This window comes from Dendrobates tinctorius, unplaced genomic scaffold (genome assembly GCF_039654945.1).
Source record: "Dendrobates tinctorius isolate UK_male_01 unplaced genomic scaffold, ASM3965494v1 ptg000019l, whole genome shotgun sequence".
NCBI classification, from domain to species: Eukaryota; Metazoa; Chordata; class Amphibia; order Anura; family Dendrobatidae; genus Dendrobates; species Dendrobates tinctorius.
The window spans coordinates 72,468,115-72,756,472 of record NW_027361687.1 but is presented as its reverse complement, the minus strand read 5'-3'; the positions used below and the strand labels follow the sequence as shown (position 1 = coordinate 72,756,472).

The window sequence follows — 288,358 nt, the reverse complement described above, 5'->3', positions numbered from 1 at the left end:
CTCACGTGTCCTGAGATCCCGCCCCGCAGTCGTTTATGATTTATCCACACTGCGGGGCTGGGATTCTCGGGCAGACGATTACAAGGCTGACGAAGCAATGTAGGAAGAAGGAGGCGGAGTGCCGCAGGTCAACACTGCGCATGCCTGAGAATCCCAGCCCCGCAGTGTGGATAAGTCATAAACGACTGCGGGGCGGGATCTCAGGCCGCGCGAGATCAAAGGCCAAGATGTTATTTGACAGCCTGGTCACGTCAGGCAGCGCAAACTCCGCATGCCCCCTAACATACAGTACAGCGCAGGCGCCAGACTTTCAAAAGCAAACTAAAGAGGCGGTGCCAGATCTGAAAGGAAGGATGGATGAGAGGCATCTGGCAGAGGAGGAAAGTCCTGCCCACCTGACAAATTTCAGGTATTTTGGAACAACTTTATAATCGATTATTTCTGCGGTGGAACAGAGGCTAAGTAAAAGAGCCTCATTGACAGAATGCAGCATTAGTGCTGCACAAGGTGGCTCTTTTACTTAATAATGCCTGGAGGGGGTGACAGGTGCCCTTTAAAAGGAGTCTGTCTTATATGAAATAAAAGACCTTATTCTGGGTGGGTTTTTTTACAATTTGACTATGGGGTTAGTAGTAAATGCATCTTATAGACCCCTCTCCATTACTAACCTCTGGGCTTGATCTCACCTGACAAAACAAAGGTGACATCGACCCCAATACTATCACCCCACTTGCCACCGCACCAGGGCAAGTGGGAAGAGTGAAGCTAAGGCAGGGGTCAGACTTGCGAGAAACTCGCACGAGTCTCGCATCTTAATACTTGGCACTGCCGCCGGCACTCAGGATCGGAGCGCTTAGCTGCTTAGAAATACATGGAGCCACATACTCCAGTCCCGAGTGCCGGCGGCAGTGCCAGGTATTGAGATGCAAGACTCGTGCAAGTTTCTCGCAATTCTGACACGGCTTAAGTGCAAGATTTGGCGTATCCTATGGATCCATCATTTCTGGGTGTGACGGATCGCAGGGGAAAGGGTGTGTCAACTTCACCCACCTCTGGGGAAGGGAGAGAAGGACCCAGCAGGGATCGGCTCTCTGGCGCCATCACTTGCCCTAGGTCAGTCAGGGAACTGCACCGAGGGCAAATAGTCACCTTAAAGGCTTCCCTTATAAAGTACAAGTTATTGAGGCGCTCCCAGTGAGGGGGGATATATATCACCAGTGCAGGCTGGGGCTATATATCAGAAACCAACCCGGGTAGTATATAACCAATGGAGCGTGCAGACGTGGGGACTCGTGAATCGAGATAAAAGAGCAGCTCAAGATTAATTTTATGTTTTATCGCCGAAATGCGCACTAGAAATATACAGGTATATATTTACAAGAACAGATATGCAAGTATACAGTCAAGAGTGTAGTACAAGGGTAAGGTATAGATAGATTGCAATTACTGTGTTATGTAGCATGTGACCACAGGGAGGCGGCGATGGATGACAGGTCCAAATCTTTGTTACGCAATTCCCTGGCCACTTCCGGTAACGGGCTTCCTGCCAGTAGAAAAACTGAGTTCAAAATGAGGAGCTGCCCAATATACCCTGGGCTGCTCCCTCCCACATGCTGCACCCACCCCTGGGCTGGGCCGTCTCCCCCCTCCCATATCTGAGTATGATTTTCCAGCCAGAACCAAGGATGGCCCATAACTTTCGACCGAAGGTCCAAATAAGACGGTAGAGGCACCACTTGATTCCGCTGGATTTTATCTGTGCAGGGAGACCAAAACAGGATTTTGGTTGCTTACTGTAAAATCTGTTTCTCAGAGTCTTCATTGGAGGACACAGGAACTGTGGGTGTGTGCTGCTGTCACTACGAGGTTGACACTATGCATGAAAAATGTTAACTCTGCGTCCGCAGTATACAGCCCTCCGACCGGCTGTAGGACAATCAGTTAGTGAAAAAGCAGTAGAAGGAGACATCATGTAAGTCATCATATATTCATTACATGTAATAAAATCATGGGAGGGCGCTGTGTCCCCCAATGAAGACTCTGAGAAACAGATTTTACGGTAAGCAACCAAAATCCTGTGTTCTCTTTCATCTCATTGGGGGACACAGGAACCGTGGGACGTCCAAAAGCAGTCCCTGGGGTGGGAAAAGACAGAAACTTCCTTCAGGTCGGAGAACTCACCACTGCCGCCTGCAAGATTCTTCTGCCTAGGCTGGCGTCCGCTGAAGCATAGGTATGGACCTTATAGAACCTTGAAAAGGTATGCACGGATGACCATGTGGCAGCCTTGCACAACTGCATGGCTGATGCCCTGTTGTGTACTGCCCAGGAGGCGCCCACCGCCCAGGTTGAATGGGCCTTGACCCCAGCAGGGGACCCCCTGTCCTTTACCCGGTAGGCTTGCCATTCTGATCCAGCAGGCAATTGTTGCCTTAGAGGCCGGCAGGCCTCTTCTCACCCCATTGGGGATAACAAAGAGTGTGTCCACCTTCCTGAAAGGAGCGGTTCTGGCCAGATAGATCCTTATTGCCCTGACCAGGTCTAGCTTATTCAAAGAACGCTCCAGAGGATGGGTTGGAGTGGGACAAAATGACGGAAGGATTATATCCTCGTTCAGGTGGAAGGCCGATACCACCTTGGGAAGAAAGTTAGGAGGAGGCCGCAAAACAACCTTGTCCTGGTGCATAATTAGGAATGGAGGACAACAGGACAATGCAGCTAATTCTGAAACGCGCCTAATAGAGGTGATGGCTACGAGAAATACCACCTTCCAGGACAACAAAGACATGGGAGCTTCCTGTAGGGGTTCAAAGGGTGAACCTGTCAAGGCTTCCAAGACCAAGTTAAGATCCCATGGAGCCACAGGGGATCTGTAAGGAGGGGCCGCATGTGCCACTCCTTGCAGAAAGGTCTTAACCTTTAAGCGGGAGGCCAAATTCTTTTGAAAAAGAATAGAGAGATCAGATACCTGGTCTTTCAAGGAACTTAGGGCCAGACCGCCATCTAACCCTGCCTGGAGAAAAGCTAGGACAGCTGGCAGGGAACAGGGCATAGGTGTGACGTGATTAGACTCACACCAGCCAAAATAGGCCTTCCAGGCTCGATAATAGACCCTGGAAGAGCCTGGATCATTGTATTAATGACTCGGTCCGAAAAAGCCGCTGCTCTCAGTATTATGGTTTCAACGGCCATGCCGTCAAATTGAGCAACCGAGATGGGTGGTAAAATGGCCCCTGAGCCAGGAGGTCTGGTCTGTCGGGGAGTCTCTAGGGGGTGCCTGTGTGAAGATTGATAATTTCTGTGAACCAGTCCCTCCTGGGCCAGTACGGGGCGATCAATATGACCAGCACCCCTTCCGCCTTGATCTTCTTTAGCAGCCTGGGCAGGAGAGGAAGGGGAGGGAACAGGAAAGAGAGTCTGAACTGTGCCCAGGGAATGACCAGCGCGTCGACCCCTATTGCTAAAGGATCTTGGTATCTTGAGACAAACTGTTGGACCCTTCTGTTCTGTCGCGATGCCTGGAGGTCCACATCTGGAGTCCCCCATAGCTGGCATATCTGACGGAACACTTCCTGGTGTAAGGACCATTCCCCTGCCGTGAGCCCCTTCAGACTGAGGATGTCGGCAGCCGTGTTGTCTGTGCCAGGACTGCAAACTGCCAGAATTGTGGTTTCTGCCCAGTTGAAGATTCTGGATACCTCGGCCAGTTCCCGGGGACTTCTGGTACCCCCTTGGTGATTGATGTATGCCACCGCCGTGGCGTTGTCCATTTGATTCTAGACTGGCTGGTTGTTGAGGTATCTTTCTCAATGTAGAAGTGCTAGAAAGACCGCCCTCAGTTCTAGAATGTTGATTGATAGTGAGGATTCTTGCCTCGACCATCGTCCCTGGACAATCAGGTGGCGGAATACCACACCCCAGCCCAGGAGACTGGCATCTGTAGTTACTACCTGCCAGTGAACAGGGGGAAAAGGCCATCCCAGATGAGCAAAGGGGGAGGTCAGTCACCATTTGAGGGACTCCCTGGTCTGAATGGAAGGGAGGAAGGGGCGATCCAGCGAAGAGATGGACCTGTCCCCACTGAAGGAGGATGTTCATCTGCAGTATCCTGGAACAGAACAGGGCAAAGGGTATTGCCTCTGAAGCTGCCACCATTCTTCCCAGGACTCTCATGGCAGAGCAAAAGGATAGAAGCCGTAATTTCAACAGAGAGCGAATTCCCTGCTGGAGGGTAATCCACTTTCTTTCTGGGAGAAAGACCCTTGAGTGGCGGGTGTCGATTACCATTCCTAAGAATTCTGGGCGTTGTGTTGGCGTTAGGTGGGATTTCTCCCTGTTTATGATCCAACCAAACCGGGAGAGCGTGTTTAAAACTACCGCTAGATTTTCCTGGGCCTGAGCGAAGGAAGGCGTCCTGACGAGAATATCGTCGAGATATGGTACCAATATTATGCCTCTGACCTTTAATATAGCTACCATCGCTCCCATAATCTTTGTAAAAATTCTGGGGGCTGTTGCCAGGGCAAATGGCAGGGCCACAAACTGGAAATGATGGTTTTGGACAGCAAAACGCAGAAACCTCTGATGTTCCTAAAAAAATGGGGACGTGTAGGTAGGCGTCCCAGATATCTATGGAACATAGGAATTCCTGATCCTCCATAGACATAATTACCGACCGAATCGATTCCATCCTGAAATGGCGTAAGCAGACCCATCTGTTTAGCCTTTTCAGGTCTCGTATGGGACGAACTGAGCCATCCTTTTTTGGTATCACTAACAGGTTTGAGCAAAAGCCGGTAAAACGTTCCTGCTCGGGAACGGGGACGATTACTCCTGCGTTGAATAGAGAGTCGATTGCTGCAAAAAAACCTAGAACCATAGCAACGTCTTTTGGTGGCTACGATAGAAAGACATCAACGCGCTTCAGCGAGATCGCTTCTATCTTGTATCCTGTTGATACTGCCTCCTTTACCCAGATATCCTCTACTGAATTCTGCCAGACATCTCTGAAGAGGAGAAGGCAGCCTCCTAGTCTGGGAGAGGTACTGGGAAGGGAGTTGGACTCCCTGCTGGCGTCAGGCTGAATTGGCTCTGCCCGGCTCTGACCTAGTAGCTTTGCTGTTGGAACTGCGGGAATGCCATGACGGGGTGGCCCGAAATTATTATTATTATTTATATAGCGCCATTAATTCCATGGTGCTGTACATGAGAAGGGGGGGTTACATACAAAGTTATAGATATCGTTAACAGTAAACAAGTTTCCACAACAAATTTACAATGACAGACTGGTTCAGAGGGGAGAGGACCCTGTCCTTGCGGACTTACATTCTATGGGATAGCGGGGAAAAGACAGAAGGTCGGGGGTGCAGCAGCTCTGGTGGTGATGAGGCGGCAGCTCAGGCGGTGGTGAGGCAGCAGAATGATTATTGCAGTCTGTAAGCTTTCCTGAAAAGATCAGTTTTCAGGTACCGTTTGAAGGATCCGAGGGTGGTGGATAATCGGACGTGTTGAGGCATGGCATTCCAGAGGATAGGGGATATTTGGGACAAATCTTGGAGGCGGTTGTGTGAGGAACGAATAAGTGTGGAGGAGAGTAGGAGGTCTTGAGCGGATCGAAGAGCACGTGAGGGAAGATATTAGGAGATTAGTTCAGAGATATAGGGAGGGGAAAGGTTGTGGATGGCTTTGTAGGTCCGTGTTAGTAGTTTGAACTGGATTCGTTGGGGAATTGGGAGCCAATGGAGGGATTTGCAGAGGGGGGAGACAGGGGAGTAGCGAGGAGAGAGGTGGATTAGTCGGGCAGCAGAATTGAGGACAGACTGGAGTGGTGCAAGAGAGTTAGCAGGAAGGCCAAAGAGGAGAGTGTTGCAGTCAAGGCAGGAGATGATGAGGGCATGTACAAGAGTTTTTGTAGACTGAGGAAGGGACGGATTCTGGAAATATTTTTGAGTTGGAGGCGAAAGGAGGTGGCAAGAGATTGGACGTGCGGTTTGAAGGACAGGACAGAGTCGAGAGTTACTCCAAGGCAGCGGATTTCAGGTGCGGGAGAGAACATGATGCCATTTACCATAAGAGATAGATCGGGTAGGGAAGATACATGAGATGGAGGAAAGATAATGAGTTCAGTTTTGTCTACGTTGAGTTTTAGGAAGCGAGAGGTGAAAAAGGAGGATATGGCTGATAGACACTCCGGGATTCTGGACAGCAGAGGTGACATCTGGGCCAGAGAGGTAGATCTGAGTGTCGTCTGCATACAGGTGGTACTGGAAGCCATGGGACTTTGAGTTGTCCTAGGCCAAGAGTATAGATGGAAAAAAGTAGGGGCCCCAGGACAGAGCCTTGGGGGACTCCAACAGAGAGGGGGCGGGATGAGGAGGTAGTGTGGGAGTGGGAAACGCTGAATGTGCAGTCAGAAAGGTATGAGGAAATCCAGGACAGGGCGAGGTCTTTTATGCCAAGGGAAGAAACAAAACTGTAGCAGTAGGCAGTGGTCAACTGTGTCAAAGGCAGAGGACGGGTCAAGAAGGAGGAGGATGGAGAACTGTCTGTTAGCTTTGGCTGTAAGTCATTAGTAATTTTGGTCAGGGCAGTTTCAGTGGAGTGGTGGGGGCGGAAGCCAGATTGCAGGATGTCAAGGAGGGAGTTAGATTAGAGGTGGGAGGAAAGTTGAGCATGGACATGCTGTTCAAGGAGTTTGGAAGCAAACAGGAGCAGGGATATGGGGCGATAGGTGGGCATAGCAGTTGGGTCAAGGTTTGATTTTTTGAGGATGGGTGTTATGGTGGCATGTTTGAAGGCAGAGGGGAAGGTACCAGAAGTTAGGGATAGGTTGAAGAGATGGGTTAGGGCTGGAATGATCATGTTAGTGAGGTTGGGAAGCAGGTGGGAAGGGATGGGGTCAAGTGCACAGGTGGTGAATCGTGATTTGGAAAGGAGATGAGTAAGCTCTCCTTCAGTGATGTTGGAGAGGGAGGTTATTAGGGAAGGGCAGAGGTCTGGTATGTGGAGCAGTTGTAGTGGTGGAACTGTAAAGGCTTGCCTTGTTTGGTCGATCTTGTTTTTGAAATAGGTGGCAAAGTCCTCAGCAGAGATGAGGGGAGATGGAGGTGGCAGTGGTGGGGGGAGGAGAGAGTTGAATGTGCTGAACAGTTGTTTTGGGTTGTGGGATAGTGAAGATACGAGGTTTGTGAAAAAGGTCTGTTTAGCAGAGGTGAGGGCTGATTTAAAGGCAAGTGTAGCTTGCTTGAAAGCAGTGAAGTCGCTTGACAGGCGTGTTTTCTTCCAACGCCGCTCTGCGACCAGGGATGCTTGTCGAAGTTTTTTGGTGAGGCTGTTGTGCCAGGGTTGCCTATTGGTTTGTCTCACTTTTCTATGCATGAGAGGGGTGGCTGAGTCTATGGCTGATGTGAGGGTGGCGTTGTAGAAAGCAGTGGCACTGTCCGTGTTGTGGAATGAAGATATGGAGGACAGAGGTAGAAGAGAGTCTGTGAATGTCTAGGTGTGCGAGGTTTCTGCGAAGATGTGCTAGTGGCTGGACAAGGGGGGCAGGTGAGAAGGACAAGGATGAGAAGATGAGTAGATGGTGGTCAGATAGGGGGAATGGAGAGGTTGTGAGATTAGATAGGGAACAGAGGCGGGTGAAGATGAGGTCTATTGTATGTCCGTCTGTGTGGGTATCTGTGGAGGACCACTGAGTAAGTCCAAAGGATGAGGTAAGTGACAGGAGTTTGGAGGCTGCTGGCTGGTGGGTGTCAATGGGGATGTTGAAGTCCCCCATGATGATGGTGGGGATGTCCGCAGAGAGAAAGTGGAGGAGCCAGGTGGAAAATTGGTCAATGAAGGTAGTGGCTGAGCCCGGTGGTCGGTATATGACAGCCATTTGGAGATTAGAGGGAGAGTAGATACGGACAGAGGGAACCTCGAAAGAAGGGAGGATAAGGGAGGGTGGGGGTTGGATAGGGTTGATGGAGCAGTTTTTAGAAAGGAGGAAACCTTTGAAATGATACCTTCCTCCTATCTCTCGGTGCTTGCGACCTCTGCGGGCCCTGAGCATAAGTGCCTGTCGCTGGGGTATGGCGAAAGGGCTGAGCCCTACGTTTGAAAACATATCGACGAGGTTTGGCCTGAGGGAGAAGGGAGCTTGTACCCCCCTTGCATCCTTAATGATTTGATCTAACATTGACCCAAAGAGCCGGGTGCCCTGAAACGGCAGATTGGTCAGTGATTTCTTTGAGGACAAATCAGCCTGTCAAGCCTTTAGCCAGACTGTCCGCCGGATGGCTACTATGTTACTGGATGCTTTAGCTGCGCAAGACGCAGCATCCAGGGCTGCTAATACCAATATACCTCCCGGCATGAGAGATTTGATCTGCGAACTCCGCCAGTTCCGCTGGTGGTGTCCCGGCCAATATGCCCTGTCTAAGCTGTTTGGCCCATTCTCTAACAGACTTAGCTACCCAGGCTGAGGCGAAGGCTGGACACAATGTAGCGGCTGCTGCCTCAAAGGTGGATTTTGCCAGGGATTCTATCCTATCATTGGGATCTTTTAGGGCTGCCCCACTGGCGAGTGGGAGGACTGTATTGGTAGCGAGTCTGGACACTGGTGGGTCCACCGAAGGGGAGGCGGTCCAGTAGGTGGTGAGATCTGGAAGGAAGGGATATAGAATCCCAAAACGATTCCCTTTCTGAAACCACCTTGTTGGGTTATCCCTTTCCCTGGCCAACACTTCCTCAAAATCCTTGTGGGAGGTGAAGACCCTAGAGGGGGACTTATGACGCTTAAATGAAAAAACCTGATCATTAGGTTTTGATGTGGTGTCCCCAATGTTAAAAGTCTTATTGACTGTGGCAATGAGGCCCTGAACCATATCCTTGACCTGGGACTGTTCTGGCCCGTACTCAGAACCCTCCTCTGAGTGTGTATCTGATAATGCCTCGCCTGATTCCGGGGATGAGGATCGGGAGGAGGCAGCTGGCCAGAGGAATTCTAGCAATGAGATGGAGTGAGAAGGGGACCTGGGTTGGTGGTCCTGTCTAAAACTTTTACGGCCTCTAGAAGGCCCAAAAAGGAGGCTCCTTTGGTGCTCCTGTGTCCACTGGAGTCTGAAGTGGCAATCTGTTATGCACCGTTATCAAGGTCTGTGATACCTTGGTAAGGTCAGTCACGGACTTAGATAAGGAAGAGGCCCATCCTGGACACTTGTCTCCCGTGGCGATGGATGGCCCCTGGGCGGTAGGCAAGGTGGCTTCCTCCTGCTCCAGGGGTAATGTAGGAGCTCTGACAGGCAAAGTGGGGGGCTGCACCTGCTCTCTAGCGTAGGTGACACCGTAGGTCTGCTGAAATTTGAGCAGAGTGGCGAGGACTGACCTGAAGGAAGCCTGACATTGCATTTGGTACATACAAAATATTTGACCAAGGTCACTGAAGCGGACGAGGAGGAGCGGGACTGCTCTCCCTTGGGCATACTGACAGGTTTTACCTGGTGCCGACCATTGGGGGTAGAGAGCGGAGTGAGGGAACAATGTGTAGTGCAGTACTCACATACCCACGACCTGTGTTCCCGCCGCAGCTGCCGCCCGAAGGCTGATGAGAGCGAGGTGAACAGCCCTGCCGCTGCCTAGAAGCCTTATGAAGTCCCCGCCGGAAAGGCGGGGCCTTGCTCTGGCCTCCTGGAGCACCAAGATGGCACTGCTACAGGAAGAGGAAGCCGGGGGTGGAGCCTGCCGGGAGACAGAATCTGGCGTCGGCCATGCTGGGCTCCTACTGGAGCCCAGGGCCATAACGCTGCCACGGGAGGAGGCTGGAACCCCCTGCACCGCGTGCTTGAAAGTAAGTGTTGGCTCTTAAATTAAGTATAGAGCCATGGCTGCAAGTCTGAATGCTGATTACAGCGGTCACATTCAGCCAGAGCAGCTGGTGAGAAGATCATACAACACTGCAGCCTCTTACCTCCAGTTCACCCCGCAACAGGGGTCGGTTTACCTGCATGAAGATTGCTGTCCCAAACCTTTTCTGCAGGGCATCTCTCTCAATCATCAGGCTCTGGTGGGCGAGTGATGGGAGACGAAGGTCAGGACCAGGAGTTGCCACCTGAACACGAGTCCTGTGTTAGGGGATAAGGTCCTGCCCGCGGGATTCATGGGGATACGGGGTGGCAGTACACGCCGTACTCATAATCCCGGTGTGGGAATACAGATGTAGCATATCTACACTGTATCCCTCCATGGTTACCTGAAAAGGAGCGACGCACATTGAGGTAGGCATGGGTCTATGAGAGACCTCTGCTGACACTAAGCAAAACTGATTGTCCTACAGCCGGTCGGAGGGGTGTATACTGCGGAAGCGGAGTTAACTTTATTTCATGCATAGTGTCAACCTCCTAGTGACAGCAGCACACCCCCCCAGTTCCTGTGTCCCCCAATGAGACAAAAGAGAAATATGGCTACTGTATTTAATTCCTGGTAGCTATGCTTTATAACTCCATAACGCAAGGTTCTGGAGGTGGCTGCATGGTCTGGGCGTGTGGGGAAAGGAATGCCGATTCCAATTATCTGTTTTGCTAAGCGATATTGCATTCTGTTATTATAGGTCATTTTCCATATTCCGTATCTCAGAGCCTTGCACTAGTTAGTCTGGGATCTGTTGTGCCACGATGGCTGCCTGAGTCAAACAAAGGAAACCAGTTGGCTTGTAGCTGTATGAGAGTTCACACCCCTGTGATAATTGCTTGACACAGGGTCTATGTCCCCACTGGAGAGAGCTTCAAAAGCCTGGTTGCTTGGGCTGATTAAAAGGAAAACAATAAATGGTCTTGTGGAATACCAAGTGTGGGGGCTGAGTTTAGGAGCATGCATTCTGGGCCAAAATGTATCTGACAGGACCTTCCATCAGATTTCAAAATAACAATTAGATATCATTTTTCCATGTCTCACACTGGGGCAGCTGAAAACTGATTTTAGTCTGGGAGGGGGCTAAAATCAATGGCCCCTAGCTAAGCTATTAATATCAGCCCAAAGCTATCTGCCTAGACTTTGCTGCTATTAGTCATAGGGGGACACTATGCCTTTTTTGGGGGGGTTCCCCCATTTAATAAACAGAAAAGGCTAAGAATGCAGCTGTGGCTGATATTAATAGCTTGGGGAGCTCCATGGGTATTACAACCTTGCCATGCTATAAATATCTGCCCCCAGCTGTCTGCTTTTCCTCTGCTGGTTAATAAAATGTTGGGGGATCCCAAGCCATTTTTCATGTATTTATTAAATACATGTACAGTAAGCTACGTATGCACTGTACTAATAGGTCACTGACTTATCTATGTGTATATATCTATTCAAATTTGTCAGGTCATGCTGTGATTTTACTGTACGTGGCTGCTGAAATGTCAGGTTTTTAAAGACATGGGTGTGTAAAAATCAGACAGCACTGGCATTGTCAGAGTGCCATGCGATTTTATTTCTTTTTTAAATCACACCCATTGACTTGCATTAGCGACTCTCATCCGAGATACAGGGAAAATCGCAACATGCAATCTTTTTTTCCACAGTCCGATTTCAGCTGAGAAAAAAGTAAAAAATTGCAGATGAGTAGGGAATTATAGATTAGTATTGGTCCGAGTTGATACAGGAAAGATGTATCTTTGTACCGTGTTAGCCAGTAGATAGAAAATCTTTTCAGTTAGCCATTAAGGACTCTCAATTCTGAATATTGGTCAGAGTGCAATCCGATTTTTTTATTGAATTGTACTACACAGTTTTTGTTGTAGATGAGTATGTGCCCTTACTGGGAGTTCAATTTATAATGTGGATGGCCGGTTCACACACCGGCCAGTGTGAAAGCGATGCTTCCTTAGGTAAATGCCACTCAGACTGCAGGGTAACTTATGCTACAAGCTGTACACTACAGCATAAAAAAAAAATAACAAAGATTGCAAAGTTGCTTGTTTTTAGAAGCCATTCACAACTGTAATCATTATTAAGAAAACCCCTTTTAAGTATTTAATAGGCTCAGTTCTGTCAAACGTAAGCAGTGGTAAAATGTCTGCAGTTTTCATGAAAGGTAGACCTCAGAAGTGAGGAAAAGTGTGGTATCCTGCACTGTCCAACATCTGTAAGAATCATATCCACAGCAAAGAGATAGTCAAACAATTGTTACACGTCTGACGGTGACGTACAGCTCTGCCACATTGGACTTTTGGAAAGAATTTTACACACTAGGCAAATGTGAGATGGCAAAATGAGAACAGTATCAAAGCCGTGCAGCACGCAGGGCGTTATATTTTGGTGGGGAAGGGTGGGTTATTTTGGATGAGCTGACGATTACTTTGTCACATTTTTACTTTTAGATTATTTAGATTTACTTTTAGATTATTTTATTGTAGATAAAATTACGAGGTTAGAAACCGCAATTCTGCTTATATTTTCTTCGTAGAATTTACTACATGACAAATGACACTGCTTTGTTGGTTTATAAGTTTCTGACAATACTACATTTATAAAAAGTTGCGCGTCTTTCCACATCTTTACAATAAATTCACTTTTTACATTTTTTTTTGTCATAATGTTTGTTTTTTCCACCAATGAAGCTGAGTGGGGGCTTGCTTTTTGTTCCCCCCACTTTCGCAGGACGAGCTGTAGTTTCTAATTGTAGCATTCTGAGCATGTACATTTTTGTTTTTTAAAGGGAGGTGAGCAAAAACAGTTTATTCTGGCAATTTACTTTTTTTAATTTTTTTTTTTTGCAGAATTTACATTTAAGATAAATTTGATAATTATTGAGGTAGTAATTTTTTTTGCATTCTCTAGTAGCGAAATGAACAATAAAAAAAACACCCTTTTTTTAAAAAAAACCCCAAAGTTTAGCTCTATTTACTTGGTATCTTTGTTGCTGAGGACACTCAGTGGTGTGATCACTGATCTGACACACCGCAGTACTTCTGTATTGCAGTAATTGTACTAGTCAGTTTCACATTGGACAGCCAGCCTCTTGGACCCCAATTGATGGCCGAACCGGATGTTGTTTGGTCTCCGGCTGCTTTGGCAAGCAGCAGCACCATGCAATCGAGAGGGGTGCCAAAGTGATACAGAGAGGGCCTTCTCCCACCGTGGTCGGGTTAAAAGGTTACGATCAGTGCTAGCAAATACAAACATGTTGATTTTGGTATATAAGCTGCTAATGAAGTTGATAAAATATTGTGATGAAGATCATCTGGAATCCTGGTACAAAATTTCCTCCCAGGGGCGTGGCTTAGGCAGCTGATGGACTAGGTTGTGCTGTCTGTGGGCTCTGAGGACTCCTCTATTAATTTGACGATAAATCCCCGCTATTTAGCATATTTTTGGTGACAAAACATCACAGACTGTTTATGAGTATATTACGGTCAACTTTTGTGTCAGTTTTCTGTCATAAAATATTTATTTGGGCCAATTTGGACAAATTTTCATTTGAGGCCTGTCACAATCTGACTGGACTGAAGCCTTGAGGCATTTACGCCTCGCCTACACGGTGCTTCCCTGCAACACCTTTGGACCCACACAAACAGTCCTATTACCTCCTACAAACCTGGTATTACCACCAATTATCCACATTTTATTTTATTTCAGATTAAGACTCTATTTTGGCTAATTTCCGGATGTGACCCCGGACAATACCCAGTCTCAGTCTGACACCGGTCAAACGGAGCCCAAGCTACCTTCCTGGTGACCCTGGACAAAGAGAGGATACCCCTCTGATAAACTCCCAAAGCCTTGATTTCTACAAACCGGAGATCCCAGTAAGAGATGCTGCTAATAAAGACCAGGCACATGAGCACAACTTCCTTGCCTGGCAGACAACCCCGAGCCATTTCAGGCAACAGTGCTCCCGAACTCCTGTGTGGATACGCATATCTGCTTCCCAGCGATCCGGAGAGGCTCCCTTACCTCAGCTGGACCCATGCCGTAACCCCTGCAGCTGTCATCAGCCCCCCTGGCCAGCCATTTTATTCTATTACCGGGATTACAAGCGAATCTGCAGCTGCGGTTTCGCAAGATAGCTTTACATGCCCGGCCCGCAGGAGCACTTCTCAGCAGCGCCCAGCCACACAAGCCTGCGGTATTCCCGGTGTCAGTAAAATACATTTTCTGACCCCAATGGCGTGGTGAGGCTCAGTTTATTAGGCTCTATTTATTACACGGATCTGTGTTGCTCTTACAAAATTATACCGGTGGCTGCCGCGATTGAATTTGCTTCTACAGATCTGCCGATGGATTTACATTCTCAGTGCGCAAGTGCACTCCCTCACATCATGTTAAAGGCAGCTTCAGTTACTATGACAATAACGATGAACCAGTATAAACAAACAAAACACACACAAAAGAGCTCCTCCACAACTTCATCTATACCCATTAGGCTACTTTCACACTAGCGTCGTGCGACGGCCGTCGCCCTGCATCGGGGCGACGTATCGTCGCACGTTGTGAAAGCTGTGCAAAACGGGGGCAGCGGATGCAGTTTTACAACGCATCCTCTGCCCCACTGTAATGTCCGGGGAGGAGGGGGCGGAGTTTCGGCCGCGCATGCGCGGTCGATTATGGCGGAAACGACACACAAAAAGTTACATGTAATGTTTTTGTGAGCATTGCGGCTGCCAAAACACGACGCATCCGTCGCACGACGGATGCAACGTGTGGCAATGCGTCGCTAATGTAAGTCTATGGAGAAAAACACATCCTGCGGGCAACTTTGCAAGATGCGTTTTTTCTTCAAAACGACGCATTGTGACGTGCGTCGCACGACGCTAGTGAGAAAGTAGCCTTAGAGATCCTAAAGGAAAAGACTCAAGATGCTACCTGTATTCTGACTTGACCAATGTCACCAGTCCTATCAAATCCAGGTTCCCCCTTAGGGACCGTAATGACATGGACACCCCCATTTCCTCCAAATGGAAGAATCCTGAAAACTGGGAAGATCAACCCACTCTCCAATACGACTGTGGAAGGGATGTTCCCAATGACTCCTGGTCCCCCGACTCAAGTCCACAGAAATCGAGACCCAAAATGGATGACCCCGAAAGTCATGTCTACAAACAACCAGGTATGGATTCTATTGAAACTTATATGGCAACTCTCGCCGAAAAAATCAACCGCAACCTTAAAATCACTTTAGGGTCACAATTGAAGATTTTCAAGGATACTTTTGAATCCTTGAGGCTATGTGCCCACGTAGCGTTTTAAACCAGACACTCAAAACCGGACTCCTTCCCAGAAAACGCTTTTTTTTTCCACGCGATTTTACCGCGATTTTCGCGTGCGAAATTCAAGCACTTTTCAAGCGATTTGAAGCATCGCTTGGAAAGTGATTGACATGTTGGTCACACTCGTCAAACAGTGTTTGACAAGTGTAACCAGCTTTTTACTATTGAGGCTGCCTATGCGGCATCAATAGTAAAAGATAGAATGTTAAAAATGATAAAAAAAATAAAAAATCAGGGTATATTTACTTTCCGACGTCCCGAGCAGCCTCAGCGACGCTCCCGTTCCCAGCGATGCCTTGCGAGACCTGTGATGATGTTGGTCTCGCGTTGCTATAGTGATCTCACGAGACCGCTAGAGTAACGCGAGACTACATCATCACAGGTCCTTGCCGCAAGGCATTACTGTGAACGCTGAGGCCCGGGAAGGCTGTGCGTGACACCGAAAGGTAAATATACCCCGATTTTTTATTTTTTATTCTTTTTTTACAGGGGTATGGTACCCAGGGCCTGGAGGACAGTCTCCTCTCCTCCACACCGTGGGTACCATCCGCACGAGATGCTTAACTTTGCGCATGGTGGGCATAGCCACATGCGGGAAGTAAGCGGTTCTCACGCATTCCTATGGGTGCAGAATCGCGGCAATTCTTTGCGATTCCGCAAAAAGAATGAGCATGCTGCGCTTTTTACCGCGATGCGATTCTGCCGCGGTAAAAAGCGCAGCATTAGCACAGCATGTGCGGAATGCCATAGGAATGCATGGGGGGCGTTCTGTACGAGTTTTTTTTAAACGTTTTCGCGCCGAAAATCGCGGCAAAAACGCTTAAAAATCGCATCGTGGGCACACAGCCTTAATAAAAATAAATTGAACAACCACGAGTTAAGAATTGTTCTGATCGAAAAGAAATCTGATACCATCCTGAATAAAAATCTAACAATCAAATCGGAGTTGATTTCTCTGAAAACTAAATTAGCCGACCTGGAAGACTGAAATAGACGCAATAACATCAAAGTCAGAGGCATCCCCGAGTCTGTCTCACCTACCAAACTTGCAGATTATACTAAGACCGTCTTCAAAAAAATCATTCCATCTTTGTCCGATCAGGATTTATTGATTGATAGAATCCACAGGCTCCCGAAATCCCCTCATCTCCCCAAAGATCTCCCAAGAGATAAGTTTATAAGAATCCATTTCTTCCACATAAAAGAGCTTCTTCAATCCAAGGTTAGGGTTAATGGAGGTTTCCCAGACCCATTCTCTCATCTGAAATTTTATGCTGATTTATCAAAGGCGACTAGTGACAGGAGAAAGTCGTTCAGAGAAATAACCATCCACTTGAGAGACAATGGAATACAAATGGGGATTCCCCCTAAAGCTTCTTGTCTACTACAGAGGGAAGACTTGCTCTTTTTTAACCTGAGGAAGGCAGAGAATTCCTGAAGTCCATCAATGTTCAACCCAGAGCCAAACCAAAAACCTCCCCCGGAGCTGGCTCTCATACCTGATATATGACTTAAAAGGAAAAAACAATATGCAGAACCAGGCTTATTTTCTTTACAGGTCTACATACAGTACTTGATATCCGTTTTAATGCACCCGGTTTTGCATATTGTTTCTTTCTTTACGGGTCCGCTTACCTGATACACGCTTTATTGCATCCGGATTTACATATTGTTTCTCTTTACAGGTCTACATACCTGATGTACGCTTTAATGCACCTCGTATTGCATATTGTTTCTTCTTTTATGGGTTCACATACCTGGTCTTGCATACTGTTTCTTTCCTTTGCAGGTTTCTGTTTATTTCTTCACACCTATAGATGGTCTATTATAATATGTTATAATTACTTGGTCTCTATTTCTTCGTTCTCATTTTTCTGAGGATGTTCCCCGGAATACCCTCTCACGAACTTTCCCCCAAGGTCCCCACGTTCAAGTAGAGGCCGTTAGAACGGTCTCCTTCTAGTGGCCCTTGGAACAACAACAGAGTTAATATCGGTATTTTTCTGTTTTAAGTTTCCTTTTACATTTTTATTGTTTGTTTTTTGTAGTTCTACTTATAACTGCATTGTTTTTTTTTTCCTGTTTCATTTTCCTTCCTTGATCTAGTTCCTCTGGATTAGCTCTCTCTCACCATGAAACTCAAATTGGTCACGTGTAATGTCAGGGGTCTCAACAGTCCCAGAAAACGCTTCACTATTCGCAATGAGATCAATAAGATGCGCTCTGACATTGTATGTCTCCATATGAGACCAAGTTCAAATCCAACTCTCAGCCTAGTTTTGGACATAAAAACTTCCCCTATGTCTATGAATCTTCTGGACCAAAAAAGAAAGCTGGAGTATTGACACTTATCAGAAATTCACTCTCATTTGAATTTATTGATGAAATTAGAGACAAGTCGGGTCATTATCACATCCTAATCTGTAAATTAAATAACGCGGAATACACAATAGTTAATACATATGTCCCGGTGAAGAGACAAATCAAATTCCTAAACAAACTCATTAAAAAAAAAATTTAACTCAGTCAAAAAAGGTTCACTAATTCTTTCCGTTGACTTCAACATGGTCCCCAATAGCAGTATGGACTCCTCATCCCTAACCAGATCTCAATCAGAATCGCTCAACAACTGGCTATACTCCAATTAATTATTTGACATCTTCCAAAGTCTAAACTCCACCTCCATAGAGTATACCCATTTCTCCGATACCCATCACTCACTCAGCTTCCAGGATAGACTTGATCCTGACAGATATTTTTTCCCTCCCAAAATATACTTCAATATCCATTCTCCCCAAGACAATTTCCGACCACGCACCCGTAACCGCTGATTTTATAGACTGCCCAGCTTCCAATCGGCAGTTCTTATGGAAATGTAATTCTTTCCTCATCCACTCTCCAAATATTAAATCAGAAATCTCATCGGCCATCTCCAACTACTTCAAAGAAAACGGTGCAAACCTCTAGTCCCTACTCATGTTGGAATGCCCAAAAGGCAGTCGTGCGAGGTATATTTATCCAAATATCCTCAAAGATAAAAAAAATCCAACCGAGAAAAAATCTCAGCCCTACAAAATCTAATCAGGACTAAAGTATTGTCTCTCGCTAATATGTCTAATCCTTGCCGAATCTCTCTGAGCTCCAGCTGGAACTTAAGGTACTGTCACACTTAGCGATGCACCAGCAATCCCGACCAGCGATATGACGCGGTCAGGATCGCTGGTACATCGCTAAGTGGTCGCTAGTGAGCTGCCACACTGCAGATCTCACCAGCGACATCACAGGGGGTCGGGGGTAGCTACTTACCTGTCAGACGAGGCGATCCTGAAGTCCTCCCGCCCGCGTCCACGCGTCGCTCGTCGTCACAGCAGGAAGCTGACAAGAAACTATTATATCCCTTGATGCCGAAAAGGCATTTGATCGCCTAAATTGGGTCTATTTACTTGCAACTCTCCGTAAATTTGGTTTCCAATCAAAAATTCTATCTAGCATCTCAGCCCTTTACTCTAAGAACTGGAATTTTTCCTCAATAAGAAGCTCCCACTTTACCGCCTAATTCTAGACACCATCCTACTAAAAAAAAAAATACCCCCTCTCTCCCACCCCATATTCAGTGCTACTTTACATGCATGGAGATTTTCCAGACAAAAATGGGGTTTAAACAAACTTACCTTCCTTAAAAATCTCCCACTGCATTTAATTTGCTCCCTTTACAATCAGGATATTGACTCCCCTTGGGCAGGATACGGCATTACGATATTTAAAGATGATAATACTCTCATCCCTTTCACTCTAATTAAAGAGAGATTCAAGGTCTCATCTTCCTCATTCTGCAACTATATTATACTAAAAGACCTTATCGATAAATTTCTTTTAACTAAACCAACTTTGTCAGAACCGCTGCCAATCTCATTACAAACAAACCACAATATTTTTTGGAGCACATACTATATATATATATATATACACACACACACATGCATACACACATGTGGCTGAATAGGAGCCAAACATTTGTCAAAACCCACAATCTGCTGGGATGGGAAAAAGAACTACATATAGCCCCAGACTCAGCAGATTGGGAGCAGGCCTGCTCCATTTCCTTTGCTGCCTCTATCTCCATGTCTCTTCAGGAAGCCCATCACAAAATGCTGACTAGGTGGTACTACACACCAGCCAGACTTTCCAAGATCAATCCGGAAAATCCCTCGACCTGCTGGAGAGGATGCGGTCACTAAGCTTACTCCACATATTCTGGCACTGTCCTCTAATTAAATCTCTTTGGAAAGACATATCTTCCTTAATTAACTCTCTACTCCCCAAATCCATCACCCTGTCACCTCAACTAGCTCTTTAATCATTAAATTCTGATGGCATTGAGCAATCCACCATTCCTTTGGTGGTTCATATCTTACTAATTACAAAAAACGCCATCGCATTTCACTGGAAAAGATCTGACCCTCCCAAAATCCAAGATATTATCGAAAAAATTACCCTCCATAAAACCTTTGAACAACAAATAGCGATGGTGAATGTCACTCGATAAATTTGCAAAAAAATGGTCCAGATGGATATGTCTATTTCCATAAAGTTTTCTTAAGTCACTATACTTAATATGAGTTGCTTTGTAGTTATAGAATTTATTGAAATGTTTGTAAAATTTGACTTGTTGATTTCCTACCCTTCGGGTTTCAAGGACCACTTGGTCCCTTTTGTCTTTTCCCTCCCTTGTCCCATCCCCTTCCCCCCCCCCCCCCCTTATTGTTATAAAACCTTAATAAAAGTTTTGGAAAACAAAATTTCCTCCCAAATGAATTCTTTGTGACTTACAACAAACCAACAACAAATCCAAAAATGAATAAAAATTTTTACTGAAATCTAGCAAGATTCAGCCAGTGTAACATAGAAAATGAGGCATGTAAGGCCGTGTGAAGTGTTGGACAGGTTGAGTTATTCTGTCATTTTATGGGTAGATCCTAGGAGGCATAGCTTATACACTACACAATAAATCACTCATTCTCAGCTTTTTTTTTTTTATTGGGTTACAGAACAATTTTTCTGTGTTATGGAATGTGTGTATTCTTTATGTAATTATACAGGGTTACAAAAAACATGTCCCGTCATTCCTCTTGCCAGTCTCCTACAAGGTTACACATGCCCACATTTTCTATTTGCTCACAAAAAAAATCCTCAGTTTTCCTCCAAAAATAATTGCCTAAATGACAACCAAACCATAAAAATTAGAATATTCCAGAGAATGAAAAGAAACGTGTTGCTAACAGGACAGATATATAAATTCTTCTTCTTTGAAATAGAGTTTTCCCCTCAATATCGGGACGTGCATGGGAGCACTTCCTGCAGGACAATCGTTTGTACTGCCCCTTCTGCAAGTAGGAAATAAAAATAGTACATGGAACAAAATCTGGTTTTCCGTTCCATGGAAGGAGTGAATAAGATCTGCTGGATAGTACTTATTGGGATTTTCTGTACGCCGCCTGAAAAGTGCAAGGCATAGAGAAAACCCCTTTGGTGGCTTCTATTCAGAATTTTTACAGAAAATGATTTCCAGGATAGACCCTTGTTCTTTCTGCTGGTTACAGGATTTCATATTTGTCCACAAGAAACGAAGTCTCGATAGAAAACCTCACAGGGCTGTTGCCATCCACCTGAGTCACTTTAGCCACCTGCAGAAGAAAGAGAAAAAATGTCCTTCATGTTTATAAAGTATGGCACACCGAGTAAGAAATATCCCCTGAAAAGTAACAACGACAAGCCTGCTTACTATGCCCAAGGCCAAACGAATAAAACCAAAGAAAGAGTGAGAGCACCTTATGTAACTGCTTCTCTACCATAGAGTACAAATATCATGCAACCAATTCTCAATGACTGCAAGAATTCACTCATGTCAGTCATCAGACATCATATACTCTTAAGACCCTCCAGTTAGATGTCAACCCAATGAACAAGTAATTCTCCAATGTTTGGATCATTGAAGATTATCATGTCTATGGCCAGTGTAATGGGTTTTCCCACAAAAGACGGTCTGTCTGACTGATGGGGCCTCAATCATTCCAACTCATCTCCTGTTTCTCCTGACTTTGGGTGTAATTTAAAGAAGTGGCACACTGTACATGAAAGCTTCTCCTCCATCCAGCGCCTAGGGGCCATGGATGTAGCCAAGAACAGCGTTCAGGTACCTCAGTCTAATAGACATGAAAGAAACAGCAGCAATCTCAAAGCCATGCCACCACAACCATGTGCAATCATTCTAAGATGAAACAAGGGGGTCAGGACCCTCCCAGTGACCCATAGGAGTCCCAGTGCCTCAGCAGTCAGATTCATCACCAACCTCTCTACAGTTTCTCTGTACACAGTTCCCCTTTAATCCATAAAACACACATTTATTATGCTGTAAATAAAATCTGCATGTCTGAATGGAATACACAGGCAGGCAGTATTCCAACCTGTAGATTGTAGTAGTTCTTCTTGGATACAAAGGACACTGACGGGGAAGAAATCATTGGGATGTCCAGCAATGCTAAACTCCAGACTTCCACTCTTGTTTTTGGAGTCAATAACAGGCAGAGTCCACTCAAGTATATTCCTCCGACCGTCGTGGTGTAGTCTCCATCGATGTCTCCAATCACTGGAGCTCCAACTCCGGCCCTGTGTTATGGAGGTAGTAGAGTTACAAATGTGATGTCTAAGACTAATATACCGTAAGCTGATATTCAGCTCTTAAACTTGTCAAGGAGAAAATATAGAGACTAGGCATTAATTGGAACAAAAGTAAAACCCTAAAAAAAACAATGCCACCTAAACTAAATCATATCAATCTTTAATTGGGTATCATATGGGAATTCAGATATAGGATTGCTGAATACTAGGGTTCAGCGCCTTAATGGATCAGAACATATACACATTTTGGGGTTGTGGCACCATTGCTGTCTACAGGTAAACCATCATTACACTTTTTTTGCAGCACTACATGCCATGCTAGCTACCATCACGTTCTTTTTGTCCACTGCAGTAGCCTTATGCACTACGCACTTTTAAAGCAACTTGGGTTAAACAGGCCCACTGCTGGCCACTACCTTTTGGTGCATTTATGCAATCATACTTATGTACATCTTTCTGCTGCTATAGTACTATCGGTTCCTGGTCAGCTGTGGTGCCACATTAGATTTTTTTGCTCACCACTGAGCGTTTAGGCTCACTTGTGCTTTTACCATTGTTGCATTTTGATTCAATAAAGAAATTTTTGTTACTTTATAGTATTGTGTGCGCCCTCCCTGTCTATATGTTCTAGACTAGGCATTGATACGATTCATTGAGTGGTGCTTAATGGGCGACAGCAGCAGATCTAACACAGAGGACCTATGAACCCATTCTTTGGTAAAAGGGAACAACCATAAAATCCTTTTACACTTAATTGTAGTGAGTGTTCCTAGGGAAACAGGCTGCCGATCACCCAATGAACTGGCAAAATGCGCCTTTGTCACGTGAAGTGATCTTTTCTGCTATGCAAAAGGTAAACCTTTTAGTGCACATCGAAAGCCGGCCTGTGCCAACAGTATAACGAGACCGGGCAAGCATGAACCCTTATTCATGTTAATGAGCTGCAGTACATGTTAAAAAAGTACTCATCCGTAAGTAAGCCAATAGTTAAAAATTCCTCCCATGAAGATTTTTTGTGTGTTTATGTGCATGTAGTATAGTGTGTATGTGTTCATTTATTCACCTACTGCCATCTTCTTTGGTACTCAGTGCCACTCCGCTCTTCTGAGTAACGTCACCACTCTGCTGACTCCGGATCACACTGATTGGTGTGTGAGCCAGAAGTGGCTTTTACAGTGTAAGTCTATTACATTACAATGTAAGTCTACGGTGCCTCGTAAAGAGAATTCTGGCTCATACATAAGAGTGATCCGGAGGGTCAGAAGAGGAGCACGTCGTCACTGGATCCCGGATGACATAATAGTAGGCGAGCATACTAATACTGCATTACACTACATGCCTATACAGAGTCACATAGTAAAAAATCTTCATGGGAGGGCTGTTACTTTCATTTTAAGATCAGCACATTAACTAGACAAAGGTAATGTTTTGTAGTGAGATTACTAAATAGACAATTAATGAGGCTCGCTGCTATTTTTTTTATCGATTGCCTATCCTTTTTGATAGGTCATTGACATCAGATTAGTGGGATGCGACACCAGGTTCCCCGCCGATCAGCTCTTACTGGCAGAGTTTCCAGATTTTGTCTGAGCAAAATAGCTTTGTCAAACCTATAGTGCAGGTACAGATCCATGACTAATTCCCACTGGTAACACATGATCGGGGAGATGTAGGGGGCTGGGTGTCACTAGAAATGTGGGAGCTGCTGTGTTACAGCAGCATCTGAGAACTTTTGACCTCCGATGGCAACAGCTAGTCAGTGATCAGAGGTCAATGGCCAACCCTAAGGTTAGGCCATCAATAAAAAAAGTAATGGTTACATCTCTAAGTAATGTTCACTTGTTGAGTCTCCCAAGGTAATACCTACTAAGCTTTGGGGATTACTCGCGATTCTGCCTTTCATAGGCTGCGTTCACTCCCTATACTCACTAGTAAGGGTGAAAGGATGTGTCTGCTCTCATACATTTCTACTGCACAACCTGGGCATTATCCAGGAAAGATGGGATCTGCAGACCACTCACAAAATCTGCACTCTGCCATAAGTATTTAGCCTCAGTACCCACTAATACTTCAGGTAAAGTGTATAATCACCTTTGTCTTGACATATTAAAAGCATAAAGAAAATACAACAAAAAAGTCCAGTCTGTAGCACAGAAAGAAAAAAAAAAAACCACAAGACACAACGCATCCTCAAGACTATTACTTACGGCAATGGGATCGTAATAACCACATCGTTCAGCTCCAGCTTGTCTTCTTGTAGCTTGTACTCTATATTTACATAACAGCCATTGCCACTTTCTGACGGCCAACAATTAACTAGAAAGAGAAGAGAGCTATGGACGATCAATAGAATTGGACGCGTTCATCCTTGAGATTTGGATATTAGAATTGAGCATGTGATGTCTACCCTGCGCCCATGGAGCGGGAAGCAAGGAGATCTCCGATGGGTATCAGCCTTTACCAGACACCAGCAGAGCCACCACCCCCGGGTTAGCCCCCCCTTAGTGAGAATTTGGGTAAAAAATGATTACATTCTTTAGATCTTTGTTAGATCCGGTTTGATCATCCAAAACTAACGTTAGATCACCCCTACAAAATGAGATATTTACGATCTTTTCCAGGGGGGGCTAACCCGTAGCTAGCCCCCCCAACTTTGAAATTTGCCGTTTCTTGGATGGATTCTGATAGATATTCGTTAGATCCGGTTTGATCAGAAAAAATTAATGTTAGATCTCCTTTCGTTCCCGAGATATTGGGGGTGTCAGGTGGGGGTTAGGTATGGGTTAGCCCCCCTAATTTGAAATTTGCCGTTTTTTGGATGGAAGCAGGAAGCAGGGCGAAACGTGCGCGTCGGGGCTGGGTGACGAAGCTCCTGTTCACTGCTCCTCATGCTGCTGGGATCCAGGTAATGTGGCGTTTTCATCTCTGATTGATTGTTCAATGGCTATTTACTAATGAGGGTGCACAACACCGGGGCCTTATGTAATCAATTAGCCTTTTTTCAAATATGAGATGCTTTTTTGCTACGTCACATACCATGCAGCAATACTTACCAATATGATGGAGTTTTGTTGTCACCATTGTTTGTTCCTGTACTTTGGGAGTTAACTTTATTATGCAAATATTTTTAGGATTGACTAATAAACTTTGATACTTTTGATCCAAGAGTTGATGCTCTTTTTGTGGGGACTTTGCTTAGTCTCAATGTGGTGATACATTTCGTGATTTAAGAGCTTATATGTATATTTACTTGGCAATTTTGAGGTAGACTATTTCATAAGTGGGCAGGGAGGGGGATAAATATTTACTTCTATATAGATGCAGGATTAAAAACATATGTGACATGCACAAATGTGAACAAGTCGGACGAACAGTGTTCACACCACCCACTGACTGAAACACAACAAGAAAACACAAAATGACAAATTTGCAAAAATACTCTGCAGTAAAAAATGACAGTAATCAGCAAGTGCTGGATAACAAATACAGGGTATATAGTCGATGAGTTTTTTGCAAAAAGTGTATACCAAGCTGCTGCACCTCGTCACGTCACGGTAACCCTTCACGAAGCAGTCCCTATCTAATGTATTTAAAACCTGAACATGTGAACAGTGTCTAAATGAACAGGATACAGAGAGGCGCTTCCCAGTCAGTATATGGGCTCGTGGTGTAAGACAGCTCATTTATGTGCATGTCACACGAGAGGGGTGGGGTCTCCCAAACCATGCTAAGCAAGGAAAAAACGGATTAAAAAACACTTTACCCTGTATTTGTTATCCAGCACTTGCTGATTACTGTCATTTTTTACTGCAGAGTATTTTTGCAAATGTCATTTTGTGGTTTTTTTTTTTTTACATATATGCAGGGTCTACAGATTCTGAAAGTGCCCCCAAGTTACTCTTCCAACCATCCACTGGATTTTTATTTCTTCAGTTGACTGGCTTAATCAGCCTGACTGACATTAGGGAGAAAAGGGGAGAGCAATGTGACCGTGGTCCTAATTGGCTGGTTGCTGTTAGAGCTAGCAGCCAGCCAGACAGGAGTTTGGCCGCAGTGCTAGCAATGCCCATGATATCATGCAGATCATGGAAGAAAAGGAAATCTAGTGGACAGCTGTGGAAATTGTAAGGGGAAATTTGAAGGCACTTACAAGAGTCTTTAGACTCTGCATATAAATACAGTACAGGTTAGTATGCAAATCTCAGTGGCTTTCACTGCCACACTATACCAACCAAGAAGAAACAAAAAAAAAAAAAAAATTTGCATGGATTTCTACAGACAAAACATGTAATACAAGTAATAACCCTCACATACCCCCATAGTCAGTAATGTTGCCTTCACTTTTCTCTCCTGTGTGTCCTGAGTCCCACTCCTCACCACCTGCTGCACAGCAATATGGCTTACATGGCAGCAGGAGCGAGTGGCTGCATGGAGCTCATCATCCCGCTCACCTACAGGAGGGCTGCTGCTGTCCGAACTGATCCGACATCTGCAGTCTGGGTCAGGATGCTTAGGAGGCAGTGACACACAGCAGCGCTTGCCAAGCTCCTCACAGGCTGAGCACAGCTACAGCCTCTACTAGGAGCTAAGCCGGCCTCGGAGGAGCGCCCCGACCGCCACACACTTCTTTCTATCCAAAGATTGTTCCTCCATTCCCAAGTAGGGTTTTTGTATGAGTGGAGAAAAACTAAGGGAAACGGAGATAAATTTATTCAAATGTTTAATCTCATAGAATACCAATAATAATTTACAATAAATATTCAGGAAAGATGTAGGCTGTATCTAAAGAATAGAAGGACTGAAAATTCCCATGAGTGCCAAATAACTCAAACAAAGGAAAAAAGAAGAACAGTAACGCCCCGGTGTTGGGGTGAAGGAGAACAGGAACGCCCCGGTGTTGGGGTGAAGGAGATCAGGAACGCCCCGGTGTTGGTGTTCTTCTCTTTTGTTTGGGTTGCTTTGCACTCATGGGAATTTTCGGTCCTTCTGTTCTTTGGATGCAGCCTACAACATTCGTGGGTGTTTGTTGTAGATTGTTATTGGTATTCTAGGAGATTAAACATTTGAATAAATTTATATTGAGTCACATTAGTAATTTTCTTTGTTTTTTGTGTAAGTCAAACACCGATAACTCAGGAACTCCGTCTAGATGTTAAAATGTAGGTGTTCTGTTTATATTACAGGGATTTACAGTCTTAAACTTTCAGGTTTTCACTGTTAAATATCTATTTCTGTAAGGTATTACTTTTACTTGTGTTTTTCACTGTACTAATAAGTAAGATTTATTTTTTGATAATTAAATTGAATAAAAATGAGACCACATGAGGAGTTTTTGTTTAGTCTATGTACAGGCTTTTTTAACCCATTGACTTTTGCCGACGGGGCTAGCCGGGCCTTATTCCTCCACCATAGAGTCTTCATGTCGGGCGGGGAATGGCAGCCCCAGCTAGCCCCGTCGGCAATCATAGAATCGTAGAGTTGGAAGGGACCTCCTGGGCCATCTGGTCCAACCCCCTGCTCAAAGCAGGATTCGCTAAATCATCCCAGTCAGATGTCTGTCCAGCCTCTGTTTGAAGACTTCCATTGAAGGAGAACTCACCACTTCTCGTGGCAGCCTGTTCCACTCATTGATCACTCTGTCAAAAAGTTTTTTCTAATATCTAATCTGTGTCTCCTCCCATTCAGTTTCATCCCATTGCTTCTAGTCTTTCCTTGTGCAAATGAGAATAAAGTTGATCCTTCTACAATGTGACAGCCCTTTAGATATTTGTAGACAGCTATTAAGTCTCCTCTCAGTCTTCTCTTTTGCAAACTAAACATTCCCAAATCCTGCAACCTTTCCTCATAAGACAGGGTTTGCAGACCGGTCACCATTCTGGTCGCTCTTTTCTGAACTTGCTCCAGTTTGTTCGCGGGATCCCAGCTGTCCTACCGTCAGCTGGGATCCCAACCCCCAAAAATTAAATATTTTAATATTTATTCCACACGGTAAACGCCATAAAAAATAAAAAAAGCCATAATTTCTATTTTTTTCACTGTTTGAGTCCCCAAAAAGGGCATAAAATGCGATCAAAAAAATCGGATATACCCCAAAATAGACCGAATAAAAACTACAACTCTTCCCGCCAAAAATGAGGCATCCCACAGCTCCGTAGTCAGACAAATAAAAGCGCTACGGGGCTATGCATGCGGCGAGACCAAATCCTATCTCATTATTTAAAAAAAAAAACACTTTATTTTTTAAAAGTAGTAAAAAAAAAAAAAAATTACATAAATTTGGTTTTGGTGTGTCCGACCTGACACGGAGAATAAAGTTATTCTGTTATTTTTACCACACGGGAAATTAACTAAAAATAAAACTCAAAAAACATTAGCGTAATTAATTTTTTTAAAAATTTTCCCTCTCCTAAAAAATAAATAAAAGTTATACAAAACATTATATGCACTCCAAAGTGGTGCCAACGAAAAATACAACTTGCTATGCAAAAAACAGGCCCCCTGTACTTTGAAATTTGCCGGGTTTTATATGGATTCTGATATTCTTTAGATCCGCTTGAGCTGCGGCGACTTTGGCGGGGGCCAGTTGTGGGCAGCATCAGGGCTTCACTGGCGATGTGTCGCTGTGAGGAAGGGGGGGGCAGTGTGCTGCGATGATTGCGAAGAGGAAGGCCTGTAGGCATCACGGGGGACGAGAATGACTCACTGATCGAACTTTCAGATTGTCCCACTCACTCACCACCTCCTCACTTTACTCTCTCTGTTGGTCTCCCAAAATGCTCTGTCCTTGGAGCCCTCCTCTTCATCTACACCTCAGGACCGCTGCTGAAATGGATCTAACAAATATCTATCAGAATCCATCCAAGAAACGGCAAATTTCAAAGTTGGGGGGCTAGCTACGGGTTAGCCCCCCTGGAAAAGATCGTAAATATCTCATTTTGTTGGGGTGATCTAACGTTAGTTTTGGTTGATCAAACCGGATCTAACAAATGTAATCATTTTTTACCCAAAGTCTCACTAAGGGGGGGCTAACCCGGGGGTGGTCAGAATAGACGTATCGGCCACATTCGTATTATGATTGGTTTGCGATTCTAAGGTCCCCAGCTTTGTTTTAATAGCCTGCAGCTCCCCATGAAGTCCAGAAACAAATGGGCAAAGTTTCTTCATTTGTACCTCCATAGAATCTGACCCAGAGATCTCCATATTTGATGGCTTGAGTATTCTGTTATAACTTTATATACTCCGTGTAATGGAGGTCAGTGACGTGGATCAGAAAAGAGGCCTGAGCTCATAGGTTTTCAGTTCTGTAGTATTTATCAGAATCAAGCAGGTTTACAGATAAGACACAGCAGGGTAAAAGCAGATGAAGATAACGCAGTGAGCAAACGTATAGACCGTGGAGATGTATGAAGTCCAAGTTGTCAGGTCCGGAGACCAGGCCAGGCCTGCTAGCAGGAAACAGTCCTTGAAGTGGAGGTGGGTACAGAGCTGATCCGAAGAAACAAGTCTTTACAATGAGACCAAGATTCACAGGCAGGCGGGGAATCCCAAGGTAGCGAAGAGACGAGCTAGGTAGCAGTCCTTCCAGCTTGATAACAAGTCCAAGAACAAGTATACTCAAGCAATGAGTAATCATACAGAGCATCCTTATATACAGAGCAGACAGGAACAAGAGAGATCAACACAGGAAATAAGATGGCCCCCATTGAGACTCGTGACTCCATCTTGGATGAGGGCAAAAATGAACTAAACTAAGGGCAAAGCAGAAACTGAGTGACAGACATAAGGCAAGGATTTCAGAGAAACGGATATGCAGGCCAAGTCCTTACACATAACCACGCTTTGTATCTTGATTGACAGCACTTGTTTGATTGTCTAAACAGATCCTCCTGCATGCGCTCAGAGTTCAGGAGTCAGCGTGCGTGCACACTGACAGCTCTGATGTGGACACTCGTTACTCTTCTGAGTGTATCAGTTCAGGGGTCAGCAGCAGAAGGATTCTGTTCGGGCAGTGCTCACTCTAGCCAAAGTGCTGTCAATCAAGCAACTGAGAAGGACCGAGTGATACTAATTCAGGGGAATGATGCACCAAGCCCTGGACCATGTCAAACCTGTATGGGCACCCTAATTTGCATGCTCATTAAAAACACTATTCACCAATAGAACCAAGGACGATAACCGTGGGCAAATGCCCATTGTGTATCAGGGGCACACTTTATAGTCCAGTAAGTAAGACCTTCATCAGTGAATAATCAACATTTTTTCAGAATGGGAAACTATCTGGTCCAGAAACGTGGACCTTCTACTGTAATAATGCCTTTCTCACTCCTTGTGCCATATTGTACCTACTGAAAATGATGGACCACACTCAGGATCTCTTGAAAGTGGAACCATGGAAAAAACTATTTTCCCTCCGAACTTCTCTATTGTGCTATGTATTGCTGTCGTAGAGAGAGGTCTGGGTTATATGTCTACAATTCGGCAAACTGGCTGCACAAGGGACAGAGTTTGGTTAAAGATTGGGAAGAGTTTAGGTGAAGAGGTGAAAGAATTTAGATATAGATTAGGAAGTTTAGATTAAAAGGGACATAGTTTAGATCAGTGATTCCCAAACTCCAGTCCTCGCAGACCCCAACAGGTCATGTTTTCAGGATTTCCATATGTTACACATGTGAGAGAATTCCTGATGCCTTGCTGATACTTCCCTCACCTGTGAAATACTAAGGAAATCCTGAAAACATGACCAGTTGGGGTCCGCGAGGACTGGAGTTTGGGAACCACTGGTTTAGATAAACAGGGAGAAGAGTGAAGATGAAGAGGGACATAGCTTAGATAAAGCGGGGACAGACTTTAGATAAAGAGGGAGCAGAGTTTGGATTAAAAGGGGGCAGAGTTAAGATAAACAGTGACAATGTAGATAAAGAGGGGGATGAGTTTATAAAGAAGGACAGAGTTTTTAAAAAGAGCTGCAAATGTATATAGATTGGGCAGACTTTAGATAAACAGGGAAATAGTTTAGATAAACAGGGGGAAGAGTTCAGATTAACGGGGACATAGTTTAGATAAAGAGGGGGCAGAATTGAGATAAAGAGGGGTAACAGTTTAGATATAATTTGGGAAAAGTTTCAATATAGAGGGAGTAGAGTTTATATAAGAATGGGGCAAAACTTAAATAAGGATTGAGAAGAATTTAAATAGGTGAAGAGTTTATCTAAAGAGGAGGCAAATATTAACTAAAAAGGGATTGGAAGGTGTAAAGTTTATCGTTACACTGACCATTATGATTTTGGTTTTGTAATATATTCATTAGATACAATTGTGAATATGAATAGTATCTTCAGGCAATCATGTACGATAGGAGAAGCGGAATTCATTTCTTAGAACATTAGCATTTCATCTGGTTTCATATGGATAATTTCTTGATGTAATTGTGGCGCCCCTGAGGCTCAGTCGCCACAGAGGTACTGCACCTTCTCCTAAGGTGTGGTGCCCCACCATCCAGGTAAGGTGGGAACTCCTGACCACGCTCCAACACCCGCACCCCATACAACAGGGTAGTTCAGCAAAGCCACGTTGCGGCTCTTTGCTTAGAGTGTAGCAGAGCACCTTTGGTGGCTCCCTGCTTGGAACATGAAACGTGCTTAGAGGTGGGTGGAGTTGAGAATACATAAAAGAGTGGGAAGGTTTAGGATTTGAGGTCAGTCAGTCGGTCAGTCAGTCAGAGAGTCACTCAGAGAGGAGTGAGGAATGAAGATCCCTGAGAGAGGGATGGAGGAAGGAGTGCTGCAGCAGACCTGAGTGACCCGGGTCTGCTGGCACGGAAAAGGAAAGAAGAAGACATTGAACTAAAGCCTGAGCTTCCATAAGAAAGAAAGACAAGCACGGAACGTAGGAGAATAAGGGAACACGGAGGACGTGGGTTAGAGGAAGAACCCTGCCTAGAAGTTCTAAGCGCAAGGCCGGGGCCCAGTCCCCGAGGTTGCATGGACACTAATGGTTCTGCAGCAGACACCAGTGGAGTAGTGGGCTGTAAATGCACTACTCCCATCTAAGACTTGGGGGCACAACAGCAACATGGATAGAGAGCTGGTACTCAGGAGTAAGGAGTCCCCGAAGCAGGCTACAGCTGTCTGCCGTACAAATAGAGTTCTTGGGAACATCTGATAGGAGGAACTCCAGTGTAACTCAGTACTAGGAGATCTTCACACTAAAAGGCGCTATAAGAGGAGACGTTCAGAAAGGCACATGTTGGCGGAGCGTGGGAAGGAAGCATTCCGTTACGTGTTACAGAACCACTTAGCCCCCAGAATATGTTGTGCAGTTATATGTATGTATAATAGGTTCTATGTGAGATGCATGTCCCTAATGCATCAGCATTCCCCTTTTGTCCGCCCTCCCCCTAACTTTGTAATTTCCACAGTAAACATCGGCAGGCTCCGGCCACCTGCGGCTTTTGTATTGCATGTCTGGCCTGCCGCTTTTCTATTGGCCGGCCCTCTGTATCTGTGTGATATATTCTGTGTCTTGTGAGTAAAGTGTTGTCAGACTGGAAATATATGGAGAAGCAGTGATCTTTTATATGCGCCCATGTAACCCAGGGATTCCAGCCAGCGTCATTCATTCAGACTCCAGCCAACGCAGAGCGGACCTCCGAAAACACGGGGTGGTACTGAAAGAGGTACCCCAGCTTGGTAGACCCCGTTACACATTTCCATCTTGCCTGGAGGTTGGCTGAGTCCCTGACCCAGAGGACACAGTACGGAGGCAGGCACCTGTGTGTACTACAGACTGTGAGTAAAGCTTTGGAACTACAAGCTGTGATGGGGTATACGACAGAGCAAGAAGGGACAACAGGCCGAGGGACGATCCAACGAGATTTATTAAGGCAGGGAGCATACAACATCAAATATCCATAATGTCCTTGGAGTCCATGAGAAGTCCACAATAAGTCCACACAATGGAAACAAATCCGGGCACCTCACGATAGTCCTTGTGCCAGATACGATAACAATAATCCAGGATTCCACACAATCCCACGGACGTCACGAGCTGGCCTCAAACTCAGTTCGTGACTCCTTCCACGTCCGCACTCAAATCACAACTGATCTTAAAACAAGAATGTATTGTCAGGGCTCCTGGGATCAGCCCATCTGAAGGGGGGTAGGGGTCACACCTACTATTCAATGGTTTGGTCCATCACAAGATTCTAGAAATGTAAGGGCTCCACTTAGTCTACAGGATGTGTATTGTAGGTTATCTCCTGCTTAGGAAAACAATAGCCAAAGTTCCACTAGCTGTTGACACAAGCCTAAATTAGATTATGGTCCAGGTACATCACAAGACATTGCAAAGTATTGGGGGAAGGAGACATGGTTAATTTACAGCAAATACAACCAGAGAAAAGTTAAATGACATATTATACAAAATACAGGTCAGGGAAAAACTACAAATCATGACAATCCCTTCCCCTCCCAATTTGTGTACGTACTAGGGACCTCTACAGGTCGCTTGTTAAGTACACACAGGCATGGCTGACCAGATTCAGGGCTCCTCCTGCCTGGACAGTCCATCTGCATTTTGGTGTTGGCTGCCTCTTCTATACTGTATGGTAAAGTTATAGGGCTGCAGAGCCAGGCTCCATCGTAGTAAGCGTCCATTGTCCCCAGAGACTCTGTTCAGCCAGGTGAGGGGATTGTGATCAGTAATGACAGTGAATTCTCGTCCATACAGATACGGCCTTAGTTTCCTAAGGGCCCACACTACAGCCAGACATTCTTTTTCAACATTTGCATAGGCCACTTCTCAGTCCAGCAGTTTCCTGCTAAGGTAGGCGATGGGGTGTTCGTCCCCAGCTGCATTCACCTGGCTGAGGACAGCTCCCAGTCCATAAGCAGAGGCGTCCGTCTGCACAGTGAATCTCCTCTTGTAATCTGGAGCAGCCAGAACAGGGTCGCAGACCAGGGCGTCCTTCAGCCGGTTAAAAGCCTCATCACAGGCTGGAGTCCAGATCACCAGCCGGGGCATCGTTTTCTTGGTCAGGTCGGTAAGAGGCTTGGCCACAGTGCGGCTGTGACGGCAGTTCTGGTGTCCTCATTTCCATGGATGGGTTGTACACGTCCACATTTGCTGCTCTCTTGGCTTGACTTCTGGTTACCGCACCCACAAAGTGGCAATGAAGATTTCCCACATCATTTCCTAGAAGAACGTCTGCAGGGAGGCCACTCATCACACCGGCCACGCATTGTTTTGCCCCAAAGCTATAATCCAGGGTCACACTCGCTCTTGGAATATATCTCTGGGTACCTCCAGCCAATTTCAATGGCAATTCCTGGTCTCTTTTGAATTGCTTCTGGTTGAATTACTCAGGGATCGGCTATGGTGAGAAAAGCCCCAGTGTCACAGAAGCCAACAACTTTTTGGCCATCCAGCACGACCTCCTGTAGATGTTTGTGCTGAAGATCAGAAGAACAGGTGGCTGGGGCTTGCACCACATAGACTCCGGGTAGGGGAGCCAGGATATCAGAGTCACTTGGCAAGTCATCAGGGGCTGAATCCAGCTCTTCTCCTGGTGAGGGTGTCTGTAGATAATGAACAGGCAAAGGCGGTCTGTAGCTGTCCTGCCTCCGAACACCTGGACAGAGGAATTGCAGATGCCCAGGCTGCCCACATCTATAACATCTGCGCTCTGGGATTCTTCCTCCACGTCGTAGTCACGAAGGTGGAGCAGGAGTAATGCGAGGCACAATCACACGAAGGTCACCACGAGTTGATGGTCTAGTGGGATGGTGAATATTGGAGGCCGAAGGACCAGGGGCTGCCAGCGTTGGGGGGCTGGTAGTTTTTTTCTCACTGAGTAGTAGTTTTTTCCACTGAGGCTTGATGGTGAGAGCCTCATCAGCTAGAGCTGCAGCTTCCTCCACAGTGGCTGGTCTCCTTTCACGCACCCATTCCCAGATCTCAGCGAGGCGCTTGAAGTAAAACTGCTCTTTTAGGATGACTTGGAGGAAGGTCTCCCAAGTTAAGGCCTCCTCTCCCTCCAGCCAGCAATGACATATTTGTTTGAGTCTGTGGGCATACATCTTGAAGGACACTTCCTCATCACAGGCTAAAGTACGGAACTGGGTCCTGTAAGTGTCTGGGGTCACAGCATAATGTTCTAGAATAGTCTGTTTAATCTCCGCATACTCACAGTTCCACCGACGGTCAATAGCTCTATAGGCTGTGGCAGCTCCACCCTCTAAGAGCCCCACCAGATGTCGGACTCGCTCCCTTTCCGGGACTTCCATTAATCAACACTGATGCTCAAAGTACTGGATGAAGCCCTCAATGTCACCTGAAGCCTCATTAAACGGCTTGAAGTCTTTGCAGGACACTCTGGGGAGTTCCTTCATGGTGGGTGCTGGGGTTACAGTCTGTCTGGAGCTTCTAGCTGCTTCCACAGCGAGCTGCCTCTCCAGCAATGCCCTCTCTTGAGCTCTATGAATGGCCTCCCTCTTATCTTCTATGGTAGCATCTTATCCCAGCAATGCCATCTGCCTCTCCAGCAATGCCCTCTGCTTAGCTCCACGCATGACCTCCCTCTTATCTTCTATGGTAGCCTCTTCTCCCATCAATGCAAACTCCTCCTCGTACCACACAACCCACTGACTTTTTGGGGTATTTACCTCCGGCTGCAGTCTTTCTTCCGTTTGCTGTGGGGATCCATCCTCAGCGTCATCTTGCAGGCGAACTCCTTCCAAAGCCTCAATCAGCTGCTCCTTGGAGAGTCCCTTGCAGCTGACTCCCAGTTCACGGGCCTTTGTTTGTAGGTTCACCGCAGTCCAGTTCTTGTACTCTGCAGTGCTGGTTCCAGATGTTGATGGGACGTTGTCCTCCATTCCTTCTGCACTGATCCCAGTGCTGCCAACCAGTTTGTGATGGGGTATACGACAGAGCAAGAAGGGACAACAGGCCGAGGGACGATCCAACGAGATTTATTAAGGCAGGGAGCATACAACATCAAATATCCATAATGTCCTTGGAGTCCGTGAGAAGTCCACAATAAGTCGACACAATGGAAACAAATCCGGGCACCTCACGATAGTCCTTGTGCCAGATAAGATAACAATAATCCTTGCAATAGTCCACAGGATTCCACACAATCCCATGGACGTCACGAGCTGGCCTCAACTCAGTTCGTGACTCCTTCCACGTCCGCACTCAAATCACAACTGATCTTAAAACAAGAATGTATTGTCAGGGCTTCTGGGATCAGCCCATCTGAAGGGGGGTAGGGGGTCACACCTACTATTCAATTATTTGGTCCATCAGAAGATTCTAGAAATGTAAGGGCTCCACTTAGTCTACAGGATGTGTATTGTAGGTTATATCCTGCTTAGGAAAACAATAGCCAAAGTTCCACTAGCTGTTGACACAAGCCTAAATTAGATTATGGTCCAGGTACATCACAAGACATTGCAAAGTATTGGGGGAAGGAGACATGGTTAATTTACAGCAAATACAACCAGAAAAAAGTTAAATGACATATTATACAAAATACAGGACAGGGCAAAACTACAAATCATGACACAAGCCCTGGTGTCCTCCATTGATTCTTGTGCCAACACACCCAGCACTGCTACATCTGGGTACCAGCTTCTACACCGCCTGCGCCTCTCCTCTTCCCCTACATCCACACTGCCCTGGGGCTACAGCTCCACCTGTGGGGAGCTCCACCATCTTGGCTGCAATCCGTCACCAGCCCCAGAGGATCTGCAAGCAGCGTCGGCCTAACACCTCACTTGCCGAACACCACAGGTGGCGTCACGAACTATTCTAACTACATTCCACCATTCACAATTTCCCCCAGTACTTGGGCTCCCAGGGCCACAATCCGGGTCACTGCTGCTGATACCGGCCCGGTACCGAGTTCCCCACGGCCCTGGGAGGGCGACCCATAATGATGTTCCCATTTATATCACCGTAGAAATTGAAATACTGTGTTTTTTGCCAGCGACAGAACGAAATTCCACATATTGACCTCACGTATTTCAACTACAAAAGACTGGACTGCCTTATATTTACCACCATAAGTGTCCTGATCTTGCCCTAGGATGACACTCATTTGAGGACCAATGGGAGAGCTGGTTTTAGTGACTCTTTTAGGTTTACATTTTCCATTGATCCACAGTTGGAGCAGTCCTGTAACAGAGTCCCAATTGATACAAGAGTGCTTCCAGTCTAGAACCTTGGGATCCACCTTGAAACGAATTTCTTCTTGATTGACCTTAACAGAGCAAAACTTTGGGGGTATTGAATAAATAAGAAAAGTGTTGGAATTTATTGAACCAGGGGTGGCTATAGAGAGCAGGGCATAATGGCTGCTGAGCTCAGTGTAGGAGCGCAGACATACGGTAAGCTGTTTCAAGGGTCTCCACACTCTTGGCTTCAGAATCACGTATCCAGGGAAATAGTATTATATTTTTCCCACATCTGAAGAAAAAAAAGAGAGTAATAATATAATAATTACAACGAGGACACTCACTACCATCAACAACATAAACATTATCATGATCATGACAAGTATTGGCTTAAAACTAGTGACTCTTTACAAGTTATCCTATGCTTCTTCAGTCACTTGAGGCCTAGACCTCATAATGGAATCTTTGGTATAAGATACCATCTTAAAATGGTCATCTTTTCATTGGGAGATGGGCTCACACATGTTGCTCAAAATATCAGGATCAGTCACACTGGATTCCGTCTTACGGAAAAGAAGGCACAGTCATAATGGATTCAGTCTTCACAGAAAGACGGAGCAAAACGATCTTATTGGATTCAGTCTTTGGAAAAAGATGTAGCGAATAGTCATACTGGAATCATTCTGCGGGGGAAAGATGTAACATTTATACTGGATTCTGTCTTTTGGGAAATGTGAGAATCGTGTGGGAATAGTGGATGAGGGCAGGTATATCTCGCCCAGATTCCTTTCCTATGTGGCCTAGTCTGGTCAGTATCGCACCTGCTTGCTAATGAATAATGGGAGGTGGATATAAAAGGATGCCAGGTGGTTGTGTGAGTGTCTCAGCCTGGGAACACAGAGAGCCTGTCTGTGTGAGAGACACACGTGAGTGGAAGCAGTGCCCACTGCAACTGTGGTTTGGCTGGACGGGAGAAGCCCGCCAGTTGGTAGTTAGGTTGTCCATTATTTAGTTAGTGCCGGACAGGCAAGGATTTGTTTTATGTTTTATTTCCTTTTGCATTGCTTTCACCGTTAATAAACCTGACCCAGGGTCAGTTATACACGAATCCCAGCTCTGCGCCTGAGTTTCATGCTGAACGCACGTGACCTTTGACCCCAGCAAAGGCGATCCCGGAGTGTTTTATCACAGAAAGAAGGATCAGTCATATTGAATTCGGCTTTTGATCAAGAAGGATCAGTCATACAGGATTGTGTCTTTGAGGAAAGAAGGAGTGGTAATATTGAATTCAGCCTTCGAAGAAAGTTAGTATGAATGGTCGTACTGAATTCTGTCTTCTTGAAAAAATGGAACATTCAGACTGGATTCTGTCTTTGGGGAAATATGAAAAAAAGATCATATTGGATTCTGTTTTCAGGAAAAGATGTAATGGTCATTCTAGATTCTGTCTTTGGGGAAAAATGGAATAGTCATACTGAATACTGTCTCTGTAGAAAGATGAAACATTCAGACTAGATTCTGCCTTCCTGTAAAGATGAAACAGTCGTATTGTATTCAGTCTTTGGAAAAAGAAAAATCAGTTATATTGGATTCTGGTTTTGAAAAATGTGGGATCAGTCACACTGGATTGTGTCTTCGGGAAAAAGGAACACTCATATTGGATTGAGTCTTTTGCGGAAAGATGTAAAGAACGGTCATACTAGACTCTGTCTTCAGGGAAAGATGGAACGTTCAGACTGGATATTGTCTTTTGCGAAAGATGGAGCGGACATATTGGATTAGATTAAGTCTTTGGAAAAAAGAAGGATTAGTCGTATTGGATTAGTTGTTTGAAGAAAGAAAGATCAGTCATACTAGATTTTGTCTTCAAGCAAAGAAGGAGTGGTCATATAAGATTTGATCTTCAGTGAAGATACGGTCATATTGGATTCAATCTCCTGTCTGTCTACTTCCTATGTTGATCATTCAAATTGCTGAAAGACTGCAGCACTCATATAATGTCCCCGCCAAATGTTCAACCAAGCAGACCGAAGGGGGACACAGTAACGGCACAGTAACGGCAGGAATGTGTGTATCATTTTATTGTGGTGGATAATTCTAACTTTTATTGCACTGCAGATTTGAGCATTTTGAGTGGCAGGACTGACTATTGGGCCCCTGCAGAGTCAACGTCATGACGTTGCAGGGCCTAATAAGCAGAAGAGGTGCCCAGAATGACAGAATGTAGTTGGAAGTTTGAGGTGCTATGGTCTGTCTGCCTCAGGGCACAGATGTAGCCCCTCAACCAAGGTCCTGCAAATCATTTTGCTCTAATCTAATGCACTACAATGTTGAAAATCCACATAAAATCCACTTAATGTAAACATGTGCTTAATGGTCTATGGTAGTCTAATAAAAATAATCCCAGGAGCTCTCATGTTATTGGTATGAAATTTCTGATAGAACTTTACATACTTAACAATAATAATCAACAGCTTGGGGTGCTGCATGGAGGATACAAAAGCAACAAATAAAAAGACAATACCACCTCTTTGTCCAAACAATGATATAATAATTATAAATATATAAATATACAAATATTTGCGCTAAAAATATATATCCTATAGTCCAGAAAAATGTTGTTTTTTTTTAAATTTTTTTGATAAAACACTCTGAGAATTATCTTACACTACAAAAAAAAAAATAAACAATGTTGTGCCTGATAAAGCGGACTAATGATAATTCTAAAATATCAAATGACTAAATCCATGTCAGCAACAAAAAAGTACATTTTAGCAGCTAAAGCCGTGTTCAGACGATATTCTGTAGTCCCGATTCAGAGCTGAACTCACAGGGTGACTACTCCCACGGTGTTCACTAGATGCCAAGGTCCTTGTGCTGGAAATGTTTCCAGTCTCAATCCAAACCAAAGTGGAAGTGATGAAAATTAATAATAGAAAATTATTTGCCCACTTCTTTCTTCCTTCTCTTTTTGCATATTACCTTTAAGGCTATGTGCACACGGTGCGGATTCTGCTGCGGATCCGCAGTGGATTTGGCCCTGCGGATCCGCAGCAGAACTGCAGGTGATGTACAGTACCATTATAGCCTATGTAAAAAAAAACCGCTGTGCACATGCTGCGGATTTTTCTGTGCGGATTTCGTGAGGAATAAAAGAAGCAGCATGTGACTTCTATTGTGCGGTTTTGCTGCAGTTTTTCACCTGCTCCATTCTACAAATCCGCAGGTGGAAAACCGCACAAAAACGGCAGTAAAACCGCACAAAAAATGCACTAAATCCGCAGGAAAAATGCAGGTCATTTGACCTGTGGATTTAGTAAAATCTGCGCGGAAAAATCCGCGGGAGGATCCGCACCGTGTGCACATAGCCTAAAGGGGCTGTCTGGAATTTAATAAGATTACAGGGGTTTCCCTTGAGACAACACCAGTAACGTGACCACTGAGTGGCGGCTGTGTAGAGCAAAACTGATAGAAAGAACGCTATTGCTTTTGTCGGTAGTGGGGAGTGAATTTAAGGGTATAGCTTTTTCTATATTGATTTAGTACCATGACCCCACACTATCAAATTGAGAAATAAACTGGAGAACCTTGTAATCAATAACTTAGATGCACCAGATACTGTCACATCTAGGGCGCCTGCCGCACCTACGGTCACGTCTGACACGCCTAACGCACCTCCCCCCGCGCCTCGGCATACTCACTCCTCCCAGCGCGCTCCAGGAGTGAGCGCGCATCACCCGGCCTCCTCACTTCCCGTCTCGCGGCCGGCTTCTGGGTCCCGTCGGGTGCGCGTGCACACCTCGCTTCCCAGACTCAGCGGTGCACGCGCACTTTCTCCAGTCTGACTGCAGCCGCTCCGTCCCTCCACTCTATGACCCAGGAGGACCCTGACCCGGAAGTCCTGCAGCGCGCACCCTATATCAGGTAGCCTCTCCCCCTGCTCTGTGCCTGACTATCAATTGTGTCCCATGCTTGATTCAGGCCCCACGCTTCCCTGCGTTCTCCTGCCTGGCTGCCCAGTCTTGCGCCCTGCCCCATCCGACTTTCTGATCTCTCCTTGTGACCTTTCTGTGTTCTCTCCTAGTGCCGGTCCGTCCCAGCCTGTTCCTGTCTCCTCCTTTGTTGCCAGTCCCTCCTGAATCTTCCTCCTCCGTCGCACCCCTCCGGATCTGCAGCAATCTCCTCTGTGGTTGCCGATTCCCGCTAATGTCTCCCAGTCTGTTTCCCGCTTGTGTCTCCTACCGCCTGTCCCCGGGTATCAGTTTCCATGGTGATAGCCTCCCCTGGGCCTGACCCTGATGCTCCCTGTATAGGGGATGGTCCACCAGGCCAGCTCACCCAGGAGAGGATCGTTGTTGCGGTCCTGCGGGTTCACTCTAGGAGACAACACACAAGACACAACAAGGCATACTTTGTTTGTTCTGGAACTATAATAAAATATTGAAAGAAGTGGACACCAACCTTTTTCTTTTACTATAATTATTCCCCAGGAACGTTAAGTAATAAAACCATATATATTACACATCACTGATAACCATCTTAGATGGAGAAGGTAAAGGTCTAGTCAACAGACGTCAATAAAATAAAATTTTTATTATGAAGTGTGATAAAAAAATATTTGTTCTCTTCCCTCCTTCTATTTTTCCTCATAAAAGACCCTCAACCAAGATTTATCATGGTACAGTGTGGAGGGGACTTGTCATACTACGAGAATGAATCTAAAAGAGTCATATGGAGGTATCTCCCACTCTACTAAGCAGAATTTCAAAGAGTCATATGGTGGGGTCTCCCACTCTACTAAGCAGAATTTTAAAGAATCATATGGAGGGGTCACTCACTCTATGAGGCAGAATTTGAAATACTCTCATATTTAAAGGTCACCGTTCTACGAGGCAGAATCTGAAAAACTCTAAAAGACTCCTCTCAACACATACAGTATATTTCAAGGATCGCTATGGTTTTCATCCAATCCCTTTAATCAGAATTTATCTAAAAGAACACCAACGAATGTTAAGCCCCCGTTACACACTGCGATATCGCTAGCAATATCGCTGTAACGTCACCGATTTTGTGACGTTACAGCGATATTGCAAGCGATATCGCTGCATGTGATACTTACCTCCGACCGGCTCCCCCGCTGGCTATCGCTGATCGCGCGAGAAGCTGCTGGATCATTCCTCGTCGGTCACTTCCTGCGGCGCTTCCTGCTGTGACGACGAGCGACGCGTGGAGCCGGGCGGGAGGACGCAGGATCGCCGCGTCTGACAGGTAAGTAGCGATCCCCGTCCCCTGCGATGTCGCTGGTGAGATCTGCCTGTGTGGCAGCTCACTAGCGACCACATAGCGATGCACCAGCGATCCTGACTGCGTCATATCGCTAGTCGGGATCGCTGGTGCATCGCTAGGTGTAACGGTACCCTTATATAGTTATCTCTTCTTTTTCAGAGGCAAGAGTACAAAGGAGAAAAGAGCCAAGCTAACTGATCAAAAACATTGGTGTAATAAAAAAAACTTTATTCAAAATATGGTTGGTAGAGTAGTGGCATTGCAAGAGATAGTCGCACACACATCACAATAATATTTACAAGTAAAAAGCACTGTTTAAAAATGATTATAACCAGACACTTCCTTAGGTAAGTAACAATAAATCTCATATAGGTCAGAACAACGAAAAATGTTATATAAGAATACAGCACATATATATGCACTGTAGTTTAACACATAAGAGCACCTCACAATGGACTTAACATAGTATGTAAGAGGAGGAAACCAGGTTTGTGACACCGGCAACTGCGAGAATAGGTCATGCTTCATAGAGTCTCCACAATCGTGACATCCTCCACTTTGGCTTCGGGATGAGCTCTCAGGCAAGGGGCTTCCAGCGATTCTCGATCTCGCCACAGCTTTAGCAAGTACACATCTATATATATACACTCACTGGCCACTTTATTAGGTACACCTGTCCAACTGTGTGTTAAGACTTAATTTCTAATCAGCCAATCACATGGCGGCAACTCAGTGCATTTAGGCATGTAGACATGGTCAAGACAATCTCCTGCAGTTCAAACCGAGCATCAGTATGGGGAAGAAAGGTGATTTGAGTGCCTTTGAACGTGGCATGATTGTTGGTGCCAGAAGGGCTGGTCTGAGTATTTCAGAAACTGCTGATCTACTGGGATTTTCACGCACAACCATCTCTAGGGTTTACAGAGAATGGTCCGAAAAAGAAAAAAAATCCAGTGAGCGGCAGTTCTGTGGCCGGAAATGCCTTGTTGATGCCAGAGGTCAGAGGAGAATGGGCAGACTGGTTCGAGCTGATAGAAAGGCAACAGTGACTCAAATTGCCACCCGTTACAACCAAGGTAGGCAGAAGAGCATCTCTGAACACACAGTGCGTCGAACTTTGAGGCAGATGGGCTACAGCAGCAGAAGACCACACCGGGTACCACTCCTCTCAGCTAAGAACAGGAAACTGAGGCTACAATTTGCACAAGCTCATCGAAATTGGACAGTAGAAGATTGGAAAAACGTTGCCTGGTCTGATGAGTCTCGATTTCTGCTGCGACATTCGGATGGTAGGGTCAGAATTTGGCGTAAACAACATGAAAGCATGGATCCATCCTGCCTTGTATCAACGGTTCAGGCTGGTGGTGGTGGTGTCATGGTGTGGGGAATTTTTTCTTGGCACTCTTTGGGCCCCTTGGTACCAATTGAGCATCGTTGCAACGCCACAGCCTACCTGAGTATTGTTGCTGACCATGTCCATCCCTTTATGACCACAATGTACCCAACATCTGATGGCTACTTTCAGCAGGATAATGCGCCATGTCATAAAGCTCGAATCATCTCAGATTGGTTTCTTGAACATGACAATGAGTTCACTGTACTCAAATGGCCTCCTCAGTCACCAGATCTCAATCCAATAGAGCATCTTTGGGATGTGGTGGAACGGGAGATTCGCATCAGGGATGTGCAGCCGACAAATCTGCGCCAACTGTGTTATGCCATCATGTCAATATGGTCCAAAATCTCTGAGGAATGCTTCCAGCACCTTGTTGAATCTCTGCCACGAAGAATTGAGGCAGTTCTGAAGGCAAAAGGGGGTCCAACCCGTTACTAGCATGGTGTACCTAATAAAGTGGCCAGTGAGTGTAAATGCCTTATCGTGTCTGTCTGTAACCGAAATCGCGGGCCGCTGAAAGGTCGCGGCCGCCAGGCCCCGCCAGGCCGCAACCAATCAGCGACAGGTGCAGCTGTTTGTAAGGGCAGGTGCTGGCCTTAATCTGTAAAACAAAGAGAATTAAAATAAAAAAAGGTTATTCTCACCTTCCGACGGCCTCCTGTCTTCTTTCCACGCGCTCGGCCTCACGTTCACAGTAATGCTTTGCGGCTTAGACCGCTGATCATGTCACTCTCGCGAGAGCGAGAAAGAAGACCGACGTCACTCTCGCGAGAGCGAGAAAGAAGACCGACGTCATCAGCGGTCTAAGCCACAAAGCATTACTGGGAACGCGAGGCCGGGCGCGTGGAAAGAAGACAAGAGGCCGTCGGAAGGTGAGAATAACTTTTTTTTATTATTTAATATTATTTTTGTACAGGGCCGCGGCAGTGATTGGTCGCGGCTACATGGAAAGGGGGGTGAGGGGACCATGCATACCAGGAAAGGGGGGTGAGGGGACCATGCATACCAGGAAAGGGGGGTGAGGGAACCATGCATACCAGGATTGGGGGGTGAGGGGACCATGCATACCAGGATTGGGGGGTGAGGGGACCATGCCTACCAGGATTGGGGGGTGAGGGGACCATGCATACCAGGATAGGGGGTGAGGGGACCATGCATACCAGGATTGGGGAGTGAGGGGACCATGCATACCAAGAAAGGGGGGTGAGGGGACCATACATACCAGGATTGGGGGGTGAGAGGACCATGCATACCAGGACTGGGGGGGTGAGGGGACCATGCATTCCCAAAAGGGGGGTAAGAGGACCATGCATACCAGGATTGGGGGGTGAGGGGACCATGCATATCAGGAAAGGGGGGTGAGGGGACCATGCATACCAGGAAAGGGGGGTCAGGATACCATACATACCTGGATTGGGGGGGTGAGGGGACCATACATACCAGGAAAGGGGGTGACGGTGAGCATACATACCAGGATTGGGGTGTGAGAGGACCATGCATACCAAGAAAGGGGGGTGAGGGGACCATGCATACCAGGATAGGGGGGTGAGGGGACCATGCATACCAGGATTGGGGGGTGAGAGGACCATGCATACCAGGACTGGGGGGGTGAGGGGACCATGCATATCAGGAAAAGGGGGTGAGGGGACCATGCATACCAGGATAGGGGGGTGAGAGGACCATCCATACCAGGAAAGGGGGGTGAGGATACCATGCATACCAGGATTGGGGGGTGAGGGGACCATGCATACCCCGAAAGGGGGGTAAGAGGACCACGCATACCAGGAAAGAGTGAGAGGACCATGCATACCAGAATTGGGGGGTGAGAGGACAATGCATTCCAGGATTGGGGGGTGAGGGGATCATGCATACCAGGATAGGGGGTTGAGGGGTAGCATGCATATCAGGATTGGGGGGTGAGGGGACCATGCATACCAGGATTAGGGGGTGAGGGGACCATGCATACCAGGATAGGGGGTTGATGGGACCATGCATACCAGGATTGGGGGGTGAGGGGACCATGCATACCAAGAAAGGGGGGTGAGGGGACCATGCATACCAGGATAGGGGGGGTGAGGGACCATGCATACCACGAAAGGGGGGTGAGGGGACCATGCATACCCCAAAAGGGGGTAAGAGGACCATGCATACCAGGATTGGGGGTGAGGGGACCATGCATATCAGGAAAGGGGGGTGAGGGGACCATGCATACCAAGAAAGGGGGGTGAGGGGACCATGCATACCAGGATACGGGGGTGAGGGGACCATGCACACCAGGATTGGGGGGTGAGAGGACCATGCATACCAGGACTGGGGGGTGAGGGGACAATGCATACCCCAAAAGGAGGGTAAGAGGACCATGCATACCAGGATTGGGGGGTGAGGGGACCATGCATACCAGGAAAGGGGGGTGAGTGGACCATGCATTCCAGGATTGGGGGGTGAGGGGACAATGCATACCCCGAAAGGGGAGTAAGAAGACCATGCATACCAGGAAAGAGAGGTGAGAGGACCATGCATACCAGGATTGGGGGGTGAGAGGACCATGCATTCCAGGATTGGGGGGTCAGGGGACCATGTATACCAGGATAGGGGGTTGAGGGGTAGCATGCATATCAGGATTGGGGGTGAGAGAACCATACATATCAGGATTGGGGGTGAGAGAACCATACATATCAGGTTTGGGGGGGCATCATTGCATTATTATTAAATCTTCAAAAATAAACTGCATATATATTCTAGAATACCCGATGCGTTAGAATCGGGCCACCATCTAGTGGTATATATATATGGTAAGGCTTCCTTTGTCCTGGCTGGTGGACCTTGTAATTTACCTCACCCAGGTTTTCCATCACTTCATATGGGCCTTGCCACTTGGCCAAGAACTTGCTCTCGACCATAGGGATAAGCACCAATACGTGGTCCACAGGTTGAACCTGCCTCAGTTATACACCCTTGCCTGTACCACCTGTGCCTGGAAGAGAGGCGGCTTCAAGATAGGCAACACTTTCCCCATTCTTTCCTGCATCTGGGAAACATGCTCTACGATACTCCAGTGGGGTGTGACCATGGTTTCCCAGGTTTCTTTGGCAATATCCAAGATCCATCGTGGATGTTGACCATACAGGGACTTGAATGGAGAAAGAACAGTGGAGGCTTGAGGAATTTCCCTGGCAGAGGCCAGGAACAAAAGCAAATATTTCCAGTCTCGACCATACTTCTCAATGACTTTTTTGATGTTAAATATTATTAGTGATGGATTTATATTCTTATTATTTTCGGTTCTGTACCGAGCACATTGCTTTTAGCTGACAGGTTATTTCTGTAAGTTTAGCTCATGGTAAATGTCAACCCCATATATAGAGACCACGTGCTCTGAGGGACATGTATATATATAAGGTGGGGGGGCTTGCTATTTGATATGGACAATGTAACTATTTTACCATATATACTCGTGTATAAGCCGAGATTTTCAGCCCATTTTTTTGGGCTGAAAGTCGCCCTCTCAAGTCATATACCTGGGGGTCAGCTGGGGAGGGGGGGTGGGGGTGTCACAGATCATGCTCACCCATCCTGGCACTCTCTGCAGCCCCCTCGCTTCTCCACTGTCTCCCTTCCTGCCTTCAGTGGTCACGTGGTACCGCTCATTAAACTCATGAATATGCGCATATTCATGAGTGGTAATGAGCAGTATCACGTGACCGCTGAAGGAAGGAAGGGAGACAGTGGAGAAGTGAGGGGGCTGCAGAGAGTGCCAGGATGGGTGAGTATAGCGATATTCACCTGTCCTCGTTCCCACGCTGCTCACCGCCATCTGCTGCTTCCTGTGTCCGTGATGTTTAGCCAGTAGGGGGTGCGGTGACGTGGTTAGTGCGCGCCACGCCCTCTGCTGGCTGAACAGTCACTGACTGAGGACGCGGAGACAGTGGTGAGCAGCGATGGACCCCGGACAGGTGAATATCACAGGTCCTGAGCAGGAGAGGTGAGTATGGCATTTTTTTGCAGCAGCATATGGGGCATAATATATGGGGCAGCATATGGGGGCATAATCTATGGAGCAGCATATGGGGGCATATTCTATGGAGCAGCATATGGGGGCATATTATATGGGGCAGCATATGGGGGCATATTCTATGGAGCAGCATATGGGGCATATTCTATGGAGCAGCATATGGGGGCATATTCCATGGAGCAGCATATGGGGGCATATTCCATGGAGCAGCATATGGGGGCATATTCTATGGGGCAGCATATGGGGGCATATTCTATGGAGCAGCATATGGGGGTATATTCTATGGAGCAGCATATGGGGGCATATTCTATGGAGCAGCATATGGGGGCATATTCCATGGAGCAGCATATGGGGGCATATTCTATGGGGCAGCATATGGGGGCATAATCTATGGGGCAGCATATGGGGGCATAATCTATGGGGCAGCATATGGGTTCATAGTCTATGGGGCAGCATATGGAGGCATAGTCTATGGGGCAGCATATGGGGGCATAGTCTATGGGGCAGTATATGGGGGCATAAACTATGGAGCAGCATATGGGGGCATATTCTATGGAGCAGCATATGGGGGCATAATCTATGGAGCAGCATATGGGGGCATATTCTATGGAGCAGCATATGGGGACATATTCTATGGAGCAGCATATGGGGGCATATTCCATGGAGCAGCATATGGGGGAATAATCTATGGAGCAGCATATGGGGGCAAATTCTATGGGGCAGCATATGGTGGCATATTCTATGGAGCAGCATATGGGGGCATATTCTATGGAGCAGCATATGGGGGCATATTCCATGGAGCAGCATATGGGGGCATATTCTATGGGGCAGCATATGGGGGCATAATCTATGGGGCAGCATATGGGGGCATAATCTATGGGGCAGCATATGGGTTCATAGTCTATGGGGCAGCATATGGAGGCATAGTCTATGGGGCAGCATATGGGGGCATAGTCTATGGGGCAGTATATGGGGGCATAAACTATGGAGCAGCATATGGGGGCATATTCTATGGAGCAGCATATGGGGGCATAATCTATGGAGCAGCATATGGGGGCATATTCTATGGAGCAGCATATGGGGACATATTCTATGGAGCAGCATATGGGGGCATATTCCATGGAGCAGCATATGGGGGAATAATCTATGGAGCAGCATATGGGGGCAAATTCTATGGGGCAGCATATGGTGGCATATTCTATGGAGCAGCATATGGGGGCATATTCCATGGAGCAGCATATGGGGGCATATTCTATGGGGCAGCATATGGGGGCATATTCTATGGGGCAGCATATGGGGGCATATTCTATGGGGCAGCATATGGGGGCATATTCTATAGTGCAGCATATGGGGGCAAAATCTATGGAGCAGCATATGGGGGCAAAATCTATGGAGCAGCATATGGGGGCATATTCTATGGAGCAGCATATGGGGGCATATTCTATGGGGCATTTTATGGGGCATAATCTATGGATCATTTTATGGGGGCATAATCTATGGAGCATCTTATGGGGCCATAACCTTTATGGAGCATTATATGGGGCATATTATTCTATGGAGCATCTTATGGGGCCATTATTAACCTTTGTGCGGCATTATATGGGGAGTATTTTGTATGGAGCATTATATGGGGCTCCTGATTCAATATGGATATTCAAAAACATTTAACCTACTGATGTCTCAATTAATTTTACTTTTATTGGTATCTATTTTTATTTTTGAAATTTACCAGTAGCTGCTGCATTTTCCACCGTAGGTTTATACACGAGTCAATAAGTTTTCCCAGTTTTTTTATGGCAAAATTAGGGGGTCGGCTTATACACGGGTTGGATTGTACATGAGTATATACGGTATCTATTTTGTTTTCCTGCAATGATCTTTTTTGGTGGAAGAATCCAAATAAACCACTACATTTTTTTATAAGAAACATTGTCATATTTTAGAGTATCACATCTGGTAGCAAGTCCTGAATAAGTAAATATACGAGAATAAGTATTTTTAACATTTGGAGAGCCAGCCATATCTGAATTTTTGTACTTTTTTTGCGGAATTCTTTCTACTTGTACAAGGGGGGAAGAGAGCTCTGCTAAAAACACCTGTTGTACAAGTCTCATAAATTCCACTACTATGGACAAGTCACAAGAATCAGACAGAACCTAGAAGTGAGGACTAAGAGTTGCCAGATGGATTGAGAAGTACTACAAATGCCAGACATACTACAAGGTAGATGTGTGAAGAATAGAGCCCAGCGTTGTCCAATAAAGGAACTACAAGCTGAGATATTTCAAGGTAAGAAACATGGATGTCATTACTTCTTTTTCTAAGCAAAGTAAACTGAAGTTTATGTCTGTAGACGAGTCTAATTTAGAAGTTTTATGGCTCAGCTTATATGCAGAATGTGAAATGGAAAATCTAAAGTTAGATTCTAAGCTGGTGTCCTTTAAGAGAGAAAGAGAGAAATTGAAAAATATTTTACAATAGGTTGACGAATATCACAAGCTTGTGTCAGAGAAATATAAAAATGACTGTGCAATGGAAAGTAGTGATGTTCCCGAGATTGACTGTAATGTGGAGAAACAGTTACAAGATGAGAGACATGTATCTTTAATGATCATTCAAGGTGACCTTGCAGACATGGAGAAAGATGGAGGAAGCATAGGAGGAGACTTCAGAACTGACGTAGAGCATGTACGAGGGACAGACGTACCACTAACAATAGATCACTCAGAGGCCCAACTCCAAATTAAAGTTAGGAAAAATTTGTTCAATTTATGCAAAATCATTCCTGCATATGATAACAAAATCCATGTGTGCAGAAATTCAGAGATATTTGAGAGTTTTGCTGATAAGTTTTATTTAACTAATGAGGAGAAAAATCAGTTGTTCAAAATGTGGATCCCTGTAACCTTTTCCAGACGATTATCAATAAAAATTTCTGGTGAATCACATGAAAATGTAAATGATAAAGACAGATTAAAAATTCTGATTTTTTGTGCGTCAAATGAAAATTATCTAGATATTGATATTCTTCAAAAATTAAGGATTAGTCGGAAGGAATGTACTTTTACATTCATGTCCATATTTGAACGGTTGTACAGAACTGTCATTAAAAATGTCAAAACTCAGTCGATGATAAAAAGTTTTGTAAACAAATTTGGGTTTCTAAATCCTGTATCTCGTGTTATTGCGTCACAAAAAGATTCTTTATTTGAATGTGCGCAATCCCTTGATTTTGCTAAAAAACATGAGATTTGTGAAAGGAAGATAAATCGTACTAACTTTGTAAATTCAGACAGAGTAAAATCTTAGAAGCCAGTATCAAACTCTCCTAAACTGAGTTATCCCCATAATCAAATCTATGAAGAACGAAGAAAATCACACATTTGTTATATGCCGTATGAAATGATGCAAGAGACCACAGAAAGAATTTCACAGAAAGAGTTAAAAATTCAAAGTTCTGACCTTCTTTCTGAAAAAAGGCAAATGGCGGAATCTGACAGACAGAAGCAGCTGACTTCTCATAGTGACCTCATTGGCTGTATGCTGAACACTCCATTTGAGGAAGAGACATCCTGTGTACGCGAAACGCGCGTCGGGGTATATGACCTGGGTCTGGACGGGACTTCATACACACTTTTATGGGTAAATATTCCTCACTATTTCCTCCTTCACAATGCACTAGATGATGTATATGTAAAGGCACAACATTGTGTCAATATGAGGTAGTTATAGTATTGGCAATATCTACTTATCCTTACCATATGATGTTTTCCTAGCGGTATAGTGATTGATATGTACTAGGCGATTTCAGTACTGTGTATTTTCATTTATTTGCTCTCTCTATATCGTTTAGTACATATTTTGGAATGGTTTAATATCTTTAATGGTGACATTTTAACTGCTACATGTGTTATTATGTAGTCTGGTCCTATATCTTCTGGTCATTTTATTGACCCATGAAGTTAGTCACATGATTTTGATATATGCCAATGTAATTTTGTAATATATTATATAACTTTTGTATAATTTTTTGACAATTTATTAAAAAATAATTTTGGATATATTCTTTCTGAATTTTTGGCAACATATACTCTTTGCTTCTCCTTGCTTGTAGTATCGTATTGAGTCGCCATACAGCATGGGCATTTGAGATTTTTTGCTGGTATTATTATGTGCACTCCATTATCGGAGTTGCTCAGAGAGTCCATTAGCTTCAAAATGGCGAGAGCTTTTCACGACATTTTTTACAGAGAAATAAGATTTGGTTTAGGAATTGGCTAAAAATGTAATTATATGTTGTGTAAAAGTGTTATATGTAATTATTTTATAGAGTATAATTCTGTAGTTCTATAGTTTTGTAGATATATATTCATACAGTATATATAGTATACTTGCATAAGTAGAGATTGTATAACTGTATTTTTTATGTATAGCGAAAATTAAAATTTACTCCTGTAATATTTAGAATTACTTTAAAGCCAATACATATATGTATAAGATATTGCAAGTGTTTTGTTTCTGGATGAATATGATATTAACCTTATCTTTTATTTCTCCTTAGAATTTTCATTTTAAAGCAGTACTTAATTGGAAAAAATTCTCTCACATGGATTTATGCCTTTATTTACACAGGAAGTTGAAATAACTGCATGATTTTATATATTTAACACTTAAGAGAAATAATATGTAACTAGCTGAATCTAAAATTAGTTTTCTGTGTGCTGCTAATATTGTATGTCTTTACTGCATGGCATGAATGACAATCACAGCGTGTGACATCTGAACTTTGCTCTAATAATAAGGATTCCATACCATGTCCCTGTTTTTAGTGTTGTAACTTAGCCTGTAGCCTTAGTGAAAATAATTTTTTGAGGGGTCTCAGCCTTTGCAAGTCAAAGGAATTTTTTTTTTTCAAGGCCTAAATTTCAGGGTTCAGATACAATTGCAACCCTTGTACCAAGTGTAGCTACAACTCATGCTAATTTTCTTATGCGTCGTTTATCCATAAATGGTTTATAAAGTTTTATGTTATGTGTATTTGGGGAATATTTAAATAAATATTAAGATAATAAATGTAACAGTTTACAATGCGCATTGATAATTAGGATACAATAATTTGGGTTAATATTCATGTATTCATACCTTGGTGTGAACTTATGTGTCACAGTCTGAGTGATAGATGACAGATGCGTGTATGAGCAGCTGCTAAGAGAGAGAATAAGAAAGTAAGAGAGTAATGTGATACGTTTGATGTATGAAAGAGGCCTCAGGACTCATTGTATGCAAGAAGAAAAAAAAACTTTGTCTTTAGGAGAAATAATGCAAGTCAGTTAAATTATTAGAATATTAAGATACATAATTAAATATTATCTACACAACATATATTTCTATATTTCTTTAGTAATTATTTCTTGATTTAGTTAATTGTGGATAATTGTAATCACACATCAAAATGGTTTATTAAGAAAATCTACATTTTGATTAATTTTTGCCAAAGGATCATTTTATGATATTTTTTAATGGTTACATAGATGGGTACACATATTCAGACAAATATATGGCATAAAGCAAGTCTAGAATTTATAAATTAATTATTTTTCATTTTGGTTTTGATAAGTGAATTATTTCATAAAACAATATTTTTTTTGTATTAAGGGGAAATGTGCTTTTGATCCTGATTACATCAACACATTTGATTAATAACTCTTCTTCACACATTTTAATAAAGAAATATAAATAAGGCACAATGGTATAAGTATTGGGTATAAAAACATTAAGTATTATAAAGAGTCATTTATTTACACTAAGAAGAATATTACATGCAAAGTTGCATAATTTGAATATTTTGGTAACACAAGTTTATGACAAGTATTAAATAATCCAGATAATGGAAATTTAGGGGTCTGTGTGTGAACATAACTACTCTGCATTTGTCATCAACCTTTTAAATGTCTTATTTTAATTTTTTTTTTCATTTTCAATTTTTATTATTCTAACTTTATTTTTATTTTTAATTCTTAAATTTTTATTTTTTCTCTCAATCAAGGAAAAAAACATCAATATTTAATAAAGTAATGTCTAGCACAAGAATATTGCTTCATTAAATATAGTGATGCTATGGTTCCATTACAAAGGAAAAACGTTTCAATTCTGAGTTATATGCAACAATTCTTTCATTCATTCATTCACTCATATAGTCTTACTTTGGTTCATGGTTATACATTCTTACATATTATTGGTCTAATAAATATATTCTATTAAGTTTTAGTAATAAAGATGAAAACACTTGCTATATAAAAAACACACTGACACCTATGGGTTGAAAAGGTAATTATACCTATGACTTAAAAAAATGTTCTATTACATGAAGAATATGGTTAATAATGTATTATCACTTATTATTGTTTTATTATTCCAAACATGAATTCCATCTACGGTACATATTCTGATAATAATTATATGGATATTACTGATTGCTATGGTACTTTCTGATGTTATAGGTTAGGAAAATTACCAGATTTGGTATAGAATAGGGAATGAAGACTTCAAGCAAGATACTGAAATTACGTTAATAAAGACTTTTCATATTTCTAAATTCAATTGATTCTTACCAATTGCAAGAAGAAGTACGCTATCCATAAGTCCCGAAGGTAACAAAGCTATGATTTCTGAGTAATAGACTGTGTCAATTATAATTCTTATCATCATTGACAACCACACGTGAAGTATCTAACCTGACAACCACAATTACAGAGGACGATGAACCTATGATGCAGAGATGAACTGTGTTATCACATTTTTATCAAGTTCCAGTGGTTTCCTATCACCTGCAAAGCTTCAATGAAAGCTGATGAACAATAAGGTAATTGTCAGGAAGCTGCAACCCTGACATGTGTTTGGTGCATTAGGACTGAAGACTGGTTATGGAGCTATGTTTAGCAAGGAAGAGTCATTTTAACCCTTGCTTTGCTGACCAAAGACGTCACACCTGTTCAAAGACCAGTGCGGATGATATGGAGAATTCCAGAAATATCCAAGGCGAGCCAATGTAAGTCCAGGTCTTTAAAGGTGACACTGCACAGATATTAAAGCTGCACTACATCTATTGACTTTGTTTTCTTATCAACATTTGAATTCATGGACTTTGATTGACACATGACACACGGTCTCTACAATATCTGCATGCTATTTCAAAGGAATTATAATATAAAGACTGTGTTTTAAAAGAACCAAGAAGAAGACAGAAGACATCAAGATAAAGACCAGATGACACCAGATATTGATGACTGGATCTGAGATGTTTCAATTTAGATTTAGGAAAGTATAATTACATATTTTATATGAATATTTTTTCACGTCTTACCATAACATGAATTCCCATCATTATGTTATTGAGTATGTATAACAATAACCTGATATTAGTATTGATATTAAATTATTTTGTCAAAGAAGAAGAAAGAAGATCTTATTGTCCTAAAGATGAACTTATCTACTTTGAGGGTTCCAATTAATGTCTGTCACCCTCAAAAGGGGAATTGTTAAATATTATTAGTTATGGATTTATATTCTTATTATTCTCAGTTCTGTACCTAGCACATTGCTTTTAGCTGACAGGTTATTTCTGTAAGTTTAGCTCATGGTAAATGTCAACCCCATATATAGAGACTACATGCTCTGAGGGACATATATATATATATATAAGGTGGGGGGCATGCTGGGGGGTCACTCTCCACTTCCATCAGAAATACTCGAGGGGACATCTTACTCGGACACTAAGTTGAATGAACAGCTGGTATGTAACTTAATCACCACGTGTGACTTCAAGGAAGCTTATGACAGAGACAGACGCCTATTCCATTCAGAATTCCAGGAAAGAAGCATACAAACTTTGATATGGACAATGTATCTATTTTGTTTTCCTGCAATGATCATTTTTGGTGGAAGAATCCAAATAAACCGCTCCATCTTTTATAAGAAACATTGTCATATTATAGAGTATCACATCTGGTAACAAGTCCTGAATAAGTAAATATACGAGAATAAGTATTTTTAACACTTGAACATGACCATGAAATAGGCCATCCATCTGTGGATGGTAGATAGAGGTTCGCACCAGGGCAATCTGAAGGAACCTGCACAGTTCCTTTATCACCTTGCTCATGAAAGATGTACCTTAGTCCGTCAAGATCTCCTTTTGCAGGTTGGTCCTAGAAAAAATATGGACAAGCTCTCAGGCTATACACTTGGCGGATGAGTTGTACCGCCTCTAGGTAATGGGTTGCATAGTCCATAACCACTAGGATATATTGATATCCCTGTGCAGGCTTAACTAAGGGACCTACTAGGTCCATTGTAATTATCTCAAATTAGACCTCTATAACACATAATGGAACTAGTGGACTTCAGAAGTGGGAGGAGGGAGCATTTGCCTGGCAGGCGAGGTAGTACCTACAATAATTTAGGATCCCCGGTAGCATCCGGGCCAACAGAACTGCTGCATTGTCCTCTCCTGAGCTTTTTCTACACCCAGACGTCCCTCCAAGACATGCGAATGGGCCATGTCTAAAACTCTCCACCGATAAGAACCTGAAACCAACAACTGCTCCACGATATCCCCTTCCATCACCCAGTACAACTCCTCATTGAGTGCAAAGTGCGGGAACCTGGTGTCTGTTCCCGGCTCTTGAGCAACCATATCCTGTTCCTTAGGGATTTTTCATCAAACTAGTACCTCTCCATTAGACCCAACAAGGCTGTCTAGGTTTCAAGGGTCATTGTCCTCCTCTCCCCGCTTCCATTATTGTCCTCTCCCCCACCCCATCATTGCCCTCTTTCCCACCTCCATCATTGCCTTCTCCCCCACCACTATCATTGCTTTCTCCCCTGCCACCCCATTATTGCCCTTTCCACTACCTCCATCATTGCCTTCTCCTCCACCACCCCCATCATTGCCTCCTTCCCCATCACTCCCATCATTGTCTTTTCCACTACCACCATCATTGCCTTCTCCCCCACCCCATCATTGCCCTTTCCATCACTTCCATCATTTCCTCTTCCCCCACCATCCCCATCATTGCCCTCTCCATCACCCCCATCATGACCTTCTCCCCATCACCCCCATCATGGTCTTCTCACCATCACCCCCACCATGGCCTTCTCCCCATCTCCCCATCATGGCCTTCTCACCATCACCTCCATCATGGCCTTCTCACCATCACCTCCATCATGGCCTCTCCGTCACCTCCATCATGGCCTTCTCTCCGTCACCTCCATCATGGCCTTCTCCCCATCACCACCATCATGGCCTTTTCTCCATCACCTCCATCATGGCCTTCTTCCCATCACCTCCATCAAGGCCTTCTCCCATCACCTCCATCAAGGCCTTCTCCCCATCACGGCCTTCTCCCCATCATCTCCATCATGGCCATCTCCCCATCACCCCATCATGGCCTTCTCCCCATCACCTCCATCATGGCCTTCTCCCCATCACCTCCATCAGGGCCTTCTTTCCATTACCTCCATCATGGCCTTTTCCCCATCACCTCATCAAGGCCTTCTCCCCATCACCTCCATCAAGGCCTTCTCCCCATCAAGGCCTTCTCCCCATCACCCCATCATGGCCTTCTCCCTATCACCCCATCATGGCCTTCTCCCCATCACCCCAGCATGGCCTTCTCCCCATCATCCCATCAAGGCCTTCTCCCCATCACCCCATCATGGCCTTCTCCACCTACACACACACACATACACATCAATCCACACACACACATACACACGACACATACATACACACACACATCCACTCCACACACATACTACATACTACATCATTGCCTTCTCCCCATCACTCCCCATCACTCCCATCATCATACTACATACATACACACATACACAGTCACACACGCACAGCAGCAGTGACAGCCAGCACAGTACCTCACATGCCTGCTCCACAGCATCACTGCCTCCGCTCTCCGGCTGCTTCCTGTGTCTCTGGCACAGCGGCTGCGCCACTGAATGATGATGTCTCTGTGTCAGAGAGACAAAGGAAGCACTGGCACCAGGCAGGAAGGATCCTTGCAGCTCCGCTCCTGCTGTTTTCTCTTGCAGGCAGCAGAGCTGTTGGGGATCTCTCCCTGCCCGCCGCTACACATGAGGGCAATCTGGCCAGGGGCTCCCGGAGCCTCAGGCCCGGAGCAACCGGACAGATTGCCCTCATCATTAGCCTCCCTGCAGGGGCCCCCTGGAGCCTCTGGGCCCCGGTGCAACACACTGGTTGAACCGGCGGTATGTCCACGCATGCACTGATCCCTCAGTGACCTACCCCCTATTTTACACACTGTATATACAGTAATATTTTTTTGGGAAAAAAAATTCACATTTACCAGGCAGGCGCCGATGACAACGCCTGTGCTGTAGCATGATGGCATCTATAATGTCCATTTAGTTATTTTACTAGGTGATATAAATTTATTTTTAAAAAATCTCTCTCAAAATGGCACTGGCCGCGCCTGAGTAGAAGCATCTATCCGCAATTCGATAGACACCACTGCGCAGGTGCCGCCGACGCCAATTTGATAGAGGAAAAAAGTCTCCAAAAAGATGACGCTGGCGGCGGTGATCCGATAGATGCTACTGTGCAGGCGCCATCTTGGTGGAGACAAAAAAACATTTCCTCCAGCAAAATGGTGTCGGTGGCACCTGCGCAGTAGCATCTTTTGGATCGGAGATAGATGCTACTGCGCAAGCATGGCCGGCGCCATTTTGAGAGAGAATGTATTTTTTTCTGAATAAATTTATATCACCAAACAAAATAACTAAATGGACTTTATAGATGCGATCTTACCACAACGCAGATGCCACCATCGGCGCCTGCCTGCTGAGTGTGAATTAAAAAAAAATATTATATGAAGTATTTAAAATAGGGGGCAGGTCAGTGAGGGATCAGTGATCTATCATAAGCCATACAGATGAATACCTAATCAAAGCACCACATGAAGCCCACCCCACTGGCCACCCCGGAGCATGAGCATATCATTAACACAAAACTGAAAATAAAGATTAAACAACCACAAGATGGATTTCATCAACCAAGGTGTCATTTTAATCAATATAACGGCGCCAACCTGACACTGTCTGTAGGTTACTGTGCACAATCCTGCTGACAGGTTCCCTTTAACTTGCCGAACCACACCCAAGGGGTGGAGATATGGTGAGTAGCCGTCCCACCCATCTGTTAAAACTACTCACAAAAAAACATGTCTTGGTCTATTAAACCCCCCTCATCACATAACATGCTGGAGAGAAACGTCTGGGTTGTTACATAATGGAAGATAGCAATCTTTGTGATACATATCTCCCCTCGCATATCTTACCAGTGACCCTGTCACAAGTAGTTGAAGCTTATTCCTTATTTTTATATTCCTTTGTTTTTTTAGGATTATTGTTTTAGTAAACTTGGTGCTATGATGTTTTTACATTTTTTTTTATCTCTGGAAGGTGATGGACTTTTTTAATTAGTTTCCTCAGAACTGAATCTTTTCTTAACAGGTACTAATATTTATTTAATATTTTTCTGATCACCTGATTTCTCCTATTATATGTGGTGATAAAATTGTACTGCCATTGTATCATTTCATTGGATTGATTAGTTTGCTCCATCAGTTTAATTTTATTATTAAAAGACTCCTCCTGTTTCAGGTGGAGATTATTTCCAAGGGCCATTTGTATTAATTCTTTAGGGTACCTTTTTTCAATGTTTTTAAGAATTTTTTACATAATCTTCTGTATACCGTAAGTAGTATTTTTTCTAATACAGCGGAATTAGCTTTTGGGGATATTTTTCTTCCATTTTAAGAAGTGCGCACCATAATAATCAAGGCATCCATTCACATCCACCGGTTTAAAATTTGTTCTACTTTTGAAGTAACGGACCTTGTGATACAATTCCAAATCCAGATATACTATATTGTCCCTGGCAATGTGTACTGTGAATGACAAGACCCCATGTATTGCTGTTCAGAATTTTTACGAAAGAAGCAGCTTCGACCTCCGTACCATGCCAGATGATAAAGAGGTTGTCTATGAAGCAGCGACAGTATTTTATATATTTTGTGCACATTGGACATAATCAGAAATAGGCACTCGAATCTCCCGATGAACAGATTAGCAAAACCAGGAGTGACCCGAGTCCCCATCACTGTATAAATCAATAAACAGTGTGTGAGAGACAATGCTATCAGAGCTGTAATTCCAGAAGAGACTGTAGAAGTAATGAACAAGTGGGCAAATGCTGAAATGTGCCCTTTTACGGTAAAAGCTGAAGTGTGCTGCACAGACTATAAGTATCTTGACTGTAGTGTTTAAGAGAATAACCTTAATATAGTACATACAGTAGTACAGTAAAAGTTTGTTCAATGTTCCTTGGTCTCATCTCTTCTTCTGCACTGCCGAGAAAGAGGAATCTTCAGAAAACATAAGTCCTATATTAAAGGAGCTATCTGCAACTTCATTTTTTTTCCTGTTGGGATAAGAACTTACAGGCCTGTTCTGTCCTATTCTGGTTCAGATCGGTCCTGGACTGTGGGTAATTCTCAGCTTCTTCTCTGCCGCTCTGCTCTGTTGACGAGGTGTCTGGGCTGACATCATGCTGATTGACAGCCGGCTTCTCGCAGTGATGCCCCGTCAACCGACTGGATTAGGAAGAGCTGCTGTCATGGGTTTACTGCGACAGAGGAGCCAGAAGACCGCAGCTTCTGATTTCTCCTACTCCTGCATTGATTAGAAACTCTTCACCATCATATGAAATGGTGTAAATTTATTTTAGCAATGCAGGGGTTAATCTGCTCAGTTGAGAGCGCCTGGAGCATTAAGGCTCTCAGTTGAGTACTGTTAGCTACTCCCATCTATGTAAACTGGGTCCTAGTTAGGACTCATTGTCAGAGGTAGCTTATGCTGCATCACTGGAGGTTGTTGTTGGTTATTATTGGAGAAGGCGTTTGGTGGATTTATCTATGACTGGTGCTAGATTTTGAGTGTGTAAAAATTTTTGACGGTGCGGTGACCTGCGCCGAACGCAACTTGTTGCATTTTGGTGCGGTCGCTGCACCGTCAAAACAACGCATGCAGAGGCATCCGCATACATCGGCACGGCCTGCGCACCCAATGCTAAAGATAGGATACTCAGGCCACATGCCGACGGAGGTGGAGCTGACCAGAGGAGGTGCAGCACTGGGTGGAGCTTCATGGAGGAAGTCTGCATCCCTCCGCCGCTCCTCCATACGCTAGTGTGAAACTAGCCTTAGGGTCCCGTCACACATAGCGAGATCGCTAGCAAGATCGCTGATTTTGTGATGCACCAGCGATTTCGCTAGTGATCTCGCTGTGTGTGGCACGCATCAGCGACCGGGCCCTGCTGGGTATCGCTGATCGTGCAGGATTGTCCTGGGCTATTTTTTGATTGTTGGTCTCCCGCTGGCCGCACGCGCTTAGTTACCCAATATTTACCTTGGATACCAGCTCTCAGCGCAAGCACTTTGGTATCCAAGGTACACAGCGGGTAACTAAGCGACGCGCGCACTTAGTTACCCGATATTTACCTTGGATACCAGCGTCCTCGCTGTTCCTGATCGCTGGTGTGTCTGCCTGTTTGGCAGCTCACGAGCGATCATGTAACGATGCACCAGCGATCCTGACCAGGTCGTATCATTGTCGGGATCACTGGTGCATTGTTTGGTGTGACGGGACCTTTAGTCTGGTTGGTGTATTACAGTACACCGCTACTCTCCTCTTCCCTGTGTGGGGAAAGGGTACAGACTGAAGGCAAAGTACGTGGCACCGGTGTCTTCACCATCTGAAGTAATCTGGGGAGGAGAGAGAGAGAGAGAGATTTCGCTGCCAGAACGGTTTTTGGGGTTAAATTTAATGAAAGGAAAATCTTCTGGGCATGCTCAGTGTAAAAAGGCGGATCCATTGGCGGATTCCGTCAAATAACGGTTAGCAACGGATCCATCGCCCATTGGCGTCCATTATAGCGCATGGCGGACAGCGACGGATCCATTGCTTTCCACTGTTTCAATGCAGACAAAAAACATTTCATTGTCCATCCACCCCAGACAGCGGACGCCAAAATTATGACGGATCCGTCAAGAAACGGATGCAACGGATGACCATCCGTCAAAATCCGCTGCTAATGCAAGTCTATGGGGAAAAAACGGATCAGTCCAAAAAAATGGGGGATCCGTTTTTTTTGCAAAACGGCGGATTTTGACTGACGTCAAAAAACTGAAGTGTGAAAGAGGCCTAATAGATAAGCTAAATCATATTACTTTCTATAGGTGATTGCATTTTTCTCCTAAGGTAAAAAATGTGTCAAGAAATGTAAACTGTGATAAAAAGCAAAGACCAAGACGGAATCACAAGATAGCATCTGTTGTTTGTTCTGCTAATATCAGCAAATATTGATGGAGGTGGATACCGACATTTGCTCTTACAATATTAATTTCCAATGAACATCAAGTAAAAAAATGTACATATGTTACACAGTTTATGATATCTATCTTAGGCAAGATAAGGGCTGATTCCACAAAGCTCAATAAAATAACATATGATTATGCAAAAAATATTTTCCCCTTTCTGTTTCCTTCTGTTTTTGCATATTGAAGATCATCAAATAGGATTGACCCCTTTTAAAAAAAAAAAAACTTGTAAAAATTCTCTGCTAGGGTACCACTCTACCAGGCAGAATCTGAAAGACTCTCGTCATACACATATTTCATTAATAGTCAAGGTTCTGTGGACATTACTCAATCATAGTTTTTATCCCATTTCATAAACAGAATTTATCTTGAAGAACACCAATGGGTGTCCCTTGGTCGCCTCTACTTTTATCTCTATAGTGTCATTTTCTAAAAGCATATAATCAACAATTTGCCAAAAGGCAACCAATCCCTTAACTAAAGACCTAAAAAAAACTTATTATTACTACTAAAGGAAACAAAATCATTAAACTTTGCACAAGTCAGTTTCACTAGGTGGACACCAGCATACTGATAATTGAATTATTTCTATAGCCTCAATCTCCTGATGATGCCAGTGGTACTGGTGAAACATGTAAGTGAGGCTTAGGGCAGTTTTTAATGGTACAGGTCAGTGAACTTATACTATGGAAATAGATGTGGAATATAGGTAGCGGCCACACCTTGATCCACATGCTTGAATGAAATGATAAATATATACAGTTGTGCTGAAAAGTTTACATAACCCAGTAGAATTTTTGCTTTCTTGGCCTTTTTTCAGAGAATATGAATTATCAGGGATCCAATTTCACGATCCCACCTTCAGTTCCTGGTTTGGAACTTGCAGCTCTCTTGCGCCCTCCTTACCCTCAGGTCATTCAGGGGACTACACCTAGGATAAGTAGTCGCCAAAAGGGCTGCCTGGTCGTGTACTAGCTATAGGGCACTCTGCAGGGAGGGTGGTATGTACAGTACATCCCCAGTCTCAGACGGGTAATACACACATAATAACCTCCATCCGTCACTGCCAGAGTCTCCGCAAATACCCCAGGACACACTTTGCTGCCACCAGCTCCTAGTTCTGATATTAAAATCAATATTGGGTAGGAGCCAACCCAACAGTAGCGTGAATTTAGCCAAGATGACGTGGCAATACGTTTAGAGCAAGGAAAAGGAAGCTAGAAAATTTTTATAGTTTTACTCCAGAAAAGATAGGCATTTTTTACAAAAATATAAAATGATGTTACAAATGAGACAATTACAATATATACTGTCAATTACAAAATAACATGGATTAAAAGAAGGAACTTACATATCTCAGTCAATGGCACGCTATGTGGGAGAGGAGGAGGGGAACCTTCCCACAGCGACAGGTTAAAATGCACAACTTTCCATAGCTGGTTCCCCACGCAAAAGACACCCTCCTAATTGGACTTCATAGCCTTATACTATCTGTTGGGTGACATCACTGGGTTGGCGGAACTATGGCATGCACTCCCCTTTTGAAAGTTACTAAAAAGCTTATGAGTGTCATATCTCTGGGTGAGAACCTCAGACAGAGATGACAGGGGTATCATAGGTTTGCCTACGAGTTTCCTTCCATTTAACACTAAACATGCCATGGCTGGCTGGCTCCATTGGGTCGAAATCCGTTTCTCGGCTCCTGCGGGTCGTCAGAGTTTCACAACCCATCAGTGGGTCGCTCTCATTATGCAGATGCCAAAAAAGTAGGTTTCTCTATCAATAATCGGTGCTATTATTTAAGATCTTAAATGAAAACTGTACTAGATAAAGAGTCATGTGCTTCAGGCAGACTGGATTTAGCTGGTCAGCAGCTCCCAATTCACCAGCGTATGTAGCTGGAAGGAGTGAGTATAGAATTACACAGGCAGACTAAGGGGGCATGCAGCTATGAACGGGGGGAAGCTGCACGAGGATTGTTGCTGGAGCATGTCATTCACAAATCCAAAGAGATGTAGCAGAGCTCTGTATGTGTGACTAGAGCAAATAAAAAAATATCATATTCCTGGCATGAATGATAACACCAAAACTTTTTCTCCACTCATGGTTAGTGGTTGGGTGAAGCCATTTATTGTCACACTACTGTGTTTTCTCTTTTTAAATCATAATGAAAACCCAAAATATCCAAACGACCATGGTCAAAAGTTCACATACCCTGGTGATTTTGGCCTGATAACATGTACAGAAGTTGACACAAATGGGTTTGAATGGCTACTAGAGATAACATCCTGAACTGTGACCTGTTTGTTTGTAATCAGTGTATGCATAAAAACTGAGTGAGTTTCTGGGATCTAGACAGACTCTTGCATCTTCCATCCAGCCACTGACATTTCTGGATTGTGAATCATGGGGAAGGCAAAAGAATTGTCAATGGATCTGAACTGTATAAAACAGGAAAGGGATACAAAAAGAAATCCAAGGAATTGACAATGCCAGTCAGCAGTGTTCAAACTGTGATTAACAAATGGAATATCAGGGGCTCTGTAAAAACAAAGCCACGGTCAGGTAGACGAACAAAAATTTTGTCCACGACTGACAGGAAAATTGTTCAGGATGCAAAGAAAAACCCACAAACATGTAACATCAGCTGAAATACTGGACACACTGAAAACTAGCAGTGTGGCTGTTTTAAGATGCTGAATAAGGAGGCACTTGAAGAAAAATGTGCTGCATGGTCAAGCTGCTAGATGAAAGCCGTTATTGTGCAAATGCCACAAAGTATCATGTTTACAATGCACAAAACAGCACAGAGACAAGCCTCAAAACTTCTGGAACAAGGTTATTTGGAGTGATGAGACTAAAATTGAACTTTTTGGCCACAACCGTAAACGTTACATTTGGAGAGAGGTCAACAAAACCTATGATGAAAGGAACACCATTCCTATTGTAAAACACGGAGGTGGATTGTTAATGTTTTTGGGATGTGTGAGTGTTAAATATTAATAATCCGTTAATTTCTTATAAGACCCAGTTCTGTAGAATGCTTTAGCTTACATGACATAGGCTATTTTTAAGCTTGGCTCATGGTAGAAAGACAGCTCCATATATGTAGAGACCACGTGCTTTAGGAGACGTATATAATTCATGGCTAACTGTAGAGGTCGCTCCTCTTCTTCCCTCACCATCATGAGAGACAGACGCAAGATGACATGACATAACAGCTGGTATATTACTTGACGGCGATGTGAGAAGCCGAACTGAGACACAGCAGCCATTTGCTATTCAGGATCTCGGAGAGAAGAAGAATACATGTTGCTTTTGCCATGTGGGATCTCAGAGCATGATCTAATGGACAATATCTCTTTCACTTATTTTTATTCACCTGTTTTTCTGTAATAACCTTTCTTTGATGGAAGAAACCAAATAAACCACTATATTTTTATCTGGTAACTAGTCCTGAGTATTTTACAGATATGCATTATTTTACATTGGAGAGCCAGCCAGATCTGAATTTTTGTACTTTTTTGCGGATTTCCCTCAACTTGCACACACGGGGGATTGGACTTTGCTAACGTCAAATCATATGTGCAAGTTATCGGGAATTCCACTACTTACAAGAATCACATAGAACCTAGAAGTAAGAAGTACCAGATAGATTGAGAAGTACTACAAGTGCCAAAAGTACCAGACCTAAGCCAGACGTGTGAAGACAGGAACCCAGCGTTGTCCATCAAAGGAGCTGAGACATTTCAAGGTAAGATAAAATGGATGTCATTAATTGTCTTGCTAAGCAGAGTAAATTGAAATTTAAGTCTGTAGACAATTCTAATTCAGAAGTTTTATGGTTAAGTTTATATGCCGAGTGTGAACTCGAGAATCAGAGGTTAGATTCTAAGTTTTTCAATAGAGAAAGAGAGAGATTAAAAAATATTCTACAGATGGTAGATATATTTCATAGATCTGTGTCAGAGAAATCTAAAAATGATTGTGTAGAGGATAGTGATATTCCCGAGATTCACTGTAATGTGGAGAAACAGTTACAAGTAGTAGCAGCTATTGAAGGTGACCTTGCAGACGTGGAACAAGATGGAGAAGTAGGAGGAGACTTCAGAACTGACGTAGAGGACGTACAAGGGAAAGACGTACCACTAAAAATAGAAGACTCACAGGCCCAAATCCGAAGTAGCGTGAGGAAGAATTTGATAAAAATATGCCAAATAATTCCTGCTTATGACAACAAAATAGATGTTTGTAGAAACTCTGAGATTTATGAAAGTTGTACTGATAACTTTGATTTATCTAACGAGGAGAAGAATCAGTTGTTCAAAATGTGGATCCCTGTAAATTTTGCTAGGAGATTGTCTTTAAAGTTATCTGGTGAGACACATGAGAATTTAACTGATAAGGACAGATTAAAAATTCTCATTTTTTGTTCATCAAATGAAAATCATCCAGATATTGATATTCTTCAAAAATTAAGGATTGGTCGGAAGGAATGTATTTTTACGTTCATGTCCATATATGAACGTTTGTATAGAATGCTGAGTGAGAATGTCAAAACACCGTCCCTCATAAGGAGTTTTGTAAGCAAATTTTGGTTTCTAAATCCTGCATCTCGTGTTATTGCGTCACAAAAAGATTCTTTGTTTGAATGTGCGCAATCCCTTGATTTTGCCAGAAAACACGAGAATCGTGAGAGGAAAGTAAATTGTGCTAATTTTGTAAAGACAGGCAGAGTAAAATCTTATCAGAAGCCTGTATTAGCAAAGCCTTCTAAAATGAGATTTCCCCAAAATCAAATCTACGAAGAAAGAAAAAGAAAATCACATGTTTGTTATAAACCATATGGAATGATGCAAAAGAACACCGAAAAGACACAAATTGAATTAAGAAAAATGATGAGTTCTGATTTTCTTTCTGTAACAAAGATGGCCGAATTTAACAGACAGAAACAGGTGGTGAGTGACATCATGGCCTGTAAACTGAATACTCTGCTCCAAGAATCTATCAGCTTTAAAATGGCAAGAACCTTTCAGGATATTTTTTGCAGAGAAATAAGTATGGGTGTAGGAATTGGCTAGGAAAAAAGTAATATATATTGTGTAACAGTGTTATACAATTAGTGAGTTATAGAGTATAATCCTGTAGTTTTATGGTTTGTGGATATATACATAGTCATACAGTATATATATAGAGTGTTTGTAGAAGTAGAAATAGTAGAACTGTATTTTTTAATGAAAATTAAAATCTACATCAGTAATAATATTTAGAATATGAATATGATATTAACCTTATTTTTTTATGTTTCCTTAGAATTTTCATTTCAAAGCAGGACTTAATCGAGAAAAATTCTCTTCCAAGGATTTATGCCTTTATTTACACAGGAAGTTGCAATATTGCATGATTTTATATATCTAACCCTTAAAAGGAAATAACTAATTGCTTTTTAAAATGTTCTGGGTGTGTGCTTTACTGCATGGTTTGAATGACAACCACAGCAGGGGAATTTGAACCTTGTTCTAATAATACAAGTATACCAGTATGCTATGTCCCTGTTCCTTAGGAAAAGAATTTTAAAGGGGGTCTCAACTTTTGCAAAGCAATGGAATTTTTTTTCCAGGCCTAAATGTCAAGTATAGCTATACATATACATATATTTATGTCATGTGTATTTGGGGAATATTCAAAGAAATATTAAGAGACTAAATTGAAATAGTTTACAATGCATTGATAATTAGGATAATTTGGGTTAAAATACGTGTATTCATCACACTTTCATATGTGAGGTATTTGGTTTAAACTTAATATGTGACACAGTCTGAGTGACAGTGACTGAGTGTATGAGCAGCTGCTGAGCGAGTAATGTGATATGTTTGTGAGACCTCAGGATTCTATAAGAGAGAAAAAAAAAAAAACCCCAAAAGCTTTTATCTTTAGGAGGAAATATGCAGATCAGTTAAATTATTAGAATATTAGGATATATAATGAAATATTATCTATACAACATATATTTCTGTATTTCTATAGTAATTATTTCTTGATTTAGTTAATTGTGGATAAGTGCAATCGCACAACAAAATAGAAAATAGTTTAGGAAGAAAATCTATTCTTTCCTTATCAGCTTTAGCTCTTTTAAACAGGCACCAGCACAGAGCCTGGTATTCACCAGCTGCATCTGGGAATAGTGGACCTTCCTTCTCTGTCCAAGTGTGTTAATCTTAAACTACATTTAAATTAATTTTTCCAAAGGATAATTTTATGATATTCAAATTAATTTTGATGGTTACACATCTTCAGACAAATAATGGTATAAGCAAGTATAAATTCACATAATTTATACATTAATTATTTTTAATTTTGGTTTTGATAAATGAATTATTTCATGAAACAATATTTTTTGGTATTAAGGGGGAAATATGTTTTTTATCCTGACTACATAATCACATTTGATTAATACCTCTTCTTCACACATTTTAATAGGAAAAAAAAATATTAATAAGGTACAATGGTATAAGTATTGGGTATAATAACAAGTATTATAAAGAGTCATTTCTTTACACTAAGAGGAATTACATGCAAAGTTGCATAATTTGAATATTTTGGTAACACAAGTTTATGACAATTATGAAATAATCCAGATCATGGAAATATTAAGGGTATATGTTACTGAAGACATAACTACTCTGCATCAACATAAAGGCCTTATTCTTATTCTTATTTTTCATTATTTTTCATTCTTTCACCAATATTTAGTAAAGTAATATCTGCTGAGAATATTGCTTCATTAAATATAGCAATTATATGGTTCTATTACTAAGGAAAATGTTTCACTTCTGAGTTATATGCAACAATTCTTTTATTCATTCATTCGCTCACTCATATATTCTTATTTTGGTTCATGGCTTTACATTCCTACATATTATTAGTATAATGAATATATTCCTTATTAATAAAGATGATAACACTGGTTACATAAAACACAGTGACACCTATGGGTTGAAAAAGGTAATTACACCTATGACATAAAAAAATGTTCTATCACATAAAAAAAATGGATAATAATGTATTATCATTTATTATTGGTTTATTATTTCAAATATTGAAATCCATATACAGTACAAATTCTGATAATAATTATATGGATATTACTGATTGCTATGGTACGCTGTGATATTATGGGATAGGGAAATTACCAGATTTGGTATAGAATAGGGAATGAAGACTTCAAGCAAGATACTGAAATTATGTTAATAAAGACTTTTCACATTTCTAAACTTCATTGATTTTTATCAGTTGCAAGAAGAAGAATGCCGCGATCCAGAAATCCCAGAAGGTAACAAAGCTATGATTACTGAGTAATAGACTGTGTTAATTACAAATGCAGTATCCACCACTGACAGTCACAAGTGCAGTATCCACCACTGACAGTCACAAGTGCAGTATCCACCACCGACAGTCACAATTAAAGTGTCTAACCTGACAACCAGAGGACGATGATCCTATGATGCTGAGATGAACGGTGTTATCACGTTCTTATCAAGTTCCAGAGGTTTTCAATCACCTGAAAAGCTTCGATGAAAGCTGGTGAACAATGAATGTAATTATCAGGAAGCTACAACCCTGACATATGTCCTGTGCATTAGGACAAGGACTGGTTATGGTGCTATGTTTAGCAAGGAAGAGTCATTTTAACCCTTGCTTTGCTGACCAAAGACGTCACACCTGTTCAAAGACCAGTACCGATGGAGGATTCCAGAATATCCAAGGCGAGCCAATGTAAGCCCAGGTTTTTAAAGATGACACTGCACAGATATTAAAGCTGCATTTCATCTATAGACTTTGTTTCTTATCAACATTTGAATTTATGGACTTTGATTTGATACACCACACAATTCCTACAACATCTATATGCTATAAGAAAACTGTATTTTTAAAAGAACCAAGAAGAAGACAGAAGACATCAAAATGAAGACCAGATGACATCAGATGATGATGACTGGACCTGAGATGCTTCAATTTAGACTTAGGGAAGTATAATTATACATATTTTATATGAATATTGTTCACGGCTTACCATAACATGAATTCACATCAATTATGTCATTGAGTACTTATAACGGTAATCTGATATTATTATTATTATTATTATTATTATTATTATTATTGATATTAAATTATTTTGTCAAAGAAGAAGAAAAGAAGAAAAAAGATCGTTATATTTGAGGGTTCCAATTAATGTCTGTCTCCCTCAAAAGGGGGAATTGTTAAATATTAATAATCCGTTAATTTCTTATAAGACCCAGTTCTGTAGAATGCTTTAGCTTACATGACATAGGCTATTTTTAAGCTTGGCTCATGGTAGAAAGACAGCTCCATATATGTAGAGACCACGTGCTTTAGGAGACGTATATAATTCATGGCTAACTGTAGAGGTCGCTCCTCTTCTTCCCTCACCATCATGAGAGACAGACGCAAGATGACATGACATAACAGCTGGTATATTACTTGACGGCGATGTGAGAAGCCGAACTGAGACACAGCAGCCATTTGCTATTCAGGATCTCGGAGAGAAGAAGAATACATGTTGCTTTTGCCATGTGGGATCTCAGAGCATGATCTAATGGACAATATCTCTTTCACTTATTTTTATTCACCTGTTTTTCTGTAATAACCTTTCTTTGATGGAAGAAACCAAATAAACCACTATATTTTTATCTGGTAACTAGTCCTGAGTATTTTACAGGATATGCATTATTTTACAGTGAGCTACAAAGGCACAGGAAACTTGGTCAAAGATGAAGGAAAGATGAATGCAGCAAGTTATCAGCAAATACTAGAGGCAAATTTGCAATAATCAGTCCAGAAGCTGCGCATGTGACATACTTGGACGTTCCAACATGACAATGATCCAAAAGACAAGGCCAAGTCGACATGTCATTGGCTACAGCAGAACAAAGTGAAGGTTCTGGAATGGCCATCTCAGTCTCCTGACCTCAATATCATTGAGTCACTCTGGGGAGATCTCAAGCGCCCAGGAATTTAAAGGAACTGGAGGCTTTTTGCCAAGAAGAGTGGGCAGCTTTACCATCTGAGAAAATAAAGAACCTCATCCACAGCTACAAGACTTTCAAGCTGTCATTGATATTAGAGGGGGCAATACATGATATTAATGGAATATGTGAACTTTTGATAAGGGTCATTTGGATGTTTTGGGTTGTCATTATGATTTGAAAAGAGAAAACACAGTAGTTTGACAATAAATGGCTTCACTCAAACACTAACCTTGAGTGGAGAAAGAGCTACAGTTGTGGCCAAAAGTATTGACACCCCTGCAATTCTGTCAGATAATACTCAGTTTCTTCCTGAAAATGATCGCAAACACAAATTCTTTGTTATTATTATCTTCATTTAGTTTGTCTTAAATGAAAAAACACAAAAAGAATTGTCCTAAAGCCAAATTTGATATAATTCCACACCAAACATAAAAAAGAGGGTGGACAAAAGTATTGGCACTGTTCGAAAAATCATGTGATGCTTCTCTAATTTGTGTAATTAACAGCACCTGTAACTTACCTGTGGCACCTAACAGGTGTTGGCAATAACTAAATCACACTTGCAGCCAGTTGACATGGATTAAAGTTGACTCAACCTCTGTCCTGTGTCCTTGTGTGTACCACATTGAGCATGGAGAAAAGAATGAAGACCAAAGAACTGTCTGAGGACTTGAGAAACCAAATTGTGAGGAAGCATGAGCAATCTCAAGGCTACAAGTCCATCTCCAAAGACCTGAATGTTCCTGTGTCTACCGTGCGCAGTGTCATCAAGAAGTTTAAAGCCCATAGCACTGTGGCTAACCTCCCTAGATGTGGACGGAAAAGAAAAATTGAAAAGAGATTTCAACGCAAGACTGTGCGGATGTTGGATAAAGAACCTCGACTAACATCCAAACAAGTTCAAGCTGCCCTGCAGTCCGAGGGTACAACAGTGTCAACCCGCACTATCCGTCGGCGTCTTAATGAAAAGGGACTGTATGGTAGGAGACCCAGGAAGACCCCACTTCTTACCCCGAGACATAAAAAAGCCAGGCTGGAGTTTGCCAAAACTTACCTGAAAAAGCCTAAAACGTTTTGGAAGAATGTTCTCTGGTCAAATGAGACAAAAGTAGAGCTTTTTGGGCAAAGGCATCAACATAGAGTTTACAGGAGAAAAAAAGAGGCATTCAAAGAAAAAAACACGGTCTCTACAGTCAAACATGGTGGAGGCTCCCTGATGTTTTGGGGTTGCTTTGCTGCCTCTGGCACTGGACTGCTTGACTGTGTGCATGGCATTATGAAGTCTGAAGACTACCAATAAATTTTGCAGCATAATGTAGGGCCCAGTGTGTGAAAGCTGGGTCTCCCTCAGAGGTCATGGGTCTTCCAGCAGGACAATGACCTAAAACACACTTCAAAAAGCACTAGAAAATGGTTTGAGAGAAGGCACTGGAGACTTCTAAGGTGGCCAGCAATGAGTCCAGACCTGAATCCCAAAGAACACCTGTGGAGAGATCTATAAATGGCAGTTTGGAGAAGGCACCCTTCAAATATCAGGGACCTGGAGCAGTTTGCCAAAGAAGAATGATCTAAAATTCCAGCAGAGCATTGTAAGAAACTCATTGATGGTTACCGGAAGCGGTTGGTCGCAGTTATTTTGGCTAAAGGTTGTGCAACCAAGTATTAGGCTGAGGGTGCCAATACTTTTGTCTGGCCCATTTTTGGAGTTTTGTGTGAAATGATCAATGTTTTGCTTTTTGCTTCATTCTCTTTTGTGTTTTTTCATTTAAGACAAATTAAATGAAGATAATAATACCAAAGAATTTGTGATTGCAATCATTTTCAGGACGAAACTGAGTATTATCTGACAGAATTGCAGGGGTGTCAATACTTTTGGCCACAACTATATGGTGTTATCAGTCATATTCTCTGAAAAAAGGGCAAGAAAGCAAGAATTATGCTGGAGTAGGTAAACTTTTGAGCACAACTGTAGGTAGGACCAACAGCGCAATATATAGAATGGAAATGGTTAAATTATCAGTATGCTGGTGTCCACCTAGTGAAACTGACTTGTGCGAATTTTAATGGTTTTGTTTCCTTCAGTAGTAATAATAAAACTAACTTTTTAAGCCCCCGTCACACTAAGCGAGATCGCTAGCGAGATCGCTGCCGAGCCACAAGTTTTGTGACGCAACAGCGACCTCAGCAGCGATCTTGCTGTGTGTGACACCTATCAGCGACCGCCCCCCTGCCAGGTATTGCTGATTGTTCAGGAATGTCCTGGGCCTTTTTTTGATCGTTGGTCTCCCGCTGGCCAGCACGCATCGCGTGTGGCAGCGGGAGACTAACGATCAGCGAGCTCCCAGCACTGTAAGCAGACCCTGGGAGCTGGTATCCAAGGTAAACAGCGGGTAACTAAGCGCGCGCGTGGCTTAGTTACCCGCTGTGTAACCTGGATACCAGCGTGATCTGCCTGTTTGACAGCTCACCAGCGATCATGTAGTGACACACCAGCGATCCTGACCAGTTCATATCATTGTCGGGATCGCTGGTGCGTCGCTTAGTGTGATGGAGGCTTTATGTTATGAATGAGTCACCGAAGGAGGAAAAAACAAAAATACACGCTAAGTCCAGAAAACCAGAGAGGTTGGTAGCTATCGGATTGCAGACCCCTGATCCTATCCACAACAACTAACAGTAGCCGTGGGGGGTTCCTACGATGCCATAGACCCCTCGATCACAGCCGGAGAACTAAATAAGCCTAAAGAAAGAAAGGGGAAATCTAAACTGCCCCAGAGCAGACCCCAAAGCAATAGGCAGCCCCCAACATATAATGACGGTGAAGCAAGATGAAAACACTAACACAGATAGAAAGATAGGTTGAGCAAACGATGGGGCCCAAGCTAACTAAAAAGGACAGGATAGAAAAGCTGCTGTCTGCAATCCGCAAAAAACCCTACCAAAAAATGTCCCAACCGTCTGATGGGAAAAACAGGCCCTGAAGTCGCTAGGACTTCAAAATGACTATATCAGCACTCAGGTAAATTCTGAAGACAGAGCAAAGAGACAAACTGATCAGAGACAAAAATGGAACTCAGCACACCCCCAATCGGGGATGGCCGAACCCCAAAAAACAAGGCAAACAAAGAACTAATAAATTCAATAGCAGAGCAAAAACTTATCTTTGGGAAGCAGGAATCAGACTGGTCTCCAAGAATCCAGCAGAGAAATCACCAGCGACTCAGAAGGGCGTCGGCTGCCTTATATCCAGTCAGCAGTTCCTGTTACCCAGTCATCATCTACCAGATCAGGTGTTTGGTAATCAGCCTCACTACCTTCCTTCACCAGAAGAGGGAGTCCATCAGACATCGACGGTGAAGGGGAAAATGAACTCAGAACAGCTTTAGGTCTTTAGTTAAGGGATTGGTTGCCTTTTAGCAAATTGTTGATTATATCTGTTATCCTACGCTGACCTTGGACAGCATTTTGTGTGCTAATGATTTTCTAAAACCATGTACTGAAAGGCTTCATAGCAGCTGAAACCCCAGATCAGTGACCGGCTAAATCAGCGGATCCATATTTACTTGCTACAGCAAAGAAGATAGAGACTGAAGACATAACTTGTCATGTGCCTTTGAGATGGACATTGGGGGGTATGTTGTGAACTCTCTTGATCTGACTTCTGAGTCAGGGATCCCTCTGGTGGTTGCTGTTGGTAGTGGAGCTGGTCATGTTGATGGAAGTCTATCACCTGAAGACAATGATTGGAAGTCAGGAGTTACAGACTGGGAGGATTTAAGTGAGCAAGCTTCCTTCAGTTGCTGCTGGTGATTTGGTTTCTCTTCCTGTGCATTGTAAAGTCTGCTTCTTCCCCTCTTAGGTCTTGCATCATTCAGATAAGTTATTTGTTTGCTGGAATCTTTTACATTTGATATAGTTTTTGCCTTTCTCTGCTTTCTGCTTTGCTGTGTGGGTTCAGCATTATTCCCTGCTGGGATTTGTGCTGGACCCCGCTCATATGTCACAGCTTATGTCATCCTGTTCAGTATTGCTAATTCCCTGTTATATTAGTATCTTTTGCTTTGCTTTCAGTTCACACCAGAATGCTGATATAGTGGGGGAGAGGTCGTGTGGCCTCAGTGTTTTTGTCTATCAGACGTGTTGGATTTTTTTAGGGTTTTTGTGTGATTGCAGACAGTATCTTTTCTGTCCTGTCCTATCTAGACAGTTTGGGCCCCATCATTTGCTCACTCTATTTTCTGCCTGCGTTTGTGCCTCATCTTGTCTCACCGACAATATATGTTTGGGGGCTAGCTATTCCTTTGGGGTTCTACTCCAAGGGAGTTTAGCTTTCCCCTTTCTTGCTTTAGGCTTAGTTACCTCTTTGGCTGTGCCGAGGCATCTAGGGCATCGTAGGCACGTCCCACGGCTAATGCTAGTTGTGTTGTTAGGTTTAGGTGTCTGCAATCCGCTCAGGTACCAACCTGGTTTCCTGGTTGCTTAGCTAAATCCCCGGTAATCCTCCTCGGTGACCGAATCATAACAGGGGTATTCCTGTAGATAGAGGTTATCACCAATCCAAACTATGAGTGGTAAGATCTAATTTTGTGAGGGTTCGACTGCTGGCACCCCCACTATTCACAACAACGGGAACTTATATCCAGGTTAGAATTGTCAGAAGCAGTCGGCACTTCAATACAGAATGAATGGAGCGCGTTCAGACATGCGCACTGCCGCTGTCTTCTAACAGGGATAAAAGTGCCACTTCTGGTAAATGATGCCAGTCTGACCCCTCAGTTAATAAGTGTGCTGTGAATAGGTTGTAGGGATGTGGGCTGTCTTACCCCTTTCCTGCCCCTGAAGACAACTAACGCACTATGTGAATACCGTGCGGTTTTATATGTGAAAGTAAAGTGTGTCTAATGTAATGTGATATATTGTATTATGGTGATGTACAGGATAAAATGTGTTAATGCATAATGTGAATATAGCATAAGGGTAAGCTTAGGACAGTGTAGAATATAGCATAAGCATAATAGGTTAGCATGTTAGATAGGAAATGGTTAAGGTTAAGATTAGCCCAGTGAGAGGGCATTAGCGCTGATAAGGTCTGTTTCACACTTCCGCTTTTTTGGGTCAGTTAAAATCCGCCAAAATGGCGGAAAGCAGATCCATTGCTAACTGATGTGAACGGATGCCACCGGACCGTTTTTTTGACGGATCCGCCGAATGAAGGATTTTAAAGGAGCCGCTGCCCGGGAAAAGAGAGAATTTTTTTTGTCCGCCAGAAAGGATTTCAGGGTTAAATTCCTGGCTGTCTTCCTTTCTCTGGGCTTGCACACTGTAAAATGCGGATCCTGCAGTAAAAAAACTTTGCAGGGTCCGTCCAGGCATGTCGGCGGACGCAAAAAATTTGGCGGATCCGCAAAAAAACGGATCCAACGGATGGCCATCCGTCTAGATCCGCCAGTAATGCAACTCAATGGGGAAAAAAACGGATCCACAAAAAAATTGGAGGATCCGTTTTTTTTAAAAAAACGGCGGATTTTGACTGATGGTCAAAAACGGAAGTGTGAAACAGGCCTAAGAAGGGCGTGGGACTTTCTGGCTAGAGGGAGTTAAGTGTAAGCCAGTGAAGTGTAGAGAGAGTTAAGGTGGTGTGGTGGGTTGCTAGGGGCAGTATGAGCCAAACGCTCAGGGCAGTGGGTGGTCAAATGAAGACGCCTGATGGACATTCCAATGTCTGGAGCCTAGGGCTCGGGCCTGGTACCATGGATCTGACCTCGTTTTCCCACATCACGAGGTCGGTGGACATGCAGTTACATGGGGGGGCAAGTGGCCAGTCCTATGTTCCGTATATTGTGTGCAGCAGCTAATGAGGATTGAAGCCTGGAGGCAGAGGCATGCAGCCTACAAGTGATTGTGATGTACCTCACAGCATACAGATGACTGAGATTGGGACACCCCTTGTCTGTAAAGTGCCAAACTGCAACCGGAAAGCAGCTCGGTCTCAACTACCACTCTGACACTTTACATGATGACTTCTTCTGTCCACTTCGTACCCCTTCAAGGTTCAGGTCCAAATTGACATTCTCGTCCTAGTTATGATGAGGCAAAGTGCTACAGTAGTCAGGTATTACTAGGGTTTTCAATTTACCTAATAGGAAAATATTTGGTTTGCCTAAAGTTATGAAGCCTATAAATATACAAACGCTCCAGAAGTTTTTGGACATTGTTGGAAATCACAAGCTATGCATTCCTTATACTCAGCAGCCGTAAACTGAACCCCAAAAACATTTTAGTTGGTGTTATGGCTGCTCTAACAGATAACAATGTCAGGCCAGTCCTTGGAAACACAGTGCAACATCAGTGTAATGATGCCATTGGTGTTTTGGTATTGTTGCTGACTTTTTTTGCTGTCTAAATAGGGGAACAGTAGCAAAGTAGTATAATAATTCCACATATACACATACTGCAGACAGTTCATGTGCACACCAAAAATAAAAGTCTCTTTATAAGGTGACAAGTTTAGTTGGTCTATATTTCCTACATATAGATTTAATGGAAACCTGCCAGTGGAAACATATTTTGAAAAGACTTTCGGGAACTATAGACCAATAGAGAGAGATCAGACTAGTCCAGCGAGGCTCCTGAGCGGCTATTCCCTGCCCCGCTGCAGTTGACTGACAGGTTTCCACCATGTGTGAACACAGGGACTAAACCTTTTCAGTCCAATTCAATTCTCACTGCATTTTGACACATGCACAAAGGGTGTCCTGTCTAAATTCCTTTTTTCGGAAATTCCTTCATAACCGTAGAGGGAAGACACAAACTTAATTTGCACCTTTTTGGGTTGTAACTATTGCAGTCGCCTACAGGCCCTGAAGTGTTTGCGCACCACAAAAGGTCCCATACTATTAAAGACTCATGATAGTTAGGAGCCCTAGTTAGGATAGTTGGAGGTTGCGCCTTGCAACCCACAAGATTCAAGTTATGCTGCAGCTTATGCCTGTCTGAAAAGATGCACACCATCGGAAAAAAGTACAAGTGGAGACCATTTGTGTGACTGCACTTAGTGGCTGCGTCAGCGGTCATGTCTGAAACCTTTTTTGGGATATTTGGATGATAGCAGCTGATGTGAGGGTCAAAATGCGGTGTAAATGGGGCCCATCACAAGAAATCTGCCAACTCTTCCTCTATTTTTCCAGTAGCTTGCCTGACAGGGACATACAAAAAAATCTTGGGACACCATAGTCAAATTCGGGACTTCCATCTATAGGCTCCCTGTTGCCATGGTAACAACCAATTGGGTTCCTGAAATTCTGTCTGAATTACTTTATTTTCTGTGGATCCAGATCGATCACTGAGGGTAGTGTTGACTGGGCTGCAGAAAGCTGGTTTGGGGACATTTGGCGCTCACTGATTCTGGTGCGTGTCTGAGGTGTGGTGCGGTGTTGTGTAAAAAGGCAGAACTAAGGTAAAGTGGTGTCCGCCATCAATGTTCGCCTATTACTATTAAGCGCCATAAGTTTGTGCACTTTCATGAAAAGACATTGTCATATCATTTACTATGAGTGCTGTATGAGTATAAGCTATATCCAGTTTTTTTTTATTATTATTTGAAATAGACAAATCTGCTTCCAATACAAGCTACTTCAACTCCAGCCTGTCATATTCATCAGTAATACTAAAAGGTTAAAAGACCTGTATGTAACAGCTGAAAAAGGAAAAAAAACTATTTCCACTCTGACAGGACACCATCTTGTGAGCTACACTACAACACAGACGGCAGCATGTGACCTCCCCTCATCGCAGCAGCTGTTTCCCGCCTTGTAAGAAGAAGCAACAGTGTCACGTGACCTGCCCTGCGGCGTGGCCTCGGCTTCCCCCCTTGTGAGAAGCAGCAGTGTCACGTGTTCTCGGGCGCGGCCTCAGTAGGAACCTTTTGTGACAAGCGTGAAGCTTTGTGAAAAGAAGCAGCAGCGTCCCATGACCTGCTCTGTGGCGCAGCCTCGGCTTCCCGTCTTGTGAAGAAGTTGCGTCACGTGACTTTACACGTCTTTGCTGACAACGACGCTCCCCTCACACACAGTCTTTTTCCGCCGCCATTTTGAATCCAGTTAAGTAGAGTGTAACCTGCGCCATCGCCGTGCATAGGGCCTCCCTGGCTGGGGTTCTGATTGCTTGGAAAAGTCAGCTGCCTGTTTCTGAGGTGGATACGTCATTTTACCCAGAATACACTTGAATTAAAAGTAATTTTCAATGTGTTTTTTCTTCATAAGGAATAATTTACGTTGTTATTACCATAAATACAAGCATGAGGAAAAATGTAAAGGCTTCCCATTGCATCTCCTGAAGGATGCCCGTCTAGGACCCAATTGTAGCACTAAAGTGGCGCTGTGCGCACCAGCTGCCATATATTTTTAAACGCTTGTGAACGATGTGAGTCAATTGCAAAAATCCTAACCAGTTTGCGCTCTCTTACTGTCTTCCCCGCCAAGCGATATTTCTTGCACTTTCGCTTTTGCGCCTCGTTTTCTCAAGAACCGCCATTTTTTTGTTTTTCTGTCTTTATAGGTCTCTTTTTTTTCTGGGACATTGAATGAGGACATTAATTTTACCATATAATGTATTGAGAAATGGGAAGAAAATTTGACTTGTGGTGTAATGAAAGAGCACAAAACCGCAGTTTTTTTTAACCTGCTCATTGCCTTGAAACCTGATTATCCAGGAAGTTCTGATTACGACAATACCTAATTTATACATTTTTTAATATATTGTAATGATTAAAATAAATTTTTGTAAAAAATATATGCAATTTTAATTTTGTGTCACCATTTTCGGAGAGCCATAACTTTTTTATTTTTTTTCTGTCAATGGAGCTTTTTTCTTTTTTTTTTTTTTTATTAAATTTAACTTGTTTTAGTCCCTTTAATAAAAAAAAGTATATAATACAAGTATTTGTTTGTACCATGTAGCACAATTGCACTAAATTAGTCAAAATAACCTCCAAGATGGCGGCGAGCTGCCATTGTGACACATCAGCCTTAGAAATTATACATACATGCTGCAGAAAATCTGAAAAATCTGAATTAAATCTGCAATCGGTGCATTTAGCCAAAACACACCTTCCATACAGGAACGTTTTTAATGTGGAGGTTCTGCAGTGATATTGTTGCAATTTAGAAACCAGATATTTCACCCCTTGAATCTCACACACATCCATGATCCTAAACCCACAGCTCTTTTTTATGTTGTGGTCATTTTTATGAAATTTTGTTAAAATCTCATGCACTGTGAAACGCGTTGGATTTCCTGCAGATGAATACACTGCATTTTTGTTAGGTGAGAACATTGCCGATTTTCTCAACTGTTTCATCTGAAACAATGATATTGAAATGAAGAATTGATTTTTCCCCCAGAGAACTTTTCACAACAAATCCTAGAAGGGTGAAATGTAACAAAAATCAGACAGAGGGTCAATTTGGGCTTGAAATAAAATTTTGTAGCACAGGAATGAGATTCATTGTAATTGGGGTTTGTTGTAATTGAGGTTCGTTATGGATAAGGTTTGTTGTGGATTTTCCATCCGCAAATGAATAATCTTCATAATTTACACTGCTGTATTTTCAATTTTTTCTTACACAAATTTAGCAACGTGAAATGCGCCAGAAAATTATTTTTATGACCATGCCCTTTATGACTTGCCAGGCCCCATCCATGTCAATTGAATGGGTTAAAGGTGCCGGTGCAAAGAATACAAAAGGGGATTCTCTGCTTTCTTGGGACTTTGTACACTCTTCCCAAAGTTTTCTCTTATTTTTCCTGCATGTGCATACTGTTGCCATTTTTTCCAGACGCCGGAATGCAACATTTCGCCGGATCCGGCAAAAACCAGTAATGGGTAAAAAACCGGATCCAGCTTCAGATTTAGCCGGATCCGTTTTTTAAAAAAAAGCCAGATCGCGCCTGACGGGAAAAAACTGATGTGTGAAAGTAGCCTTACTTTACTGAATGTAAAAACATTGTCATCTTGTACTTTCATATACAGCCAGGCACCACAGAGATTTGTTTTTATGGCTGTGTTCAGATGATGAGTTTCTGAAGGATAATATTAAAAAACCCGATAATATTTCTCCGTTTTTGCCGCATTTTTAAAAAAATGAGACAAAAACCCCCACAACATATGAAAAAGGCATAACATCCTTTTCTTGCAGCCTTCATTGGGGTACGCAGTAGCCATGGTTGGCTGCAGCATACACCCATGGTTCCTGTGTCCCCAAATGAAGCTCCTGAGAAATGCTGTTTTTCAGCATATTTGTGCTCGATTTGCTGACAATTTTTCCTGGGTCATTGTGAATCTTCAGAAAAATCTATGTGTAAATCTGGAGATTTCATAAGTTCCTCCGCTTGACTTGTGAAGGCAACCTTGAACGGACCTTGATTACAAACTGGTCTCAGTTCGCCCAACACAAACTCATCAGCCTCATTTATGCCTATGAGGGTGTCAGTTTCAGGTTGGGGGACCACGAATTTGGTCTGTACATGGACTGTTTCACAGACGTCTGCATGAGATTTTAAGGCTATGAGCATATGTTGAGTAAATGGATGCAGAAATTTGTACACTATTTCTGCGTCTTTTAGCAGGAAAAATGCATTTGCAAAAAGGTGTTTTTTATGTGTTTTTGTCCTGCGTTTTTGATTGACTTGAATGAGTTCAATGGTGAAAAACGCTGGCAAAAATGCACAGAGAATTGTCATGCTGCATATTATTTTCTGCTAAGGGGTGGTGGCTTGCTGCACCTATACTTAAAGGCACTGGATACTTTTAAGTATTTTTTGCTCTGCTTGGCTTAAATCTACCTAATCCTGCACCTTTTTCAGATACCTGTAAGCACTCTATAACTTAATATATAATTTCCTGAATTTAGCACTTGAACTTTATATCAGGCTTGAAAATATTATGTGTCTATGGTAAAAATAGTTTTGCATGGAACTTTGTGTGGGTCAAGCCAGGATAGTGCAATCTTGAAGATTATGCCCTAACATGAAGGCTCCATACAGGATGCATTCTTTGAATATATATTTTTGTTAGCAAGCCACTTTTCATACTTTCTGCTTGAGTTTTTAAATAATTTTAAAATGACTCAATAAAATAATTTCATTTGAAATTTCATTTTTTTGCAATGGATCCTCTTTTTTCCTAAACTTTGACTTTTGTAGGGATGTGTTATGATATTATTTTCTGCACCAAATATGCAAGTTAAAAATGCTCGATGTGTGCATGACACTTCGGGTTTCTCATTTACTTTGCTGGCAACAAGATTGCTTCAGGTTTTGCATGGCAAAAACGCACCAAATCTGTGACGTGTGCACAAGCCCTAAATGTAGTAATTGGGTCTGTAAATTACCAGCAGCTCTAATAAACTGGGTGTTATTTCAGGTTGTGGACAATAATTAACAATGGCTACTGCTCAGATGCAGCGAAGTGCTGTGGTAAGTCACATTTTCCTGCCATATGTACAGGTGTCTTCATAACCTTTTGTTTCTGTATCTATAAATCTATCCCATAGCTTAAAGGGGCTTTCATGTACTTATTAATGATGGGGGAATCATAGTTTTTAAGGTTGAAGGTAGACAAGTCCATTGAGTTCAACCCATACCCTGGGGCATCTTTTGTCTTCAGAGTACAGTGACATTACCAAACCGCGTCGCTACAGAGCAGCAGTCCATGGTTCTTGTGAAGAGGCTGCTTGCCGTCTCCGTGTCATGTATCACCTACCTGAGGGGCTTATTCCCTGAATATGCATACGGTACAAGATACCTGGAAGGTAAGATCCCTTAAAATTACCGTACCTGATTTTTCAGCGTAGAAGTCCTCTGTGACGATTTTTCTTCTGGTCTTCCAGACATATGTGTGAAGATCCTGAGGGAAGATAAAAGCTGTCCTGGCTCCACTCAGCTTGTGAAATGGTGAGATACGTAAGATGCAGGATTTCAGAACTTAAAAGCAAAAAAAAAGCATGGTGGTTTTCATTTTGTTTAATTTTTTCCCCTAATAGATGCCTTAAACAACGAATGAAAGAGATTTAAAAAAAATCTTGGAGCCCTACATATATAGAATTATTTTGAAGACATAGAGTCAGTCTTTTTAATTGAAAATTGCTCTCCAGAAATCAGCATTAAAATTATTCCATTCTCCGTCATGCTTGGGAAAAAAAAACATGTTTTTAACAATTCAGGTTAGAATGGGTCTTACTTTCTTAATTAACACACTGAAAATAAATTTTTCCATCTTTGGCAACTTCAGTTAATGAATAAACCACTCAGACAAGACAAGCCAAAGATGAAACTGACAGATATTGCTTAATATTTACCTAGAAAAATCATTATGGACAATTTTCAAGTGCTGCATGCCCTCTTCACAGCCCTGGTGGAAAAGACCTTCCCGACCCTCACAGATTAGGCCCCGTCCAGACCCTCACAGACAGGGTCCCCTTCCCAACTGTGAGACTTTGGTAGTACTCTTGGAGTGGACCTGCTGGACCGTGGCAATGAACCTCCCACGGGCAAGCTGACCAGGTGGACCACCCCCTATACAGGGAGTGTTTGGGGCAGGCCCGTGGGTAACTATCACCACGGCAGCTGGTACCCAGGGAGGGGGCCGCGAGGACCCAACATAACACAGGAGAGGCAGGCAGGAGGACTCCTAGAAGAGGACCATAGGGAGCGGACCAGTCAGGAACATGGATGGAAACCCAGGCGGCAGACACGGACTGGAAGAACCACCAGGAAACCAGGACAGCACGTATCAGGACCTCGGGAATCCGGATCCTAGGGAAGAGAAACAGTGGAGAATCACTAGTATGTGAGAACGGGTCAGAAGCAGGAGCGCGCACAGGGCACAGAGGGCCAGGATCCAAAGCAGGGCTCAAAAGGATCATCAGGCACTGCGTGGAGGAAGCAGCGGCCTGATATAGGACACTGCTGAGAGCTTCCGGGTCATGACCCTAGGTTGAGGAGAGCGCGCGCCCTCAGAGGGGATAGCAAGCGCGCGCGCGCCCCTGACTGTAGTATGAGCGCGCGCCCAGCGAGGGGCAGGGAGCCGGGGGAGGAGCGCGCGCCCGTGGACGCTGAGGAGACCGGGCGGGGGCGAGCACCCGGTAAGCCGACCGGGAAGATTGCGGTGAGGGCTGGGGCAGGTGAAACCGCGGCGTGAAAGCCGCCAGGGACCGCGGCAGGGAGTGTGACCGCGGGGAGAGCCGCAGCTGCGGCATGACACCAACCCTCACAGATAAGCTCGCCATCCCGACCCTCACAGACAAGGCCTCCGTTTTGATCCTCACAGACAAGGCCCCCGTCTCGACGCTCACAGACTTGGCCCCCTTCCTGACCCTCGCAGACAAGGCCCCTGCCCAGTCCCCACACACTAGTGATGTGCAGTCCATCTCTTTTTGATGATCTGGATCACTTGTTTTGAATCACAAAAGGTCTCCTATTAAATAGGGAACACATATTTAAGATGAAATTAATGCAGCTGAAACCCCGCCTACCTGTAGCCAGCCATTGAAATTGCATGGGGGTCAAGGTTTTGGCTGGTGAAAACCATCTTTTTACCCTCAGGCCATTCAGAGACTTTTAGTGGCTACCATCATTCGCAGCAGGGAGTCGACTCTTTATAAACGACTCATCACTTCCACACGCAAGTCTCCTGGTCCCAGCAGACATGGCCTCCAATCCATCCTCGGTTGAGAAGGCCTTCTCCCTCAAGGTGCCTATCACAGCCTCAGTGAACAAGGCCCCCAGCCCCTAATTTGGCCCCAACAGAGAAGGTACCAGGTGCTAATTGGATAAGGCCCATGTCCTGGCCCTGACAGACATAGCCCCTGCAGAGAAGGCCCCAGGCCAAAAATGGTGTCCTTTAGCATAATATATTAGCGTACCTATTGCATAGTCTGCTTAAAAACATCAAATGGGGCTGACAATCTTTCAGGGTTTTTTTCAGGGTTTTTTTTAGGTACATTGATCCATTGTAAGACCCGCAGTGCCTCATATTGGCAAAGGATGTGATAGGGAGAGCTCCTGCAATCAACAAATTCTACTCTGGAAAAGTCAATGTGACCATGTATTAGGCTATGTTTTGCAGATGCGCAACGTTTCCCACCCTGTGCCTATACTTCTGCAGTGTGAATACTGCCTTGCTTCCTTTATAATACTCCATTTCCTACTTAGCGGCCGCCTGACGCTTATAAGGCCGGACTTGTATGAGTGTGTAATGCTACATGCATTTTTGTTGCAGGATGCTGGGGTGTTACGATGCCTTACAGAAAAAGTATGTAAGTATTGATATCAGTATAGGAACCAAATCAGAAATATGACAAGCTCTGCCCTCTCCTTGGCGATTGCTAGAACACAATCACTTAAGAAGGGGCAATCGCACCTGAGCCCCGGAACCTAGGGGCCCATATGAGCAGACTATTACTGATAAAAATGTGCAATAGTTGGGGCCCCTGATAGATATTTTGCAGCAAGTTGTGCTACTGGATCACATCAGCTGCATACTGTACATTGGGGGGGGCACTTTTTACACATTAGGAGGATGAGTCTTATGGATGACATCCAAGGCTTCAGAGCTGAAAGCGTTACCGGCCATGCTGACTTGGCTACTAGAACATGTTCTGGCCTTGACAATGTTGATGATTATGGCTTAGAGCCAATGAAAACCCCAAAGTCATTATCTCAGTAAATTAGAATACTTTATAAAACCAGCTTGAAAAAATGATTTTACAATCCGAAATGTTGACCTACTGAAATGTATGTTCAGTAAATGCACTCAATACTTGTTCGGGGTTCCTTTGGCAACAATTACTTCATCAATGCTGCGTGGCATGGAGGAGATCAGCCTGTGGCACTGCTGAGGTGTTATAGAAGCCTAGGTTGCTTTTATAACAGCCTTCAGCTCGTCTGCATTGTTGGGAATCTACAATCAATGATGGTTTCAGGAGCCATGTCATCTGCTCGTGTAGGTCCACTGTGTTTTATCAAGACCAAAGTCAACGCAGCCATCTACCAGTAAATTTTAGAGCACTTCATGCTTCCCTCTGCTGACAAGCTTTTTGGAGATGGAAATTACTTTTCCAGCAGGACTTGGCACCTGTCCACACTGCCAAAAGTACTAATACCTGGTTTAAAAACAAGAGTATCACTGTGCTTGATTGGCCAGCCAACTCACCTGACCTTAACCCCATAGAGAATCTATGGGGTATTGTCAAGAGGAAGATGAGTGACACCCGACCCAACAATGCAGACGAACTGAAGGCTGCTTATCAAAGCAACCTGGGCTTCCATAACACATCAGCAGTGCCACAGGCTGATCGCCTCCATGCCACGCCGCATTGATGCAGTATTTGATGCAAAAGGAGCCCCGACCAAGTATTGAGTGCATTTACTGAACATACATTTCAGCAGGCCAACATTTCGGATTTTAAAATCATTTTTTCATGCTGCTGTTATAAAGTATTCTAATTTACTGAGATAATGACTTTTGGGTTTTCATTGGCTGTAAGCCATAATCATCACATTAACAGAAATAAACACTTGAAATAGATCACTCTGTTTGTAACGACTCTATATAATATATGAGTTTCACTTTTTGTATTTAAGAACTGAAATAAATTAACTTTTTGATGATATTCTAATTTTGTGAGACGCATCTGTACCTGACTTTCTAATGTAGTAATATAGTAATATAATATAGTAACATATCATTCTAATCTTTTTGCTTTGTACAGCTAAGAATGGTCGTATTAGCAGTAAGTATTATAACTTATTTTTGTTTTTAGTATTTTGTATGTTTTTTTTGCCTTTAAAATTGCCATTTTATACAAGAACCAGTAACCTAAGGGTAAAATCAAGAGTGGAGAGCCCAGAATAAAATAAAGTAACATGTTGCTTTTGTTGTACCTTGGTATTATGTGGAATAAAGCCAAATTACATTTTTGATGTAGCCCCAAATAAAAAAAAGTAATAATATTTATAAAAATTGTGTGTATGGAAATATATGCATAAGGTACAGATCTAAAGATAGGAGAAGAGGGCATACTACTACACTTGTGTTTATGGCACCTGTTTATGATTTCATACACTTTTTCTGAAATGTTTTGCAGTCAGCAGTACTAAAATATGTGTTTTTATTGCATTTTCAGCTATATACTAACGTTGAAGATCCACAGGTGGGTATGGTCAGCACTTACCATACTGTTTTGGCTCCTCTTCTCCAATGTGTAGAAAGCTGTGAAGAACAATGCCAAAGATTCATTGAAATGTACTGGATCTCACTGATTTAACTTAAAGACGAATCCTCATTAAAATCCCTCTTAATAACTGTGCACTAATGTGTAAGTGCGCTACTGATTGTCGTCTTCTTCCGTTTCTAGCACCGCTCCGATTTCCTTCTGAACCACTTGACTGCTATTAGGCAGTTCAAACAGCACCTACTGTGCAGAGAGGCAGCTGCCTCCCTAATGTAAGACTATGAGCCTCAGTACAAAGCTCCATAGATTTACATTTAAGAGGGTAACAATGATAGCCTATCCTTAGGATAGGTCATAAATGTCTGATCGGTGGAGCAACTCCACCGGTCAGCTGCTCCAGGTATCAGCGGCAGCTGGATCTGCTCAGTTGCAGAGCTGCACATTACAGCTCTGCCTACTGTGTAGTGTCCGCAGTAGGGTACTGCACATCCACCCTTCAAATCAATACAGAACAGATGTGCAGTACCCGTCTGTGGCCACTATTCGGTTGACAGACATGTGCTGAGCAGTTCCAGCTGCTGCCGACACCGGGAGCAGCTGATCGGTGGAGGTGCCCCACTGATCAGACATTGATGACCTAACCTAAGGACAGGCCATCATTGCTAAAGTCTTGGACAACCCCTTTAAGAAAGCTACTGTCATAGACACCGCACAGAGCCAGTGCGCGTGTCCTGAGTACAGAAACAGTGCTAAAAGATACCTGTGGAGCAGGGCAGCAGAGGTGACAATGCATGCTTCAAACTATTAGTGTCAGGGTCCAGTCAGCGCTGGAAAGTAAAGAGGCACAGGACCTGCGGACACTGAAATTAGCAAACTGGCACAGGACCTATGATCAGGTGACTGCAAGGGGGCGGGGCTTAGCGTCCTGCTTTCAGATATGACAGGACACCATACAACAACTCAGAGTCAGGCAAAACGGAGGTCACAACAGTACGGGCAAACGAGGCACAGGAGGGACAAACAGACGGGTAGTCAGACAAAGCCAAAGGTCATACACAAGAGGGCGACGTGGTACCAAGGGAACGAGCAGAGAGAAGTCGGGTCACAAGCAGAGAGTCATACACGAGAGGTAGCGCAGTACAAGAGGGCCAGGCAGAACTCGTAACAGGGACAGAAACGGATCAAAACCAAACAAGCAAGCAAAGTATCGGGCACAAGGCACACGTATGCACAAGGTCAACTAACTCAGCCGAGGGCATGAGTATAACTGACACCGGACCTAGGTCCAGTGAGCATTAAATAGGCGCCCTCTGCCAGAGAAAGGTGGAACAATTAACCCCCAGTCTGATCAGGACGGGCCAAAGCGAAACCCTGTCCTGGATCTTGACAGTACCCTCCTCTCAATGGGGGGCCACCGAACCCCCAGGTCTCTCAGGGTACTTGGCGTGAAAGGCCCGGACCAGCCGATCCGCATGGACTGATTGAGCAGGAACCCACGACCTTTCTTCAGGACCGTAGCCTTTCCAATGTATCAGATATTGAAGGGCACAACGGACCAACCTAGAGTCGACGATTCGTTCCACCTCGTACTCCGACTGCCCATCTACCAAAACCGGTGGTGGGGAAGCTGATGATCCCTCCCCACTGGATCTCACAGGTTTCAAAAGGGCCTTATGGAAAACATTTGGGATCCGCAGAGATGGTGGGAGCCGCAACCGAAAAGCCACCGGGTTAACTGCTTCGGTAATTACATAGGGACCTATAAACTTGGGTCCAAGCTTCGCAGAGGGGACCTTGAGCCTTATATTCTTGGTGGACAACCATACCTTATCCCCAATCTGAAACACCGGTCCCGCGGATCGTTTTTTGTCCGCAAAAAAATTAAATTTGTCCTGGGCCTTCATAATGTTACTCTGGACCTCCCGCCATACCTCCCCCAACCGCTGGATCGTCTCATCCGCCCCAGGACACCCAGAATTCAAACGGGAAAATTCTCCAAAATGAGAATGAAACCCATAATTACAGAAAAAGGGAGATGTACCCGTAGACTGGTTAATGCGGTTGTTAAATGCAAACTCGGCCAACGGTAACACAGAACACCAATCATCCTGTCGGGCTGAGGTCAAGCAACGCAAAATTTGCTCCAGATATTGATTGGTTCGCTCGGTCTGCCCATTAGTCTCAGGATGATAAGCGGATGAAAAGGACAGACCAATACCCAACCTCTTGGAAAAAGCCCTCCAAAATCTGGAAACAAATTGCACTCCTCTATCAGACACCACATTCAAGGGTACCCCATGCAACCGCACCACATGCTCAACGAACAATCTGGACAATGTTTCCGCATTAGGTAGAGCTGCCAAAGGTACAAAATGTGCCTGCTTACTAAACCTGTCCACCACAACCCAAACGACGGTATTACCCTTGGAGGGGGGAAGGTTGGTGATGAAATCCATGGACAAATGAGTCCATGGTCTCTCAGGAATTGGCAGTGGTACCAATTCCCCGGCCGGCCGGTTATGGGGGTTTTTTGCACGGGCACAAACATCACAAGCAGACACATATTCCCCAACGTCAGAGGCTAAAGCAGACCACCAGAATACTCTAGAAATGGCCTTCCGGGTAGCTGAGATCCCTGGATATCCACCCAGAACTGAGTCATGGAACTCCCGGAGGACCTTGAGGCGAAACTGAGCTGGCACGAAAAGCTTATCCACCGGCTTTGTCGGAGGTGCCAGAGACTGAGCCTCCCGAATCTCCCATTCCAACATATTAGAAATATCTGCCACCACCACCCCAGGCTGAAGAATGGATGATGGAGGTTCCGGGGGGGACACCGGATCTAGACTGCGTGACAAGGCATCCGCTCTGACATTTTTAGATCCTGGCCGAAAAGTCGAGAAATTGACCCGGGAAAAAAAAGTGACCATCTAGCATGTCTGGGAGTAAACCTTTTAGCTGACTCAATGTAGGCTAGGTTTTTGTGGTCCGTAATTACTGTTAAAGGATGGACAACCCCCTCCAAAAAATGCCTCCATTCTTCAAAGGCCAACTTTACGGCCAGAAGTTTTCGATTCCCCACATCATAGTTTCTCTCCGCAGGGGAGAACTTCTTTGAGAAAAAGACACAAGGTCTCAAATTGGTCAAAGTGTCAGGTCCCTGGGACAATACCGCCCCCACCCCCACCTCTGAGGCGTCTACCTCAACAATAAATGGTTCCGACGGGTCCGGTTGAATAAGAACTGGGGCAGATATGAAACATTTTTTTAAAAACTGAAACGCCGCTACCACTGCGGTTGACCAATTCTTGATATCAGCCCCCTTTTGAGTCATGTCTGTGAGGGGTTTAACCACCTGTGAGAACCCCCTTATAAATTTACGGTAATAATTGGCGAATCCTAGGAAACGCTGCAGAGCCTTCAAATCACAAGGCTGAACCCACTCGACAATGGCCTGCACCTTATTAGGATCCATGCGATACCCCTCAGCAGACAATGAACCCCAGAAAAGACAGTTCCTGGACAAAAAAATAAGCATTTTTCTAATTTAGCAAAGAGACAGTTCTCCCGGAGCCTTTGGAGAACTGCCCGAACATGACCAATGTGAGCCTGTTTATCAGGAGAGTAGATCAATATATCATCCAAATATACCACCATAAAACGTCCAGTGAAATCAGAGAACACATGATTAATGAAATTTTGGAAAACCGCTGGAGCATTGGTCAGACCGAAAGGCATGACCAAGTTTTCAAACAACCCTTCAGTAGTGAGAAAAGCGGTTTTCCACTCATCTCCGTCCCGGACTCGGATAAGGTTATACGCTCCCCGTAGATCTAACTTTGAAAACCACTTAGCTCCGGACAACTGATTGTATAAATCAGGAATAAGTGGAAGGGGATACGTATTCCTCATAGTTATCTTATTTAACTCATGAAAATCGAAGCATGGGCGTAAACCACCGTCTTTTTTCTTTACAAAAAAGAACCCCGCCGCTACGGGAGAAACAGAAGGATGAATGTGTCCCTTACGGAGACTCTCGGAAATATATTCTTTCATCGCGGCCCGTTCTGGACCCGAAAGGTTATACAAGCGGGCTTTGGGCAATTTAGCACCTGGAACCAGGTTAACGGCACAATCAAATGGGCGGTGTGGTGGTAAAACCTCAGCCTCTTTTTCAGAGAAAACGTCCGTATAGTCTTTCAGGCACTCCGGAATACCTTCCAGACCCACGGACGACACAGACACCGTAACAAGACATTTTTCAGAACAATAGGGACCCCATTTAACAATGTCCCGATATTCCCAATTAATTACAGGATTATGCAATTGTAACCAGGGGAACTCTAACACCAGTCCCGCAGGCAGGTTGTCCATAACAAAACATGAAATATGTTCCTGGTGTAAGGAACTCACTTTAAGGAGAAACTATTCAGTGCGAAACATAACGTTATTCTTAACCAGTGGTGTTTTGTCAATGGCAACAATGTGAATAGGAGTCTCCAACCTAACTGTCCCTAACTTACACCTGACCACCAAGTTCGAGTCAATAAAGTTCAATGATGAACCGCAATCCACGAAGGCAGAAGTGGATGTAGAGACACTCCCACAACAAAGTTCCACTTGTAACAACATTTAAGAGAAGGCAGAAAAGGGTACCTGAGAGCCTGGGTGACCTCCATGACAATCATCCGGGCTCAGTCGCTTGTTAGTCAGTGGACCGGAGGGGCAATCCTTTTTCCAATGTCCAGAATCACCACAGTTAAAACAGCATTTTCCCATGCACCGTTGTCTCCTTTCATTTTCCTTGAGGTCGATGGTTCCCATCTCCATGATTTTCAATGTAGGACTGGCTCCCCTTCCTTGGGAGAATAATGATGTCTCTGTTTGCATCACTCCCCTCGCCCGTAACCTGCGATCCATTCGGACGGCCTGTGTCATAGCCTCCTCCAGGGAATCAGGCGGAGGGTGGAGAGCCAAGGCATCTTTCAGATGTTCAGACAGGCCTCTACGGAACAAACCCCGGAGGGCGGCGTCATTCCAGCAGATCTCCCAACAGTACGGGCAAATGAGGCACAGGAGGGACAAACAGACGGGTAGTCAGACAAAGCCAAAGGTCATACACAAGAGGGCGACGTGGTACCAAGGGAACGAGTAGAGAGAAGTCGGGTCACAAGCAGAGAGTCATACACGAGAGGTAGCGCAGTACAAGAGGGCCAGGCAGAACTCGTAACAGGGACAGAAACGGATCAAAACCAAACAAGCAAGCAAGATATCAGGCACAAGGCACACGTACGCACAAGGTCAACTAACTCAGCCGTGGGCATGAGTATAACTGACACCGGACCTAGGTCCAGTGAGCATTAAATAGCTGCCCTCTGCCAGAGAAAGGCGGAACAATTAACCCCCAGTCTGATCATGACGGGCCTAAGCAAAACCCCGTCCTGGATCATGACAGCTACTTACAAATGACACGCAAACCCCCGTGTTTCCAGGTCACGATGGCCAAAAGAGGAATGGAGAAGTGCTGGAAACCAGGGAAGGCAGCTATTGATATGAACTGTAATGCTCTTACACTTCATCACAAAGGTAAAAAAAAATAGCAAAATCTCTGCTCTGAACAGTCACACTGCAGAGAGCTGGAAGACAGCGACGCTGAGGAGTCCGGACCCGCGGCCAGCGACGAGAGGTGAGTATTTCATTTTTTTTCAATGGGGCCCATTCTATATGGAGCATTATATGGAGCTAATCATATACTGTATGTAGCATTAAATGGGGCACATTATATATGGAGCCCATTATGTATGGTGCATTATATGTTGCCTATTATATACTGTATGGAGCAATAAATGGGGCTCATTATGTATGGATCATTATATGGGGCTCACTATACTGTATGGAGCTTTATATGGGTCTCATTATTCCGTATTGAGCAATATATGGGGTTCATTATATTGTATGGAGCATTATATGGGGTCCATTATTCTCTATGGAGCAATATATGGGGTCCTTTATACTGAATGGAGTAATATATAGGGCTCATTATTCTGTATGGAGCATTATGTGGTGCCCATAATACTGTATGGTTCATTATATGGGGCTCATTATTCTGTATGGAGCATTATATGGGGTCCAATATTCTCTATGGAGTATTATATGGGGCTCATTATTCTGTATGGAGCAATATATGAGGCTCATTATTCTGTATGCAGCATTATATGGGGTAGGATAAGCAAGGCAGAAGTATTGCATAAAATTTTACGTTTAAAGGGAATCTGTCACCCCTTTTTAGTGATATCATGTAAAAATATCACCCTATTGTGCATCCATAAGGATTCTTTCAGGATTTTTTATTCCCCCCGACCCCGCACCTTTGATGCTAAAATACCTTTGTTATGTTGGTGAAGAGGTATGCAAATCGCCGCGGTCCGGTCCGATGGGCGTGGCTTAGTCGGCTTCTTCCCCCTCCCTCCTCGACTTGCTGAGCGTAATCTTCAACTGTGAATATCACAGATAACGTTGTTTGCCGCACTTGCGGGGGGGAATAAAAAATCCTAAAAGAATCCTTATGGGACGCACAATAGGGTGATATCTTTACATGATATCACTAAAAAGGGTCATAGATTCCCTTTAATTAAATGTCATGACTGTTTTTGGCTCTCCGATCCAGTTTTAGTCAGTGCGTCTTTTGCCTCTTTTCATCTAACCTCCAATGTCCAATTTTTGACCCTCTCTCCTAAGAAGAGGTTGTAGGCTCTTGTCCATAAAGACAGTTTTCCGCACTGCTCTTACATTTTTCAATTATTTCTATATATGGCCTTCAAATGGGACTTATGTCTACATTTACCCCTGACTTATCCTGATATCATTAGTCCTGGGTTTGTCTCTACGGGACTGAACATATAGTGTTTAATTGAGTTTCCCATTTATCTTTTTACATAGGGGGAGCTATTACATGCTTACCTTGATCCTGTGAACGCTACACCGGAAGTGATGTGTGCGTTCCACCGTTGCACTCCACTATACAGTGCACCGGAAGTCACATAGCAAAATACATTAGACGCGTGGGAAGTGACGTACGCCTATCAGCTGTGCGCTCCACCATGGAGGGCACCGGAAGTGACATTCTCACCACCACAAGCGGCGGTCTATTTAACCTCTCTTATCACCACTGTGCACTTAACCCTATATGTGCACAGGTCTGACAACCCTTGCCCTACTTTTTCATGTCATGGAATGTTTAATGATCTAGTGATCTTCAACCAAGATTATTGGTCCACCTGACCTAATAACCTTACTTTATTCTGTAACTGATGAAGGTCTGATGTAAGACCGAAACAATTTGCTTGCTACTAGTGTGAACAACATTAAATTATCTGATCACTTAAGTTGAGTGCCAAGTCTCTTAATATATGTTAATGGTGTGGGAACCTACTCTGGCACCTACTAAACCTGTGCACACACTAATCTATTCAACAGTCTAGCATGCGTATCAACAGTGCTGCTTTGTGATACCATTTGAAATTTGGAAGACCCGCCCCCTGAGCCTTTGTGCCTATATAAAGTAGCCATGCCGATCCAGGGTCTACCACCCCCCCCACACACACACACACACACACAACTCTCGAGATAGCTGATTGGATTCTGGAAAAGAAAGAGGAGGAATTAGAGGAAATGTCCGCAAAATATACGGGAAATGAGGCAGTACGTTCATTTTTATCGTATTAATACAGCCGAACCAAGAGAGCTTATATAAGTCTTTCAAAGTCTTATTCAAAAGGGGTTGGAAGTTTAAATAATATAGTTTAGTATGATCTGCCGGGACAGTTACCCCCAAGTATCTTAATGCTGTTTCCTGCCATTTAAAGGGAAAATTATCCTTAAGATGTTGAACTTCATCTCTAGATAAAGTTATATTAAGGGCTTCCAATTTAGAATAATTTAATTTTTAAATTACTAAGATGGCCAAATGTCTCAAATTTTTTGACTATGGAGGGGAAGGAAATGCGAGGCTGTGATATAAACATGAGGAGGTCATCTGCATATAAAGCCGATTTATACTGACCTACCCCAACTGGAATACTGTGAATGCTGGGGTTCTTTGTAATGGCTATTGCCAGATGTTCCATTATCAATATATACAAGAGAGGGGACAAAGAACACCCCTGCCGTGTAACGTTATTGATGTGGATACGGGAGGACAGGAACCCATTAACCCTAACCCTAGCTGAAGGGCTCCTATATAGAGAGAGAATCTTCTCGATAAATTTGGCGCCCAGGCCCAATTGATGCAAGGAAGCCGACATGAAGCTTCAGCTGACCCGGTTGAAGGCCTTTTCCGCATCAACCGAAAGTAAACACAACAGGAGCGATCTGGACCTTGCCTGAGCCATCAGGAGAAGAGTTTTATACATATTATATGTGGCCTCCCGGCCCTTGACAAACCCTACTTGATCTGTATGAATAACCCTGGGTAACAAAGGCGCCAACCTATTGGCCAGAGCCTTCAAAAATATTTTGATGTCCACATTAATCAAAGAGATGGGCCTATAATTGGAAATTAACAATGGATCCTTCCCAGGTTTTGGTAAAACATTGATGTGGGCCTCCAAGGACTGGGGCACGAATGGGGATCCCTCTGACACATAACTGAAGACTTTTGTTAGGAAGGGACAAGCTACTCGTTAAATAATTAATAAAATTTTGGAGTGAACCCATCAAGGCCTGTGCTCTTTCCCACCGGATTTGATTTAATAATGGCATCAATCTCTTCCTCTGAAAAGTCTTCCTCCAGAGAGTCCGCAACATCAGGATGGACAGTTGCGAGGGTGTTTTGTCTAATATAGTCATTTATTTTGAGGTGAAGTGAGGAAGCTGACATGTCCCTGAATAAAAGTTAAATTTTATACAATATTTCTACCTGGCTTATCCTACACTTTTTGTTTGATTGGTAGCCTTACACATTTATAGCATTACATGGGGCATATTATTCTGTATTGAGCACTATGTGGTGTCCATTATACTGTATGGAGCATTATATGGGGCTCATTATTCTGTATGTGCCACTATGTAGTGCCCATAATACTTTATGGTGCACTATGTGGTGCCCATAATACTGTATGGAGCAACATACTGGGCTCATTATTCTGCATGGAGCAATATATGGGGCACATTATTATGTATGGAGCTCTATATCTGGTGGCATAGTACTGTATGGAGCAATATAATGGGCTCATTATTCTGTATGGAGGACTATGTGGTGCCCATAATACTGTATGGAGCAATAGGTAGGGCTCATTATTCTGTATGGAGCACTATGTGGTGTCCATAATACTGTGTGGAGCAATATGTGGGGCTCATTTTTCTGTATGGAGCTGTCACGATTCATTTTTGGATTTGTCTCAGCTCTGGCTCTGCTTTAATTTAAATGATTTTTTTTGCTTTCATGCCAGCAAGTGTTAATGTCAGTGTTCTTGCTGGAAGCTGCTTTCTTGCTGGTCAGTTGATGTGGGTGGTGAGTGACCACTCCCACCATCCTTTAAATAGCCACATGATGCATTAGCTGACTGTTGGTAATAGAGTTATTCTATGAAGACCAGCCTAGAAGTTTGGAGCACTCTGGTGCAAGCAGTTTATCTGATACTTCTGTGGAGTTTGGTTTCCTGATTCCGTGACCTCTGCTGTGTGGAGCTTGGCGGTTGTGGCTGGAGCTAAGTTTTTTGTTCTCTTTCCTTGTCTGTCTCGTGCTTGTCTCTACCTCCTGTGTTTTTTCCATCTGCAGTGGTGTAGCTAGTGTCCTTGCCGGCCAGTGCACTAGCCAGGGTATAGTGAGGTAACAGCTAGGGACTAGGCACGTGATGGCTGCAGGGGGAAGGACCAACATAGGTCATCAGGGGAGCTTAGGGATAGGCTCAGGCTGTGGTTAGGAGGTGCCCATCCCTCGCTCCCTACTGTTAGGGTCTTCCTCTCCCATTTTCCATCTCGTTGTTGGTGTTGTGTCGTCGACTGGATTTACCCGTGTGGGTACTGACAGGATCATTATGTGGTTACTATAACACTGTATGGAGGACTATGTGGTGCCCATAATATTGTATGGAGCAATATATGGGGCTCATTATTCTGCATGCAGCTCTACTATGTGGTGAACATAATACTGTATGGAGCAATATTTGAGGCTCATTATTCTGTATGGAGCTCTTTGTGCTGCCCATAATACTGTATAGAGGACTATGGTGACCGGTTTCTGAGCTATTGTAGAATATACAGTGGGTACGGAAAGTATTCAGACACCTTTAAATTTTTCACTCTTTGTTTCATTGCAACCATTTGGTAAATTCAAAAAAGTTATTTTTTTTTCATTAATGTACACTATGCACCCCATCTTGACTGAAAAAAAAACAGAAATGTAAAAATTTTTGCAATTTATTAAAAAAGAAAAACTGAAATTTCACATGGTCATAAGTATTCAGACCCTTTGCTCAGTATTGAGCAGAAGCACGCTTTTGAGCTAGTACAGCCATATGTCTTCTTGGGAGTTATGCAACAAGTTTTTCACACCTGGATTTGGGGATCCTCTGCCATTCTTCTTTGCAGATCCTCTCCAGTTCCATCAGGTTGGATGGTGAATGTTGGTGGACAGCGATTCTCAGGACTCTCTAGAGATGCTGAATTGGGTTTACATCAGGGCTCTGGCTGGGCCAGTCAAGAATGGTCACAGAGTTGTTCTAAAGCCACTCCTTTGTTATTTTAGCTGTGTGCTTAGGGTCATTGTCTAGTTGGAAAGTGATCCTTCAGCCAAGTCGGAGGCCCGGAGCACTCTGGAAGAGGTTTTCATCCAGGATATCTCTGTGCTTGGCCGCATTCATGTTTCCTTCAATGGCAACGAGTCATCCTGTCCCTGCAGCTGAAAAACACCCCGATAACATGATGCTGCCACCACCATGTTTCACTTTTTGGATTGTATTGGGCAGGTGATGAGCAGTGCCTGTTTTTTTTCCACACATACCACTTAGAGTTATCACCAAAAAGGTCTATCTTCCTCTCAACAGACCAGAAAATCTTATTTCTCATAGTCTGGGAGTCCTTCATGTGTTTTTTAGCAAACTCTATGCAGGCTTTCATAGGCCTGGCACTGAGGAGATCAATAGCATAACGTGGCACAGTTGTGTCGGTGCACAAAATAAGGTTCCCACACCAGTATAGAATAATCAAAAAATTTTTGGCACTCAACTCGTTGCAAAGATGAAGAATTTTTATCTGCAGTCACAAATATAGAAGTTTCGGCTGTATCAACTAGCCTTCATCAGTAAACAAGACTGCTCCTATCTCTATAATTTTCTGGACATTATATTGTATGACCAATAGTAAATTAGGTGCTATTGGAGGTGATACCATCCACCATGTAAGAACTGGTATATAAACCTGTAGATTTCAAAGAGAAGGGGTAGTAGAGAAATATTCCAAACGAGATCATATACAGGATTATTAGATCTGTGACTTTGAAAAGCTCCAAAGGTTGCACCAACCAGAAGTTGGCATAAACATCCTATGGCTATGCCTGAAGGGAATTGTCCCAAAGGGGATTACTTGTGGGATTGTTAAATCCTGTGACTCATAGAAAACCCCAATTTCGTGCTGTAAGAACAGCAGCTGGCTGTAGTTTCAAATGTCTGTCATTGGTGGGTGGCAGCAGGACCTGTGTGAACACGGCATCCACCGCTGGTGTAGCAGGTCGGAGGTCCGGAGCACTCTGGAAGAGGTTTTCATCCAGGATATCTCTGTACTTGGCCGCATTCATGTTTCCTTCAATGGCAACGAATCATCCTGTCCCGGCAGCTGAAAAACACCACCATAACATGATGCTGCCACCACCATGTTTCACTTTTGGGATTGTATTGGGCAGGTGATGAGCAGTGCCTGTTTTTTTTCCACACATACCACTTAGAGTTATCACCAAAAAGGTCTATCTTCCTCTCAACAGACCAGAAAATCTTATTTCTCATAGTCTGGGAGTCCTTCATGTGTTTTTTAGCAAACTCTATGCAGGCTTTCATAGGCCTGGCACTGAGGAGAGGCTTCCGTCGGGCCACTCTGCCATAAAGGCCCGACTGGTGGAGGACTGCAGTGATAGTTGACTTTGTGGAACTTTCTGCCGTCTCCCTACTGAATCTGTGGAGCTCAGACACAGTGATCTTAGGGTTCTTCTTTACCTCTCTCACCAAGGCTCTTCTCCCACGATTGCTCAGTTTGGATGGGCGGCCAGGTCTAGGAAGACTTCTGGTGGTCCCAAACTTCTTTCATTTAAGGATTATGGAGGCCACTGTGCTCTTAGGAACCTTGAGGACTGCAGAAATTCTTTTGTAAACTTGGCCAGATCTGTGGCTTACCACAATTCTGTCTCTGTGCTCCTTGGCCAGTTCCTTTGACCTCATGATTCTCATTTGGTCTGACATGCACTGTGAGCACTGAGGTCTTATATAGACAGGTGTGCGCCTTTACAAATCAAGTCCTATCAGTTTAATCATATACAGGTAGACTCCAATGAAGGAGTAGAACCATCTCAAGGAGGATCACAAGGAAATGGACAGCATGTAACTTAAATATGTGTCTGAGCAAAGGGTCTGAATACTTATGATCATGTGATATTTCAGTTTTTCTTTTTTAATAAATTTGCAAAAATTTCTACATTTCTGTTTTTTTTCAGTCAAGATGAACTTTTCTGAATGTACTAAATGGCTGCAATGTAACAAAGAGTGAGAAAATTAAAGGGGTCTTAATACTTTTCCGTACCCACTATACTATAGATATCACTCATGTAATGTAAGAAGTGAAATCTTTGGCATTGTACTATACCTATATTTCTCTGCCGTATCTGTGCATCATGAATCGTGGTATGTGTTAAAGGGGCCCACTGAGACTCTTTCGCTCAGGGCCCACGAAAATCTGGAGCCGGCCCTGGTCTCACTGCCTCCTAATACAGATAAAGCAGTCACAATTTTGTTCTTTTTTTTTTTTTGCTGCAAAACAGCAAAATGACTGCTACTGTATGTCTGAAAAACACTAATTAATGTGACTTGGAAGGTAAAATGATAAAATGAAGACAGTGTTCATTAATTGTGTATTTCTGTGTGTTTTAGACTATTACAGAGTGCTACCAGTTCAAGTTTAAGTACACCTCTAGCGGGCCCGTCATGGACTTCACTAGGTACGGCTTTCCTAATGCTGATATTGTTTTTTATACGCCAACGTGCTGTCTGTTTGCTAATCGTTTTCCACACCGATTGTTTATATGTTCAGCTGAATGAGGCGACTCGAGATACAGTTTCATTTCACCTGGGGGTTTATGCCTAGTAGCTATGTGTGGGGTTTTGGCTAATAATAATGGGGCCACAGGAGAGAATAGATGTGTCAATGACCCCAGGTTCGGGCAGGTGATATGGAAATGGCTTGGAGCCTCAGGAGACAGCAAGAGGAATGGGGTAGGGGTTTAAGTAAGAAGAGTACTTACATTTTTTTTTTTCTCTAAAGATGCTTTTTTTGGGGAATATGTTGTACACACCATGGATTACAGATAGGGACTTTTCAGTATTTCACTAATAGTCTTCAAAATTTGTTACATTTTTACACGACTTTACATTCACTCTCCAAACACAAAACTGGAGGTCCGCAGCAGCCTGATATGTGCATATGAGACTCCCAGACAACATGTGTTGGATGTGACTTTGCTTTAAATTTGTAAATTTTTTTTATATATGTCATGCATTTTACATCTTAGGGTATGTTTCCACGGTCAGCAGCAAACACTGCAGACTGGATGCTGCGTATAGCTGCAAATCCGCAGCGGCCAGATTTTACAGCATATCCCATCTCCACTATGCGTGCATAGACGCCTCTGGCTTCCCTGCGTAACCGGACATGCGCCGTGTCTTTCCAGACTGCAGTATGTCTATTTATGTTTCGGAGAAGCTCAGTCTCCACAAGATAAATATCACCGTCCTATGTATAGGAAGCGGTGGTTCTGCATGGTTCAATAAACACATGCAGAATCACTGCGTGTACAAAACATACGCGTGGATGGAAACATACCCTAATAAACCTAGCTTCTCAGTGACTCGTGTCATCCTTTTTACCCACAGCAACAAAGGAAGCATTGTTTCTCCTTGCACAGATATAAAGAAGTCGAGCATTTTGCTGGTCCGCAAGCTGTACATATTGATGCAGAATTTGGGTCCTCTGCCAAATGACGTCTGTCTGACCATGAAGCTGTTTTATTACGACGAAGGTAAATGTTAGTAATGAATTCAGTTCACATGGGGGTGAATGTCTTTGATAGTGCTGCATCTAATATAACGTGTGTCTGGACAAGAAAAATAGACATACTACACACCAGGGATCACCAAATATACGAGAAATCTATTACAATTTTTATTCAGATAGCCTTAGAAAACACACACCACAAAACGGTTAAAAACAAGGACAAAAAGCCCCTATAAGATGTTTTATCCCCCTGGACCCAACCCGGTCAATCACATATAGATCCTGTACACAGTTAGTTATAACCTCATGTACTATCATAATCAAAGGGACCAAATAATGAAAATGGTTATAGATAAACAGACAAATACTGAGGAATAACAACCATATCACAATGAATGAATGGATCCCCCAAAGGCCTAAATAGGGAGGAAAACCTCCAATAGCACACAATTGCACAGAAATACAATAAGCTGCAAAATAGAATTATAGCTAGTGAGGAAGACTCCAGTTATGACATGTTATGTCTGGTATGGCAGCTGGGCACTCGGTGACTACTGCAAACCCTGCATAAATTAGAGACATAGGAAGATCTATAAAAGAGGTTAAATTTCATCAAAGAGAGTGTAGATGGAATATACACATATATATCAAAATAGGTTAAGAATACAGTTGAGCGAAACAGGTTGGTCAGATTCAAAAGTCGCCGACTTTCGCCAAAGTCGGGTTTCATGAAACGAAACCCGACCACAGTGTGAAGTTGGTCATGCGGTTGGCGACCCAAGCATCAAAGTCGGGTTTCGCCGAATGCTTGCACGTGACTTGTTTCAGCCAATGAGAGAAGCGTAGCGTAGCGGGAGCATAGCTGGAGTGGGAGTGTGAGAGAGAGGGAGAGGGAGAGAGAGAGAGAGAAAGAGAGAGAGAGGGAGAGGGAGAAGAGAGAGAGAGATTTCGCTGCCTCTGGGGTTAAAATTCATGCCAGGTGTGTTTACAGTCCTCCACTCACTGCCGACTTTTCTCCCCATTGACTTGCATTGGGTTTCGTATTTCCCGACTTTTCCCTATAGTCGGCCGATTTCGTTCGACTCGACTTTTGAGAAAGTCGGGTTTCCTGAAACCCGACTCGACCCTAAAAAAGGCAAAGTCGCTCATCTCTAGTTAAGAATAAAGACGCCACATAAGAGAAGTCACTTGTCGCATGCTACGTATGTGTGATGTGGCGTCTTTATTCTTATACCATTTGGCACACTCATGTCACTTCAAGAACTACCTTCCTGCTACGCTCCATATCGCTGTGGACGTGGCAGGCTGTGCTGCTGATCTCTGTGATAGCACCTGCGCAGTATATGTTTAGCGTTTAGTCCCATATAGAGACCATAACTTGACAGGCTGGTACATGACTGAAATGGGACGCATGCACCTTGATTTCTAATAGATGCCCCTCGATCACCACTTTATTTTTTGCATATCATGTGACCATCGATCACTTTTACATCGAGTACGACAGTATGTAGTTTTATGGTGATCAGGCGCATGCACTTTTCTGACCATCTTGGTATACCCTTTCCTCACTTCCTGCTTCCTCCACTACCAGCGTTCGGCACCATTTGCTATCGCCTGCATCCATCAGCAAATCTCCACGTGAAAGCACCATACAGCTGCTGTGAGTTTTGTTAATTATTTTTGCTTCTATAAATACTCGGATGTCTGGTCTAACCGCCACCCCTGCCCCTGATGAAGACACTGAGGTGGCAACACGCGTTGGGCTTATGCCCCCTGACCCTCCGGCTGGATAACACTCTGGTCATGCTTAATTTATCATGTTCTGGCCTCTAATTTTGTGTTCACCTGCACAGGTCTAATTTAGCGTATGAGGAACCATGCTGTGACCTATTTTGATATACATGTGTATATTGCATCTACACTCTCATTTATGAAATTTAACCTCTTTTATAGATCATCCTATGTCTCTATTTTATGCGGGGTTTGCAGTAGCCACCTAGTGGCCAGTTGCCATACCAGATATAACATGTCATAATTGGAGTCTTCCTCACTAGCTATAATTCTATTTTGCAGCTTATTGTATTTCTGTGCAATTGTGTGCTATTGGAGGTTTTCCTCCCTATTTAGGCCTTTTGGGGATCCATTCATTCATTGTGATATGGTTGTTATTCCTCAGTATTTGTCTCTTTATCTATAACTATTTTTATCATTTGGTCCCTTTGATTATGATAGTACATATGAGGTTATAACTAACTGTGTACAGGATCATTGTTTTTAACTGTTTTTAACCATTTTGTGGTGTGTATTTTCTACGGCTATCTGAATAAAAATTTTGATATATTTCTCGTATATTTCGTGATCCCTGGTGTGTTGTACGTCTCTTTTTCTTGTCCATATACAATTTTTCTCCTGCGCCTCATTGGGGGACACAGAGACAGTGGGTGTTATGCTGCTGGCCACTAGGAGAACACTAAGTGAACCAGAAAAAAAAAGGTAGCTCCTCCCCTGCAGTAAACACCCTCTCGCTGGCTGAGATTTCTCCAGTTCTTTCTTAGTGTCTATAGGAGGCACTTGGGTCTGGTTTCAGACCCCACCGTTTTTATTTTATTTTTGAATTTTCTGTAAATTTTTATTTTTAATTAACGGAGTGAAGGGGGCGACGGTTCCTTTCTACAGCCCGCTCTCCCCCTAACCATCAACAGGCAAGTACGCGGAGTATACCTCCCCGAACACTTTCCTGCAACGAATGGGGCGGATTCCTCTGACAATGGTTCCCTTACGGTCGGTACTCCACGGATACAAGGGCAAGCGCAACAGAACGAAGCACAGGAGTGCATGGAGAGGACTTGGGCAGCGCTTTTCGGATGCCCTGAATCAGCCTCAGAGCTCTCCATCCCCCTGCCACAGGGTGGATCGATTGAGCAATACCCCTTTAAGACCTCCTCCAGCTCTGCTACATCACCTGGAGGATGAGACGCCTGCAGCTGGAAAACCCTGGACAGCGCGACCTGCCTTAGCACAGGAGTGGAGGTATGGGGTCGGGTCCTTGGGAGAAGCACTGACTTAGCGTCAGCGGCGGTACTTGCGCCTGGTCGCGGCCCCCCCGGACCCAGCACTTACCGCGGGGAGGCCAAAAATTTAGTCCCCGGCTTTTCCGGCCTACTAGGCCGCAATTTGAATAGCGCCGCCCGCGCTAATGTCACCGCCCCTCCTATTGGCGCCTCTCATTCCTTACTACAGTAGATGTGCAATTCTAATCTCAGGGGCCATGTCTTTTACCTCAGCTGCCGTTAACCCTTTCAGAAGCGCTATGCCTGCTCTGGACAGCCGGATACCGGGTGACACCACAGGGCCACCGCTTTCCTCCCGGGGGACACAGCACAGGACCATGGGTAAGCTGCATCTGCCCTCAGATTAAAGCTTAACCCCTTCCCGGCACATTCCCTGCAGCTGCAGGCAGACTCTGCCATTAACCCTTTCAGGAGTGCTATGTCTCAATCTAAGGAGGCTAAACGGGCTGCTAAGAAGCACACTGCGTTTTTTACCGTGTGTACTACTTGCAAGTCTGCCTTACCCAGTGCACAGACTAATCCGTTATGCACAGACTGCGCCCCGGCCTGCGCTCCAACGCCCCTCACCGCCGCTGCTGACGGGCCTCCTGCATTTAGTACCCCTGAGTGGGCTATGTCCCTGTCACAGTCGGTGGAGTCACTGACCCAGGCTATATTCTCTCTCCGGGAGGACTCTTTAAGTCAGAAAGCGTCCTTACCAGCAGGGGCCATATTCTTTCAAGGGATGGTCAGGTCTCTAGAAAGCGGACCCATGACGCATCCCCTAGTCACGTTCGCACCTCAGCATCAGCAACTCCTGTCTCTCGCTCTCCCTCTCCTGAGGTTCATAGCGAGCACGACTCTGAATTCGAATCTGACACGTCAGCCCCTCAGAATCCCCCTACTGATCAAGAGTCGCTTGATTCTCTTATAGAATCAGTAAACAGGATTCTGAAGTTGGATGAGGAAAATATTCCTGCTCCAGCACACCCAATCTCATTTAAGAAAACCAAGCGTGTGCGTAGGTTATTTACCAGCCATCCGGTGTTTAAGGAAATTGTCCAGAAACATAGGGATCGGCCACATAAGCGGTTCACAGGGCAAAAGTCTAATCAAGCTAAATACCCTTTTGCTCCAGACCTAATGAAGGATTGATTACAGTCCCCTTCGGTGGACCCTCCTGTATTGCGTCTTGCTTCTAAAATGCTCCTATCTGTTTCTGAGGGTTCCTCAGTCAGAAACCCCTCCGATCGTCAAATTGACTACCTTGCCCGTTCAGTTTTTTGAAGCTTAAGGAGCAGCGCTTTTTCCATCTTTCGCTGCAATTTGGGTCACTAAGACAATGGCCGCTTGGGCAGAAGTCTTGTTTACTTCCTTCCAGGGCACCAATCTTCCTCCGGAGGCAACCACTATCGCCAGGCAGATAATTCACACAGCTGACTTTGTAGTAGACGCTTCCTTTGATGCCGCCAATTGCGTGGCTCAAACTGCCGCTAATGCGATCTCAATTAGAAGAGCCCTATGGCTCCGTGGCTGGCGGGCGGATGCCACATCTAAAAGATCGTTGACTTCTCTCCCCTTTCAAACGGGTCGTCTTTTTGGAGAGAAACTGGACCAGCTCATTTCTGATACTACGGGGGGAAAAGTAAATTCCTTCCTCAACAAAAGGCTGTTCGGCCGTTTCGCAACCAACAGCCAACGCGTTTTCGATCTTTTCACAACAATTCCGGTTGGTCCTCCTCTACCTTCTCCTCTGGATCAGGTCGGTCCCCGTGCGGAGACAGAGGCTCCCAGGTCTCATACAGAGCTAACCGCTCTTGGAAACCCAGGCCTAGGGCTTCTGGATGTAGGGGAGCCAGATCTCATAGTTCTACCCAATGATTTGTTGCGGTATCGGGCGGACACCATCAAAGTTGGTGGTCGCCTACTTTCCTTCAGCCATACCTGGCTCGCGGTCCTCCACGACAAGTGGGACAGGGAGCTGGTGTCCTCCGGATACAAGAAAGAATTTTCATTTTCTTCTCCCCTCCAACTCGGTTTTTTCCTTTCCTCTCCCCCCAAGAAAAAGACAAGAGCCTTCCTTCGGGCTGTTCAGGCTCTGCTCAGGGACAGAGTCATCATTCCAGTCCCTCATCACGAGAGGTTCAGGGGATTTTATTCAAACCTTTTTGTGGTTCCAAAAATGGGTCGCATCGTCGCGTCCTTTCTGGATCTCAAACTGTTAAATCAGTTTGTCAAGGTACGGCGATTCCAAATGGAATCTCTCCAATCAGTTGTCGCTTTCATGGAAAAAGGAGAGTTCCTAGCATCCATCGACATCAAGGACGCTTACCTTCACATTCCGATCTGCCCGTTCCACCAGCAGTTCCTGCGTTTTGCAATTCACGAGGAACACTTCCAGTTCGTTGCCTTGCCCTTCGGACTCGCCACCGCCTTTGTGATGGCCATTCTCCACTCTCAGGGAGTGGTGGTGTTACCGTATCTGGACGACCTGCTCATCAAGGGTCCGTCCCTTCCAGCCTGCGAGGAATCCGTGGATATAACAGTAAATACACTTTCTCACCTGGGGTGGAAGATAAACTTCGAAAAGTCTTTCCCAAAACCGGCTCAACAGATTTCCTTTTTAGGAATGATCTTGGACACTTCCCGCGGGTTGGTCATTCTCCCTCCAGAAAAGACCCAAGCCTTACAGCAGGCAGCGCGGACTCTTTCCCGACCGGTTTCTCACTCCATTCGATTCAGCATGAGAGTACTCGTAAAGATAGTGGCAACAATGGAAGCAGTTCCATTTGCACAGTTCCACCTCTGTCCCTTACAACATGCGTTGCTGTTAGCTTGGGACAAGAACCCGTTCTCCCTGAACCGTCGGATCCTTCTGTCCCTGCGGGTCAGGCAAGCCCTCAGGTAGTGGATACTGAGGTCCTTCCTGAATCAAGGGAGGTCTTTTCCCCCACAGTAAGATGGTTGGTAGTAACCACCGACGCAAGTCTTCTCGGCTGGGGTGCGGTCTTTCGTCACCACACGGCACAGGGTCGTTGGTCAACCCGAGAGTCACGTCTCCCCATCAACATTTTGGAGATACGAGCAATCAGATTAGCTCTACGGAGTTTCCACCATTTCCTCGCAGGTCACCCCATCAGGACCAATCTGACAACGCCAAGGCTGTAGCATATATCAACCGCCAGGGAAGTACCCGGAGCAGGATGGCCATACACGCAATGAGTCACATCCTCCATTGGGCCGAGACCAACCATTTGCCCATCTCAGCAATCCACATCCCGGCCGTAGAAAATTAGGCGGTAGATTTTCTCAGTCGCCAAGGCATTGCCTTGGGAGAGTAGTCTCTTCATCCGGAAGTCTTTCAGCAGATTTGTCATCGTTGGGGGACTCCAGATGTAGATCTCATGGCCTCAAGACTAAACAACAAGGTTCCTTGGTTCATTGCCCGATCGCGAGATCCATGTGCCATCGGAGCGGACGCCCTAGTTCTGCCATGGCACCGGTTCCGGCTCCCGTACATCTTCCCCCCTCTTCCCTGGCTTCCGAGGGTCATCAAGAAGATCAGACCGGAGGGAGTACCAGTGATCCTAGTCACGCCAGATTGGCAGTGCCGAGCGTGGTATGCAGAACTAATACAACTAGTCGCTGACGTCCCCTGGCGACTTCCATATCACATGGAGCTACTCTCGCAGGGCCCGATTTACCACCAGAACTCTGGGGCCCTGTCTTTGACGGCGTGGCCGTTGAATCCTGGATTTTAGCACAGGCTGGGTTCTCTCACAACGTGATTTCCACCATGATTAGTGCTAGGAAGCCTGTGTCCATGCGCATCTATCACCGCACCTGGAAAACCTTCTTTTCGTGGTGCAAGGATCATGGTCGATCACCTCTGGTGTTTTCCATTCCGACGATATTGGTATTCCTTCAATCCGGATTAAAATCAGGCCTCGCGCTTAGCTTGCTCAAGGGCCAAATTTCGGCCTTGTCAGTGCTTTTCCAACGCAAAATTGCCACCAAACTTCAGGTCAAGACGTTCATTTAGGGAGTTTCCCATGTAGCGCCTCCTTATAGAAGGCCATTGGAATCATGGGACCTTAACCTGGTTCTCGGGGCCTTACAGGAGGCTTCTTTCAAACCGCTGCAGGATGTGTCACTGACCGTCTTGTCTTGGAAGGTGGTCTTTCTAGTGGCAATTACGTCAATCAGACGAGTTTCGCAATTGACAGCCCTGTCCTGCTGTTCTCCGTTCCTGAATTTTCATCAGGACAAGGTAGTTCTCAGGACGTCCCCGTCCTTCCTGCCTAAGGTCGTCTCCTCTTTCCAGCTCAACAAGGAAATTGTTTTGCCTTCCTTTTGTCCGGCGCCAGACCATCGCATTGAGAAGGCCCTCCACACCCTGGATGTGGTTAGGGCGCTGAGATAGTACATCTCGCGGACGACTCCCTTCCACAAGTCAGATGCCCTGTTCATGCTTCCAGAGGGGCATAGGAAGGGTCTAGCCACGTCAAAAGCAACGCTAGCCAGGTGGATTTGCTTGGCGATTCAGGAATCCTACCGTGTCAGGAACGCGCCTGTCCCAGCGGGGATTAAGGCGCACTCTACCCGTTCAGTGGGCGCCTCATGGGCCATTTGGCACCAGGCCTCGGCAGAACAGGTCTGCAAGGCTGCGACTTGGACCAGTCTGCATACTTTTACAAAACATTACCAAATTCATTCTCAGGCCTGTCCGCAAGGCTGCGAGTTGGTCCAGCCTGCATACCTTTACAAACATTGCCTAATTCATTCTCAGGCCTCTGCGGATGCAGCTCTCGACAGACGCAGCCTACAATCGGCAGTATGCTTCCCACCCAGGGACTGCTTTAGGACGTCCCACTGTCTCTGTGTCCCCCAATGAGGTGTAGGAGAAATAGGGATTTTTGTGTACTCACCGTAAAATCCTTTTCTCTGAGCCAATCATTGGGGGACACAGCACCCACCCTGTTTAGCCTATTGGCTCACTGTAGCATTCTTAGGTTTTGACATAGTTATGGTTATTGTTGACTGTTTATGCTTCTACTGCTTTTTTCAACGAACTAGCGAAATCTCAGCCAGCGAGAAGGTGTTTACTGCAGGGGAGGAGCTAACTTTTTTTTCTGTTTTACTTAGTGTTCTCCTAGTGGCCAGCAGCATAACACCCACTGTATCTGTGTCCCCCAATGATTGGCTCGGAGAAAAGGATTTTACGGTGAGTACACAAAAATCCCTATTTTTGACATACTCTAGGTTGCTATCCCGTGTCCTGTGCATACGTGATGGTGCCCTCCACCCCTGTTTTTCTAATATAATGTGTGTCAGGACATGGAACCAGTGCAATCTTAGTGGGAAGCCATATATGTGTTCAAATGGCCTGCCCACAGTTACATGACTTGTTGATGTTCCTGCCCTCAGGAAAACACCTCCAATTTTTTTCAAAGACTTGTTGTTAGAATCTATGTGATGTTAACCACGTCTTGAGCAGGAAACTATATTTTTGTGATTTCATTTTTTTAGTTTTTACTCCCCTTCTTCCGAGAGCCATCATTTTTTCATCCAGCCACCAGAGGGCTTGTTTTTTGCAGGATAAGTTGTAGGTTTTTCAGGTCAGTATGATTATGGTGATAGTAACTTATAAGGGTCTTTTATATATTTTAGTTGTCAAAACTTTAACTTTGTAACAAAAAAATAACCTTGTGTCTCCATTTTCTGAGACTCTTAACATTTTTGTCTGTTAATGGAACTTAATGAGGGCTTGTTTTTGTGCACTGATCTGTCATTTCTATTGATACCATTTTGACATACGGTACATTATTTTAATACAGAATATCATACCTGTACTTTGTCAAAGAATTGGACGTGAGTCCAAAAGGGGGGCAACTCTGGAAACAGACACACTAACAGAGAACCAAATGAGTACAAAAATGCCCAAATAAACTAATCATCAATAAAGTACACACAAGACTTAATCTTGTGCAAAATAGTATAAATGTTTTATTCGAAAAATACCTTATTATCCTCTAAAAATCAGTAAAGACAAAATATGAGACATGAAATTGTGGAGAACAATATGACCAAAACCCCTGACATCGGTATATGGTACCATGGCTAGATGTACAGTCTAACGGTGGCTCTGCTACATAGGGTTAAAGGGAGGAAAAATTCCCGTTCCCAATCATTCTAAACTTAGTACCAGACACAGTGGCCCACCAATCAACCCTAAGGTATTAAGTTCTGAGCTCACATCATAAAGCCACTAGTCCACATATAACAGAGATGGTTCTCATACCCATAGTGGAGGTCGGGGGTCCCGCCAATACCCCTACGCGTTTCACACACAAGGGCTTCCTCGGGGGGCTGTATGGCAAGTGACATGGCTGAGGGATCTTTTATAAGGATCACTACATCACTGCAATTTGAAAATCATGTGCGTGCGGCCATTTACAACCGGCGCATGCGCAGTGTGCGCGGCAGTCCCGCCGCGTCACTTCCGGCCATCCCGGAAGTCGACACACGTCAGAGTCCGCATGGTTGCCATGGGGACCCGGCTTCTGTGCCGATGCCGTGAGGATGCCTTCCGCCACGCAGCAGGCGCGCACACCGCGCATGCGCTCCACGCCGCCGCCATTGTTATCTAGGGCACCAACAAACATCAAAAACGCCAACATAATATTATGGTAAACCGTAACCTGTGTTCTATGGTCACAATGGTCAATGAATAGACGTCAATTCACATCAATGAAAATGTTTGCGCCAACATAGATACAACAAAGAGGAAGAAATTGCAACAATCTTATAATGTACATATATATAATATGCATAACGATCCTAGAAGATGATTTTCTTTATTCTTATTTTTTCATTTTTTCACTTTTTCAAAATTAGGTCCCAATCTTCAAAGCTTGATAGTATGTATGCCTTCAAGGTCAAGATTAAAAGTTCATATTTATTCAAACTGAATAATAAAAATAAAAAAGAGAATACATTAAAAACTACCCAACAACCAATTCAAAACAAAGAAATATACTATATTATTTGAGAAATGGTGAAAAAGTTAATTTTTCATTAAGTCCGTGTGGGGCCATTGTATTCAATAGGACAATCCACCGACATTCTAATTGGGCTAGGATCTTTTTCATATCCCCGCCCCTAATGCCACAGTGGACACGATCTATACCACGCACTCGTAAACCAGATGCATTCGAATCATGATATAATTTAAAATGCTTAGGGATAGTTTTCAAAATGGATATATCCATAATCTCCCTAGAAGCCATAATGTCTCTGACATGTTCTCGAGTGCGCACACGCAACTCTCGTGACGTCAGACCCACATACACCAGATTGCAGGGACATGTCGCATAATATACGACATGTCGTGTATTGCAGGAAATGTACGTTAGAATGCGAAATTCTTTCTGTCCATCAGAAGACAAGAAAGTTGTGGCCCGTATGATATTTGTACAGGCTCGACAAGAGCCACAGGGATAACAACCCCAATGACGTCCCTGTGTACCAAAGGGGTTAGGGATAGGTGCCACGTAGTGGCTTTTAACTAAAAGATCTCGCAGGTTTTTCCCCCTTCTTGCTGTCATAAGCGGATGATCGGGTAGGAGCTGACTCAGAACGGCATCTGTTTTAAGTACCGGCCAGTGTTTTTGAAGGATCTGACGCATCTCTGACCATTGGTTGTTAAAAGTTGCAATATACCGTAAGGGTTGATCACCCCCAGTTCTATGCTCAGATCCACATAAAAGTTGATTACGTGGAGTACCACGGGCACGACGATAACCCCTCTTTATACATCTATTACTATATCCGCGTTCACGGAACCTGGTGCTCAGGTCCCGAGACTGGCCCTCAAAGGCCCCATCCATAGAGCATACCCGTCTCATGCGCAGGAATTGTCCTGTCGGTACAGCTCTTATGGTCGATGGGGTATGGGCGGATGTAGCATGCAGTAAAGAATTCACCGCAGTCTCTTTACGAAAAATGTCAGTCTGAATTCTACCATCCCCATCGACCAAGACCTTCACATCCAGAAAATCAATAACCCGCGCATCAATCTTATATGTCAATTTGATGTTATATGGGTTCTGATTAAGCTCTCGGATGAAGCCCAGACAGCCAGCCTCGGTACCCTGCCAAATAAAAAAAACATCATCGATAAATCTGTACCAGCACTGCGCCTGAGATGCGGCCGCCACGCCCCCGCCGAAAACCTCTCGCTCCCAATACCCCAGAAAGAGGTTTGCGTACGACGGCGCACAGGCCGCACCCATCGCAGTGCCGCGTTGCTGCAAATAAAACCTATCCTTGAAAGTAAAGAAATTATGTGTCAAAACAAAATCTAAAAGCTCCAGGATCAGTGAACGCAGAGTAGGTTCATAATTACTCATGCCCAAAAAGTACTCCACTGCCAGCAAACCATCAGAATGGTGGATGCTCGTATAAAGTGATTCCACATCTATGATAGCTAGATGCATATCTGAGTCAACACACAACCCGTCAATTTTCCTCAGGACGTCCGTAGTGTCTTTGACATGGGAGGGCAGCGACTCAACTAAAGGCTGTAGATAGTAATCTATGAATTTACACACAGGGTCGCAAAGCCCTCCAATGCCAGAGACAATCGGACGTCCGGGGGGTACCAGAGGGTCCTTATGTACCTTTGGTAATAAGTAAAAAGTGGGAGTCACCGGATCCTTTACCATCAAACCCTCAAACACTTTTTTTGGGATTGTACCTAATGTTAGGGCATCATCCAGAATCTTATACAATTCACTCCAAAATTTCTCCATAGGATTATTGTGCAGCTGGAGGTACGCCTCACGGTCCCTTAGCTGTCGGAATGCCTCTTTTTCATACATCCCTGCTGGCCATAAGACCACGTTCCCCCCCTTATCTGCTGGTTTAATAACAATATCCACAAGGCTACGCAACTCCTTGATAGCATTGTTCTGTACTTTGGTGAGATTAAAACCACTCTTATTAACAGGGATTTTCTTGAAATCCTCCAGAACTAAAATATCAAAAATTTCCACCTGTGGATAAATAGAGAAGGGGGGAAACGTGGTCGACCTAGGGAGAATGGATGCAGGAAAGGTACCTGTATTAGGAGGAGTTTCTCCAGTTTCGAGTTCCTCCAAAGCGACCAAGGCTTCTTGCTCCTGAGTGGTGGATAATTCCATACACCCCTCGGGTTTGTAATGAAGTTTCCGTAATACCACTTTTCTCAGGAAAAGCTGCAAGTCCTTCATCGCTGAGAAGAAATCGAAAGAGTTAGTTGGTACAAATGTTAAACCCCTGCTTAACACCTCCATCTGAGCCTGGGTAAGGATGTGATTAGATAAATTAATTACCTCAAGCACATTCTTAGGTTTATTTTCCAATGGTTGGGGTGGGGTCAGTTTCCTCTTATTTTGTAATTTGCCCTTTCTTACACCGGGTTTCACATATCCCAATCTTTCGTTCAAGGGAAGTGGAAAAGAAGGGCCAACAGCCCCATCCTCATCCATAGATGATGCTGATGAGTGTTACGGTGTGGGAAATAAAGGAGGAACCTGGAGGTGGACCCTCTTGGTCACGGCTCCAGAGCCCCCGAGGGCGAGCTGACCAGGTGAAACCCACCCCCTATACAGGGAGCGTTAGGAGCAGGCCCCCGAGGGATGGAACCGTAACAGCCAGAGCCAAAGGGACGACCAGGGCTAGAAATATGAGAGTCTGTGGCGAGGAGGGACAGAGTCCAGGTGCACAGAGGGACTGCAGGAACTAGGGAGAATAGAGACAAGCAGGACCGGGAGCATTAGCGGCAGACGGAGGCTGGTGACTGTGGGCGAGAGAGGAAGGAGAGCCAGGTACGGACAACACACAGAGAGGCCGAACGGATAGCAGAGGGTAACGGACCAAAGATGCACTAAGGACAAGACAGGGACACTGGACAAGGCAGGTGGGGCAACGGAACAGAGAAGCTACCGGAGGCAGCACAAACAGAACAGAAGGATAGCGCAGAGGATACAGGGACCTGAGAGGAGCGGAAACGCTAAAGCAGGAACAGCGTCACCGCAGAAGATAATCAGGCATCTTACCTGACAAGATGCCTTGCTGAAATAGCCGGTGGGCGCCGCCATGTTGTGGGTGGAGCCACTGCATCACTGCTCCCAGAGGTCCGAGCGCCAAGGGAATAGACCGGCGCAGGCGCGCAGGAACGACGACGTGGAGTCCGGATGTCTGGAGCGGGGACGCGACGTGGAGCAGGAGCGCGCCGGGAGGCGTGCAGGAGAGCAGCGGGGCCGCGCTGGTAAGTATGGCTGGTAGGGGGCATGACAGTACCCCCCCCTTTACTCCCCCTCTTTCTAACGCCGGAGAGAAATCTTTTCATAATACGAGGAGCATCAATATTCTCTCGGGGTTCCCAAGATCTCTCCTCAGGACCAAAACCCCTCCAATCGACCAATAACAAAGTTTTTCCCCTAACCGTTTTCATAGCAAGTATATCCTTCACCTCAAAGGTGTTGTCAGCACTATTCGGTAGGGGGGTGAGGGAAGGAGCTGAGTGGAAACAATTAAACACTGCTGGTTTGAGGAGTGATATGTGAAAGACGTCAGGGATACGCAGAGAGGCAGGTAATTTCAATTTGTAGGCCACGTCGTTAATGCGTTTTACAATTTAAGGGGCCAATGTAACGTGGACCTAACTTATAGGACGGGATTTTTAGCCTGATGTATCGTGAGGACAGCCAAACCTTATCTCCTGGGCAGTACGGAGGAGCATCTAAACGTTTTTTGTCGGCATACTGCTTCATTTTGCAACTGGCAGCCTCAAGAGCCCCCTTAGTCTCTCTCCAAATCTGAGAGAAGTCCGCGGTCACGGAGTCCGCCGCCGGCACGCCAGAGGTGGGGCAAACGGGAAGGGGAATGCCGGGATGTTGTCCAAAAACTATGAAAAAAGGAGACTTGGAAGAGGCTTCACTGGGATGATTATTGTAGGCGAATTCGGCCCAGGGCAGAAGAGAAACCCAGTCGTCCTGGTGGGCGTTGGAAAAATGCCGGAGATAGGAAGTTAGAGTTTGGTTGACTCGTTCAACTTGAACATTTGACTGCGGATGATAAGCCGAGGAGAAATCTAGAGTGATCTTCATTAATCCGCAGAGAGCTCGCCAAAAGCGGGAGGTAAACTGGACTCCTCGGTCCAAGACAATATGTTGAGGAAAACCATGGAGGCGGAAGATGTGGAGCAAGAAAATCTTCGCCAACTCGGGGGCCGTAGGCAGACCAGGTAAGGGAATGAAATGGGCCATTTTGGAAAACCGATCTACGACCACCAGGATCACAGAGCACTTAGAGGACGAAGGTAATTCGGTAATAAAGTCCATAGCAATGTGGGTCCATGGGACCGAAGGCACAGGCAACGGGTGTGGGAGACCAGGAGGACGTTGTCTAGGGACTTTGTTTCTAGCGCAGGAGGGACAGGAGGCGATGAAGTCCACTACGTCTTGGTGAAGCGAGGGCCACCAATAGTGGCGGGAGACGAGAGAGATGGTCTTCTTGGTTTCAGCATGCCCGGAAAACTTCGAGGAATGGCTCCATCGTAGGACCTTCTGCCTCTCCCCACTTGACACAAAGGTTTTGCCCGGTGGTGGAGCGGCTAGGCTTAGCGGGGCCACGGTGAGAATCTTGGCCGGGTTAATAATATGTGTAGGTTCATCCTCGCTGTCCATGGGCAAAAATGACCGGGATAGGGCGTCAGCCTTGATGTTCTTGTCCCCCGGTCGGAAGTGGAGTTCAAAATCGAATCGTCCGAAGAACAAAGACCACCTGGCCTGCCGTGGATTGAGTCTTTGGGCGGACTGAACATACTCCAAATTTTTGTGATCCGTGAAGATGATGAACGGATGAACTGCCCCTTCGAGGAGATAGCGCCACTCCTCGAGAGCTAGCTTAATGGCCAGCAACTCTCTATCCCCAATGGAGTAATTTCGTTCCGGGGCGGAAAAGACTTTAGAGAAGAATCCGCAGGTGACTAAGCGGCCAGAGGAGGATTTCTGCAAAAGAACCGCTCCTGCTCCAACTGAAGATGCGTCTACCTCGAGGATGAACGGCCTATTGGCATCAGGGTGGTGGAGCACAGGAGATTTTGCGAATTCTTGTTTCAGAGCCTCGAAGGCGACCTCAGCGTCCGTGGGCCAGTGGTTGGGATTGGCCCCCTTGCAGACAAGAGCAGAAATGGGCTTAGTCAGAGTCGAAAAATGAGGGATAAATTGCCTATAATAATTGGCAAATCCCAAAAAACGCTGGATTGCCTTCACCCCAAGTGGACGTGGCCAATCGAGAACCGCAGAAACCTTCACAGGATCCATCTCCAACCCGGAGCTCGAGACGATGTACCCAAGAAAGGGCAGCGAAGATTGCTCAAAAATGCACTTCTCCAATTTGGCAAAAAGGAGATTTTCCCTGAGGCGTTGGAGAACCTGGCAGACATCTCGGCGATGAGTGGATAGGTCTGGGGAGAAGATCAAGATGTCGTCTAGGTAGACTATGACACAGGAGTATAGGAGGTCTCGGAAGATATCGTTAACGAGCTCCTGGAAGACTGCTGGCGCGTTACAGAGGCCAAAAGGCATGACTAAATATTCGTAGTGGCCGTCTCGCGTGTTGAATGCGGTCTTCCACTCATCTCCTGATTGTATGCGAACAAGGTTGTAGGCTCCTCGCAGGTCCAGCTTGGTAAAGACTCTTGCTTCCCTCAAGCGGTCAAAAAGCTCCGAGATAAGCGGCAGTGGATATTTGTTCTTCACTGTAATGCGGTTCAGGCCACGATAATTGATACATGGACGAAGAGACCCATCCTTCTTTTTTACAAAGAAGAAGCCTGCTCCAGCAGGGGACGAGGATTTCCGAATGAAGCCTCGGGCTAGGTTTTCTTGAACATATTCGGACATGGCCTGAGACTCCGCTGGAGAGAGAGGGTAAATCCTACCATGAGGAGGCATAGTACCAGGAATGAGCTCAATGGGGCAATCGTAGGAACGGTGAGGAGAAAGGACTTCAGCTTCTTTCTTGCTGAAGACATCCGAGAAGGAACTGTACGCGGACGGCAGCCCGGAGAGGACAGGGAGGGAAAGGGGAACACCTACTGGACGAACCGGCAGCAGACACCGAGCACGACAAGACTCCCCCCAGCGAAGAACATTGCCATTACGCCAATCCAAGGTGGGCTCGTGGAGCTGCAGCCAAGGAAGGCCGAGAAGGACAGGATGCGAAATACCAGCCAAAACATAGAACGAAATTCTCTCCTTGTGCAAGGCCCCTACATGAAACTCTACCTCCTGTGTTACCAACATAACGGTCTCTAGCAAAGGTCATCCATCCACAGAGGCGAGGACCTGAGGCTTTTCGAGGGTCCTAACGGGGATAGACAATTTGGTGACCTCATCGAGCCTGATAAAATTTCCAGCAGCACCCGAATCCACATAGGCCATCAAAGAAACCCGCTTACCACCGACATGCAGGAGGACCGACAAAGTAAGGGGTTGAGCGGTATCTTGACCACCTAGGGAGGCCTCCCTTACCTGACCTAGGCGGAGAAGCTCCGGAACGGGATTGGAGGTAGAAGCCCTGGGTCGAGGACTGGGTGATCTGCGGGCGGATGGCATTGAACGAGAAAGTCATCTCTCGCGGGACCGCTCTTGGAACCGGAGGTCAATCCGCGTGGCTAGAGAAATTAGATCCTCCAGAGCGGTGGGGTTATCGCGACCAGCGAGTTCGTCCTTTATACGACCCGAGAGCCCCCCGCCAAAAGGCTCCTACCAAAGCCTCATTGTTCCACCCTAAGTCGGACGACAGGGTCCGAAATTGGATGGCATACGGACTCACGGTTTGTGAACCCTGACAAAGGCTGAACAGGGACTCCGTAGTGGAGGCTAGACGACCTGGTTCGTCGAACACTCGCCAAAAAGTGTCCAGAAAGAGGGCCAGCTGGGAAACTACGGGATCGTCATGCTCCCAAAGGGGATTCACCCACGCCAAAGCGTCCTCCTCTAAATGAGAAACAATAAAGGCCACCTTGGACCGGTCAGTGGGATACTGTTGGGGCAACAGTTCAAAATGGAGACTACATTGGTTCAGGAAACCCCGGCATAGTTTAGCATCACCACCATACCGGTGCGGTTTGGCCAAGCGTGGCAGAGGGTGAGAAAGCGCAATGGGAGGAGACGCTGAGGCAGCCGACTGCAAGGAGAGCAATCGAGTGTCCACAGAGGCCATGTAGCTAAGAAAATGCGTTTGGGTGTCTCGCTGCTGGGCCAACTCCTGCTGTAAACCCACCAGCTGAGAAGCATTCCCTGGATCAGCGGATTGGAGAGCAGAAAAGCGCGAGTCCAAAGATTTCATTAAGGACATTATGCGTACTTGATTCTCCCGTAAAGACACTAACTCCTTCTGAGTAACCAAGGCTCCAGCGGGATCCATGGCCTGATTATGCTGTTACGGTGTGGGAAATAAAGGAGGAACCTGGAGGTGGACCCTCTGGGTCACGGCTCCAGAGCCCCCGAGGGCGAGCTGACCAGGTGAAACCCACCGCCTATACAGGGAGCGTTAGGAGCAGGCCCCCGAGGGATGGAACCGTAACAGCCGGAGTCAAAGGGACGACCAGGGCGTCACTGCTCCCAGAGGTCCGAGCGCCAAGGGAATAGACCGGCGCAGGCGCGCAGGAACGACGACGTGGAGTCCGGATGTCTGGAGCGGGGACGCGACGTGAAGCAGGAGCGCGCCGGGAGGCGTGCAGGAGAGCAGCGGGGCCGCGCTGGTAAGTATGGCCGGTAGGGGGCATGACAGTGAGAATGAATTGCGATGATTTCTAGAAGTCACTCGCAGTGATGCCTGCTTTTTCCTCCATCTGTACACTCTATGATTTGAATAGTCAGCCATATCTCTCTGATATTTTTTAGTTTTTGCGGTAACAATATCTTTTTCCCATTTTGAAAAATCATCTTCTAGTTCTTTATTCAATTTTACTAAGGCTTCATTTGTTAATTTGGCCCGAAGGTCAGTCTGGATAGAGCAAATTTCCACTTCCAATTGATTAAGAATTTCCGCATTGTTTTTGATTAGGAGACCCATATATCCCTTTGAGCAATGGCCGGAAGTGACGCGGCGGGACTGCCGCACACACTGCGCATGCGCCGGTTGTAAATGGCCGCGCGCACATGATTTTCAAATTGCAGTGATGTAGTGATCCTTATAAAAAGATCCCTCAGCCATGTCACTTGCCATACAGCCCCCCGAGGAAGCCCTTGTGTGCAAAACGCGTAGGGGTATTGGCGGGACCCCCGACCTCCACTATGGGTATGAGAACCATCTCTGTTATATGTGGACTAGTGGCTTTATGATGTGAGCTCAGAACTTAATACCTTAGGGTTGATTGGTGGGCCACTGTGTCTGGTACTAAGTTTAGAATGATTGGGAACGGGAATTTTTCCTCCCTTTAACCCTATGTAGCAGAGCCACCGTTAGACTGTACATCTAGCCATGGTACCATATACCGATGTCAGGGGTTTTGGTCATATTGTTCTCCACAATTTCATGTCTCATATTTTGTCTTTACTGATTTTTAGAGGATAATAAGGTATTTTTCGAATAAAACATTTATACTATTTTGCACAAGATTAAGTTTTGTGTGTACTTTATTGATGATTAGTTTATTTGGGCATTTTTGTACTCATTTGGTTCTCTGTTAGTGCATTTTGACATACATGCAACTTTTTAATCTCTGTTGCATTTTTTTTTGGGGGGGAATCAGTGACCAATAAAAAAGTCACTCTTGCATTTAAAGATATATAAGAAAGATATATATATATATATATATATTGTAAGGTAGCGCTGTTATTTAAGTAGGGGATACTCGCTTAGCAGCCAAAAAAACAGATCCGCCACAGGTTTTCCATAAACAATCATAGTCCATGCAGTTTATTTAGCAACCCACAGCAGCAACATAAACTTCTTACCATCAGCATAGCATCCATGACAGAGTTCAGCTCTGTAATCCCTGTGGTCACACAGGTTATGCATACGCAGGCTCTTCAGCCTCAGTTATCTCACCCACGTCAGGGTCTCCTCATGATTCCTTCATCATGCTACAGACGTCCATTCCCTCCAGGGAATCATCAGGCATGTGCAGCCATTCAACACAGCGTTCCTGTTAGGCGTCGGATTTCTGCGTTTACTCTGCAGGGATCCAGACCCTCACATTCTGCAGTCTCCTGCTGTTTATCTACTGCAGAGGAGATTGCAGAGGAGATTGCCTTGCAGCAAATCTCTCCTGAGGCTAAGTCCTTCTGTCCTCCTACTGAACATGCTCATGGGACGATCTCCCATTGGAGATCGGGAGTCATGTGCTCAGGTCCTGCTCCAGATCTCATTGGTCCATCTCAGAGATCTGGAAGCTTGCAGAAGGTCCCGGCTGCTATAAAAGGCACGCATGGCTGTTCCGCCATGCGCTAGTATAGTCTTACTTGCTGCTGTGTGTATGAGGACGGATGTATGATTCTGGTGAATGACTTATTATAAAACCCTTCCCACTGATATTACGTATGTGGTTAGGGACTGAGTCTAGAATCAGCGCCAGCACTCCTCTGCTGCAACATCCACAGCTGCTAGCGTCCGACATTGCGCTTGCGTCTTAGCTTTGTCGTTTAGCGGCAGTGTCCACGCCGCGCTGCAGTAGCAGCCCTCCTTAGCGTCCGCAGCTGCGATGCCGCACACACGGTAGGTCTAGACTGACGTAGTGCCGCCGTCTTGGGCTACTCCTGTGACCTGATACTGTGTGTGTATTTATACTGAGTACTGTGATCTCAACAGGCTCAGTCTTTTGAATTTGTATTTGTTTGGCATCTCTGTGACTTAACAAGAGATTGCTCTGCGCACCTGGGTGACGCTTAACCCTGTGAGCATCACCACCATATTGCTCCTGCTACCACTTAGCAGCGGTTATATCACCTACTGCACGGTGGACCCCGAGCGGCGAACGCACTTTATTATTATTTTTATTTAGTGCGTTCCGCTGTTCCTAACAGTTCCTTGCTGTCAGGAAGACAGCCCTCATCTCTCCCAGACGGGGCCTTCCAAAACGGAGCAACCAGGTCCCTGCAGTCACCTCATGTGACCTACCCTGGCCACCTTATATGGTCCGTAGCCACGCCCACCGGGTCACATTGCTATGACCTCATCACAGGTCCTTGAACCACTCATACACACTTTATACTAGCGTTCTTAAACACACCCGCTGGGTGGGTTTGTAGGTAACTAGTCCCTGACACATTGCAACAGCACCTCAGCACTATCACTGCTGATCAACACACACATATGTCTCCATCTCAAGGCCACACACCTTGAGATACATAATGGTCATTCAGCTTGAGACAATTACAATCATTCAGGACACTGGAAATGCTTATACTCTCGTCCTGGGACATCCACACAGCACCCCCTAGCGGACACAGTGGTCACTACACCTCTCTCTCTCTCTATATATATATATATATATATATATATATATATATATATATATATATATATATATATATATATATATATATATATATATATATATATATATATATATATATATATATATAAAGCTCTGGCAAAAATTAAGAGACCACTGCAAAATTCTCATAAGGGGTTGATGCCGTCTTCTGCACCGTCCGGAGACGGTGCGGGAAGGAGGATCCCTTTTCCCAGTGACCCTCTCCCACCCGGGGGCTCCTGATGTGGACACTCCGGCAGCAGAGGCGTAGCTAGGGTTTTGGTTCAGGAAGGACGAAACGTCTGAGTGGGTCCCTAACCAGGTAACCTTGATTACAACTCGGTGACACGCCCTAATAGTGGATGTAGGAGATAACTGCGCTGTTACAGAAAATAATCTCTATATAAAGACCAACATGGATATTACCGCCATATGGTCAGTGGTAAATACCAGTCCTACAAATCATATAAGTGATTACTGCACAGTTACAGATAATGACTTACAGCTGATGTTCTTTCTGATGAAATCGTTCATTTTTCACGTCTTTTCCATCTGGCCCAGACCGACATGACAGCTTCTCTAGCCAGGACTCGGCTGCAGAGATTACAAGAAAGACACATTTCATGTCTCATTTTCAGCACCGTCACCATCTATCCCCAGCCTGCACAAACTTATCCTGCTGATACCCCAAGGCTGAGCCGCTGCTGCCATATATGTCCCTATTATTGCCCCTGCTGTGTGGTACTGTGTGCCCTTTAAATTCTAAAGAAACCCTCTAGAATATAGTAATGCTGCGTGCAAGTGCCCTAGAAAACAGTGCCCACATTTTGTCCCCTAGAATGTAATAGTGCCATGTGTGCCCCTTTGACAGTCACAGTAACCTGAGTTCCCCCATAACAATAAGTGCCCACTTTGCATTTAATAATGTCCCGAGTTTCCTCCCTGTACAGCTCACTTACTCAGTATGATGCTCTCTTATACACAGTATAATTCCCCCTCACTGTATACATACTGACCCCTTAGTATCCCCCAAACTGTTTGATGGCTCCAACACTGTAAGATGGCCTCAACACTGTAATCTCCAAACTGTATGATGGCCCCCTAGATAGCCTCCATATAGTGTAATGCACCAGATAGCCCTCAATATAGTATAATGCAGCCCCCCCATAGGCAGACTCTACAGTACAATGCAGTCCCCCCATAAGCAGACTGTAATGTAAGGCAGCCCCCATAGGCAGACTCTAATATAAGGCAGCCCCCCCATAGGCAGACTCTAATATAAGGAAGCCCCCCATAGGCAGACTCTTATATAAGGCAGCCCCCCATAGGCAGACTCTAATATAATGCAGCCCCCATAGGCAGACTCTAATATAATACAGCCCCCCATAGGCAGACTCTAATATAAGGCAGCCCTCCTTTGGCGGACTGTAATATAATGCACCCCCAGGCAGACTCTAATATAAGGCAGCTCCCCATAGTAAAACTCTAATATAGTGCAGCCCCCCATAGGCAGACTCTAATATAAGGCAACCCACCATAGGCAAACTCAAAATGCAGCCCCCCATAGGCAGACTGTTATATAAGGGAGCCCCCCATAGGCAGTTTCTAACATAATGCAGCCCCCCATAGGCAGACTGTAATAGAATGCACCCCAGGCTGACTGTAATACAAGGCAGCGCCCCATAGGCAGACTCTAAAATAAGGCAACCCCCATAGACAAACTCTAATATAAGGCAGCCCCCCATAGGCAAACTCTAAATGAAACCCCCACATAGGCAGACTGTAATATAGTGCACCCCCAGGCAGACTCTAATATAGGGCAGCCCCCATAGGCAGATGCTAATATAACGCACCCCATCAGACCTCTATAGTATGATGCACCTCCATAAAAAAAATAATAAATCCAATACTCACCTCTCTTCCTCCTGGTTCCTGCGCTGCTCCGAGCTCCCACTCACCTCCTGACAGCGGGCACCAGGTAATGACGTCATTGCGCCTGCTGTCAGTGTGTACGTCAGACGCGTTCCTTCTCTCATCAATGCGGTCAGCTGTATTGGCTGGATCCGATACAGCTGAACTTGCGATGATGTGCGGGGGGGGGGCCACTGCTGGCACTGGGCCCCCCACTGCCTGCTCAGTGGCCCCATAGCTGGCAGGCGGCAGTGCAGGGAGATCGATTCTCCCTGCTCTGCCGCAGAATGTAACTGTATGTGCGCACTGTGCACGCCGATACAGTTACAGTAGCGTAGCTCTGGGTGGGCCCCCTCAGAGCATGGGGCCTGGGGCGATGGCTTCCTCTGCCCCCCAGTAGCTACATTACTGACCGGCAGGTCTGTTTGCAAGCCTCCCAACCATTCCAGATCCAGCAGGACAGTCCCGATTTTGACTGCCTGCCCCGCTGTCCCGCCCAGGAGCTTATTTTTCCCGTATTGCATTGAGCCACCACACTCCCCCATGCACCGACCTCATCTATTCCTCGCCCTCCCAGGGAGACCCACCAGTCACTGCAGCCCCTCACTGATAAATCCCAGCAATGACGTCGCTAAGCTTCTCTGCGCACAGGACCTGTGATGAGGTCACAAGAGGGGAGGAGTCAGGGGTCACATGATCAGGGCCCTCAGTATCTGCAGGACTCTGCTGTGCTGGTTGTCATGGTGCTGGATGAGGGGAAGTTTATGTGTGGGGTCAGGAGGGGTTTACTGTGTGGATGCAGCAAAGCTGTGTGTGTACAAGGTATACGGAGCGGAGCCGTGTGTGTACGAGCTATACGGAGCGAAGCCATGTGTATATGAGTGTATATGAGGTATACGGAGCGAAGCTGCGTGTGTACAAGGTGTACAGAGCGGAGCCGTTTGTATGGGGTGTGCGGAGCGGAGCCGTGTGTATATGGGGTGTGCAGAGCAGAGATGTGCGTGTACGAGGTGTATGAAACAGAGCTGCATGTGTATGGGGTGTGCGGAGCGGAGCCGTATGTGTACAAGGTGTACGGAGCAGAGATGTGCATGTACGAGGTGTACGGAACAGAGCCGCATGTGTATGGGGTGTGCGGAGCAGAGCCGTGTGTGTACAAGGTATACGGAGTGGAGCCGTGTTTGTATGGGGTGTATGGAGCAGAGACGTGTATGTACTTGGTGTACAGAACAGAGCCGTGTGTGTACGAGGTGTACGGAGCGGAGCCGCGTGTGTATGGGGTGTGCGGAGCGGGGACGTGTGTGTACAAGGTGTACGGAGCAGAACCGTGTGTGTATGGGGGTGTGCGGAGAGGAGTCATGTGTGTACAAGGTGTATGGAGCAGAGTCGCATGTGTATTGGGTGTGCGGAGCGGAGCCGCATGTGTACAATATGTACGGAGCGGAATCATGTGTGTACTTGGTGTACGGAGCGAAGCCACGTGTGTACGGGGTGTATGAAATGGAGTCCTGTGTGTACGAAGTGTACGGAGCTGAGCCGTGTGTGTGCGGAGCAGAGCCATGTGTGTACGAGAGTTACTGAGTGGAGCCATGTGTGTACAGAGCAGAGCCGTGTGTGTGCGAGGTGTACGGAGTGGAGCCATATGTGTACTGAGTCGAGCCGTGTGTGTGCGAGGTGTACGGAGCGGAGCCTTGTGTGTACAAGGCATACAAAGCAGAACCATGTGTGTATGAGGTGTGCAGAACTGTGCGTGTACAAGGTGTTTGGTGGGGAGCATTCATACCTCCCAACCATCCCAGATCCTGCGGGACTGTCCCGATTTTGAGAGTCTGCCCCGATGTCCCGGCCAGGAGCTTACTTTTCCCGCAGACACCGGAGTACATGGCGGAGCCCCGAGGAGCACTTTAAAACTTGCACGTGATGTTCCACCGGAAGTGACATGCTGGAAGCTGACCGGAAATGAGGTAATTTCGGGAGGAGATTGTGACGGAACCATGGAGGCACTTCAGGGAATGCTTCAGATCCATCACCATGTCCTCCTCCGACAGCACGGACAGCGGGACTACCTTGGAATTGGCCATGTGAGCGGATCATGATACGTCCTGCAGCGGATGGCTCAGGTGGGCATTACAATGGGAGCCTGTTATGATTGGGTCACCGAGGAGGAAAGTAAGACCAAGCTAAGCCACAGGAAACGAGAGAGGTTGGTAACTAAGTGGACTGCATACCCCTGATCCTATCCACACAACTAGCAGTAGCCGTGGAGCGTACCTACGATGATTCTAGACGCCTCGACACAGCCGGAGAACTAAATATGCCTAAAGCAAGAAAGGGGAAATCTAAACTGCCCCAGAGCAGACCCCAAAGGAATAGATAGCCCCCAAACATATATTGTCAGTGAGACAAGATGAAAACACAAACACAGGTAGGAAAATAGGCTGAGCAAACGATGGGGCCCACACTAACTAGACAGGACAGGAAAGGAAAGACACTGTCTGCAATCACGCAAAAAAACCTGCAAAAAATGTCCAACACGTCTGATAGAAAAATACTGAAGTCACTCGACTTCGCCCACTATATCAGCACTCTGGCATATTCTCAAAGCGGAGCAAAAAGTGTCCAATCTAATAAGGGACAAAAACACACTGGCACAAGCAGTAATATTAAAATGGAAATTCAGCGCAGCCCCAGCCGGGGCTGGCTGACCACACAAAACTGAATAGAAAAAAACAAATCAAATGTGAACAATAGCAAAAGAACACTTAGCTTGAACATGCAGGGACTGAGTTGGAAACTAAGACCTCAGGAGGCAGGAAAAAATCACCAGCAGGGATAGAGGGAGTCGGCTGTCTTAAATCCAGTCAAAAACTCCAGATGTCCAATCGTCCTCCTCATTATCAGGTGGCAGGCCTCTGTTAATTAGATCAGCTCCATTACCTCCTGTAACCACCAGAGGGAGCCCAGAAAGAGAACTCGCGACCACTCTGTCAATACAACCAGCTTCTCTACCTTCACTAGCAACCAGAGGTAGGCCAGAAAGTGAATTCACAACAGTACCCCCTCCTTGAGGAGGAGTCACCGAACCCTCATCCATGCCACCAGGCCGATCAGGATGGGCCCGGTGAAAAGCACGAACCAATCTATTGGCATGAATGTCAGAAGCAGAGACCCAAGAATTATCCTCCTGGCCATAACCCTTCCATTTGACCAAGTACTGGAGTCTCCGTCTAGCCAAACAAGAATCCAATATTTTCTCTACCTCATATTCCACATTGCCTTTAACCAATACAGGGTCAGGAGGTGCCGCCATAGGAACTACTGGCTCCACAAATCTCTTCAACAGAGATTTATGAAACACGTTATGGATCTTAAACGTAACTGGAAGAGCCAATCGAAAAGAAAAAGGATTTAGAATCTCCAAAATCTTATAAGGTCCAATGAATTTTGACTTGAACTTTGGAGATGCAACCTTCATAGAAATATTCTTTGACGACAACCAAACCACATCACCACTTTAAACTGGGGACCAATGGTCCTATGCCAGTTGGAAAACCGTTGGGCTTTTTCCTGAGAGAGGAACAACTTATCCACCACTTGGTCCCAAATCTGCTGCATTCTCTCTACCACAGTGTCCACACTTGGGCAGGTCGAAGATTCCACTTGCCCTGAAGAAAATCGAGGATGAAACCCAAAGTTACAGAAAAAGGGCGACATCAAAGTGGCAGAACTAGCTCTATTGTTTAGCGCGAATTCGGCCAAGGGCAAAAATGAGACCCAGTCATCCTGATCAGCAGATATAAAACATCTCAAATAGGACTCCAAAGTCTGGTTTGTTCTCTCAGTCTGCCCATTGGTCTGAGGATGAAACGCAGAGGAGAAAGATAACTGAATTCCCAGATTGGAACAAAAAGTTCTCCAAAATCTGGAAACAAACTTGACTCCTCTGTCCGACACAATGTTCTCTGGAATCCCATGCAACCGAACCACCTGTTGTAAAAACAAGGGCACCAACTCTGAAGAGGATGGCAACTTTGGGAGTGGTACAAGATAGACCATCTTAGAAAATCTATCACAAATAACCCAGATAACAGTCATTCTCTGAGAGACAGGAAGATCAGAAATAAAATCCATTGAGATATGGGTCCATGGCCTCTTGGGCACCGGCAGGGGCATCAACAACCCAGTAGAACAAGAACAGTGTTTAGACCGAGAACAAGTCCCACAGGACTGCACAAAATTCCTGGCATCACGAGATAAGGCAGGCCACCAAAAAGACCAACTCACCAAATCTCTGGTACTAAAAATACCTGGATGACCAGCCAACGCGGAGCAATGAATTTCAGACATCACTCTCTTCCTCCACTGGTCAGGAACATACAATTTTCCCATAGGGCAACGCTCAGGTTTGTCCTCCAGAAATTTCTCCAGGGCATGTCTCAAATCGGGTAAGATGGCAGAAAGAACTACCCCCTCACCTAGAATGGCAGTAGGCTCGGTCACAATAAGAGAGTCCACAAAGAAACTCCTAGAAAGCACGTCCGCCTTAACATTCTTAGTGCCCGGAAGAAAAGAGACCACAAAATTAAAACGCGTGAAAAACAAGGCCCACCTAGCCTGTCTAGGATTCAAGCGTTTGGCTGATTCAAGATAAATCAGATTCTTGTGGTCGGTGAGGACCACAACTTGATGTCTAGCTCACTCCAACCAATGTTTCCACTATTCAAATGCCCATTTCATGGCCAACAATTCCTGATTCCCCACGTCATATTTATGTTCAGATGGGGAGAATTTTCAAGAAAAGAAGGCACAAGGATTCATTTTAGAAGTCACCGGATCTTTTTGGGACAAAACAGCTCCTGCACCAATCTCAGAAGCATCTACCTCCACCTGAAATGGAAGTGAGACATCAGGTTGCCGTAGTACCGGAGTAGAAGTAAATCTCCGCTTAAGCTCCTGAAATGCCGAGACTGCCTCTGGAGTCCAATTCACCAAATCAGCGCCCTTCTTGGTCAGATCAGTCAGTGGTTTCACAATACCAGAAAAATTACCTATAAATTTACGATAGAAATTAGCAAAACCCAAAAACTTCTGGAGACCCTTCAAAGTAGTGGGCTGAACCCAATCATAAATGGCCTGTACCTTGGCCGGGTCCATTTCAATAGTCGACGGAGACAAAATAAATCCCAAAAATGAAATCCTCTGTACACCAAAGAGGCATTTCGATCCCTTAACATACAGGGAATTTTCCCTCAAAATCCGGAACACAGTCCGGACATGTTCCACATGAGAATCTCAATCACTGGAAAAGATCAAAATATCATCCAGATAGATGATCAAAAACGTATCCACAAAGTCCCGGAAAATATCATTCATAAAGAATTGGAAGACAGAAGGGGCATTAGTGAGCCCAAAAGGCATCAGTGGGTACTCAAAATGTCCCTCCGGAGTATTAAACGCCGTCTTCCATTCATCCCCGTGTTTGATGCGAATAAGATTATACGCCCCCCTGAGGTCGAGCTTGGTAAACCAGCAGGCACTTTTAACTTTGGAAAATAAATCAGAAATCAGGGGTAACGGGTAGTGATATTTAACAGTGATTTTGTTAAGGGAACGATAGTCAATACAAGACCTTAATGAACCATCTTTCTTGGTCACAAAAAAAACCCAGCACCTAAGGGTGAAGAGGATGGTCTAATATGACCCTTCTCTAACGACTCCTTGATATAAGATCGCATAGCATCATGTTCGGGTACCGATAAGTTGAAAAGCCGACCCTTGGGAAATTTACACCCGGGCATTAACTCAATTCCACTGTCATAACTCCTATGAGGAGGCAAAGACGCAGACTTACTCTCACTAAATACATCAGAAAAATCAGCCAAATAATCAGGAATATCATGAGACTGGGGAGAGGTGGAGAAAACAGGAGTGTCACTAAGAACACACTGACAACCCCACCTCACCACAGACACAGATTTCCAATCCAAAACAGGATTATGAGTTTGCAACCAGGGAAAACCCAGAACAATAGTATCATGCAAATTGTGCAGCACCAAAAATTTACAATTTTCTTGGTGGTCCGGGGCAACCCGCATTATCACCTGGGTCCAAAACTGGGGTTTATTCTCCGCCAAAGGAGTAGCATCAATACCCCTTAAAGGGATAGGAGTCCGCAGGGGTAACATGGGAAAACCACAACGTTTAGCAAAGTCCAAATCCATCAGATTCAAAGCTGCTCCTGAATCTACAAAAGCCTTAGCAGAAAATGTGGATAAGGAGCAGATCAGAGTAATTGCCAAAAGGAACTTAGGTTGTACACTGCCCACAGCAAATGTGTGCGCAAAATGTTTCTCTCGTTAGGGCAGACAGAAATAGTATGAGAGGTGTCTCCACAGAAAAAACACAGCTTATTACGCCTTCTAAATTCCTGATGTTGCACCCTAGACAAAACCCCATCACATTGCATGGATTCAGACGTTTGTTCAAAAGGTGGCAATGCCTCTCGTGTAGTTTTACATTCACGTAAACGCAGATCAACTTGAATGGCTAATGACATAGAATCATCAAGACCAGAGGGAACAGGAAATCCCACCATAACATCTTTTCCGGTTTCTGATAAACCCTTCCGAAAGAGAGCTGCTAAGGCACCGTCATTCCATGTAGGAAGGACCGCCCACTTTCGCAATTTTTGACAGTATAACTCTGCAGAATCCTGACCAATAGGGTTTTCTCAGCTTGATCAATAGCATTAGGTTCATCATACAACAACCCCAAGGCTTGAAAAAATGCATCCACATTAGTCAGAATAGGATTTCCAGGTGTCAGAGAAAAAGCCCAATCCTGGGGATCGCCGCGCAGCAAGGAGATGACAATTTTAACCTGCTGCACAGAGCTCCCCGATGAGTTAGGCTTCAAGGCAAGAAATAGTTTACAATTATTCTTAAAATTCAAAAATTGAGACCAATCCCCAGAAAACACATCAGGAGTAGGGATTTTTGGTTGAACAGCAGGTGATTGAGCGAGATAGGCGGAAATTCCCCGCACTTCAGCAGCGAGCTGCTCAAAACGATCAGACAATTGCTTAATCTCTATTAAAGAAAAAAAAATCCTCCTATAGCCCCAGAGAAAAAGAGGAAAAAAAAAAAATATACTGTATATATATAAAAAAAAAATTCTGACTCTTTTTTTTCTACAATTCTCTCCTGCTTTTGAGTACCCTAGAATCTGCGGTTTAGGCTGGTGATCAGGGCCAGACTGGGACTAAAAAGCAGCCCTGGCACAAAAAAAATTCACCAGCCCACATACAATGAATGTTCTCACTGCACACACATTACAGATACCACACACACATTACAGATACCACACACACACACTACAGATACCGCACACACACACACACTACAAATACCGCACACACATTACACACACACACTACAGATACCGCTCACACACTACAGATACCACACACATTACACACACACACACACTACAGATACCGCTCACACATTACCCACTCACACACTACAGATACCGCACACACACTACAAATACCGCACACACATTACACACACACACACTACAGATACCACTCACACACTACAGATACCACACACACACATTACACACTACAGATACCGCACACACACTACAGATACCGCACACACACTACAGATACCGCACACACACTACAGATACCGCACACACACTACAAATACCGCACACACATTACACACACACACTACAGATACCGTGCACACATTCCAGATACCGCGCACACATTACACACTCACGCACTACAGATACCGCACACACATTATAGATACCGCACACACATTACAGATACCGCACACACATTACACACACTACAGATACCGTACAGACACTACAGATACCGCACACACATTACACACGCACACACTACATATACCGCACACACTACAGATACCGCACACACATTACACACACACACTACAGATACCGCACACACATTACACACACACTACATATACCACACACATACTACAGATACCGCACACACACTACAGATACCGCACACACACTACAGATACCGCACACACACTACAGATACTGCACACACTACAGATACTGCACACACATTACACTCACACACACTACAGATACTGCACACACACACACACTACAGATACCGCGCACAGTACAGATACCGCACACACATTACACACTCACACACTACAGATACCGCACACACATTACACACTCACACACTACAGATACCGCACACATATTACACACACACACTACAGATACCGCACACAAACTACATATACCGCATACACATTAGATACCGCACACACATTACAGATACCGCACACACAAGCATTACACACTTGCATACTACAGATACCGCACACACATTATACACACACACACTACAGATACCACACACATGAATAACTTACACACACACTCTCTCTTCTGTGGTGCAGAGGAGGCTGATGTCCATATGCAGCTCCTCAGGTTCTAGTGCTTACAGCAGCTCTGTCCCGTCACCTCCCCCGATGCAGATCAGAGCAGAAGACGATGTCACCGTGCTGACTTGAGCTGCTTCCCTAGCTCTCCCTGGAAGCACAGCACTCACAGGCAGGTATTACCTTTAATCTTGCGTGCTGCTGGCTCTCTCCACTGTTATGTGACGCTGGTACTTTCCAGCGTCAGACAGAGAGGCAGGAGTCCTGTGCGTGCTGCGGCGGCCTTTTCAAACTTCTGACAAGGTCCTGTGTGCGGCGCGCGCTCTCCTGCTTGCCTCCACTGAGGAGGGCAGCTGCGGCGCACACAGGGCACGCTCAAGCACTGACGCCGGCAGATGCGGCCCTTGTCAGCCATGCAATGAGGGAGCGCAGAGCGTACACAGGGCCTAGTCAAAGGTTTTAAAGGGCCGGCGGCCCATTTCCTAGATCAGAGCCACCGGCCCACCGGGAATGTGCCCGGTTCGGCATATTACCAATCCGGGCCTGCTGGTGATTCTGTTATGATTGGGTCACCAAGGAGGAGATCAAGACCAAGCTAAGCCACAGAAAACCAAGGAGGTTGGTAACTAAGCGGATTGCAGACCCCTGATCCTATCCACACAACTAGCAGTAACCGTGGAGCATACCTACGATGATTCTAGACGCCGCGACACAGCCGGAGAACTAAATAAGCCTAAAGCAAGAAAGGGGAAATCTAAACTGCCCCAGAGCAGACCCCAAAGGAATAGATAGCCCCCAAACATATATTGTCGGTGAGACAAGATGAAAACACAAACGCAGGTAGGAAAATAGGCTGAGCAAACGATGGGGCCCACGCTAACTAGACAGGACAGGAAAGACACTGTCTGCAATCACGCAAAAAACCCTGCAAAAAATGTCCAACACGTCTGATAGAAAAATACTGAAGTCACTCGACTTCGCCCACTATAACAGCACTCTGGCATATTCTGAAAGCAGAGCAAAAAGAGGCCAATCTAATAAGGGACAAAAACACACTGGCACAAGCAGTAACATAAAAATGGAAATTCAGCGCAGCCCCATACGGGGCTGGCTGACCACACAAAACTGAATAAAGAAAACCAAATCAAATGTGAACAATAGCAAAAGAACACTTAGCTTGAACATGCAGGGACTGAGTTGGAAACTAAGACCTCAGGAGGCAGGAAAAAATCACCAGCAGGGATAGAGGGAGTCGGCTGTCTTAAATTCAGTCAAAAACTCCAGATGTCCAATCGTCCTCCTCATTATCAGGTGGCAGGCCTCTGTTAATTAGATCAGCTCCATTACCTCCTGTAACCACCAGAGGGAGCCCGGAAAGAGAACTCGCGACCCCTCTGTCAATACAACCAGCTCCACTACCTTCACTAGCAACCAGAGGTAGGCCAGAAAGTGAATTCACAACAGGAGCCAGGCTGCTATGGTATCTTTATAGAATCTTTCTTTCTCTCTCTGTTTCTTTCTTTCTCTGTTCTTTCTTTCTCGCTCTCTGTTTCTTTTCTTTCTCTGTTATTTCTTTCTCTCTGTTTCTTCTTTTCTCTCTCTTTCTTTCTTTCTATCTCTCTGTTCTTTCTTTCCCTGTCTAATCTTTCTCTCTCTCTCTGTTCTTTCTTTCTCACTCTGCTTTTCGCTCTCTGTTCTTTCTTTCCCTGTCTAATCTTTCTCTCTCTCTGTTCTTTCTTTCTCACTCTGCTTTTCTCTCTCTGTTCTTTCTTTCCCCTCTGTCTTTCTTTCTTTCTCTCTGTTCTCTTTCTTTCTTTCTTTCTTTCCTTCTTTCTTTATTTCTTTCTTTCTCTCTTTTCTTTCTTTCTGTTCTTTCTTTACTTTCTCTCTGTTCTTTCTCTGTCTCTCTGTTCTTTCTTTCTTTCCCCTCTTTCTTTCTTTATCTCTCTGTTCTCTCTTTACTTTCTTTCTTTCCCCTCTTTCTTTCTCTCTCTGTTCTTTTTTCCCCTCTTTCTTTCTTTCTTTCTTTCTTTCTTTCTTTCTTTCTCTGTTCTTTTTTTCTGTCCCCTCTTTCTTTTTCTCTGTTCTTTCTTTCCCCTCTTTCTTTCTCTCTCTCTGTTCTTTCTTTCTCTCTGTTCTTTCTTTCTTTCCTTTCTTTCTTTCCCCTTTCTTTCCCCTTTCTTTCTCTCTCTGTTCTTTCCCCTCTTTCTCGCTCTCTGTTCTTTCTTTCACTCTCTGTTCTTTCCCCTTTCTTTCTCTCTCTGTGTTTCCTTTCTATTTCTGTTCTTTCTTTCTCTCTCTGTTCTTTCTTTCTCTATGTTCTCTCTCTCTGTTCTTTCTTTCCCCTCTTTCTTTCTTTCTTTCCCCTCTTTCTTTCTTTCTCTCCGTTCATTCTTCTTTCGCTCTCTGTTCTTTCTTTGCTTCTCTCTGTTTTTTCTTTCTTTCCCCTCTGTTCTTTCTTTCTCTCTCTCTGTCACTCTGTTCTTTCTCTCTTACTCTTTGTTCTTTCTTTCTTTCTCTCTCTGTTCTCTCTTTCCCCTCTTTCTTTCTATTTCTATTCTTTCTTTCCCCTCTTTCTTTCTTTCTTTCTTTCTTTCTCTCTTTGTTCTTTCTTTACCCTCTTTCTTTCTTTCTTTCTCTCTGTTCTTTTTTCTGTCCCCTCTTTCTCTCTGTTCTTTCTTTCTCTCTCTGTTCTTTCTTTCTCTCTGTTTTCTTTTTTCTTTCTCTCTGTTCTTTCTTTTCTTTTCTTTCTTTTCCTCAGTACCAGCCACTGTACCCATAATGCTAGCCACTGTGCCCTCTGTACCAGTCAGTGTGATCAGCAGTGCTAAATGAGTGCAGTTGGGGCGTGGACATGGGTGTGATTAGTGCTCGGAACGCCTTTCGTGGTGATTCATATGCACCTGACCACGATCTTCGCAGGACCAGATCAGATACAAAGTACAGGAAGCAGGCTCTTTCCAGTTCCCCTTTAGGATGCACTCCTCTTCCCAGGCCCACTCCTCGAAGGAATTTGAAGCTATCTTAGCTAAACACTGGGAACATCCTGAAAAGCACTTCCCAGGAAAGAAGCAGCTAGACATTTTTTATCCCTTTAGTTCTGACCTTGTTGGTAAATGGGCAGAGTCCCCTAAGGAGGACCCGCCAGTCTTGTCTCTGCCAGACAGTGTGTCTCTTAGGGACACTACGGATAGGCAGATCAAGTCTTTGGCCCATCTTTGCCTCCGCCTGGTGGCAAAGTTCATGTCTGCCTGGGCAAGAATGCTTCTCCAGGGAATCCTAGCAGCAGCTTCTCTGGATGAGACGGCAGTTTTGGCAGACCGGATTGCCCATGTCGGCAAATATCTTTTGACCGCCTCTTTGGATGCGGCCAGTTGCTCCGCTGGGGAGAACAGCGACATCATTGCTGTGTGCCGCATTCTCTGGTTGAAGGTGTGGATTACAGGTCCACCCTCAAAAAAAAATATTAAGAATCAACTTTTTCTTCCCTCCCAGGAGGATGTTTCTTTTGGTCTTATTTGCTTCAGAGGTTCTTCAGCCCATCTCTTGCCTGCTACCCTACCCTCAGAGGTAATCATACCCGTTTTCCTGAAAAATTGGTTTTCAGAGTTCTACTCTAATCTTTTCATAGTCCCGGAGAAAGTCGGATCTCTCCACTCTATTTTAGATTTCAAACAATTGAATCCCCATGTTTGGATCCGTCATTTCAGGACGGAGCCCCGCCGTGGCTGTGACCAGAGTCTTAAGTTCACTTTAGATACTCTGGCCCGTCTCGCCTGGATCATCAACAGAGTGAAATTCCCCCTCACCCCAGCTCAGCACTTGGCGTTTCTGGGTATGAGGTTTGTCATGGCAGAAGCTATGTCTTCTTTCCAAAGGTGACGTTCTTATCCCTCTGCCTAGGGATCCGCATTCTAAGCAATCAGCCTCTCTCTCCCTGCGGTACGACATGAGAGTTCTGGGGAGATGGAGCCTTCCTAGGGGGACACAGCACTCTCCCTAACTGTTTGTACCGTTTTTCGATCTACGTACCTTTTGTTGCTGGGTTAGTATATATGTTGAGTTTTTGATTGCTTCTCCTACTGCTTTAACACTAACTGAGGTACTTGCTTCCTGTCAGTGGGTGTATACTACTGGGGAGGAGCTATTTCCATTTTTGCCTAGTGTCAGACTCCTAGCGACTGCAGCATACGCCCATGGTTACCTGTGTCCCCCAATGAAGGCTCCAAGAAAGAGATTTTATGGTGAGTACCAAAAATCTGTAACAACCCTGCTGGCATCACTGCATGGCCTCCCATCCCCTTTACACCAACTTACTTTCTGCTTCAAGCCATGCTGTGAATTCTGTCTGTTGCCAGCTCTGTGCCTCTGCTCTCCATGTTTCCTGACTGTGTGTATAGGGGGCGGCACCTGAACTCTCTGGTTCTTATGCAGTCAGGGTGCACCTGGCTAATGGGTCCCTGACCAATCATATATAGCCCTGTACCTTTTAACCCTGCCACACCCACTGGAACATTGCCTGAGCAATGTCTAATCTCAGTTAGTATCTTGCTGCTGAGAAAGCCAGGCCCTGTTCTGTGTATTTCCTCCTTCTCTGGAGGAATACTTCTTGTCTTGCCTTGTACCTTGTCTGCCTGCCAGGAGGCTGAATATCCTGGCCCTTGAGTCTTGGTTCCAGTACCTTGTCTGTACTCTGTCCTACCTTAGTCTCCCTTTCTCCTTGTCCGTGGCTTCCTTCCTTGCTGTATCTTTCCTTGTGTCCTCCCTGTCTGTGAATCTGCACCCTTGCAGCTCTGTCTGTGAATCTGCACCCTTGCAGCTCTGTCTGTGAATCTGCACCCTTGCAGCTCTGTCTGTGAATCTGCACCCTTGCAGCTCTGTCTGTGAATCTGCACCCTTGCAGCTCTATCTGTGAATCTGCACCCTTGCAGCTCTATCTGTGCATCTGCACCCTTGCAGCTCTGCCTGCACGGCTCCCTAGCCGCTCTGCTTGCACAACTCCCTAGCTGCTCTGCCTGCACGGCTCCCTAGCCGCTCTGCCTGCACGGCTCTCTAGCTGCTCTGCCTGCATCCCTAGCCGCTCTGCCTGCACGGCTCTCTAGCCGCTCTGCCTGCACGGCTCTCTAGCCGCTCTGCCTGCACGGCTCCCTTGCCGCTCTGCCTGCCCGGCTCCCTTGCCACCCAGCCTACTCCGTACTCCTCCACACTCCTGCCTATATCCATACCTGCACCTCCTGTGTGAACAGGTCCAAATCCTGTTCCAACATACACCTCTCCCTCCTGCCTGCACCTGATGTGTGAACAGGTCCCTACCTGCCCCTTCTCATACCACGCCAGTCTGTCCAGTGTCTCCAAGCCGTGCCCGCCTGTCCTGTGTCTCCAAGCCATGCCCGCCTGTCCTGTGTCTCCAAGCCGTGCCCGCCTGTCCTGTGTCTCCAAGCTGTGCCCGCCTGTCCTGTGTCTCCAAGCCGTGCCCGCCTGTCCTGTGTCTCCAAGCCGTGCCGGCTTGCCCTGTGTCTCAGCCTGCTTGTCACTCGCACCTGTCCAGGTGTCCTGTTCCCGAGTGGGATCAGCAGCCACAGCCAGACACCACCCTGGAGTGGCACGCGGCAGCTACCTGCCGCACAAGCCTGACCTCACCATCAGAGGCTCCAGTGAAGACCGAGGTAGCTGCCGTAGTTACGCCCCTTCCAGGGTAGTCTGATTTGTGGCACAGTGGGGCCACAACCCCCTGGCTCGCGCCACTCAGCCAAGGCGCGAGCGTGACAAAATCCTTCTTTTGTGGAATAACCATGATTTTTAATCAGAGCTCTCATATGCCTTAGCTTGTGGTGGTCTCTTAATTTTTGCCAGATATATATACTGCTCAAAAAATAAAAGGGACACTATTCCATTTGCAACAGGCTGTTTGTGCCCTTTATTTCTTTGAGCAGTATATATATATATATATATATATATATATATACTATATATACAGCTCTGGCAAAAATTAAGACACCACTGCACAGTTTTATAAAAATCAGCTTCTCTACATGTCTGACAGCCATTCCATTCCATTGTCAGTTGAATTCCAACCAGAGTACACCTCTGCCCTCTCATGGGCAGCCCATTCCCCAGACCTGAAACCCATTGAAAACCTCTGGAATGTAATCAAGAGGATGATGGATAGTCACAAGCCATCAAACAAAGAAGAACTGCTTAAATTTTTGCGCCAGAAGCAGTGTGAAAGTCTGGTGGCAAGCATGCCAAGACGCATGAAAGCTGTTTTTAAAAATCATGGTTATTCCACAAAATATTGATTTCTGAACTCTTCCTGAGTTAAAACATTAGTATTGTTTTTTTCTAAATGATTATGAACTTGTTTTCTTTGCATTATTTGAGGCCTGAAAGCACTGTTTTGTTTTGTTTTTTATTTTGACCATTTCTCCTTTTCAGAAAAACTTATTGCTTGGAAATTTGGAGACATGTTGTCAGAAGTTTGTAGACTAAAAAAGCAATTTACATTTTACACAAAAATATACCTATAAAGAGAAATATCAGACAAACTGAACATTTGGAAGTGGTCTCTTAAAGGGAACCTGTCACCCCCCCCAGGCGGTTTTAACTAAAAGAGCCACCTTGTGGACGCGCGGCCTGAGATCCCGTCCCGCAGTCTCTTCTGATTTATTCACTTGGGCATGCGCAGTAGTTCTCTGCGGCTCTCCCTCAAATCCCACAGCAATTAGTGATGAGCTGACGATTCCTATGATGCTGCACAGTAGGAAAGAGGAGGGATTTGAGAGAGAGCCGCAGAGAACTACTGTGCATGCCCAAGATTCCCAGTCCCGCAGTGTGAATAAATCAGAAGAGACTGCGGGGCGGGATCTCGGGCCGCGCCTCTATGCAGGCGCGATAAGGAAGACATCATGTGATGTCACTGGACGGGCAGCGCTAACTGTGCATGCCCAAGAAAAAAGATTACAGTGCAGGCGCCAGGAAAATAAATGAACGCTGAGGAGGCGGTGCTACAAGAAAGGGGGAAATGACTGATGGATGTGAGGCGTCTGTGTCCGGGGGGGAAAGACTTGCCCCCCAGACAAACTACAGGTATGACGGGCAAATTATAAAAACGATTCTTTCAGGGGTGGAAAGGACGCCAAATAGAAGAGCCACCTTGACAGAATGCAGCATTAGTGCTGCACAAGGTGGCTCTTTTAGTTAAAAACGCCTGGGGGGTGACAGGTTCCCTTTAATTTTTGCCAGAGCTGTACATATATTACATAATTTTTTTTTCTTTTACTTTATTTTTTAGTCCCCCACTCAGAGAACTTCGACCTGCGAACATTTGATCGCTCATGCAATCTTGTAGTGCCACAACCTGTGGCCAAGCCTCACAGAAGGCTGGCGTGACAAACCATTAGTTCTCCGTGGTCATCATGTAAATGCAACTATGAGTGATTGACAGCAGCATATAAATTGTTATACAACAGCAATAGGAGAAAACTCTGTTTGCTGCTGTTGCTGGCAGGTGCCGACCATGTCGGAGTTCCTGATCCTGATACATACATTCGCCTCGACCATATGACTTAAATTAACAATATCTGGTCATGAAAGGGTTATATGGCCAACTTCTGCTTGTTTTTTAAGGATTTTTTTTTTTATTAGTGAAAAAACTTTTTTTATCTGACAATTATTTCCCCCCTTAATTTCAGTTACCCCATTAGATTATCAACCTCCGGGCTTCAAAGAAGGGACCAGTGACGGTATGATGTTTGAGGGGGAACCCATGTACCTGAATGTAGGTGAGGTGGCTACACCTTTTCATACCTTAAAAGTAAGAGTTACTACTGAAAAAGACAGAATAGAGAACATTGAAAAGGATATACTAAGGAATGCAGAAATAAAAACGCCCCTAGGAACCACCGAGATGGATGTGGATGAAACTCCAGAGGAAGCTGTAAGTGAAACCAGGGTAGGTATTGTTTTTGGGATATTGGCTGAGCTTTAGCAGGAGGGGTGCGGACAGTCGCAGCCTGCAAAGTTGTCATCATTTACACCAGAGATGTACTCTAGTCCCCAAGTGGAGTACATTTTTTTGCATCAAGAAGATGCAGTAAACTCATTAAAGGCCCACACGTCTTGATGAAACGGAGCCTGGGAGTATTATTTTTATTTTTTATGTAATCAGAACTGTGGTAATTTGGCTTTTATTAATAGACTGCATTTGACAATTGTATTTAATTGAGCTTCACATTTATTGAAGGCTGCATTTCTGCGACTTAAATAGTGAAACCTGGTTATTATCTTCCCGGCAATGTCCTGAAATTACATTCCTGAAGCTTATTCCGTTCTGCTAAACAAAAAAAGCTAAATCAATAAAAGCCAAATGAAATCTGTTGCAGGAAGAATAAACTTGCTCTGTTTTCTTCTTACCTTCATAAAGGACAAGACGCTTTGTGATTATTCGGTTGATTTGGAGAAAAATGACATCGCAGATTTGAAGGTTGACGGTAAGAAGCGCAAAATGGATGAATGTCATTATGGCATCTGCGCTATTACGAAGGAGTCGGGTAGTTGTACTTTTTTTTTCAGAATTCCAGCTGAATGAGTGTTTTCTAACCGGGATTAGTTGATCCTGCTTTTTCCTAGCTAATAAATGCACGCAGAAAATTGCATGTACAGTATATAGCATATAGGCTGATGAGTTGGTGCTGTGTTTTCAGATATTTTAATGGGTTGAAAAAAGGACAAATCGTTTGATTACCATCAAAATAAATCCATATTTTCCCCTTTATAGTTCAGAGAAGAACTTGAATTGGCTGCAAAATATACTAAACATGGTTAATGTAAATTTTCTCTTTTAGGCTGGTTTCACACTAGCATTTTGAGGTGCAGCGCACGCTTGCTGTGAAGCTCCGCCCCCTGCCGCACCTCCGGTCAGCTCCGCCTATGGGCGCATGACGCTGCATGCTACCTGCTTACCCTATCTTTAGCATTGGGTATGCAGGCCGTGCGCAGGTATGCTTTTGCATTTTGGTGCGGCCAGCGGTGGCGCACCGTCAAAAGGACACATGCGCCGTCAAAAGCATACCTGCGCACGGCCTATGTACTCAATGCTAAAGATATGGTACGCAGGTCACATGCAGCGGCATGCGCCCATAAGCGGAGCTAACCGGAAGAGGCACGGCAGGGGGGCGGAGCTTCACGGCGAGCGTGCGCTGTGCCTCAAAACGCTATGCATGGATATTTTGGATAGAGCTTATAAAAACAACCACTTTTGCAATTTACTGCTTATGAAAATTTGCAGCCTTTCTTGAGTTAATAGCTCTTTTCTTTTCTATGCAGCCTGTTGCCTAGCAGACCGACCAATGCTGCTGTCTAGCTTCTAAGCACTGCTCTGCAGCTGCATGGGTTTAGGAGGTAACAGCACTCTCCAGCGATCCTGGCCACACTTGAAAACAGCACTTACTTACTCAATAATAAAGAGCTTGTATGCACGCATATCTTCTGCTTTTAAGCAGCGGTGGTTGGTCTCTAAGGCAACAAGATGTTAACAATGTTAATATCTCAAGAACAGCTGAAAATTTTAACAAGCACCAAGTTGCAAATGTTCTTGCATTTACAAATTGAGATGGGCAAACCCGAATGGTAAAGTTCGGGATCTGTGCACAGACCCCGGACAAGGATGTCTCCTGGAAGTCCGTATTACTGTTCGGGGTTGACAGCCCGGACAAAGGTTATTGAAAGGCTGCAGCGAAAGTATTGGCATAGCTGTGAAAGGCCGGCAAACCAGGTAAAAAAAAAGTGAAAAAAAAGAAGTGGGGTCCCCTCAATTTTTTAGAACAAGCGAATATAAAACAGACAGCTGCAGGGTGCAGCCCTCAACACTCCAATTTAGTTTGGCTGGTTATCAAATATAGAGGGGCCCCCACACCATTTTTTTTTAATTATTTAAGTAAATAATTTAAAAAAATGGCATAGTGTCCCCCACATTTTTGATAACCAGCCAAGCTAAATCAGACAGCTGGATGCTGGTATTCTAAGGCTGGGAAAGTCCATGGATATTGGCCCTCCCCAGCCTAAAAATAGCAACTCGCAGCCTCCCCAGAAAGGGCGTATCCATTAGATGTGCCAATTCTGGCGCTGTGCCCGTCTTTTCCCACTTGATCTGGTGCATTGGCAAGTGGGGTAATATTTTGCGGTTGATTTCAGCTTTGTAATGTCCTCTGTCATCAAGCCCATGGTTTAGTAATGGGGTGGCATCTATCAGACACCCCCGTTACTAATCCCTTAACTAAAAAAAGAAAATAAACACACAGAATAAAAAATATTTGAAAAAAGTTCCCAACAATTTCAAGTGTCTGTTTTATTTTTTTATTAAATAAATGGGAGAAAGGAGGAAGTGTGTTTTTTCTTTATCGCTTCGTTGGGGGACACAGGTTACTACGGGTGTATGCTGCTGCTGCTAGGAGGCTGACACTATGCAAAATAAGACATGTAGCTCCTCCCTCGGCAGTATACACCCACCGACAGGCACCAAGTACCTCAGTTTGTGCTTAGTATCTGTAGGAGGTGGACTTGGATCTCCCCAGATCCCCAACTAACCTTTTTCCTTTCAGGTTTTGTTGTTTTTTTATTAATGTTTTTCTGTTTCTTTTTCAGATACAGCTTCAGGGAAACAGGGTGTAAGTTCTCACCCTGCCTTCCCATATTGTGAGGTTGAGCTAGCAGTGTGGTGTCGCCCACATCGCATCCCTCAGGCTGCAGGCAGGACTCTATCCCCTACCACCCTCATGGGTGCTTCTGGGCGATAACCGGTGGCTAGTCCTTGCCGATTTCCCTCCTCACCCCTTTCTCCGGAGAGGGCTGAGAGGAAGACGGTGGTCACCGGCGGTGACCTCCCCCCTTCGCTGAATGGGTTGACTCCGTCTTCTGCACTGTAGGGACAGTGCGGGAAGGAGGATATTGTCTTCCAGTGACCCTCTCCATCCAGGGGCCTCTGCGGTATGCCTCCTCATTATATACCAAGCTGGAAAGGTAGACGGACGCTCCACATAGAAGTCTATGGTACCACAACCCCTCATGGCCACGCATTTTATTAATAGCAGCTTCATAGTTCACTCAGCGCCCAGGCCCTGTGGTGTCCGCACCGTTATGACCGACCCCTCTCTCTCTTCCCGGGGTATCGGCTTCTCCCTAGTTCATAGCGCTTTTCCTGTCAGGCGCCGGCATAGGCGGCTTCACTTTCATTGTCACAGGCGTTTTCCCTGTTCAGCGTGCGCTTTTTTGGTGCTTATTTTTCCCCCATAGTCAGGCCTGGAAGCCCGCATGATGCATGCCCCTCTCCCTCAGACCAGGCCTATCACGCCAGTCGGACACTAGCCACGCCCACCGCTAAGGTCCTTCACTGCTCCAGTGTCTTAACGCTGCCCAGCACCTCGTGCACTACCCTAGCAGCCCATGGGCTTACTATTCGGGGGACACAGTTGCGCTCCTGCTTGCTGCCCTCCCTGGGCCACTTTATAAGCGGTCCCCCGCAGTATCTTTACCTCACTAGAGAGTGTTACTTGTTCCCTTGCAGTATCTTTATCTCACTAGAGAGTATTACTCGTTCCCCTGCAGTATCTTTACCTCACTAGAGAGTGTTACTCTCTACATTTGTCCAATTCCACAAGGGCTCCCCTTGATAGGCACACCATATTTCATTACGCCTGTGCACGCTGTAAAAAAAAAGTGGACATCAGGTTGGTCATCTCCTCTCTGCCCGTCCTGCAGTACCTCCACCATGTCTTCCCCACAGGAGCACACTGACTCCCGGGATGAGAGCACTCCCCCTCCACCGGAGTGGGCCGGCTGTTGCAATGTCTCAGTCGGTCGCAGACCTGACTAAAGTGGTATCCTAGTCCCTGGTACAGGTCTTAGAATGACTTCCACAGCCGTCTACAGTCACCAGTGCTCTGGCCGTCTCTCATGGCGAGCCGCCAGCACCTGACCGCGACCTCCATAGGGACAGGCTGGGTCGGAGTTCAAGGAAGCGGGCTCTGTCTGGCTCTTCTTCCAGCTCACCAGGACCTTCCGCAAAATCCAGGCTGCTTTCTTCGTCCCAGCTACCCTCCTCGGAGGAGGACCTTGGGTCAGATATAGATTCACAGACCAGGTATGACTCTTCTCCAGCTATCTACCGCCACCAGTTCTCCGACCGTCTCTGACGGCGAGTCGCCAGCACCTGACCGCATCCTCCAAAGGGACAAGCCGGGTAGGAGTTGAAGGAAGAGGGCTCTGTCTGGCTCTTCTTCCTGCTCACCAAGACCTCCGCAATATCCAGGCTGCTCTCTTCGTCCCACATCCCCTCTCTGAGGAGGACCTTGGGTCAGATATAGTTTCACGGTCCGGGTATAACTCAGATACAGCCCTCACGTACATGGTAGATAGCCTTATATCAGCTATTATCCGAACACTCAAGCTAAAGGAGGATGAGATCCTTCCTCCCTCCCGAACCTATCCAAATCAGTAGGAGTTCGAGGCTATCTTGAGCAAACAATGGGAACATCCAAAAAAGCATTCTTCAGGACGAAATCATCTAGACGTGTAACTCACAAAGTGGGCTGAGTCCCCTAAGGTGGATCCGCTGGTTTTCTCGCCTGTCTTCCAATACAGTTCTATCGCTACCAAACGGAGCATCACTGAAGGATTCGACAGACAGTCAGATCGAATCACTGTCCAAATTTATTTTTTGAGACCACTGGTGTCTTCTCTCTGTCTCAACTTCGCCTTAACTTGAGTGGCGAGAGCCATCTCAGCCTGGGCTAAGATACTTTGTAAGGGTATCTTAGCGTCAGCTCTTCAAAATGAGCTAGCTGAATTAGCGGACTAAATTGATCATGCCGCCAAATACCTTCTAGCTGCCTCAGTGATGCAGCCGGGTGTTCCGCAAGAGCAAATAGTAGCATCGTGGCCATACGCCTCATCCTTTGGTTGAAAACATGGAATGCGGACACCATCTCTAAGAAGTCCTTTTCTAACATGAAGGCTCACCGGCCGTTTAGGTTCTTTCGACCTTTCCATTCTTCGGAAAGTTCCTCACAGCAGGACCGTCCTTCTACCTCCAGAGAGAGTAGGAGACCATCATTCAAACCCTCGCCCCACTGGAGACTAAAGAGCAGGACCCCAAGCCCTCAGGTTCCTGCTCCAGCAGATTCTCTTCCAAGTGTGGGGTCACCCCCACCTGGAGGTCTTTCCAGGGTGGGAGGCAGACGTCTTTCCTTCAGGCATGAGTGGCTGTTGGTTTTCAACGGCGCCTGGGTAAGGGAAATCATCATTTTCGGTTACAAGATAAAATTTCTTCACTCCCAGTGAGACATTTCTTTCTGTCTCGCCTACCAAAACAGCCATCTCAGACACCAGTTTTCCTCCAGGCTGTCTCTTCCCTCCTATCCAATTCGGAAGGCGTATCTCCACATCCCTATTTGTGTGCAGTACCAAAGGTTCCTTCGATTTGCACGGCTCTTACCTTCGGCCTCAGGGTCCTCACAGAGGTCATGGCAGCTATCATAGCTGTCCTTTGCCCCAAGGGGATTCTAATATTTCCTTACCTGGATGATCTGTTAAACAAAGGCCGTCCCAGCGAGAATGCGCTCAGAATCTGCAGATTACTCTGAGCACTCTGACCCGCCTCGGCTGGATAATCATGAGATGTCCACTTTGTACCTCAATCAGTGACTAGTTTTCCCTGGGCATGGAGTTCCACATGAATCTGACCCGGGTGTTCCTTACCAGGGACAAGTTTTCCGCTCTCTCGAAAGGAATCCAATACCTAAATGCCCAATCCTCATTCCCCTTCGGTCATGCATGAGGATCCTAGGGTAGATGATAGCAGCCATGGTAGCAGTCCTCTTTGCCCAGTTCAACCCCGTCCTTTTCTCCTGTCCCTGCTCTCTGCCTGGGACATGTCTTCAGTCTCTTTGGACCGGCCCATACTCCAGCCTCTCGGTGAAGCCGTGGGGGACGTTGCCTTCGTCAGTCCTGCACGGGAGATTCTTTCTCCCATCCTCAGTGGCAGGTCATCAGCACCGACGCCAGTCTTTTCGGGTGGGGTGCGTTTTTCCATTTCCCTTACACGCGAAAGGTCCCCGGTTCGAAGCCGGGCAGAAATATACAATCTTCCTTGCCATCCTCCGTGGACAAGCCGTCCTTTCGGGCAAACCAGTCCACATTCATTTGGACAACGCCACACCTGTGGCGTACATAACCCACTAGGCGGAACTCGCAGCAAACCGGTAATGACAGAAATGGCAAGGATCCTACGTTCGTCAGAACGTTATGTTCCGCCTTCTCAGCCATTCAATCCCGGGGGTGGGAAATTGGGCGGCCAACTTCCTAAGCTGCCAGAGCCTAGCATCAAGCGAGTGGTTTTTCCACCCCACGATCTTCAGCCCGATCTGTCATCGTCGGGGTTCTCCGGTTGTCGACCTCATTTGTAGCCAGGTCCAGGGACCCTCTGGCCGTCGGTCGCGACGCACTGGTGATTCCGTGGTCCCAGTTTCGACTCCTTTATCTATTTCCACCTGCCTTGATCTCCAGAGTGATAAATATATATATATATATATATATATATACGAGGGGCGATCCAAAAGTAATGATAATCAATAATAAACACAATGAATATAGTAAAAAAAAAAATTATTTTTCTACATAGTCTCCTAACAAGTCTATACATTTAGTCCATCTCTTTTCTAAACTTAGAGTTCCCTTCGAAAAAAATTCTTGATCTTGACCCTCAAAAAACTCCCCAACAGCGGTTATCACGTCGCTATTGTCGTCAAATTTCTTGCCCCGGAGGTGTTCCTTGAGCCTAGGAAAGAGAAAAAAGTCACTGGGGGCTAGATCTGGCGAATAGGGGGGTGTTCCACCAGTTCAAAGCCCGCTTCTTGAATGGTAGCCATGGCAACTGCAGCTTTGTGAGCCGGTGCGTTATCTTGAAACAGCACTCCAGCCCGCAGTTTGCAGCGCCTTTTCTCCTTGATAGCCTCCCGCAATCTTCTTATTTGTTCTGCGTAGTAGGAGCCCGTAATAGTGGCTCCCTTCTCCAAATAGTCCACCATAATAATTCCTTCAGCGTCCTAAAAAACGGACGCCATAACCTTCCCTGCTGAGCTTGACACTTTGAATTTCTTCGGCGTCGGTTCGTCGTCTCGTTTCCATGTCATCGATTGTTGTTTAGTTTCGGGATCAAAGTGGTGGATCCAGGTCTCATCCATGGTCAAAAAACGTGACAAAAAATTCTCCTTGTCTGCTCGGAACTTTTCGAGATTTGCTATTGAAATGTCAACTCGTTTCTTCTTTTGCTCGTCGGTTAATATTTTTGGCACCCAACGCGCGGAGACCTTTCTCATATGCAATTCTTTTGCAAGGATTCTTTGAATACTGCCATATGAGATCCCTGTGACCTCAGCTACATGCCTGATAGTCACTCTTCGATCTGCCAACACAACTTCTTCAACTTTTTTCACGTTTTCTTCATTGAGGGACGTGGATGGGTGTCCTTCGCGATGTTCATCTTCCGTCAATGTTCTTCCCAGCTTAAATTCCTTTGCCCAGCGTGCAACTGTGGAATATGGAGGAGAAGAGTCCCCCAATGTTTCCACCAAGTCGCTGTGTATGTCTTTGGTAGACATTTTTTTCAAGCAGAGGTATTTGATGACAGCTCTGAGCTCGTTTTTTTCCATTTTGATGTTCACTCCTTGGCAGTTCATATTCAAATGAATGTAGCTCCCGGGAATCGTGGCCTTCGTGATTTTTTTTCCTGGACTAGTGGGTACCTAAGAGAGAAGAAAACATTTTATTTTAATTTCTGTGTGCAATAGAAATAACCGATTATCATTGACCGAGTAGACCTTGGTATGCAGAGCTGGTAATCATGCTCTCGGACATCTCCTGGAGGCTCCCAGACCATCCAGATCTTCTCTCGCAAGGCCCTCTCTGCCACCAGAGTTCTCAGTCTCTGAATTTAACAGCACGGCAGTTATGAGGGAATCAGGTTTTTACCCACCACGTCATTTAGACCATGATCAGAGCTAGTAAACCAGCCTCCTCCTGCATTTACCATAGATACTGGAAAACTTTTTTCTGATGGTGCGACGCAACAAAGTTTTTCCCAATATCTCTCTCCCTTCCATACATCCTTGGCTTTCTTCAATCTGGTCAACACTCAGGTCTGCCCTTTAGTACCCTACAGGGACATGTCTCACCTTTGTCGATTCTTTCCCAGAGGAATCTGGCATCTATGCCACAGGTTAAAGCCTTTCTCCAGGGAGTTGCCCATTTGGACCCTCCCCACTTTCCTTCAATGGATCCGTGGCATCTCAACCTCGTCCCTAGCGTTCCCCAAAGCGCACCTTTTGAGCCCATTCAGAACTTTCCTCTTTCCCTCCTTTCATGGAAAGTGATCCTCCTAGTTGCCATTACGTCCATTAGGAGAGTTTCTGACCTTGCGGCCTGGTCCTGTCTTCCCTCTCTTCTTTCCACATCAACGAGGACATCTTCCTTTCCTCCTTTTTTGTCCTTCTCCTCTTCTCCCACTGGAGAAGTCTCTCCACAAGCTGGATGTGGTCAGAGCCATTTCAGAACAAGTCTCTCTGCGGCAATTCGACCCCCTGCTTCTCATCTCTGAAGGTCGCCGGAAGGAGCTCCCAGCTTCCAATTCCACTATTGTTCGTTGGATTCATTCTGCGATACTGGAAGCATAACCTGCTCAGGACAAATGGCCCCCTCCGGGAGTGAGAGCCCACTCCACCCGAGCTGTAGTGGCTTCTTGGGCTATCTATCACCAAGCTTCGACTTTACAAATTTACAGGGCCGTGACCTGGTCATCCTTGCGAGGTTCTAAAGGGTTCATGTCCAGGCCTCGTCCGATGCAAGATACACAACCAAAAAAAATAGGAGTACAGAAAACCTAATGCATAATCAAATGATATTGGCAAAAGAGCATTATAAACCAAAAAAGGGCCACATATCCAAAAATTAAAGACACTATAAGAAAGTTAGAATCAATATATTCAATTTTATTAAGGACACCTTAGGACACATTAAAAACACAATATAAGACAACACATAGTAAAAAAGCAAAATACAGGGGGAGTGAGCCAGCACACGTATTTTATATTGAAATATAGTGTTAATCCAATCCAATATATTATATATAGAAATATTGGCCAATAAATATATAAAAATATATAGAAATAAAGTGCAGTGCACATTTGAAATAGTTATTAGCCAGTAAAGTGCATAAGGTAAATAGTACATCCCACAATCTAATTAAACATAAGGAAACGTTTCAACTACTAACCAGGATTCATCATATACGTGCCGTCACTGCCACCCCACACTCCAACGCGCGTTTCACACGTTGCTTGCTCAGGGAGTGATAGAACAGAGGGATTCTAAGGGGTTTATATAGGGTAATGATTATCCATGCACCAATGGAAGTATACCCATACAGGTGTCTCCTAATCAGGGCGATTATCGTCCGTGCATCAATGGCATTGCACCCATTCAGGTGTCCCCTAATCAGCGGTGCATGAAATAATACATGTGGCTAGATAGCAAGCGGCGCTTCATGCGTTGTCCCAGCGCGCACGCCACGTGTCACGAGCCTCGCGGCAACTTCACTGAGGGGCGCGGTCGCACCCATCGTGACGTCACAGGCAGGACACGTGACCGGGCGCGTTGGAGTGTGTGGTGGCAATGATGGCACGTATATGATGAATCCTGGTTAGTACTTGAAACTTTTTCCTTATGTTTAATTAGATTGTCGGATTTACTATTTAGCTTATGCACTTTACTGGCTAATGACTATTTCATATGTGCACTGCACTTTATTTCTCTATATTTTTATTTATTTATTGGCCAATATTTCTATATATAATATATTGGATTGGATTAACACTATATTTCAATATAAAGTTCGTGTGCTGGCTCCCCCTGTATTTTGCTTTTTTACTATGTGTTGTCTTATATTGTGTTTTTAATGTGTCCTATGGTGTCCTTAATAAAATTGAATATATTGACTCTAACTTTCTTATAGTGTCTTTAATTTTTGGATATGTGGCCCTTTTCTCGTCCGATGCAAGTTTAAGTAGAAAGGTACCGCAGGCGTCGGTATCCACCGACCGACCTAAGTCCTTTCCTCACGTTGCCTAAGTACATTTTCCTACCCTTGGGATGTCCCATGGTAACCTCTGTCCCCCAATGAAGCGATAAAGAAAGGAGGATTTTTGGTACTCACTGTAAAATTTCTTTCTTGGAGCCTTCATTGGGGGACACAGCACCCTCCCTGTTTAAGTTGTACCATGTTGGGCCTACCAGCCTCTTGTTGGGTTGGTACATATTTTGTGAGTTCATGTTACTTCTCCTACCGCTTTTTTCACAAACTGAGGTACTTGGTGCCTGTTGGTGGTTGTATATTGCTGAGGGAGGAGCTACGTTTCTTATTTTGCATAGTGTCAGCCTCCTAGCAGCAGCAGCATACACCCGTGGTAACCTGTCTACCCCAATGAAGGCTCCAAGAAAGAGATTTTACGGTGAGTACCAAAAATCCTTCTTTTTCAAATAAAGGTTTTTTTCTTGTGTATTTTTTTCCTTTTTATTAACTAGGTTAGTAACAGGGTGTTTTACAGATGTCTCTCCATTGGTAACCTCTGGGCTTGATGTCAGCGGTAGTGTTGAGCATTCCGATACCGCAAGTATCGGGTATCGGCCGATACTTGCTGTATCGGAATTCCGATACCGACTTCCGATATTTTTTCAATATCGGAATTCGGCATCGGAATCGGAAGTTCAGTTGATTGACGGCCTGACGTCATCATGATGCGCGGTGTGTGCGCATCATGATGCGCCGTCATTTCGGGCCTTCCGGGGGTCTCTGCCGGCCTGCCGGGGGGCTGTGCCGGCCTGCCGGGGGGCTGTGTGGACTGCCCGGGGTCTGTACCGGCCTGCCGGTGGTCTGTGCACCCTGTGGGGGTCTGTACCGGCCTGCCGGGGGGCTGTGCCGGCCTGCCGGGGGGCTGTGCTGATGTCCGGGGGTCTGTGCAAGCATCGTCCGATGGGACTACAAGTCCCATCTGGCGATGCCTGCTACCATGACAGTGATTGACACATTAGCCAATGATGGGACAGTAGTAGTCCCATCATCCGGCTAATGTGTTAAATGTTAAAAAAAAAAAAAAAAATACTACATACATACTACATGCATGCTACATACATACTACATACATACTACATATATACTACATACATACTACATACATGCTACATACATACTACATGCATGTTACATACATACTACATACTACATACATACTACATGCATGCTACATACATACTACATATATACTACATACATACTACATACATACTGCATGCTACATACATACTACATACATACTACATACATACTACATGCATGCTACATACATACTACATATATACTACATGCATGCTACATACATACTACATGCTACATACATACTACATATATACTACATACATACTACATACATGCTACATACATACTGCATGCTACATACATACTACATACATACTACATACATACTACATGCATGCTACATACATGCTACATGCATGCTACATACATACTGCATGCATGCTACATGCATGCTACATACATACTACATGCTACATACATACCACATACATACTACATACATACTACATACTACATATATACTACATGCATGCTACATACATACTACATGCTACATACATACCACATACATACTACATACATACTACATACATACTACATGCTACATACATACTACATATATACTACATGCATGCTACATACATACTACATGCTACATACATACCACATACATACTACATACATACTACATACATACTACATGCTACATACATACTACATGCATGCTACATACATACTACATGCTACATACATACCACATACATACTACATACATGCTACATATATACTACATGCATGCTACATACATACTACATATATACTACATGCATGCTACATACATACTACATGCTACATGCATGCTACATACATACTACATACATACTACATGCTACATACATACCACATATATACTACATACATACAATACATTCATACAATACATACATAGACATACAGTACATATAACATAGAGTAACATACTTACCAATACTTGTCACATTGTTCCCCGAAGCCATTGTCTTTTCCGGAATAAATATTAACATAACAAACCACAAAAATACTCACCCACGATCCGAAGCAGTCCACGAGTGTGTCCCACGACGATCTTGGGTAGAGAACTGCAGCATCAGATGATGCTGCCGTTCTCTACGGGCTGCAGGAATCCAATGACGGAAGGTAGGTATCCTTCCGCACTGTATTCCTCTGCCACTTAAAAAAAAAAGTCCCTAGTCTCACTTTATGCCATTGCTGCGTGGGAATTTCCCACACAGCAATGGCATAAAGTGAGACTAGGGACTTTTTTTTTTTTTAAGTGGCGGAGGAATACAGTGCGGAAGGATACCTACCTTCCGTCATTGGATTCCTGCAGCCCGTAGAGAACGGCAGCAACAGCTGATGCTGCAGTTCTCTACCCAAGATCGTCGTGGGACACACTCGTGGACTGCTTCGGATCATGGGTGAGTATTTTTGTGGTTTGTTATGTTAATATTTATTCCGGAAAAGACAATGGCTTCGGGGAACAATGTGACAAGTATTGGTAAGTATGTTACTCTATGTTATATGTACTGTATGTCTATGTATGTATTGTATGAATGTATTGTATGTATGTAGTATATATGTGGTATGTATGTAGCATGCAGTATGTATGTAGTATGTATGTAGCATGCATGTAGCATGCAGTATGTATGTAGCATGCATGTAGTATATATGTAGTATGTATGTGGTATGTATGTAGCATGTAGTATGTATGTAGCATGCATGTAGTATGTATGTAGCATGCATGTAGTATATATGTAGTATGTATGTAGCATGTAGTATGTAGCATGCATGTAGTATATATGTAGTATGTATGTAGCATGTAGTATGTATGTAGCATGCATGTAGTATATATGTAGTATGTATGTAGCATGTAGTATGTAGCATGCATGTAGTATATATGTAGTATGTATGTAGCATGTAGTATGTATGTAGCATGCATGTAGTATATATGTAGTATGTATGTAGCATGTAGTATGTATGTAGCATGCATGTAGTATGTATGTAGCATGCATGTAGTATGTATATGGTATGTATGTAGCATGTAGTATGTATGTAGCATGCATGTAGTATATATGTGTTATGTATGTGGTATGTATGTAGCATGCATGTAGCATGCATGTAGTATGTATGTAGTATGTATGTAGTATATATGTAGTATGTATGTAGCATGTAGTATGTATGTAGTATGTATGTAGCATGCATGTAGCATGCAGTATGTATGTAGCATGCATGTAGTATATATGTAGTATGTATGTAGCATGTAGTATGTAGCATGCATGTAGTATATATGTAGTATGTAGCATGTAGTATGTATGTAGCATGCATGTAGTATATATGTGTTATGTATGTAGCATGTAGCATGCATGTAGCATGCATGTAGTATGTATGTAGTATATATGTGGTATGTATGTAGCATGCAGTATGTATGTAGCATGCATGTAGCATATATGTAGTATGTATGTTGCATGTAGTATTTATGTAGTATGAATGTAGCATGTATGTAGTATGTAGTATGAATGTAGCATGTATGTAGTATGTAGTATGCATGTTGTATGTATGTAGCATGTAATTTTTTTTTTTTTTTTTACATTTAACACATTAGCCGGATGATGGGACTACTACTGTCCCATCATTGGCTAATGTGTCAATCACTGTCATGGTAGCAGGCATCGCCCGATGGGACTTGTAGTCCCATCGGACGATGCCTGCACAGACCCCCGGAGCCTGCACAGACCACCGGCAGGCCGGCACAGCCCCCCGGCAGGCCGGCACAGCCCCCTGGCAGGCCGGCACAGCCCCCCGGAGCCTGCACAGACCACCGGCAGGCCGGCACAGACCACCGGAGCCTGCACAGACCCCCTGGCAGGCCGGCACAGCCCCCCGAAAGGCCCGTACAGACCGCAGAGAGGCTGTACAAGGGCAGGAAAGGGTTTTTCTTATTCCGATACCGGAAGTCCCATAGACTTGAATGGGACTTCCGGTATCGGAATCGGCGATACCGATACTTTTTTTAAAGATCGGCCGATACCATCCGATACGATACTTTGAAGTATCGGACGGTATCGCTCAACTCTAGTCAGCGGCCATTACACCGCTGACATCAACCCCAAAATACCTTCTTGCCAACACACCAGGTCAAGCGGTAGGAGCCTGAATTTGCACATGAAATGGTGCCTCTCCATTGCTAACCTCTGGGCTTGATGTCAGTGGACATTACACCGCTAACATCAACCCCAAAATACCTTCTTGCCAACACACCAGGTCAAGCGGTAGGAGCCTGAATTTGCACATGAAATGGATGTGCCATTTCTCGGGTGGATGAGGGCTGGTATTATTAGCCTGGGATGGGGCCAATATCCATGGCCTGTACCTAGCCTATTAATATCAGCCCGCAGTTGTCTGCCTAGCCTTTGCTGGTTATTAAAAATAGGTGGGACCCCACATCATCTTTTTTAGCGTCTCCCCTTTTTAATAACAAGTGAAGGAAAAACAGCTGTGAGCTAATATTAATAGCCTGAGAAACTTCATATTATTGACCCCTTCACAGAATAATAACACCAGCCTCCAGCTGTCTGCTTTCCCTCAGGTGGTGATAATAAGGGAGACCCCAAGCCATTTTTTCTTTTATTTCTTTATTAGCTAAATACATGTACAGTAAGCTACCCACACACTGCACTACTTATACAGTATATTTCACTGACATCTTTCTTACTATGCACAGGCACCAGCTGGTGAATACTGTCATTAGCATTGCCTGCTCTTGATGCTATCAGTGAGAGCATGTGTACGATGATGAGAGTAGTAGTCATGAGACGATGCCTGACCAGTAGTAACCTTTGTTACTGCTGGTCACAGCTGCTGGCTTACACGCTGTCCTCTGTGTGACAGCGTAGAAGCGACGATACCCAGCTGCTGTGACTAGCGATGACTTCAGTAAGGTTACCGTTGGTCAGAGCCAGTGTTTCCCACACTGTCACACAGATGACAAGTTGGAAACCGCCAGATGTTTGGGCTCCCTATTTGGGGCCCGGGTTCGGGATCAAGTTTGGGACCATTCTGGTACCTAAACTAAACTTTTTTATAAAGTTCAGCTGAACACGATGGACTTGAACATTCATAGCAATGAAACAAAATGGATGCAGCCAACAGCACACAGATCAGTCAATAGGATGCACGCTCCAAAAGTCCCGGGACCCAGCAGGTAACATGACTCACAAAAAGCACAAAGGAGGAACAGCATCCAATCCGGGTGAAAAAAGTCAAATTGTTTATTCTGCCATCAGTACATCAGTCAGGCCTGGATTGGTAATATGCCCAACCTGGCATTTTCCCGCTGGGCCGCTGCCATGTGGGCCGCAGGCGGCAGCGCCTGCACATCTGGCCGCTTGCCAGCCGATGCAGCCACTGGCCTGGCTGTTGTTCCTGCCGCCGGCCCTCTGCGTGCACTGCAGGGAGATAAGCCGCCATGCATCCCATCCTCGCCCTAGCTTGAGACACCCCCCCCCCGCAGCCACTCACAGCGTCGCTTGCCTACTCTCTTCTCTGTACACAGGACCTGTGATGAGGTCACAGGAAGGGAGGAGTCAGGGGTCACATGATCAGAAGCCTTTGTCCAGACCCCTGATCATGTGACCACTGACTCCGCCCCTCCTGCGACCTCATCACAGGTCCTGTGCACACAGCCGGACTCTGCTGTACTGGTTGTCATGGTGCTGGATGAGGTAAGTATGTGTGGAGTCAGGAGGGGTTTACTGTGTGGATGTAGCAGAGCTGTGTGTGTATGAGGTGTATGGAGCAGAGCCATGTGTGTACGAGGTGTACGGAGCGGAGCCGCGTGTGTACGAGGTGTACAGAGCGAGGCGCGTGTGTACGAGGTGTACGGAGCGGAGCTGGACGTGTACAAGGTGTACGGAGCGGAGCCGCGCGTGTACGAGGTGTACGGAGCGGAGCCGTGTGTGTACGGGGTGTACGGAGAGGATCCATGTGTGTGTGAGGTGCACAGAACGGAGCCGCGTGTATGGAGAGGAGCCGCGTGTGTACAAGGTGTACCGAGCGGAGCCGGGTGTGTACGGGGTGTACGGAGCGGAGCCGTGTGTGTACTTGGTGTACGGAGCGGAGCCGCGTGTGTATGGGGTGTACGGAGCAGAGCCATATGTGTACGGAGTGGAGCCATATGTGTACGGGATGTACGGAGCTGAGCCAAGTGTGTACGAAGCATACAAAGCGGGCTTTTCCCACGGACACAGGAGTACACGACAGAGCCCCGAGGAGCATTTTAAAACTCACACATGACGTTCCACCGGAAGTGATATGCTGGAAGCTGACTGGAAATTAGATAATTTCATGAGGAGATTGTGACGGAACTAGGAATGCTTCAGATCCATCACCATGTCCTCCTCCGACAGCGCAGACAGCAGGATCGCCTTGGAATCGGGGATGCCGGCCATGTGAGCGGATCATGATATGTCCTGCATCGGGAGGCTCAGGTGGGCACTACAATGGGAGCCGGGCTGCTATAGTATCTTTATAGAATCTTTCTTTATTTATTTCTCTCTTTTTCTTTCTTTCTCTGTTCTTTCTTTCTCATTCTCTGGTCTGTCTTTCCCTCATTTTCTTTCTCTCTCTCTGTTCTTTCTTTCTCTCTCTAATCTTTCTTTTTTCTTTCTCTCTCTCTGTTCTTTCTTTCCCCTCTTTCTTTCTTTTTCTTTCCTCTCTTTCCTTCTCTCTGTTCTTTCTTTCTTTTCTTTACTTCTTTTCTCTCTCTGTTCTTTCTCTGTCTATCTCTGTTCTTTCTTTCCCCTCTTTCTCTCTCTGTTCTTTCTTTTTTCTCTCGCTGTTCTTTCTTTCTCTCTCGCTCTCCTTTCTCTCTCTGTTTTCTTTTTTCTCTCTCTCTGTTTTCTCTCTTCCTTAGTGCCAGTCAGTGTGCCCATAATGCCAGCTACTGTGCCCTCAGTACCAGTCAGTGTGATCAGCAGTGCTAAATGGGTGCGGTTGGACGTGGACATGGGTGTGACTAGTTGCGAAATGGATGTGGCCGGGGCGTGGCCTAAAATTTGCAGCGCCGCTGTCTTTCTCCCTCTTTCCCTTCTTCAAAAGTTGGGAGGTACGATAGGGGCGGCTGTGACCCGGGGGTCTGGTTGCCCAATGGATAGCAGTTCTGCCAGGAATTCTGTCACCGTGTGTACAAAAGGGGACAGAGCTTTGGGAGGAGTACTGTACCTAAAAGCAATAAATAGGACTGAGCTGAAATACTGGGCACAGCTCTGACTACATGTTATATAGTCATGTTAATCTCCTCTCACTTCTTGTAACCTACAAGTGTTGAAAGATATTATATAGTTACCATGTGACTAGTGGGCCTGTGTAACTTCAAATGCCAGGGCTGAATTTTAGTCCCAGTCCGGCCCTGACATCAGTACAACGTTTCAACCATAACTTGGTCTTTTTCAAGTAAACGTTGTACTGATGTACTGATGGCAGAATAAACGATTTGACTTTTTTCACCCGGATTGTATGCTGTTCCTCCTTCGTGCTTTTTGAACATTCATAGGTCCGCCCATCCCTATTTAAAAGCATTATGTGACAGGACCCATTCACAAAAATAAGAATACCACTTTAAGAAACGCCCAAAAGAGGTCATAGAAGAGTCTTCTCCTATCAGGGACCGTTCTCTATTAGCCAGAGCAGTAATCTCTATAGAAATGGCTAGTACTGACGGGCTTTAACCCCTTCCTAATGCAGGATTCAATGGGACAGCCTATGTTAGTTCCTCATGTATGAAGCGGATACAAGAGCTGAGCCCCACCATACTCAGCGAGTGCCAATCTCTGCTGATTGCACTAACATTGGCATGCATGTGTATCCCAGGTTTCATAGGAGAACATCATTGTCTCTATATACTACAGTACTGTACAAGAACAGACTATTTCTGTCCACTAATGTGAGCCAGCTGTCTGTGCGCTGCTGTAGGGGCCAGGGAATACAACAATACTGTACAAGGAAAACGAAGGGAGGTACCACTTATGCGCTGCTGAGATGTAATAATTCTTAAAATCAAAACATTTATTTGAACAGGTTTAAAAAGATTATTTCATCTCAGCAGCGCATAAGTGATACCTCCCTTCGTTTTCCTTTATACCAGTGGTCGTCCTCTCGACCGGTATCTGTGCAGCAGCTGTTATATGCCGTTTATGTGCTTTGTCTCCTCCCAGTTTATTTGCGTATTTAATACTCTACAAGAACTCATGGTCAGACCATCCCAGCCCTCCGTAGTGCCCATTAATGTCAGCCAGCTGTCTCTGCACTGTTGTTGGGGTTGGGGACTGCACAGTAGTAATGCCAGTGCCTGGGCTATCACGAGAGATATTTCACCAAGGTTTTCTGTAAAGCCCACAGAGCTGAACAATATAAGGCTCTTATGTAATCTGCTGCTATATTTCTGTATTCTTAGAACTTAACCTTATCTGCCAAGAAGATGACAGCATGAAGTTTGAGGAAACAGCTAGTCAGAAGTCACAGGTGCCTGTGCCATCATCTTATGTCATCAGAAAATAACTAATTGTTCAAATCAACTTTATGTCAAATGTATTTTTTAGTTTGGATGATAACACAATATCAGGCTGCGCTGCTGTAATAAAGAATCCTTGGGACCAAGATGAGTTAAACGGTTTGAAGTTCCACAACACGTCTCAATGCTGAACTAACGCCTTTTTCGGTTGCAATTGTTTTTGTTTTACTTGAAAAAGACGCTAATCCAGCGTTGGGACGCGTTGTGGAAATACAAACTGTTTAACTCATCTTGATCCCAAGGATTATTTATTATAGCAGCATAGCCTGATATCATGTTATCATCCAAACTGGTCAACTATGCTGGAGGAGATCCTCCCACAGCCAGGAGGCAACAGCAGCTGATATCATTAGGTGTTCATAGGAGTTGCGCCTGCTTGCAACCTGCTAAGGTGAGCACTTTCCTTTTATTTTCCTTTTTAGCTAAAAGGATATGATGGTCTTGTGCGCTTTTTGTTCCCCCACAGCTTTTATACCAAATGTATTTTTTACATATTTTTATATATGTATTTTTACTATGCCTAGTATTAGTATAGAGTAGTAATGGCCCTGTTTTTTCTACTGAAGCCTTTGGTGCATGCTCCGAATTGGACAAACGTAATAGAGAAGGGAGGGGGAGGAGGTAAGCTGTAACATCACATATTGTGAATGGTGGGTCCTGTGTTATCTGTTATATATAGAGGTGTTATCTGTCATTATAAGGGAGGAGGAGGTGAGCTGTGACATTACCTATTGTGAAAGGTGGATCCTATGCTATCCACTGTATTTACACGTGTTAGGCTAATTTCACACATGATTTTTTTTGCAGCGCGTTTTTCCCGCAAAAAAACGCATTGAAAAAACGCATACAAACGCATACAAATGCTGCGTTTTTTTCAAGCATTTTTATGAGCATGCATGAAAAAAACGCAGCGTTTTTATGCGTTTGTATGCGTTTTTAGTGCGTTTTTACCGCGTTTGCGTTTTTTTCCAACATTAGGTGGCCCCTCACACTAACCCAAACCATGACTTTACTAACCCTAACCCTAACCCTAACACTAACCCTGACCCTAACCCTGACCCTAACCCTAACGCTAACCCTAACCCTGACCCTAACCCTAACCCTAACCCTGACCCTAACCCTAACCCTTAACCAAACCATACTAACCCTAACCCTAACCCTGACCCTAACCCTTAACCAAACCATACTAACCCTAACCCTATCCCTAACCCTAAACCCTAGCTAACCCTAACCCTAGCCCTAAACCCCCTTAACTAACCCTAACTCTAACCCAAACCCCTAAATTCCATTGTCCAACTAATGGTAAAAAAAAAACGCATGCGCAAAAAAACGCATACATAAGCATGCCAATGCGCACATATGCGCACCCATAGACTTATAATGGGTGTCTTGCTGTAAAAAAAACGCATTGCGCGTGCATGCGTTTTTTTGAGGCAAGTCGGACGCCCAAAAAATGCAACAGGATGCATTTTGTGCGCCCGAGCGCATACCGCAAAAAACCGCATGCGCGGAAAAACGCATACAAACGCATGTGTATGCGCACATAAGCGCATCCCATGCAAAGTATAGGAAAAAAAACGCATGCGTTTTTTAGCGCTAAAATACCGCGAAAAAAAACGCAAGAGGAGGTGAGCTTTGATATCACCTATTGTGGATCCTGTATACTGTCACGCTGGTGGATGTGGACCCACTGCACCACGGGCAAGGTTTACTCTGGAGGGTTGCAACTAAGCGACTGCCTTGTCTTCACTAGAGCCTTTGATGGTGAGGTTAGGCTTGAGCTGCAGGTAGCCGCTGGGTGCCACTCCAAGGCAATCCACGGTACTAAGACAGGACCAGATACTCATGCTGATTCAAACACTACATATTCGAGAACACTAAACAGCATGTACACTGGTGCTGGTTCAGACAGTGCATATTTTCACACAGGTATTGAAAGGACAGGTAAGTATCAGGTGCTGGTTCAGACTAGTCAGGTTGAGTAAGGCAGTACTGGTTGAGATCCAGATTAATAGGACAGGAACGAGAACAGGGACCTGACAATTGACAACAGACTTAGCATATTGCAGACAATTATATACTGATGTTACTCAGGCACCTCCCTACAGGTGAAGGTGCCTTAAATACTTAGCACCTCCCAGCTATTGGTTGGGGATATATCAGGACTTTGCGCTACTTCTTTTAGAAGCAGAGAGCACATGGTCCCTTAGCGCGCTGCCAGGAGATCTGCGCGGCGTGCACAGGCCCTTGGACATGGGAGCTGGAGCAACTGGGCAGTTGAGGCAGTGAGCAGACAGGAATCATGCAGTGATGCTGGCATTGCAGTACTCCCCCCCCCCCGTATGCCCCCTTTTCAAGCCCATAAGGAATCTTTCCAGAAGAAGTGGGGCATGAATATTCTCCTTTGGCTCCGACAATCTCTCTTAGGGACAAACCCTTTTCAATGCACATGAAAAAAGGTCTTGCCTATCATCCATTGCCAGGATGCTCTCCTTCTCAAAGAGATCCTCAGAGCTGACTGGTGCAGGAGTAGAACCAGGATCCTTGAAGAAGCGGATTAAGACGACTGCTTTGAGGAGAGATATGTGGAAGGAGTTAGGCACATGTACTGAGGGACAGATAAAGCGAGGACCCAACTTATGAGATCGTATCTTGAGACAGATGTTATTAAAGGAGAGCCACACCTTATCTCCTGCCTGAAAACATGGTGATCCATGCGTCTTTTGTCGCCAAGTTTTTTCATGGCAAAAAACAGCAACCACCTTGCTTGGTGCAGTTTCTGCCTTTGTGTAGACTGCAGGTAGGCCAGGTTCTTATAGTCGGAGTATATGACAGCCGGATGGATTGGCCCCTTGAGTAAATAATGCCATTCTTCTAGAGCATCTTAATTGCCAATTACTCTCGATTGCCTGTCAAGTAGTTTAGTTCAGGGGCAGAGAAGTCCTTGGAGAAGAAAAACCAGGTTACCATTCAGCCAGAGGAAGACTTCTGCATGAGAATTGCCCCTGCTCCAGAGAATGAAGCATTCACGTCCAGAAAGAATTGTTTGCTGATCTTGGGACTATGTAGTACTGGAACAGAAGAGAAGACCTGTATTAGGCTGGAGTCACACTGTCGTATATCTCGTGGGATAATCAGGATAATGACATCGCACTGCACGGTCTGGCCGGCACCTCTCCTGACCTGAGCATGACAGCGTGATGGATTACTATGCAGCTGTCAAGCTCAGGTCAGGAGAGCCCATAGCCAGTGCGAGTTTTACGATGAGTTTTTCGATGCAATTCTCGCACGAGAAACACGGCAGTGTGTCTCTGCCCTTAGAGAGAGAAATGCATCCTCTGCCTTCAAAGTCCAGATTCTCAGATGCTCGCCCTTGCAGATTATCGCTGAAATGGGAGCGGTATGAAATGAGAAATGAGGAATAAACTGGCTGTAATAGTTCGCAAATCGCTGAATTGCCTTAACGCCAGTTGGACTCAGCCAAATGAGAATAGAAGACAACTTCTCAGGATCCATCTTCAAAACCGTGGCTAAAATTATATAGCCTAGGAAACGTAGAGTGGACTGTTGAAAGATGCATTTTTTAAATTTGGTGTACAGGCAATTCTCCCTACATCTTTGCAAGACCTGGAGAACATTCCTTATATGAGCGGGCAGGTCTGAAGAAAAGATTAAGATATCATCCAGAAAAACCGATCTCTGAAGATGTTATTCATGAATTCTTGGAAGACAACTGGGCCATCACTGAGCCCAAATGGCATAACACGGTACTCGTAGTGACAGTCTCAGGTGTTGAAAGTGGTTTTCCACTCATCTCCTTTGCGTATGTGGATTAGGTTGTATGCTCCCCATAAAATTCAATTTTATTTTGTCTCCATTAAAAAACACCAACCTCCACGGCCAGGCAGGAATATAGCTTAGTTCTATTGTAGGGTATCCTCTAGGTTAGGTTTTTATCTTATGGTATTTTCTATATATACCAGTTTTTCACTGGGTTGGTGTTTTTTAATGGAGACAAAATAAAATTGAATTTTATAGGGAAATATATGTTCATTTGTTTAGTTTATCATTTCCTAAAAGATCCTTATTTGAGCTAGGTTGTATGCTCCTCTCAGGTCGAGCTGGGTGAAGATCTTGGCACCTCTAAGATGATCAAACAATTCCGGAATCAGTGGCAACGGATATTTGTTTTTGATCATGTTCTGGTTGAAATCATTGTAATCTATACAAGGCCGGAGAGTTCCATCCTTCTTCTTGACAAAGAAGAAACCAGATCCTGCCGGTGAGGATGACTTCTGGATGAATCCCCTTGCCAGATTTTCTGTAATATAATCGGATATTGCTTTAGTTTCAGCCTGAGACAAAGGGTAGATTCAGCCTCGAGAAAGTGAAGATCCCGGGAGCAAATCAATGGGACAATTATACAGCCTGTGTAAAGGTAACGTCTCTGCTTCTTTGTTATCAAAGACAGCATACGAACAGTAAGCAGGTAGCAAGCCCGGCAGGCTAGATGGAGTCACCGTCAGCTTAACTGGACGTATAGGGAAAAGACACTTCTCGTAGCAAGAATGTCCCTGAGGAGGCACTTCACTGGATCTCCAGTCTAGGACAAGTTCGTGGAGACGTAACCATGCCAGGCCCAGAAAAACAGAATGCGACAGGCTAGGAAGCATATAGAAAGCGATTCTCTGCATATACAGAATTCATACCCAAAGCTCTGCCTGCTCAGTAACAAATTGAATGACTTCAGATACAGCCCTTCCATCGACAGATGACATCATTAAAGGACTCTGAAGGCTTCAGATGGGAATCTGGTGCCAATCCACCACAGCCTGCTCTATGAAGTTTTCAACCAATGCGGAATCTAGGTGGATCGTCTCAGTGAACCGGGTGTCTCCACTTGACATGGATACGAACAGAGTCAATGGTAGAGAGGAATTACTTTTGCCTTGGGTAGCTTCTCTAACAAAGTCTGGGCTTGAGCGTTTCCCGATTTCTCAGGACAAGAGCAGATAAGGTGACCCATGCTACCACAGTAGTAGCACAATCCCTTGGTTCAACAGATCTCCTGCTGTTGCTTATCCAGCTTTACACGGTCAACCTGCATAGGTTCAGGCGAGACTGGAGACACAGACGGCTGAGGAAAGAGCGGCCTCTGGAAAGATGGAGCCAGGCATAGCATTTTTCTCTTGCGTGCCATCTCTCTGGAGCGTTCCTGGAACTTGAGGTCAATAAGGATAGCCAGGGAAATTAGATAATCTAGAGTAGCGGGGCTGTCTTTAATTCTTCCGGATAGGCCCTTCTAGAAGGCGGTTACCACCACCTCATTGTTCTAGCCAAGTTCGGAAGACAGGGTTTCGGAACCGGACTGCACTGATTGATGAACAAACGGCATTGCTTGGGATCTCCATCATATTGTGGTGGAGTAGATAGGTGAGGACCACCTCCGGGTGCATTCGTTGCACTGCTGCAACTCGGGCTGGAGCAGATGAAGCAGCCAATGTCAGGGTGTCTAAACGGGAGTTAACAGACCTAAGTAGGCCAAGATTTTATCCTGCTGACCTCTTTGATAGGTAATCTCCTGGAATAACTCAGATGGCGGAGGGGTGTTGGGGTCAGTGGGGTCCATGGCCTGAGCAAACTGTCGCGCTGGTGGGTGTGGACCCACTGAGCGACGGGTCGGGCTTACCTTGGAAGGGTTTAACTAAGCGAATACCTGGTCTTCACTAGAGCTTCTGATCGTAAGGTTAGAATTGAGCTGCAGGTAGCCGCCAAATACAACTCCAGGGCAGTCTCCGGTACTAAGGCGGGACAGATACTGAACCTGGTTCAGACAGTACGGATTTGGGAGACCTAGACAGGACAGACACTGGTGCTGGTTCAGACAGTGTGGATTCTGGTACAGGTATTGACAGGACGGGTAACAAGTTCAGGTGCTCGTTCAGACTAGATGGGTTCAGGAAGGCAAAACTGGTTTAGTTTCAGAGTAAAAGGATGGTTACGAGAACAGGGACCCGACAATGCACTTAGTAGCTGGCAGACAAACTAAGCACTGATGCTGTTCAGGCACCTCCCTACAGGTGAAGGTGCTTAAAATACTTAGCACATCCTAGCTGTTGGTTTGGGACACATCCAGAGTCCCCTTTAAGAATCGGGGAGAGCTCGCTGCCAGGAGATCTTCGCAGCGTGCACAGGCATACAAAGGCCCTGGGACACAGGAGCCGGAGCAGAGGACACAGCTGGGTGGTTGAGGCGCTGAGCATGTTGGCATTCTTGCCAGGAGGAGGGAGGGCAACCATGCAGGAATGCCGGTGTTACTTATATAGATGTGTTATCAGTCATTGTACAGGAGGAGAAAGAAGTGAGCTATGACATTACCTATTATGAATGGTGGATCCTGTGTTATCTACTGTATATAGCAGTGTTATTAGTCATTGTACAGGAGGAGGAGGTGACCTGTGATATCACCTATTGTGAATATTGGATACTGTGTTATCTGCTGTATATAGAAGTGTTATCAGTCATTGAACACGAGGAGGAGGTGAGTTGTGACATTACCTATTGTGAATGGTGGATCTTGTGTTGTAGACCATATATAGAGGTTTTAACAGTAATTGTACAGGAGGATGAAGGAGGTGAGCTGTGAAGTCATCTATTATGAATTGTGGATTCTGTGCTATCTACTGTATATAGAGGTATTATCAGTCATTGTACAGGAGGAGGAGAAGATGGGCCGTGGCATCAACTGTTGTGAATGGTGGATTCTGTGTTATCTACTGTATATAGTGTTAGGATCTGTACTCACTCGGCTGCAGTTGAGGTAGGTAGAGGAAGCGGTATTGCTGAAGTGTCCAAGCAAGTTTATTGAAACTGCATAAACTCCTCTGGATGGCAAAACAAATGAACATTTTTTTCGGTACAAAGTGAAAACAAACAGAAACTAAACAGTCCATAAAGCACTGCGGGTCCGCCTGCTCAGGTCAGTGTCTTTCACAACACACTCTGGAGGTCTTCACACCTCCAGCCATAGACATTGTATGAGACATCTGGCCTCCATTTTATTATCAAACCACGCCCCTGGGGTTGGGATATGTGAGCGGTCATGCCCACCCATCTCTTATGACCGCTCGGAAAACCCAGCCCTGGAATGGCCCAAATAACTCTCTCAGCACTATATGTGCTGGAGCATACTTCCAAGCTCACATCACTGCAGCTAACAGCCGTGATGACACACATCTCCCGTCAAGGACTTGTCTACTTGTCTGGTGGCCACCTTACAATAGAGATGTTATCAGTCATTGTACAGGCGGAGGGGAGGTGAGCTGTAACATACACCTGGCACCTTCATCTAATGGGCAAACGGTGGATCAGTGGTTAGCAGTGCAGCATGGGATCCTGGGTTAAAATCCCACCAAGGACAACATTTGCAAGGAGTTTGTATGTTGCGTGGGTTTCCTCAAACATAGAACATACTGATAGGGAATCTAGATTGTGAGCCCCATTGGGGACAGTGATGATAATGTATGTAAAGCACTGCAGAATAAGTTTGCGCTATATAAACAAAGCATAATTAAAAAATAAATAAATCCACAGTGACTGGAGCTAGCTTTGGTCTGATCGCTGCGGTTTTACCTGTAAGGCTAGTTTCACACTAGCGTTTATTCCACGCAGCGCACGGCGCCGCTAAGCCCGGCTCCCTGCCTGCCCCATCCGGTCATCGCCGCCTACTATCGCACATGGACGCTTGCGATCTGCGCACCCTATCTTTAGCATAGGGTGCGCAGATCGTGCGCTAGTATGATTTTGGCGTGCGCTGCGCACTTTTGAAAGTGCGCCGAGCGCGCCGAAATGCAACATGCTGCGTTCGGCGCACACAGGCGCACCTTCAAAAGTGCGCAGCGCATGCCAAAATCCTACTAGCGCATGGCCAGCGCACGATCTGCGCACCCTATGCTAAAGATAGGGTGCGCAGATCGCAAGCGTCCATGTGCGATAGTAGGCGGCGATGACCGGATGGGGCGGGCAGGGAGTCGGCAGGGGGCGGGGCTTAGCGGCGCTGTGAGCTGCGTGGAATAAACGCTAGTGTGAAACTAGCCTAAGCGAGCGCCATTTAGGAGTGCAATTGAGGTGTCATGCCATTTCAGGTGCCAGCTGTGGGGAGGTTGCGAGGTGCCCATGGATTTCCATGGTAGCTGGGCGCTTGCCGTAGCCCCTCACTACTTCACGGCTGCTGTCTTGGCACTACAACCCCTGGCAAAAAATTATGGAATCACCGGCCTTGTTCATTCAGTTGTTTAATTTTGTAGAAAAAAAGCAGATCACAGACATGGCACAAAACTAAAGTCATTTCAAATGGCAACTTTCTTGCTTTAAGAAACACTAAAAGAAATCAAGAACAAAAAATGTGGTAGTCAATAATGGTTACTTTTTTAAACCAAGCATAGGGGAAAAATTTGGAATCACTCAATTCTGAGGAAAAATTATGGAATCATGAAAAACAAACCAACAAAAAAACACTCCAACACATCACTAGTATTTTGTTGCACCACCTCTGGCTTTTAAAACAGCTTGCAGTCTCAGCGGCATGGACTTAATGAGTGTCAAACAGTACTCTTCATCGATCTGGCTCCAACTTTCTCTGATTGCCGTTGCCAGATCAGCTTTGCAGGTTGGAGCCTTGTCATGGACCATTTTCTTCAACTTCCACCAAAGATTTTCAATTGGATTGAGATCCGGACTATTTGCAGGCCATGACATTAACCTTATGTGTCTTTTTTCAAGGAATGTTTTCATAGTTTTTGCTCTATGGCAGGAAGCATTATCATCTTGAAAAATGATTTCATCCTTCCCAAACATCCTTTCAATTGATGGGATAAGAAAAGTGTCCAAAATATCAACATAAACTTGTGCATTTATTGAAGATGTAATGACAGCCATCTCCCCAGTGCCTTTACCTGACATGCAGCCCCATGTCATCCATGACTGTGGAAATTTGCATGTTCTCTTCAGGCAGTCATCTTTATAAATCTCATTGGAACGGCAACAAGCAAAAGTTCCAGCATCATCACCTTGCCCAATGCAGATTTGCGATTCATCACTGAATATGACTTTCATCCTGTCATCCACAATCTACAATTGCTTTTCCTTAGCCCATTGTAACCTTGTTTTTTTCTGTTTAGGTGTTAATGATGGCTTTCGTTTAGCTTTTCTGTATGTAAATCCCATTTCCTTTAGATGGTTTCTTAGTTTGGTCACAGACGTTGACTCCAGTTTCCTTCCATTCGTTCCTCATTTGTTTTGTTGTGCATTTCCTGTTTTGGAGACATATTTGCTTTAAGTTTCCGGTCTTGACGCTTTGATGTCTTCCTTGGTCTACAAGTATGTTTGCCTATAACAACCTTCCGATGTTGTTTGTATTTGGTCTAGATTTTAGACACAGCTGACTGCGAACAATTAACTTCTTTTGCAACATTGCGTGATGATTTACCCTCTAGTTTGATAATCCCTCTCCTTTGTTTCAATTGACATCTCTCCTGTTGGAGCCATGATTCATGTCAGTCCAAGGTGTGCTCACTCCTTTTTAGATGCAGACTAACGAGCAAATCTAATTTGATGCAGGTGTTAGTTTTTGGAATGAAAATTTACAGGGTGATTCTATAATTTATTCCTCAGAATTCAGTGATTCCATAATTTTCCCCGTATGCTTGGTTTAAAAAAGTAACCATTACTGACTACCACATTTTTGTTCTTGATTTCTTTTAGTGTTTTAGTGTTTCTTAAAGCCAGAAAGTTGCCATTTGAAATTACCTTAGTTTTGTGCAATGTCTGTGATCTGTTTTTTTTCTACAAAATTAAACAGCTGAATGAACATCCTCCAAGGCCGCTGATTGCATAATTTTTGCCAGGGGTTGTATTATGTGACTGGCTTCTGCTATTGTGTATTCTCCAACAAATGATAATATCTAGTAAGTCTTTACTTTGGCTTCTTTAGCAAAATGTGTCCATGACAGCGGCTTCCACCTCTACCACTGATGGCCGAAAGACCCGGAGCGGACGGATTGTTCCAGACATGGTCAGTCAAAGTCACAGCAATCAAAGGAAGCTTAATGATTTCTTATTAAACACAATCAATGAATGGGTTTTTGATAAATTAGTCTGGTATGTGAATATCACTAATGATGCTGTAGATCAAACAAAATTGGGAAATATATTCTGAGTATTGCCAGAGGAGCTCGAGAAATAAAGAAAGTATCTCTCCTAAATAATTAAGTGGACCCTGGTATATCTATATATATAATTGCCTTAAATTGTCTGTCATCCACTTCCGTCTGGATGTCCCCAAATCCCACAAACCACCGCGTCGACCGGAAGTACGCCGACCGCCATATTGAAATACCCAAGTGATGGGTATTTCAATGGCTCTCGCTGGTGGTACCAGGCCCTTCCACAGTACCACCAGCGGGAGTCGGGACACCGCAGGGACCCCCCCGCTGCCGCTGCTGGACCCGCCGCCGACGGACCCCCCCACCGGACCCGTTGCTGCCTGCCCACCCACCTCAGTCACAGACAGCAGGAAAGACCGCGGCTTTCGGCCTGTGCACAGGCCGCAAGCCGCGGTCTTTCCTGCCGGCTGGCCGCCACCAGACCTGCCACCGATGAACCCCCCGCACCGCCGCCGCTGGACCCGCCGCTGCTGGCCATGCCGCCACATGTACACACACGTACACACACACGCATGTACGTGCACACACACGTACGCACATGTACGTACACACACGTGTACGTACACACGTATACACACGTACGTACACACACGTACGTTCACACACACGTACGTACGTACACACATGTACGTACTCACATACACACACGTACGTACGTACTCACATATACACACACACGTACTCACAGACACGTGCTCACACATACACACACATACGTGTGTGAGTACGTGTGTGTGAGTACGTGTGTGTGAATATGTGAGTGTGTGTGTGTGTGTATATGTGAGTACTCACACACACACATGTACACACGCACACGTACATAGACACACACATGTACTCACATACACACACACGTACTCACATACACACACACACACACACACATGTACTCACATACACACACACACGTACTCACATACACACATGTACTCACATCTCCAGTACAAGCCGCAAACCACCCTCTTTCCTGACGGCTATGACTGCATGGAGGTGGGTGGGAAGGCAGCTGCGGGACACACACACACACGTACTCACACACACACACACCACGCACACACACTTCCGTCCCGATGTGATAGCATCGGGCACACCTCTAGTGGAGGATAAAAATAAATAATATCTATAAAAAATAATGCCATAAAATAATGAAAGAAGCAATAAAAAATCAATGTTTCACTTTTTTTTTTCTTCCAATGCATGGTTTATAATATTCCTGCAAAATCAGATTGACCTAAACCTATACAAAATGCTACAATACTCACCTATTTTTGTGTTTTGTGTTCTGCTGCAATATGCTTTTCCTCTTAAGTGTAAAATATTTACACCTAACTATTCTACACCCACTTACACCGATAGTGAGTGGGAAGGGATTAGAAATGACATAGTGGTCTTTGCTCTGGTCTAATGCATGACAGCGGTATTATATATAGGAGCTCTAACATTGCAGACTTGGAACCTGACTGCACTGGCAGTGTCCCAACAGAGAAAGGCTACTGAATACTTGTCCTGCTGTCCCGTACAGTGTCTTTGTACACCTGTTACTCTGCCCGGCAACCATCTCCTTCAGTCTGTTCACCAAGACTCACTCTTATAAAAATTCCCCCACTATTTCCAAAAGGAAAATTCATAGGTTCTTTACTATGTTCTCTCTCTCTCTCTCCCCTTCCCAGCCAGCGGTTCCTTTAAAATTGTTCATTCTCTGGATCCGTCAAAAAACGGATCCTGTGGCATCCGTTCACATCAGTTAGGAACGGATCCGCTTTTCCGCCTTTTTGGCGGATTTTAACTAAGACAAAAAACTGAAGTGTGAAAGAGGCCTAAGTTGTGATCCACATCCTACACTGACACATATGGAATGATTTTCTATACTTGCTGTATTACAGGCTCTGAGCCCAGAGGCAGATTATACTGATACATAAAGATACATCTGTACACAGCAGTGTGTTTCTATGACACTGTATTCCAGTGGTAAATAAAAAGTCAGATTTTTTTCTTCCTATAAAATTATTAACCCCTTCACCCCAAAGCCTGTTTTCACCTTCCTGACCAGGCCAATTTTTTTCAATTCTGAACACTTACTTTATGAGATCATAACTCTGGAACGCTTCAAGGGATCCTGGTGATTCTGAGATTATTCTTTGTGATATATTGTACTTCATGATAGTGGTAAAGTTTATTTGATATGATTTACGTTTGTGAAAAAATCAGAAATTTGGCGAAAATTTGGAAAATTTTTCAAATTTCAAACTTTTAATATTTATGCCCTTAAGGCCTCTTTTACACGTCCGTTTATTTCCGGTACCGGAAAAGCCGGTACCAGAGATATCCATGTCCATGTGTGTACTACGTGTGGCACACGTGTGGCAACAGTGTGACACCCATGTGCCACATCAATACCACACGGACAGCCACCGGGGAAGAAGCGCTGCAGTAAGCGCTGTTCCCCTGCGGCAGGTGCTGAAGCTGGTTGTCATCATTCTCTCCTGCTCTGCCAGCGAGCAGAGGAGAATGATGAGCGTTATATTAAAGTCCGAACGACAGCAGGTGGGGGCTGTGGCATACCCCGATCATCCGAACCTACTGTCACTGTTATTAGCAGTAGCAGGTGTGGGATGATGGGGTAAGAGTCCCAAAAGCTCCCACCTGCTGTCGTTCGGACCTTAAGATAACCCTCATCATTCTCCTCTGCTTGCTGGAAGAGCAGGGGAGAATGATGACAGCCGGCTTCAGCACCTGCCACCTGGGAACAGCGCTTACTGTAGCGCTTCTTCCCTGGTGCCGATGCGTGTCACACGGAGGACATCAATGTGTGTTCTCCATGTGCACGTTTGTGGGACGTTTTGCCATCCATACTGACTGCAAAAACGGACATGTCAGCGTGTTTTGTCCACGGACACACGATCCATGGAAACACACTGACATGTGCACAAACCCATTCATTTGATTGGGTCTACATTTCCCACATGTCAACTTTACATCAGCACAATTTTTAAAATATAATTTTTTTTTTGCTAGGTTAAAAGTTTGACCAGCGATTTCTCATTTTTACAACAAAATTTACAAAACCATTTTTTAGGGACCACATTACATTTGAAGTGACTTTGAGGGACCTATATGACAGAAAATACTCAAAGGTGACACCATTCTAAAAACTGCACCCCTTAAGGTACTCAAAACCACATTCAGGGTATGTGCACATGTTGCGGATTCCTGTATGGAATTTTAAGCGGATTTCCTGTGGATTTTGTGTGGATTTGGCATGCGTTTTTATACCTGCGGATTCCTATAATGGAATGGGTGTAAAAACGCTGCGTTTCCATGTGGATTTTTCCGCATCATGTTACAGGGGTTTTTTTTTCTCCATAGAATAACATTGTACTGTAAATTATTTGCGGATCTGCAGTGTATCCGCAGGGGAAAATCCGCTGCGAATCTGCAGCAAATCCGCAACATATGCACATACCCTCAAGAAGTTTATTAACCCTTCAGGTGCTTCACAGAAATTAATGAAATGTGGCAGGGAAAAATAAACTTTTAATTTTTTTTCACAAAAGATTTCCTTTAGACTCAATTTTTTTATACTTTCACAAGGGGAACAGGAAAAAATGGACCATAGGGTTTGTTGTGCAAGTTCTTCTGAGCATGCCGATACACCATACGTAAGAGAAAACCACTGTTTGGGTGCACGGCAGGGCTCGGAAGAGAAGGAGCGCCATTTGACTTTATGACTTTTTGAACTTAAAATTTGCTGGAATAATTAGCGGATGCCATGTCGCATTTGGCGAGCTCCTGATGTGCTTAATCAGTGGAAACCCCCCACAAATGACACTATTTTGGAAAGTAGACCCCTCAGGAAACTTATCTAGATGTGTGGTAAGTACCTTGAAACCCCAGGTGCTTCACAGACGTTTACAACGTTGAGCTGTGAAATTAAAAAAAAAAAATCACATTTTTCCCACAAAAATAATTTTTAGCTCCAAATTTTGTATTTTCATACAGGTAACAGGAGAAAATGGTCCCCAAAATGTGTTATGCAATTTCTCCTGAGTTCACCGATACCCCATATGTGGACGAAAACTACTTTTGAGGCACAGTGCAAAGGGAAGGACATATTACAGTGCATATTTTTCTGCACTGGTTTGAGGGTGCCATGTCACATTGGCAGAGTTCCTGAGGTGCCACAATAGCAGTCCTCTCCCCCATAAGTTACCTCATTTTACAAACTACACCTCTAAATGAATTCATCTAGGGGTGCAGTGATCATATTCACACAACAATTGTGTCAGAATTTTATACCATTGGGCAGTGAAGAAAAAATAATTTACATTTTTACCACCAAGATTATTTGTTAGACCCAAGTTTTACATTTTCACACAGGGAAATGGGTAAAAATGGCATCAAAATTTGTCCCATAATTTCTGCTAAATATAGAAATACCCCATATGTGGTTGTGCAATACTGCTTACCCGCACGGCGAGACTCTGGAGGGATGGAGCGCTATTTGCCACCTGGAGCACAGACTTTCCTAGAATAGTTTGCGGACTCCATATACAGTGCCTCCAAGTGCTAGAAAAGCAGAATCCCTCCTCAAGTGACCCCATTTTGAATATTAAATTCTTTTGAGAATTTATGTACAAGTGTGACGATTTTGACGCCATGGGTGTTTTTCAGACACAAGCAGTAACAGATGTTGCTGAGTGAAATTTGCAAATTGCCATTGTGGTGACCAGTATGTTGAAGTTACCAGTACATTATAGTGACCAGTACGTTATGACCAGCTCATGCTTCTGGAGACCACGCATCTGTAAATTTGGCAGGCTCTCATCACTACAAAAATTCCACACATGGAAGCTATATGTGTTTTAGACATACTGGGGCTCAGAAGGGAGAGAGGCATTTTGATGTGGGAGCACAGAATTTGCTGAATTTCTTTTGAGGGGTGAGGAGACATTTCGTTTTTCCAGAGCCTTTTTTCTACCAGTAACATGGAAGCCCCTATATTTCTGATAACAGATAATGGACCTGAGTGGGGACTTGCTTTTTTTGTGGATTAAGTTGAAGCTTTTATTGGGAACATTTTACATAACATTTTGGATCACATTTACCCTGCGATCTACGTTGAGCGCTTACTTTGGGGTTTCCATCTAAATCTCCGAGTGACGTGATTCAGATGAAACCACCGAGGGATCCATTCACTATAATGAGGCAGCAGAGTTACTCTGGACTCCGTCTGGCCTCTTTTCAGCGTTGTCGTTCTTTTCAGAAGTGCACAAAACTGTGGTCAACGGCATGTATATGCAATACTAAAAAGAAGGACACCTCCGGATCACAGGTTAGACGGCGTCCACAGTGACTTCATCTGGCTCATTTTAGGGAATCTTCTGCCACAGTTTCAGTCTGTATCACGTATTTCAGAGATTTACATGGAAACCCAGTGCAAGCGCTCAGTTCAGGATAAATGTGCGCCGTACAGTAAAGGTCGGCCAGGGCCATAGTCGTGGCTGAGCTTATCGTGCCTTGCGTGCCCTGGCCTTCCAATACATATAAAACATGCTTCACTGTCAGCTTACTTGTCTCTCTCTCCTCTGCGCCATCAGGGCCTTCTCTTCGTTGCTTAAGGTCACCTCCGGCCTCTTGTGAATAAACAGAGACGCAGTCCAGTTACAACTCAAAACGTAAAACTTTACTCTCATGTCTTCACAGCACATCCAGATTTGTTACAGCATTATCGACAGGGGTTACATTACACGTTACTTCGTCCTTCCCTGTACTCCTCTCCTTGCCACATGGCACGTACCCGGGTCGGACCGTATCATATGATTCCTCAGCGTCCTCCCTGTCCAGCCTCACTGTATGTGGGAGTTCCCTCAGCTGTTTCCCCCGGATCTGAGGGCATCAGCCCACGCAATGATCTGCCACATGGTGAGCGACCTTCCATGCTGTGCGGAGGTGATTTCTGTAGCCCAAGTTCCTGTAACTCCTGCCACTACTGTATCTGTAGCTATGTTGTCCCACTGACTCTGGATGGATGGGCTCCTACTTAAACATTGCGGGGTGCTGAGTAGCTCGGGCAATAAGCCTACCTGAGCACTTCGGGCTACCCACCCCCTTCTGGCTCTAACCAGGAACTATTCCTGCCTTACACCTCAGCCAACCCCTCCTATGATAACTATTTACTATCCATTGAACTCTTGTCCTATACACTATTGTATCTCCATCTAGTGGCCTAATAAAAACACTATGTTCTCCCTGTACAACACCTTAAGAATATATACATAGCAGCATTATGTACACATCTTAACAAAATTACGAGGCACCGAGATACATACATTTATACAATCTAAACCGGGACGTGTTTGGGGGTCAGGAAGGCTTCTATGACCCCCTTAGATTACTGTGATCTTTGGGAGGCGGAATGAAAAAATGAACAGTAGGTGAAGAATTTGTTTTATTTCTTTTTTGCGCCGCTCCTCGTGCGGTATAAGTGATTAGACAACTTTATTCTTCGGGTCAGTGCGATTACAGCAATACCAGATTTATATCGATTTTTATGTTTGGCTGCTGCCACACACTAAAAGACGCTTTTCATTGCAAAAAATAGTTTTTGCATCACTATAATTAGTCCTTATTTTGGCACACAGAATCATGTTATGGCTTGTTTTTTGCGGGACGAGTTGACTTTTTATTAGTACAATTTGCGGGCACATGACATTTTCTAATTGCTTTCTATTCCAATTTTTTGAGGCAGAATGAACAAAAAACAGCAATTCATGAATTTCTTTTTTTTTTGGGGGGGGGGTTATGCCGTTCCGTGTGTGGTAAAATTGATAAGGCAGATTTATTCTTCGGGTCAGTACGATTACAGCGATATCTCATTTATATATAAATATATTATTATTTTTGCGTCCCTTTATTGTGAGAGCTATAACTTTTTTATTTTTTCGCTGATGGAGCTGTATGAAGGCTTGTTTGCTGCAGGACAAGATGACGTTTTTTAGCGGAACCATGTTTATTTATATCCGTCTTTTTTATCGTGTTTTAATTCACTTTTTTTTGGCGGTATGACGATAAAGCATTGTTTTTTGCCTTGTTTTTAATTTTTTTTGTATGGTGGTCACTAAAGGGGTTAACTAGGAGGACAGCTTTATAGGTTGGGTCATTGTGGACTCGACGATACCAAATATGTTTACTTAAATTATTTTTTGTTTTTTTTTCATACAAATATTTATGGATAGAATGTCTTTTGGTTTTTTAGTATTAATTTAGATTTTTTTTATATTTTTACAATTATTTTTAATTTTTTTTTTTTTTACTTTTTCTAACTTTTTTACTTTGTCCCACTATGGGACTATCATTTTTTTGTAGGCTGATCGATTCTACAGCATCGGGATGCAGCAGCATCCCCATGCTGTACAAACTGTCAGCTCTGCACTGACAGGGAAAGTTGCTGATCATGCACTGTGCATGATCAGCAAGTTTCCTAGTTCTGGTGACTTGGTTGTCGTCATGACGACATCCAGTCACCATGACAATGATCAGGACCCTGCGTTTCAGGGTTTAAATTGCCGGGCGTGGTGCTTGACCGCTCCTGGCACTTAGTGCGGATGTCAGCTGTCAGAATCAGCTGACACCCGGCGGTGATCACCCACACACCACCCGTGCGGACGTAATAATCCTCTGTGGTCAAATAGTCCCAGGTCACATGGACGAATTATTACTTCTGATGTTAACTTTTTTTTTTTTTTTTACATTGTCCCAGCATGGGACATCACTGTACAGTAACAGATCGCTGATCTGATACTCTGCAAAGCTTCTGCACTGCTGAGCATCAGATCAGCATCTAACAGGCAGGGAAGGAGGCTTTCAGCTTGTGCTCTTAGCAGATATTGAAAAGACATCTTTCCTCAAGGACCCCACGGCCATCTTGTAGCCGGGGGTCACTCCCTGTGCGATACCCAACGATGTTGCTGTCACTATTGACAGTGGCATCGGAGGGATTAAATTCCCACGATCGAAGCTAGCACATCTGCACCCGATCACAGCGGTGCTCAGCATGAGCCCATGCGGTCGCGGCGCTGTCCATATACTTCTCTTGTGGGAACGCAGTTCTCGCAGGGCAATATATGTACGGCACATGTCGGGAAGGGGATAAAACGTAATGAAAAGTAATTACATAAATGTAATTTTTAATGCATTTTTTTTCTCCTGTATAATCGTCTAATTCTGTCTGTCTGTCGTAACGGAAATCAAGGTCGCTGTCAGCCACAGGCACAGTCCGGCCGCCAATTGGCGCGGAATTCGAACAACGCACACCAACGCTACTGTTGGGAGATCTGCGGCACTAGCCGCTGATCTCCCGACGGTTGCCGCAGGTCATCTCCTGCTGCACGGTGGTCAGCGGCGACGCAGCCGGGAGAAGACCGGCGCAGCGCTCAATGTGCGGATGGTACCCAGGGTGCGGAGGAGAGGAGACTCTCCTCCAGGCCCTGGGTACCATAAACCTGTAAAAAAATAGAATTAAAATAAAAAAAAGTGATATACTCACATTCCGACGGCCCCCAGACTCTTTCCCTCCTGTCACCACGCACCCGGCATCTTCCGGTCCCAGTAATGCTTTGTGTGAAAGACCGCTGATGACGTCGCGTTCTCGCGAGAGTGACGTCATCTCCATGCCTTCGCGCTAAGCATTACTGGGACCGGAAGATGCCGGGAGCGTGGAGAGGAGATCGGGGGCCGTCGGAAGGTGAGAATAACTTTTTTTTTTCATTTTTTTAAATTATTTTTCACATTCTGTCTTTTACTATTGATGCTGCACCAATATTGATCAGCATCAGCATCAATAGTAAAAAGTTGATCACAATTGTCAAACACTATGCTTGACAAGTGTGACCAACATGTCAATCACATTCCAAGCGATGCTTCAAATCGCTTGGAATGCACTTGAATTCCGCACGCGAAAATCTTTTGAGGGGTGAGGAGACATTTCGCTTTTCCAGAGCCTTTTTTCTACCAGTAACATGGAAGCCCCTATATTTCTGATAACAGATAATGGACCTGAGTGGGGACTTGCTTTTTTTGTGGATTAAGTTGAAGCTTTTATTGGGAACATTTTACATAACATTTTGGATCACATTTACCCTGCGATCTACGATGAGCGCTTACTTTGGGGTTTCCATCTAAATCTCCGAGTGACGTGATTCAGATGAAACCACCGAGGGATCCATTCACTATAATGAGGCAGCAGAGTTACTCTGGACTCTGTCTGGCCTCTTTTCAGCGTTGTCGTTCTTTTCAGAAGTGCACAAAACTGTGGTCAACGGCATGTATATGCAATACTAAAAAGATGGACACCTCCGGATCACAGGTTAGACGGCGTCCACAGTGCCTTCATCTGGCTCATTATAGGGAATCTTCTGCCACAGTTTCAGTCTGAATCACGTATTTCAGAGATAGCTCGGGCAATAAGCCTACCTGAGCACTTCGGGCTACCCACCCCCTTCTGGCTCTAACCAGGAACTATTCCTGCCTTACACCTCAGCCAACCCCTCCTATGATAACTATTTACTATCCATTGAACTCTTGTCCTATACACTATTGTATCTCCATCTAGTGGCCTAATAAAAACACTATGTTCTCCTTGTACAACACCTTAAGAATATATACATAGCAGCATTATGTACACATCTTAACAAAATTACGAGGCACCGAGATACATACATTTATACAATCTAAACCGGGACGTGTTTGGGGGTCAGGAAGGCTTCTATGACCCCCTTAGATTACTGTGATCTTTGGGAGGCGGAAAGAAAAAATGAACAGTAGGTGAAGAATTTGTTTTATTTCTTTTTTGCGCCACTCCTCGTGCGGTATAAGTGATTAGACAACTTTATTCTTCAGGTCAGTGCGATTGCAGCAATACCAGATTTATATCGATTTTTATGTTTGGCTGCTGCCACACACTAAAAGACGCTTTTTATTGCAAAAAATAGTTTTTGCATCACTATAATTAGTCCTTATTTTGGCACACAGAATCATGTTATGGCTTGTTTTTTGCGGGACGAGTTGACTTTTTATTAGTACCATTTGCGGGCACATGACATTTTCTAATCGCTTTCTATTCCTATTTTTTGAGGCAGAATGAACAAAAAACAGCAATTCATGAATTTCTTTTTTTTTTTTGGGGGGGGGGTTATGCCGTTCCGTGTGTGGTAAAATTGATAAAGCAGATTTATTCTTCGGGTCAGTACGATTACAGCGATATCTCATTTATATATAAATATATTATTATTTTTGCGTCCCTTTATTGTGAGAGCTATAACTTTTTTTTTTTTTCGCTGATGGAGCTGTATGAAGGCTTGTTTGCTGCAGGACAAGATGACTTTTTTTAGCGGAACCATGTTTATTTATATCCGTCTTTTGTATCGTGTTTTAATTCACTTTTTTTTGGCGGTATGACGATAAAGCATTGTTTTTTGCCTTGTTTTTATTTTTTTTTGTATGGTGGTCACTAAAGGGGTTAACTTGGAGGACAGCTTTATAGGTTGGGTCATTGTGGACTCGACGATACCAAATATGTTTACTTAAATTATTTTTTGTTTTTTTTTCATACAAATATTTATGGATAGAATGTCTTTTGTTTTTTTAGTATTAATTTAGATTTTTTTTTATATTTTTACAATTATTTTTAATTTTTTTTTTTTTTACTTTTTCTAACTTTTTTACTTTGTCCCACTATGGGACTATCATTTTTTGTAGACTGATCGATTCTACAGCATCGGGATGCAGCAGCATCCACATGCTGTACAAACTGTCAGCTCTGCACTGACAGGGAAAGTTGCTGATCATGCACTGTGCATGATCAGCAAGTTTCCTAGTTCTGGTGACTTGGTTGTCGTCATGACGACATCCAGTCACCATGACAATGATCAGGACCCTGCGTTTCAGGGTTTAAATTGCCGGGCGTGGTGCTTGACCGCTCCTGGCACTTAGTGCGGATGTCAGCTGTTAGAATCAGCTGACACCCGGCGGTGATCACCCACACACCACCCGTGCGGACGTAATAATCCTCTGTGGTCAAATAGTCCCAGGTCACATGGACGAATTATTACTTCTGATGTTAACTTTTTTTTTTTTTTACATTGTCCCAGCATGGGACATCACTGTACAGTAACAGATCGCTGATCTGATACTCTGCAAAGCTTCTGCACTGCTGAGCATCAGATCAGCATCTAACAGGCAGGGAAGGAGGCTTTCAGCTTGTGCTCTTAGCAGATATTGAAAAGACATCTTTCCTCAAGGACCCCACGGCCATCTTGTAGCCGGGGGTCACTCCCTGTGCGATACCCAACGATGTTGCTGTCACTATTGACAGTGGCATCGGAGGGATTAAATGCCCACGATCGAAGCTAGCACATCTGCACCCGATCACAGCGGTGCTCAGCATGAGCCCATGCGGTCGCGGCGCTGTCCATATACTTCTCTTGTGGGAACGCAGTTCTCGCAGGGCAATATATGTACGGCACATGTCGGGAAGGGGATAAAACGTAATGAAAAGTAATTACATAAATGTAATTTTTAATGCATTTTTTTTCTCCTGTATAATCGTCTAATTCTGTCTGTCTGTCGTAACGGAAATCAAGGTCGCTGTCAGCCACAGGCACAGTCCGGCCGCCAATTGGCGCGGAATTCGAACAACGCACGCCAACGCTACTGTTGGGAGATCTGCGGCACTAGCCGCTGATCTCCCGACGGTTGCCACAGGTCATCTCCTGCTGCACTGTGGTCAGTGGCGACGCAGCCGGGAGAAGACCGGCGCAGCGCTCAATGTGCGGATGGTACCCAGGGTGCGGAGGAGAGGAGACTCTCCTCCAGGCCCTGGGTACCATAAACCTGTAAAAAAATAGAATTAAAATAAAAAAAAGTGATATACTCACATTCCGACGGCCCCCAGACTCTTTCCCTCCTGTCACCACGCACCCGGCATCTTCCGGTCCCAGTAATGCTTTGTGTGAAAGACCGCTGATGACGTCGCGTTCTCGCGAGAGTGACGTCATCTCCATGCCTTCGCGCTAAGCATTACTGGGACCGGAAGATGCCGGGAGCGTGGAGAGGAGATCGGGGGCCGTCGGAAGGTGAGAATATCTTTTTTTTTTCATTTTTTTAAATTATTTTTCACATTCTGTCTTTTACTATTGATGCTGCATCAATATTGATCAGCATCAGCATCAATAGTAAAAAGTTGATCACAATTGTCAAACACTATGCTTGACAAGTGTGACCAACATGTCAATCACATTCCAAGCGATGCTTCAAATCGCTTGGAATGCACTTGAATTCCGCACGCGAAAATCTTTTGAGGGGTGAGGAGACATTTCGTTTTTCCAGAGCCTTTTTTCTACCAGTAACATGGAAGCCCCTATATTTCTGATAACAGATAATGGACCTGAGTGGGGACTTGCTTTTTTTGTGGATTAAGTTGAAGCTTTTATTGGGAACATTTTACATAACATTTTGGATCACATTTACCCTGCGATCTACGATGAGCGCTTACTTTGGGGTTTCCATCTAAATCTCCGAGTGACGTGATTCAGATGAAACCACCGAGGGATCCATTCACTATAATGAGGCAGCAGAGTTACTCTGGACTCCGTCTGGCCTCTTTTCAGCGTTGTCGTTCTTTTCAGAAGTGCACAAAAATGTGGTCAACGGCATGTATATGCAATACTAAAAAGATGGACACCTCCGGATCACAGGTTAGACGGCGTCCACAGTGCCTTCATCTGGCTCATTATAGGGAATCTTCTGCCACAGTTTCAGTCTGAATCACGTATTTCAGAGATAGCTCGGGCAATAAGCCTACCTGAGCACTTCGGGCTACCCACCCCCTTCTGGCTCTAACCAGGAACTATTCCTGCCTTACACCTCAGCCAACCCCTCCTATGATAACTATTTACTATCCATTGAACTCTTGTCCTATACACTATTGTATCTCCATCTAGTGGCCTAATAAAAACACTATGTTCTCCCTGTACAACACCTTAAGAATATATACATAGCAGCATTATGTACACATCTTAACAAAATTACGAGGCACCGAGATACATACATTTATACAATCTAAACCGGGACGTGTTTGGGGGTCAGGAAGGCTTCTATGACCCCCTTAGATTACTGTGATCTTTGGGAGGCGGAATGAAAAAATGAACAGTAGGTGAAGAATTTGTTTTATTTCTTTTTTGCGCCGCTCCTCGTGCGGTATAAGTGATTAGACAACTTTATTCTTCGGGTCAGTGCGATTACAGCAATACCAGATTTATATAGATTTTTATGTTTGGCTGCTGCCACACACTAAAAGACGCTTTTTATTGCAAAAAATAGTTTTTGCATCACTATAATTAGTCCTTATTTTGGCACACAGAATCATGTTATGGCTTGTTTTTTGCGGGATGAGTTGACTTTTTATTAGTACCATTTGCGGGCACATGACATTTTCTAATCGCTTTCTATTCCAATTTTTTGAGGCAGAATGAACAAAAAACAGCAATTCATGAATTTCTTTTTTTTTTTTTGGGGGGGGGTTATGCCGTTCCGTGTGTGGTAAAATTGATAAGGCAGATTTATTCTTCGGGTCAGTACGATTACAGCGATATCTCATTTATATATAAATATATTATTATTTTTGCGTCCCTTTATTGTGAGAGCTATAACTTTTTTATTTTTTCACTGATGGAGCTGTATGAAGGCTTGTTTGCTGCAGGACAAGATGACTTTTTTAGCGGAACCATGTTTATTTATATCCGTCTTTTTTATTGTGTTTTAATTCACTTTTTTTGGGCGGTATGACGATAAAGCATTGTTTTTTGCCTTGTTTTTAATTTTTTTTGTATGGTGGTCACTAAAGGGGTTAACTAGGAGGACAGCTTTATAGGTTGGGTCATTGTGGACTCGACGATACCAAATATGTTTACTTAAATTATTTTTTGTTTTTTTTTCATACAAATATTTATGGATAGAATGTCTTTTGTTTTTTTAGTATTAAATTAGATTTTTTTTATATTTTTACAATTATTTTTAATTTTTTTTTTTTTACTTTTTCTAACTTTTTTACTTTGTCCCACTATGGGACTATCATTTTTTTGTAGGCTGATCGATTCTACAGCATCGGGATGCAGCAGCATCCCCATGCTGTACAAACTGTCAGCTCTGCACTGACAGGGAAAGTTGCTGATCATGCACTGTGCATGATCAGCAAGTTTCCTAGTTCTGGTGACTTGGTTGTCGTCATGACGACATCCAGTCACCATGACAATGATCAGGACCCTGCGTTTCAGGGTTTAAATTGCCGGGCGTGGTGCTTGACCGCTCCTGGCACTTAGTGCGGATGTCAGCTGTCAGAATCAGCTGACACCCGGCGGTGATCACCCACACACCACCCGTGCGGACGTAATAATCCTCTGTGGTCAAATAGTCCCAGGTCACATGGACGAATTATTACTTCTGATGTTAACTTTTTTTTTTTTTTTTACATTGTCCCAGCATGGGACATCACTGTACAGTAACAGATCGCTGATCTGATACTCTGCAAAGCTTCTGCACTGCTGAGCATCAGATCAGCATCTAACAGGCAGGGAAGGAGGCTTTCAGCTTGTGCTCTTAGCAGATATTGAAAAGACATCTTTCCTCAAGGACCCCACGGCCATCTTGTAGCCGGGGGTCACTCCCTGTGCGATACCCAACGATGTTGCTGTCACTATTGACAGTGGCATCGGAGGGATTAAATTCCCACGATCGAAGCTAGCACATCTGCACCCGATCACAGCGGTGCTCAGCATGAGCCCATGCGGTCGCGGCGCTGTCCATATACTTCTCTTGTGGGAACGCAGTTCTCGCAGGGCAATATATGTACGGCACATGTCGGGAAGGGGATAAAACGTAATGAAAAGTAATTACATAAAGGTAATTTTTAATGCATTTTTTTTCTCCTGTATAATCGTCTAATTCTGTCTGTCTGTCGTAACGGAAATTAAGGTCACTGTCAGCCACAGGCACAGTCCGGCCCCAATTGGCGCGGAATTCGAACAACGCACGCCAACGCTACTGATGGGAGATCTGCGGCACTAGCCGCTGATCTCCCGACGGTTGCCGCAGGTCATCTCCTGCCGCATGGTGGTCAGCGGCGACGCAGCCGGGAGAAGACCGGCGCAGCGCTCAATGTGCGGATGGTACCCAGGGTGCGGAGGAGAGGAGACTCTCCTCCAGGCCCTGGGTACCATAAACCTGTAAAAAAATATAATTAAAATAAAAAAAAGTGATATACTCACATTCCGACGGCCCCCAGACTCTTTCCCTCCTGTCACCACGCGCCCGGCATCTTCCGGTCCCAGTAATACTTTGTGTGAAAGACCGCTGATGACGTCGCGTTCTCGCGAGAGTGACGTCATCTCCGTGCCTTCGCGCTAAGCATTACTGGGACCGGAAGATGCCGGGAGCGTGGAGAGGAGATCGGGGACCGTCGGAAGGTGAGAATAACTTTTTTTTTTATTTTTTTAAATTATTTTTCACATTCTGTCTTTTACTATTGATGCTGCATAGGCAGCATCAATAGTAAAAAGTTGATCACAATTGTCAAACACTATGCTTGACAAGTGTGACCAACATGTCAATCACATTCCAAGCGATGCTTCAAATCGCTTGGAATGCACTTGAATTCCGCACGCGAAAATCGCGTGAAAACGCATGCAAATTCGCATGCGTTTTTCCCGTGGCAGGAGTTGCGCAAATGCTGCGGAAATTTCTGCATCATTTCTGCAACGTGGGTACTTAGCCTCAGTGTGACACACAGCAGCGACCAGGCCCCCGCTGTGAGATCGCCAATCGTGGTGGGTCGTCCTGGACCATCTTTTGAACGTCGGTCTCCCGCTGGCCATATTCTAGAATACCCGATGCGTTAGAATCGGGCCACCATCTAGTAAATAATAAACATCACAAATAAGCAGATAATACAGACATATTTGTATCCCTATAATCTAAACAACCTCTACAGCACAGCGATTAGATTATTTATGGTGATCGGTAAATGATGCGTTTGATTTTTTTTCTCCATTAAACCCATAAAGTCATAAAAAATGTAACTTTGAGGCTGTGTTCACACATAGTGTAAATACTGTTTTTTTCTGCAGTTGTGTGCAAAACATGACGCAGTAACAATCTCTGATTATTGCGTGTTTGCTCCATTTCTTTTATGTGTTTTCCCATTATTTTAATACTACAGAAATGCTTTGATTCTTAAAATGCAAGAGCATTTTGTTATTTTACATGCATTTTTTCAAGTTTCACATAGAGGCCTATAGAAAAAAAAAAGCACCAAAGAAGTTCAGCAGAGTCTTCAGACCACAGAGGGCAGAGATTTAATAGAATCACATCCACTTTGCTTGGACATTTAGACCGTGTTCACATGTAGCATAAGTGGTGTTTTATTTCTGCTGTGTTTTTGCACAGTCAGTCATTTTGCTGTGTTTAATTGTCCATGCAAAGTGGATGTGATTTCATGAAAACTGCTCGCCCTGTGGTTTAAACTGTGCAGTTTTGTTGATTGCGTTTTTTCTCTCCTGTCTTCTATGTGGAGCCTAAAAAAGTATGTAAAGAATTGCAGATACTTTTTTAAGTGCAGAATCAAAGAGTTTCTGTTCTATAAGGGTATGTGCACATGTTGCAGATTTGTTGCAGATCCGCAGCTTTTTTTCTGCGCAGAATTGCATCAAATCTGCAAAGGATTGCACAAGCAATGTTAATGCAAATTCAGAATTGGTGTGCACAGGCTGCGGAATATTTGGTTTTATTTTCCGCAGCATGTCAATTCTTTTTGCAGATCTGCATTGTTTCTGCACCCATTGACTTACATTGAGTCAATCAAATCCACAGTCAAACCACATGTGTAAAAAGATTTGCGTGCCAAAAACGCTGCAGAAAGGAAGGAGGAAGAGTGTGTGGGCTGAGAAAATATGTTTGGGTGGAGAATATGTGTGAGCAGAGAATATGTGATTGTCTGTCTGTGTCCGTCTGCGAGTGTCCTGCTGCGGGTGTATGTGTGTGTACCCAGGCATTGTCTGATGGGACTACTACTCCCATCTGGCTATGTCTGCTGTTACATATAACAGTCACAGCATGAGCCGATGATGGGAGAGTTGTCCCATTATCCGGAGACTGTGTTAAATTGTAAAAAAAAACATACAACCATACTAACCAAACAAGATTCACACATGGGAAGAGCATGCTGCCCAATGTAAATAAACATCAGAAAGAATTAAATTAAAAAATCCTTTTATTAGACATCACATAAAACCACAAAATCATAGTAATGGTAAATGAAGTAATCAGTGTTTGGGAAACAAAAACAGATTCCCCAGAACTAATTCATAGCCTAGGCACAAACGAAGTGCACCATGGGAAAAATTCCAAAAAAGGAGGGCAGTGGAGTGCCCATATCAATACCTAACCCCATGTATACAAGCAACACGTCTCTTTGAATCCCATAAATATCCAAAATGTATATGTATATCCAAATACAAAGTAAGAGACTACTAGTGAGACAGCACTGTGGCTAGCATGCATGGAGACGCCTACCAGTGGGGCTATGCCTTCCCTTCTGAATAAAGTGACGGTGCAAATCAAAGTGCCATATCGTGCTTACCCATATGGGTGAGTATCTAAGTTCCAGGAACGTGCCCCGACGCACGTTTCGCCTATCCGGCTTCCTCGGGGGGCAGTGTGGATAGGTGTGCTAGCCACATATAAATACCCTGCCTACAGGTGCGCGATATCAGCCGCGAGGACACGGCGCATGAGGGGCGGAGCTAGCACAGGCAGCGCGTCACCACCGGCCCTCCAATGACGGCGCTGGTCAGGAGAAATCTCCAGTGACGTCAATACCCAGCGCAGTCACATAAGGAGGCCTTGGGCAACGCGAGACTGTGGAGTCGCTCGCGCATGCGCACACCCGCGGCGGACATCTTGTTTTCTGGCAAACAGATGGGCAACAGTGTCCGGTGTGCGGCCGAATGTGACCATACTGGTGGAACACATAGACCAATAATAAAATGTAGAGTGTGAGAGGCAATGCAAGGAAACAGGGGTAAAGAAGAAAAGGAAGGGAACAGGAAAACCGAAAGAAAAAGGGAAAAAAAAAGAGAAGAAAGGAGGAGGGGAGAGACAGAAGGGGAGGGGCACAAGAAGGGAGGTGACTGACAAATTCAAAAATCCATCCCATTACTACCTAAATCTCTGAAACAGAGATGTTACAAAATGTGTGTAAACGCCACCTACATAATATAGAAAGTTGGATGTCACTCCCAAACGGTACCAACAGAAGAAAAGAAAAAGCACAACGCCCATTGCATCTGGTATGAATAATTAACTTCAACCTTCCTAAAAAAACTTTGGATGAAAAAATCATCCACAAGGCAAATAAACAGTTATCCATAGAGCAATGTTAACATTACATATATTAAAAAAGTCACACTATACATGTAACCAAAGCTCTAGAATCACACAAACGAGTAAGGGGATTAATATGTCCAAAGTAGGTCTTCCAATGTATGATTCATCCTCCTCAGATTAAGGAGCTAATCCACCGGAGCTGAGACCATCAGCTGTCATCAGTCATTCATGGACAGAATGCGATCATCATGAACAGTCACTATGATAATTGTGAAATAAAAAGAAATAAAATTAAAAACAGCACACCATAGATTAAAAAGGAAACAGAGGAAAAGAAAAAGGAAAAAAGGTGTCAGGAATCCAATTACAAAAAACATGCAAAGGATAATTTTTCATTAAGGCCCTTAGGTGCCATGGTTTGCAGGGTGACGATCCATCGACACTCCAGCTGCGCAAGTGTACGTTTGAGGTCTCCACCTCTGATACCCCCACGTACACGGTCAATGCCTATAAATTTAAGGCCTGTGGGGTTACACTTGTGGCGCAGCTTGAAGTGTCGAGGGACCGTCTTGAGCATCACAGGGTCCACGACTTCCTCAGCTGCCCTGATGTCTCTAATGTGCTCTCTAACGCGAACCCGAAATTCCCGCGAAGTCAAACCCACATAACTCAATCCACATGGACATGTAGCGAGATAAATCACGTAACATGTACTACATGATATATAGCTGGTAATCCGATGGCTCCCACCTCCCTCAGTATTAGAAAAAAAGGTAGCCTGAAAGATATTCTTACAGGCCAAACAGGAGCCACATGGGTAACAGCCCTGTCTCTGCACACCAGAACCAAAAGGGTCCGGAGGATTGGCCACATTGTGGCTTCGCACTAAGATATCCCGCAGATTCTGTGGTCTTCTAGCTGTTAAAAGGGGACGTTCTGGCAAAATCGTTCTAAGTAACGGGTCTGATCTTAAAACCGGCCAGTGTCGAGTCATAATTTCCCGTGTTTTGGACCAATGATTATTAAAAGTAGATATAAATCTAATGGGTTGATTCCCATTCGCCCCTTTACGTTTCACCCCCAATAGTTGACTCCGTGGGGTTCGCTTGGCCCGTAGGTAGCCCCTTTTGATCGATCTCCTGCTATAACCCCGGTCACAGAACCCCTGGGAAAGGTCACGAGCCTGCTCCTCAAAAATCACATCAGTAGCACAAATGCGTTTTAATCTCAAAAATTGGCCAATTGGGATGGCATGGATTGTAGAAGATGTATGTGCAGATGTTGCATGTAAAATTGCATTGACTGAGGTCTCCTTACGGAAGACGTCGGTAAGCACTGAGCCACTCTCAGAAACTATGATTTTAATGTCCAGGAAATCAATAATTTTCCTGGAACATTTATATGTTAGTTTTATATTTAGATTGTTCTTATTGAGATTACTGATGAATTCTTGAAGAGCATGCTCGGGACCCTGCCATACAGACAAGATGTTGTCAATATATCTGTACCAGCACAGCACATGGGAAGCGACACACACGCCATCCCCGAACAACTCCCTCTCCCAGTGACCGAGAAAGATTGGCGTAGGATGGCGCACATGCCGCCCCCATGGCCTGCCTCGCTTCTGTAGATAGTACCTATCCTTAAATGTGAAGAAATTATGTAACAAGATAAATTCGAGCAGCTCCATGACCAAGGAACAAGGATAGATCCAAGTCACCCATACCCAGAAAAAAATGTACAGCCTCCAGTCCGTTTGCATGATTGATGCTGGTATACAGAGACTCAACGTCGGCCGTCACCAAAAACATATCTGGCTCCAATATTAAGCCATCTACAGTCATGGCCAAAAGTTTAGAGAATGACACAATTATTAATTTTTACAAACTCTACTGCTTCATTTCTCTAATGGCAATTTGCATATACTCCAGAATGTTATAAAGACTGATCAGCTTAACAGCAATTACTTGCAAAGTCAATATTTGCCTAGAAAAATAACTTTATCCCCCAAAACACATTTCAACATCATTGCAGCCCTGCCTTAAAAGGACCAGCTAACATCGTTTCAGTGATTGCTCCATTAACACAGGTGTGGGTGTTGATGAGGACAGGGCTGGAGATCAATCTGTCATGATTAAGTAAGAATGACACCACTGGACACTTTAAAAGGAGGCTGGTGCTTGGCATCATTGCTTCTCTTCTGTTAACCATGGTTATCTCTAAAGAAACACGTGCCGTCATCATTGCACTGCACAAAAATGCCCTAACAGGGAAGAGTATCGCAGCTAGAAAGATTGCACCTCAGTCAACAATCTATCGCATCATCAAGAACTTCAAGGAGAGAGGTTCCCTTGTTGCCAAAAAGGCTCCTGGGCGCCCAAGAAAGACCAGCAAGCGCCAGGACCGTATCTTAAAAGTGTTTCAGCTGCGTGATCGGGCTACCAGCAGTGCAGAGCTTGCTCAGGAATGGCAGCAGGCAGGTGTGAGTGCATCTGCATGCACTGTGAGGCGGAGACTCTTGGAGCAAGGCCTGGTCTCAAGGAGGGCAGCAAAGAAGCCACTTCTCTCCAGAAAAAACATCATGGACAGACTGATATTCTGCAAGAGGTACAGGGAGTGGACTGCTGTGGACTGGGGTAAAGTCATTTTCTCTGATGAATCCCCTTTTCGATTGTTTGGGACATCTGGAAAACGGTTTATTCGGAGAAGACCAGGTGAGCGCTACCACCAGTCTTGTCTCATGCCAACTGTCAAGCATCCTGAAACCATTCATGTGTGGGGTTGCTTCTCAGCCAAGGGAATGGGCTCTCTCTCAGTCTTGCCTAAAAACACAGCCATGAATAAAGAATTGTACCAGAATGTCCTCCACGAGCAACTTCTCTCAACCGTCCAAGAGCAGTTTGGCGATCAACAATGCCTTTTTCAACATGATGGAGCACCTTGCCATACAGCAAAGGTGATAATAACTAAATGGCTCAGGGAACAAAACATAGAGATTTTGGGACCAATGGCCTGGAAACTCCCCAGATCTTAATCCCATTGAGAACTTGTGGTCAATCATCAAGAGACGGGTGGACAAACAAAAACCTTCAAATTCAGACAAAATAAAAGCATTGATTTTGCAAGAATGGACTGCTATCAGTCAGGATTTGATCCAGAAGTTGATTGAGAGCATGCCAGGGAGAATTGCTGAGGTCCTGAAGAAGAAGGGTCAACACTGCAAATATTGACTTGCTGCATTAACTCATTCTAACTGTCAATATAACCTTTTGTTACTCATAATATGATTGCAATTATATTTCTGTATGTGATAAAAAAAAATCTGACAAACACACATAAAAACCAGAGGGCAGCAGATCATGTGAAAATATAATATTTGTGTCATTCTCTAAACTTTTGGCCATGACTGTATTTTCCTCAGGACGTCCGTAGTGTCCCTGACATAGGAGGGCAAGGTCTCGACAATGGGATGTAAATAATATTCGATAAACTTGCAAATCGGATCACAAAGCCCTCCCATGCCAGAGACAATAGGACGCCCCGGGGCTCAATCAGATCTTTGTGAATTTTGGGCAATAAATAGAAGGTGGGTACCACCGGATTAGTCACCAACAACCCATCGTGAACTTTTTTAGGAATGATTCCTTGGGAAAAGGCCCTCTCCACAATGTCCAGAATAGCCCCCGAAAATTCCTTCATAGGGCTACTCGGGAGGAGTGTATAGGAGTCCCGATCCCTCAATTGTCTATAGACTTCCCTTTCATACTGTTGCCCAGACCACCACATTCCCCCCTTGTCCGCTGGTTTTATTACTACATCGCGTAGATCTCTTAGTTGTCTTAGGGCTTCTCTCTGTCTCTTGGTGAGATTATCACCCCTCCACTGATTTGGAATTGTGCGAAAATCATCCAACACAAGTTGGTTTAAAATCTCCATCTGTGGACATAAAGAGAAGGGGGGAAAAGTGGTGGATCTCGGACTAGGACACGGCAGATTGAAGTAGGGAAAGTACCTGGTGTGTTGGGGGAACTCTCTCGTTCCAATTCTTCCAAAATGGATAAAGCCTCCTGTTCCTCAGTTGAGTTCAGACCCAAGTTATTAGAAGTTTTCATATGTAGTTTCCGAAGGACTATCTTTCTTAGAAAGAGCTGTAAGTCCTTCATTGCTGCAAAAAAGTCAAACCTGTTAGAGGGGACAAAAGTCAAACCCAACCCCAAAACATCTAATTGTGCCTCTGTCAGATTTCTTTACCCCTGTTTCCTTGCATCGCCTCTCACACTCTACATTTTATTATTAGTCTATGTGTTCCACCTGTATGGTCACATTCGGCCGCACACCGGACACTGTTGCCCATCTGTTTGCCAGAAACCAAGATGTCCGCCGCGGGGGTGCGCATGCGCGGGCGACTCCACAGTCTCGCGTTGCCCAAGGCCTCCTTATGTGACTGCGCTGGGTATTGACGTCACTGGAGATTTCTCCTGACCAGCGCCGTCATTGGAGGGCCGGCGGTGACGTGTTGCCTGTGCTAGCTCCGCCCCTCATGCGCCGTGTCCTTGCGGCTGATATCGCGCACCTGTAGGCAGGGTATTTATATGTGGCTAGCACACCTATCCACACTGCCCCCCGAGGAAGCCGGATAGGCGAAACGTGCGTCGGGGCACGTTCCTGGAACTTAGATATTCACCCATATGGGTAAGCACGATATGGCACTTTGATTTGCACCGTCACTTTATTCAGAAGGGAAGGCATAGCCCCACTGGTAGGCGTCTCCATGCATGCTAGCCACAGTGCTGTCTCACTAGTAGTCTCTTACCTTTGTATTTGGATATACATATACATTTTGAATATTTATGGGATTCAAAGAGACGTGTTGCTTGTATACATGGGGTGAGGTCTTGATATGGGCACTCCACTGCCCTCCTTCTTTTTAGGAATTTTTCCCATGGTGCACTTCATTTGTGCCTAGGCTATGAATTAGTTCTGGGGAATCTGTTTTTGTTTCCCAAACACTGATTACTTCATTTACTATTACTATGATTTTGTGGTTTTATGTGATGTCTAATAAAAGGATTTTTTAATTTAATTCTTTCTGATGTTTATTTACATTGGGCAGCATGCTCTTCCCATGTGTGAATCTTGTATTATGTTTAGAGTGGCCCATCCCCTTTGGAAATTGTTGATCACCCATAGTATCGGTTATATCATACTAACCTAACACCTAATCTCCAAAGCCCGCGTCTCCTGCAACAAAAATAAAATAAACCAACATACCTTTCCGCCGTAGTCCATTTAATAACGAGTGTCCCGCAACGATCTCACGTGTAGAACGGTCACATCGGGAGATGTGACTGCTCTACCTGGCCTCTGGTGATTCACTGACAGGAGGTGATCCCTGACAAGAGGTGTACCACTGCACTGCCGTGAGAGTTCACTGGAGTTCGTGCTGTCACATACAGCACTGCTGCATGAGAAAATTCTCATGCAGTGGCGCCGTGAGAGCAAGAACTCCAGTGAACTCTCAGTGATGCACTGTAGGAGCGATTATCTCCTGTCAGTGTGTAGTACATGTGCCGACTGGGGGGTGGTTCCTTTCGGCTGTGGAACAGACGGGAAACAAACGCAGAAATCCGTTCAATCAGGTCCAAACTTTATTGGGTGTCCTCTTGACATCCACAGCAGGCACAACAGCTTCTGCTCCCTGGCCTGGGTGCCTGTCACCTTCCTTCAGCTTCTGTCTGAGAAGACCCCTGGGTTCCTTCACTGTGGCTGCCGTTAGGCCCACGGCCACAGCACTTCCCCCATCCGAGTCTGTCTGCTGCAACACCTATTCATTCTTCGGTGTCCAGGCGTCCTGTACCCCAGACCTCTGTTAGTCACTGCCGTCCCGTCCTGCAGCTCTCCTCTCAGGGCCACCCCCTACTCCTAGTCACCGTCTCTTTCTCTTCTGTCTTTCCTGAGCTTCTCCTTCCTCTGTCCTCCTGAGCTCTTCCCGCTTCTCTCTTCCTCCTGGGTGTCTGCCCTTCCCCTGTGACTCTCCTGCCTTCTAGCTCCTCTTTCTGGAAATCCTCTTCTCAGTCCCATAACTCCGCCCACCATGACTAGGCGGTTTCTCTAGCCTAAGGCTGCTGTTAAGTCCTTTTCTCAATACTCTCTGTCTCCATCATGTGGCCAAAACCCGGTACTACACTGTCTTTTCCCAATTCTAGCTGTTGTCCCACACATACAAGTCAAAATAAAGCATTGTGTACATCATCCTCTTTACTTTTCCCTCTTCATCAGACAAGTCCATAGGTCAGTCCACCCCCTACAAGTGTATCACCGGAGGCCGTGTAGCGCAGCACATCTCCCGATGTGACTGTTCTACACGTGAGATGGTCATGGGACACTCAGTAAATGGACTACGTCGGACAGGGAGTATTTATATTTGTTTATTATTTTATTTTTGTTGCAGGAGATCGAGGGAGTCGGGGATTAGGCGATGCAGTAAGTATGGTAAATTAAGATTCAATAAAGGAGTCTGTGTGATTATTTCAATTAAAGGCCTTTATTCTGGCTGTCTTTATTTACCATACAACTATAGGATTAATAATGGATAGGTGTCTTATTGACGATTCTCCATTACTAATCCGTTGGCTTGATGTCACCGGACGATGCAAAGGTGGCATCAACCCCACAAATGTTACCCCACTTGCCATCGCTACAGGGCAAGTGTTAAGAGCGAGGCTGAGTGCCAGAATTGGCGTATCTATAAGATGTGCCATTTCTGGTGCAGGTAAAAGCTGATGTTTTTAGCCTGGGGGGTGCCAATATGCATGGCCCCTTCACAGGCTATTAATATCAACCCGCAGCTGTCTGCCTAGCCTTTGCTGGTTTGATTTTATAGGGGGACCCTATGTCAATTTTTTCTGGGATTCCCCTGTAAACTAGCCAGTAAAGGCTAAGCAAACATCTGTGAGCTGATATTACTAGCCTGGGAACCTTTATGGCTCCTTCCCAGAATATTAACATCAGCCCTCAGCCGTCGACTTTCCTTCTGCTGGTTAAGAAAATTACGCAGGAGCTCACGCAATTTTTTTTTTCATAAATTTTTTGAAAATTAAACAGCTATTGCGTTTCACTCAGATTTCGTGTGTGTGTCTTTTATTTAACTCTTTATGTACCATTTTATTAATAAGGGTATCTGGCTGACACGTGTTCATTACTAAACCTCGGGCTTGGTTTTATACATACTGATCAACAAAATAAAGGGAACACTAAACAATACATTGTATTGTTTGGTGTTCCCTTTATTTTTTTGACGAGTATATATATACAGCTCTGGCAAAAATTGAGACCACTGCACAGTTTCATAAAAATCAGCATCTCTACATGTCTAACAGCCATTCCATTCCAGTGTCAGTTGAATTGCAACCAGAGTACACCTCATTCTTCTTAATGTGCTTCTGATTAGGTGATCACCTGAACCAAATCTTATTTAATGAAGGAAAGTATAAAAAACCCTGCTGTGGTTTTCTCAATCTTCTTGCAATAGGACAAGCTGGATGGCAAAACAATTGCTAGTAATATCCCAAAAGTAATAGAAATGAAAAAAATAACTTTTAACCATACCAAAGGATTTGAAAAGAAAAGTCTTGAGTGAGGAAAAGAAGGGCTCAATTTTGGCTTTACTAGCAGAGGGATACAGTGAGCGTCATGTTGTCTCCATCCTTAAAATTTGTAAGACCATAGTCCATTACAACAAGGTCAAGCAGCAGACATTGGGGACAACAAAGCTACAGACCGGCAAAGGGTGAAAACGACTCTCCACTGACCGGGATGACCGTCATCTTCTTTGAATGTCACTCAGCAACTGCAAGATGACATCAAGTGAGCTACAAAAGGAATGGCAAATGGCAGCTGGGGTGAAGTGCACGGTAAGAACAGTTCATAACAGGCTCCTAGAGGCAGGGTACAAGTCATGTAAAGCTAGAATAAAGCCTTTCATCAATGAGAAGCAAAGGAGAGCCAGGCTGAAGTTTTCCAAAGACCATAAGTATTGGACCATAGAGGACTGGAGTAAGGTAATCTCTGATGAGTCTAATTTTCAGCTTTGCCCAACACCTGGTTGTCTAATGATTAGATGAAGACCTGGAGAGGTGTACAAGCCACAGTGTCTTGCACCCACTGTGAAATTTGGTAGGGGATCGGTGATGATCTGGGGATGCTCCAGCAAGGCTGGAATTGGGCAGGTTAATCTTTGTGACGGACGTATGAATCAATCCGCATACAAGGTTATCCTGGAAAAACAGTTGTTTCCTTCTGCTCAGGCAATGTTCCCCAACTCTTAGGACTTGTTTTTCCAGCAGGACAATGCGCTATGACACACAGCTAGGTCAATCAATGTGTGGATGAAGGACCACTACATGAAATCCCTGTCATAGCCAGCCCAATCAACAGACCTGAACCCCACTGAAAACCTCTGGAATGTAACTAAGAGAAAGATGGATAGTCACAAGCCATCAAAGAACTGCTTAAATTTTTGTACCAAGAGTGGCATAAGGTCACCCAAAAGCAGTGTGAAAGACTGGTGGTAAGCATGGCAAGACGCATGAAAGCTGTAATTAAATGGTCATGGTTATTCCACAAAATATTGATTTCTGATCGCTTCCTGAGTTAAAACATTAGTATTGTTCTTTCTAAATGATTTTATGAACTTGTTTTCTTAGCATTATTTGAGGTCTGCAAGCACTGCATTTTTTTGTTATTTTGACCATTTCTCATTTTCTGAAAATAAATACAAAATGTAATGCTTGGAAATTCGGAGACATGTTGTCAGTAGTTTATAGAATAAAAGAGCAATTTACATTTTACTCAAAAATATACCTATAAAGAGAAAAATCAGACAAACTGAAAATTTTGCAGTGGTCTCTTAATTTTTGCCAGAGCTGTATATATATATATATATATATATATATATATAAAATATATTCTTACCTTGTAATGTCTTCGTATCCTGTTCCATCCAGATCCCAGAATTCCAAGCGGCGGAAGTTCACCGACTGCCATATTGGGACACCCAAGTGATGGGTGTCTCAATATGGAAACTGCTGGTGGTACCCGCCTCTTGCGCGGTACCACCAGCGGAACACCATCGCACCACACACACACACACTGTATACGCCGTATGCACCAGACACACACACACACAAACACACACTGTATGCCGTACGCACCACACACACACATACTGTATACTCCGTACGCAGCATCTTGTGCGATACCACCAGCGGAACACCGTCGTGAACACGCCGCCGCCAGGATCAGCCGAATGATTCACTGACCGCCACCATCTTTGTACAGGAGGAGCACATGCGCAGTTTTAATGTGACCGCCACTGTCTGCACAAAGATGGCGTCGGTCTGATTTACTCATGAGGGAAGAAGACAGCACAGTGGTGGGGAGAGAGAAAGCAGACAGGGGGGAGAGCACATGGGGTATATAGGTCAAAGAAGAGATGACATGAGAGGAGAAGACAGCAGATGGGGAAGAGAGAAAGCGCACAGGGGTGAGAGAGACAACACAGGGGGGAGACAGTTCAAACGGGACAGCACATAAGAGGAGAACACAGCACAGGAACGAGAGAGACAGCAGACAAGGGGGATAGCACATGGGGTAGACAGGTCAAAGAAGAAAGCACAGACGGGAGAAGTCAGCACATGGGGAAAGAGAGAACAAAGGGGGAGAGATTCTCAAAGCTGCAAAGCCTGCCCCCATTGTGACATTACCGCCCTCCCAATGCGAAATCATCGGGCCTCCACCTAGTGTATATATATTGTGAGGCAGCGACCGGAGTCATATGTGAGAGTTGCTATGTGTCCCCCAGAATGCGCTCAGAAGCATATTAGGGTGGTTTCACATTAGCGCTTTTTAAGCGCACGCACGGCCGGGGGTAGCTCCGCCCCCGAGCCGGCTCTCTGCCCGGCGTGCCCGCCCCTTGCTTGTATCGCCGCCTCCTAGCGCACAGCGGCGCCTGCGATCGGCACACCCTATCTTTAGCATAGGGTGCGCAGATCGTGCGCAGGCCGTGCGCTAGTTGCGCTTTGACCTGCGCTGCGCACTTTTGACGGTGCGCCGTGCGCGCCAAAATCCGAAAAGTTTGATTTTGGCGCGCACGGCGCACCGTCAAAAGTGCGCAGCGCAGGTCAAAGCGCAACTAGCGCACGGCCTGCGCACGATCTGCGCACCCTATGCTAAAGATAGGGTGCGCCGATCGCAGGCGCCGCTGTGCGCTAGGAGGCGGCGCTACAAGCAAGGGGCGGGCATGCCGGGCAGAGAGCCGGCTCGGGGGCGGAGCTACCCCCGGCCGTGCGTGCGCTTAAAAAAGCGCTAATGTGAAACCAGCCTTAGATCCGCTGGAGTGGCCTTTCGTCGCAGCAGTGTGCCTGTGACTCACAGGGCAGATTAAAAGTGAGTTTGAGCCTGGTCAAGTTATTTGGACCAAGGAGTTTATTCAGGAAAACCCGGTATGGGCTTTTATTTTTGAAACGGACTGCAGGAAGGTAGTTGGGGTCCGGTCCGTTTCCTCCAGCCCAGGTCTTATAAGTGGCCTATGGCCACAGATTGGAGAGAGGAAAAAGAAAACCCTGCAGAAAGGGTTTTGGGTGTGTCAGTTCTGACTTGCACAGAGCCAGAGCAGTGGTCTGCAGATCTCCCTGTGTGAGGAAACACAGGGCCAAGCTGAGCCAAGGTCTGGCACCCCTTTCATACCCGGGCAATGCGGTTGCTCACGGCAACTGGCCATGGACTGTTTTGTTGCTTCTCGGCTGCGATCCGGAAGATACAGCGTGCTGTGCACTGAGTGAGTTTTGTTGGACATTAAAAACGTTTTTGAACTTGCTTGGTTCACTCCTTCATAACTGCACAGCGTGGACACCGCTGCTTTACAATATATATTCACTTATTTGTTGACATCTCAATTCTTTTTTTTTGTTAAATAATATATATATTTAGCTTACAAAAACGCATACGAATCCGCATGAAAAAAACGCATGAAAATCCACATCAAATCCGCATCAGAAACGCATAAAAACCACGTAGAATTTAAACTGCTTTTTCTGCCAAGAGAAACAGAATCCGCACACATTTTTACAAAAGCAAATCTGCAACGTGTGCACATAAAAATCATATTTAACCCCTTCCTGACATCCGACGTACTATCCCGTCCACGGTACCCGGGCCCGTATGACCGTGGACGGGATAGTACGTCTACCGCGATCAGCGGCGCCCACGTGGTGAGCGCCGCTGATCGCGGCCGGGTGTCAGCTGATTATCACAGCTAACACCCGGCACTATGTGTCAGGGGCGGTCATGGACCGCCCCCGACACGTTAACCCCTTGCACACCGCGATCAAACATGATCGAGGTGTACCGGGAGTTAAAGGGAAGCATCGGCAGGGAGGTGGCTCCCTCCGTGCTTCCCTGAGCCCCCCCACGGCAGCGCAATGTGCAGCGCTGCTGCGGGGGGCTCCTATCCTCCAGGCCCCCGAATCCAAGATGGCGACGGGGACCTGAGGAAGCTGGCTTCCTCAGTGCCTGCAAAGTGCAGGCAAGAGGAAGTCTTCTTCAATGCCTGTGACAGATTGCTGATCTGTCACAGTGATCTGTGATGTGACAGATCAGCAATCTGTCACAGGACAGTGATGTCCCACCTGGGACTATGTAATAAAGTAAAAAAAAAATTAAAAAAAAATGTAAAAATAAATTAAAAAAAATCGCCAAATAAATTAGAAAAAAAAAAAAAAAATTCCCTCAATAAATCCATTTTTTGGAAATAATAAAAAGTACATATATTAGGTATCGCCGCGTCCGTAATGACCCGCCCTATAAAACTGTCCCATTAGTTAACCCTTTTAGCGAACCCCTTAAAAAATAAAAATAAAAAACGAAGCAAAAAATGATTTATTATCATACCGCCAAACAAAAAGTGTAATAACGTGCGATCAAAAAGACGCATATAAATTTCCATGGTACCGCTGAAAACGTCATCTTGTCCCGCAAAAAACGAGCCGCCACACAGCATCATCAGCGAAAAAATAAAAAAGTTATAGCTCACAGAATAAAGCGATGCAAAAATAATTATTTTTTATATAAAATAGTTTTCATTGCATAAAACCGACAAAAACATAAAAAAACGACCTAAATGAGGTATCGCTGTAACCGTACTGACCTGAAGAATAAAACTGCTTTATCAATTTTACCGCACGCGGAACGGTGTAAACGCACCCCCCCAAAGAAATTCATGAAACGCTGGTTTTTGTTCATTCTGCGTCCCAAAAATAGGAATAAAAAGCGATCAAAAAACGTCACGTGCCCGAAAATGGTACCAATAAAAACGTCAACTCGTCCCGCAAAAAATAAGATCTCACATGACTCAGTGGGTCAAAATACGGAAAAATTATAGCTCTCAAAATGTGGTGATGCAAAAACTATTTTACAATAAAAAGCGTCTTTTAGCGTGTGACAGCCGCCAAACATAAAAACCGCCATAAATAGTAAGTCAAACCCCCCGTTATCACCCCCTTAGTTAGGGAAAAATAATAAAACTAAAAAAAAAGTATTTATCTCCATTTTCCCGTTAGGGTAAGGCTGTGTGCACACGCTGCGGATTAGGTGCGGATTCATCCGCGCGGATTTTGTAAAATCCGCAGGTGAAACCGCAGGTCAAAAGACCTGCGGTTTTACCTGCGGATTGCTCTGCGGTTTTGTCCTGCGGTTTTTCATCTCAATAGAGGAGATGGCAAACTGCAGGAGAATCCGCAGAAAGAATTGACATGTCAATTCTTTCTGCGGATTGAAAACTGCAGATAATCCGCGCGGAAAATTCCGCACCGTCTGCACTGCGGTTTTTGATTCCCATAGGGAATCATGGTACTGGGGTCCGCAGCAGCCAAAACCGCTGCGGAACCGCAGCAAAATCCGCAGCGTGTGCACACAGCCTTAGGGTTAGGGCTAGGGTTAGGGCTAGGGCTAGGGTTAGGGTTAGGGCTAGGGTTAGGGCTAGGGTTAGGGCTAGGGTTAGGGTTAGGGGTGTGTTGGGGTTAGGGTTGGAGTTATAATTGAGGGTTTCCACTGTTTGGGCACATCAGGGGCTCTCCAAATGCAACATGGCGTCTGATCTCAATTCCAGCCAATTCTGAAAACAATTTTTGGGGTCCAATTTCTCCTGTTACCCTTAGGAAAATAAAAAATTGGGGGCAAAAATATCATTTTTGTGGAAAAAAATGATTTTTTAATTTTCACGTCCGAGTGTTATAAACTTCTGTGAAGCACTTGGGGGTTCAAAGTGCTCACCTCACATCTAGATAAGTTCCTTAGTGGGTCTAGTTTTCAAAATGGGGTCATTTGTGGGGGGTTTCCACTGTTTAGGTACATTAGGGGCTCTCCAAAGGCAACATGACACCCGCAGACCATTCCATCAAAGTCTGCATTCCAAAACCTCACTACTTCCCTTCCGAGCCCCGACATGTGCCCATACAGTAGTTTTCTCCCACATATGGGGTATCAGCATACTCAGGACAAATTGGACAACAACTTTTGGGGTCCAATTTCTCCTGGTACCCTTGGGAAAATAAAAAAATGGTGACTAAAAGATCATGTTTGTGGAAAAAATACGAATTTTTTATTTTCACGCACGGGCGTTATAAACTTCTGTGAAGCACTGGGGGGTTCAAAGTGCTCACCACACATCTAGATAAGTTCCTTGGGGGGTCTAGTTTACAAAATGGTGTCATTTGTGGGGGGTTTCCACTGTTTAGGTACATTAGGGGCTCTCCAAAGGCAACATGACACCCGCAGACCATTCCATCAAAGTCTGCATTCCAAAACGTCACTACTTCCCTTCCGAGCCCCGACGTGTGCCCATACAGTAGTTTTCTCCCACATATGGGGTATCAGCATACTCAGGACAAATTGGACAACAACTTTTGGGGTCCAATTTCTCCTGGTACCCTTGGGAAAATAAAAAAATGGTGACTAAAAGATCATGTTTGTGGAAAAAATACGAATTATTTATTTTCACGCCCGGGCATTATAAACTTCTGTGAAGCACTGGGGGGGTCAAAGTGCTCACCACACATCTAGATAAGTTCCTTAGGGGGTCTAGTTTCCAAAATGGTGTCATTTGTGTGGGGTTTCCACTGTTTTGGTACATCAAGAGTTTTCCAAACGCGACATGGTGTCCGATCTCAATTCCAGCCAAAAACGTCAAATGGCGCTGCTTCCCTTCCGAGCTCTGCCATGCGCCCAAATAGTGGTTTACCCCCACATGTGGGGTATCGGCGTACTCAGAACAAATTGCACAATAACTTTTACGGTCCTGTTACCCTTGGAAAAATAAGAATTGAGGGTGAAAAGATCATTTTTGTGGAAAAAATATGATTTTTTAATTGTATGGCTTTATGTTATAAACTTCTGTGAAGCCCATGGGGGTTCAAAGTTCTCACCACACATCTAGATAAGTTCCTTAGGGGGTCTAGTTTCCAAAATGGTGTCATTTGTGGGGGATTTCCACTGTTTTGGTACATCAGGGGTTTTCCAAACGCGACATGGTGTCCGATCTCAATTCCAGCCAAAAACGTCAAATGGCGCTGCTTCCCTTCCGAGCTCTGCCATGCGCCCAAATAGTGGTTTACCCCCACATGTGGGATATCAGCGTACTCAGGACAAATTGCACAATAACTTTTAGGGTCCTGTTACCCTTGGAAAAATAAGAATTGAGGGTGAAAAGATCATTTTTGTGGAAAAAATATGATTTTTTAATTGTATGGCTTTATGTTATAAACTTCTGTGAAGCCCATGGGGGTTCAAAGTTCTCACCACACATCTAGATAAGTTCCTTAGGGGGTCTAGTTTCCAAAATGGTGTCATTTGTGGGGGGTTTCCACTGTTTTGGTACATCAGGGGTTTTCCAAACGCGACATGGTGTCCGATCTCAATTCCAGCCAAAAACGTCAAATGGCACTGCTTCCCTTCCGAGCTCTGCCATGCGCCCAAATAGTGGTTTACCCCCACATGTGGGGTATCAGCGTACTCAGGACAAATTGCACAATAACTTTTAGGGTCCTGTTACCCTTGGGAAAATAAAAATTGGGGTGAAAAGATCATTTTTGTGGAAAAAATATGATTTTTTAATTGTACCGCTGTACGTTATAAACTTCTGTAAAGCCCTTGTGGGTTCAAAGTTCTCACCACATATCTAGATAAGTTCCTTGGCGGGTCTAGTTTCCAAAATGGGGTCACTTGTAGGGGGTTTCCACTGTTTAGGTACATCAGGGACTCTCCAAACGTGACATGGCGTCCGATCTGAATTCCAGCCAATTTTGCATTGAAAAAGTCAAACGGCGCTCCTTCCATTCTGAGCTCTGCCATGCGCCGAAACAGTCGTTCCCCCCCACAAATCAGGTATCAGCGTACTCAGGACAAATTGCACAATAACTTTTGCAGTCCAATTTCTCCTGTTACCCTGGTAAAATAAAAAAATTGAACCTGAAGTATTTTTTTTGTGAAAAAAAGTTAGATGTTCATTTCTTTTTAAATATTCAAAAAAATTCCTGTGACGCACCTAATGGGTTAATAAACTTCTTGAATGTGGTTTTGAGCACCTTAAGGGGTTCAGTTTTTAGAATGGTGTCACTTTTGGGTATTTTCTATCATATAGACCCCTCAAAGTGGCTTCAAATGTGATGTGGTCCTAAAAATAAAATGGTGTTGTAAAAATGAGAAATCGCTGGTCAACTTTTAACCCTTATAACTTCCTAACAAAAAAAAATTTTGGTTCCAAAATTGTGCTGATGTAAAGTAAACATGTGGGAAATGTTACTTATCAAGTTTTTTGTGTGCCGTATCTCTGTGATTTAAGGGCATAAAAATTCAAAGTTGGAAAATTGCGAAATTTTCAAAATTTTTGCCAAATTTCCATTTTTTTCACAAATAAACGCAAGTTATTTGAATGAAATTTTACCACTAACATGAAGTACAATATGTCACAAGAAAACAATGTCAGAATCACCGGGATCAATGGAAGCGTTCCAGAGTTATGACCTCATAAAGGTACAGTGGTCAGAATTGTAAAAATTGGCCCGATCATGAACGTGCAAACCACCCTTGGGGGTGAAGGGGTTAAAACACGACTTCATTTCTGCACCAAAAATGCATCAAGTAAGTGGGAAAAGGCATAAAGTTCAATAACCAGAGAAGACTGTTATTGTGCAGATCACTATTTATCCAACGTGTGAACTCTACCTCACAGGCATATAAAAGCCAGATGTCCTACAGTGAAGCTACATAAAGATGAGAAAGTTCTGGCTGCTCTGTCTGTGAATGAAGGAACAAAAAAGTAATTCACAGATCCCAACTAAGGACGCACAGATTATGTCGCTCCAGGCCTGACTAATCAAATGCCGTGAAGGTAAGAGATTTGCTGCTTCCGTCCAGTCGCCAGGACACTGGACCTGGACACTGGATCAGAGACAAGTAAATCTATCTGCTCATCGCTAGTCCCTACTGTCCAAGATACAGCAGACAGTCCTGCATTTGGGTCTATGCCCTGCAGTCTGCTGAATGTCTCTCACTGCCAGCGCTCCTCTGTCAACTCCTGCCAGGGGAGAAAGAAATGGTAAATGGGCGTGGATTGTGGTGTGGCCAAATGTTGCTGCAGCCAGTGTAGCACTCCGCATGGTTTGTCCCTCTTTCTGTTTTGTAATGGTTGGTAGCTTTAGTCAACGGTGTAACTCAAAAATACAATTTATCCCACAAAATAAATATTTCAAAGTTAAAGCTATCAGGAAAAGGAGGGAAATAAAGAAAGCGTAAAATAAAAAAAATTGGATTAAATTTTCAAATGATAAATATAAGGAAAATAGGCAGCTGATCTCCTAAGAAAATCTTGCTTTAATTGTTTCTTTCCACTAGGGGGCAGTGCTGCACCTCTGTCAATAATTGCCGGCATTCACATCATAGATGTCATAGATAACATTGTGTTGTGAAAATGTATTCCCCCTCTTCCTCCTTTATAACAATGCATCCACACCCAGGGAGAGAGAAAGTGTTCGTCTTCTGCTGTAAAGTTCTGGGTTATTGCAGAGGCTCAGAACTAATAACGCAGCAATATTTCATGTTTCACCCGATTTTGGAAAGCACCTCATTGGAGAGCCTGAAATGAAAGAAGAAAACAGAATTTTGACATTTCGATAGCACCACAGTATAAATACCCTATCACTTGAAGCAAAGCACAGAGAACAATGACACTCCTCACTACAGTATCCATTTTAGGACATGATCACAAAATCGGACACTGTACCTCACAGATCTTGTCCTTTGTGGGATATGAACCCAAGACCCCAGCACTTCAAAGCCACAGTGCTAACCACTGAGCCACTGTGCTGTCCATAGTTATGACATTATGTCCACTGTGATATGTGTTATATAGCTGGGCTGACAAGGACAGGAGTCTCCACACAATATCAAGCTGATAGTTCAGCTCCAAAGTATAACAATGGTGACTATACAGTGTGCATGAAGATCTCTGATCTCATTTACTTTCTAGAAACATGCAACAATACTTGAGAAGAAACAGAATAAAGGAGGCAAGAAACGTCAGCAGCCCAAAAATCAGGTAACATAAGACAACTGTGATAGGAATGACCAGCCCTGGTGTATATCCAATATATGTAAATATGGGGTAACACTAGCCAGTTTGCACTGATCAATAAATATTTACCGATTGTGTAGTAGATCATTCAGGGCACATAGGCTGCCATTGTTCTCAGCAGCACAGGTCCTGTTTACGCAAGATTATCTTTTCTACAGCACAAAAGATCATTTCGCCCAACTAATGGCTGTTTTAAATTTAGGTATTTGTATTGAGAGTGAGTGTGTCTCTACATGCTGTGACACTGCTTGAACAAAACGAAAAAAGTGGTTTGGTACCGTGTTAGCCAGTAGAAAAAAAAATATAAGGCTATGTGCGCACGCTGCGGATTGTTCTGCGGATTTGTATCTGCGGAACCGCAGGTAAAATGACCTGCGGATTGGCCTGCGGTTTTCCCCTGCGGTTTATCATCTCTACAATGGAGGAGATGGTAAACCGCAGCAGAATCCGCAGAAAAGAAGTGACATGTCATTTCTTTCTGCAGATTCAAAACCGCAGCTTTTCCGCAGTTAAAAATCCACAGCATGTGCACAGCAGATTGTAAATCTCATAGACTTACAGGCTTCTGTACACTGTCTGCAGATCCACAGCGGCCGGATCCGCAGCAAAAACCGCAGCGTGTGCACATGGCCTAAAGTGCTCTCACTGTTTCTTCTGTGTATATATATATATATATATATATATATATATTATTACAATATAACTATGCAAATAGCCTCATTAGAAAGACAACCAGAATTTTAGTGCCACCTAGTGGAGAAAACAATCATATAAATCAATATTGACCCCTTAACAAGCCTTGTTACATGAGGCTGGTTTCACACTTGCGTTTTTTTGCGCTGTATTTTAGCGCTAAAAAACGCATGCTTTCCCCCCTATATTTTGCATGGGATGCGCTTATGTGCGCATACACATGTGTTTTTACGCGCATGCGGTTTTTTGCGGTATGCGCTCGGGCGCACAAAATGCATCCTGTTGCATTTTTTGGGCGTCCGACTTGCCTCAAAAAAACGCATGCGCGCGCGGTTTTTTACAGCAAGACACCCATTATAAGTCTATGGGTGCGCATATGTGCGCATTGGCATGCTTATGTATGCGTTTTTTTGCGCATGCGTTTTTTTGTTAACCATTAGTTGGAATTTAGGGGTTTAGGTTAGAGTTAGGGTTAGTTAAGGGGGTTTAGGGTTAGGGTTAGTTAGGGTTAGGGTTAGTTAAGGGTTAAGGTTTGGGTTAGGGTTAGTAGGGTTTGGTTAAGGGTTAGGGTTACGGTTAGTATGGTTTGGTTAAGGGTTAGGGTCAGGGTTAGGGTTAGGGTCAGTGTTAGGGTTAGGGTATGGTTTGGTTTAGGGTTAGGGTCAGGGTTAGTGTTAGGGTTAGTAAAGTCATGGTTTGGGTTAGTGTGAGGGGCCACCTAATGTTGGAAAAAACCGCAAACGCGGTAAAAACGCACTAAAAACGCATACAAATGCATAAAAACACTGCGTTTTTTTCATGCTTGCTCATAATAATAATAATAATAAATTTTATTTTTATAGCGCCGACATATTCCGCAGCACTTTACATTTCAGAGGGGATTTGTACAGACAATAGACATTACAGCATAACAATAATCACATACAGTAGATTATAACAAATAACAAGAGGAGTGAGGGCCCTGCTCGCAAGCTTACAGTCTATGAGGAAAGAGGGAGACACGAAAGGTGGGTGGTAACAGTTGCTCTGATTGTATGGACCAGCCATAATGTTAAGTGTGTAACAGTACAGACACAGAGGGCTAATGGATGCATAAAGCATGTGGGAACATGATGCTGGGAACCTGGTTATGGTAAAACTTTTGGCTCTGCCACACAGGGATAGGTTAGGTTAATGTGTTGAGGCGATAGGCCAGTCTGAATAAATGCGTTTTCAGGACACGCTTAAAATTGTGGGGATTGGGGACTAATCATATTGACCTGGGAAGTGCATTCCAAAGAATTGGCGCGGCACGTGTAAAGTCTTGGAGACGGGAGTGGGAGGTTCTGACTATTGAGGATACTAACCTCAGGTCATCAGCAGAACGGAGGGCGCGGGTAGGGTGGTATACTGAAACAAGGGAGGAGATGTAGGGTGGTGCTGAGCCATGGAGGGCTTTGTGGGTGAGGGTAATAAGTTTATACTGAATTCTGGAGTGGATGGGTAGCCAGTGTAATGACTGGCACAAGGTAGAGGCATCGGTGTAACGATTGGTGAGGAATATGATCCTGGCTGCAGCATTCAAGACAGATTGGAGAGGGGAGAGTTTGGTAAGAGGGAGACCGATTAGAAGAGAGTTACAATAGTCGAGACGAGAATGAATAAGAGAAACAGTAAGAGTTTTTGCAGAGTCAAAAGTAAGAAAAGGTCGAATTCTAGAAATGTTTTTGAGGTGCAGATGACAAGAGCGAGCCAGTGATCGAATGTGGGGGGCAAAGGAAAGCTCGGAATCAAGTATGACCCCAAGACAGCGGGCATGTTGCTGGGGAGTAATAGTGGAACCACACACAGAAATAGCAAAGTCGGGTATAGGTACATTAGTAGCGGGAGGAAACACCAGGAGTTCAGTCTTTGACAGGTTCAGTTTCAGATATAGTGAGGACATGATATTAGACACAGTGTTTAGACAATCTCCAGTGTTTTCTAGAAAGGCTGGCGTGATGTCAGGAGAAGAAGCGTATAATTGGGTGTCATCAGCATAGAGATGGTACTGGAAACCAAATCTACTGATTGTTTGACCAATAGGGGCAGTGTACAAGGAGAAGAGGAGGGGGCCTAGAACCGATCCTTGAGGAACCCCAACAGTAAGGGGAAGGTGAGAGGAGGAGGAACCGGCAAAAGAAACAGTAAAGGAGCGGTCGGAGAGATAGGAGGAGAACCAGGAGAGAACGGTGTCCTTGAGGCCAATGGAATGGAGCATAGTGAGGAGGAGCTGATGATCCACAGTGTCGAATGCTGCAGAGAGATCCAAGAGAATTAGCATGGAGTAATGACCATTTGATTTAGCTGTTAGCAGATCATTAGAGACTTTAGTGAGGGCAGTTTCGGTGGAGTGTAAAGAGCGGAAACCGGATTGGAGAGGGTCGAGAACAGAGTTTTCTGAGAGATAGCGGATAAGACGGGAGTGGACCAGGCGTTCCAGGAGTTTAGAGATGAAGGGAAGATTAGAGACAGGTCTATAGTTAGCGGCACAGTTTTGGTCGAGGGATGGTTTTTTAAGTAGTGGATGTATGATGGCATGCTTAAATGAGGAGGGAAAAATACCAGAAGAGAGAGAGAGGTTAAATATTTTAGTTAGGTGAGGGGTGACAGCAGGGGAAAGGGACTGGAGGAGATGTGACGGAAATGGGTCACTGGTGCAAGTAGTTGGGCGAGAAGATGCAAGGAGCCTGCTTACTTCTTCTTCTGTGACTGGTTCAAAATCAGAGAGTGAGTTAGATGCAGTGGGGGATGGAGGACAGTGCATGGTATGAGGGGATTTGGAGATAATTTCCTGTCGGATCTGGTCAATTTTTTCTTTGAAGTAATTGGCCAGATCGTCAGCTCGGAGCTCCGTGGTTGGGGCCTGTACTCTTGGATTGAGTAGAGAATGAAAAGTGTCAAAGAGACGTTTCGGGTTGTTGGACAGTGAGGTGATGAGGGTGTTGAAATAGGTTTGTTTGGAGAGGTGAAGGGCAGTGTTGTATGTTCTAAGCATAAACTTAAAATGGATGAAATCTTCGTGTAGATTGGATTTTCTCCACAGACGTTCGGCGCACCTGGAGCACCGCTGCAGAAAATGCTTGAAAAAAACGCAGCATTTGTATGCGTTTGTATGCGTTTTTTTCAATGCGTTTTTTTGCGGGAAAAACGCGCTGCAAAACAAAGCAAGTGTGAAAGTAGTCTAACACAGAATTGTAAACCAAAACAGACATTACATTTACACGCGTGTCTTTGGGTGTTTACTCCTCATCAGTGTAAAGTATTAGGAAGTCTAAAGTGGCTAGGTGAAAGACCTCATGACAAGTCTGAGTGCAAAGACATCATAAGGAGACTTACTCGCCAAGCAGCGCTTCCCTGAGAAATTAAATATGCAAATAGTCTCTTCACAGAGAACAAAAACAAACTCTAGTGGTACCTATTAAAGGTATCAATCCTAATAATATTGACCTTTTAACAAGCCTTACCATATGACTTAGGGTGGTTTTACGTTGTGTTAAACGCCATGCAATGCTCCTGAGGGAAATTAAATTAAATATGCAAATAAGGCTATTTGCATATTTAACCCCTTAGTGACAGAGCCATTTTACAGCTAAATGACCAGGCAAATTTTTACAATTCTGACCACTGTTACTTTATGAGGTTATAACTCTGGAACGCTTTAACGGATCCTGCTGATTCTGAGACTTTTTTTTCATGACATATTGTACTTCATGTTAGTGGTAAAATTTCTTTGATATGTCTTGTGTTTATTTATGAAAAAATGGAAATATGGCGAAAATTTTGCAATTTTAAAACTTTAAATTTTTATGCCCTTAAATCAGAGAGATATGTCACATAAATTTCTTAAATAACATTTCCCACATGTCTGCTTTACATCAGCACAATTTTGGAACCAAAATTTATTTTTGTTAGGAAGTTATAAGGGTTAAAAGTTGACAAGTAATTTCTCATTTTTACAACAAAATTTACAAAACCATTTTTTTAGGGACCATTTCATATTTAAAGTCATTTTGAGGGGTGTACATGACAGAAAATACCCAAAAGTGATACCATTCTAAAAACGAGACCCCTTAAGGTGCTCAAAACCACATTCAAGAAGTTTATTAACCCTTTACGTGCTTCACAGGAACTAAAGCAATGTGGAAGGAAAAAATTAACATTTAACTTTTTTTGCAAAAAATTTACTTCAGAACCAATTTTTTTTATTTTTACAAGTGGTAAAAGAGAAAATAAACCACAAAATTTGTTGTGCAATTTCTCCTGAATACGCCAATACCCCATATGTGGGGGTAAACCACTTTTTCAGCTCAAGGCAGAGCTCGCAAGGGAAGGAGCGCCGTTTCACTTTTTGCTGCAATTGAGATCGGATGCCATGTTGCGTTCGGAGAGCCCCTAATGTTCCTAAACAGTGGAAACCCCCAAAAAGTGACACCATTTTGGAAACTAGACCCCTTGAGGAACTTATCTAGATGTGTGGTGAGCACTTTGAACCTTCAAGTGCTTCACAGAAGTTTATAACGTAGAGCCGTGAAAATAAAAAATCATTTTTTTCCACAAAAATGATCTTTTCGCCCCCAAATTTTTATTTTTACAAGGGTAACAGGAGGAATCATACCCCCACAGTTGTGCAATTTGTCCTGAGTAAGCCGATACCCTATATGTGGGGGTAAACCACTGTTTGGGCGCACGGCAGAGCTCAGAAAGGAAGGAGTACCGTTTGACTTTTTCAATGCAGAATTGGCTGGAATTGAGATTGGACGCCATGTAGCTTTTGGAGAGCCCCTAATGTGCCTAAACAGTGAAAAAAAACACAAGTGACATCATTTTGGAAACTAGACCCCTGAAGGAGCTTATCTAGATATGTGGTGAGCACTTTGAACCCCCAAGTGCTTCACAGAAGTTTATAACGCAGAGCAGTGAAAATAAAAAATCTTTTTTTTTCCTCAAAAATGATTTTTTAGCCCGCTATGTTTTATTTTATCAAGGATAACAGGAGAAATTGGACCACAAAAGTTGTTGTGCAATTTGTCCTGAGTACGATGATACCCCATATGTGGGGGGAACCACTGTTTGGGCGCATGGGAGAGCTCAAAAGGGAAGGAGTCTGCGGGTGTCATGTTGCGTTTGCAGAGCCCCTGATGTGCATAAACAGTATAAACCCCCCCCACAAGTGACTTCATTTTGGAAGCTAGGCCCCCGAAGGAGCTTATCTAGATATATGATGAGCACTTTGAACCCCCAAGTGCTTCACAGAAGTTTATAAACGCAGAGCCGTGAAAATAAAATATCTTTTTTTCCTCAAAAAAGATTTTTTAGCCCGCTATTTTTTTATATTCCTAAGGGTAACAGGAGAAATTGGACCACAAAAGTTGTTGTGCAATTTGTCCCGAGTACACTGGTACTCCATATGTGGAGGGGGACCACTGTTTGGGCGCATGGGAGAGCTTGGAAGGGAAGGAGCGCCATTTTGGAATGCAGACTTTGATGGAATGTTCTGTGGGTGTCATGTTGCGTTTGCAGAGCCCCAGTTCTTGCTCCAACCCTAACCCCAACACACCCCTAACCCTAATCCCAACGCTAACTCTAATCCCAACCCTAATCCCTAATTCTAATCCTAATTTGCCCTAACCCTAATTCTAACCCTAGCCCTAATACTAGCCCTAACCCTAATTCCAACCCTAACCCTAATTCTAACCCTAGCCCTAACCCTAGCCCTAATTGAAAAATGAAAAAAAAATATTTTCTTTATTTCATTATGTTTGCCTATCTAAGGGGGTGATAAACGGGGGGGGGGGGCTATTTACTATTTTTTTTATTTTGGTCACTATGATAGTTTATCATAGTGATCAAAATGAATGAATGGAATCTGCCGGCCGGAGCCAAGATGGCGGCGCCCACAGGAGGAAGCCGCGGGGACCCAGGACCACCGGGAGGAGACAGAGGACAACCGGGAGGTACAGGGGGATCAGGGACTTTATTTCTCCTCTGATGTGCGATCACATCAGAGGAAAGAGAAATTAAATGCAAAATCGCAGCTTTTTTTTGCGGTCGCGGTTATAGGGTTAATAACGGCGATTGCAAAATTGGGGTCGGTAAAAACCGACCCGATTCATGTTCTCTGGGGTCTCGTCTACCCCCGGCAGCTGAGACCCCGGAGAAAATCCGACACTGGGGGGTGCTATTTACTTTCTCCACTACGCCGTGAATTAACAGCGCTGTGGTTTAAATACCCTTAATTACCGCCGTTAAAAGGCATATCGGCGGTCGTTAAGGGGTTAAGAGAGGACAAATATTTGAACTCTAGTGCCACATTTTGGATGTAGTTATCCTAAAAGTCAATATTGACCTTTTCACATACCTATTCATGTGACCCAGGATAAAAAGCCAAACCACACTACATTTATAGACACATGTTTTACCCCTCATCAATGCAGAACATAGATTTGATTTGGCCAAGTGAAAGGCCTCTTACCAAAAATCTAACGGGGAACATTTATCCTTATTCATGGTGTTCGTCCCTTAGCAGTGTAGTAAGTCTGATTTGTATCAGTGGGAGGCCTCTGACATGAGGTTAAGGGGGGAACATTTTTCCTCATATTAATATTCCATATTAGCATTTAGTCAAATGCATTATATGGTGTGTGTTTCTTACCAGATTGGCCCTGTCCATAAGAATAAATGCCCCCCCCCCCTTAAGCTGCATGTCAGAGGCTTCTTACTGAGCCAAATTTGACTTTTTGCACTACTATGTCAAGACTCAAGCATCCTCAATAAGGAAGAATTTTCCTGGCAAATGCCTTTCATTTAGTCAAATCAGATCTCTACTATGCATTATTGATTATCTTGCTTTTTTTACCTTACATTAACAATGCAGTTGTCATGGCTCTGTTTTAGGGTGTCCCGAATGCAGGGGCTCCTTCCCTGTCCATAACGCTAGGGGCACCCTTGATCGCCCTGATTCCTCAATTACTTCTGATGGTGAAGACGCCAGGGCTACGTATCTCGCCTTACCTCCTGAATCCGCCTTCAGTCTGTACCCTTTCCCCACCCAAGGAAGAAGGGAGTAATAGTGTCCCGTAATACACCTACTAGACTAACAAGGTAATACGAACAAGTATAAAGGAAAATACCAGTCATTCAAATATACACACATAAACAACAGAGGTAAACACTGGGGAGTGGAGGATCGGGTTAAAACAAAGTAGCAGAAGCAAGAGAATTTTCACACACTCAAAACCTAGCAACAGTCACAGATAAATCCAACAAATGCCTTCTCCAATAACAGCCATCAACAACCTCCAGCCATGCAGCAATAGCTACTCTGACAATGAGTGCTAGCTAGGATCAAGTTGATATAGAAGATGGGAGTGACTAAAAGTGCACAGCTGAGAGCCTTAATGCAGGAAAGCTTCCATGAGCTCTCAACTGAGCAGATTAACCCATGCACTGCTAAAAGAAACTTACACCATTTAATATGAATGTGAAGTGCTTCTAATCATTGCAAGAGTAGGAGAAATCAGACTCTATGGTGTTTTGGCTCCTCTCTGTCACGGTAAACCCGTGACAGTACCTTATACGAGGGACGTCCAGAATCGGGTTTATCAGGGTGTGCCACATGAAAAGACTAGATCATACTGGTCACATGGACGTCACATGCTGGGAGCCACATTCTCTCTTCAGGACCATATCCCTTCCAGTACAGAGGACCCAATGTATTTTTTGAGTAGAGATTGATGAAACACATTATGGATCCTAAAAGTGGGCGGCAATGCACAGCGGAATGCTACAGGATTGACAACGGTCACAATTTTTTAAAGACCGAGGAACCTGGGACCCAGTTTCCAAGCGGGAACCTCCAACTTTGAATGTTCCTTGAGGACAACTACACCAAGTCACCAACACACAGGTCTGGACCCACCAAATGCCTCCTATCAGCCACTCTTATATTTTGTCCCATCTTCTTTAAATTATCAATAACCCCTTGCCACACAGACGTAATTGATAATGATAATCGTTCTTCAGGTATTCTAGAAGAACGATTCCTATTAAATGAGCTGAAATAAGGATGAAATCGATATGCCCTGAAAACCGGGCGACTTACCAGTAGACTTATGACAACGATTATTTACAGCAAATTCAGCAAGTAAGTAAGTAGGTAACCAAATCCTCCTGATTTTCAGACACAAAACACCTAAGATAAGTCTCAAGATTCTGGTTAACCCATTCAGTTTGCCCATTACACTGTGGGTGAAATGCTGAAGAGAATGACAGGTTGATCCCAAATGAGTGCAAAACGTCCTCCAAAATTAGAATATAAACGGCACCCCCGGTCAGAAACAATATCGGTAGGGATCCCATGTAATTTTAATGTAATAGGTCAATAAAATGTGATATTTTACTGAATCTGTCCACCACCACCAAAGTCACAGTATTACCTGCCGTCACTGGTAGATCAGTGATAAGATTGATAACTCAGTCCAAGGTGTACTGGGACTCACCAATAGTTGGAGAAACTCAGATGAGTACAAGAGGTTTTAGAATGTGCACAGACACTGCAGTCGGCTACATACTCCTGGACATCGTGATATACCCTTGACCACCAAAAATGCAGAGTAAGAAGATCTGTGGTGGCTTTACTACCAGGATGCCCGACCAAGACCAAATCATTATGTTCACTGAGAACTCTCAGACGGAGATTCACAGGTACAGTTTCTCTAACGGACAGACAGCAGGGGCGTCCCCCTGAGCCACAACTACCAGTTTCTCAAGATCACAGCCTATAGATGCAATAACCACCCCTTTTTCAAGTATAGGAAGTGACACACCCCAGAGGCCATGGGATACTCGGTACCGGGCTGGTTGTCTTAAAGGGATGTGTCACAGTGGCAGTGACCTGGTCCATGGCCCCAGGCGGTCATGTAAAAGGGGAGTATTGATTAGGGATAAAGTTTATGTAGTGATTTGTGACGCCAGTTGGAGTGTTTGACTGTAGTATAGCTGGCACTGCAGATGATCCCTGGGGGAGTAGATGGTGATGGCAGTGCAGATGTTTAACTCTCTCCAACCAGGGCTGACCCCCAGAGATTGTGATTTAAGTAGAAGGCACGGAGTAATAAGGCAGGAGACAAGGAAAGTCACTTTATCATTTATTGTAGTTCAGGTGCAGATCAGAGGTGACATTACAACTCTCACCAGGTTACAGTCTGCTCTGCAGAATGGGAGTTATCCTCTCTGCTGTGACTCAGTGTAAGCTTCCTGCTATTCTAATCCCTTCTGGGACCAAGGCTTCCCAGAGTTTAGAACTTCCAGTATAGCCCCTACTCACTGTGTATTCCTCATCTGGCAACTTGTAGCTTGGATTCTGTGTGAAGCTCATGTTCTTTCTTGCACAATCCTCACTGATCCTAGTTTGCTGCAGTCTTCCCGGGTAAAACACTCCACTGTTGGTTGTATAAACTCACACAGTGTCTCAGCTTACCACCCTGCTCTGAAAGCATTAATGGCCTAGGGGCTGACTCCCTGATTCTTCTTAGCTTTACTCCTGGAGGGAGCACATGGCTTGGCTTCCAAGAGCATTCTCCATCTTTCCTTCTTCACCACTGAAAACAACAACTCCGACTCCTCCCCTTCCCAGTTAGGGAATGTCTGTAAAGCTCTAAGCTTCAGACAAGTAAGGGAGTGAGATAAATTGTGTGTATGTGTTGTGGTCTCTAGCAGAGAAAGCATAACTCCCATTCCTCACAAAACACATGCAAAACAGTACATATTTAACCCTTTTGTGGTGATAAAGACGCAGGGTGCCACAGAAGCGGCTCACAATTATCTCCACCTCCAGGAAAACAGAGATTAAGGCATCCGCCTTAATGTTCTTGTTCTCTGGCCTATATATAACAAAAAAGTTAAACCTGGTGAAAAACAATTTCCATTTTTCCTGTCAATGCATTAGACATTTCGCAGACTCTAGATATATGAGATTCTTATGACCCATGAATAACCGGATGAACTGCCCCCTCCCAAAAATGATTAAAATCTTCACAGGCCCATTTGATTGCCAAGAGTTCCTTGTTACCAATGCTATTATTTCTGTCTGCAAATGACAGTTTTTTAGAAAAGTATGCATATGGACGCCATTTACCTGGAGATGCAACCCTGCAACAATACAGCCCCAACCCCCACTTCTGACGCGTCAACTTCTACAATAAAAGGCTGAGAAACGTCAGGCTGTATGAGAATCGGCGCTGATGCAAAATACTCCTTTACGGTATCAAATGCCTCCCTGGCTGGACTGGACCATTTGGAAAAGTCTGTCCCTTTCCTAGTCATATCAGTCAGAGGTTTAGCCACTACCGAAAAGTTTTTAATAAACTTATGGTAGTAGTTGGCAAAAGCGAAAAACCTTTGTAATGCCTTCAAACCTTTAGGATGATCCCAATCCAGTACGTCCCGGACTTTTGCTGGATCCATGCAAAAAACGATGAACAATAAAACATATTGTAGAAAAGGGATCTCCTCAACCGAGAACATACATTTCTCTAGTTTTACAAATAATTTATTGTGTCTAAGACCTGCCTGACAGGTACCTGATGTGAAACAAGGTCAGGTGAATAAATTAATATGTCATCAAGATAGATTACCATAAATCTACCTACCAGGTGACTAAAGATGTAATTTGCAAAGTGTTGAAAAACAGTGGAAGCATTAGTCAACCCAATGGCATCACAAGGTTTTCATAGTGTCCCTCGGGTGTATTGAAAGCTGTTTTCTACTCATCCCCCTCTTTAAAGGGAACCTGTCAGCAGGATTGTGCTGAGTAACCTTTAGACAGTGTCAGTTTGGTGCCGTTATTCTAAATTAAGTGATACTGTGGTTGATGAAATCTGTCTTGTGATTGTTTAATCTTTATTTTCAGTTTTGAGTTAATGATATGCTCGTACTCTGGGGCGGGGCTGTGGGGGGTCTTCATGTGGTGCTCTGATTAGGTATTCATCAATATTGCATCTGACATGTCACTGATCCCTTAATGATCTGTCCCCTAGTTTCCATACTGAATAATATATATATCAAGAAAAAAAATCCCCTTCGGCGGTGGCACCTGCACTGCAGCATGATCGCATATTTCTTTTTTTATTTTAGGACTTTATGGATAAAATGGAAGAAGAGGATTACATGCACATTATATATGCGATCAGGCACCTGCCTGCAGAAGGGGATTTTTTTTTCAAGAGATATATTTATATATATATCTATCTAATATTCATTGTATAAACTAGGGGATAGGCCACTGAGGGATCAGTGACCAGTCAAAAGAGATAGTGATGAATACCTAATCAGAGCACCACATGAAACCCCCCCCACAGCCCTGCCCTGAAGCACGAGCATATCATTAGCTCCAAATTGAAAATAAAGATTAAACAACAACCACAAGACAGATTTAATACACCAAGGTATGATTTTAATCAGTTTAACATAGCTAACCTGACACTGTCTGTAGGTTACTGTGCACAATCCTGCTGACAGGTTCCCTTTAATATGAAAGAGATTATATGCTCCCCTGAGATCCAGTTTGGTCCTACAATCTAATTAAAGAGGTCTGGGAAAAGAAGGAGCTGATACGGATCCTGGACCGAGATCTGATTGAGTTTGCACAAATCTATGCAGGGTCGCAACTCCCCCCATCTTCTTTACAAAGACAAACCCCGCATCAATGGAGGATGAGGATGGTCTGATATGACCCTTTTGCTAAACTTAACGTTATATAGTCCTTCATTGCCTGCCTCTCTGGACCAGAGACATTATATAGTCTGCTCTTTGGCAGCTTGGCCCCAGGGACAAGATTAACGGCCCAGTCATAAGGACAATAGGGAGGAAGTTCTTAACACCCCTACTCTTAAAACACATCCCGAAAGTCATACAGATATTTAGGCACAGACTGGGTATCCACCCTTGCAAGCAGTGTCCTTGACAATACTCACTGCACTTTACCACCTCCCGAGTCTGCCAATCTACCACAGGGTTGTGCAGAGTGAGCCAAGGAAGTCCAAGAACCACAGGAGAGGGCAGACCCTCTAGCACATAACAGTTAATATCTTCTTAGTGCATGGCCCCTACCTGTAGATGTAATCCTCAGATGACTTGAGTAAAATACCCCTGTCTCAAGGGTGCAGAGTCGATGGGGATTATGGGTATAGATCTGGTCAGTGTATTTGGTTTGAGGCCCTGGACCTGGACGAACCTAGTGTTGATAAAGTTAAATCAAGCCCTACTGTTCAGAAAGACAGAAACAACCACCTTATTTTTGCCCAGATGGATTTCAGCAGACAGAAAAAATTGTGTCCTCCCCACGCAGGAGATATGTACACCTGGGTTGCTAACTTCTCCACAACCCAGGCTCCTTAATTTTCCATCGGCTGTTTACAGTGAGGAAGGCAAGGACATGTGCCCACGAAATGGCCCTTTCTTCCACAGTAAAAACTTACTCCCCCATTGCGCCAAACAGATTGCTTTCCAGAACGAGTTTCCCCACCCAACTGCTTAAGTTTCTCAGATGTCTCAGACCAGGTTTCCTTTGGGGTGTCTCTTTATGTCTCTGGTGAAGACGACGATCCACCCAGATAGCCAGAGACATGGCTGCCTCAAGGGAAACTGGAGTCTCATACAGGGCTAGGGCATCCTTCACTCTTTCTAATAGCCCTTCACAATACTGGCTACAGAGCGCGGGGTCATTCCACTTAGAGTCAGTGGACCACCTCCGAAACTCGGAGCAATACTCTTCCGCCAGCCAGTCTCCCTGCTGAAGCTGACGTAGTATGGACACAGCCAGGGAGATGCTGTCAGGGTCGTCTTATGTATGACCTAGTGCCAGAATAAATTCCTCCAGTGTCTTGAGCGACTGGGAGTCAGACGAAAGAGAATGTCTATGGTTGGCTGTCACCCTGAAGGAGAGAGATTACTATCCCCACCTGTTGCTCTACGGTTCCTTAGGAAAAAGGACGTAACCTGAAGTATAGTTCACAGGCCCCCAGAGAACCTGTCAGGCAAAATGATCTTGGCTTCCACTAAGGGTTTGGAGATGTTGATCCAGCTCACAGGACACCAGCTTGCAGGTCAAACATAGAGTAGCTTTATTCTATTTTGTTAAAAACAATGGTGCATTGCAAAAGAGGTGGAACTGTGTCCTGTTGTGAACTCTCTTGATCTGACTTCTGAGTCGGCGCTCCCTCTGGTGGTTGCCGCGGGTAGTGGAGCTGGCCATATTGACAGAAGTCTATCACCTGAAGACGATGATTGGAAGTCAGGGGTTACTGACTGGGAGGATTTAAGTGAGCAAGCTTCCTTCAGTTGCTGCTGGTGATTTGTTTGTCTTCCTGTGTATTGTGAAGTCTCCTTTTTCCCCTCCTTGGTCTTGCATCATTCAGAGAAGTTATTTGTTTGCTGGAATCTTTTGCATTTGATATAGTTTTTACCTTTCTCTGCTTTTGCTTTGCTGTGCGGGTTCAGCATTATTCCCTACTGGGATTTGAGCTGGACCCCCCCTTATATGTCACAGCTTATGTCATTCTGTTCAGTATTGCTAATCCCCTGTTATATTAGTATCTTTTGCTTTGCTTCCAGTTCACACCAGAATGCTGATCTAGCGAGGGAGAGGTTGTGTGGCCTCAGTGTTTTTGTATATCAGATGTGTTGGATTTTTCAGGGTTTTTGCGTGATTGCAGACAGTATCTTTTCTGTCCTGTCCTATCTAGACAGTTTGGGTCCCATCATTTGCTCACTCTATTTTCTGCCTGCGTTTGTGCCTCATCTTGTTTCACCGACAATATATGTTTGGGGGCTATCTATTTCTTTGGGGTTCTACTCCGGGGCAGTTTAGCTTTCCCCTTTCTTGCTTTAGGCTTAGTTAACTCTTTGGCTGTGCCGAGGCGTCTAGGGCATTGTAGGCACATCCCACGGCTAATGCTAGTTGTGTTGTTAGGTTTAGGGGTCTGCAATCCACTAAGATGCCAACCTTTCTGGTCTGTACCCTTCCCCACCCAGGGAAGAGGGGAGTAGTAGTGTACCGTAATACACAAACCAGACTAACATGGCAATACGAACAGGGATAAAGGAAAATACCAATCATACAAATATATACTCATAAACAACAGAGGTAAACACTGGGGAGTGGAGGATGGGATTAAACCAAAGTAGCATAACCTAGCAACAGTCACAGATAAATCCACCAAACACCTTCTCCAATAACAACCACCAACAACCTCCAGCCATGCAGCAAAAGCATTCTCTTACAATAAGTGCTAGTAAGGGCCCAGATTATATAAGAGATGGGAGTGGTAAAAGTGCACAGCTGAGATCCTTAATGCAGGAAAGCTCTCAGCTGAGCAGATTAACCCCTGCACTGCTAAAATAAACGTACACCATTTAATATGAAGTGCTTCTAGTTAGTGCAAGAGTAGGAGAAGACTCTGCTGTCTTCTGGCTCCTCTCTGTTGTCGTAAACCTGTGACAATGCATGTGTAAATGTAGTGTGTGGTTTGGCTTTTTATTCTAACTCATATGGCAATGTTTGTTAAAAGGTCAATAATATATTAGCTATTAGGATTTCAACCTCAAATACTGAATCCTTGTCTCTCTGAAGAAGCACTTTGCATATTTAAATTCCTTGCCATTGCATGGCCTATAAGTCTCATTATACCATTTTTTCACTCTCCATAAGGTGAAATGTTTTTCCCTTGAACTGCATGTCAGAGGCCTTCCACCTACATAAGATCTCCTACCTGAGGAATACATTTCTAGAGACATATGTTTGTAAATGCAATGCTTGCTTTGGCTTCTAATTCTAGGTCATGTGCCAACACTTGTTAAAGGGTCAATAATGTAGTATTTGGTTTGGTTTGGCTTTTTTCCTTAAAGGGGGTTTTACACATAGCGTCACGATTTTGTGACGTTATAGCGATATCGCTAGTGATATCGCTATGTGTGATACTTACCTCCAACCGGCTCCCCCGCTGGTTATCGCTGATCGCGCGAGAATGTCCGGCTCCATTTCTCATCGTCAGCTTCCTGCTGGGGCTTCCTGCTGTGACGACGAGCGACGCGTGGAGGCAGGCGGGAGGACGTCTTCATCACTGTGTGTGAAAGGTGAGTATCGTCCGCTGTATCGCTGCTGCATCGCTGTGAGATCTTTCTGTGTGAAAGCTGACTAGCGATCACTTAGCGATGCACCAGCGATCCTGACCGGGTCAGATCGCTGGTGCATCGCTAAATGTAAAAGGGCCTTTAGGTATGTAGCAAGTTCCTTTAAAGGATCATCAATATTGATGTTTAGGATTATTTCCCCAATAGGTGGTGCTAGGGTTGAAGTTATCTTTCTTTTTGAAGAGGCTGTTTGCATAATTAAATTCCCTGAGGAGCATTTCATTGCTTATATGTCTCCTTACACTTAGCACCATTTAAATGGAGAAATGTTCCCTTTTATATCCGTTATAACTGTGTGACGGGAGCTGTCTAGTTATCATATGCAACTGAGGTAGGAGTTTCTGTTGTCCTTGTGATGCAATATATGTACTGCATGACTAAGATGGTGGTCTGCTTCAGAGAATATACATGCTTGTAATCCCTATGAGATACACATATATACAGTGTATGAAAATTTGTGGTATACTTCTCTACATCTGGGTTCTGTGATCTCACGGTGATAACATGAATTTATGTTGTCACCATCTCAGTAATCTATCGTGTATATATGATTACACTGCAAGAGAATTTCCTATCACAGTTACAGATGATGACTAGATACAGTAGCTCCTGTCAAACAGTTATTATGAAAATGATGACCTTTCAGCTGCCCTGACTATATACGTATAATCTATTAATTTATTTAGGCGACTATAGCGGGAAGATCGGTAAGAAGCAGTGGCAGAGAACTATTCATACTATGAATACAGTGGTAACAGCTTCCATATTGTTTTTTGCAGACTCAGGTTTTGGAACTTCCCTGTAGTCAGGATGAACCAACTGTACCAAAAAGAAAACGATTCAGTGAGCCGAAAGATCCCATATAGATGATCTGCCTCCTCCCATCGCCACTGTTCTTAAGACTTCTTACAAGTTATCCCAACCCACAGTTAATTCAATGTTAATTTTCATTTGTTAGTTCTCAGACCTTTTTCCTTAAAGAATTAAATAATATTTTGTTATTGTCAAGAGACATCGCAGACGTGCCGCAACTCAAGATTGAAAAATAAAAATATTAAAAGTGTAGCAGCTGCACAGCGAGCTACACGTGGCCCTCCTTGATTGTCTAATCTCGGTTCACTTCTGCATTGTGGCTTCTCTTATAGACAGATACAACTCTGTACCCAATCCATTGGCTAACAAAGGCTCCAGCACAAGTGTGAACATAGCCCAAGACACTGGAATGTATAAGGAGCTCAGGAAAACTCTCCTTGCCATATTCTGCTCTTTGTTATCCTCATATGTGCCTTTGTATGAGTTCAGGTCACCGTGCACATCAGTGATCTCAACTTGTGTGTGCATATTGTTGTGAATTGTGATTTAAGTGTACACAGTGCCCTTATCAGAAAGTCTAGCAAAGACAGAACAGGCAGGTGGTGTCATGAAAATCTGCCTGCAGTGTAGCACCTGTAGGAATCTACTGATGACATTATTTATCTTCTTGAGCCAATTCAACCTGACTAAGACAGCAGAACATTACACTGTGCCACCACTGCAGACACAAATTGCTATACAGCTATTCATAGTTGCAGCACTAGAGTTGAGCGAAACGGCAAAGTTTCATGAAACGAAACCCGACCCTAGGATGAGGTCGGCCACGAGGTCGGCGACTTACGCGCCAAAGTCACGTTTCAAAAGTTTGTTTTGCTCTCTTTTTCAGCCAATCAGGATCCACGGACACTGTGGGCAACGTGATGACATAGGCAGAGGTCACCACCATCTTTCAGAAGGGCATGCAAGTGATTGGCTTGCTTTGGTGGGCGTCGCAGGGGTTATAAAAGGGCGTGCACGCCGACCGCCATCTTACTTCTGCCGATCTTAGCATAGGGAGAGGTTGCTGCTGCTGATTCTGTAGGGAGAGCGTTAGGCAGGGAAGAAGAAAAAAAACCTGCTTCTGCTGCTAGCGATTTTGCCTGTACAACACACCAGTCACTGTGTGTGCAGTGCAAGGGGAGGCTATATTGTGGTGGATCAGCGGTGTTGGTTGTTAGGCTGCCTTCTAAGGCTTCCTGACAGCTGCATTGCTGTTTACCCACTGCTCTGCAAACTGCTTTTTTAAAAGCAATCCCAATTTTTTTTTTTGTCCTGCTGAGGTACTGAGCGTGCATTTTTTCACACCATACAGCGGTGTACGCTCCTCACACAGTACCGTGTAACGGCTGTTATCACAGCCACAGTGAAGCTATCTGTGTGTCACTCTGTGAGAATAAGTCGAGGACATGTTCCGTTCTTACAGACCTGCACCTACTAGTTTTGTCTAGCTTTCAAACAGTTAAATATATTTGCTGTTTGATCACATTCAAAACTATAGAGAGACAGCGTGTGTCAGTCCGTATACTTAAAAAACACGGAGCTTGACAATTTTACGTACACTGGACAGCCGTGTACGTGCACGCTCCTCTCAGTACCGTGTAACGGCTGTTATCACGGCCACAGTGAAGCTATCTGTGTGTCACTCTGTGAGAATAAGTCGAGGACATGTTCCGTTCTTACAGACCTGCACCTACTAGTTTTGTCTAGCTTTCAAACAGTTAAATATATTTGCTGTTTGATCACATTCAAAACTATAGAGAGACAGCGTGTGTCAGTCCGTATACTTAAAAAAACATGGAGCTTGACAATTTTACGTACACCGGACAGCCGTGTACATGCACGCTCCTCTCAGTACCGTGTAACGGCTGTTATCACGGCCACAGTGAAGCTATCTGTGTGTCACTGTGGAAGGATAAGTGGAGGACTTGTTCCGTTCTTACAGACCTACACTCTAGGGAGATTCCTATTCTGCCCAATTCTACATACACCTTGTAGTTTGTGATACACTAGCCAATTTCTGCCTGTGACATAGCGCTGTGATATTCAGTGGGCCTCACACAATCCAAAAGTGTCCAGTGTCCACTAGTGTGTGCAGAAATTCAAAATCTCCCTTTTCCTGTAGTCACTTTTTTCACACCTGTGCCATCGAGCCTGTGACATAGCGCTCTGATATTCAGTGGGCCTCACACAATCCAAAAGTGTCCAGTGTCCACTAGTGTGTGCAGAAATTCAAAATCTCTGTGATCCTGTAGTCACTTTTTTCACACCTGTGCCATCGAGCCTGTGACATAGCGCTCTGATATTCAGTGGGCCTCACACAATCCAAAAGTGCAGAAATTCAAAATCTCCCTTATCCTGTAGTCACTTTTTTCACACCTGTGCCATCGAGCCTGTGACATAGCGCTCTGATATTCAGTGGGCCTCACACAATCCAAAAGTGTCCAGTGTCCACTAGTGTGTGCAGAAATTCAAAATCTCCCTTATCCTGTAGTCACTTTTTTCACACCTGTGCCATCGAGCCTGTGACATAGCGCTCTGATATTCAGTGGGCCTCACACAATCCAAAAGTGTCCAGTGTCCACTAGTGTGTGCAGAAATTCAAAATCTCTGTGATCCTGTAGTCACTTTTTTCACACCTGTGCCATCGAGCCTGTGACATAGCGCTCTGATATTCAGTGGGCCTCACACAATCCAAAAGTGTCCAGTGTCCACTAGTGTGTGCAGAAATTCAAAATCTCCCTTATCCTGTAGTCACTTTTTTCACACCTGTGCCATCGAGCCTGTGACATAGCGCTCTGATATTCAGTGGGCCTCACACAATCCAAAAGTGTCCAGTGTCCACTAGTGTGTGCAGAAATTCAAAATCTCTGTGATCCTGTAGTCACTTTTTTCACACCTGTGCCATCGAGCCTGTGACATAGCGCTCTGATATTCAGTGGGCCTCACAATGCAAAAGTGTCCAGTGTCCACTAGTGTGTGCAGAAATTCAAAATCTCTGTGATCCTGTAGTCACTTTTTTCACACCTGTGCCATCGAGCCTGTGACATAGCGCTCTGATATTCAGTGGGCCTCACCTGTGCCATCGAGCCTGTGACATAGCGCTCTGATATTCAGTGGGCCTCACACAATCCAAAAGTGTCCAGTGTCCACTAGTGTGTGCAGAAATTCAAAATCTCCCTTATCCTGTAGTCACTTTTTTCACACCTGTGCCATCGAGCCTGTGACATAGCGCTCTGATATTCAGTGGGCCTCACACAATCCAAAAGTGTCCAGTGTCCACTAGTGTGTGCAGAAATTCAAAATCTCCCTTATCCTGTAGTCACTTTTTTCACACCTGTGCCATCGAGCCTGTGACATAGCGCTCTGATATTCAGTGGGCCTCACACAATCCAAAAGTGTCCAGTGTCCACTAGTGTGTGCAGAAATTCAAAATCTCTGTGATCCTGTAGTCACTTTTTTCACACCTGTGCCATCGAGCCTGTGACATAGCGCTCTGATATTCAGTGGGCCTCACACAATCCAAAAGTGCAGAAATTCAAAATCTCCCTTATCCTGTAGTCACTTTTTTCACACCTGTGCCATCGAGCCTGTGACATAGCGCTCTGATATTCAGTGGGCCTCACACAATCCAAAAGTGTCCAGTGTCCACTAGTGTGTGCAGAAATTCAAAATCTCCCTTATCCTGTAGTCACTTTTTTCACACCTGTGCCATCGAGCCTGTGACATAGCGCTCTGATATTCAGTGGGCCTCACACAATCCAAAAGTGTCCAGTGTCCACTAGTGTGTGCAGAAATTCAAAATCTCTGTGATCCTGTAGTCACTTTTTTCACACCTGTGCCATCGAGCCTGTGACATAGCGCTCTGATATTCAGTGGGCCTCACACAATCCAAAAGTGTCCAGTGTCCACTAGTGTGTGCAGAAATTCAAAATCTCCCTTATCCTGTAGTCACTTTTTTCACACCTGTGCCATCGAGCCTGTGACATAGCGCTCTGATATTCAGTGGGCCTCACACAATCCAAAAGTGTCCAGTGTCCACTAGTGTGTGCAGAAATTCAAAATCTCTGTGATCCTGTAGTCACTTTTTTCACACCTGTGCCATCGAGCCTGTGACATAGCGCTCTGATATTCAGTGGGCCTCACAATGCAAAAGTGTCCAGTGTCCACTAGTGTGTGCAGAAATTCAAAATCTCTGTGATCCTGTAGTCACTTTTTTCACACCTGTGCCATCGAGCCTGTGACATAGCGCTCTGATATTCAGTGGGCCTCACCTGTGCCATCGAGCCTGTGACATAGCGCTCTGATATTCAGTGGGCCTCACACAATCCAAAAGTGTCCAGTGTCCACTAGTGTGTGCAGAAATTCAAAATCTCCCTTATCCTGTAGTCACTTTTTTCACACCTGTGCCATCGAGCCTGTGACATAGCGCTCTGATATTCAGTGGGCCTCACACAATCCAAAAGTGTCCAGTGTCCACTAGTGTGTGCAGAAATTCAAAATCTCCCTTATCCTGTAGTCACTTTTTTCACACCTGTGCCATCGAGCCTGTGACATAGCGCTCTGATATTCAGTGGGCCTCACATAATCCAAAAGTGTCCAGTGTCCACTAGTGTGTGCAGAAATTCAAAATCTCTGTGATCCTGAAGTCACTTTTTTCACACCTGTGCCATCGAGCCTGTGACATAGCGCTCTGATATTCAGTGGGCCTCACACAATCCAAAAGTGTCCAGTGTCCACTAGTGTGTGCAGAAATTCAAAATCTCCCTTATCCTGTAGTCACTTTTTTCACACCTATGCCATCGAGCCTGTGACATAGCGCTCTGATATTCAGTGGGCCTCACACAATCCAAAAGTGTCCAGTGTCCACTAGTGTGTGCAGAAATTCAAAATCTCCCTTATCCTGTAGTCACTTTTTTCACACCTGTGCCATCGAGCCTGTGACATAGCGCTCTGATATTCAGTGGGCCTCACACAATCCAAAAGTGTCCAGTGTCCACTAGTGTGTGCAGAAATTCAAAATCTCCCTTATCCTGTAGTCACTTTTTTCACACCTGTGCCATCGAGCCTGTGACATAGCGCTCTGATATTCAGTGGGCCTCACATAATCCAAAAGTGTCCAGTGTCCACTAGTGTGTGCAGAAATTCAAAATCTCTGTGATCCTGAAGTCACTTTTTTCACACCTGTGCCATCGAGCCTGTGACATAGCGCTCTGATATTCAGTGGGCCTCACACAATCCAAAAGTGTCCAGTGTCCACTAGTGTGTGCAGAAATTCAAAATCTCCCTTATCCTGTAGTCACTTTTTTCACACCTATGCCATCGAGCCTGTGACATAGCGCTCTGATATTCAGTGGGCCTCACACAATCCAAAAGTGTCCAGTGTCCACTAGTGTGTGCAGAAATTCAAAATCTCCCTTATCCTGTAGTCACTTTTTTCACACGTGTGCCATTGAGCCTGTGACATAGCGCTGTGATATTCAGTGGGCCTCACACAATCCATAAGTGTCCAGTGTCCACAAGTGTGTGCAGAAATTCAAAATCTCCCCTGTCCTATAGACACCTTGTACCTTGTTTTACATTACTATATAGTTTGTTGGATTTTGTCTACATTTCTACAAAAAATGAGGAAGGCTGGTGGAAGAGGCCGTGGAATTGGGCGGGGGTTGGCAGCTGGTAATGATGGTGTTGGTGGTGGATCTGATGGTAGTGGCAAGAGCAAAATAGGACCGAATGCAGGAGGTGTTGAGCCTGCGTCATCGTCTGGCTCCATAAGGCTTCGAAGGCTTAGTTTTCTAGGAGTTGGCAAACCGCTTTTAAAGCCAGAGCATCAGGAAAAAGTTTTGTCTTACATTGCTGACTCAGCCTCCAGCTCTATCGCCTCCTCTTCTGAAGTTGTAAAAAGTAATAGCACTGAGTCGTCATTGGAGGCTCATGTTCATGAGCCACACCTTTCCTTGTGTCCTTCACCCCAACCAAGATTCAAGGATGACGCAGGCCATACTACTGATTACTCCATGGAGCTGTTTTCACATACCATGCCTGGATTATCAAGTGAAATGGTGAATTACCCAGGCCAAGATGAATCTGACATGGAGTGCACTGATGCACAGCCGCTGATAGATGGTTCTGCTGGTACATTCACTCAGAGCACTACATTGTCCTTGCAGTGTACAGAGCCAGATTCTGACCCTGATGAGACTCAGGTGCCCCTTCCCGCACACTATACCACCATACACGGTGACACAGAGGAAGGTGCAAATGACATTGAAGAGGAGGTGATGGATGACCCAGTTGTTGACCCAGATTGGCATCCATTGGGGGAAGAGGGTGCTGCTTCCAATAGCTCAGATGAGGAGCATCCACAGCAGACATCGACATCGCAACAGCTGTTATCTGGCAGGCCCGGAGCACTCCAAAGACAGGTTCCAAACATCAAAAGAGTTGCTGGACAGCTTGTCCAGACGTTCAAAAGATCACAGCGTGCTAGGCCGCAAAATGTCTGCCAAAGTAGGAAGAGTGCAGTGTGGCACTTTTTTGAGCAAAATCCTCATGATCAGGCCAAGGTTATCTGTAAGAAGTGCGCAAAGACCTTTAGCCGAGGGAAAAATCTGAAAAATTTGAATACCAGTTGCATGCTTAGACATTTAACCACCATGCACTTGCAAGCGTGGACACAACACCAAACCTCAAGTGCCACATGTGCAACTGATCACAAAGAAGGTAGTCAGCAACGCTACATTGTTTCCCCCACTGTAAGCCCACCGGTTAGCACAGCAGCAAATGTTGAGGTGTCGTTGCAAGGCCACAGCAGTCAGGGAATCCCACTGTTATATCAACGAAATACTGAATCTAGGCCATCAGAAAGAACACCAACTCCATCACCATCATCAACCCTCTCTCAGTCCGCCCTGTCCACCGCTACTTCCACCATATGCAGCTCTCAAGTCCATCTCACCCTCCCAGACACTATGAGTAGGTCAAGAAAGTACTCAGTCTCTCATCCACGTACTCTGGGTTTGAACGCCCACATTGCCAAACTAATCTCGTTTGAGATGATGCCCTATCGGTTGGTGGAAAGCGCAGCTTTCCGCGAACTCATGGCCTATGCAGTACCACGCTATGACCTACCCAGTCGCCACTTCTTCTCTCGCAAAGCCATCCCAGCCCTCCACCATCATGTAAAAGACCGCATTGTCCATGCACTCAAGCAGTCAGTGAGTGGAAAGGTGCACCTCACAACTGATGCATGGTCCAGTCGGCATGGCCAGGGCCGTTACGTGTCCATCACTGCGCACTGGGTTAATGTGGTGGATGCAGGGTCCACAGGGGACAGCGGTGGTGGGACAGTGCTGCCTAGCCCACGGTATAGGAAACAGTTGGCTGTAGGCGTTCAACCCTCCTCCTCCTCCTCCTCCTCCAGAAGCGAAAGCTCGTCCACAGAGCGCAGTCGTACAAGCACTCCATCTGCAGCTGCCACTGTTGCACACGAGGTGTCCCCCTATCGAGCAGCTAGTGGAAAGCGTCAGCAGGCTGTGTTGCAGATGATGTGTTTGGGCGACAGACACACCGCCGAGGTGCTGGCCGAGTACTTGAAGCGACAAACTGAGTCATGGCTGGGCAGTGTACATCTTGAGGCAGGCAAGGTAGTTAGTGATAACGGCCGTAATTTTGTGGCAGCCATAGCCCTTTCAAAACTCAGCCACATACCTTGCTTGGCTCACACCTTGAACCTGGTGGTGCAGTGCTTCCTCAAAAATTATCCGGAGTTAACAGCCCTGCTCCAGAAGGTGCGAAGACTGTGCGCGCACATCCGCCGGTCGCCTGTACACTCCGTTCGTATGCAGAAGCTGCAGCGATTGCTCCACCTTCCCAACCACAGCCTTATTATCGACATTGCAACAAGGTGGAACTCCACCCTGCACATGGTAGAGCGGCTGTGCGAGCAGAGGCAGGCCATAATGCATTTGTGGGAGGATACACGGCCAGGCACTTTGAGAGCAGACATGGAGTTGACAGGTGTGCAGTGGTCGAAGCTGAAAGACCTCTGTAAAGTCCTTCAGTGTTTTGAGGAATGCACACGGCTGGTAAGCGCAGACGACGCCATCCTAAGCATGAGCATCCCACTTATGCATCTGCTCATACAAACTTTGACGCACCTTAAGGAGCAGGCATCTGCAGCCAATGTTGATGAGGAGGAAGAGGAGGAGGGAATCCTTGATGACATTCAGCCATTGTCTGCTCAGGGACCTCTCCTCGACGAGGTGGAGGAAGAAGAGGAGGAGGAGGATGATGATGGGGATGATTACTTAGGGGAGGAGGATGCATCTCGTGGGGCAAGTGAAAATGTTGGCATGGCAAGGTCTGGTACAGGGTTTGTGCGTGACTGGAGGGATGTGGATTTGCCAGAAAGTGCTCCTCCAACCAGCACTCGCAGTGCATCATTGACACCGGGAACATTGGCCCACATGTCAGATTATGCCTTGCAGATCCTAAAAAGGGACCCCCGCATTGCCAAAATGATGAACGATGACGACTACTGGTTGGCCAGCATCCTGGATCCACGCTATAAAGGCAAATTACAAAACATCATGCCACAGGAGAACCTTGACCTAATATTGGCTAATAAACAAGCAACTCTTGTAAATCGGTTGCTTGAGGCATTCCCAGCACACAGCAGCGGTGATGGTTCTCACACGAGCCGTACGGGCCGGGGGCAGCTTGGCAGAGGTGTTTATGGTGTTATGGTGCACACAGCAGAAGTGGCGTTGGAGACAGGGGTTTCATGACAATGTTGTGGACTGATTTTTCAAGTACCGCTCACACAACTGGTAATACTGCATCGATGGAAAGTGACAGGAGACAGCAGTTGTCAACTATGGTTACAAACTACTTTTCCTCCCATATCGATGTTCTCCCACACAGGTCATTCCCCTTTGACTATTGGGCTGCTAAACTGGACACCTTGCCTGAATTGGCACAATATGCCTTACAGGAGCTCGCTTGCCCAGCTGCAAGTGTGCTATCGGAAAGAGTCTTCAGTGCAGCTGGATCAATCCTGACAGAAAAATGGACCCGTCTGTCAACCCAAAATGTGGATGATCTAACCTTCATTAAAATGAACCATGCATGGGTTTCCAAGGATTTTGTCCCACCTTCCCCTGATGACACATAGGGTGACAGAAAAATGGCTTGCTTTGGTCCACCTCTTCCTGGGACTTGACCTATTTCGCCTTTTGCATCAGCTGAATGTCCAACATCAACATATGCCACTTTCTAAAACTCCCTAACTGTGCTGCCTCCCCCCCCATGGCCGGGGTCACCACCTAGCACACGACACCGTGCGAGTGCCGTTGCCCTGGACAGGTGGGTAGGCCGACTCTTGGGCGCAGGCACTGGCACAGGGTCCCTCATAGTGCAATCAAGTGTCTCTGACGGTGGTGGGGCACACCCGCCGTCAGACACACCGCCGTACTATGAGGGGCCCAGTGCCAGTACCGACGCCCACGAGTGGGCCCCCCTTGCTTGGGCAGGGCCCCAGCATTTGCAATCTTTACCTCTCCCTTCTCCTCCGCTGTGTAGTCTGGGCCATACTGTGCCTGACACCGTCTGAGCCTGCCTCCTGATGTATAGACATATATTTTGAATGTGTACGCTATCCATACATGTTATCCGGGGATACGGTACCCTTTCTCACCTTTGTGCAATCACGTGCAATCCATACTGGGCCTAACACCGTCTGAGCCTGCCTCCTGATGTATAGACATATATTTTGAATGTGTACGCTATCCATACATGTTATCCGGGGATACGGTACCCTTTCTCACCTTTGTGCAATCACGTGCAAGCCATACTGGGCCTAACACCGTCTGAGCCTGCCTCCTGATGTATAGACATATATTTTGAATGTGTACGCTATCCATACATGTTATCCGGGGATACGGTACCCTTTCTCACCTTTGTGCAATCCCGTGCAAGCCATACTAGGCATAACACCGTCTGAGCCTGCCTCCTGATGTATAGACATATATTTTGAATGTGTACGCTATCCATACATGTTATCAGGGGATACGGTACCCTTTCTCACCTTTGTGCAATCACGTGCAATCTATACTGGGCCTAACACCGTCTGAGCCTGCCTCCTGATGTATAGAAATATATTTTGAATGTGTACGCTATCCATACATGTTATCCGGGGATACGGTACCCTTTCTCACCTTTGTGCAATCACGTGCAAGCCATACTGGGCCTAACACCGTCTGAGCCTGCCTCCTGATGTATTGACATATATTTTGAATGTGTACGCTATCCATACATGTTATCCGGGGATACGGTACCCTTTCTCACCTTTGTGCAATCACGTGTAATCCATACTGGGCGTGAGAACGGCTGGCGAGCTGTTAAGCAAGCTACAGCACCTGTGGTTTGCACACGTAAGTTTTTCATTTTTTCAGGAATGACGGTTAGGCCTAATTCCGGAACTGCGGTTGACCTGCACTTACTGGGAAATCATCGTTCGCGGGTAATAATTGTAATCAGTGATCCCCATCACTAACGTTGTTCAGCGGGTTATCTGCACCTGTAAGCGACAAACGCTGGCCTTTTCAGTGTAGCGCACATGCAGCTACGGACATGTAAGGGCATGACACACCAGTTATTGGCCAATCTCATGTGCCAGAGCCTCACGTGTCCTCTAGTAAGCCGGACTCGGACAGCGGGGCATGACGGAGTCTCGTTCGTTAACGGAATTAAGCTTGCAATGTGTGCATCTTTTCTGTAGCTGGCATGGTTGAGGTTTCCCAGGTGGAGTCGAATTTAACCGTAGGCTCCACTCCTGGTGGTGCCCTTCTGGACATTCCTTTAAGGTTCAGCATTGCAACCATACTGCCCACGTAAAACAAACACTTTGCCTTCATGAACGCTGTTTGGAGGGTCATGACTCATGGGAATAACGCAGCACCAATCAGTTAACCTGCTAGAGAGATCCTTCGTTGCTCCCAAGCATGACATCACACTCCCTAGGAGGAAGGTAATGCCACTGTGGCGACCATATTCCTGGGGGCGACACAAGTGCACTGATGCCCAGCCACTGCTCGATGAATCTGCTGGTACATTGACCCAGACCACTACATTCCCCTCGCACGCTACACGGCCTGAATCTGACCCTGATGAAACTCAGGTTACCCTTCCCATATACAGTTCCATCTTACACCGTGACAAAGAGGAAGCTGCAGATGAAAGTGCAGGTTCGGCCCACCCGCCATCAGACACACCACCGTACTATCGGGCCCTGTGCCAGTGCCGACGCCAACGAGTGGGCCCCCCTGCTTGCTCAGGATCACAGCACTTGCAAGGTTGAAATACTGTGCAGTGAGATGGAAGATGGGGACGACGAGGAGTCCAGACTAGTACAGGGATTCCCTAGCGAGGAGACTTATTTGATTGTTTTCAATGTTGGGACTGCAATTTTTGGGGAGCACTATACTCTGGAGAATGATAGATGGAGCCCACCATACACTGGAACATTCCAAAGGTGGACATCAGACACTGGAGCAGCATTTACAGGGCCCATTATACACTAGAGCATTAGAAATGGGGCCCATTATGTTTGGAGCATTATTTGGGCCCATAAGACAATGGAGCTTCATCCATGGGGACCAACATATACTGTAGCATTATGTGGAGCTCATCATATACTGTTTCAAACATTATATGGGACCAATGATTCTGTATGGAGAAATAGATGGGCCTCGTCATGAGATGTAAAAAGTGAAGTATTTTTCATTGTACTATACCGCTATTTCTCTGCCGTATCGGAGCATGATGAGTTGTGGTATGTGTTAAAGGGGCGCTCTTTCGCCCAGGGCACATGAAAACCTGGAGCCAGCCCTACCCCCCCACAACTTTAGCCAAATAACCCCCATTTTTCAGTGCGTAACTTGTATTATGAAGTTAATTAAGGTTGACAAGCTTAAGTAAGAAGAATTGATGCTTTTGGCATTCAAATGGGCACTGTAGGTGTGTTTCCTGTTCTCCTCTCACTGCCGACTTTTATTGCCCATTGACTTACATTGGGTTTCGTGTTTCGGGACGACCCCGACTTTTCCCTATAATCGGCCGATCTTGCTCGACCCGACTTTTGGAAAAGTCGGGTTTCACGAAACGAAACTCGACCCTAAAAAACCAAAAGTCGCTCAACTCTATCCAGCACTGTTTCACCAGACATAACTGGGTACAATTGCTATTTCAATTATTGTTTTTTTCCAACCTTGCTACTTCTGTCACGAAGTGACTGGCCCTGTGTGACACGGCCCAGCAATCGGTCGGTCATCAAACAAACAAGGGAACACTGAGGACACAATTACAACGATGGGCCCTGCAATAGGGAACGGGGAAATGGACACCTCCTGCACTCTCCTGAGGCTGTGCCCTGGTCTATCCTGATGTCCCTATACGGCTTCTTTCAAACCGTCGCCGAGCAGGATACCTTAGCCCTGACTTGCCTTGCACCTATCCCTCCGTAGGGAATTGGCAAGTGCGGATACTGGTCCCACCGCTGCACTAATACAACATCAAGGGAAGAAATAACAGACAAGGTAAGACAAGCAACACTTAGCTTTCTCTGCTGCAATGCACCGCACAGCAGAGTAAGGCACCCGATCACAGCATTCAGCTGAAGCACCACTGCGCCAGAAAGCTCCTTCAGCACGGTTGGTTTCCAAAGGACCTGTATAACTAACAGCTGATGTACCAGGTGACCATTTAAAGGAAGGTGGGAGTGGTCACCACCTGCATCAGCAAACTCACCTAGCAATGCAATTACACCAGCGGCCACTGCGGGGGGAAAACTGGTATTAACCCGCGATTGCCTGAAAGGAAAAAAGTTTTAATGTGAGAATGCAGATATGCCACAGATCCAAAAATGGATTGTGACAGTACCCCTCCTTCAATGAGGGCCTCTGGACCCTCAACACCGCACCTCACTAGAAAACGACCTACAATGAGGACGCCTCGATCCACCAGAGTTCACCTCGGCAGTCACCTGACTCTCAGGTTTATGGCAAACGTGGATTGATGGAGGTGACAAAGTATGCTCTGGAGGCGACACAAATCTCCAGAGCGCCGACCCGGAGAATGAGTTGTGTACGGGCATTACTGGGGGTAACTCCAGCTGGTAAGTCCCCGAGCCGAGAATGACTGACACCCGATACGGCCCGAGAACTCCAGACCCCAGCAGCACACTTCCACCGGATGCTTTTGGTGGATACCCATATGTACTCATTCACACACAGGTCCGGAGCTGAACGTTTATTGCCACGCACACATTTGCCACAAGATGGTGAACTCTTCACAGAACCGACAACAGAGGTGTCCCCCTGTGTCGTCACCCTCACACCCCCACCATGCTCAGAAGGAACCACCACCTTCCTCTGACCCTTCTACGAGGACTCCGGCACTCGGTTAGCATGTGGTGAGGGTTGCGACTTGCCCCTACTCCCTGGCAGCACCTCTGCTGCCCCCATTGGAGAAGAAGGGGACAGTTGTAGAATGACGGCAGAGACAGTTGCCCCTGGGCAGCAGCCCTCACACGACTGATCCCAGCTGACTACTTTCCTAGACCACCAATCTATGACCGGGTTGTGTCTTTTCAACCAAGGGAGGCCTAAAACGATGGGTGTTGGCATTCCCCCCAAGATGTAACATGTCAGGGACTTTACATAATGAGTCCCTATACGCAGATGTATATTATCCATGACTTGGGTCAACCTCCCCTGGCTCAGTGGGACAAAGTCAATGGCCTGGACGCTTATGGGTTTTGCTAGCATCCTACACCTCAAGCCATGGGTCTGGACAAAGTGAGCATCCACCAGATTGACTCCTGCTCCACTGTCCACAAACACCGGTATACCTTCAGTTACCTCGCCAACCACCACTTCTGCTGACAAGGTACACTGAGGGGAAAAAATGGAGTAAATATACACTCCCTGGTCGCCTCCCTCCACATGACCAGGGGGATGTGGTTTCTTAGGTGGCACAGACGTTTTGGCACGAGCTGGGCAGACCCCGATAAAATGACCAGTCTGCCCACAGTGAAAACATGCCCCCACACCACGACAAACTGCAGGCGACACCGTTTTGGAAAAAGCTCCTCCCACCGGCATGGGTTCGTCTGTCAACACTGGTGTGTCCTCCTCCCTAACAAGGACTACAGGGGGCATATTCGCCAAAGCCGCAAAAATCTCGTCCACTGACCGTAGAGATGGGGAATTGGCCGGCAGGAAGAAGGCCCAGGATTGGGGATCACCCTTAAGAAGGGATATGATGAATCCCACCTGTTGTTCTTCACTCCCTGATGAACAAGGGTGAATCCTGTAGTACAATTTGCAGGCCTCCTGAAAAAGCAAAAATGTATCTCTCCCTCCAGACAACCTGTCTGGGAGAGATATCTTGGGTTCTGGTTGAGCCTGCACCTGAGGCCCCCGAACCCCACCAAGTGCTGCAGCTGCTGCACCACCTCAACACGCAGCAACCTGCACTCCTCAGTCAGAGTCTGAGGCAGTTGGACAAAGGCCTGCATTTGGGCCATGGCTCACCAGAAAAACAAAATGGGTGGGTTGGTTATAATGTCACGAAGTGACTGGCCCTATGTGACACGACCCAGCAATTGGTCGGTCATCAAACAACAAACAAACAAGGGAACACCGGGGACACAATTACAACGGTGGACCCTGCAATAGGGAACAGGGAAATGGACACCTCCTGCACTCTCCTGAGGCTGTGCCCTGGTCTATCCTGATGTCCCTATATGGCTTCTTTCAAATCGTCGCCGAGCAGGATACCTTAACCCTCACTTGCCTTGCACCTATTCCTCAGTAGGGAATTGGCAAGTGCGGACACTGGTCCCATCGCTGCACTAATGCAACAACAAGGGAAGAAATAACAGACAAGGTAAAACAAATAACACAACTTTCTCTGCTGCAATGCACCGCACAGCAGAGTAAGGCACTCGATCACAGCATTCAGCTGAAGCACCACTGCATCAGAAAGCTCCTGTCTTCAGCACGGTTGGTTTCCAAAGGACCTGAATAGCCAACAGTCAGCTGATGCACCAGGTGACCTTTTAAAGGAAGGTGGAAGTGGTCACCACCTGCATCAGCAAACTCACCTAGCAATGCAATTACACCAGCGTCCACCGGGGGTGAAAACTGATATTAACCCTCGATGGCGTGAAAGGAAAAAAAATTAATGTGAGAATGCAGATCTGCCACAGATCCAAAAATGGATTGTGACAACACCAGTCATTGCTGTTCCAGGTCTGCTAAACCAGTCATGTATCTCCTCTATAACCCGTTACATCTTAAACAACACTTCACCCCCATCTCTGCTGTCCCTCTGAAACAGTACCACCTTTTTTTGTGGATCTACTTCACCAAGTAAGATGTAATACATTATAGTAGTGTGGTGTCTGTCAAAACAACCTAGCAATAGTGTAGAACAAGTCACGAGAACCTGTCAGTAGTGTGGGACCAGTCATGAGAACCTGACAGTAGTGTGGGACCAGTCATGAGAAACTGACAGTAGTGTGGGACCAGTCAAGTGAACCTTCAATAGTGTGGGATCAGTCATTAGAACCTGGCAGTAGTGTAGGAACAGTCATTAGAACCTTGCAATAGTGTGGGACCAGTCATGAGAATCTTGCAATAGTGTGGGACCAGTCATGAGAATCTTGCAATAGTGTGGGACCAGGCATGAGATCCTAGCAATAGTGTTGGACCAGTGATGAGAATGTGGTAGTGGCAACCCATCTTGATGTAGTGAAAAAAATCTACATGTAAATGTATATACTGAATTGGTGGTATGCTTCCTTTATTCTCAGTATTGGTGGAGGTTCCAGAGCTCAGATCTATACCGATCTTAGCAGTATTTCATCTCTTTGTGTTCTGTGCTCTGCCTCTCTAAAGACTAATGCAGTGACTGGTGATCTGTTGAGATAAAAATAACTTACAAAACCAGTTTCACTTGTCCAACAGAACCGGTTCATTAACCTGGAAAACAAAAGAAAGGAGTTCCTATGTGCAGGTGACAAATCCTTGAATCCAGTCCACCACTTTATTTCTATGAACAGTTTTTTATACAGAACTGAGATAAACTAGCAATAAGTCTGTCCACCAGATGCTATTATAAGGCCGGGGTCACACTAGAGAGAAATACGGACGAGTGAGAGGCGTAAAAACCTCGCACTAAACACGGACCAATGATTCTCTATGGGGCAGCTCCCATCAGCCGTATATTTCTCAGCCGTATTTTACGGGCAGAGACAATCACAGCATGCTGCGATTGTCAGCGTATTTCAGCCGAAATACGCCAATGCAAGTCTATGGGTGCGCAAAAAATACGCATTACACATGGACCAGACGTGTGACTTGCGAGAAATACGCACCCGGTGTCCTTTAAAAAAGACGGCAATTCAGTGCACGATACAGTAAAATCACACTGACAGGTTTAATAAAGAAACGAAAGAATAGATATACACACATAGAATACATATATATGCTGTGTATATATATACATGTCATTGAGACACCTATATATATGTGATTCTAACGCATCGGGTATTCTAGAATATGTATGTAGTTTATATATGAGGTTTTAATAGTAATGCAATAATGCACCCCCCAATCCTGATATGCATGAGCCTCTCACCCTCCCCAATCCTGATATGCATGGTACCCCTCCCCCCCCTATCCTGGTATGCATGGTCCCCTCACCCCCCAATCCTGATATGCATGGCTCCCTCACCCCCCAATCCTGACATGCATGGGCCTCTCACCCTCCCCAATCCTGATATGCATGGTACCCCTCCCCCCCCTATCCTGGTATGCATGGTCCCCTCACCCCCCAATCCTGATATGCATGGCTCCCTCACCCTCCAATCCTGGAATGCATGGTCCCCTCACCCCCCTTTCCTGGTATGCATGGTCCCCCTCACCCCCCTTTCCTGGTATGCATGGTCCCCCTCACCCCCCTTTCCTGGTATGCATGGTCCTCTCACCCCCCTTTCCTGGTATGCATGGTCCCCTCACCCCTCTTTCCTGGTAAGCATGGTCCCCTCACCCCCCTTTCCTGGTATGCATGGTCCCCTCACCCCCCTTTCCTGGTATGCAGGGTCCCCTCACCTCCCTTTCCTGGTATGCATAGTCCTCTCACCCCCCTTTCCTGGTATGCATGGTCCCCTCACCCCCCTTTCCTGGTATGCTTTGTCCCCTCACCTCCCTTTCCTGGTATACATGGTCCCCCTCACCCCCCTATCTTGGTATGCATGGGCACCCTCACCCCACTTTCCTGGTATGCATGGTTCCCCTCCCCCCTTTGCTGGTATGCATGATCCCCCTCACCCCCCTTTGCTGGTATGCATGGTCCCCTCACCCCCCTTTGCTGGTATGCATGGTCCCCCTCCCCCTTTGCTGGTATGCGTGGTCCCCCTCACCCCCCTTTCCTGGTATGCATGGTCTCTGTTAAAATAAAAAATAGTTATTTACTCACCTTCCAATGGCCCGCGATCTCCACTCCACGCGCCCGGCCTCACGGTCCTAGTAATGCTTTGCGCGAAACACCGCTGATGATGTCGCACTCTCGAGAGAGTGACGTCATCTCCAGTCTAAGGCTGGTTTCACACTAGTGTTTTATCACGCAGCACATCATGTGCTATCGGGCGCACGCGCAATGGTCCCCTATCTCTAAAATGGCGGGCGCAGTGTCTAGCGATTGCACGCGCTCATCAGCGTTTTCGTGCGCTGTGCATTTTCCAGGTGTGCGCCCAGATGCGCCAGATGCTACATGTTGCATTTTTTGTTCAGCCCAACCTCGTAAAAAAAATCGCATGTGCACGTTTGCGCACTGAATGCACAAAAAAATAACATTACAGTCTATGGGGTCGCTGGCGTGCACGTGGTCGTGCGCATGTCAGCGCTTTTTGCGCACACGTGATTTTAGAGTAAACAATGTCTAGACATTGGTTTAAACCACCCCCTACACAAGCAATATTTTTTGGGAGGAGTGTACATAAAAGAAGATGTCTGTAGTGGCAGACCACTTATTCTACAGACAGCCTGGAAGAGATAACAGCCTTGAACAAACAAGAGCCACAACTTTGGATACAAGCTACAGCAGCCAAAATGTGAATCTTCTTCAACATAACGTCTGCCTGTCCTTTAAAATTTATTATGTACTAATGTTTTTTTTTGTTTAAATTCCAGCATGTATTCTGGATCGGAAAATTCTCCATCCCAGCAAGAACTGGCCCAAGCAGAGTGTGAGGTAAGGATCTTGCTGCCTTTGGGTAAGTATAGCTGCTGCCTCTACAAATGTGTAATAATTTTTTTTTCTTTACAGACCTCAACATCGGACCCGGCAACTGAGGCGGAACAGCAGGAGCAGCCTACCCAAGTCCCGGCGAGGAGACGGATTGGAAGTATATAGTCTTTGAATGTCCCTTTTTTAATTTATTTTTTCTCTTCCTTTTTTTCTGTCCTGTTTTTCTTCTATCTTGCTTCTTTTATTTCTATTTTTCTATCTTTTTCATTCTCCAAAATTTCCAAGATTATAATGTTTTTTTTTCTAGGTTCCACAGCGGGATGAAGACATTTGCTTGGACAATGATGCCCTGATCCGCCTGGTCCAGGCACATGTCCTGTTGTGGGACAGCCGTGACCAGCAGTACAAGGACACTGTGGTGACCCCGCAGCTCTGGAATGAGATGGCCGCAGCATTGATGGATGGCTGGCACAGCGCCTCTCCAACTTCCAAAAAGGCGTTTTGTAAGTATTTCCATGCTCTGTGATGCCGCATTGACTCTTGTTCCTGATGATCCTGTTGTGTTTCCTGCTAGATATATTCTAGCAGGAAACACAACAGTGTCCTCAGGATCAACAGTGACTGTATTGTGTATTGTACTGCTGTATTGATCCTGCTTTCACTCTTGCTCCTGATGATACTGATGTGTTTCCTGCTAGAATATATTCTAGCAGGAAACACAACAGTGTCCTCAGGATCAACAGTGACTGCATTGTGTATTGTATGTGTATTGTACTGCTGTATTGATCTTGCTTTCACTCTTGCTCCTGATGATACTGATGTGTTTCCTGTTAGAATATATTCTAGCAGTAAACACAACAGTGTCCTCAGGATCAACCATGACTGCATTGTGTATTGTACTGCTGTATTGATCCTGCTTTCACTCTTGCTCCTGATGATACTGATGTGTTTCCTGCTAGAATATATTCTAGCAGTAAACACAACAGTGTCCTCAGGATCAACAGTGACTGCATTGTGTATTGTATGTGTATTGTACTGCTGTATTGATCCTGCTTTCACTATTGCTCCTGATGATACTGATGTGTTTCCTGTTAGAATATACTATAGCAGTAAACACAACAGTGTCCTCAGGATCAACCGTGAATGCATTGTGTATTGTACTGCTGTATTGATCCTGCTTTCACTCTTGCTCCTGATGATACCGATGTGTTTCCTGCTAGAATATATTCTAGCAGGAAACACAACAGTGTCCTCAGGATCAACAGTGACTGCATTGTGTATTGTACTTCTGTATTGATCCTGCTTTCACTCTTGCTCCTGATGATACTGATGTGTTTCCTGCTAGAATATATTCTAGCAGGAAACACAACAGTGTCCTCAGGATCAACAGTGACTGCATTGTCTATTGAATTCTTTTGTGATGCTGCATTGAATGTTTGCCAAGTTCACTCAGGTGTGTGTGATGTTACAGATGTTGCTATCAGTGCATTGTATAACGTTTTTTCTTTGTTTTTTCAACAGTGAACAAAGTCAGCACATGTTGGCGCTCGATGAAGGACTGCTACAACATTGATGTTCATGCTAAGGGACAGGTTTGCAGTGGTTCAGCGGCAAGGACCAGAAGAAAGTACCGCTATCATCGCGAGTTGGCGTTCCTAAGACCGGTCCTTGCCACCAGAGCGTAAGTATTATACAGTGGGGAAAAAAAGTATTTAGTCAGTCAGCAACAGTGCAAGTTCCACCACTTAAAAAGATGAGAGTAATCTGTAATTTACATCATAGGTAGACCTCAACTATGGGAGACAAACTGAGAAAAAAAATCCAGAAAATCACATTGTCTGTTTTTTTTTTCATTTTATATGCATATTATGGTGGAAAATAAGTATTTGGTCAGAAACAAAATTTCATCTCAATACTTTGTGATATATCCTTTGTTGGCAATGACAGAAGTCAAACGTTTTCTGTAAGTCTTCACAAGGTTGCCACACACTGTTGTTGGTATGTTGGCCCATTCCTCCATGCAGATCTCCTCTAGAGCAGTGATGTTTTTGGCTTTTCGCTTGGCAACACGGACTTTCAACTCCCTCCAAAGGTTTTCTATAGGGTTGAGATCTGGAGACTGGCTAGGCCACTCCAGGACCTTGAAATGCTTCTTACGAAGCCACTCCTTCGTTGCCCTGGCGGTGTGCTTTGGATCATTGTCATGTTGAAAGACCCAGCCACGTTTCATCTTCAATGCCCTTGCTGATGGAAGGAGGTTTGCACTCAAAATCTCACGATACATGGCCCCATTCATTCTTTCATGTACCCGGATCAGTCGTCCTGGCCCCTTTGCAGAGAAACAGCCCCAAAGCATGATGTTTCCACCACCATGCTTTACAGTAGGTATGGTGTTTGATGGATGCAACTCAGTATTCTTTTTCCTCCAAACACGACAAGTTATGTTTCTACCAAACAGTTCCAGTTTGGTTTCATCAGACCATAGGACATTCTCCCAAAACTCCTCTGGATCATCCAAATGCTCTCTAGCAAACTTCAGATGGGCCCGGACATGTACAGGCTTAAGCAGTGGGACACGTCTGGCACTGCAGGATCTGAGTCCATGGTGGCGTAGTGTGTTACTTATGGTAGGCCTTGTTACATTGGTCCCAGCTCTCTGCAGTTCATTCACTAGGTCCCCCCGCGTGGTTCTGGGATTTTTGCTCACCGTTCTTGTGATCATTCTGACCCCACGGGGTGGGATTTTGCGTGGAGCACCAGATCGAGGGAGATTATCTGTGGTCTTGTATGTCTTCCATTTTCTAATTATTGCTCCCACAGTTGATTTCTTCACTCCAAGCTGGTTGGCTATTGCAGATTCAGTCTTCCCAGCCTGGTGCAGGGCTACAATTTTGTTTCTGGTGTCCTTTGACAGCTCTTTGGTCTTCACCATAGTGGAGTTTGGAATCAGACTGTTTGAGGGTGTGCACAGGTGTCTTTTTATACTGATAACAAGTTTAAACAGGTGCCATTACTACAGGTAATGAGTGGAGGAAAGAGGAGACTCTTAAAGAAGAAGTTACAGGTCTGTGAGAGCCAGAAATTGTTAAATATTAATAATCCGTTAATTTCTTATAAGACTCAGTTCTGTAGAATGCTTTAGCTTACACGACATAGGCTATTTTTAAGCTTGGCTCATGGTAGAAAGACAGCTCCATATATGTAGAGACCACGTGCTTTAGGAGACGTATATAATTCATGGCTAACTGTAGAGGTCGCTCTTCTTCTTCCCTCACCATCATGAGACACAGACGCAAGATGACATAACTCAACAGCTGGTATGTTACTTTAGTACGAAGAAGCCGAACTGAGAGACAGACGCCATTTGCCATGTGGGTTCCCGGAGAGAAAGAAGAATACATGCTGCTTTGCTATGAACAATGGACAATATCTCTTTCACTTATTTTTATTCACCTGTTTTTCTGTAATAACCTTTCTTTGATGGAAGAATCCAAATAAACCACTATATTTTTATCTGGTAACTAGTCCTGAATATTTTACAGGATATGCATTATTTTACATTGGAGAGCCAGCCAGATCTGAATTTTTGTACTTTTTTGCGGATTTCCCTCAACTTGCCCACACGGGGGATTGGACTTTGCTAACGTCAAATCATATGTGCAAGTTATCGGGAATTCCACTACTTACAAGAATCACATAGAACCTAGAAGTAAGAAGTACCAGATAGATTGAGAAGTACTACAAGTGCCAAAAGTACCAGACGTAAGCCAGACGTGTAAAGACAGGAACCCAGCGTTGTCCATCAAAGGAGCTGAGACATTTCAAGGTGAGATAAAATGGATGTCATTAATTGTCTTGCTAAGCAGAGTAAATTGAAATTTAAGTCTGTAGACAATTCTAATTCAGAAGTTCTATGGTTAAGTTTATATGCCGAGTGTGAACTCGAGAATCAAAGGTTAGATTCTAAGTTTTTCAATAGAGAAAGAGAGAGATTAAAAAATATTCTACAGATGGTAGATATATTTCATAGATCTGTGTCAGAGAAATCCAAAAATGATTGTTGTGATGTTCTCGAGATTGGCTGTAAAGTTAGGGAGATTGACTGTAATCAAGTGTCTGTAGCAGCCATTGAAGGTGACCTTGCAGACGTGGAACAAGATGGAGAAGTAGGAGGAGACTTCGGAACTGACGTAGAGGACGTACAAGGGAAAGACGTACCACTAAAAATAGAAGACTCACAGGCCCAAATCCGAAGTAGCGTGAGGAAGGATTTGATAAAGATATGCCAAATAATTCCTGCTTATGACAACAAAATAGATGTTTGTAGAAACTCTGAGATCTTTGAAAGTTGTTCTGAAAAATTTGATTTATCTAACGAGGAGAAGAATCAGTTGTTCAAAATGTGGATCCCTGTAAATTTTGCTAGGAGATTGTCTTTAAAGTTATCTGGTGAAACACATGAGAATTTAACTGATAAAGACAGATTAAAAATTCTCATTTTTTGTTCATCAAATGAAAATCATCCAGATATTGATATTCTTCAAAAATTAAGAATTGGTCGGAAGGAATGTATTTTTACGTTCATGTCCATATATGAACGTTTGTACAAAATGCTGAGTGAGAATGTCAAAACACCGTCCCTCATAAGGAGTTTTGTAAGCAAATTTTGGTTTCTAAATCCTGCATCTCGTGTTATTGCGTCACAAAAAGATTCTTTGTTTGAATGTGCGCAATCCCTTGATTTTGCCAGAAAACACGAGAATCGTGAGAGGAAAGTAAATTGTGCTAATTTTGTAAAGACAAGCAGAGTAAAATCTTATCAGAAGCCTGTATTAGCAAAGCCTTCTAAAATGAGATTTCCCCAAAATCAAATCTACGAAGAAAGAAAAAGAAAATCACATGTTTGTTATAAGCCATATGGAATGATGCAAAAGAACACCGAAAAGACACAAATGGAATTAAGAAAAGTGATGAGTTCTGATTTTCTTTCTGTAACAAAGATGGCCGAATTTAACAGACAGAAACAGGTGGTGAGTGACATCATGGCCTGTAAACTGAATACTCTGCTCCAAGAATCTATCAGCTTTAAAATGGCAAGAACCTTTCAGGATATTTTTTGCAGAGAAATAAGTATGGGTGTAGGAATTGGTTAGAAAAAGTAATATATATATTGTGTAACAGTGTTATACAATTAGTGAGTTATATGTAATTATTTTATAGAGTATAATCCTGTAGTTTTATGGTTTGTGGATATATACATAGTCATACAGTATATATAGAGTGTTTGTAGAAGTAGAAATAGTAGAACTGTATTTTTTAATGAAAATTAAAATCTACATCAGTAATAATATTTAGAATTATATGATATTAACCTTATTTTTTATGTTTCCTTAGAATTTTCATTTCAAAGCAGGACTTAATCGAGAAAAATTCTCTTCCAAGGATTTATGCCTTTATTTACACAGGAATTTGCAATATTGCATGATTATATATCTAACCCTTAAAAGGAAATAACTAATTGCTTTTTAAAATGTTCTGGGTGTGTGCTTTACTGCATGGTTTGAATGACAACCACAGCAGGGGAATTTGAACCTTGTTCTAATAATACAAGTATACCAGTATACTATGTCCCTGTTCCTTAGGAAAAGAATTTTAAAGGGGGTCTCAACTTTTGCAAAGCAATGGAATTTTTTTTCCAGGCCTAAATGTCAAGTATAGCTATATATATATTTATGTCATGTGTATTTGGGGAATATTCAAAGAAATATTAAGAGACTAAATTGAAATAGTTTACAATGCATTGATAATTAGGATAATTTGGGTTAAAATACGTGTATTCATCACACCTTCGTATGTGAGGTATTTGGTTTAAAGTTAATATGTGACACAGTCTGAGTGACAGTGACTGAGTGTATGAGCAGCTGCTGAGCGAGTAATGTGATACGTTTGTATGAGGCCTCAGGATTCTGAATGAGGAAAGAAAAAAAAACCCCAAAGCTTTTATCTTTAGGAGAAATATGCAGATCAGATAAATTATTAGAATATTAAGATACATAATGAAATATTATCTACACAACATATATTTCTGTATTTCTATACAGGAAAGATGTATATCTTTGTACCGTGTTAGCCAGTAGATAGAAAAATATTCAGGATTGAGAGTCCTCAGTAGTTGATACCTTTTAATGGCTAACTGAAAAGATGGTAATACATTGCAAGCTTTCGAGACTACTCAGGTCTCTTCATCAGGCTAGACTAATACAAAATCTGAAGTCACATATTTATGCACAATACAGCCTAGAAAAAATGCAATAGATAAGACAAGTGACGTGAAGCAGAACTATCAATATGGGAGAGGGAGAAACATAAATATAAACATTGGACCAGTTCATAGATAAGGAGTCTGGATGTTTTATGGTCCTCTGATTGGGGTCTAGTTCTGTGTTGCCCTGCAAGGTTTTAAAAGGAAATTCCTTAATTGATGTAAAAAGACATAAATCCATGCGACACATTCATTCCAGCACTGAGAGTGTCAAAGTTCGTCATAAATTTGTACTCCCAAACTCCTCTCTCTATCTGAGATGTGAAGTTACCTTTCAATACCAGTAATTTCATATCCATGCTGCTGTGATCAGGGATACAGAAATGTTTTGCCACAGGTAGATCCATTCTTTTTTCTCTTATTGTGTGACGATGAGCATTCATCCTTGTTCTAAGCTTTTGCCCTGTCTCCCCCACATACAGACCCCCAGTTGGACATTTAGTACAAATAATTAAGTACACCACATTAGATCTAATGTGGTGTACTTAATTATTTGTACTAAATGTCCAACTGGGGGTCTGTATGTGGGGGAGACAGGGCAAAAGCTTAGAACAAGGATGAATGCTCATCGTCACACAATAAGAGAAAAAAGAATGGATCTACCTGTGGCAAAACATTTCTGTATCCCTGATCACAGCAGCATGGATATGAAATTACTGGTATTGAAAGGTAACTTCACATCTCAGATAGAGAGACGAGTTTGGGAGTACAAATTTATGACGAACTTTGACACTCTCAGTGCTGGAATGAATGTGTCGCATGGATTTATGTCTTTTTACATCAATTAAGGAATTTCCTTTTAAAACCTTGCAGGGCAACACAGAACTAGACCCCAATCAGAGGACCATAAAACATCCAGACTCCTTATCTATGAACTGGTCCAATGTTTATATTTATGTTTCTCCCTCTCCCATATTGATAGTTCTGCTTCACGTCACTTGTCTTATCTATTGCATTTTTTCTAGGCTGTATTGTGCATAAATATGTGACTTCAGATTTTGTATTAGTCTAGCCTGATGAAGAGACCTGAGTAGTCTCGAAAGCTTGCAATGTATTACCATCTTTTCAGTTAGCCATTAAAAGGTATCAACTACTGAGGACTCTCAATCCTGAATATTTTTGTATTTCTATAGTAATTATTTCTTGATTTAGTTAATTGTGGATAAGTGCAATCGCACAACAAAATAGAAAATAGTTTAGGAAGAAAATCTATTCTTTCCTTATCAGCTTTAGCTCTTTTAAACAGGCACCAGCACAGAGCCTGGTATTCACCAGCTGCATCTGGGAATAGTGGACCTTCCTTCTCTGTCCAAGTGTGTTAATCTTAAACTACATTTAAATTAATTTTTCCAAAGGATAATTTTATGATATTCAAATTAATTTTAATGGTTACACATCTTCAGACAAATAATGGTATAAGCAAGTATAATATTTACACAATTTATAAATTAATTATTTTTAATTTTGGTTTTGATAAATGAATTATTTCATGAAACAATATTTTTTGGTATTAAGGGGGAAAATATGTTTTTTATCCTGACTACATCATCACATTTGATTAATACCTCTTCTTCACACATTTTAATAGGAAAAAAATATTAATAAGGTGCAATGGTATAAGTATTGGGTATAATAACAAGTATTATAAGGATTCATTTCTTTACACTAAGAGGAATTACATGCAAAGTTGCATAATTTGAATATTTTGATAACACAAGTTTATGACAATTATGAAATAATCCAGATCATGGAAATATTAAGGGTATATGTTACTGAAGACATAACTACTCTGCATCAACATAAAGGCCTTATTCTTATTTTTATTTTTATTCTTATTTTTCATTATTTTTAATTCTTTCACCAATATTTAGTAAAGTAATATCTACTGAGAATATTGCTTCATTAAATATAGCAATTATATGGTTCTTTTACTAAGGAAAATGTTTCACTTCTGAGTTATATGCAACAATTCTTTTATTCATTCATTCGCTCACTCATATATTCTTATTTTGGTTCATGGCTTTACATTCCTACATATTATTAGTATAATGAATATATTCCTTATTAATAAAGATGATAACACTGGTTACATAAAACACAGTGACACCTATGGGTTGAAAAAGGTAATTACACCTATGACATAAAAAAATGTTCTATCACATGAAAAATGTGGATAATAATGTATTATCGTTTATTATTTCAAATATTGAAATCCATATATGGTACAAATTCTGATAATAATTATATGGATATTACTGATTGCTATGGTACGCTGTGATATTATGGGATAGGGAAATTACCAGATTTGGTATAGAATAGGGAATGAAGACTTCAAGCAAGATACTGAAATTATGTTAATAAAGACTTTTCACATTTCTAAACTTCATTGATTTTTATCAGTTGCAAGAAGAAGAATGCTGCGATCCAGAAGTCCCAGAAGGTAACAAAGCTATGATTACTGAGTAATAGACTGTGTTAATTACAAATGCAGTATCCACCACTGACAGTCACAAGTGCAGTATCCACCACTGACAGTCACAAGTGCAGTATCCACCACTGATAGTCACAATTAAAGTGTCTAACCTGACAACCAGATGACGATGATCCTATGATGCTGAGATGAACGGTGTTATCACGTTCTTATCAAGTTCCAGAGGTTTTCAATCACCTGAAAAGCTTCGATGAAAGCTGGTGAACAATAAGGTAATTGTCGGGAGGCTACAACCCTGACATATGTCCTGTGCATTAGGACAAGGACTGGTTATGGTGCTATGTTTAGCAAGGAAGAGTCATTTTAACCCTTGCTTTGCTGACCAAAGACGTCACACCTGTTCAAAGACCAGTGCCGATGGAGGATTCCAGAATATCCAAGGCGAGCCAATGTAAGCCCAGGTTTTTAAAAATGACACTGCACAGATATTAAAGCTGCATTTCATCTATAGACTTTGTTTCTTATCAACATTTGAATTTATGGACTTTGATTTGATACACCACACAATTCCTACAACATCTATATGCTATAAGAAAACTGTATTTTTAAAAGAACCAAGAAGAAGACAGAAGACATCAAAATGAAGACCAGATGACACCAGATGATGATGACTGGACCTGAGATGCTTCAATTTAGACTTAGGGAAGTATAATTATACATATTTTATATGAATATTGTTCACGGCTTACCATAACATGAATTCACATCAATTACAGTGCCTACAAGTAGTATTCAACCCCCTGCAGATTTAGCAGGTTTGATAAGATGCAAATAAGTTAGAGCCTTCAAACTTCACACAAGAGCAGGATTTATTAACAGATGCATAAATCTTACAAACCAAAAAGTTATGTTGCTCAGTTAAATTTTAATAAATTTTAAACATAAAAGTGTGGGTCAATTATTATTCAACCCCTAGGTTTAATATTTTGTGGAATAACCCTTGTTTGCAATTACAGCTAATAATCGTCTTTTATAAGACCTGATCAGGCCGGCACAGGTCTCTGGAGTTATCTTGGCCCACTCCTCCATGCAGATCTTCTCCAAGTTATCTAGGTTCTTTGGGTGTCTCATGTGGACTTTAATCTTGAGCTCCTTCCACAAGTTTTCAATTGGGTTAAGGTCAGGAGACTGACTAGGCCACTCCAACACCTTGGTTTTTTCCCTCTTGAACCAGGCCTTGGTTTTCTTGGCTGTGTGCTTTGGGTCGTTGTCTTGTTGGAAGATGAAATGCCGACCCATCTTAAGATCCTTGATGGAGGAGCGGAGGTTCTTGGCCAAAATCTCCAGGTAGGCCGTGCTATCCATCTTCCCATGGATGCGGACCAGATGGCCAGGCCCCTTGGCTGAGAAACAGCCCCACAGCATGATGCTGCCACCACCATGCTTGACTGTAGGGATGGTATTCTTGGGGTCGTATGCAGTGCCATCCAGTCTCCAAACGTCACGTGTGTGGTTGGCACCAAAGATCTCGATCTTGGTCTCATCAGACCAGAGAACCTTGAACCAGTCTGTCTCAGAGTCCTCCAAGTGATCATGAGCAAACTGTAGACGAGCCTTGACATGACGCTTTGAAAGTAAAGGTACCTTACGGGCTCGTCTGGAACGGAGACCATTGCGGTGGAGTACGTTACTTATGGTATTGACTGAAACCAATGTCCCCACTGCCATGAGATCTTCCCGGAGCTCCTTCCTTGTTGTCCTTGGGTTAGCCTTGACTCTTCGGACAAGCCTGGCTTCGGCACGGGAGGAAACTTTCAAAGGCTGTCCAGGCCGTGGAAGGCTAACAGTAGCTCCATAAGCCTTCCACTTCCGGATGATGCTCCCAACAGTGGAGACAGGTAGGCCCAACTCCTTGGAAAGGGTTTTGTACCCCTTGCCAGCCTTGTGACCCTCCACGATCTTGTCTCTGATGGCCTTGGAATGCTCCTTTGTCTTTCCCATGTTGACCATGTATGAGTGCTGTTCACAAGTTTGGGGAGGGTCTTAAATAGTCAGAAAAGGCTGGAAAAAGAGATAATTAATCCAAACTTGTGAAGCTCATTGTTCTTTGTGCCTGAAATACTTCTTAATACTTTAGGGGAACCAAACAGAATTCTGGTGGTTTGAGGGGTTGAATAATAAATGACCCTCTGAATAAACTTTTCACAATTTAAAAAAAAATTAAACAAAGAAATAACATTCTTTTTTGCTGCAGTGCATTTCACACTTCCAGGCTGATCTACAGTCCAAATGTCACAATGCCAAGTTAATTCCGAATGTGTAAACCTGCTAAATCTGCAGGGGGTTGAATACTACTTGTAGGCACTGTATGTCATTGAGTACTTATAACGGTAATCTAATATTATTATTATTATTATTATTATTATTGATATTAAATTATTTTGTCAAAGAAGAAGAAAAGAAAGAAGATCTTGTTATATTTTGAGGGTTCCAATTAATGTATGTCTCCCTCAAAAGGGGGAATTGTTAAATATTAATAATCCGTTAATTTCTTATAAGACTCAGTTCTGTAGAATGCTTTAGCTTACACGACATAGGCTATTTTTAAGCTTGGCTCATGGTAGAAAGACAGCTCCATATATGTAGAGACCACGTGCTTTAGGAGACGTATATAATTCATGGCTAACTGTAGAGGTCGCTCTTCTTCTTCCCTCACCATCATGAGACACAGACGCAAGATGACATAACTCAACAGCTGGTATGTTACTTTAGTACGAAGAAGCCGAACTGAGAGACAGACGCCATTTGCCATGTGGGTTCCCGGAAAGAAAGAAGAATACATGCTGCTTTGCTATGAACAATGGACAATATCTCTTTCACTTATTTTTATTCACCTGTTTTTCTGTAATAACCTTTCTTTGATGGAAGAATCCAAATAAACCACTATATTTTTATCTGGTAACTAGTCCTGAATATTTTACAGGATATGCATTATTTTACAGAAATCTTGATTGTTTGTTTCTGACCAAATACTTATTTTCCACCATAATATGCAAATAAAATGAAAAAAAAACAGACAATGTGATTTTCTGGATTTTTTTTTCTCAGTTTGTCTCCCATAGTTGAGGTCTACCTATGATGTAAATTACAGACGCCTCTCATCTTTTTAAGTGGTGGAACTTGCACTATTGCTGACTGACTAAATACTTTTTTTCCCCACTGTATATATATATATTTTTTTTTTTTTAATAATCTGTGCTTTTCTATTCCACAGCTGATGATTCTTGTAAATGCATGATAGTAATGTTTTTCTTTTCTTTCCACAGCACCTGGAGCAGCACCCTGCAAAATGTCCCTGGAGCGGTCCTTCATCGGACGATCTCGGACCCGTCCCAGCCATCCGACAGCCAGGAAGCATCTTGCAAGTCAGCAACATGGACAGCTGGTGACCAGGAAGCTGGTCAATCAGGTGTTCCCCTGTCCCAGGTCTCTGCCACTGGTTATGCAGGCACTTCCCACCAGCGGCAGAGGGTCTCGGACAGGCCTGTCTTGCCCGACTTCATGCACTTGAGTGAGGCCTTTCATGCCAGCCTCAAGTCGCTGTCAGATAGAGTGGAAAGCGGTTTTTCACTCATGGAATGCGGTTTTACCCACATGGAACACTGCTTCCACTCTGTCGACCAGCGCCTTGACCATCTGGAGGCCGACCTCAACTGACCAGAGCACCATCTTGACCATCTGGAGGCCGACCTCAACAGACCAGAGCACCATTTTTTCAGTAAAATTGAACGTGGCATGGCGGAACACCTTAGTCCTGAGCAACAGCGGAATGTGTTGCAGGCCTGCAACACTGCTTACTTGCAGGCTATGCAGCAGAATCAGTACGTACAGCAGTCCGTGGTGTCATTTCCAACAGTGCCACCATTGACTCGCTACACCTCACTACTGACTTCTGCTGCATACCACTGCACGGCCACCTGCATTTCTAGCCAAGCCGGACACCACTACACCACACCAATGCCGAGTGCTGCTGGACACTCCACCCACGCCACCACCATGGCAAGCGCTGCTCCTGTCTGGATCACCACCGCCACCGGACCACCATCTTGGAGCACTGCCACCGCAGAACCTGCTTGGGCCGCCGCCAGCCATTCTCCGTGTTTGGAGCATCGCCACTACTTCTCCGTCTAGAAGCACCGCCACCACTCATCATCATTCAAGGAGCACCGCCACGCCACCACTCCTCATCATTCAAGAAGCACCGCCACCACTCATCATCGTTCAAGGAGCACCGCCACCACTCCTCATCATTCAAGAAGCAACGCCATCACTCCTCATCATTCAAGGAGCATCGCCACCACTCCTCATCATAGGAGCACCGCCACCACTTCTCCTCCTAGGAGCACCGCCACCAATTCTCCACCTAGGAGCCCCGCCACCACTTCTCCTCATAGGAGCACTGACACCACTTCTCCTTCTAGGAGCACTGACACCACTTCTCCTTCTAGGAGCACCGCCACCGCCACTTCTAGGAGCACCGCCACTGCCACCACTGATCATCAGAGGGGTGACCCACATTCCCTCTTTTACCCATCAAGGCAACGGTCCACCAGCTCAAGGCGGTCAAGCAATGTAAGGCGGTCACACGGTGGAAGTTGGTCCAGGCAGGTGACTCCTGCCCCAAAGAAGCAAAAAAAAACAAAAGACTTTGCTTGTCCCTCCCCCCTCTCCTCCTAATGTGTCTCACCCTGCCTCCAGTTCCATCCCTGAGCTCCCTTCCCCCAGTAGTTTCGTTGCCCCTTCCCCTAGAACCCCTTCCTCAACGTCCAGCCATTCCTCGTCTCTCCACACCCCCAAAGTATCCCAATCTTCCCTCAATCGTCCTTCACAATAAAAAAATGTTTTTTTTGTTTTCTTTTAAATAAATGTGCAATTCTGCTTTCACAAAATGCGGTTTGATTAATGTGTCTTTGGCCGCCTACACACACTGCGTCGTACACTTTGCGTTTTTGACACCACATAGCTCCATAACTGACACATGTTTCTTGTGTCAGTCTTGGAGATATGTGTAGTCAAAAACACATGACTTGTATTTTCACCACCTGTCTCTTCAGTCTGCTAATATTGCACAGACTGAATAGAGCAGGGTTCCCAAACTCCAGTCCTCAAGGCCCAAAACCAGATCATGTGTGTGTTGAATAAACTGATGACATGATGGGGAAAATACATGTCATATGTACAATACCCTGGCCTTGCATCATAACTATCACACCTGGGCAGGTGACTACACATGAGTTTTAACCTGCAGCGTCGCTTCAGTCTGCATATATTTCAAGCAGACTGTAGCGATGCTGCAGTTTAACTCATATGTGTATTCTCCTGCCCATGTGTGATAACTTTCTGAAGTCAGGATGCGTTAGTTCGGGCGTCCTCACTTCAGCAAGACACCAGGCCTGGGTATTGTAGAAGTTGTATAAACTTTATTATGTCTCCAGTGTGCGTTCAAACTTATGCCACAGTGATGATACTACAAATAATATTTATAGTCACAGGGTCATGTGTCATAAAGAGTGACGGATGCTAGTGCATCCCCAAATCACTATTTGTGACATCAGGCCAAGTGACACAAATATTAATTGTATTATCTCCACCGTCGCTGCTAATTGAACACATTGTAGAGATGATAAAGGTCATAGAACTTGTGTGTGTATATTCCCCTGGTCAGGAGTGCTAGTAAATTCATGATGCACAAAACACAGCATCATGAATTCACTGGTACACCTGGCCAGTTGATTATTGTATTGGAGTGTAAAAAGACAGAGTGCCCTCGGTACAGGTATCAAAACAGGTTTTTTATTAACATATACACAAGAAAACATTTTTACACCATTTGATCTTGCCATTCCACCCGCCCTACATCTGAGTTGAAGTAGGCCGCAAATTGGTCCCTCATTTGGCCAACTTCAACTGATGACCTGAGAGGGTGATGAGTAAATTCAGGCAATGGGTTAGGAGATGTATTATCGAGTTCAAAGTTCGGGTGCTCTCTAGCCATCACAAAATTATGTAGAACCACACAGGCCTTCACCACCTCATCCACTGTTTCCAGTTTCAGATTAATGGCTGTGCCGAGAATGCCCCATCTGGAAACAAGTATACCAAAGGTAAAAAATTTTTTGGTGTGGTCCAAGTCCCGGCTGGAGTAGGGTTTGAGCAGGTTTTGGCACATCTGGAATGCCTCCTCCCCAACCATTACAAATGGCTGTGGCGGACCTTCGGTGTTGGGAAGAGGCCGTGGCATGGGGAAATTGAACTGGTTGCCATACAACCTCCGGCCCATGTCCGAGTTCTTAAAAGCCTGGGAGTCATTCCCAAATGCCCAATGTCCACTGCAACTGTACTGTAGAAAAGTACTTTTTGTAGTTTTAGTACTCAGATCCAGTTCTTTTTGGTTTGATAATCCAGATGTGTTTCCCATCCACCGCTCCCAAACAGTTGGGGAAATTGCAGACTGTCCAGAATTTTTCTGCTATTTCCATCCACTTTTCGACGGTAGGCAGGGGCATAAATTCAGGACAGAGAACGTTCCACAAAGCCCGGCAGGTGTCCGCTACAATTCCAGACAAGGTGGATATTCCAATCCGGTACTGGAAGTGGAGTGAAGATAGGTTCTCTCCAGTAGCCAGGAATCTGGGAAACCAAGAAAAAACAAAAATTAATATTTATGTATATGGATTTTTAAAACACAAAAAAAAAAATAAAAAACAAAATACATGGCATAAAAATAAATCTGCAGCCTTTTGTTTACTACATGGCAGAACAATAATTTTGCCACATTTGGAATAGTACATGACACAACAAAGAAAATTATGCAGACATTGGTTTTGCAATACTACGCACCATAATGTGACCAGGAGCCGTTCCTCCGGAGGAATCGCATGACAGAGCTGTGTGTCCTGTCTCCGGATGGATTGTTCAACACGAGCAAGTAAATACCTGAAGCTTTGTTGGCACATCCGGGTATAATCAGTAAAATTTCTCCAGGTTTGCCTTGAGCTCGCTGTAGAGGGTGTGGTATGCTCCACGGCTCTCCCGGAGTTCAATAATTGGATGTATCCACAAACGCGGCCGCTGCCGCCTTCGCTGCCTCTCTCTCTCCCTTTGTTGATGGCAAGCAACTGCATAAGCCTGAGCCATCCTGCTGTCCAGATCCAAGTTGAAGTGAAAACTCTTCCAGCGCAGATCCATGTTTCACAAAGGAAAAGGCAAGCCAATGTGAAGAATTCAGCTGTAAACAGGGTCTATATAAAGAATTCCCATAACACACGCCCACTGATGTCCCATTGGTGGGGTCTGTTGCAAGAATTTTTCAAGGATTTTCCTCCTGTGAAATGTGACACCTAGACTACCCATGAGCATAAAAAACGCAAACACATGGAAAAACGCTTGAAAACGCATACAAACGCTGCATTTTTTTGTCGCAATGCGTACAATGATGCGACGAAAAATCACAGTGTTTACAAGTGTTTGCAAGCGTTTTTTACATGCGTTTCATGTGCGCTCGAAACGCTGCGCAAAATGGCGGATGTGTGAAACTAGCCTAAGGCGCAAAGTATTACTGGGACCGCGAGGCTGGGCACGTGGAGTGAAGATCGCGGGCCGTCGGAAGGTGAGTATAACCTTTTTTTAATTTTAATTCTCTTTTTTTTACAGAGTCCTGCGCCTGATTGAGCGCTGTGCCCGCCTGCGCCTGCCGTTGATTGGTTACAGGCGCAGCTTACTGTTACAAACAGCTGTGCCTGTCGCCGACTGGTCGCGGCCGCCAGGGATTTCGGTGACAGACAGACATGATAAGACAATTATATATATAGATATATCCATATATTTATATTTCATACAGTTCTACATAGCAGAATAGCCGCTAATTCAATTGCCAGCTTCTGTAAAATCATTCCCCAACCCGACATGAAAATGACACATGGTTTACATACAGTAAACCATTTAATTTCATGTATTTTGTTATATGTCACTGACGAATAATTAAAGTAGGGTATGTTTGTAAAATTTGGGATGTCTAGGTGTTAAATTAAGGGGTTAATTCGTTGGGAAAAAATGCGTTGGCCCCCGCGGCAAAATCGCAACCAGAGAGGTAAAGCAGGTGAGTGAGGGCAGATTTTAATAGCCTTGAGAGAGACCATTGGTTTTGCCCCTTCCCCCGGCTACAAAAATCTGCCCCCAGACACCCCAGAAAAGGCGCAACTATTTGATGTGCCTTTTCTGGAACTTATCCTCTGTATTCCCATTAAAATAATTTTTCATTAACGTCTGTGTGTGTTTTTTAACCGTTTAATAGTCTAGGGTTAATAATGGATAAGTGTCTAATTGACACCTCTCCATTATTAATCGACTTAATGTCACCTTACAATTGCAAGGTGACATTAATCCATTCATATTAACCCATTAGCCACCGCTACAGGGCAATGGGAATAGAGAGGATAAGTGCCAGTAAAGGTGCATCTTATAGAAAAATAAATGAAATGAAATGGTTTACTGTATGTAAATCATGTGTCATTACATGTTGGGTTTTGGAATGATTTTACAGAAGCCAGCAATTGATTTAGCAGCTATTCTGCTATGTAGAACTGTATGAAATATAAATATATATATATATATGTGTCTCAATGACATGTGTATATATATATATATATATATATAAGGATGCCATATGGATTACCTACGGATGCTTACAAGCGCAAAAAGCGCCACCATACCTTGCTTACGGATGACATACGGATCACTATTTAGGGGACATTTCTCCGTATTACGCATGGAAAGTACAGACCGTATTTATCGTCGGTTAGTGTGACCCCAGCCTAAGTAAGGTATCAGGTACAGTGAAGGAAATACTTTTTTGATCCATTGCTGACTTGGTAAGTTTGCCCACTGACAAAGACATGAACGGTCTATAATTTTAAAGGGAATCTGTAACCACTTTTATGGCATAGCAGCTAAAAATATCGCCTTATTAAGCGTCTGCTATGCATTCCCTACAGAATTATATAACCCTCGACTCCACTTGTATACTCACAAAAACATGTTTTAATGTGTCCCGCACTGTATGGTAATTTCTCAGTCCGGTCCGATGGACGTGGTTTCGGGTCTCTACATCACGCCCATCTGCTGTTGGTCGCCGTCCTACTTCATCCGATAACGCCTCTTGCCCCGTGCGACATCTTGTGTCTGCTGAGAAATATAGCCTTGTGCGCCTGCACAATACGCTTTGCCCAACTGCGGTCAAAGCCGAAAAACAAAAGTGCGCATGCGCTGGCAAACGTAGTTCCGGTACATGAGCTCATGTAACTCATGACATCCTTATAAAGCTCTTTGGTCTTGCCCATGTTGTAGAGCTTAGAGTCTGACTGATTAATTGAGTCTGTGGACAGGGGTCCTCTGTAAGGGTATGTGCACACGTTGCAGATTAGGCCTGTTTCACATTTCCGTTTTTTGACGTCAGTCAAAATCCATCACTTTTCGAAAAAAACGGATCCGCCCTTTTTTTGGCAGATCCTTTTTTTTCCCCCATAGACTTACATTAGCGGCGGATTTTGACTGACGTTCGTCCGTGGCATCCGTTTTTTGACGGATCTGTGAGAATTGTAGCGGCTCCCGGGCTGAGGGGACGGACTCTGAAACGCTTTTTCAGAGCGATGGTCCGCTATTTTTATTGCGCATGCCCGCCAGATTTGCACTGCCAGGGTTTTTAACTCTAAAAAGCATTCCAGAAAGCTCTCTCTCTTTTCCAGGACGCGGTTCCTTTAAATTTCATGCTTCAGCGGATCCGTCAAAAAAACGGTCCGCTGGCATACGTTGGTGTCGCAACGGAAACGGATCCGTGTTTACCATCTTTGGAGGATTGCAACTGATAAAAAAAAACGGAAATGTGAAACAGGCCTTAGCCTGCAGAATTTTCTGTACAGAATCCGCATCTCTTGACAGAAAACACTTGGCAAAACGCTTGCGGATTTCATGCAGATTGTAATGCGTTTTTGCAGAGGGGATTTTTTCGGTGGTATTGGGAATGGATTCGATCAGTGAATTTTCTCCCTTGTGCTTCTGGGAGGAGAGAGAGAGAGAGACAGAGAGAAATAAAAATGCTGCTGCGGATCCGCAAAAAGATTTAACATGCTGTGGAAAAAAAACGCTGCAAATCTGTGCAAATTTTTCTGCAGCATGTGTACAATGATTCTTCATTTACCATTGACAAGCATCGGCTGTGCATGTATTTGATGCAATTCCGCGTGTCTAAAAATGCTGCGGATCCGCATCAAAATCCGCAACGTGTGCACATATAGACCCAAGAAAGGAGGAAGTATCAGACAGAATAAAAATATAGAATTTTTTTATTAATCACAATTAAAATAAATCATACGCAAAGAGTTATACAGAACAAGGCAGAGTGTACTCCATGCACCCATAAAATAGAATCAAGTGAACAGGTATACAAAACAGCAGAAACACTACATTAGTACCAGAACAGAACCAAGACCATTAATTTCACAACCATAAATCCATGTGGACATGAAAGTGATGGACTAAGATCCGTGTGAATTTATAAACATAAAATTACAATATGTCATGCAAAGTGCATAGTGCCAAAATGTAAAATGCCATATTACATAAAATCATACCAAAGTGCATCATGCTTGAAAAGAATTATTGTACTTAAGTAAACCTATGAAGCCCAAGAAATATCCCTGCTCAATAAACCCAATTGTACCAAACAAGAGTGCTATAGGATATTTGGGGTCCTCATCTCCGTGCCATCACCTGACAGGTATACATTGTACTTTATCATTTGTAGTCTCCTGGCTAACCTATCAATAGCGGCCCTTACCCATATATCTTATAGGAGAGGAACCACAAGTACTAGGCTACAATTCCAAACAGCAAGAAGACAGGTGTAATCGAGGAACAAAGACAGGAGTCAACAGCTGAGGCAATAATGACAGTCTGGCAAACATGTACACTGAACTGCGGGAAAGGGATCTATACAGGGGTGGGATTCAGCCGGTTCTCCCCAGTTCGATGGAACCGGTTGCTAAAAAAGCAGCCGGTTCCCCAAACCGGGGAGAACCAGAGCCACGATCCAGTACCTTGTTGCAGCGACCGGCGGCGCGTGCTAGTTGACACCATCACACCACTGAGTGGAGGAGGAGAGGAGCCGAGGAGGGACTCTTGCGCTGCTCCCTACCCTGCAGTACGTGCAGGCCACCCCACCCGCCGGATACCGCGCACTGATACGTCACGTGCACGGTGCACACACTGTGACCCGGCAGCCCCCGCGCACTAATACCTGCTACAGAGCAGTGCGGCTATTGGGTGTGTGCGTCACGTGTCTGTCTCATCTCTGACTGGAGTCACACGCGCGCGCTGTTGTCCAGTCAGTGTGACTCCAGTATGTCTGGCCTGCCTGTGCCTCCTCACCTGCGGCTGCCATCATCTTCATCATCACCCCGCGGGCCCGGTCACCGGCGCGGTGGTGTGGCAGTCACAGTCACCAGTTGGCAGTTACTGTGTTTGTGTGTGCGTGCACGGCCACGGACGGTGGAGCAGGACAGTGCGGGGGCGCTGGGGGCCATCCAGGAGGCCTGGTCAACCGCCGCCAGGACTTCAGACACAAGCCTACCACTCCAACGCCAGGTCAGAGCCCAACACGGTGACATCATGACACTGTCAAGTAACACCATGTGTGCAGCTGCTTGCCCCAAAATGTGACCTGAAATGTCCCAAGTTAGCCCTGGGCCTGTGCTGCATGCCCCAAAACAGGGGTCCTCAAACTATGGCCGCGGCCCGCGGGCCACATGCAGCCCACCAAGGACATCTATCCGGCCCGTTGACCCCGCCGACATTGAACGTCACTACAGTTCAATGCCGGCGGGCCCTTTATTCGCGGGCGGAGCTACAAATTGGCGAGGAAGGACTTGCGGTCTTCCATATGCAACACAGGCGCAGGGCGATTATGCTGCCTTTTGGGGACTACTATGCTGCCTATGGGGGATTATGCTACCTTTTGGGGACCTGTGCCTGCCTATTGGGGACCAATGCTGCCTATTGGGGACCCGTGCTGCCTATAGGGAACAATGCTGCCTATCGTGGACCTGTGCTGCCTATTGAGGACCTGTGCCTGCCTTCTGGGGTCTTTTGCTGCCTATTGTGGACCAATGCTGCCTATTGGGGACCAGTGCTGCCTATTGGGGGCTTGTGCTGCCTATTGTTGACCTGTGCTGTCTATTGGGACCTGTGCTGCCTATTGGGGACCTGTGCTGCCTATAGGGAACAATGCTGCCTATTGGGGACCTGTGCTGCCTATAGGGACCTGTGCTGCCTATAGGGAACTGGGTCGCCCTCACACCCAGAGCTGTGGGGTACTTGGTACCGGGCCTGATGGGCTTGAATGGGAGATGTCACGGCAGCTGTAACCCGGCCCGTGGCCCTGGGCGCCCATTGTAAAAGAGGTTGTTTCAGTGTGCTTTTCCGTGCCAGCAGACCCAGGTCACTGGGATCGGCTGCAGCACTTCCATCCATCTATCCCTCTCTCCAGGGATCTTCTTCTCTCCAACGCTCTAACCAACTGACTATCCTAAACTCTTCCCGCTCCTTGTAATGTCATCTAACTCCACCCACCTCCCTGCACGTTTCGTGTTCCAAGCAGGGAGCCACCAATGGGTGCTTTGCTACACTCCAAGCAGGGAGCCGCCGAAGGTGCTTTGCTACACTACTTTGCGGTGTTGGGTGCAGGTGATGGAGCATGGTCAGGAGCTTCCACCTTACCTGGATGGTGGGATACCACACCTCAGGAGGAGGTGCAGTACCTCTGTGGCGACTGAGCCTCAGGGGCGCCACAGAACAATGCTGCCTATTGGGTACCTGTGCCTGCTTATTGGGGACCTGTGCTCCCTATTGGGGACCTGTGCTGCCTATAGGGAACAATGCTGCCTATTGGGGACCTGTGCTGCCTATTGGGGACCTGTGCTGCCTATAGGGTACAATGCTGCCTATTGGGGACCTGTGCTGCCTATAGGGTACAATGCTGCCTATTGGGGACCTGTGCCTGCCTATTGGGGACCTTTGCTGCCTGTAGGGAACAATGCTGCCTATTGTGGACCTGTGCTGTCTATTGGGGACCTGTGCTGCCTATGGGGGACCTGTGCTGCCTATATGGACCAATGCTGCCTTTTGGGGACCAATGCTGCCTATTGGGGTCCTGTGCTGCCTATTGGGGACCTGTGCTGCCTATAGGGAACAATGCTGCCTTTTGGGGACCTGTGCCTGCCTATTGGGGACCTGTGCCTGCCTATTGGGGACCTGTGCTGCCTATAGGGAACAATGCTGCCTATTGGGGACCTGTGCCTGCCTATTGGGGACCTGTGCTGCCTATTGGGGACCTGTGCTGCCTATTGGGGACCTGTGCTGCCTATACGGACCTGTGCTGCCTATTGGGGACCTGTGCCTGCCTATTGGGGACCTTTGCTGCCTATAGGGAACAATGCTGCCTATTGTGGACTTGTGCTGTCTATTGGGGACCTGCGCTGCCTATTGGGGACCAATGCTGCCTATTAGGGGCCTGTGCTGCCCTTAGGGAGCAATGCTGCCTATTGGGGACCTGTGCTGCCTATAGGGAACAATGCTGCCTATTGGGGACCTGTGCCTGCCTATTGGGGACCAGTGCTGCCTATATGGAACAATGCTGCCTACTGGGAACCTGTGCCTGCCTATTGGGGACCTATGCTGCCTAGTGGGGACCAGTGCTGCCTATTGGGACTTTTATTTACTGTTAGGACGCAGACAGCCTGTTGTATGAATCAGAATGTAGTTCACAGCCTGGCCAGCTGGTCAGTCAAGTGAGACAGCTGCATAGAAATATATGCAGCTGTCACACTCGGGTCAGGAGAGCCGCTGGCCAGAGTGTGCACTGTTCTGATCTCATTCAAATTTATTTTTTTTCAACTGACTGCTCCCCTATGAAAAGGTGTGTGTAAATGGGTGTGGCTTAAAATAGGTGGGGCTTAAAATGGGTGGGGTTTTCCTACACACAATCACAGAACTTGTTGTTAAAAATTTGAATCCCACCCCATCATCCATAGCTGCCACCCTTATGGTATCAGTGTCTTCCATGGTGACTGAACAGTAGAGATGAACGAACAACGTCGGCTCCCTCCTTATTCGGCAAGCTATAGCACTTACCGAAGAAGCTGCATCTGGAGCGCTCCAGCTGTTCGGCGCCACAGCTACATGTGTCGCGGCTGTGTGAAAGTCAAAACACACAGGCTCTCGTATGAACTGGAAGAGATTTGAAGGAAAACTCCTATAAAAACGTCATATGAACATACCTTAAGAGTATGTGCACAGCTTTTTTTTAGCAGTCTTTTCAAGCGAGTCATCTCTGAAAAATTACTCAAAAACCACTTGAAAGACTCCCCCGTCTCATTTCTTCTGTAAAACGACTTGCTGGTCACGTGTTGAGCTTCGAGGTTTAGTAAAAAAAAATGCTTGAAAAATTCATCAAAGCTGCTTCAGGAAAATAAAAACACCAAAAACTGCCCAAAAAACAGTTTCCAGAAGTGGTTTCCACTAAAAAATTCATTTTTAACCACCTCAAAAATATAAACCTTAAATGGCTATCGGTCCATACCTTATATGGCTATGCATCCATACCTTATAGCTATGCGGACATACCTTATATGGCTATGGGTCCATATCTTATGGCTATGGGTCCATTCCTTATATGGATATGCATCCATACCTTATAGTGCTATGGGTCAATACCTTATGGCTATACGTCCATACTTTATATGGCTTCGCGTCCATACCTTATATGTCTATGCGTCCATACCTTATAGCTATGCATCAATACCTTATATGGCTATGGGTCCATATCTTATGGCTATTCGTCCATACCTTATATGGCTATGGATCCATACCTTATATGCCTATGGGTCCATGTCTTATGGCTATTCGTCCATACCTTATATGGCTATGCGTCCATACCTTTTATGGCTATGGGTCCATATCTTATGGCTATGGATCCATACTGCATATCACTATGTGCCCATACCTTATATGGCTATGCGTCCATACCTTATGGCTATGCGTCCATACCTTATGTCTATGCGTCCATACCTTATAGCTATGCATCCATACCTTATATGGCCATGTGTCTATACCTTATAGCTATGCGGCCATACCTAATATGGCTATGGGTCCATATCTTATGGCTATGCGTCCATACCTTATATGGCTATGGGTCCATACTTTATATGGCTATGGGTTTATATCTTATGGATATGCATCCATACCTTATATGGCTATGCATCCTTACCTTATATGGCTATGGGTCCATACCTTATGACTATGGGTCCATACTTTATATGGCTATGCATCCATACCTTATATGGCTATGGGTCCATTCCTTATATCTATGTGTCCAAGCCTAATATGGCTATGGGTCCATATCTTATGGCTATGGGTTCATACTTAATAATAATCTTTATTTTTATATAGCGCTAACATATTCCGCAGCGCTTTACAGTTTTCACATATTTTCATCACTGTCCCTGATGGGGCTCACAATCTAAATTCCCTATCAGTATGTCTTTGGAGTGTGGGAGGAAACCCACGCAAACACGGGGAGAACATACAAACTCTTTGCAGATGTTGTCCTTGGTGGAATACTTTATATGGCTATGCATTCATACCTTATAGCTGTGCGTCCATACCTTATATGGCTATGGATCCATATCTTATGGCTATGCATCCTTACCTTATATGGCTATGGATCCATATCTTGTGGCTATGGGTCCATACTGCATACCACTATGCGTCCATATCTTATAGCTATGCGTAAATACCTTATATGGCTATGTGTTCATACATTATGGCTATGCGTCCATACTTTATATGGCTATGCGTTCATACCTTATATGGCTATGGATCCATATCTTATGGCTATGGGTCCATACTGCATACCACTATGCGTCCATACCTTATGGCTATGTGTCCCATACATTATGGTAATGAGTCCATACTTTATATGGCTATGCGTCCATACCTTATAGCTATGCGGCCATACCTTATATGGCTATGTGTCCATATCTTATGGCTATGGGTTCATTCCTTATATGGATATGCATCCATACCTTATATGGCTATGCGTCCATACCTTATAGCTATGCATCCATACCTTATAGCTATGCATCCATACCTTATATGGCTATGGGTCCATATCTTATGGCTATGCGTCCATACCTTATATGGCTATGCGTCCATACCTTATGTGGCTATGCGTCCTTACCTTATATGGCTATGCGTCCATACCTTATAGCTATGCGTCAATACCTTATATGGCTATGGGTCCATATCTTATAGCTATGTGTCCATTCCATATATGGATATGCATCCATACCTTATAAGGCTATGCGTCCATACCTTATATGGCTATGGATCCATATCTTATGGCTATGCGTCCATACCTTATATGTGTTGTGAGTTCATTCTCCCCTTCACCTTTGATGTCTGATGAACTCCCTCTGCTGGTGAAGAGAGGTAGTGAAATTGATTGAGATGGGAAGAACCTGTCATCTGAACAGGCGGAGTGTGATTGGATATCTGGAATTTCTGAGTGGATATAAGGCAGCCGATGCCCTGCAGTGCTGCTGGTGATCCTTTCTGCTCCGAGCTCTTGGATCCAGTTTAGTTCCTGTCTACTAAAAGCTAAGTTTTTCCCCTGCTATTATTCCATGAGATTTTGTCTGGTTTCCTTAGTGTTTGTATTCCATTTTTGTCTCTGATCAGTTGATCTCTTTGCTCTGTTTTCAGAATATACCTGAGTGCTGATATAGTGATTTTGAAGTCTAGTGACTTCAGGGCGTTTTTCCCTATCAGACGGTTGGGACATTTTTGGTAGGGTTTTTTGCGGATTGCAGCCAGCATCTTTTCTGTCCTGTCCTATCTAGTTAGTTGGGCCCCATCGTTTGCTCATCCTGTCTTTCTGTCTGTGTTTGTGTTTTCATCTGTTTTTCACCGACAATACATGTTGGGGGCTGTCTATTGCTTTGGGGTCTGCTCTGGGGCAGTTTAGATTTCCCCTTTCCTTCTTTAGGCTTATGTAGTTCTCCGGCTGTGACGAGGGGTCGAGGCCACCGTAGGAACTCCCCACGGCTACTGTTAGTTGTGGTATATAGGATCAGGGGTCTGCAATCCGATAGCTACCAACCTCTCCGGTTTTCTGGACTTAGCTTGTATTTTTGTTTTCTCCTCCTCCGGTGACTCATTCATAACAGAATCACCAGCCATACCGCAGATTCTAGGGTACTCAATAGCAGGAAAGAATTGTAAAGAAAAAAAAAGAAAAAAAAGTGTCAGAATTTTTTTTTTGTGTATATTTTTTTCTCTATTTCTCTGAGGCCGTAGGGGGAATTTTTTCTCAATGGAGATTAAGCAATTGTCTGATCGTGTGGAGCAGCTTACTGCTGAAGTGCGTGGAATTTCCGCCTATCTCGCTCATTCACATGCTGCTGAACCAAAGATCCCTACTCCTGATGTGTTTTTTGGGGATCGGTCTAAATTCCTGAATTTTAAGAATAATTGTAAATTATTTTTTGCCTTGAAGCCTAACTCATCGAGGAGCTCCGCGCAGCAGGTTAAAATCATCTCTTTGCTGCGCGGCGATCCCCAGGATTGGGTGTTTTCTTTGAAACCTGATGATCCTATTCTGACTGATGTGAATGCATTTTTTTAGGCCTTGGGGTTGTTGCATGATGAGCCTAATGCTATTGATCAGACTGAAAAGGCCCTGTTGGCATTGAGCCAGGGTCAAGATTCTGCAGAACTGTACTGTCAAAAATTCCGAAAGTGGGCGGTCCTCACCACTTGGAATGATGGTGCCTTGGCAGCTCTCTTTCGGAAGGGTTTGTCAAAAACCGTAAAAGATACTATGGTGGGATTTCCTGTTCCCTCTGGTCTTGACAATTCTATGTCATTAGCCATTCAGGTTGATCGACGTTTGCGTGAACGCAAAACTGCACGAGAGGTGTTGCCACCTGTTGAACAAATGTCTGAACCTATGCAATGTGATAGAGTTTCGTCTAGGGCACAACATCAGGAGTTCAGAAGTCGTAATAAGCTGTGTTTTTTCTGTGGAGATGCCTCTCATATTATTTCTGTCTGCCCTAAACGAGAGAAACGTTTTGCACACACATTTGCTGTGGGTGGTGTTCAACCTAAGTTTCTTCTGGCAATTACTCTGATCTGCTCCCTGTCCACATTTTCCGCTAAGGCTTTTGTGGATTCGGGAGCAGCTCTGAACCTGATGGACTTGGATTTTGCTAAACGTTGTGGGTTTCCTATGACACCTCTGCGGATGCCTATCCCTTTGAGGGGTATTGATGCTACTCCTTTGGCGAAGAATAAACCTCAGTTTTGGACCCAGGTGGTAATGCGGGTCGCCCCAGACCATCAAGAAAATTGCAGATTTTTGGTGTTGCATAATTTGCATGATACCATCGTTCTGGGGTTTCCCTGGTTGCAAATCCATAATCCAGTTTTGGATTGGAAATCTGTGTCTGTGGTGAGTTGGGGTTGTCGGTGTGCCCTTAGTGACGCTCCTATTTTCTCCACCTCTCCCCAGTCGCATGATGTTCCTGACTATTTGGCTGATTTTTATGATGTATTTAGTGAGAATGAGTCTGCGTCTTTGCCTCCTCATAGGAGTTATGACCGTGCAATTGAGCTGAGCCCTCGGTGTAAATTTCCCAAGGGTCGACTTTTCAATTTATCTGTACCCGAGCACGAGGCTATGCGATCCTATATTAAGGAGTCGTTGGAGAAGGGTCATATTAGACCATCCTCTTCACCCTTAGGTGCTGTTTTTACTTTTGTGGCCAAGAAAGATGGTTCATTAAGGCCTTGTATTGACAATCGTGCCCTCAACAAAATTACTGTTAAATATCAGTATCCGTTACCCCTGATTTCTGATCTATTCTCCAGAGTTAAAGGTGCATGCTGGTTTACCAAGCTTGACCTCAGGGGGGTGTATAATCTTATTCCCATTAAGCATGGGGAATGAATGGAAGATGGCATTTAATACTCCGGAGGGACATTTTGAGTACCTGGTGATGCCTTTTGGGCTCACTAATGCCCCTTCTGTCTTCCAGTGCTTCATGAATGATATTTTCCGAGACTTTGTGGATAAATTTTTGATCATCGATCTGGATGATATTTTGATCTTTTCCAAGGATTGGGACTCTCATGTGGAACATGTTCGGACTGTGTTCCGGATTTTGAGGGAGAATTCCCTGTATGTCAAGGGATCGAAATGCCTTTTTGGTGTACAGAGGATTTCATTTTTGGGATCTATTTTGTCTCCGTCAACTACTGAAATGGACCCGGCCAAGGTACAGGCCATTTATGATTGGGTTCAGCCCACTTCTTTGAAGGCCCTCCAGAAGTTTTTGGATTTTGCTAATTTTTATCGTAAATTTATAGCTAATTTTTCTGGTATTGCCAAACCATTGACTGATTTGACTAAGAAGGGGGCTGATGTGCTGAATTGGTCTCCGGAGGCTGTTTCTTCCTTTCAGGAGCTGAAGCAAAGGTTCACTTCTGCTCCGATTTTGCGTCAACCTGATGTCTCACTCCCGTTTCAGGTAGAGGTGGACGCTTCTGAGATTGGTGCAGGAGCTGTTTTGTCCCAAAAAGATCCTGTAACATCTAAAATGAATCCCTGTGCTTTATTTTCCCTAAAGTTCTCCCTATCCGAACGTAACTATGATGTGGGGAATCGGGAACTGTTAGCCATGAAATGGGCATTTGAGGAATGGAGACATTGGTAGGAGGGAGCTAAACATCAAGTCGTGGTCCTTACTGACCACAAGAATTTGATTTACCTGGAGTCGGCCAAACGCTTGAATCCTAGACAGGCTAGGTGGGCCTTGTTTTTCACACGTTTTGATTTTGTGGTCTCTTTTCTTCCGGGCACTAAGAATGTCAAGGCAGACGCCCTCTCTAGGAGTTTCTTTCCTGATTCTCCTATTGTGACCAAGCCTGCTAGCATCTTAGGTGAGGGGGTAGTTCTTTCTGCCATCTCGCCCGATTTGAGACGTGTTCTGGAAGAGTTTCAAGAGGACAAACCTGAGCGTTGTCCCACTGGAAAATTGTATGTTCCTGACCAGTGGAGGAAGAGAGTGATGTCTGAGGTTCATTGCTCCGCATTGGCTGGTCATTCAGGTATTTTTGGTACTAGAGATTTGGTGAGTACTGGCCCGCCTTGTCTCATGATGTCAGGAATTTTGTGCAGTCCTGTGGGACTTGCTCCCGGTCTAAACTTTGTTCTCGCTCTAGTGGGTTGTTGATGCCTTTGCCGGTGCCCAGGAGGCCATGGACCCATATTTCAATGGATTTTATCTCTGATATGCCTGTCTCTCAGAGAATGACTGTTATTTGGGTGATTTGTGATAGATTCTCTAAGATTCTCTAAGATGGTCCATCTTGTACCACTCCCTAAGTTGCCATCTTCCTCAGAGTTGGTGCCCTTGTTTTTGCAACAGGTGGCTCGCTTGCACGGGATTCCTGAGAACATTGTATCTGACAGAGGAGTTCAGTTTGTTTCTAGATTTTGGAGGACTTTCTGTTCCAAGCTGGGAATTCAGTTGTCCTTCTCCTCTGCGTTTCACCCTCAGACCAATGGGCAGACAGAGAGAACAAACCAGACTTTGGAGTCGTATTTGAGATGTTTTATTTCTGCTGATCAGGATGATTGGGTTTCATTTTTGCCCTTGGCCGAATTTGCTTTAAATAATAGAGCTAGTTCTGCCACTTTGATGTCACCTTTTTTTTGTTTCATCCTCGATTCTCTTCAGGCAGGTGGAGTCTTCTGCCTGCCCAGATGTTGACACTGTGGTGGAGAGAATGCACCAGATCTGGGACCAAGTGGTGGATAAGTTGTCTCTCTCCCAGGAAAAGGCCTAGCGGTTTTCCAACCGGCATAGGACCATTGGTCCCCGGTTTAAGGTGGGTGATAAGGTTTGGTTGTCATCAAAGAATATCACTATGAAGGTGGCTTCTCCAAAGTTTAAATCTAGATTTATTGGAGATTCTTAATCTGGTCTCTTTTCGATTGGCTCTTCCTGTTACATTCAAGATCCATAACGTGTTTCATAAGTCTCTGTTAAAGAGGTTTGTTGAGCCAGTAGGTCCTGTGGTGGCACCTCCTGACCCTGTATTGGTTGAAGGTAATGTGGAATATGAGGTTGAGAAGATACTGGATTCTCGTCTGGCTAGATGGAGACTCCAGTATTTGGTTAAATGGAAGGGTTATGGCCAGGAGGAGAATTCTTGTGTCCCTGCATCCGATATTCATGCCGAAAGATTGGTGTGTGCTTTTCATCGGGCCCATCCTGATCGCCCTGGTGGCGTGGATGAGGGTTCGGTGACCCCTCCTCAAGGGGAGGTGCTGTTGTGAGTTCATTCTCCCCTTCACCTTTGATGTCTGATTAACTCCCTCTGCTGGTGAAGAGAGGTAGTGAAATTGATTGGGATGGGAAGAACCTGTCATCTGAACAGGCGGAGTGTGATTAGACATCTGGAATTTCTGAGTGGATATAAGGCAGCCGACGCCCTGCAGGGCTGCTGGTGATCCTTTCTGCTCTGAGCTCTTGCATCCAGTTTAGTTCCTGTCTACTAAAAGCTAAGTTTTTGCCCTGCTATTATTCCATGAGATTTTGTCTGGTTTCCTTAGTGTTGGTATTCAGCCAGTCCAGGTTGGGACTAGCTGAATTCCATTTTTGTCTCTGATCAGTTGATCTCTTTGCTCTGTTTTCAGAATATACCTGAGTGCTGATATAGTGATTTTGAAGTCTAGTGACTTCAGGGCGTTTTTCCCTATCAGACGGTTGGGACATTTTTGGTAGGGTTTTTTGCGGATTGCAGCTAGCATCTTTCCTGTCCTGTCCTATCTAGTTAGTTGGGCCCCATTGTTTGCTCAGCCTGTCTTTCTGTCTGTGTTTGTGTTTTCATCTGTTTTTCACCGACAATACATGTTGGGGGCTGTCTATTGCTTTGGGGTCTGCTCTGGGGCAGTTTAGATTTCCCCTTTCCTTCTTTAGGCTTATGTAGTTCTCCGGCTGTGACGAGGGGTCTAGGGCACCGTAGGAACCCCCCACGGCTACTGTTAGTTGTGGTGTATAGGATCAGGGGTCTGCAATCCGTTAGCTACCAACCTCTCCGGTTTTCTAGACTTAGCTTGTATTTTTGTTTTCTCCTCCTCCGGTGACTCATTCATAACGATATGGCTATGCGTCCATACCATATATGGCTATGCGTTGTGAGAATCATGTGGGAATAGTGGATGAGGGCAGGTATATCTCGCCCAGATACCTTTCCTATGTGGCTTAGTCTGGTCAGTATCTCACCTGGTGACTAATGAATAATGGGAGGCGGATATAAAAGGATGCCAGGTGGTTGTGTGAGTGTCTCAGCCTGGGAACACAGAGAGCCTGTCTGTGTGAGAGACACACGTGAGTGAAAGCCGTGCCCACTGTAACTGTGGTTTGGCTGGACTGGAGAAGCCCGCCAGTTGGTATTTAGGTTGTACCTTGTTTAGTTAGTGCCGGACAGGCAAGGATTTGTTTTATGTTTTTTTTCTTTATGCATTGCTTTCACCTTTAATAAACCTGACCCAGTGTCAGTTATACCCGGACCCCGGCTGCGCGCCTGAGTTTCATGCTGAACGCACGTGACCTTTGACCCCAGCAAAGGCGATCCCGGAGTGTTTTATCACATTGTGGTGGAAAACGCGGGCATCACGTTGGAAGCATGAGCATGGAGGACGTGGTGAAAGCGCTGGTACAATCCACCGCCGTCCAGCAAGAAGCTAATCGGGTGATGATGGCCCAGCTGAAGGAGTTGGTGGACATGACAGCTACCAATTGTTCGCTTCTCCAGCAGGTGGCGCAGCGCCTGGCAAGCTTACATGAGGTTAACCTGGAAGCCGAGTCGAAAGTGATTCACATGAGTCAGTACTGGCAGAAGATGACGACCGAACATGACGTCGAGGCATACCTGACCACGTTTGAACGGATGGCGGTGCTAGAAAAATAGCCGAAGGCACGATGGGCCGGCCTGATTGCCCCGTTTCTTTCCGGCGAGGCCCAAAAGGCTTATTATGACTTAGAACCTGAAGCCGCGCAGGACTTTGACAAACTGAAAGCCGAGATCTTGGCCCGGCTGGGAGTGACGACCGCTGTCCGTGCACAGAGAGTGCATCAATGGACTTATCAGTCGGATAAACCACCGTGGTCACAGATGTTCGACCTGATCCACGTGACGAAGAAGTGGCTACAACCCGAGGTGTTGACAGCGCCAGATATAATCCAGAGAGTCGTCATGGACAAGTACCTGAGAGCTCTACCGCCAGCCCTGAGGAAGTGGGTAAGCCATGAAAATCCTACGACGGCAGATCAACTGGTGGATCTGGTTGAACGTTACTCCGTGGCGGAAGGACTCCGAGACGACGCTACCCCTCCTCGTTATTCATCATCTCCACGTGGAACCGGTAAGACTGTTCCAGGTAGTAGGGGAGAAGGAAAAGTCCCTAAGATAGTGGGGGAGGAAACCGGGACTGCCCGCAATGCGAGGCCGAGAGTAACGAACTATGGTCTAAGCAAGGGGCCCATTAGGTGTTTCCGCTGCCAAGAGATGGGCCACATTGCTGCAAACTGTCCGGTCACTACTGAACCCATGCAGTGTGACGTCACAGACTCTAAAAACTGCATGTCTATGGTTGCACTGGTAGTGAGTGTGAAGGCCGGTCAAAAGGATGTGGAAAAACACTTGTGTGATTTAACTGTTGATGGCAAAAATGTGGTGGCATTGTAAGTGTGGTGACTCTGGTGAAGGCTAGCCTGGTGTCAGCCCCGACTGGACCATCAGACAAATTTTCTATAACGTGTGTGCATGGAGACACCTGTTCGTACCTCACCACGGTCATATGCATTACTACTTGCTATGGGTCTGTGCAACATAAAGTGGGATTCGTCCCTGCATTATTGCATGATGTTATCTTGGGCAGGGATTTTCCCCACTTCTGGCAATTGTGGGAGAATCAGTTGATGCCCTCGGGTAATAGTGGACATGATTCTTCTCCCAGGGCGCGTGTGGGTCCCGAACCCCTGGAAGAGGTCTCCCCGGAAGACTCGGGGGTAGAGTCTGCTGGAAATGACCTACAGTTCCCGTTTTCAGTCATGGCGGGTGATACGGAGGAGACCAGGGAAGAGGAGGAGGCCGACAGCCATCCACCTCCCCGTTTGCCGGATTTGGAAGTTCAGAAAGATGACTTCCAAAGCGAGCAAATAAAGGATCCTACCCTTTCTCAGGCTAGGACAAATGTAAAAGTGATAAATGGGGTACCTGTAGAACCTGGCTCTAGGCTGGCATATCCTTACATGGTCCTGGAGAATGATTTACTATATCAGATAGAGAAAAAGGGGGAAGACACGGTGCAACTATTAGTCGTGCCAAAACCCTACCGGCAGCAGGTGCTGGACCTGGCCCACGGACATGTGATGGGAGGTCACCCGGGTGTCCAGAAAACCACCGAAAGGATATTACACTGTTTTGTTTGGCCAGGCATGCATCACGATATTCGTGTATATTGTGAGTCTTGTCCTGACTGCCAAGCCCCTGCGCCTAAGCCCCGGTTCTGTAGCCCTTTGGTACCCCTACCTATTATTGAGGTCCCGTTTGAGAGGATTGGGATGGATTTAGTTGGGCCCCTTCCACGGTCTGCACGTGGACACCAACATATTGGTCATCTTGGATTATGCCACTCGTTACCCGGAGGCCATCCCTTTGCGTAACACGGCCACCAAGACGATTGCCAAGGAACTGGTGCATGTGTTTAGTCGGGTCGGTATACCAAAACAGATACTCACCGACCAGGGGACCCCCTTTATGTCCAGGGTAATGAAGGAGCTCTGCTGGTTGTTACAAATTGAACCTTTGCGCACATCTGTGTATCACCCTCAAACAGACGGGTTGGTCGAACGGTTCAATAAAACTCTGAAGCAGATTCTGAGAAAGGCGATAGACAAGGATGGGAAGAACTGGGACTATTTACTTCCGTATTTGGTTTTTGCCATCAGGGAAGTGCCCCAAGTCTTCCACGGGGTTCTCGCCTTTCGAGTTATTGTATACCCGACGTCCTCGCGGACTGTTAGACGTCGCCAACGAATCCTGGGAGGGTCAGGTCACTCCGTTTAAAATGGTGATAGATCACGTATCCCAAATGCAGGACCGTATTGCAGCTGTTATGCCTATCTTCAAAGAACACATGATGCAGGCTCAGGGAGCCCAAAAAAGAATCTATGATAGGGTCGCCAAGATCCGTATGTTTGCACCCGGAGATAGGGTGTTGATCCTGGTCCCCACGATGGACAGTAAGTTCCTAGCAAAGTGGCAGGGCCCCTTTGAGATTAAGAAAAGAGTTGGTGAAGTAAACTACAAAGTATACCAGGCAGGTAAACGGAAACCTGAACAGGTTTATCATGTAAATCTGATAAAACCCTGGAAAGATCGGTCTGCCTTGTCAGCGGAGCTGGCCCGTCCCGTCTGCTCGCATACCGTACCGGAGGTACAGGTTGTAGAGACTCTCTCGGAGCGGCAAAAGACTGAGGTCAGGCAGTTTCTACTTCACAACCAAAAGTTTTTCTCAGAAAAACCCGGGCAGACTACGCTAATGAAATATGACATAGTAACGGAACCTGGTATCACAGTTCATGTGAAACCCTACAGAATTCTGGAAGTGCGCCGTGAAGCCGTTTCCCCGAGAAGTGAAGGCAATGTTAGAGTTAGGTGTCATTGAGGAATCGCACAGTGCTTGGTCCAGCCCGATTGTGTTAATTCCTAAACCGGACGGCACAATCCGGTTCTGCAATGACTTCAGGAAACTGAATGCGGTCTCAAAATTTGATGCCTACCCTATGCCCCGGGTCGGCGAGTTAATAGATCGGTTAGGAAAAGCCCGGTATATTACGACCCTAGACCTAACAAAGGGGTATTGGCAGATCCCGCTGGCGGAGGCTGCCAGAGAAAAGACGGCATTTGCTACGCCGGAAGGTCTATTTCAGTATGTGTATATGCCGTTTGGACTGCACGGAGCACCGGCGACCTTCCAGAGACCGATGGATCGAGTCCTGAGGCCACATAGGCAGTACGCTTCGACCTATTTGGATGACATTGTCATTTACAGCTTGGACTGGGAGACTCACCTCCGGAAAGTACAAGCTGTGATTGATGACCTGTGGGAGGCAGGTCTAACCGCGAACCCCAAGAAATGTCACATCGGGCTAGAAGAAGCCCGGTATTTGGGGTATGTAATTGGGAGGGGTGTTGTTAAACCCCAGGTTGATAAGATTCAAGCGGTTCAGGACTTGCCGCAACCTGTCAACAAGAAGCAGGTGCAAGCCTTTCTGGGGATCGCCTGCTATTATCGCCGGTTCATACCCAATTTTGCAGCCATCGCTACCCCCCTGACGGATCTTACCAAAGGGAAAGACTCCATCATGATTAAATGGAATTTAGCGGCTGAAGAAGCCTTCCATAGCCTAAAACGGGCACTTTGCTCTCAACCCGTACTGGTGACTCCGGACTTCCGCAGCGAGTTTGTGGTACAAACGGATGCCTCTGATACTGGTATCGGGGCCGTACTGTCACAAGTGAGGGACGGAGTGGAACACCCACTCCTCTATCTCAGCAGGAAGCTGAATAAACATGAGCAAAAGTATGCGGTAGTAGAAAAAGAGTGCCTAGCCATTAAGTGGGCTCTAGAGGCCCTCAAATATTACCTGGTGGGCAGAATGTTCAGGCCGATCACTGACCATGCCCCTCTCAAGTGGATGCACTTGCACAAGGAACGGAATAGTCGGGTGACCCGGTGGTTTCTTGCCCTGCAGGCCTACACTTTTACGGTGGAGCACCGCCCAGGGGTACAGATGGGGAATGCAGATGCCCTGTCCCGAGTGCACTGTTTGGCGGGTGTCATTGCTCGACCAGAGTGGTCTGAGCAGAGGGGGGGGATATGTGAGAATCATGTGGGAATAGTGGATGAGGGCAGGTATATCTCGCCCAGATACCTTTCCTATATGGCCTAGTCTGGTCAGTATCTCACCTGGTGACTAATGAATAATGGGAGGCGGATATAAAAGGATGCCAGGTGGTTGTGTGAGTGTCAGCCTGGGAACACAGAGAGCCTGTCTGTGTGAGAGACACACGTGAGTGAAAGCCGTGCCCACTGCAGCTGTGGTTTGGCTGGACGGGAGAAGCCCGCCAGTTGGTAGTTAGGTTGTACCTTGTTTAGTTAGTGCCGGACAGGCAAGGATTTGTTTTATGTTTTTTTTCTTTATGCATTGCTTTCACCTTTAATAAACCTGACCCAGTGTCAGTTATACCCAGACCCCGGCTGTGCGCCTGAGTTTTATGCTGAACGCACGTGACCTTTGACCCCAGCAAAGGCGATCCCGGAGTGTTTTATCACAGCGTCCATACCTTATGGCTATGCTTCCATACCTTATATGGCTATGGGTCCATATCTTATGGCTATGTGTCCATTCCATATATGGATATGCATCCATACCTTATATGGCTATGCGTCCATACCTTAAAGCTATGCGTCCATACCTTATATGGCTATGGATCCATATCTTATGGCTATGGGTCCATACTGCATACCACTATGCGTCCATACCTTATAGCTATGTGTCCATACCTTATATGGCTATGTGTCCATACCTTATAGCTATGCGTCCATACCTTATATGGCTATGCGTCCATACCTTATGACTATGCTTCCATACCTTATATGGCTATGGGTCCATACTTTATATGCATATGGGTCCATATCTTATGGCTATGCATCCATACCTTATATGGCTATGGGTCCATTCCTTATATCTATGTGTCCAAGCCTAATATGGCAATGGGTCCATATCTTATGGCTATGGGTCCATACTTTATATGGCTATGCATTCATACCTTATAGCTGTGCATTCATACCTTATATGGCTATGCATCCTTACCTTATATGGTTATGAGTCCATACCTTAAAGCTATGCGTCCATACCTTATATGGCTATGGGTCCATATCTTATGGCTATGGGTCCATACTGCATACCACTGTGTGTCCATACCTTATAGCTATGCGGCCATACCTTATAGCTATGCGGCCATACCTTATATGGCTATGGGTCCATACCTTATAGCTATGCGTCCATACCTTATATGACTATGAGTCCATATATTATGGATATGCATCCATACCTTATATGGCTATGCATCCTTACCTTATATGGCTATGCGTCCATACCTTAGAACAACATATCTCACATATAATTAAATATGAGGTACATGAAGAGATCCAGCAAATATAATAACTTGTGACTAGTAGGATTGCTACTACCAACAGGTGGCGCTATAACGTTCAAGTTCTCTTTTTCTCTGAAGAGGCAATTTGCATATTATTTTCCCAGAGGAGCTTGGCACGGCGAATAAGCCTCCTTACCTTGACAAGCCAGAGCTGGCATAAGACGAAAAGGGAACAGCATCCACTCCAGGTGAAGAGGTAAATATCTTTTATTTCTGCCAAAGAGAGATACGACGTTTCGACCAGAAGGTCTTTATCAAGTACAACACAATGACAACATGAGCGGCCATATATGGTGTGGACGGACCAATCACCATTTTGGAAACACCCTCACATTAAAATACATACATAACATTTCGAACAAAACATCAAGTATATGAAATAAATAAAAAAATATAAGAAACACAATGTGCAGTTACAGTATATAGATCCAAATAATCCCATAAATAGAGGAAAGAAGGCGAAGGTAAACAGAGAGACCAGGGCGATCACCCAATCAACTCACAGCATCATTGTTACTATGCCCACAACGATCCAATCGCTATGATCCTAACAAGGCACTCCTACACCAGCCTATGAAGGCACTCTAAACCTTTACCGCCAACCTTGTGACCAATCATTGTAATCATCACAAAACAAAGACGCTGTCATAGATACCTGTACATAGCATAACCAATGGCTGGAGGTGACGCCTCACCGCCGCAGGAAAAGCCCAGTAGTGGCGAAGTCCCGCGATAAGTCAACGTCAGGAATATCGCGCGAACGCGATCTCACAGATGAGACGTCATCATCGGGAGCCCTCCCCACCAGGCCCACCCGCAGCTGCGCATGCGCACAAACAGCCAACATATTAAAGTGCCATATCCATAGCACTAATATAACGGTTCGGTTAACCCCTTCCTGACATCCGACGTACTATCCCGTCCATGGGACCCGGGCCCCTATGCCCATGGACGGGATAGTACGTCTACCGCGATCAGCGGCGCCCACGTGGTGAGCGCCGCTGCTCGCGGCCGGGTGTCAGCTGATTATCACCCGACACGTTAACCCCTTGCACACAGCGATCAAACATGATCGCGGTGTACCGGGGTTTAAAGGGAAGCATCGACAGGGAGGGGGCTCCCTCCGTGCTTCCCTGAGCCCCCCATGGCAGCGCAATGTGCAGCGCTGCTGCGGGGGGCTCCTTTCCTGCAGGGGGCTCCTTTCCTGCAGGCCCCCGAATCCAAGATGGCGACGGGGCCTTCGGGGGCCTGCAGGAAGCTGGCTTCCTCAGTGCCTGCAAAGCGCAGGCATGAGGAAGCCTTCTGCACTGCCTGTGACAGATCGCTGATCTGTCACAGTGATCTGTGATGTAAATAAACTATAGGAAACAGAAAGCGCAATAGGGTCTTACCCGAGTTATAATTAAACGAATAAATGAAAATTCACTCACCCTTTCCAGGAGGGGTTCAGGCATGTAAGATCCGTAGTCAGCTTGCTGCACGTCCAAAGGTCAGCTCCGTGACCGCTAGAACTTCAGATTTTTATGGAATAAATTCATGGACTTCAGTGCGCTGCTTGACAAATTCACGAACCCAGGTTATGAGGAAAGATTAACTGTTTTATTTCCCAATAAGGGAAATAAAACAGTTAATCTTTTCTCATAACCTGGGTTCGTGAATTTGTCAAGCAGCGCACTGAAATTATTCCATAAAAATCTGAAGTGATCTGTGATGTGACAGATCAGCAATCTGTCACAGGACAGTGATATCCCACCTGGGACTATTTAATAAAGCTAAAAAAAATAAAAAAAAGTGTTAAAATAAATAAAAAAAAATCGCCAAATAAATTAGAAAAAAATAAAAAATATTCCCCCAAATAAATCCATTTTTTGGAAAAAAAAACAAACAAACAATAAAAGTACACATATTAGGTATCGCCGCGTCCGTAACGACCCGCCCTATAAAACTGTCCCTTTAGTTAACCCCTTTAGCGAACCCCTTAAAAAATAAAAATAAAAAACGAAGCAAAAAATAACGATTTATTATCATACCGCCAAACAAAAAGTGTAATAACGCGCGATCAAAAAGACGCATATAATTATCCATGGTACCGCTGAAAACGTCATCTTGTCCCGCAAAAAACGAGCCACCACACAGCATCATCAGCGAAAAAATAAAAAAGTTATAGCTCGCAGAATAAAGCGATGCAAAAATAATTATTTTTTATATAAAATAGTTTTCATTGCATAAAACCGACAAAACATAAAAAAAACCTAAATGAGGTATCGCTGTAACCGTACTGACCCGAAGAATAAAACCGCTTTATCAATTTTATCGCACGCGGAACCGTGTAAACGCACCCCCCCAAAAGAAATTCATGAAACGCTGGTTTTTGTTCATTCTGCGTTCCAAAAATCGGAATAAAAAGCTATCAAAAAATGTCACGTGCCCGAAAATGGTACCAATAAAAACGTCAACTCGTCCTGCAAAAAACAAGACCTCACATGACTCTGCGGGCCAAAATATGGAAAAATTATAGCTCTCAATATATGGTGATGCAAAAACTATTTTTTGCAATAAAAAGCGTCTTTTAGTGTGCGACAGCTGCCAAATATAAAAACCGCCATAAATAGTAAATCAAACCCCCCGTTATCACCCCCTTAGTTAGGGAAAAATAATAAAATTTAAAAAATGTATTTATTTCCATTTTTCCATTAGGGTTAGGGTTAGGGTAGGGTTAGGGCTAGGGTTAGGGTTAGTGCTAGGGTTAGGGCTAGGGTTAGGATTAGGGCTGAGATTAGGGTTAGGGGTGTGTTGGGGTTCGGGTTGGAGTTAGAATTGGGGGTTTCCACTGTTTGGGCACATCAGGGGCTCTCCAAATGCAACATGGCGTCTGATCTCAATTCCAGCCAATTCTGAGTTGAAAAAGTCAAATGGTGCTCCTTCCCTTCCAAGCTCTGCCATGCGCCCAAATAGTGTTTTACCCCCACATGTAGGGTATCAGCCTACTCAGGTCAAATTGCAAAACAACTTTTGGGGTCCAATTTCTCCTGTTACCCTTAGGAAAATAAAAAATTGGGGGCAAAAATATCATTTTTGTGGAAAAAAATGATTTTTTTATTTTCACGTCCGAGCGTTATAAACTTCTGTGAAGCACTTGGGGGTTCAAAGTGCTCACCACACATCTAGATAAGTTCCGTGGGGGGTCTAGTGTCCAAAATGGGGTCACTTGTGGGGAGTTTCAATAGTTTAGGTACATCAGGGGCTCTCCAAACGCACATGACACCCGCAGACCATTCCATCAAAGTCTGCATTCCAAAACGTCACTACTTCCCTTCCGAGCCCCGACGTGTGTCCATACAGTAGTTTTCTCACACATATGGGGTGTCAGCGTACTCATGACAAATTGGGCAACAACTTTTGGGGTCCAATTTCTCCTGTTAACCTTGGGAAAATGAAAAAATTGGGGACTAATTGATCATGTTTGTGGAAAAAATACGATTTTGTTATTTTCATGCCCGGGCATTATAAACTTCTGTGAAGCCCTTGGGGGTTCAAAGTGCTCACCACACATCTAGATAAGTTCCTTAGGGGGTCTCGTTTCCAAAATGGGGTCATTTGTGGGGGGTTTCCACTGTTTAGGTACATTAGGGGCTCTCCAAAGGCAACATGACACCCGCAGAACATTCCCTCAAAGTCTGCATTCCAAAACGTCACTACTTCCCTTCCGAGCCCCGACGTGTGTCCATACAGTAGTTTTCTCCCACATATGGGGTGTCAGCGTACTCATGACAAATTGGATAACAACTTTTGGGGTCCAATTTCTCCTGTTACCCTTGGGAAAATGAAAAAATTGGGGACTAATTGATCATGTTCGTGGAAAAAATACGATTTTTTTATTTTCATGCCCGGGCATTATAAACTTCTGTGAAGCCCTTGGGGGTTCAAAGTGCTCACCACACATCTAGATAAGTTCCTTAGGGGGTCTCGTTTCCAAAATGGGGTCATTTGTGGGGGGTTTCCACTGTTTAGGTACATTAGGGGCTCTCCAAAGGCAACATGACACCCGCAGAACATTCCCTCAAAGTCTGCATTCCAAAATGTCACTACTTCCCTTCCGAGCCCCGACGTGTGTCCATACAGTAGTTTTCTCCCACATATGGGGTGTCAGCGTACTCATGACAAATTGGACAACAACTTTTATGGTTCAATTTCTCCTGTTACCCTTGGGAAAATGAAAAAATTGGGGACTAATTGATCATGTTTGTGGAAAAAATACGATTTTTTTATTTTCATGCCCTGGCATTATAAACTTCTGTGAAACCTTTGGGGGTTCAAAGTGCTCACCTCACATCTAGATAAGTTCCTTAGGGGGTCTAGTTTTCAAAATGGGGTCATTTGTGGGGGGTTTCCACTGTTTAGGTACATTAGGGGCTCTCCAAAGGCAACATGACACCCGCAGACCATTCCATCAAAGTCTGCATTCCAAAACGTCACTACTTCCCTTCCGAGCCCCGAAGTGTACCCATACAGTAGTTTTCTCCCACATATGGGGTATCAGCATACTCAGGACAAATTGGACAACAACTTTTGGGGTCCAATTTCCCCTGGTACCCTTGGGAAAATAAAAAATGGTGACTAAAAGATCATGTTTGTGGAAAAAATACGAATTTTTTATTTTCACGCCCAAGCGTTATAAACTTCTGTGAAGCACTGGGGGGTTCAAAGTGCTCACCACAAATCTAGATAATTTCCTTAGGGGGTCTAGTTTCCAAAATGGTGTCATTTGTGGGGGGTTTCCACTGTTTTGGTACATCAGGGGTTTTCCAATCGCGACATGGTGTCCGATCTCAATTCCAGCCAAAAACGTCAAATGGCGCTGCTTCCCCTCCGAGCTCTGCCATGTCCCCAAATAGTGGTTTACCCCCACATGTGGGGTATCAGCGTACTCAGGACAAATTGCACAATCACTTTTAGGGTCCTGTTACCCTTGGAAAAATAAGAATTGAGGGTGAAAAGATCATTTTTGTGGAAAAAATATGATTTTTTAATTGTACGGCTGTATGTTATAAACTTCTGTGAAGCCCTTGGGGGTTCAAAGTTCTCACCACAAATCTAGATAAGTTCCTTAGGGGGTCTAGTTTCCAAAATGGTGTCATTTGTGGGGGGTTTCCACTGTTTTGGTACATCAGGGGTTTTCCAATCGCGACATGATGTCTGATCTCAATTCCAGCCATAAACGTCAAATGGTGCTGCTTCCCTTCCGAGCTCTGCCATGCGCCCAAATAGTGGTTTACCCCCACATGTGGGGTATCAGCCTACTCAGGTCAAATTGCAAAACAACTTTTGGGGTCCAATTTCTCCTGTTACCCTTAGGAAAATAAAAAATTGGGGGCAAAAATATCATTTTTGTGGAAAAAAATGATTTTTTTATTTTCACGTCCGAGCGTTATAAACTTCTGTGAAGCACTTGGGGGTTCAAAGTGCTCACCACACATCTAGATAAGTTCCGTGGGGGGTCTAGTGTCCAAAATGGGGTCACTTGTGGGGAGTTTCAATAGTTTAGGTACATCAGGGGCTCTCCAAACGCACATGACACCCGCAGACCATTCCATCAAAGTCTGCATTCCAAAACGTCACTACTTCCCTTCCGAGCCCCGACGTGTGTCCATACAGTAGTTTTCTCACACATATGGGGTGTCAGCGTACTCATAACAAATTGGGCAACAACTTTTGGGGTCCAATTTCTCCTGTTAACCTTGGGAAAATGAAAAAATTGGGGACTAATTGATCATGTTTGTGGAAAAAATACGATTTTGTTATTTTCATGCCCGGGCATTATAAACTTCTGTGAAGCCCTTGGGGGTTCAAAGTGCTCACCACACATCTAGATAAGTTCCTTAGGGGGTCTCGTTTCCAAAATGGGGTCATTTGTGGGGGGTTTCCACTGTTTAGGTACATTAGGGGCTCTCCAAAGGCAACATGACACCCGCTAAACATTCCCTCAAAGTCTGCATTCCAAAACGTCACTACTTCCCTTCCGAGCCCCGACGTGTGTCCATACAGTAGTTTTCTCCCACATATGGGGTGTCAGCGTACTCATGACAAATTGGATAACAACTTTTGGGGTCCAATTTCTCCTGTTACCCTTGGGAAAATGAAAAAATTGGGGACTAATTGATCATGTTTGTGGAAAAAATACGATTTTTTTATTTTCATGCCCGGGCATTATAAACTTCTGTGAAGCCCTTGGGGGTTCAAAGTGCTCACCACACATCTAGATAAGTTCCTTAGGGGGTCTCGTTTCCAAAATGGGGTCATTTGTGGGGGGTTTCCACTGTTTAGGTACATTAGGGGCTCTCCAAAGGCAACATGACACCCGCAGAACATTCCCTCAAAGTCTGCATTCCAAAACGTCACTACTTCCCTTCCGAGCCCCGACGTGTGTCCATACAGTAGTTTTCTCACACATATGGGGTGTCAGCGTACTCATGACAAATTGGGCAACAACTTTTGGGGTCCAATTTCTCCTGTTAACCTTGGGAAAATGAAAAAATTGGGGACTAATTGATCATGTTTGTGGAAAAAATACGATTTTTTTATTTTCATGCCCTGGCATTATAAACTTCTGTGAAACCTTTGGGGGTTCAAAGTGCTCACCTCACATCTAGATAAGTTCCTTAGGGGGTCTAGTTTTCAAAATGGGGTCATTTGTGGGGGGTTTCCACTGTTTAGGTACATTAGGGGCTCTCCAAAGGCAACATGACACCCGCAGACCATTCCATCAAAGTCTGCATTCCAAAACGTCACTACTTCCCTTCCGAGCCCCGAAGTGTGCCCATACAGTAGTGTTCTCCCACATATGGGGTATCAGCATACTCAGGACAAATTGGACAACAACTTTTGGGGTCCAATTTCCCCTGGTACCCTTGGGAAAATAAAAAAATGGTGACTAAAAGATCATGTTTGTGGAAAAAATACGAATTTTTTATTTTCACGCCCACTGAAGCACTGGGGGGTTCAATGTGCTCACCACAAATCTAGATAAGTTCCTTAGGGGGTCTAGTTTCCAAAATGGTGTCATTTGTGGGGGGTTTCCACTGTTTTGGTACATCAGGGGTTTTCCAATCGCGACATGATGTCTGATCTCAATTCCAGCCATAAACGTCAAATGGTGCTGCTTCCCTTCCGAGCTCTGCCATGCGCCCAAATAGTGGTTTACCCCCACATGTGGGGTATCAGCGTACTCAGGACAAATTGCACAATAACTATTAGGGTCCTGTTACCCTTGGGAAAATAAAAATTGGGGTGAAAAGATCATTTTTGTGGAAAAAATATGATTTTTTAATTGTACCGCTGTACGTTATAAACTTCTGTGAAGCCCTTGTGGGTTCAAAGTTCCCACCACATATCTAGATAAGTTCCTTGGGGGGGTCTAGTTTCCAAAATGGGGTCACTTGTACGGGGTTTCCACTGTTTAAGTACATCAGGGACTCTCCAAACGTGACATGGCGTCCGATCTGAATTCCAGCCAATTTTGCATTGAAAAAGTCAAACGGCGCTCCTTCCATTCTGAGCTCTGCCATGCGCCGAAACAGTCATTCCCCCCCACACATCAGGTATCAGCGTACTCAGGACAAATTGCACAATAACTTCTGCAGTCCAATTTCTCCTGTTACCCTCGGTAAAATAAAAAAAATTGAACCTGAAGTTTTTTTTTGTGAAAAAAAGTTAGATGTTCATTTTTTTTTAAATATTAAAAAAAATTCCTGTGACGCACCTAAAGGGTTAATAAACTTCTTGAATGTGGTTTTGAGCACCTTAAGGGGTGCAGTTTTTAGAATGGTGTCACTTTTGGGTATTTTCTATCATATACACCCCTCAAAGTGGCTTCAAATGTGATGTGGTCCTAAAAATAAAATGGTGTTGTAAAAATGAGAAATCGCTGGTCAACTTTTAACCCTTATAAGTTCCTAACAAAAAAAATTTTGGTTCCAAAATTGTGCTGATGTAAAGTAAACATGTGGGAAATGTTAGTTATCAAGTTTTTTGTGTGCCGTATATTCTGTGATTTAAGGGCATAAAGTTGGAAAATTGCGAAATTTTCAAAATTTTCACCAAATTTCCATTTTTCTCACAAATAAACGCAAGTTATCTGAATGAAATTTTACCTCTAACATGAAGTACATTATGTCACGAGAAAACAGTGTCAGAATCACCGGGATCCATGGAAGCGTTCCAGAGTTATGACCTCATAAAGGTACAGTGGTCAGAATTGTAAAAATTGGCCCGGTCATGAACGTGCAAACAACCCTTGGGGGTGAAGGGGTTAAGGTTGCCAACTAGGCAGAGGCGTCACATGATCGGTCACATGTGTAATCACATGGACCACCATGTAAACAATCCGCCGCCACCGGAGCATACAAGAACCAGAACACAATTGTCAAAAAATATTTTTAAATTTTAAAAATTTGCACCAAATCGCCTAAGGTATCTAGGAAAGACAATCACAAATGAAAATTGTAACAAGTTTTATTTGCTCATACAAAATACAATGTAGTCACAAATGAAAATTGTAGGGCAGCGGATGAGGGAATAGAGGGCACAGGGACCGAACATCAGGCATAGATCCACTTCAATGCCCTCAGGACTGTTCAGTCCCCATGTCCTCCAATCACTACCCCAGCGCTCACTACAATACAAAAGCAGAAAAATGCGGGTTAAAAACAGGAAAGAAATTAAAAAATTCCTTCATGAAAAAACTTGATAAAAAGAAGATGTCAATACTCAAAGAGAGTAGGTGAACATTATCGGGTACAAATATGTAAATTATACTCCACATTCAGACCCCTCGGTTGTAGAGTGTCTAAAGTGGATATTCATCTTAATTCTTTTTTCTTTAAAAGTTTAACCCTATCACCACCATGTCTCAACAATGGAACCCCATCAATCACTCTGAATCTTAATTGGTTGACTGAATGCTTGCAATCAACGAAACGCTTCGGTATCGGTAGATCAACAATTTTAGTCCTAATAGTGCTCTTGTGTTTACTGATCCTCACCCTAATCTCCATAGATGTCTCACCAACATACATTAGTCCACAGGACAAGTGATCAAGTAGATTACGAAGCTGGAGGAACATGTATATCTCTCTTTAATATAAAACTTTTTACCTGATCGTGGATGACTAAAACTGTCACCTTTAATCATGTTCCCACAACTCGCACATCCCAGACATGGAAAATTGCCAAACTTTGGTGGACACAACGTCAACTGTACTGACTCTTTTTTAACAGATTCTATATCCGTCTTTACTAGCTTATCTTTTAAATTATGGCCTCGTCTATAAGATAAAATTGGTTTGCTAATAAATTCACTAACATGTGGTAGACCTCTCTGCAGGAGACTACAGTGTCTATTCAAAATCCCCCCTATTCTACCACTTAATGGGCAAAAAGTGAATACAAATGGGATCCGTTTATGAGTCCCCACATTACGTTTACGTCCAATTTCATTAGGGGCCAAGATCAATGCTTTTTCTTTGTAACGTTTAACCTCTTTGATCGGATAGCCCCTTTTAACAAATTTACTGCACATTTCCTCAAGTCTAGAATCAACCAAGTTCTCATCTTTCACAATTCTAACCCGTAGCATCTGACTCCACGGTAATGACTCAACCATTCTCCTTGGGTGATTACTATTGTAAAAAAGGAGACTGTTCCTATCCGTCTCCTTAGCATAAAGATCGGTACATAGAACATCATCCCGTTTATATACCATAGTATCAAGGAATTGAACTCGATCAGTGGAGTATGTCAAAGTAAATTTTAATTCAGGAATAACACAATTGAGTTCCTTCTGAAATTTCAAAAGGTCATCACAGCTACCCTCCCATATGCAGAAAATGTCATCGATGTAGCGCCACCAGGCCCGGACATGGCGCCAGTAGGTGGAACAATACACATGCTGGTCCTCAAATACCGCCATATAGATGTTAGCATAGGTGGGGGCCACATTGGACCCGATGGCGGTACCCCTCACCTGCAGGTAAAATTCATCCCCAAAAAGAAAATAATTCTTCCTGAGGATGAAACCTAGCAGGGTGAGGACCAGTTGTGCACAACCGGAGGCCATGTCCAAGCCTGAAAGCACCACATCGACGGCACTAAGTCCTCTTTCATGATCTATAGATGTATA

The 288,358-nt window shown here is 44.7% G+C and overlaps 2 protein-coding genes and 3 long non-coding RNA genes across 6 annotated transcripts; 2 read left to right on the top strand and 3 right to left on the bottom strand.

Annotated features, from left to right (window-relative positions):
* Positions 1-20,246: 20,246 nt before the first annotated feature.
* LOC141083063 (uncharacterized) lies at positions 20,247-40,923 on the bottom strand. The gene is made up of 4 exons (XR_012230638.1): positions 40,786-40,923; positions 24,116-24,224; positions 21,695-21,896; positions 20,247-20,914 (listed from the first exon to the last, which is right to left on the bottom strand). It is a non-coding gene; the product is annotated as an uncharacterized lncRNA (long non-coding RNA).
* Positions 32,767-37,356, bottom strand: LOC141083100 (jeltraxin-like; the record flags this gene model as incomplete). The annotated part of the gene is given in 2 exon segments (XM_073567288.1): positions 32,767-36,888; positions 36,890-37,356. Coding segments are annotated over 2 exon segments (573 nt in total), but the record flags the coding sequence as incomplete, so codon positions are not given.
* Positions 40,876-41,538, top strand: LOC141083064 (uncharacterized). The gene is made up of 2 exons (XR_012230639.1): positions 40,876-41,008; positions 41,169-41,538. It is a non-coding gene; the product is annotated as an uncharacterized lncRNA (long non-coding RNA).
* A 41,209-nt stretch (positions 41,539-82,747) lies between these two features.
* HORMAD1 (HORMA domain containing 1) lies at positions 82,748-222,887 on the top strand. Its single transcript, XM_073567236.1, has 14 exons — positions 82,748-82,780; positions 82,971-83,115; positions 83,194-83,257; positions 85,584-85,620; positions 87,076-87,096; positions 87,490-87,516; positions 100,671-100,738; positions 101,670-101,815; positions 140,429-140,688; positions 141,160-141,226; positions 159,428-159,495; positions 169,536-169,616; positions 205,784-205,852; positions 222,571-222,887. Exons 1-14 carry the CDS (start codon positions 82,748-82,750, stop codon positions 222,655-222,657), a joined length of 1,173 nt encoding a protein of 390 aa, XP_073423337.1. The 3' UTR covers positions 222,658-222,887.
* Positions 110,822-133,091, bottom strand: LOC141083061 (uncharacterized). Of its 2 annotated transcripts, XR_012230637.1 has the most exons (3): positions 132,921-133,091; positions 113,962-114,114; positions 110,822-111,807 (listed from the first exon to the last, which is right to left on the bottom strand). It is a non-coding gene; the product is annotated as an uncharacterized lncRNA (long non-coding RNA). The 2 variants fall into 2 exon arrangements; XR_012230636.1 differs by lacking the exon at positions 113,962-114,114.
* Positions 222,888-288,358: the final 65,471 nt, after the last annotated feature.

Excerpts from the sequence above, each read along its gene's own strand:
- HORMAD1 (XM_073567236.1), top strand. The coding sequence starts at position 82,748 with ATGGCTACTGCTCAGATGCAGCGAAGTGCTGTG. Across the intron at positions 82,781-82,970 it reads AGATGCAGCGAAGTGCTGTG|AGTACAGTGACATTACCAAA; the intron begins GTAAGTCACATT and ends TTTTGTCTTCAG. Across the intron at positions 83,258-85,583 it reads TCCACTCAGCTTGTGAAATG|GATGCTGGGGTGTTACGATG; the intron begins GTGAGATACGTA and ends TTTTTGTTGCAG.